Source organism: Meriones unguiculatus, chromosome 14 (assembly GCF_030254825.1).
Source record: "Meriones unguiculatus strain TT.TT164.6M chromosome 14, Bangor_MerUng_6.1, whole genome shotgun sequence".
Lineage (NCBI taxonomy): Eukaryota > Metazoa > Chordata > Mammalia > Rodentia > Muridae > Meriones > Meriones unguiculatus.
This window is the reverse complement of record NC_083361.1, coordinates 30,754,288-31,042,645: the sequence shown is the minus strand read 5'-3', so window position 1 is coordinate 31,042,645 and position 288,358 is coordinate 30,754,288. Positions and strand designations below refer to the sequence as shown.

Below are 288,358 nucleotides of genomic sequence, written 5' to 3'. Positions count from 1 at the left end.
ATCCATTTCTCACAGGGAGGAAGAGCTTTAAGCATGGTTTTCTAGTCTTCACGGGGACTCTGGGTCCTCTAAAAATATCCCCAAATCTGTTCTTGATGCTTGCAACTGAAGACCCTTGATGACTGAAATGCACACAATCTTATCAACAATTTTAAAGTGTCAACAAGGCACACATAGTAGCAGCACTGATGAATAGAGGAAAACCGTGTAGATGAGCGTTTTCATTTATATGGATCTCATTCATTTATACATTTATTTAAATATGCATACATTTATTTATTAGATGGTTAAATACTTAAATATGATAGCATAAATAAGCATACTGCAAATGACATAACTTGAAAGCATCTTGTAGGTGATAAGAGGCACAACAGTATAAGGACAGATTTGAGCTCTGGACTCAGGCTGCCTGCTTCAAATCCCATTTACTCACCTTGTAACCATGGACATATTACTCGAGCCCCTAGCCCATAAAAATGTAGACCAGAGGACTGTTGCTGATTGAATGGAATAATGTATGAAGAACTTAGAATAATGTCTAACATATAGAAAGTCCTCATTATATTTTAGATAACAGTACCATGAAAAAAGAAGACAAGAATATCTTAATGTCATGTGGGTTCCCTTGTAAGGGGAACAAGGTCTATCTCTAAAATGGATTCTATTGCCAGGATTTAATCACTTCCCCTTGGCGAGGCTGCCTCTCCAGTCCAGAGGGAAAAAAGATGCACTCAGTCCTGATGTGACTTGATATGTTGGGGTGGGTTGGAGGAGGGGGGTTCTGCTTTTCTGAGGAATAGAGAGAGGGAGGGTGGGACTGGGAGGAGAGGAGCGAGGGGGTTATAATCAGGATTTAAAGTTAATTAATTAATTTTTAAAAGAACATTTTAATTAAGAATGCTTTAATTAAGTTAGTGTGTCTGACAACCCACTGAGAAGTGTGCATGAACCACCATTCCAAGCCTGGTAATGTGGACTCAGTTTTCACCTCTAACCACAATACTCAAGCTAATTTGCTTTTATTTACTATTATCTATTACTGCTGCTTTTATTTGTTTTAACATAGCTATTCAATCCTATAAGCATGCTGACTCTGATCTTAAAAGGGCTTACATTGTAATCATAAGAAAATACATTTTCAAGTATACATGGTTAATTACTTCCCATTGATCTGAATTGTTTATCTGAACTAGGTTTTGGGCTTGCATTGGTTGGCTCAGAGTATATGGCTTAATGACTGCTCAGGGAACAGCAGCATATGCTCATAGTCAGTTTTAGAGGGGATACTGAGTTTAGGATTTAGGCCTTGAATTCATGTTGCCTGTATTTAGAACTGAGAATGAAGAACAGAATTGAAGACAAAGGCCCAGGAGGCTGTAGGTGAGATGTTATCTCTACCAAATCTCTTCAGAAGTCAGGCTATTGTAGCTTCATGTCACACCATGCCCCCAGATCTGAGTAACAAAAGATGTCATTAATTCTTTACCCCTTGCCAGATAGTCCTCCATGGATACCAAAAATTGTGGATATTCGTGACCCTTATAATAAACCATGTAGTATTTATATACAATCTATACACTACCTTCTGTTTGCCTTAAATCAGCTCTATACTACTTACTATACATAATATAATGTAAATATCATATAAAGTATTGTTTACAGAATAATAAGAAAAAAGTCTATACTTGAGCAGTACAAATACAAGCGTTAATTAAATTCAGTAAGATTAGAGATTTAGCTCAATGATAGACTGCTTTCCCAACAGCATGCACAAGGCCTTGGGTTCAATATCCAAGCTACCAAAAATTCAATTTATAATTGACTGAGTTTATGCATGCAAAATCAAAAATATAGGGAACAAACGCTATACACATACAAAACACACACACATACATATATACACACACACAAGCTTTGAGAAAAGACTACTCCCTACTTTGGGGCCTTAACTACAAACCTCTTTTAAATTCAACAAATATTACAATATTAAATTTCTAAACTCTCTGCTAAGTTTTTATGGATGACTTGTGAATATCATTTAATTCTGTAGCTTACCCCACCCTGAGAGGAACAGATAGATTTCATTCATAAATCAGTGTCAGGCTTGAGATAAGTTCACTCACATTCTGAGCAAATGTGAGAAATCTGGAAGATTCTAAAAGTGGTGGAGACCCGGTTTCTAGCAAATAGATTCTGATTCTCTGCAGAAGGAATAAGGCCTGCTATTTAAGTTGGCTGGGCTACCACATGGAGCCGGCCTGAGGCATCCCTGGATTTGCCCTCTTGAGACCTGCCTAGACATGCCTGGAGGCCGATGACACCACATCCGGTGGTGAGACATGAGCCAATGAGGGAGAGCCACAGCAACAGCCTGCAGTCCGGAAACCAACAGAGCGCTGTTGGACGGTCTAAAGGAACATCCTCTTCCAGAAAGAAAAGGGTCTGTCTGCTTTTGCCACTTGCCTGAATCGCGTACGCAGTCTGTGTGTTGACTCTGCGCCAGCTCGCCTACGCCCCCAAGGGTCCTGAGTGTTGTCACAGCAACACTTTGCCATAGTGAAATATGATTGAGACAAGAAAGTATTTTTTATTTTGTGTATGAATATTTTGTGTTCATGTACGTATATATGTGCAGTTCTGCATACAGTGTCAATAGAGGACAGAAGAGGACGCTAGATTTCCCTGGAATGGAGTTACATATAGTTATGAGCCACCATTTGGGTACTGGGAATTGAACCAGGAACTCTGCAAAAGCAGTAAGTGCTCTTAACTGCTAAACCATCTCATTTATATATACATTTTAACCTCACCTTTAAAAAATTCTTTGTAGAATTAGCTCCTGACTAAAATGATATCAGAATCACCTACTATCCTATTTTGCAGTAAAAGATTCACATCTGAAAACAAAATGCAACAGCCCTTTAGCTACTCCAGGGCAGACACAGTTGTTAGTGAGAGACCCTAACAACTCTCAGTCCTGTGCAAGAATCATCAGATCTGTATGGGTTCATGATGGTGGCAGAATAAAGCACGGTACTTCCAGTGGTCACCACTAGGAGGAGTTAACATTCCCCAGATCCCGAACTCTGGAGAGCATTCTTTCTCCATGAGGAGTCAGTCTTATCTGTGAACTGTGTATACACCTCCCTTAAATACAACTGCTTCCTACACACTAAAATTAAAATTTGCAGTGACCGTTTAAACTTGCTTTTCCTTTCTTTAGACCATCCCAGTGCCTTCTGAGACTCAATACAACCGCTAAAATTACTGAGATTTTTCTATTAAAAGTCTTTACTTTAAATGTGTTCTTTGACAATTTTACGTGTTTACAATACATTCTGATCACTATCCTTAATCTTCCCCAGCTTTCCTATCTCCCTATGAAGCCCTCTTTCCTACATTGATGCCTTGTGTTTTGTGACCCACTGAGTTTAACCAGAGCCACATGTATAATATAGTTTTTAGTATGCTCTCATCCCGTAATTATTATTCCCTAATTTGATTCAATAGAAATGCATAGCAAGAAAATAAAGCATTGTTTTTCTCTTACATTATCTCTTATGATAAACATGAAAGCCAAGACTGTCTTTTCTTTATAGCTGTCTAGTGTGCACATCTTAATCACATAACATTTTCAGAGTCTTAGCTATCTCCCCACAAGGTATTCCCAGGACCTCACTGCAGCTGCAACTTCAAGGGTACCTCCTCTGGATGTCCTAGCAGGGATTTTAGAAGGCTTGATCTCAGCATCACATTGAAGGTTCTGGACTGGGGAGTCATCTTGAGAGCAGGTACCAAAGCGTGGCAACCTGAGTCATCATTAGCTACTAGAATGATTCAGGGATTTTTCATTCCCAAAGGTGATTTATTCAAATGAAAAATACATCACAGAAATTGTCCCTTGAGACCTAGGAAGTGCCAGAATAACAGGAGGTAACAATTATAAACACTCACAGCTTCCTGAGTGTGGGCAAAAGACCTCAAGCAGTGGAAGCAGCCAAACATGAAGAGGTCTGCTTGTCAGGCTGGGAGTACATTCAGTGGATATTTCCAGAGCTTTGGGAATCCTAATTGTCTGCTAGGTCCTTGGTAAGTTGTACTTACTGTGACAGTTGATGTAGAAAAAACACAGAGCGGCCAAGGCAGGAGTGTTGTTGCTGGTGGGAGGACAAGGGCTTTGTTCTGGCCAGAAATGGAGTGGGAAAGATTGGTGGACCCCTAAGTTATGTTATTTGTTTGATTATTTGTTTGTTTGTTATTTGGTTAGTGTATTGTTTTTTAAGGAGACCATGGCCAGGACCTGATAAACTAAACTCAAGAAGCCACCCAGATCACATTCCAAAATTTCATGCAAGCAAACATTTTCTCAAAATAAAAAATTTAGCTTTCATCGGATTCCCAGAGTATTGCACTTGCCTGTCCCTCTCCTAAGGCTAAGAGTATCTCCTGGGTTAGTCAACACAGCTGTATTAATTGGCCATATATAATGAATAATGATAAGGAGTAAAACAACATGACAAATTTCCAGATGTTGATTATCTTGATAAACACAACAGTTATGTCTGGAGAAACTTTTAGGAGGTGTTGAGCCATCCCAGCATTCCTAAAATATTATCATAGAAGTCAAAATTTACAAAAACAAAACAAAACAACAACAACAAAAAACTTCCTGAAATAAATATGTACTGGAAAGCACAGATAGGAGCCAGTATTGTTTAGGCAGACAGGGCTAGAATCAGCCCGACTGGCTTTAAATAATGACTCTACCACTTCATGAATTTAGAAAACTACTGAGAATTACTACATCTGTTTTCTTGTTTTGAAACTGGAAAAATAACAAGTTTGTATTAAATAAAATGATACAAGCAACATCTGGGGCAATGAGATGGCTAAGCAAGTAAAGGCGCTGAGTTTAGTCCAATCTACAGCAGCAACCTCATAGAAAAACCAGCCCCAGCAAGTTGTCCTCCCATCTCCACACATGTGCCATTGTATGCACATTCTGATGCGTGCACAAGCACACACACACACATACACACAGACACATAACTTAAAATCTCTAAAAAGAAATATGACTTTATAGATCAAAAGTTTTTAAATAACCAGTAGTTATTAACAAGTTTGATTATTAATTAAATCTCATTAACATTTTCTTTTTTAAACTACAAGTTTTCTCTTACATAAAAAATTAAAGTTCAAATATATTTACATATATGTTACATATTTACACATATGTGCATATGTGTTTACATGTTTGGTTTTTTGTTGGTTTTTTTTTTTGGCTTTTTGAGACAGGGTTTCACTGTGTAGCCTTAGCTCCTGGACTCACTTTGTAGACCAGGTTGGCCTCAAACTCACAGCAATCCACCTGCCTCTGCCTCCTGGAGTGCTGGGATTGCATACAGGCTTGTGCCACCATGCCCAGGTTAAAGTTCAAATATTTACCATTAGAGATTGGTTATTTTTTTTATTTCTGAAATTTATCATTAGATCCATCTATAATCTAAACACTGGTAAATTAAAAGCTGATACTATCAGTAATTCTCAACCTCAACTATTAATTCAAGTGAAGTTTGCAGGAATGGAAAAACAATATTTTAATGCGATTAAATGATTAATAAGTAGTTAGCTAATGGAGCATTTAAACCTTCAAGTTGGCATGCATTAACTGCATCTTTGAAATTTTACAGGCAAGCAGGATGTCACATCCAGAATAGTCAATAGTAAAACAAAAATAAAATAAATAAAAAATAAATTTTAAGGAAAAAAAACTTCTGATAAAGCAAGAGCCATTAAAGGAAGCTGTGGTCTGTGTACTGACTCTTGGGCTTTTGAGTGTCCTAAACCCCTCTATGTCTGTTTAGAGGACTCGTTGTCCTAGTTCAGATCCCAGTAGGATCAACTCCAGAAATGAATCCAATCAGACATTTTGTTACTGTGCAGAATTCTCAACAAGCGTTTTACCAGCACCAGTAACATCCTTGATGTGTGATACCTGAAGATCCCAAGGTTAATCTGATTTTAAGTTCAGCTATAACTGAGAGCACCATGACCACACCCAGACAGATCACAGCCACCTAGTAAGCCAGAGATGTCAGGAATTCCTGAGTCTAAAGGCTCGCTATTCCTTGATAGGAGCTCACCTGAAGACCTTGGGGCAATGTTCATCTCTGCTGACTCTTCCCTTCAGGTTTTTAAAGGCTGAATCAGCCCTCAAATGCTTGTTTTCACCCATTTCTCTCTCCCTGCACAATTTCAACCATTCACAGCTCAGCCCATCACCCAAACCTCAGCAACTCCCATACCAGCATTAACAGCTGTGACTACGGAGCCATCCTCCACACCTCACACTGCATCCAGCATTCCTTCCTCTGAATTCACTGCTAGTGCAGACTTTCTGTTTCTACAACTACTTACAGCAACATGATTAGGCAATACACTAGGATATCTGCTTCCTTTCATCTCTCAATTGCAGTTTCTACTCTTGAATTAAATGGTGTTAATGTTGGTGAATTTGTGTAACACCTGTGTGTATGTGTGGTGTCGTGATGTGTGTGTGTGTGTGTGTGTGTGTGTTAGTGCGTTTGTACAAGTGTATGTGCTTCAATGTATTAGATCTCCTTAGGAAGCAGACATGGTGAAAATTAAACTGTCAATCAGTCAATTGACAAGTGATAAGACTCTTATTTTGGACTCTCTCTCTTACCTTCTTTTCTCATTTCTTTCATTTCTCCCATTTTAAACCCTTATGCCTCTTACGTGGAAAGTGTCCTACCTGTGTCCTTGCTGCTGGTGCTCTCCCTTCCTCTTCAGCCCGTTCAGGCAATGCCAGATTGAATCTCTGAAAGCAGAATGATGGTCAAGTAATTTCCACAGTTCAAGTGTTCAATATTCACTGCTGACTGTGTCCGTATTCACTACTCACTGAGCCACTGACTCTTCATGGCTTTCATGGCTCCACACAATATGACACACTCCTAAACATAGTTTGCCCCTCACTACCTCATCAGTATGCACTTATTCATTCCAAAAAGGATGTCCATTGTCTCCTAAACACACACAGGGTATTCTGAACAAGTTCTCACTTTTCTTCTACTTTATACATTTGCTTTTCATCTGTCCTTCTTTCTTTAGGGCTTTTTGTATTTTCCTGTCAATTAATTTTAAAAGCTTCCTACAACCTACAGGTTATACACCAAACTCTTTAAGATGGGATATTTGATGGCTGGAATGATGCCTCAAGGGTTAAGAGCATGTACTACTCTTGCAGATGGCCAGAGTTCAGTGTCAACACCCATTCAAGTAGTTCACAACCGTCTGTAACTCCAGTTCCAGGAGGATCCAAAACCTCTGGCTGCTGTGGACATCTAAACTCATGTGCACATACTAACACAGGGATAAATTAAAATAAATGATAAGATATTTTTAAATTGGATTATTGGACCTTCCTTTACCTAGCTTACACATGCAATTTTATCCATATTTCTTATCACCTATTCCAGACAGTGTTAGGATCCATACAGGAACATATGGAACACTGCCTTATACTTGCTTTTTGGGTTATTTTAGAGCACTTCTTTCTGCACCATAGCCCATGGGACAAGGAACTCATGCTATCTATTCCTTGTAGAGCACCTTTCAGGCAACAAAAGCCTTTCAGGAGTCCCAGCATGCTTCCAGGTCCTACAAGAGCCTCATTCCCAGACCACTCTAGGTGGTGTGAACTATGCTACTGGCATTGTCACCGTAGGCCTTACAGAGAGCTGGATATTGTTTACAGGGGTGTGGAAGTAGCCTGTACTTGCCTACTGTGCAGCTATGTATGGGGGCTGAAACAAGATCTCCTGAGGCTTCTGCATCTTAACCCAGTACAGTGAGCATCCCAAGAATTCTGTTTTCTAGGACATTATAAAGATATAGTTGCTAAAGAGAATGAATAAAACACATTTTATAATTAGTTTGTATTGTTTTTAACTTTCAGATGCTTTGTTATATGTAGCTTTGTGGGCCTGCATTTGCTATGCTTACCCTAGCCTTGTAAAAATCAAAGGCCTGCTCTTAATCACGTCTTTGAAATTGTTTAGTGTGTGGTTCTTCTTACCTCAGTAGTTTTATCTGTAATCCCCCTGTCTATAGTACTAGGGATTCTCCTCTATAATTCAGAACCGCTCCTGAATATAATGAAAATGGCTGCAATTGTCACTATATCTTAACATCACTGTTAAATACAAGTAGAAGCCAAAACAGGTAGAGACAGGAAAAGAAGAAAAGACCCTCCACAGAAAGCAAGGAAAAAGGTCACATCATTTTCATAATACATGAATGTGCATTTGAAAAATCCATAAGAAAAATCCATCAACTAAAATTGATTTGTAAATTAAAGAGAGTAGCTATAAAATTAAATTCACAAAATTCAATTGCTTTTCTATATGTAAACAATAGTTAAGCCACAGAATAAAAAAATAATATTTCATTTACAATTGTGACAAAAAGATAAGACACCTAAGAATAGAATTTTTTTTAAATGTATTTGGAAGCCAGACATGGTGGCACAGGCCTATAATTCCAGCACGCAGGGAGGTAGAAGCAGGCAGATCACTATGATTTTGAAGCCAGCCTGGTCTACAAAGCTAGTCCAGGACAGCTAAGGTTCCACATAGAAACCTTGTCTCAAAAAAAAAAAAAAAAAAAAGTGTATTTGGAAAATTATTATTATCAAAGTCTTTGATAGGTGCAATAAATAGCCTACTTAGAGAAAAGATCTTCTCATAAATATCTCTGTTCTCCCCAAATCAACATCTCAGTCAGAGGCATCTAAGTGCAAGCAAAAATTTTTAATTGATAAAAATCATGCTAAAAGCCAGGTGTGATGGTGCATTCCTGTAATCCCAGCATTCACAGAGGCAAAGGTAGATGAGGTTCTGTGAGATTGAGGCCAGCCTGGTCTACAAAGTGAGTCCAGAACAGCCAAGGCTCCACAGAGAAACCTTGTCTTAAAGAAAAAAAAAAAAAAAAAGGTGGGGGGACAAAAAAAATCATTCTAAAATTCATTTATGTGAGAGCAAGCCAGAAACTATGCTACTAGACACTAAAATGAACTCTACTATGTTTTATATTTGGTCCTAGCTCTAGAAGATACTACAAAAGGACATTGGAAGCTGATGCAAGCACTGAAAGGTTTTATTTTAGTATGTTTAGTATGTTTTAGTATGCCATAGGCTTGATCTTCAAACCAACAGTCAGCGGTAAAGTGGCTTAACCAACCAGTCATATTAGAACCTTTAACCAGCCATTTGGAGAAATAAAGAGAAAACTAATTACCTCATTCCTCATATAAAGTTTTTTTTGTTTGTTTGTCTGTTTTGTTTTGTTTTTTGAGACGAGGTTTCTCTGTGTAGCCTTGGCTATCCTGGACTTGCTTTGTAGGCCAGGCTGGCCTCGAACTCACAGACATCTGCCTGCCTCTCCTCTGCCTCCCTGAGTGATTTCATACCAAAATTTAATTCTAAGCATGGCAAAGACTGTAGTGTAAAAATGAAATCTGATAAATACCTGGAATAAGCAGGAGACAATTTTTGTAATACTAAATTGGAAAGTGTTTGTAAATCATGTCACAGATATCAGAATTCAAAAAGAAACATATTTGGCACACACTATTTAAAACCTACTGTTTGTCACAAGAAATAATGTAGCAACTTTAAAGTACATGCAGAACACTGGAAACTAAGCTTAATATGTGTAACAAAGAGTTGAATTAATTTGTCAGTAACCTCAAAAAATAGAAAGAAATATACACATTTTCACCCAAGTCCATTATCAGTTGCCATGATTTACCCATACACATGCATATGGATATTTCTCACTTTATTTAAAATAGAAAAATGAAATAACTTGTAAATTACAAACTTTAAATCACTTCACCCCAGCACCGCACATGCTACATGGTCCTGAGTGGAGCCAGAAGTGTATATTTACTGAATTGAGTGGAAATATTTCCATTAAGAGGGAATTAACTAAATCACAAAATCGCTTTGAAAAGAAGTGACACATCATAAATGCTAAGTTTGTAAAGGAGCATAAAACCATGGTCTCATATATGCAGAAAGATTTGTATGTTCGTTCATATCCACACATAAACTTCATTAAGCAGTTATGTTAACAGAAGAGCAGAAAACAGGCAATCTTTTCTTTTTTTTTTTTAATTTATAGCTATGAAGTTTCACCAATAGCTATGAAGAGATCACCAATGTTGTAATGTTCTACTGTGTTAATATTCAGCCAGGTGTTGGGAATAATTCAATGTCCCCTTAAGACTGTTGACCCTCCCTCCATACACAACACTCTTCTGGAAGTCAGAGAATAAGACATTATTCTCTTTACAGCATTGTGGAGCATTTTCTTGATTAATGATTAATGTGGAAACCCTAATAAAGAAAAGTATTATCCACACTGAAGTGCAGCTAATTATTTACATACCTGTTTCTCCTACCATCTTGTGATCACTCTCAGAAAACATATTCTTATTCATCTTCATATCAACTTCATTTTGCATAGTGTCTGGCATAACAAAGATGGGCAGTAGACATTTGGCCCATGGTGGCAATCAACAAACGAGTCATTTCCTGTTTCCACCTTCCACATTCATTCTCTCTAACCTGTGTTTTACGTACTCTAATCATCCATAGATCATAATAATGCTTTGTGAGTCCTTGCAGTAGACCCACAAGAGATAAAGCAATGTGATACCACTCTTCATCCCAGAATCAGATACGCTCTCTGGCCCTAAGTAAAGTCCAGAATTAAACTGAAAACATCACTGCTATAAACTTGAAGATAGAGCTTAGAAAACTCATGCTATGTTTCCTAAAAGAAATCAGCTCCAGTTACTTGGGTCTGTATGAAATGCTTAATTTTTGTCAGTTGACACTAGGATGGAAACACAAAGAGCTTGTGTTTTTAAGTATCTGGTCATTTTAAAGCCTATTTCTTCTCTTCACACCAGGTAAAAGAACAAAATGGCAAGAGGCAATCTCAGCACAGTGACAGAATTTGTCCTCATGGGATTCACAGATCGCCCTGAGCTTCAGCTCCCCCTCTTTGTGGTATTCCTGGTGATTTATCTCATTACCCTGGTGGGAAACCTTGGTATGATTCTGCTCATCAAGGTGGACTCACGGCTTCATACACCCATGTATTATCTCCTTGGTCACCTGGCTTTCATTGATCTCTGTTACTCATCTTCCATTGGACCAAAAATGCTGCAGAATTTATTGGTGAAGAAAAAAACCATCTCCTTCTCAGGCTGTTTTGCTCAGCTGTACTTCTCCAGTGCTTTTGCCACTACTGAATGCTTCCTCTTGGCCACCATGGCCTATGACCGTTACATGGCTATCTGCAATCCCCTCATCTACACAGCCATTATGACACAACGGGTCTGCAAGGAGCTGGTGGTAGGAGTCTACACCTATGGCTTCCTGAACTCTGTGATACAGACAGTACTGACTCTCCAGCTATCTTTCTGCAACTCCAATGTGATCCAACACTTCTACTGTGCTGACCCCCCTCTCCTTGCACTGTCCTGCTCTGACACCCACAACAAAGAGAGGCAGCTCCTGGTCTTCTCGGCAGTAAACCTCACCGGATCCCTCATGACCATCCTCATCTCCTACATCTGCATCCTCATCTCCATTATCAAAATTCAGTCTTCCCAGGGCAGGTGTAAAGCGTTCTCCACCTGTGCCTCCCACCTCACCGTGGTGACCATCTTCTACGGAACATTATTTTTCATGTACCTGCGGCAACCCAAAACAGGAAATTCATGGAGGCATGGCAAAGTGATCTCTGTGTTCTATAGTCTTGTAATCCCCATGCTTAACCCTCTCATTTACAGCCTGAGAAACACAGAGGTAAAGGATACCCTGAAAAAACTGCTGGAGGGCAAAACTTCATAGTGAGCAGAGTACTAGGATGAAGCACTGTGGACAGCAGTATGCACCAAGCCGAAAGAATTGGAGCAGGCCAACTCCTACCCAGTCAGGAAGTAGCTAACCGAATAGAGGATGTTCATGGCCCAAAATAATGAACCTCCTGGTGGGCATAAATAGTATTTAATCTGAGCAATTGTCATAAACTAATTAGAATTTATTTGCCAGCTAGAATAGTTGTGTCAAAATTACATATATCCTTCATGTGCTAAAGATGAAGTGGCTGACTACCACTTCATAACAAATTGAGCTCTACAGTCATAAAAGTCTTCAAAGCCCATATTTTAAGTAGAACTATGCAATAACGATGATCCATATACCCCCCCGCGCACACACACACAAGCATCTTTTATTAAACATTTCCCAGCTTAATGCTGTCTATATTTAAGCAAGTAATTTATTAGTCTTAAAATGCGCTCTTTCATAACACACTGCTATGGGTGGTGGTTAAATTTCAAGAACATCTCGGAAAAATCTCATATAATCCAAATGTAGTTGCAGTCCTCTGTGCTTTAAACAAGCAATAAAAATATAGTGGAGCACAAAGGAGAGGTAAAAATAGGTTCCAGCTAAATGTGCTATGTATTCAAGAAAAAGAAAAGTTTAATTACAGGAGATAAGGATGGGGGTTGGGAATATTTTAAGATTAAAAGTAGTCGGGGGCTACAGCTGAAACACAAAGTAAATAAACTGTAATTAATATAAAAATAAATAAAAATATATCAAAAAGATTAAAAGTAATCATTATTTAACAATTGATGTTTATTTTTCTTTCTCTGGAAAGCACATCTACAGTGTTCTGTTTGCTTTTTTCACTCTTTCTTCTCTACTTTCTGGATTTCTTTCTTTCTCTGGGAATCAGTGGATATGGGAGAAAAGAAAAGCAGAGTTTCCTGAGGAAACTGGAGTTGGGTGTGCGTGTTTCTGAGAAATAAAATCATCGTGTTGGTCTAGAGAATATCTTAGTTTTATAACATTTTCTGTATTTTTTGTTTCCACAAATCTGAAATTCCAATTTCTTAGCGATAAGCTACGTAAAATATTGGTATTTCTAGGGATAGAAAAAAAATATTTTTTTCTTTTCTTAGAGAATAATATGATTGGTCTAAGTCTAAACTCCAATACTTTTTCAAAATAATTATTAAGACTCATGAATCTGCCATGAACTTGTAAATGGTCTCTGTGCTGTTTTCAAAGATTGTTGTGATTATGTAACTTTCAAAGGGCTAAAAATAACTTACCAATTAACTACAGGCAATCTTTTAAATTAATCAAGAAATAAGAGGTCCTAGTTGTGCCCAAATTAACTCCTCAGACAATGTCTATGTGATCTCTGCTTCACTGTTGCTTGTGACTGAGTAATTTAGGAAAATAAAATTAATTATTTTAAATGGCTTTTTTAATTCAGAAGCCCGATGAAATGAGTTACATTGTATCCCTAAGTGTTGGCAGCAGCTATAAAGAAAACCACTGGCATGATAAAAGAACACAGGGAGGAAGGCACACAAACCAAAAAGACAGGAGAGGCTACACAGTGGCTGACAAGGAGAGGTAAGCAAGGCTCACCTGCCGGTTCTGAAATGTGGCAGAGCCTGGGTGAAGGGCCAGGTGCTCCTGAAAAACAGGTAGGTGGGCAATCTTCACGTTTCACCTTCATACCTACCCCAACTCCTGCACCTGAGCGCTTCTGCATTTATTCCTAATTCTAAAGGAAGGTCCAGTGGTCAGGAATTGAGATGGAAAAGGAGGTTGTTGGGGTTTGGTCAGGAAGACCGTTTTGCAATTTCCTTCCAATAAGACTAATTTCCATAAGGCATTAAATATATAAGGCTAACAGCACAACCTCAGCGCAGGAAGGAAAGCACTTGGAAAGCTGACAATGGGATGATGTCAGAAGCTGCAGCTAGTAATGGACCACGACACACAAGGAGCCTTCATAGAAGACAGATGAGATGGTAGAGATAAAAGTGAGCAGGTACCAATGCTGGGTGGAAACCTGTATTTTGAATCGAGCTACATTTCTTTATTTTCCCCTCAAACTATCTTCAATTCAGCTTCACTTACAAAAAGGAAGTATTTATCACATTTTAATACATGCCTCCCAGCAAATTAATTGTACTAAGCTTTTCAAAGTAATATTCTGTGTAAACAAATTCTCTGAAAACTAAAAATAGGTATTGAAACTTCTCCAGATTTCACTAGGCTCTAAGTAAATAGAAATCTGAAAATAGAAATGTGAACCTAATTTCCTGGATTTTTTAAGAGTGTAATACTTCCTTGAAGGTGAAAATAAAAATGTTCTCGTATTTATATGAAACATACGTTCATATTTTCTCTCATGTTAATTCTAAAATGGCTTCTGTTTGTCACCTTTTACCACATCTTTCCAGCATTTTTACTAGAATTTCCAGCATTTTTATCGATATCTTTCCCTGACTTGTCTAATCTGTTACCAATGGTTACATCTGTTCATATAAATAAGAATTTATGGTCCTTTACACATAAATCACTGAACTTATCAGTAAGGATAGATTTTTTTTCTTATTTCTCAACATTTCTTTCTCCATTGATTTGCCATACATGAAAATATATCAAATTGATTTTTTTTTTTTTTTAGGTAAAGCATGGAAAAGAAATACAAGAATGCTGACAACCCCTCTTTTCCACTTCCCTTCACATTAATCGATCTGTGCATATGCTAACATGCTTATATGTTCACAGTCTCTGCCTCCTATTATCATCTGGGCCCTGGATGTATATCTCTGGAAGAGCAACAAATGGCTACCTCAATGCAGACAAGTGACTCTGACTACAATTAAGCAGTGCAGCCACCAGATATGAGCTATGGAGCTCAGAACTCCAGGAGTGCAGGCTCCTGGGAAGTTGACAGGCTTATCTTACTCTTCCATCCAGGATGCTATATAAATGTTAATATTTTATGAGTAATCAGAATTTCCAACTCATGCAAGATAAGGCAAGCTGGAGAAAGGAATATATAATATATGTATATAATATATTATATAATAGAGAGAGAGAGAGAAAGAGAGAGGGAGGGGAGAAAGGGCATGTGAGTGAGAGAGAGAATGTTTTATGCCTTTCAATCAGCTCACTGTCCTATCAGTTTTCAAAAGGTTTAATCTATAGTCTGAAAAAATAAAATTGTTTGTTCCTGCAAGCTCCCATTCCATGGTTGAGTGTGTTGTCCACTGGCCCCTAGATACCTATCAGCCTACAGTTTCCACTCCTCACTGCAGGTGATGTACTAGGTGTTTGCCTCAGCAGGATTCAAGTGGTTTGCAGACCTTATGCAAACCTAAACTCTCAAGTGTCTAAGCTCTGGACAGGAACTGGGAGAGCCTGCTCCATCTCTTACCCCATAGAAGCCTTTTGTTCTGCTCTTTTTGTACTATCTTTTCTCTTGCCCCTGTCATTCTGTTTTATTTGAAAGTTGTTACAATTAATAATACTCTATTTCTCATTTGCCCCGACAAAACCAGCAACTAGCTTTCTATAGAAACCTTTCAGACTCAGGGTCTCAACAAGTGTCAATTATAATAGTGTATCAGTTGGAAAACTGGTTAACAGTAAAGGAGGAGTCATTTTATGAAGAAAGGTTGGATTCACTTTTCAAAATGTGAGATTATCTTTCCTTCTCACATTTACCACAATCACAAATGTGTCCAGAAGTGGCCATAAGCAAAAGCTAGCAACTCCATGTACTTTAATCTAGGAGTATAGTTCCCTGCCCTGTTTGAATTAATTGTCAAAAACACTATCTGGTAAGTTTTTTTTTTTTTTTTTTGTTTCCTGTGCAAATTTCCCTGTAAAAACCATTAAGTTTATCAAAAAGAAGTCTGTGTCTGTATGAGCTGACCTCTAACTGACTCTGGATAGTGCTACAAATCTACATTTGAGAAGCATGTGTAAGGGTAAAAATAATAGACACCTGAAGGTCAAGCAAAACAAATTACTGTGGGCCTGAAAATAATGCATGGCTGAAGAGATTAATATTTTTCTTAGCAAAAGTGCCTTTTAAAAAGCAGGCCTGCAGAAATAGTGATGAGATAATGCAGGATGCAGACAGGAGCCTGGGGTCTGAACCATGATCTCCGCCAAGCTGCTTGACCTCTCTGAGACTTAATGTGTTTATCTAAAAAAACAAGGCAAGTAATACCTCACAGAGTTGCAATAAGAACCACATGCTGACATGTCAAGCATTGTAACAGAACAAAATTGCATTTTAGGTAAGCAGACTGCCAGAATCTTGGTCCGCCCTCAGATTCTCTGCTTTGAAGCTACTATTCAGATAAATCTCCGTCTGAAAAAAAAAGTTTTATATCTATCTCCTTGACAAAACATGGAAGTTGCATATCTTTCAATAATGGACTTTCCTTATCACTGTGTGTCTAGAGAAAGAAGTGCAGCCCATTACTACCCCACAGGAACTCCAATCCCAATGTCTGTTTTCTTTAAGTCAGTTATTTCCAACACAGAGCATGTGCCCTGGAAACAGCATTGTTTTCTTGACTCAATCAATCAAGAACAAATTTTCACTGACCATTCTTTGACCCTAACCACTAAGACCTACTTGTCCCCAGAAGACAAAATTCTGAAGTTCCAGAGTGGGCCACTAGGAGCTCCTCTGTACACATGACGGCTACAGTTGTAGAGGCCAGAGTTCACCTCCCAGGTCTGTGACTGCTCTTAGCTGCTTCACCCCAGCCTATGAGAGAACAGTGAGAGGTGAGCTATACGGTTTCTTGAAGGGTAACAACAGAGGGAACCTCTCACCTTCTGCCTTGAACTCTTCTGAGACTGGCAATAAGCTTAGAAGCATTGACACAAGGCAATGATGACTCTTCCTCCACCATCTCTTTTCCTTTCCAGTGCTGTCCTTCATTCCTCAGTAAGTATGGTAGAGTGGGAGCACCACCCCTCTCTGATGCTAGGAGGAGGGTAACAGGAGCCTGATGTGGGAATCAAAAGCTGGGAAAGCAAATAAGTAAGAGGAAAGAGAGAGGGGAGGATCTGGGGGTAGGGAGAGGAGCAGGGAGGGTCTGATATGCCCAACTAACTCTCCAGGAAAGCACTGGCCACTGCTTCACTCTGTGAGGAAGAATACACTCTTTCACATGTTGCTGGGCCATACAGAAAGATGCAGCACTCCCTCTTAAATATAGGAGATGCCTAAGGAAAAAATAACTAAATTGCTACATAGTGTCTCCTCTCCTCTTTCTCTTTCCTCATAGGCTACATCAATGTTCTACTGAAATCATAGCTCAAATTTGTATTTATTGATTAATTCATTCTCTCACCTTATCTCTATCTGTGTGTGTGTGTGTGTGTGTGTGTGTGTGTGTGTGTGTATCTGGATAACCACTCACTATGCATGTGAAGGACACTGAGCAATGTGGGAGTCAGTTCTCTCCCTCCATTATATATATATATATGATCATATATATGATGGTGTTGTATATATATATATATATATATATACATATATATTTATAAAGTGTAGACTCTAAGAACTGAACTCAGATAATCAAGCTTGAAGACAATTGCTTTTACTACCTGAACCACCTAGCTCCCCCTTTTAAAGAATCAAAAAAAAATTGTTTTAAAGTGAAAGTTTAAAGTGATCAAAATTGATTATTCTTTACTTTGTAGTCTGTTTTTTCTTTTCCATTTTCATAAAGTGCTATATCCCAAGCTACTTCTCTTTATAACCCTAGCATTTCAATTATTCACCCATGCACAATGTATTCTTGTATTAATACTTTCCCCCTCCATTCAATGACGGTGTAGTTGCGTTGTACCCAGTCCTCCCTAGCATCTCTGCTTTTAACCTCCCCCCATCAAAAATATTTGGTAGATTTATATCTTCACTCGTATACTATATTATCATATCAGCATTTCAGGTCAATTAAACATGGATTTAACAATTAACTAAACAACAAATAATAATTTAAATGTACATGTCATACACTTCACATCTACATAAATCCAAGAGTGATCATATACTAATGTAATAACTGAAACCTTACAGTAACTGGAAAGAATACAAGTAAATATTTGCTGGTCTATTTTAAGGAAAGCATTAAAGCCAGAAATTGAAAAGCAAAAGTATGACAGATTTGAACAATTCAAAATTTTAAATTTCTATTATAAACAGAAACACATTCACTGGGAAAATACCATGTACTCAACACACTTAATATTCACAAGGCCTATTAATAAAAGTATAGAAACAAGATATAAACATACAAATGTTCAATATAAGAAATATGAGTGGCCTAAAAGAGCAAAACACATTCAATATTCTTAGTAATCAAGACTGCAAATTCATTCAACAGTGAGATTATTTTTTATATTTTAGACTGACAAAGATATTGAAATTTATTCCTGACCAGGGTGATGGTAACACAAAAACAGAGGCGGCATCTGTGGATATACTTTGGGAGTATACATTGGCATAAAATGCCTAAAATTTAATCTGACAATAATTACTCAAACCTTACAGTTATACATCATTTTGATTCAGTAATTTTTTGCAAGGGTTTATTTCATGAGAATATTCCACACATTCACAAATATCTATGTATTTAATAATTTATTGCAACAGTTTTCACAACAATTTAAAAAGGCAGCAGTAATAAATGTGTGCCAATGAAGGACTAGAAGGACTAGTTCCAATAAAACATTTTATGATATAGCACTGTATAATAGCATAGATAAAATGATGCTATAGACATCTTATTTTTCTGAAAATACTCAGAATGTATGTGCCAAGGATTTTTAAGTCCTTACTCAAGATGTTACCATACATAATGGACTCCTTCTTATCTTCACAGTGCCAGGCCTGGAGGCAGGAATCAAGTACAAAGGATACAATCTTACCTAGATGTATAAAGAGTGAGTACTGTGGAAAGAGAAGGGGAAAAGACAAGAAAAGACATGATGGTGTTGCTATTTCCTGGAAACACAAAGGACGGAAGGCTTAACAGAAGGATCCTAGATCTCCAAACACCCTATGTACCATCTTGAAAACAGCCATCATTCAGTAATTTTTGGTAGAAGGTGAAGTTCCATAAGATATGTAAGGTGAGTTGTTTTTACGCTTTACCCAAAATGTATTTGGCAGATTCCAAGAAGGAACTAAGAGAAGCAATTTGAAGCAATAAAGAGAAGTCCAGATTCAAGGTGGGTTTAGATTCACTATAGGTTTCTGGGCAAGTCCCTCACCCTTCCTCTTCAGAATAGTCCTCTTACTCTCTGCACAGGGACTTGACTATCACTCTCCCACAGATGCCTTCCCTAACTTCCGGCCTCAAGAGAAGAGATAAGTGGAGACCTAATGTTTTCACAGCCCTGATTGCCGGATCCAGCTAGTGACTAGGCACCCACAGACCTCTGCTCTTGTCTCAGCTGGCCACAGTTATGTTTTACTTTTTGTTTGTGTTTTAGTCTTGCCTGCGGAACAGAATACAGGAAGGAATATGCACAGATTATCCCCAGAGATAAATGCAAACAGTCTGGGCTTCTCTAAAGAGACTTGGGCTCTGCACTTCGTATGCCCTGGGCTCTCCAGACCCTTCTAGTGCTGTGCTCAGAACTTATGCTCAGATATGTCTCCATCATTACGATAGTAAACACCATTATTACTAACTATAAAACGTGTGAGCAAATTGGAACTAAAGTGACATATCCCAAACCATGAACTGTGCCATGGTGGAGAGGTCAGATTGAAAACTAAGCAGAGGGATGGCTTGCCTCGCTGCCTTTCCTAATAGCGGTTGTAGACACTATAAAATGTTCAGCTTCACTTAAACTGCTCCCCTTCCTGCACTATATGGTACATACAGGCTTATATTATCATGCCACACATCTCAGCTATATTAGAATTCTTATGTTTCAATTAAATATTAAAAAAACAAAAAACAAAGAATGGGAAGTGCCAGGGTGGCTGTTACCAGAGGCTTGACATAGTACAAGTTCTCAGGTTCAAGTCGTATTATGGGAGTTATGTGCAGTGTGGTGGGTTTCTGTGCCCACAGGGATGGAACTGACTTCCTAATGTTTTAACCACAAGAAAGTACAGCTGGCCTGGATGTTAGCTGCTCTCAGAGCCTGTCCCACTCAGCCTGTCTGTCACACTCAGCCTGTCTGTCTTTTATCCAACATGTTCTCAGCCAGCCCTGAAAATGTAAGAGGGAACTAAATAAAATACCTCCTTAGATTTCTGCAGCCTTCCTAGGATTTTCTCCAAAGAACGCACGTCAATGCTCTTTCTAATAAATGGGAACTGGCCTCCCGTGGGCCACTCTGTAGAATAATTCACTTTAGAGTGGACTTCTGAGCCCTACAGTTCTTTTCTTTCCATCTTGATATTCTTAAGCCAGAGGATCGAGTTACTGTCATGGTTTAAAAGGCACTAGAGTGGACCGATTTTTCTGACAATTTAAATCCCACCTGAAGCTCTCAGTTTTGCAGTGAAAACTACATTTTGAGACATGATATGTGAGGGACTGATAACTGCTTAAATTATAAAATAAGAATAAAAAGGAGGGGATGGGCCTTTCAGACCTACAATCGTTTGAGTGTTTAGCAAAGGAGCTGTAAACAGCATAAAAGCACTGGCACATCATGATGATTCAGAAGGAACATTTTCATCAGGATCCTTCAGAGCATACTTTTAAGTTCTAAATTATTATACCTTTAAAGGCTTGGCACCATTCAAGCACATTACAGGAAAATAATCATTTAAAGGGTCAAGTTGAACTAAACTGCCAGACATATGACATATGCTGATGAAGTTGAGTCTCATTCTTTAAAATTTTTTCATAAGTCGAATGCAATGCCTGCGAATTAGTTTTAACATAACTTTTTAAAAGAAATTAGATATTCGAGCTAGAAGCCACTTACTTGCACATCCTTGCTGGCTTGAAAGTCTGTTGCCAGGTTTACCGCATGCTATAAATGAGGGGAGTTTGTTGAGTCTGAGTTTTAAATAACTTGAGAAAATGGGTTCCTGCGACCTTCCCCCAGGGTTTACTACTAATCCTGTTATTGAGAAAATTGCAAGGATATTATTAGGAAAGCTACAGAAAATACACCCCTACAACACAAGAGCATGTGCTGTTCAGCCTTCCCTTCCCGTGCGAACTCTCCATGGTCCACACAGCATTTTTACTCTAGCAGACAGTTTTGTTTGCTCATCATTCTTAGTCCTAAATACAGTGTCCTCCTGAAAAGACAAGTGAAACAACACAAAACAAGCTGTTAAAGCCAAGAGAAAAGGAAGATATGATGTCCCCCACAGGCCTCCTCCCCTGTCCCCACAGCTTGTGCGGATAGCAGCTGTTTATGTGCTGAGTTCCTTGAGGACAGCAGGCCCTCTGTCCTCTGGATGCTCCACTTTGTGGTTCCAGGTGTTGAGTTATTCCTCTGGTCACACTTTATACCCCTGGTATACTGGAGATGCCATGCTTCAGAATACAAGCATCATTCAGAACAGAAACATGTCAGCAGAAGTAAGAAGGTCAGCAATGGTAGCAGTCAGTAGCAACTGGGATTCTCCATGAGAAGGGGGGGAGGCCCTATGGACCCAACCCAAACATGCATGATGCACCCCCCACTCCCACATGTATTGACATGAAGAAGGGATACAACAACATGCAAGAACGAATTCCATTCAGCACTGTTGATTCCAGCCTCACTGACTGAGTGGGTAGGAGTTTCAAGGTTACTTGAGCTTAAACTTCTAGTATTTCATATTGTAATTGACTAAAATATGTCTGCCCTTAACCATTTGTCAGTTGTGAGCTTTATCAGGGCAATTTGGAATACCTGAATCAGCAGTTCTGAAGCCAAGACTAAAACTGTCTCTGTGTGGAAGACTGAAGAGCAGATTGTTGGACAGTGATGACCTCACAGGCTGGCTGGCTGCTTAAGCTGGTATGTTTACTCCACACAGTAATCTGGGGCTCTTTCTGTAGCCCCAGATTTGATGATAAATAAATACGGTTGAATTAGATTTGTCGCTTCAAGAATCTTAAAGGTGAATAAACAAAGCTTATGTTCTATGAGAGGTGATTAATGTGTTTACTTGTAGGTCCAACTTCCCCCTTGTTCTTCATGTTTTCCACCATTTTCCTCTAGCATTTCTTCAGTTTCCTTGGGTGTAACGAAAACTCTATGCTTATGAGTTCTTGCACATCTTTTTATTTTAGTCTTTTGGTTTTTTGTTTTTGTTTTTTGAGACACAGAGTTTCTCTGTGTAGCCATGGCTGTCCTGGAACTACCAGGCTGGCCTCGGACTCACAGAGATCCACCTGACTCTGCTTTCCAAGTGATGCAATTAAAGGCATGCACCACCACTGTCTGGTTGTGTTCTTAAAGTGACATTATTATAATGTTATTATTTTTTCTATTTTATGTTTTATTTATTACTCATTTATTCACTTTACATCCCAATCATAGACGCTTCCCTCTTCTCCTCCTTTCTGTCCCTCCCTCCTTCTTTCCCTTTTCCCCTTCTCCTGTTCCTCAGAAAAGGAGAGCCCCCTCCACCAACCCACCCAGCACATTGCTGCACATTAAGTGGAGGTGGACACCCTCCACCCTGAACATGTCTAGTCTCCTAGAATGTTATTCTTTAACAGTTTAGGGAGAAAACCAGTCACAGCTAAAAAATTACCTTCCCTCAGAAATGTAAAAGCGTTATTCTATGACGTTTCAGAGACCACTATCCCATTGTTTTGGTTTGTTTGTTTCTTTGATTTTAGTATTTTTAGTGATGTGTATCTGCATGTAGGTCTGTGCCCATGAATGTAGTGTCTGCAGAGGCCAGAAGAGGATGTTGGATCATCTGGGGCTGTGATTACAACTGGGTGACTGATGAGTTATGAACAGACATGAGGTCTTCTGCAGGAACAGTATGGTGCTCTTAACCACTGACCCATCCCTAGCATTGTTTGCTTTTGAGACAGAGGCTCACTTGTAGCCAAGGATGGGCCCAATCTTGTGGCTGTTCTGTTCTCTTTCAGCCTCTCAAATGCTGGGATCACAGGCATGAAGCATTATACTGGGTGATGTGTGCTCTTTAAGAGATGATTTTTTTTTCCTGTCCATAAACTCAAGATTGTTTTTCTATCCTTTGTGTGCTGAAATTTTCTGATTTTATTGTAAGACAATATATCCAATCTACCAAAACAATTTTTTGTTTTCTGGGGTTTTTTTTTTAATCTTTTAAGAGATTTACCTACAATGCCCCCACCATCAGTTTATTTCTAACATTTGTTTGAATTGGGCCCCTTAGGAAATAGCTTATGATTACATTTTGCTTTTGGTGAAATTATAGAATTTTTAGCTTTAAATATGTAAATCATTCACATATGTTTTGATAACTAGAACATTTGGTCAACATCATATTTTTCTGGCAGTATGGTTTTTGTTGTTGTTGGTGTTTTATTTTGTTTTTTAAGATTTATTTATTTATTATTAGTACAGTATTCTTCCTGCCTGTGTGCCTGCAGGCCAGAAGAAGGCAACATATCTCATTATAGAAGGTTGTAAACCACCATGTGGTTTCTGGGAGTTGAACTCAAGGCCTATGGAAGAGCAGCCAGTGTTCTTAGCTTCTGAGCCATCTTGCCAGCCCCCTGCCTTTTTGGTTTTTGTTTTGTTTTGTTGTTTTGAGACAGGGTTTCTCTGTGTAGCCTTGGCTGTCCTGGACTTGCCTTATAGACCAGAGTGCCCTTGAAATCACAGCAATATTGCTGCCTCTGCCTCCCTAAGTGCTAGGATTGCAGGTGTGCACCACCGCTCCCAGCTTGGCAGTAGGTTTTTATTTCCATAATTTCACACTTTTTCTTTTTCTTTTTCAATTACTTTGCACTAGTGATCAAATTTAAAACACTCACAATAAATAATAAATATGAGGTGGCAAGGTAGCTTAGCTACCTGGTGATGCAAGCCAGATGAACTAGGTTTTATATATAAAGGTGGAAAGAGAGAACCAACTCCATAAAATTTTCCTCTGATCTCCATGTGTCATAGCATGCATGTCCCTGCACATATTCACCATCCTCTCTCTGTGTGTCTCTCTCTGACACACTTAGACATCTCTAAGGTTCAGAGCATGTCTTAGTTACTGTTCTATTGTTGTGACAAAACATCATAATGAAGGCAACATTTAAAAGAAAGCATTTAATTTGGGTCTTGCTCACAGAGTCAGAGGGTTAGTCCATGATCATCCTCATGGAAAATATTATATCAAGCAGGCAGGTATGGTACTGGAGAGTACCAGAGAGCTCTGATCTGATCCATAAATTGCTGGTAGAGACAGACAGACAGACAGACAGACAGAGACAGAGAGACAGACAAAGTTGGCATGGGCTTTTGAAACCTCAACGCCTGCCCCCAGGGAAGCCCTTCCTCCAGCAAGGACACACCTACTCTAACAAGAATATTCCTCCTAATTCTTTCCAAACAGTTCCACTAACTAAGGACCAAACATTCAAATATATAAAGCTATGTGACCTGTTTCCATTCAAATCCCTAAAGAACATACTGTGGGAGAAGTGTAAAGCAGATAAGAGCGAGAGGACAGAGATGTGTAGTGTGGACTGCTATCCTCGAGGCATAACAAGGCTAGTACACTCTTGAACTCTCAGCATCTCTGATTATATGCACAAACCTCTACAAGACTATCAACGTCTTGTCATGGAATAGAGGGAATGCAAATGATGTCCCACAGCTTCCTGAGGATTTATAAGCAGTCAATGTTTAATGGGGTAGGGAGAGACATTTTCTTTAGTGGTGTAGCTACCAGCAAGGTGCCTACACTCCTGTAAACAGACAGGTACCCACATTCCCAAAAACTCATTGGTCATGGTAAAATAGGACTACTTGGGAAGAGGAAGGGAATCAACAGGGATGGGAGAAAAACCAAAAAGGGTAATGGGGATGAATATAATCAAATGAATTGTGTGTGTGTGTGTGTGTGTGTGTGTGTTTCTCATTTCAGTCTTATCTTCTCTAAACATAAAGCTGTTTAGAGAAAAGGACTGATGCATGTAAACTCTCATCCAGCACTTTGTTAAATCAGAGGACCTCTTGACCAATCAGAAAGACATGCATGAAGTTTCCACATTAGCTGAATGGAAACATCAGGTTGTCACTACGTATTGCTAATCTGGAGACCATGAATTCAATGAAACTTGTTGCAAGAGATAAAGGTTGAGGATTTGTCTTTGGAGGATGTAGTGATTCATGCTTGTAATCCCACGTTCAAGAGGCTGAGGCATGAGGAATCTGAGTTCCCAGCCACTCTGGCCAACGTCAATGTTTTGTTTCTTTGTTAGTATTTCTTTAGTTTCTTTTGTACTTGCAAGAAGTAAAGGTTGTGGGAAAACAGGTGTATATGGTTTTCAAGTTCCATGCACTAGAATTTAATCATGCATATTTATTGCCTACATGATCATAGTATATTTAAACACTAGTATCTGTGGGACATCTAGCTAACTCAATCAATAGAACATAAGACTCTTAAATGCCAGTGTTCAAATCCAGTTTTTCCAACTCTAACTAACCTACATGGTTAATTTGTTATTATCAAATCCTGTTCTTGGTCAAAAGAAGTATACTTTGGATAATTGTTACATTTATTTGTTTACTGGGGGACCATGCCACTAGAAGCATATGGGTCAGAGAATAACCTGAAGGAGTAGATTCTCTCCACAAAGTGAGCTACAGGGTTTGAACTTGAATCATGAGTCTTGCAGCAAGAATCTTTTCCAGCTGAGCTATCTCACTGGCCTTGATTTGCATAATTTTAATGAAAGCGTGTTCGAGAACACATCTCTTCTCTTACCACATGAATCCTGGCTCCTGAAATTTTTCCCAGAATATTCTCTAAGTTTCTTGAGACCCCTTGACTTTTATCTCTTATGATAATGTATGAGGTCAGAATCTGTCTCCATGTGTGCTTCTTCTCATGATTTATGCCTGGAATGCATGGAACAGTCTACTCTGCACAATCATATTTTTTTCAGTTTATAGATTTTTGTTCTTTTTGTTGTTGTTGTTGACATTGATGGTTTTCATGGGTTTTGGTGCTACAGATTGACCTACTGAGCTCTGTACCAGCACTCGGGAATGTCCTCAATCTCTGAGACTGGCTTCAGATTCACAGAAGACAACTGCTTCCTCAGAGATGGTCATCATCAGTGTGTGGGGTTCAGAACTCTGTGTTCATCTTTCCTTATCTCTGTCTCTCATCGCTTTTACTTCCTTGTTACATCCTGTCTATGGAAGATTATCACCCATTTCCATAACCAGCACTGCTTATCCTTCACTTTCCTGAATACAAAATATTTAGTTTTTATTATTTTACTTTTTTTCCTGCTTCAATCACATTATTTCAGCTACCATGTACTTACTGAACTTTTTCTATTTGTCTTTTATAGTTTATTTAGCAGACTGTTTTTCAGTTTTTAGATTAAATGTAACCTTTTCCTGGTAAAAATTTTTATTTTCTTTTGAAAAAATATTTAGTGTTCATTTAATTGCATCTTCAGTGGTGAGCACAGATCACAGCCAAAAAAAAAAAAAAAAAAAGACTGTATCTATTCTTGCAACTATACTCAGTTGGTCATGCTAAACATTACTGTCCAATCCAAATTTCTTTTTAAAATCCCTGTGCAAGTCTTAATGCAACTTAATATGCCAGGGCTGCTTGATATCCATGGGAGGCCTCCTCTTTTCTGAAGAGAAATGGAAGAGGAGTAGACTGGAGCAGGGGAGAGGGGTGTTGTTGAGAAGAGAGGCAGTAGAGGAAACTATAGTTGGGGTGTAAAATAAGTTAATTAATTAATTAAAATAAAATTCAACAAAATAAAATTTACAAAAAACAGTTTTTAAAAAAAAAAAAAAACTTGAATGCAGGTAAGCAAGCTGAGGCCAGTAAAACTACAATAATAATGGCAGCCAGTATGTATTCAAGAAGTTCTAGGGAGAAGCATATGAAGATAGAGGAAAGAGCTATGTTAGCTCAAAGAATATGCTTAAGAAATACACAGATAGAACGCCCGCACCTCTTCCTCCACACCTACTACTGTTTTTCAAAGTGCGGTGTGACTGCACATGGAATAGAGTAATTCCACTGTGAATACAAATGTAAAAAAAAAAAAAAAAGCAACTTATATCTGAACTTTTTCCCCCTTGCTAGCCCCTACTGAGGTGAAGTCAGCCATATAATAGAGATAGAAAACAAAAACACCTCTATGTCAAAAATATCAGCAGGAAAATGAGAGACCAAAGGATAAAGTAGCAGCGATCGTTAAGACGTAGAGTAGGCTAGGGATAGCTAATAATGCCCTGAGGGGAAGGACGGCCTCGCTGGGTTCTTTCCCCACCCACTAGTTGCTAGGAAACTGGACCCTCCCCCTAGGGAGGGACACCTGGTCATTAATGGCCTGGGAACCTTCCTATAGCCAATCGATTCAAAATGTAGCACCTTGACCAATAGATGCTTACCAGGCAGGAATCGCCCCTGCCTTGGGCATGCTGGGATGGACCAGAATCTATAAATCACCCCATTAATCTGGGCCCAGCGCACTCAGCTCCCACCGCTTTGGCGGTGGGGGCTGTGTAGGCCCAAGCTGCAGCTTGTAATTTACAATAAAAAGACCCTCATGTGTTTTGCAATGGAGTCGATTCCTGAGATCTTTTAGGGGCTCACGAACTGGGTATAACAGAAAACATTATGATTGTTAATGCTAATGCTATCATATGCATTTCTTTTAAAACCTACTTAATAATACCTTAGGTCTTCAACTAGGAAATTTAGAAAACACAGTTAAACATGAGATGTTATCATGAGGTGTGGTGTTATGTACATGTAAGTTTAGCACTTGGGAAGCTGGAGCAGGAGGACTTCCATGAGTTCAAAGCTTAGTTGAGCTATTTAGGGACTAACAGGCCAGTAGAGACACCCAGGAAGACACAGTCTCAAAAGATAAAAACACACATAGGAAGTCAAAGTCACAAGACATACTATCTGGAAAATAGGACAATGGCAGAACATATAAATAATTATAAAGCCTTTGGTGTTATTTTATTTTTAAAAATTAATAAATAGGAAGTTTACCAAAAATATCTAATGGAGGAAAACTTAACATCTAAAAGCACAATATTAGACATAGGAAAAAGACACAGTAGGCACTGAACTTGCACTGAAGTATCCAGACCACATCATCTGTGAACAGCAGCAGTCCTAAAAAGAAATTTTAGTTGTGTGTTTTGAAAATGTAATGCTTGAGGCCAGCTACCATAATCTTGATGTCCAATCTCCATCATGAACATAGAGACAAAGGTCCCCAGTGTGCTTTGTGCCATTTGAATTCAGTATTTATGGAACAGCCCGATCCAAATAAGATCAGATATGCTCAATGATGTTCATCTATCTGATTGTATTAGGAAATACAATGAATTTAGGATTAAAATGCTAAAAAGTATTCTCAACATGTAAAAAGCAAGGAGGGCTGTCACAGCTGTCAATCAACTGAATCCAGGTAGGGCCAGTTACTACCTGGCGTGAGAAGCAGTAACTTTTGCAGGGTTGTGGTAGTTATAACAAGACATTGCAAGATTATTACCTCAAATACGAAAATTAAACAAATAGAACACAGAATCCTAAAATGTCACATTTAAGAAATAACAAACATTGATAGTTCATGCACTTTCCTCAAATTTTGCTATCAAATTATTTTATTATTTGTTACTTAATCATTTCATAAGTACATTACAAAAACTAAAATAGCCTAATGCATTAAAAAATTATTGAAATACAGAACTCTGAGAAGATAGATAATAGAATACTTCCTCCTAAGTTGCCAAATAGAGGTGAGCTGGACATGGCAAATGTAAATCTTGCCTGATTGTTTTGTGATTGCTTTTATAGTATATAGTTTATTGATGTAAGAGAATGAGCCTTTTGTTTGGACTGAAAGGGAGAGATGTAGGAGGAATCTCTTGTGTCAGTACGGAGACATTACTTACCTGTCAATAAAAGCTGATGGCCTGCTAGCTGAGGATGGAAATAATAGGTGGGAGTTCCAGCATGGAGAGAGAGGAATTCTGGAGTATAGTTAGCGGCAGGAGATTAGCCCCAGACTCTGAGAAAGATGGATTCATGAAACTGTAAGAGAGCTAACCAACCATGCGGCACATGTAAGATAGATAAATGGGTAGTTAAGTTATGAGCTAGTCAGGGAACCAGCCAAAGCTTATGGCCTAGGTATTTACTCATAAAAAAAATGTTAAAACTCTTATCCCTATTATTTGCTCTATAGAAAAAAGTTCTCAATGTTTTTATACTTCCAAAACTCTTCTACACTTTATATATATATATATATATATATGTGTGTGTGTGTGTGTGTGTATGACATATATACATATATTATAATATTATATTACATATTATGTATGTGATACAATTTGGCATTTCTTAACTATATAACAACTAATGTAATCTATGAATGTTTACATTTATATAGTCATATTCACACATACATGTATGTATACATATTTCGTCTGACTTTTTCTAAGCATACTTATTTATTAACTGAGAATTTCATGTACAAAATTTATATATATGAAATTTCATTTACATCATTTCCCCTCTCTTCCCTCCCTCTAGATCCTCCTGTGCCACCCTTGACATTTCTCAACTTATGGTCTCCTATTCTCTAATTATTATTGCCACAGACATATACATATAGGTTTATAAATACAACTGCTAACTTTATTTGGCATTGCTTTTAAGTGTTTAGGGTTGATCTCTTGGGATTAGATAACCTGTCAAGCAGGGAATTCATCCCTGGAGAAGAATTATTCTCCCTCTGTTGGCAACCATTAATTGCTTGTAGCTCTTCAGCATGGAGTGAAGCCTTATGGTAATTTCCCCATCCACGTGGGCATGTTGATTGAAGCTGTCATTTTTCAGGTCTTATTTAGACAGCCACATTGGGTACAGATCCCATCACATACAGAAGACACTATCTCACAGAAGAAATGCTCTGACTCTCAGAATCATTCTGATCCCTCTTCCAAGATGTTCCCTGAGCCTCAGGTAGAGAACTTCACTTTTTCACTTAAATTTGAGTCTAAATTGCTGATGAAACCCGTTTAGTGATAATGTTACCTAGCCAAAAGATCCTTGCAAGTCTACCCATTGCTGAAACTCTTCCCCTAGAGGAGTGACTGCAGAGTCCCAGAGCACATTCTTTGGTTAAAGAAAAGATGAAGGATGCCTTCACCATTCAAGTAAGACATTGTATTCAGACATTTCCCTGGAAGATGGGGTGAAATATAGAAACTGTTTTCTCATTCTTCTCACTTGCTTGTTTCTATAATGCTAAGGATAATACCAAGAGCCTTGTGCATTCTAGACAAGCAACCTACCATTACAGCTGCTTTCCTGGTTTTCTCGAGCTTCTAAAAGAGTGACTATTCCTGTTCCTCATGCCCAAAAGAATAATGAAGAGGGAAGCATAATTCCAACTCTAGGAAACATAGGACAGAGCATGAAGGACCACACTATTTAAACCTTCCCAGATGGGCAACATTTTCATTGTAAATGCTGCAGTAGCAAACAGAAAACAGATGCTACTGGAATAAAAGCACCATTTTATTGTCAAATGTGTAAAACTAAGTCAAAGAGTATATATAGTTTCAGTTTACATATTGTTTCTTTTCTTCTTTCTTCTTCTCCTTCCCCCACCACAGTGTGTGTGTGTGTGTGTGTGTGTGTGTGTGTGTGTGTGTGTGTGTGTGTATACCTATTGAATCCGGAGCTCGAAACATACTAGATAAATATTCACCCTTTGAGCCATCTTCAGTCCTGTATTGTATACTTTAACATTACACTCAATCATGCACTTGTTTCGAGTTCTGAAAACAACAGAGGAGAAAAGTGTAAGCAGCACCCTATAACATTTCTACTGCCCACCTCAGGACCTCTAATATCAATTCTCTTCCTGATTTATCTAAGTTCTCAGCTATGAACGATAGAAAAGCAGTGAATTTGCTTTATAATCCATTCTCTGCCACACCAAAGACAAAATCTGTTCTCAATCTATCTCTTTGAAATAGACCCAGGGTATGTGATATCACAGTGAAATGGCAAGAAGGTGCTCAATAGGATAGATAAAATAGGAGCACATGAAGGTTTACCACGCTGTTCCTTCTTATATAATGGACAAAAAAAATAGATTTTATAAAATTTTAGAGACTGGAAAGTAATTAGAACAGTCTTTTGTAGTAAATATAATTATTTCAAATCTACCAATAACTATATGGAAAATTAGAAAACAAAAAATAAAATATAAAAATAAAACCTATTTCCTTTTTTAATTTAATTTTATTTTATTAATTACACTTTATTCACTTTGTATCCCCCCATGAGCCCGGTCCCACCCTCCCTCCCCTTTCTTCATGCATGCCCCTCCCCAAGTCCACTGATAGGGGAGGTCTTCCTCTCCTTCCTTCTGATCTTAGTCTATCAGATCACATCAGGAGTGGCTGCATTGTCATCTTCTGTGGCCTGGTAAGGCTGCTCCCCAATCGGGGGAGGTGATTAAAGAGCAGGCAATTCAGATTATGTCAGAGGCAGTCCCTCCCATTACTATGGAACCCACTTGGACACTAAACTGCCATGGGCTACATGTGTGCAGGGGTTCTAGGTTATCTCCATGCCTGGTACTTGGTTGGAGTATGAGTCTCTGGGAAGACCCCTGTGTTCAAATTTTCTGGTTCTGTTGCTCTCCTTGTGGGGTTCCTGTCCTCTCCAGCTCTTACTATTTCCCACTTCATGTTTACATAAGATTCCATGCACTCTGCCCAACAGTTGGCCATAAGTCTCAGCATCTGCAGGGCAGAGCCTTTCAGAGGCCCTCTGGGGCAGGTTCCTTGGTTGTTTCCTGTTTTCTTCTTCTTCTGATGTCCATCCTCTTTGCCTTTTGGGATGGGGATTGAGCACTTTAGTCAGGATCCTCTCTCTTGATTAGTTTCTTTAGATGTACATATTTTTTAAAAAAAACTATTTCCAACTTAAAAGTTCATAATCATCTAAAAGCCAAAGTAAAATGCAGACATTTTCAAGCAATCAGTACTTGGAGACTTCAACTCTTCAAACTTTCTTTTTCAGGAAGCCAATTGAAAGTGCCCAATAAAATGGGACAGTAAAGCACTAACGATAAAGGCAGAAGATTCTGGAAACACAGGATCTCATGGGAGAGAATAACCCCAAAATGAATACAAAGGAGAGTCTAAAATTTCAGTTGTCTGTCAGACAAATGATGATGGACAGACAAGAAAGCACCTGGTGGGATTTCTCCAAAATATTGAAACTCAAAGAGTAGCTGCAATGAATAATGTCTTGTAAGAAGTTTTAGTCAACTAGAACAGAAACTGAAAACTAAACTAGTAATGTATTTCCTATGATTAACTGTATATACACATATGCATATAGATGTATTCGTATGTATGTTCACATACGTGTATGCATATATACAAAGTTGCTCTGTTGACTTAAATAAAAATCCAAGGCACAATTTGCCATATATTTCAGTTCTAATTACATACATGCCTGTAACGGTTAAATATAAATCTGACCTGTAATAAAGAGTAACAATGTAAGCGTGTGGGGAAAATGAGTGTATGAATTTAGTGTAAGGGAGAAGAGGGGTAAATACTTTCTGCAAAAGAGTGTGATGGAAGTGTCAAGAAACACCAGAGCAATAACAAGAAACCCAGAATTGCTAAAAACAATCCTCTACAATAAAAGATCTTCTGGAAGTATCTCCATCCCTGAACTCAAGCTGTACTATAGAGCAACAGTAATAAAAAAAAAAAAAAAAAACTGCATGGTACTGGCATAGAAACAGAATGGTGGATCAATGGAATTGGATAGAAGACCCAAACACCTGATTTTTGATAAAGATGCCAAAACCATACAATGGGAAAAAAGACAGCATCTTCAACAAATGGTGCTGGTCTAACTGGATGTCTACATGTAGAAAAATGCAAATAGATCCATACTTATCACTCTGTACAAAACTAAAGTCCAAGTGGATCAAAGACCTCAACATAAAACCAGACACACTAAACTGCTTAGAAGAAAAAGTAGGGAAGAGCCTTGAACTCATTGGCACAGGAGACAACTTCCTGAACAGAACACCAACAGCACAGGCTCTAAGAGAAACAATCAACAAATGGGACCTCATGAAACTGAAAAGCTTCTGTAAAGCAAAGGACACTGTCACCAAAACAAAATGACTGGGAAAGAATCTTCACCAACCCTATATCTGACAGAGAGCTAATATCCAATATATACAAAGAACTAAAGAAGCTGAAAAGCAGCAAACCAAGTAATCCAATTAAAAAATGGGGAACAGAGCTAAACAGAGAATTCTCAATAGAGGAACATCAAATGGCAGAGAAACACTTAAAGAAATGTTCAACGTCCTTAGTCATCAGGGAAATGTAAATCAAAATGACCCTGAGATTTCACCTTACACCCATCAGAATGGCTAAGATGAAAACCTCAAGTGACAACACATGCTGGAGAGGATGTGGAGAAAGGGGAACCCTCTTCCACTGCTGCTGGGAATGTAAACTTGTACAGTCACTTTGGAAATCAATCTGGCGCTATCTCAGACAATTAGGAATAGCGCTTCCTCAAGACCCACCTATACCACTTCTAAGCATATATCCAAAAGACACTCAAGTATATCATGTTTGTAGCTGCTTTACTTGTAATAGTCAGAAGCTGAAAACAGCCCAGATGCCCCCGCAGTTGAGAAATGTGAGAAATTGTGGTACATCTACACAATGGAATGTTACTCAGTGATAAAAAAAAAAAAAAAAGAAAAAGAAAATCATGAAATTTGCAGGTAAATGGTGGGAACTGGAAAAGATCATCCTGAGTGAGGTATCTCAGAAGCAGAAAATACACAGGGTACATACTCACTCATAAGTGGATATTAGACATACAATATAGGATAAACATACAAAAATCTGTACACCTAAAGAAGCTGAGCAAGGAGGATGACTTGTCACTATGCTGTACAGTTTGCCTTGTCAGAAATTATCAGCTGCAAAACTGAGTTTCCAGCAGTACAACTGATTCCATTCCTACTGAAACTGGAGCTTTGTTACTTCCAAATTTTTAATTTAGTTTATTTACAATTCTGTTCACATGTCCTTCATGTAAACTGTAACATTTTTAAAGATTTGTTTCTATTTTAATTGTGTGTAACTCTGTGTGTATGCCTCTGTGTGTGCATGTATGTGAATGTGCACTAGTTCAGGAACAGAACTCAGGTCCTCTACAAGAACAGCAAGAGTTCTTAAGTGTTGAGCCAATACTAGACTTCAATGGTTAAAAAGTATTTCAACAGGATGAGGGTGTGTTTTTCTCTTCCAAATATCATTTCTTTTTAATATATCTAGGCACTTATTTACTAGTCTGATGGTTCAAATATATTAAAGTGGCTGAATAACTGTATAGCACATACTTTAAAACCCAAATGTGTATCAGTTAATCAACAAATAAGCAAAATGCAGTGTGTCCATATAGTGGGTTATTCAGATGTAAAACAATATGAAATACTGCCACATCATGGGGAACCTTTGGAAATACTATACTAAATGTAAAAAAAAAAATCACACTTATATAATAGCCAGCTGTGATGAGACCTTCTTCCAATCTGAATACTAGGTAAGACAGGAAGATCACAAGTTTGAAGACAGCATGGACTAAACAGCAAGATCTTATCTCAAAATAAATAAGCAAACAAAAATGTATTGTTTGATTCCATTTATATAAAATATCCAGAGCATAAAAGCCATAGAAAATGCAGGCCATTGTGGTTTATGCCTTTAATGTCAGCACTCAGGAGGCAGAGGCAAGCAGATCTCTATGAGTTTAAGGCCACCCTGGTGCAAAGTAAGCCCAGGACAGCCAGGCCTATTACACAGAGAAACCTTGCCTCAAACAAAACTAAACTAAACTAAAACTAAAAACAAAAAGAAAGAAAAAGCTAATCTATAGAAAAAGAAAGCGGGCTTGTGATTACCTGGTGTTGGGGAAAGGAACAAATAAAGGGTTGAAATTTTTTTTGTAGAGTAATAAAAATTTTCTAGAATTTGATCAGGGTGATGGCTGGTAAATTATGGATATACTAAAAACCACTAATTTTCAAACTTTAAAATGATAATGTTGTGGCATATAAATTATATTCCAATTGAGACAAATCCTAATGAAATAGTCTTTAATATTTATTCTAAAACACATATGTAGTAGGCAATTGGGTATTTAAATCTCAACTAATAATATCTTATATGATTTACAAATAAATATATAACTAACAAGCACTATCCAAATGTATGGGTTTTTTTTCCTAAATACAGAAAACTAGGTAGATACAACAAAATAGACTCAATCTACAAACCAACGCATATTTTGGAAACTGATATGAATAAAGAACACACTTGACACTACTGAAGATAACAAATGTTATTTAGAAGTAGCACAAGACTAGTGATTGCTCACCCGGGGAAAATAGCTCTCTAATCTGAATGAGTCTATAGAGAAACTCGAAAGCACGTTCTAGAAGACAAAGATCCCTTTTGAAATGATGCCAAGATTAAAGTTCACACGGGATGACGACGGCATAAATGGTTCAAATACGTATGAGACATCAAAATGAGATGTTGAAAAAGAAACACTAAAAATCTATAAATCAAGTACTTTAAGTCTTTGTAACTCTGGTTTAATTTTTCAATAAAGTACCCACAAACCACAAAACAGGCCTCCAACTGTGCATGTGTTTGTATATAGAATTTATGTATATGTAATGCTGACATGAAAATGTACTTTTGTGTGTACTAAATACATAAGCATAAAGACGTAAAAATAAAATACATATGTGATAAGTAATTTCACTTTATTCATAACCAACACAATGCAAACAAAGTCATAGTGAAGCATTATTTTCACTCTTCAAGTTATCCAATATTTATATTTAAGAGTGGAAACCCGCAGGAGCTGAAATGGAGGGAAGGACAATGTCAGACACTGAGAGATAAAACGTTTCTAAAGGGCTATCTAGAAACCATTATCAAAGTTAAAATATAATTTCTTTTTACCCAAATAATGAACTATTCTGAGGAAATGAATTATACAACTGAAAGGATATTCATTTCATTATTCTATTAAGCAATGGACAAAAACTAAAAACCACTAATTCTTCATCAAAAGAAAGATACATAAATAAATGAGGGGCCATCATATACTAGAATATTTTCTGTTTCCTTAAAAAGATGTCCATGGTTTTTAATGAAGTATAAAGAAATAATTTTGAGCATCACACATGCAAACAAAAGTGTATGAATACTATAAACAAAATAGACATTGTTCTACTTGTCTAAATTGAGGGAACTCTGTGTATTTTCAATGTATTTATTACTATTCTTCACATCATAGCTTTTAAAAATAATTTATACATATTTCTCTGTTAACTTTACAAGATACAGTTTTAAGCAAAAAATACAATGGAATAATTTCCATTATTAGATTCAGAATACATTGTGATAACAATGTAGCAGTTAAAATAACATTTCAATGATACTACATAAGTGAAAATATAAGCATATGTTTTATATATAAACATATTGCTGTATTATTTGGGGTTCTATAAAGGAACAGAACTAATAGAATGAATGTGTGGGTGGATGGGTGGGTGTGCGAATAAGCAAGTACGTATGTTTGTATACATGTGTGTAAAAAAAGGATTTACAGGCTGTGATCTAGCTGGTCCAACAATGAATGTCTACCAATGGACAGTTCAATAATTCAGTAATTGTCCAGACCATGAGGTTGGCTATCTCAGTTGGTCCATATGCCAAAATCCCAAAAAAGTTGGCTTTAATATCAGTGAGGGATTGAATTTGTCAGAGAGAGTGAGGGCAAGCAAGTAAAGAGCAAAAGCTTTCTTCTTTCATGCCCTTTATAAAGGCTGTCACCAAAGGTATGCTCCAGACTAATGGTGGATATTCCTACCTCTGAAGAGCTGGATAAATGATAGGTCTTCCTCCTTCAAATGATTTAATTAAGAATATTCCCTCAAAGGTGTACACAGCTTTTTGGGTTTTAGCAGTCAAGCTGACAACCAAGAAGAGCCATCAAAAGTTCACTTGTCGACTTGACATACAATCTTATCTTCTTATGCCATGCTTAATTTCCAAATGAAAACAGCATCCAGGTCATTATTACTCCTAACATGTTATAACGATCCCATGTACTACCACAAACACATTATAAACTTTAGTGTTTATAATGTTCCTTGAGGGACATTCTTCCTTAGTGTCTCAAAATTTAAATATGATAACCAATGATATTCTTCTAACTGGTTACATTACATGGTAAAGAAATTGAAAAAAGAAAACACAGATATCTGCACAAACACAAACATTCTTAACAAAATGTGTGACAGAAATATCCACATCAATTATAATCCTCCTTTCTGCAACTTGTCACATGGCCTTAACTGGTATTTATAATGACCTTCTTCCACCACCCAGTCTGTTTTAACTCTGCCCTCAGCAAGCACCTCAGCAGGTCTTGGTTCTTTTCATGGAGGACTCACTCGTCTGGGTTAGGGTGTTGGAGTTTCCCATTTACTTTAATCACAGGACAGGATAGCACCAAGAGATGTCCTAAAAGATCTCCCACACTCCAGACACAACCTCTCTTACTACCATTGTTGAAAAGCAGTCCAATTTTCCCTTCATAATCTGGATCAATCACACTTCTAGCACTTTTTTTTCCTTAGCTTATTGGCTTGAGGGCATCAGAAGACCAAGAGGATACCTGAGCTTCCATGTCAATGAAATGTTTGCTGTGTGTACATATAGAAATATATGGAGAGTTCGATGAATAGTGCAGTAAATGTTTCTTTTAGAAAAGCCATAAAATACCAGATCATCTGTGAAAACTTAAATCATTAAGGGCAAGAAAAAAATTTGATCATGACTTCAAGGGCAGAATCAAGAAAATAAAATATTACAGATTTAATAGCACAATTTAAAACATTCAGTATGCTACGGAATGAAAAGTGTAAATGCCCTCAAAACAGAGTCATCACAAAAAACTGTGCTTATATCTCCATTGGCCAGTGTCATTCATACCAACAATCCCCACAGGCCAGCTTTCCCTGGTTGATTCTTCTGTTATGATTTAAAAACTCACTTTACACCTGGCTAGACCTTTGGCATGTACTCCTTATTCTCCTGAACTCAAACAAAGCTTTCTTTGCTCTTCTTTGCCATCTTCTGATTAATTCTATTCTGTGTCTCAATGGTCTATGGGGAAAATGCACACTCATACACTCATGTGTTTGTGTGTATATATACACAGTGTCACCTAGGCGCCTAAGCCTCTGCCTGATGGTTTATTCATCACACTTGTGATACCTACAAGAGATTAGAGGTAGGCAAGAACCTAAATAAGCTAAGTGTTCTCTGACTTCCTTCCTGCCCTTGCACTGTGGTTCTGGCAGGAGCTGGCTTCTCTAACACTGTTGATGCTATCAGGCAATCCCCTGCTGTTACCCCTTGGCTTTGTTAGCACTCATTTCTCTTTTCCAATTTCAGATCATATGGATTAGCATCCACTTTTGGTTAATGTTGGTTCTAGGTAACTGTGCCTTGGTGGAAAAGACTCAGATATTATCTCTCAAATTTCTGCAACTGTGCCTTTTTCTTTTTTATTTATTCTTCTCTCATACAATATATCCTGACCATAGTCTCCTTTTTCTTCACTTCTCCAAATCCCCCTACCTCTTCTCCCTGCTAAATCCACTCCTCCTCCATTTCCTTTCAGAAAAGAGCAAGCCTCCCATGGATATCAACCAAACATGGCATAACAAGATGCACTAAGACTAAGCACAAACCCTCATATCAAGGCTGGACAAGAAAACCCAGTATAAAGAAAAGGGTCCCAAGAACAGGTGAAAGAGTCAGAGACACACCCTACTTGCAATGTTAATAGTCCCACAAAAAGCTCAAACTAAATAACCACAGCATATATGCAGAGGACCTAGGTCAGATCCATGTGGGCTCTGTGATCACACTTCTGTCTTTGTGAGCCCATGTGAGCCCTGCTTACTTGGCTCTGTGGGCAGTGTTCTACTGTTGATCTCAACCTCTCTGGCTGCTACAGTCCTTGCAAGTGTGCCTTCTCTTTCTTTCTGAGAGGCAACATGTCTATCTCCCCATTTACATCTCCTTTAGAAGTGGTCACTGTGCGATAGCCATATCTGGATAACGGACAGGAAAGTCTAGGACACAGAGGACTTGTTTTTGTAATCCAGGTCTCAACTGAACATTCCTAAATCCTCACAAAAAGGCACTGTAACTTTAGCCATCATTAGACTTAAGAGGCTATAAATATGGAAAATAAACAAAGTTCTGTTTTGATGCCATGAAAATCAACTTTTAAAACTTTAAAATGACTATTAGAAATAATATTTTCATGAACTTCCAGGTTCCATGATAGCAGTAAATCATGCATTATTTTACTCCTCTCCCCACCCCTTCTGAAAGTCCCATGGCCTATTGTGGGACTTTACCAGCACTTGAATGTCTCTATATAATATTTGTTTGTTTGTTTGTTATGAATGACTCAAACTATCTAGGTATCAGCAACAACCAGACCTCTCCAGGGTGGAAGCAGACAAAGATGGCATCCTGAAATCATCCAAGAAAAGCAGATAGAATGAAGGTCAACAGTCAGCAGAAGCTGAGATACTGCCTGACCAGAAGATCACGTGCATTGTTTGGTAGACACTGTGATAAAGCAGAAAGCAGATGAGTGCATGAACGCCTGTGTGTGTGTTCATGCGCTCAGCTTGAGGTGCCACACTTACATAAATTAATCACACATTAGACTACAGAGGAAATCACAGTGAGTTTCAAATGACGGCAATCAGTGCTTGCTGAGATCCCAGAGGTTAGCATGGCATCTACAGCACAAGGTTGGCATCAAACTCCATGAAGCTTCCTGTGTTTCTGTGAGATGTTACCAGCTACAAAAGGAAACCCCACTAAGCTGAACATTTAACCTAATGTCCAAAAAGAAGTCAATTAGGGACCTGTCGCTGCCTGCAACGACACTTGAATACCATCTGAGTGAGGGCTGGGGAAAAAAGATCAGGGCGACACAACGGAGGACACCAAGTCAAGAATCTGATCAAGGTGCTGTTTCATAATTGGAAAAGCAGCACTCATAAAGCAGAAATTTACAAGCAGTTTCTCAGAGTAGCAGCTTCACTTGGCAAAGCATCTGAAAATTCACTCAAGGTTACACAGAATTTGCTATCTGGTTCCCATGGTTGTACGGAGTTTATTATCTAGTTCTCAGGGACAGAGATCCCCACTGCAGGGATTGCCAAGGTCAGTCTCTGAGAAACTGAGCTTTAGATTAGACCCAAGGCCGGAAGGCAAAACTCCACTGCTCAGACTCAGCACTACGCACTCCATCTTGGCTGCCACAGGGACCGAACCAAGGAACCATTCCAGAGAGAGAGAGAGAAAGCAAAGGGAAAACACCTCACTTTTTTAAGTGGCAGAACCAAAACACCCAAGTTTAAGTGTTGTGTTATTCCAAGTGTCCTGCAACACAAATGCCAACGAATTGCTCTAAAGAAACAACACACAAGGAAAAGCAATGAAAAGGCTGCAGAATATGCTAAACTTTTGTCTAAGATTATAAAAAAAGTCAAAGAAAAATACCAGAAAAAAAAATTGCCTACTAATATATTGGCTGTCCTCAAGAAAAATTTTTACTTCTAAGTGTGGGTCCAGTTAAAACTTTCTTTTAAAGTAAAAAATAAATAATAATAATCAGACCATGGGAAAAAAAGGATTCTTTCTAGACACCTTTTGTCCAAACTTTCAAGTAAAGAGGTGAGTAAACACACCCTTACACAAAAAGAAATAGCTAAACATGAAGAAGAGACCCCCAGCAAGTGGAGCAGGGCCTGTCTCTGATATAGACTCTGTTGCCTGCTCTTGGATCACTTCCCCCTAGCTGGCTGCCTTGCCTGGCCTCAGTGGATGAGGATGTGCTCAGTCCTGATGTGACTTGTTGTGCTCGGGGAGATTGATAAAGGGGGAGTCTTATTCCCTGAGAAGGAGAGAGAGGAAAGGGGGAAGAGGGTGAGATGGTGAGACCAGGAAGAGTGGAGGGAGAGGGCTGCATTTAGGATGTAAAGTGAAGAAATAAAACTTAATAATTTTTCAAAAGATAAGAATTTTTTTTAAATGAAAGAAATCACAGGGTAGTTTTTCACCCAAGTAAACAACTGTAAATTAAAATTACAAAAAGTAGAATGATTCTTATCACTTGCAAATCAATATTTCTAAAAAAAATAAAAAAACTAGAAAATCAACATTTCTCTCATAAATATCTTGACTTTTTAATATAACCTTTCATGGCATAATTAGAAATAAGTCAGTGTCATATTTTTGAAAAGATAAACTGAAAATTTGTAGCCTTGTTATTTATTTTTAAATGAGAATTATTTACATAATTAAACATCTAATCATAACATATAGAAAGTTATAAATTAAATTAAATTAAATAAATTACAGCAATTGGGCCTTTTTAAAAAGATTTTTGTAACCAAGTAGGCATTGGACAGTTATGTGTGATTGTGATCACTTTGACACGGGTGTAGAGAATCAAACCCCAGTCATCTGCAGGAGCAGTACTTGCTCCTGACCACTCAGCCACCTCTCCAGGCTCCCCACAGAACCTTGCCTGTGGTTCCCTTAATGATGTACTAAAATGCATGTGGTTGCAATACCTCTCTGGTGCCACACACTTACCACGTCCTTTGCCTGGGATTCCTTTCTTTTCATCATAGAACCATGTGCTATTAGCCAGGATTCTGCTACCTACTCAGAACTTTCTCTTCACACTACAAGTGTTAGTATAAATATCACTTTCTTAGATATTATTTTCTTGACCTGTTAAGTCTAGGTCAAGATAGTTTGGATAGATTGAGTGGATGAGTAGATGAGAGAGAGAGACAGGCATACAGATAGATGGTAGGGAGGTACATAAGTATGTAGATAGATCCATTGATTTGTGGTATACTTTCAAACACTTCTGCTGTCTTGAATGCTTGCTTACATGTTTTTTTCTCTTTATATGCTTCTGCACTTTACCTAAAAACCCATATAGGTAAGATTAATGTTGATTCTGTCACCCTTCTGTTAGGGTCTAACATAAAATGACATCTTCATTTACATTAGTTGACTGAAGAAGAAAATGAGACCTGGTGGGCATCAACTGTAGGGGGTGGGGACTTGGAATTAAAATGAAAATGACCCCAATCCATTTCTGTCACCACACATTATAGGTTTCCCGTAACACTAAGCAAGCACTGAGTGGGGGCACAAGGTACTCAGCCAAGTGCTTCCTCACGGCAGGTACTCAGATGCCCAGTTATTTTATTTCTGTGCTTTCACATTTTCCTCCTTTTCTTACAGAGTTTTCGCACAGAAGCGCTTCCTGCATCTGCCTGTGCTCTTCTGGATATAAGCTGTTTGCCATGAAGCCGTTGCCGTGGGAAGTGCACAGAGGTTGTGACATCAACAGCCTGTCTGACATAGCCACCACTTTGCTAGGGCTAGGTCCAGCCTGCTGCAGCCTGGGGTCTACAGACTGCCATCTTGGGCAGAGTCCTGTGGTCTGTGTGGTGTGCAGATGTGGTGGAGACTTCTGGCGTAGCAACTCTTCCTCTCTAAGTCCTCAGCATTTTTATTCTCAGGGAAAACAAATATATATGCTGTACTTACTTGTAGATTTGTTTTGTTTTGTTTTACTTTAGATTCACATGTCTATACTGGTCAAGGCTTAGAACAAAATCTATGTTTTTATTGAGTTGAGACTGATCAAGGTGTTCGACATTCCCAACTGGCTGAGACTAAGTCTGACCCACTTCTCCAGGCTTGGCATGACTTTGTAAATATTACTGTTGTCAAAGAGGCTTGGTGAAGAACATCTGGATTTAACATGGACCTTAATTACATCTCTCACTCTTATTCTAGACATGCATTGTCCAGGGAGAAACTTAAATGTGTGTCTTTGTTAAAAAGTTAGACATAATTTTGAGCTAATTGTTCCCCCATCATAAATTAAGATGGTGTCTAAACCTTTAAGAATAAACTCCGAGTCCTGACATTATTTGCTCCTGGTAAGTGTCCCCCAGAAGACTTGAACACTATTGTTAATTCCAGTAAGTGTTTTCATGATCTTGGCTGTGGAGTTAATGTTTAACAAGTTCCAAAGGAACCAATTTCCTGCTCAAGGAAACTTCCTTACCAACTTCACTAATTATTCCCAGACACTCATTTGCCCTAAGGACTTGCTAGAGCTAAGGAAGGTTGTTAATAGGCCACAGGTGTTAGCTAAATTTAGTTGCCAAGGATACAGATATGCCTGCTCAACACCAGGAGACCAGGGACTTCACACACACCTAATGTGCCTGTTTCCTCCCTCCTCCTGCCCCTTTTTCTGCAAACACAGCCAGAGACACAGGCAAATCAACACATATATCTCTCCTGTAAAATTCAATGAGAGATTTTCTACAGTTGAATTCTCCAAACCACCATTCTCAAGCATTCTAACCTCAAGACTCTGTTACATTCTTATCATTTCTAAGGAACCCAAAGGAGCTTTTTTATGCAAATTATAGTAATTAGTAATTGCTACATTAGGAATTTAAAACATTACTTTTGTAAGCCATTTATTTAATTTGTATGAAAATAATGGTAACATGATTATTTGTTAAGAAGGATAACCATTAGAGTGAAAATGTGTTATATTTTTTTAATTCTTAGAAGAGTGTGATTGCCTTATATTCTGTGGATTTATTTCATATCTGGTTTAGTGCATAACTAAATTCTTATCTCCACTTCTGAATTCATTCTCTTATGATATAAGGTATTATGTCACATGTTTCTGGAAAATTCTCTGTATGTTCCTGAAAGAATGTAATACATAAAGCAAATAATATTTTAATATTCTAAAAGTAATGTTGATATTATAGAACCTCAAAAGAGACTTGGGGTCTCCAGTGGGGTCCCCAAACTAGCATTAAAACAGCTACTCAAAGCACACAGTAATGAAAGCTAAGCATTAAACAACAAACAGCTTAATCTGAATGAAACAAGAAACAGTGCCATAGACTAAAAGAAGGCTTGCAGATATTAAGATGAGTGTCTATGCTCTGAACTTCAAACTCAAGTGCATTAGGGCATCCTAACAAAGAGCTCCAGTCTTCTGTTGAAACATCTTGCAATAACATCAGGCATGCTCTGCCCTAGTACCAGTTAAAAATTAGAAAGGTAGAAGCCAAACATGGTAGTACACACCTTTAATCCCAGCACTTGAGAGAAAGAAGCAGGCATATGTCTGTGAGTTCAAGGCCAGCCAAGGCTACAAAGTAAAAACCTGTCTCAAAAATGTTATCAATAATGATAGAAACTCAGAAATGGTACTGAGGACTTAGAACTAGATCCACTATAGTTTTATTTTGAAACAGTGTAAATTGACAAATATTAAGGCCCACAGAATTTATTGGCAAAGAATTTGATACTAGAGAAAAGCAAACAGGTCTTTCACTTGCTTGGTTAGAGTCACACCAAGGTACTTTATGTTATTAGTGACTATTGTGAAGGGTGTTGTCTCCCTAATTTCTTTCTCGGCCCTTTTGTCTTTGGTATACAGGAGGGCTTCTGATTTTTTTTTTTTTTTTTAGTTAATTTTGTATCCAGCCCCTTTGCTGAAGGTGTTTATCAGCTGAAGGAGTTCTCTGGTTGAACTTTTGGGGTCACTCATGTATACTATCATATCATCTGCAAATAGTGATACTTTGACTTCTTCCTTTTCAAGTTGCATCCCCTTGATCTCCTTTACTTGCCTTATTGCTCTAGCTAGGACTTCAAGTACTATTTTGAAGAGATATGGAAAGAGTGAAAGAAGGGGGAACAAGTAAGACCTGGAGAGGACAGGATCTCCACAAGGACCAAATATATCTGGGCACAAGGGTCTTTTCTGAGACTGATTCTCCAACCAAGGACCATTCATGGATATAACCTAGAACCCCTGCTCAGATATAGTCCATGACAGCTCAGTATCCAAGTGGGTTCCCTAGTAAGGGGAACAAGGACTGTCTCTGACATGAACTCAATGGCTGGGTCTTTAACTGCCCCCCCCCAAGGGAGGAGCAGTCTTGCCAAGCCACAGAGGAGGACACTGCAGCCAGTCCTGATGAGACCTTATAAGCTAGAATCAGATGGAAAGGGAGGAGGACCTCCCCTATCAGTGGACTTAGAAAGGAGCAGGAAGGAGATGAGGGAGGGAGGGTGGGATTGGGAGGAAATGAGGGAGGGGGCTACAGCTAGGATGCAAAGTGAATAAAATGTAATTAATGTAAAAATTAAAATTTAATTTCAAAAGCAAGAAAAAGAAAGAAAAAAGCAAGCCAAATCTGACAACAGTAATATCAGATACAGAATAAATCTCACTTAGGGTAATCATCTGTTTTCCCTTTCTTTTATTAGAAAAACTATGCTTATTGGTTTTCCAGAAGGAACCTCTATGCTACATTCAAATTGCACAAATCAGCAGAAACTCATGATTCCTGGAGAGGTACATAAGGATATGAGGTGCTCACAGAAATAAACTATGCCTCTGTCAGATGGTGTAAGATTAATAGACTTCATCCATGTAAGGAGCTTTTCTGTGTATATAAGCTTCAAAAAATATAAACTAATATAAACTATTGTTAATGTAAATGTTCTGCTTTGTTTCTCCCCCTCTGTCATATAGTTCGGTGACTTCTTGTGCCTTAAATAAATTTCTTTGCTTAGATAATCATATTGTTCATGATCTGGTCTTATTTCTTGCCATTCGGGTATTAGATATAGATATCATATAGTTCTCAAGATGTGCTCAAACTTTCAAACACTAATTTTGCCTAGATGTAAAATTAATCTTTTTCTATAACTAACTCTGGTCTTTCAAACTATGACTACAATGACCTCCACCAGGGATGCTTTCTGGAAACTTGTCTTAAAGTTTTACAAGTGTTGACAACAATTAGATATCCAGTACAACTTTATTATTTTTTTCAACTATTCAATTTTAAGACCTAGAAATGAGTGTGCCTAACCTTCCTGTTTGGTATCTGTTATAGCAATAGGCACATGTGAGTACCAAATAAGTTGTCTTGAATTCAAAGGGGATCACACACATAAACTGTTATTCTGGGACATCTATGAGATGAGCTAGAAACTTAAGACAGTGGGATCTGTGAAGGTGACCTTAATTAAAAATCCTAGCAGTGAGGGAGATGGAACCTGAAACAGCCATCTCCTATAACCAAAAATAAGACTTCCAATAAATGGACTGAGAAACCAACCCAACCGCAACACCTTCAACCCACAATTTCTACCGCCAACAAAATGTGCAGGACAGATAATGATCCTGGTCCTGACACATAGTTCTCCAATCCTTCCTCTTAAACCTCAAAAGAACCCTGCGTGCGTGCCATGCACAATAGCATTATTTGGACACTATCAAGACCTGTCAGTAACTTAAGACGTATCCTAGTCCCGTAGCTATAGCAACATGAGTGCCTAGATGGCCACATTAAAACATCTCCTTAGATGGCCTTGTATAAACATGGTGTCCCAAAGCTCTCTTCTCAAAGTAAAATATTTTTTAAAAGAATTAAAACCTTTACATTCCTGATCCTGTGATTAATAAAGTTTGTTCATTTCTTTTTTTTTAATTTTTTATTTAACTTTTATTAATTACACTTTATTCCTTTTGTATCCCCCCATAAGCCCCTCCCTCCTCCCTTCCCGGTTCCACCCTCCCCCCCCCTTTCTGCATGCATGCCTCTCCCCAAGTCCACTGATAGGGGAGGTCCTCCTCTCCTTCTTTCTGATCTTTTTTTGTTGTTGTTGTTGTTCTCAATGCAGTTTATTCAGGAACCTTGAACAATCTTCTGACCCCTGGGGAAAGCCAGCCCACAGCTTAAATAGCCTCTGGGTAGCCAACCCCAGCGTGCCTCGTGGGCAATGCAGATAGGTCCACATGCATGGAAGCAAGCCAGATCCTCAGCCTTAGCCAAATGTGGAGTTGTTTGTGACAGAGAGCACTTACCATCGGGAAGGTGGAAGGCAGAAACCAGCTCCATCTTTAAGGCGCGGCATTACGCAGCTCTCTACAGTTCCCCCTTTTTGTTTTAGACGCATCAGGCAAGAGTAGAGGTCTGATCTCTGATATTAGAAATAAATTGGGACTTTGTACCGATGTTCATTTAGGTGTCATCCACCCAAATAGCATCAGACCCGTCCAATACCTTTTTCTCAGAGGCGGGACCTGGGGCATCACCCCGCATGCAATCAGACATGCTCTTCTCTGGGTCAAAAGCGGCTGACCCTGAGTGCACTGCTTAGCCTCGCATCCTGAGCATAACATTTTAGCTTTTTATGGTAGCCAGCCATGCTTGGGGAGACTGTCCTGCTTCAATGGCTGTAAAGGCCTGAATGATCATGGCTGCATTATGCTGTTGTAAGACTCTAATCTTGCATATACACCACAGGCAAACCAAGGAGACCAACACCAAAAGTCCTGCTAATGCTCCCATGCCCGCCCATTCCTTCAGATGATTCATGGCTGCAGCAATCCATGATGATAATCCTGTGGCTAGTCCTGCGTCTACTCTGGTAGAATTTACCGTGACAATGGCCACTCTTAGCTGCTCCATCATAGTATCAAATTCTTCAGTCCAATTACCTAAAATATAGCTAGACAATTGTTTAGACAGATTTCTGGTGGACTAAGATCAGAAAGGAGAGGAGAACCTCCCCTATCAGTGGACTTGGGGAGTGGCATACATGCAGAAAGGAGAGGAAGGGTGGGATCAGGAGGGGAGGAGGGAAGGGCTTATGGGGGGGATGCAGAATGAATAAAGTGTAATTGATGAAAAATTTAAAAAAAAGAAAAAAAAAGAAAAGATAATTTAAGAACCTTAAATGACTTTCAAAAGTGGAGGAAAACATGGAGTTAGTCAATTTACATGGAGCATGTCTCACCCCTGGGGGCAATGGTCTCCTGAACCTACTCAGACCTTGGACACCACCACTGCTAGTTCTAGAACTGATGCAGGATGTTCCAATGAGGGGGTTAAGGCTTCTCATAATATTTCCTATAAGTCCACACCTGTCTGTTTATAACCCCCATTTTTATTCATTGTTAACCAGATAGAGCCAAGTAATTGTGGTAATGAAATTTGCTTTTTTGCCCAATGCCGGAATGCTAGTGAATTTAGGTATGCCCTGGTTACTCACATGCCTCGCTGGGTGCCTGTGCCCATTGATGCCCCTCACGCTATGACTCTCTTCAGACAGAAAAGGGATCTTGGAATTACAGCCGCCATTGTTATTGCCATCTCATTGGCGGCTGTTGGAGCTATCATGGCGGCATTAGCCATGAGTCATACTATGCAGACTGCTCAGACCCTAAATAATCTTTTAGCCAATGTAGCTCATGCTTTAGATGTACAAAAAGGAATTAATGCTCAACTAAAAGGAGACTTGATGGTGTTCAATCAGAGGATTGACCTCGTGCAGGAGCAAATTGATACCCTATGGCAAATCGCTCAACTTGGCTGTCAATGGAAGTATGCTGGACTTTGTGTCACTAGCATACAATATGAGAATTTTTCCCGTGCTGCAAATCTGTCTAAACAAGTTTGCCCATTTCTAAGATTCATTCAAAAAACTTTTCCTTACTGTTGAAATTTCATAGGTGCATTTTCCCTGTAACATCTAGGGAACATGATAAATCAAGAGACATCCTGAGCATCTGGCTCTTATAATCTTTCCACCCACTCTTCCATAATTTTTTCTGAGCCTTAGAAAGAGGAGTTGCATTGCATACAAATCAATTGGGACTGGACACCTCACAGACAATTATGTTCTGCATTTTGACCAATTGTGTATCTCTGTAATAGTCTTCATCTGTTGGTTGCTTGAACAGGCCAGATTAAATGACAACACCATTTGACATGCCAAGATGGTCATGGAAAATTCTACGTGGTCCTACCACTAGAGAAAGAGCTACAGGTGGCCAATGATTGTTGAAAGAAAGATAATTGGTTGTCTCCAAGGACAAATACCACATAGACTGCCCCAACCCAAGTGGTCATCCTAGACACGTGCACATATAAACAAAGCTAAATGGCCTCAATAGATGACATATTCATACATGCATATATAGTTATACTATGTACACTTATATAGTGTATGTATATATGCATTATATGCATATGTATATACACATACAAACAATTAAATAAAAGATTATAAATTTGAGAGGTTTCACATAGGAGGAGTTAAAGGTGGAGAGAGAGGGGTAGAAAAATACATGATATGGTTGTAGTACCCATGTATGAAATTATCAAAAATAAAATAGAACTATCAAAATATATTTAAACTTTCCTATTGTCCCAGTGGACTTGGTTTGTTCTTAATAATCCTAATTATCTTCCTTTTCTACAACTTTTATTACATCTTTTCTGGATAAATTACACATTTCAAGTCCCTTTTCTCTCCTTTTTGATCTTGATTCTCACTGTAAATTTGTCTTAAAGTAACTATCAATAACCATGTTACATCTTGAAAGTTGGGATGTATTTAACTTCCTCTGCCAGATTAATTAGTCCCACACCTCTAAAACCAGTATCCCACAAAGTCTTGGGGCATAGGTAAAATGTAGGCAGGTTATTGAGTGGAATGTAACCTAAATAAGTTGCTTTTCACATCTGAAACCTTGCCACCATCCACATTTTTATTGCTATTAAGATGTTTTGAGCTCCCACAAAAATTTCTCAATGTATTAGCTACTTTCATCACTACTGTTGTGGAAAATTTAATGGTATCAGGCTAATAATGTTTATTATTTGCCCTACAATCATTACAGCAGTATTGTCTAATGCACTATCATAATCAACAAAAGACACAAATATCTTTTAGATTTTAGATTGCCTTATTTCACCTTGGCCTAGGCAAATAATTCCACCTAGGCAACTTTTTATCCCACAGTCTCCATCCCATTTCATCTGCTTTGATCATTCCTATCTGGCCTACCTCCTGTCCAAAATTCCATAAATAGTTGAATATTCTTCATCTGGATCTCTCCTTTCCATGACATTCTCAGAGTCCTTCCTCCCAGCCCATGTGGTTCCCTTTCCATCATAACCCATTGTGGCTTCCTTCTCAAGGTCCCCTCTGTCCTCCAAGCCTTAGCCCCACCCACCTCACCTTTGCTTGCCCAGGTGTTGGCTTTTTATTGGTCAAACAGGAGCAATTTCTTAGACAAGGTTAACACAAGGATAGGCGCACATGAGAATGTGCTCATCCAGGCAGAGGCCAGATTTTGGGGCCTAGCAATTAGCATTAAAATACATAGCACCAGACCAATCCCCAACAACCACTTTGCCAAACTCAAGGGAATAGAGATACATTTAGCTAATAATTTTACAGTAGAGAAGACATAGTGGTTAAAGCAGCTTGGTTTTTGGCAGTGGGAACTTTCTGCCATGGATTCTAATATAGTGCCATCAGAAAATGCAGAGTTCAACAGTGATAGGTTATAACCCTTAGAGCTCATACCTAGTGGCCTCAAACAGCCAGGAAGCTCACATGTCCCAAAGCTACCATAGCCTCAACAACAGTGTCACCAGCTAGAGACCAGGTATTGAAACACAAGAGCCCATATAGTGTATTCCACATTCAAATCATATCGTTCAGGCCATAGTGCCCATAGGCTCATGGCCATCTTAAACTGCCAAATTCATTTAGTCTGCCTCCAATAATCCCATAACCTAAGTATATCCAATATTGTTCAAAAGCTCAAAGACTCTTGCAAGATTCTAGGCAAACTCTTAATTGTGAACTCCAGTAAAATAAATATTTTAAACTTACATGGTCCTAGTATACAGTGATTCAGAGTAAACATTGACTTTCCAAAAGGAAGCATTGGGGAATGGTAAGGAAACATAAGAAGAAAGCAAGAATATTATCCAAAAGGGTAAACATCAAACCCTTCAGATCTGTGTCCCGAAGCTTGGAGCTCATGGTGGCACCATCTGGGTTCTTATGGCTTGAGTGGCCCCACCCCTGTAACCCTGTCACCTACAGTAGCATTATTTCTCTACTAAGTAAGCTCCAAATGCTATCTACAGCTGTCCTATGCAGATGTCCCACATTAGTGATGTCCCCAACATCCTGGGGTCATGGGCTGCACATTACCTGGCTTCCTCAAGTTTTTCTTTTATTCTGGAATTTTGGCACAATTCTCAATAGCTTTTGCACTCTTTGTTCATGTATAACAGCACTACATAAATTGTGACCATATAGATCACTATATAAATCACATATAATCGTTTCAATGTATAAATATTATATATAATAATTTATAAACAATTATATAATAGGTAAATAAAATAATACATAAATAGATGTTATATATTTATGGATATATGTTAATGTAATAAACATTGTGCTATATGTTAACATAATGCATTTTATATATTTATGTTTAAATGTACATGCATGTAATACATAGCATTTTATATTTATATTATATATATATATATGTGTATATATCAATCACTATATAAATCATGACAAATTTTGCTGGACCTCTTTTACCACATCTGCAGTAGCCTGATGGCGCATATGTGTAGACACCCTATAGGCTTTACTTTATTAGGCACTTTCTTTTTAATTTTTAAATTTTATTTATTTAAAATTTTTGAGACAGTTTTCTCTGTGTAGCTCTGGCTGTCCTAGACCTGATTTGTAGACCAGGCTAGCCTCAAACTCACAGAAATCTGCCTGCCTCTGCCTGGGATTAAAGGTGCATACCACCATGCCCAGCCTGGCACTCTCTTTTTAAAGGAAACACTTCCAAATGGGTCTTCAGTTTCATACCCTGGGATCTTTCTATGGGTGGGATTTTTGTCCTCCTACAAACAACTTCCCTATTGTTTAGTGTCTAGTGAGGTGAGTGGCTTCTCTTTAATGGCTCTAATCTCTTTAACCACAGGGGTCATTCTATTCGCATCTGTTTTATCTCCAGTGCTAAAGGATTCAAAGTTCTTTCCTCACCAAACTGCACATTTTTTTAGATCTTTCTGCTCCTTTTTTGCTCACAATTCTTACTATAAATCTGGCCAAGGATATATCACACCCTAAATGCTATGCTGATTGTAGTTCATTATTTTTTTTAGGCCAGCCAGCCTCAGATTTCCAGAACATAAGCAGAACACATATATTTGACATTCTTTGATGGAATATATATGCCCCCGAGCCACTCCCCAAAGCACCCTCTGAACCGTCATGAGCCTGACCTCAGCTGAGTGTACTTCTGTTGGCATTCCAGCTTTCTGGGTGCCCACAGAACAGCCCATTACTCTCTGCTCACAGTGTGCCAGGGCTTTTGTAGATCATACCTCTAAGTACTCCCACATTCTTCACACAAACCATCTGCAATGGCTTGCTTAGCAACATGGTCAGGTTTACTCTGGTGCAACAACCCCACTTGTCAATACCAGCTTTCTGTTTCCATTATTCCTGTCATCACTGTAACAAAATGCCTGGCAGAAACAGTTGAAAGGAAGAGTCTATCTGTGCCACTGTCTCTTTGCAGAGAAGGCATGGAGACTGGAGCAGTTTGGTCTGTGCTAGTGAACACCTGCTGGAGTGGCTTTTCATACGGTACCAACAAGGTAATTAGAATCCCGTGCTAGCAAGGCCGAGCTATAACCTCGATGCTCACCTCTAGTGGCTTACATCAGCTAGCTAGGTCCTACGCCATCACAAAGTAACACCGTCTGAGGACCCCGTGCTTGCATGGGAGGTATTCCATATTCCACCAAAAACTTGCTTGAGAGACATTTCATATTCATGCTATAACACCCACTAAGATATACTTCCATCCTTCTAGCATTTCTGTGGCACTGCTAGCATTCTAGCTCACCCTTTTAGATTTTTCCAAATTCCTTGCAGTTCCAAAGACTTGTGTACATGATCAGGAAATCACACCAAAACCACATTTCTCAGTACCAAACTTCCTGTGTTTGTTAGATATTGTGTTGCTGTGACAAAAGACAATAGAACAGCTTGAGGGGAAACAACTCAAAGGAAAAGAATTTCTTTTATCTCACAGTTTTGGATATTTTAATCCATGATAAGGAGGGTATGAACTCCTTATCATGGCCACACACGCGCACGCACGCACACACACACACACACACACACGATCCATTTTCTTCCGATAGGTACCACTTCCCAGGGTTCCCACAATCTCAAAAATTAGCTCCATCATCTGGGTACGGTGCACTCAGCACATTGTGGTACTATTATGGGCATGGGATGTCTGTAGTCAGCAAGTGTGCTGCCGCTGCTGGTGCTGCTGTTTGTGATGGTAACGGAGGTGGTGGTGATGGTTGTGATGATAATGGTAGTGGTGATAATAGGTATGGTGACAGTTATGATGCTGACGGCATTAATGATGGTAATGGTGGTAGTGATGGTGATAATGATGAAAGGCAAAACACTAGGAAATAAAAATTACTCAGTCATTCTGATCTTAAGCCTAACACCTACTAAGAACATAAAATTTGCCTCTGAATTTTTCACCTGCCAAATTTTTATGCCTGGAACTGCTGTGGTGCCGGAGCCAGCCAGCAGAGTCGAACGGTTGTTGAGTTGGGAGTGAGGTTTAATATTAATAAAATAAACACACAGCACAAAGGTCAGGCACAGCAAAAGGCAGGCTGCCACAGCGCAAGCAGCAAGTCTCAAGTCTCTGCCTCCTCCTTTGCCTCCAGCCCTCTGACCTCTTTATTTGTGAGGAGGTGACCTCTTTATTTGTGACCTCTTTATTTATTTTAGCCAGTAAAACATCTCAGAACAATGGGTTAATTTGCACAAGGAGCCTGAGGAAGAGGTGTGACCCTCACAAGCTATCCCACCTGCTGTCACAAACAAAAGGAGATGGACTTGCAAGTTCTTCTCTGCCATTAGTAAAGGCCTGCTAAAAGCCATCTCTCCGCTGAGATTTAAATATCAAAGCAGGCCGTTGGAGTCACGGCTCCCAACACTGTGGTTGATCATCAAAAATAAATGTTGAAGAAACACACACATGGTATATACTCACTTACATAGACCTATAAGATATGATAAACATAATGAAATCTATACACCTAAAGAAGATAAACAAGAAAGAAGACCCGGGGTAAGATGATCAATCCTCACTTAGAAAGACAAATGAGATGGGCATTGGACGTAGGAGAAAACAAGTAACAGGACAGGAGCCTACCACAGACAGCCTCTGAAAGACTCTACTTAGCAGTGTATCAAAGCAGATACTAAGACTCATAACCAAGCCTTCGGCAGAGTGCAGGGAAGCATATGAAAGAAGAGGGAGTTAGTATGACTCGGAGAGAATAGGAGCTCCACAAGGACCAAATACATCTGGGCACACACAGGGGCCTTATATGAGACTGTTTATGTTAGGACCAAAGTAGGAGTGTTAGGAAGCGTGCGCCTGTGCGCCTGTGGAGGTTACACTCGGGTCCACAAATCACACCACGAGATCGGTTCCACGTGGGAGGTTTATTAGGGGAAGGGGAGAGAGAGAGAGAGAGAGAGAGAGAGAAAGAGAGAGAGAGAGAGAGAGAGAGAGGAAGAGTAAGGAAGAGAGAAAAGGAGAGAAAAGAAGAGTAAGTAAGCAGAAGAGGAAGAAGAGAGGGGGGGGAGGGCTCCAGTTCTCTTATAGGGTGATCAAGGGCATGCGCAGGTAATTCCAGGTGGTCAGTGTGTCTTCACAAATGCCTGATAACCGGTCTAACTGGGGCTGCCTGTAGAAGTGCCTGCTTACTGATCCCAGCAGTTTATCCAACCAAGGACCATGTATGGCTATAACCTAGAACCTCTGCTCGGATGTAGCCCATGGTGAGAGACCAAAAGATAAGCAGCGATTGTTAACACTATGTAGAGTAGGCGCGGTATAGCAGTAAGTTCCCTGAGGGGAGAGCTACCTCGCTGCATTCTTTCCCGCCTTCCCGGTTCCGGGTACGTGACTCACAATCTGCCTTCCGCCTTCCCAGTTCAATCTGCCTTCCCGCCTTCCCTGTTCTGGGTACGTGACTTAACTACGGCTTTGTTCAAACCACCCAATCAGACCCCTGTAACTATGCTTCTCGCTTCTGTAACTGCGCTTCCTGCTCCCGAGCCCTATAAAAACCCGTCACCCCAACCGAGAGGCGCGCAAGTCTTCCGAGAGACTTTGTCGCCCCGGGTACCCGTGTACTCAATAAAGCCTCTTGCTGGTTGCATCCGAATAACTGGACTCGTTGATCTTTGGGTACGGGGTCTCCCTGACGGAAGACAACCTTCGGGGGTCTTTCAATGGTAGCTCAGTAACTAGTAAGGGGAACAGGGACTATTTCTGACATGAACTCAATGGCAGGCTCTTTGACATCCCCACCTCCCAAGGGAGGATCAGCGCTGCTGGGCCACAGAGGAGGACTTTGCAACCACTCCTACAGATACCTGATAAAATAGGGTCAGATGAAAGGGGAGAAGGTCCTTCCCTATCAGTGGACTTGGAAAGGGGCAGGGAGATGAGGGAGGGAGAGTGGGATTGGGATGGAATTAGGGAGCTGAATACAGCTGGGATACAGAGTTAATAAAATTTAACTAATAATAAAATTAAAAAAAATTCAAAAAAAATAAAGTAAAATAAAAATAAATGTTGAGAGCCATGACCAAGTTTAATTCTCTGAGTTTTCAACACAAAGATTATATCAGTTACATCCTTGTGACACTAGGTGGCAGTGTGAATTCAATCAGGTTTTGTTTGTTATACCAGGCTGACCTCGAAGGTAGAGTCTAGCCACTCCCTTCTGAGAGTTTTCCTGGCTTCACTTCCTTTGTGCTTGATATTGTGTGCTCTGTCTCCTAAAATGAGCAGATTAATCTCTAGAAACTGCGTAGCTTCACAGGACTCCATTTCTCCATTATTTATTTACAGTTTTTCATTCATATTCTCCTTTCACCCAGAAAACACATCGACAGAAGACCTGTGTTAAGTTGATTCTCTCTTTCTCCAGTTTTGGATTTTTTCCCCCAAGGATTTCAAATACACTGCTGTCTCTCCAGTTTAAAAAGAAGTCCTTCCACTAAATGCAGCTTATACAGTAATTATTATATATAATATATTTAATTAACATGTATTAATTGGCTATCATTGTGAGATACAGTCTGATATTTCTTATCATGTATAAAATTTTAAATGACTATTAACAGGACCATAATCATTTCTGTTACCTTAGATATTTATTATTTTGGGTTGGGCACATTCAAAATCTTATCCTCTACTTATTTTTTAGTATACACCAAGTTGTCAGCCATGACTATTCTACTATGCTATTAAAGTACACTTCCATAGCGCTCACGAGTTGGTAGCAGCCAGCAGATGTGTAATAGGACTTAGGCCCACTCAACTGGATAGAAATTATACCCGGTACTGGAAACCTAGCCAGCGCCCTGGGACTAGTGAGGGCATGGACCTTAGAAAAGAATTTACTCCTTTTTTATTTTAAATTAATGAAGTTTATTTCTAAATCAAATTTAGATTAAAACAAAACTGAGAGGAACTTATAGAGAACTCAAAATCATATTTAACCTCCATACATTCATGACTTATCCCATCACTGTGATATGTAGCTTCCATTGAGACGATATCAGTGTTACTCCAAGCCCATAATCTTTGTTGGTATACTATGTCTTATGGATTTTGATAAATATACAAGAATGTATTATGTCTTTATAATGATACAGTGACCCAGTATACTACTATCCAAATCCTCTGTGTCTACCTATTCACCCTACTCCACAACACTCCCAACACTGATTGCTTTACTGTCTCCATAGCTTTGTCATCTTCACAACTGCAACAGAGATGGCACAAGATACCATTTGTTTGTTTGTTTGTTTGCTTGCTTTGTATTTTTATACTGGTCTTCTCCACTTACTGACATGCATTTACTTCCTCCATCCATGTTTTCATGATTTGACCATTCTTTTTTTTTTTTTATAAGCACCAAATATTTCATTGGATTCATGGCAGTCAATTTATCCGTTCACCTGTTGAAGGACATCTTGGTGACTTCTAAGCTTTGACACTCATGTATAAAGTTGTATAAACATGTCTGAGTAGGATTTGCAGTACCGATATGTTTTTCTTTTTTGTTGTTTTTTTGTGTTTTTTCTTCTTTATCTTTTTATTTTTGTTAATTACAATTTATTCACTTTGTAGCCCCCCTGTACATCCTTCCCTCCTCCCCTCCCAATCCCACCTCCCTTTTCCCCACCCATGTCCCTCTCCCAGTCCACTGAAAAGGTAGGTCCTCCTTTCCTTCCCTCTGATCCTAGTCTATCAGGTCTCATCAGGAGTGTCTTCTACTGTGGCCTGGTAAGCCTGCTACCCCCCTCGGGGGAGGTGATCAAAGAGCAGACTGTTATACCCAGTTCGAGAGCCCCCAAAAGATCTCCAGGAATCGACTCCGTTGCAAAACACATGAGGGTCTTTTTTATTGTAAATTACAAGCTACAGCTCGGGCCTACACAGCCCCACCGCCAAAGCAGTGGGAGCTGAGCGCCCCGCGCCCAGGTAAGTGGGGTGATTTATAGATTCTGATCCATCCCAGCATGCCAAAGGCAGGGGCAATTCCTGCCTGGCAAGCATCTATTGGTCAAGGTGCTACATTTTGAATCGATTGGCTATAGGAAGGTTCCCAGACTATTAATGACCAGGTGTCCCTCCCTAGGGGGAGGGTCCAGTTTCCTAGCAACTGTATCTCTAGTGGGTGGGGAAAGAATATGGTGAGGTAGCTCTCCCCTCAGGGAACTTACTAACTGCTATACCGCGCCTACTCTACATAGTTCTAACAATCACTGCTTATCTTTTGGTCTTTCAAGACCAGTCAGTTCCCGTCAGAGACAGTCCCTGTCCCCATTACTATGGAGGCCACTTGAATACTGAGCTGCCATAGGCTACCTCCATGCAGGAGTTCCAGGCCATCTCCATGAATGGCCCTTGGCTGGAGTATGAGTTTCAGAAAAGACCCTTGTGCCCAGACTTCTTGGATATGTCGCTGTCCTTGTGGAGCTCCTATCCTCTCCAGGTCTTACTATCTCCCAATTCTTTCAAAAGATTCCCTGTACTCTGCCCAAAGTTTGGCTATGAGTCTCAACACCTGCCTTGATACCCTGCAGGGTAGAGCCTTTCAATGGCCCTCTGTGGTAGTCTCCTGTCCTGTTCTCTGTTTTCTCCCTCCTCTGATGTCTATCCTCTTTGCCTTTCTGAATGGGGATTGAGCATCTTAGCCAGAGTCCTCCTTTCTGATTAGCTTCCTTAGGTGTACAGATTTTAGTATGTTTATCCTATATTATAGGTCTAGTATCCACTTATGAGTGAGTATATACCCTGTGTGTCTTTCTGCTTCTGGGATACCTCACTCAAGATGATCTTTTGCAGTTCCCGCCATTTACCTGCAAATTTCATGATTTCCTTGTCTTTATTGCTGAGTAATATTCCATTGTGTAGATGTACCACAATTTCTGTATCCATTCCTCAACTGAGGGGCATCTGGGCTGTTTCCAACTTCTGGCTATTACAAATAAAGCTGTTACAAACATGTACTCCACCATATAAACAAACTGGTAGAGAAAAAAAACACATGATCATTTCTTTAGATGCTGAAAAAAAATTGACAAAATCCAATATCCATTCATGTTAAAAGTCTTAGAGAGATCATGGATACAAGGCACATACCTAAACATACTAAAGATAATCTACAGCAAGCCTTCTTAGTCAACATCAAACTCAATAGAGAGAAACTTAAATCAATCTCACTGAAATCAGGGACAAGGCAAGGTATCCCACTCTCTCCATATCTTTCAACATAGTACTTGAAGTCCTAGCTAGAGCAATAACACAACTAAAGGAGATCAAGGGGATACAAATCAGAAAGGAAAAAGTCAATGTATCTCTATTTTCAGATGATCTGATAGTATACATGAGTGACCTCAAAAATTCAACCAGAGAACTCCTTCAGCTGATAAACACCTTCAGCAAAGTGGCTGGATACAAAATTAACTCAAAAAAAAAAAAAAAGTCAGTAGCCTTCCTGTATACGAAAGACAAAAGGACTGAGAAAGAAATTAGGGAAACAACACCCTTCACAATAGCCACTAATAACATAAAGTACCTTGGTGTAACTCTAACCAAGCAAGTAAAAGACCTGTTTGAAAAAAAAAAAAAAAAAAAACTTCAAGTCTCTGAAGAAAAAAATTGAAGAAGATATCAGAAAATGGAAAGATCCTCCATGCTCATCAATCGGTAGAATTAACATAGTGAAAATGGGCATCCTGCCAAAAGCAGTCTACAGATTCAATGCAGTTTCCATCAAAATACCAACACAATTCTTTACAGAACTTGAAAGAACAATTCTCAATTTCATATGAAAAAAAAAAAAAACAGAATTGCTAAAACAATCCTGTACAACAACAGATTGTCTGGAGGTATCTCCATCCCTGATTTCAAACTGTACTACATAGCAATAGTAATAAAAACTGCATGGTACTGGCATAGAAACACAATGGTGGATCAATGGAATTGAATAGAAGACCCGAAATAAACCCACACACCTACGGATACTTGATTTTTGACAAAGAAGCCAAAACCATACAATGGAAAAAGGACAGCATCTTCAACAAATGGTGCTGGTCTAACTGGATGTCTACATGTAGAAAATGCAAATAGAGTCATATTTATCACCCTGCACAAAACTTTGATCCAAGTAGATCAAAGACCTCAACATAAAACCAGACACACTAAATCTGTTAGAAGAAAAAGTGGGAAAGAACCTTGACCTCATTGGCACAGGAGACAACTTGCTGAACAGAACACCAACAGCACAGGCTCTAACAGCAACAATCAATAAATGGGACCTCATGAAGCTGAAAAGCTTCTACAGATAATTTACTTCTAACACTTTACTAGATTATGCAGATAATTCCTTACTACACTCACAATCTTATCCCTAACCCACAGAAAAGTACAGTCACCAGCCCTCCCCCTAAAAGTCTCTCTTTAAGCAAATGGAGACTATCATAGAAATGAGTGCTAGTTGGAGCCTCCTAAATTTGTGGGGTTTTCTTAAATCCTACCTTTTCACTCAGGAAACAACAAATATTATCAATATATCTCTTGTTTTTCTTGACATTCTGGGTGTTAATGAGTCTCAACAGGTCTTTTTAAAGATTTTTTTTAAAGATTTATTTATTATGTATAGTGTTCTGCCTGCATGTGTGCCTATACACCAGAAGAGGGCACTAGATGGCACCATGTAATTGCCAGAAATTGAACACAGGATCTCTGGAAAAGCAGCCAGTGCTCTTAATGTCTGAGCCATCTCTCCGGCCCATTAATTGCTCTTTACAATCATTTTAAAAAGTAATTCTGCAATGGTTATTCAAATTGATGACTACTGGGCTGGTTTGGTAGTACAGAGACCTCCTACTTAACAGGAGTATGACTGTACATTGAGTATCAAAAATGGACAGATAAGCAAACACAGATATACATACCTTATCAAACTAGATTGAATGATAAGAGATTAGAGAGAGAGAGAGAGAGAGAAATACATAGAAAGACACCATTCATCCCATCAGGTGCCCAGAAAACAAAGCATCAAACATATGAAATATGTGAAATTAGATTTATTGAAGCATCAACTTAATGACAATACTGTAATAATAAGCTGGATAGCCACAATTCACAAATATATGAAAACTGTTACATCATTCTATAAAACATATATATTCCTAAGAACAAATGACTGAAATGCTGAAAGAAGGACCCCTTTTTCCATGATTTACTAAGCTAAGGTGGTTTCTTCAGGTGGTTTCCAAATACCACATGGCTTCTCGGCAAGTCAGAGGGTGTGCAAAGCCATTTTCCTTTCCCATAACTTCACCACAGCCCTTTTCATCTCCTTGTTTCTCAGGCTGTAGATAAGTGGATTCAGTAGAGGGGTAAGCAGAAAGCAAGCCAATGACACCAGTTTCTTGGTGTCTGGTGAGAATCTAGATTTAGGCTGCAAATAGGTCATGCACGCTGTGCCATAGAAGAGGATAACAGATGTGAGATGAGAGGCACATGTGGAAAAGGACTTCTGCCTCCCTGTAGTGGATGGCATCCTCAGGATGGCAAAGAGAATTCGAGTGTAAGACAAGAGAATCAACAGGAAGGGAACCATGACGATCAAAATGGTGCCTGTGAATGCATAGACTTCAAAGAGGAACGTGTCTGCGCATGCGAGCTCCAGCACTGCTGGGGTTTCACATGATATATGATTAATTTTACTAAGGACCACAGAAAGGGAAGCTAAACACCCACGTGGTCTGGACAGTAGCCACCATGATCCCCGAGATCCATGAGAACATCTCTAGTTTCATGAAGACCCTTTTGTTCATGATCACCGGGTAGGATAGAGGGTGGCAGATTGCAGCAAATCGGTCATAAGCCCCCAGGAGAAAACACTCAGTTCCACCAAAGAGAAGAATGAAATACATCTGTGCAAAACATCCCACAAAAGAAATGGTTGCTTTCTCAGCGGTCAGGACCACCAGCATTTCAGGCATAATGGCGGCGCTGAAACTTGCTTCTACCACAGACAAGTTCTGCAGGAACAGGTACATGGGGATGTTCAGGCTTCCGTCCAGAAAGATGACAGTAACAATTGTGGCATTTCCTGTCAGAGTCAAAAGATAAATAAGCAAGAAAGCCCCAAACATGTGTACTTGGAATTCAGGAAGGTGAGAAAAGCCCAATAGGATGAACTCAGCCACTGAGCTGTCACTCTGCCCCTTCTTTGCAGGAGTGGAGTGCTATATTTTCTTCTTTGCAGGAGTGGAGTGCTATATTTTCTTCTTTGCAGGAGTGGAGTGCTATATTTTCTTCTTTGCAGGAGTGGAGTGCTATATTTTCTTCTTTGCAGGAGTGGAGTGCTATATTTTCTTCCTTGCAGGAGTGGAGTGCTATATTTTCTTCTTTGCAGGAGTGGAGTGCTATATTTTCTTCTTTGCAGGAGTGGAGTGCTATATTTTCTTCCTTGCAGGAGTGGAGTGCTATATTTTCTTCTTTGCAGGAGTGGAGTGCTATATTTTCTTCTTTGCAGGAGTGGAGTGCTATATTTTCTTCCTTGCAGGAGTGGAGTGCTATATTTTCTCAGGGACATAGTGTACAAATGAAGGCCCAGTCAAATATCTCCAGCCTGCATTGACCCCGGCACAGAGCATGAAAGGAGTCGAACATTGCAATTGCCAACTCGGAGATGGTTACCCACTTGCATTAATGAGTCTTTGAAAAATAAATGGAGGAATGGAAAAGTCTTGCTAAGAAATCTGTTCTGAAACATAAAGTACTGTCCATTTTCTATTGCAAGTTGTATGCTCTGTGGTTTGAAATTTAAACATAGCTTTAAAGTTAATAGAAATATATTCTAAAGTCTATTTTAACTATATCATCTTATAGGCATCACTTAGTTTATGAAATATTAGGTAAACACAAAATTGATAATCATGAAAAATAAAGTACATAAGTATGTACTTTATAAATTAATATATATATTAATTAGTAATATATACCTAGCTCAAAATTTTTCATGATAATGTAATAATTCAGTTTGGAAGCTTTATATACATTTTTATTACTTAATGGCCTCTTTTTCACTGATATATGTTGCATCCATATGTATATGAATATACATATTATTTCAAAATACAACTTTCTCAGTCTGAATAATGTTACTTGTATGTATGTTAGATACATTTTAAATTATTCATTGCATTCTAGACTAGCAGAATTGGATGTAGCTGTTAAAAGTAACATCACTGTTTATGAACACACAGAGGAAGATGTGTTTTAAATGTGGTTACAGTGGGTGATACTTACAGTTTGTGTGAAGCTTACTGACTTCTACCTAGAACTAGCCACTTCTATTAGAATTTACCCAGGTGTGACATTTTAAGGTGTGAATATCAATGCCCATCCTTGTGACCATGATGGCTTTTTAAAAAGCCCACTTGAGGATCATCACGGAGCTGCGATTTGAGAGTTTCCATTCTTTTCTGTCCGTCTCTCTCTTCACTTTCCCCAGTCCCCTTTTATTCTGAAAGTTCATGAAACTATTAATTACTCAACAAATTCTGATCAGCAACCAACTATTTTCTAGGTTCTGTATGGTCCCAAACATGTTTGAGTCCAGAGAGCAATAGAAACTTAACATGCTACATGAGAGTGGCATGACTCATTAACAGATGCTCCCCCAACATACTTCAAAACTCTTAACTTTCTCACCCTTTCTTTTCTTATTATTACCAAATGTATTTCCATATACAAAAATGTAACCCATCATAAGGACATAACTATGAAAAACAAAGATTTTGTTTGCTGTTTGGGGATATGCACAGTGCCTACAAACGTCCTTAGTCCATAAGACATATTAAGACAGTATTCCTAACACAATAGAAAGGCTCTGGCTAACAACAACCTGCAGTTCATTCCAAAACACGTACAGAAGTTTAAAACATCCCAACACAAAGAAATGAACACCTCAAATAATAGAAATGTTAATTGTTTTGATCTGACCATTGCATACTGTATAAATAAATTGAGATGTATATTATAAATATACATAAATATATATCATAAATATATATTATATTCACTCAGAAATTGCTATGGGTGAATATATAAAGAATATATGTGGACATATTATATATTTTTACACCTAAAAAATGAAAAGAATACTACCCTGAGTGATAAAGAACAACAGAACAATTGTTCTCTCAATAACTTAAAGACCCAAATGTTTTAGATAACTCAGACAAATGCTACAATGGGCATTTCATCCATTAGACCTCAGCCTCCAGATAAAAACAGAAAGCACTGGACTCAGTAAATCAAGTGTTCTAATAAAAAATTTAGGCTATTATTAATGTAGCAAAGTATTGATTCCTGAAATAATGTTTGTTCTTTTTTTCTAAAACAAACAAATGAAATTTTCAAACACAAACTTAAAGAGTCAAAAGATTTGGTTGTGCCCAATAATCACCGAGCCTAGGGTGTCCCTTGCAGGTCTCCAACAGTCAGTGAGGGGAACTTTAAAAGAAAAAACCTAGTGACAAGAATAATGCAAGCAGAGGCTGCACTTTCTTACATAGTGGCTCAGTCTCAGTAATTTCCATGTCCCAAAGCCACCTGTTCATAAATATGACTTAGGGCACTGATTTTGGAAAATTACAGTCGTGTGCCTTAGTTATTCTCTCTGTAAAGAACTTGAAGTTGCTGTGTGTAGATAGTGTTCTACTTTGTGATAACTAAACAGCCTTGAAGTTGGACACTCGGGTGAGAGCGCAAGGGAAGAAACGTGGAGCTTCACTGTTCCCTATGTCGATTGGGGCTAGACCTCTCTTACACAAGAGACTCCCCCACAACATCTCCCTATAGAAAGTAAAACAGAGGAAGAATAAACATTGCAAAGACGGAAGCAGGGAGGTATGGAATGAGTATGGAATGCACAGGATTTAATTAAACACTATACTGTCTGGGCAATGTTATATTTTTTTAATTCTTAGAAGAGTGTGATTGCCTTATATTCTGTGGATTTATTTCATATCTGGTTTAGTGCATAGCTAAATTCTTATCTCCACTTCTGAATTCATTCTCTTATGATATAAGGTATTATGTCACATGTTTCTGGGAAATTCTCTGTACGTTCCTGAAAGAATGCAATACATAAAGCAAATAATATTTTAATATTCTAAAAGTAATGTTGATATTATAGAACCTCAAAAGAGACTTGGGGTCTCCAGCGGGGTCCCCAAACTAACATTAAGACAGCTATGCAAAGCACCTCTGCCATCAAAACAGCAGCTTAGGAGAGGGCGGAGCCAAGATGCTGACTAGCACACACAGTTTCTGAGCAGTGGGATACCTGATCTTCTGAGTTGGAGAATGGAAGGACCCCCAACCCAGGAAAACCACGGCGAGGCTTTCTGAACAACAGGGAACATCACAGGAGGTGAAAACTTTGGTCTCCGGTCACCCGGAGACTTGCTTGGGGAAGGAGAGAAATGATCCTTTGTTCTTGCAGCACTCCCTTCCCCCAGACCTCCTTCCTCCTCGGCACAGCGGCAGAGCGGACTCATCTTTCTCAGCGCAGACCTAACTGCCTGGGGTATACAGCCGCTGAGACGAAGCCCCAAGCACTTTAGCGGCAGACAGAAGCCAGCAGTACGTGCCCCGGAGTCCCAGATTCGCGCAGCGGCTGCACCATCCTCCCAGGGCGCGAATCTGCTAGACACCATACTAGCTCCGCAGGATCGCCATCACTGACGGTACGGCCCGCCCAATACCACAGTGACAGAGAATACGCTATATACTCACCAAAACCAGGCAGAAACGTTATACAACCTGGACACACCAGGCGCTGGGCCTCCCAAGCTTGGAGAGCACAACGAAGAGATCCCAGGACTTCCCAGAAAGCATTGGGACTAGCAACCCAGTCTCCAGTTACAGCGGGACGTGGCGGCGGAGCAGCACTGAACTGGCGGGGCACCACAGCCCTCCAGTTTAAGACTAACCAGGGCCAAACCAGAGAACAGAGAGCCTGGTTACCCCATCCCTGCTGAAGTGACCACCCTGAAATCTCCAGCTGCAGCAAGACCTCAGAACCTGGCAGTGACAGCAGCACAGAACTGGCGGAACACATCAAAGAAGCAGGGCCAAACCAGAGAGCAGAGAGCCCCGGATACCACGATCTCTGCCAAGAGACCTGCCTGTAAGTGAGTGCACCCTTGAGAATCTGCAGTTCCCCAGATCCTAGGTCCTTCTAAATCAGAAGCCAGGCATTGAACCCCCCTCCCACCCACATACACACTTTGGGAAACAGAGGGGCACTAGGGACATTGAAGTTCCTGCCCTGTGGGCCTGATTGAGGAGTTAAGACAGTTAATGCCAGAAATTGCGCTGCGATCATCATTAGCGCCTGCGACATATACAGTGCAGAGCCCCTCCCACACACTCAAGGGTTCAACATTAGCCATCACTCTGTCCCTCAAGAAACTCATCCACGCACACTTACACACACAGACACACACACACACACACACACACACACACGCACACACACACACTTGCATTTGCCCCGTTTGCGCCTGCATACTTTCCTCCCACAGGTACAGCTAGTCCTCAGCACACGCTGAGAGTGCTCAGCTTCCTGAAGAACTCTCCAGATACCAGAGAGAGACAGCACCCGTCTGATCTGCAGAATCCAAAAACAAACAGGGAAGGTTTCAGATAAGCCAATGGCCAGAGGTAGGCGAAAGAACACTTCCAACATAAATAAGGACATCAGGACTTCACCAGCAAACCCCAAAATCGATGGATACTCCAATTCAGCAGAAGCACAGGAAAATGATTTTAAAGCCATGCTTGCCCAATTATTTGAGGCTCATAAGGAGGAAATGAACAAGTCTTTCAAAGAGATGGCCAGTCAATTGGAGGCAAAGAAAGAAGAAATAGACAATATCCTTAAAGAAACACAGGCAAACATAGCCAAACAAATAGATACACAAGTAGAGGAAAAATTAGTGGCATATAAGAAGGAAATGAAAAAAGAAATAGAGGCCATCGTAGAGAGTCAGGAATCCAAATTCAAACACATGAAAGAAATGGTGGAAGGCATGAAAACAGAATTAGAATCAATAAAGAAAACACAAAATGAGAAAACCCTTGAGCTGGAGAACTTGGAGAAAAGATCAGGAACCACAAAAGTAAGCATCACCAACAGAATACAAGAGATGGAAGAGAGAATCTCTGGAGCTGAAGACACACTTGCAGAAATGGATACTTCTCTCAAAGAAAAAGTAAAATCAGAAAAGTTCCAATCACAAAATATCCAAGAAATCAAGGATGCTATGAAAAGACAAAATCTAAGAATAATAGGAATTCACGAAAAAGAAGACTCCAGACTCCAAGGACCAGAAAATATTTTCAAGAAAATCATAGAAGAAAATTTTCCCAACTTAAAGAAAGAGATGTCCATAAATATACAAGAGGCCTACAGAACTCCAAATAGACTAGACCAGAAAAGAAACACATCCACATCACGTCACATCATAGTCAAAACACTAAATCTACAGAACAAAGAAAAGATATTAAAAGCAGCAAGGGAAAAAGGCCAAGTAACATATGAAGGTAGACCTAGCAGAATCATACTGGACTTCTCATCAGAAACTATGAAAGCCAGAAGGGCCTGGACAAGTATCATGGAGACTCTAAGAGATCACAAATGTCAACCCAGACTACTATACCCTGCAAAGCTTTCAATCAACATAGATGGAGAAAACAAAATATTCCATGCCAAACTAAATTTACACAATATCTACACAGCAAACCATCCCTACAGAAGATACTAGAAGGAAAACTCCAATCCAATGAAAACAAATTCACCCAAGAAAACAGGGCATACAGATAATGTCCCAACAAAAATGAAAAGAAAACAAGCAATGAAACAGGGTTAGATCATCGACTCCATTACAAAAGGAACTAACATGCATTGGTCACTATTATCTATCAATATCAATGGACTCAACTCACCAATAAAAAGACACAGACTAACAGAATGGTTAAGGAAACAGGATCCAACATTCTGTTGCATCCAAGAAACACACCTATGCAACAAAGACAAACACTACCTCAGAGTAAAGGGCTGGAAAACTGTTTTTCAAGCAAATGGTTCCAGAAAACAAGCTGGAGTAGCCATCCTAATATCTAATAAAATAGACTTTCAACCCAAGTTAATCAAAAAAGATAAGGAGGGCCACTATATTCTCATCAAAGGAAAAATCCATCAAGAGGACATCACAATCTTGAATATCTATGCCCCAAATACAAGAGCACCAACATTCGTAAATGAAACATTATTAAAGCTTAAATCATACATTGATCCTAATACCTTAATAGTGGGAGACTTCAACACTCCACTCTCACCAAGGGACAGATCAACTAGACAGACACCAAATAGGGAAATAAAAGCACTCACAGAATCCCTATATCAAATGGACCTAATAGACGTCTACAGATCTTTTCACCCAAACTCAAAAGAGTACACCTTCTTTTCAGCACCGCATGGAACGTTTTCCAAAATAGACCATATAGTGGGTCACAAAGCAAGCCTCAACAGATAGAAAAGGATTGAAATAATCCCTTGTATACTATCTGACCACCATGGACTAAAGCTAGACATCAACAACAACAGAAACAACAAAAAATCGACACGCACATGGAAACTGAACAACTTACTACTCAATGACAGCTGGGTTAAGGAAGAAATAAGAAAGAAATTAAAGACTTCCTAGAATTCAATGAAAAGGAAGGCACAACATACCCAAATTTATGGGACACATTGAAAGCAGTGCTCAGAGGAAAACTTATAGCACTAAGTGCCTGCAAGAAGAAATTCGTAACATCACATACAAACAACTTAATGGCCCAACTGAAAACCCTAGAAAAAAAAGAAGCAGATACACCCAAGAGGAGCAGACGGCTGGAAATAATCAAACTAAGGGCTGAAATCAATCAACTAGAAACAAATAAAACTATCCAAAGAATCAATGAAACAAAAAGCTGGTTCTTTGAGAAAATCAACAAGATAGACAAACCCTTAGCCAAACTAACTAAAAAGCAGAGAGAAACTATCCAGATCAGCAAAATCAGAAATGAAAAGGGGGACATAACCACAGACATTGAGGAAATCCAAACAATTATTAGGTCATACTACAAAAGCCTATATGCCACAAAATTTGAGAATCTAAATGAAATGGATAATTTTCTTGAAAGATTCCATCTACCAAAACTAAGTCAAGATCAGGTAGAAAGACTGAATAGCCCTATATCTCCCAAGGAAATCGAAGCAGTCATTAACAGTCTCCCCTCCAAAAAAAGCCCTGGACCAGATGGCTTCAGTGCAGAATTCTACAAGACCTTCAAAGAAGTGCTAACTCCAATTCTCCTCAAGCTATTCCACAAAATAGAAACAGAAGGAACACTACCAAACTCATTCTATGAAGCCACAGTCACCTTAATACCTAAACCACACAAAGACCCAACAAAAAAAGAGAACTTCAGGCCTATCTCTCTTATGAACATTGACGTAAAAATACTCAATAAAATACTTGCAAACCGAATCCAAGAACATATCAAAGATATCATCCACCATGACCAAGTAGGCTTCATCCCAGGCATGCAAGGGTGGTTCAACATACGGAAATCCATCAATGTAATCCACTACATAAACAAACTGAAGGAGAAAAACCACATGATCATCTCCTTAAATGCCGAAAAAGCATTTGACAAAGTCCAACACCCATTCATGTTTAAAGTCTTGGAGAGATCAGGGATACAAGGCATATACCTAAACATAGTAAAGGCAATATATAGCAAGCCTATAGCTAACATCAAACTCAATGGAGAGAAACTTAAATCAATCCCACTGAAATCAGGGACAAGACAAGGCTGTCCGTTGTCCCCATATCTCTTCAACATAGTACTTGAAGTCCTAGCCAGAGCAATAAGACAACTAAAGGAGATTAAGGGGATACAAATCGGAAAGGAAGAGGTCAAAGTGTCACTATTTGCAGATGATATGATAGTATACATGAGAAACCCCAAAAATTCAACCAGAGAACTCCTTCAGCTGATAAACACCTTCACCAAAGTGGCAGGATACAAAATCAACTCAAAAAAATCAGAAGCCCTCCTATATACCAAAGACAAAAAGGCTGAGAAAGAAATTAGGGAAACAACACCCTTCACAATAGCCACTAATAACATACAGTACCTTGGTGTGACTCTAGCCAAGCAAGTGAAAGACCTGTTTGAGAAAAACTTCAAGTCTCTGAAGAAAGAAATCGAAGAAGATATCAGAAGATGGAAAGATCTCCCGTGCTCATGGATTGGTAGGATTAACATTGTGAAAATGGCCATACTGCCAAAAGCAATCTACAGATTCAATGCAATTCCCATCAAAATACCAACTCAATTCTTTACAGACCTCGAAAAAAAGATTCTCAGCTTCATATGGAGAAACAAAAAACCCAGACTCTCCAAAACAATCCTGTACAACAACAGATCATCTGGAGGTATCTCCATCCCTGATCTCAAGCTGTACTACAGGGCAACAGTAATAAAAACTGCATGGTATTGGCATAGAAACAGAAAGGAGGCTCAATGGAACTGCATAGAAGACCCAGAAATAAATCCACACACCTATGAATACTTGATATTTGACAAAGAAGCCAAATCCATTCAATGGAAAAAAGACAGCATCTTCAACAAATGGTGCTGGACCAACTGCATGTCTACATGCAGAAAAATGAAAATAGATCCATATTTATCACCCTTCACAAAACTAAAGTCAAAGTGGATCAAGGACCTCAACATAAAACCAGATACCCTAAATCAATTGGAAAAAAAAATGGGTAACAGCCTAGAACTCATTGGCACAGGAGACAACTTCCTGAACAGAACACCAACAGCACAGGCTCTAAGAGCAACAATCAATAAATGGGACCTCATGAAACTGAAAAGTTTCTGTAAAGCAAAGGATACCGTCATCAAAACAAAATGACTGCCTACAGATTGGGAAAGAATCTTCACTAACCCTTTATCTGACAGAGGACTAATATCCAGTATATACAAAGAACTAAAGAAGCTGAAAAGCAGCAATCCAAGTAATCCAATTAAAAAATGGGGAACAGAGCTAAACAGAGAATTCTCGACAGAGGAATATCGAATGGCAGAAAAACACTTAAAGAAATGCTCATCCTCATTAGCCATCAGGGAAATGCAAATCAAAACGACCCTGAGATATCACCTTACACCCATCAGAATGGCCAAGATGAAAAACTCAAGCGATAACACATGCTGGAGAGGTTGTGGAGAAAGGGGAACCCTCCTCCACTGCTGGTGGGAATGTAAACTGATACAACCACTCTGGAAAGCTATCTGGCGCTTTCTAAGACAAATAGGAATAGTGCTTCCTCCAGACCCAGCTATACCACTGCTAGGTATATACCCAAAGTTTGTTCAAGTACACAAAAAGGACACTTGCTCAACCATGTTTATAGCAGCTCTATTTGTAATAGCCAGAACCTGGAAACAACCCAGATGTCCATCAACGGTGGAATGGGTACAGAAATTGTGGTATTTTTATACAATGGAATACTACTCAGCAATCAAAAAGGAGGAAATCATGAAATTTGCAGGCAAATGGTGGGATCTAGAAAAGATCATTCTGAGTGAAATATCCCAGAAGGAGAAAGACAAACATGGGATATACTCACTTATATAGACCTATAAGATATGATAAACATAATGAAATCTATACACTTAAAAAAGATAATCAATTGAGCGGACATGGGGTAAGATGATCAATCCTCGTTTAGAAAGACAGATGGGATGTGCATTGAACGTATGACAAGAGTCTACTGAGCGCATCTGAAAGACTCTAACTAGCAGTGTTTTCAAAGCAAAGACTCATGACCAAACCTTTGGCAGAGTACAGGGAATCATAAGAAAGAAGGGGAGTTAGTCTGATGAGGAAAGGATAGGAGCTCCACAAGGACCAAATATATCTGGGCACAGGGTCTTTTCTGAGACTGACATTCAACCAAGGACCATGTATGGATATAACCTAGAACCTCCGCTCAGATGTAGCCTGTGGTAGCTCAGTAACCAATTGGTTTCCCAAAGTGAGGGGAACAAGGACTATTTCTAACAGGAACTCAATGACTGGCTCTTTGGTCTCCCCACCCCCGAAGGGAGGAGCAGTCTTGTTAGGCCACAGAGGAGGGCTTTGCAGCCAGTCCTGAAGATACCTGATAAAACAGGATCAGATGAATGGGGAGAAGGTCCCCCCCATCAGTGGACTTGGAAAGGGGCACGGTTGAGATGAGGGAGGGAGGGAGGGACTGGGAGGGAATGAGGGATCGGGACACGGCTGGGATACAGAGTTAATAAAATGTAACTGATAAAAAAAAAATTAAAAAAAAAAACAAAACAGCAGCTTAACTGAACGGCTGTAACACTGTGGTATCACCACAGGCTATTGGACCACCTGAGTTTCCACTGCCATCTGGTACCAGCAATTTCATTTTAAAAGAGCTAACACCCAATGGAAAATTCATTTCCACCTCTCCCAGTAAGACAGAGAGTCCCACCCTAAGACAAATGGCCCCACCCTAAGTGTTCTTAGCTGTCCCTGAGAAAAACAGAACCTTTGATCCCAGGAGTTCCCCTGTTCCCCTGTTCCAGAAGCAAACAGTGCCTGGACCTTCAGGGGAAAAGTGCATGTCTGTATCCAGCCAGGCAGCCTAAAGCCTGGAAATGCAATCACACCACTGGACAGCCCAGGCTACTGCCGGATGCAGAACAACAAGGCAGTGCAGTAGTTAGGACAGTTAGGACAGTTTTATTTTTAGTCCATAGAATGCTCTGTCTAAGCAGTTATCAGTGACATCATTTCTCAAGGGGGAAGAGCAGACATTTGCTTTCTCAGGAAAGAGGAAGTAGCTCTGGCTAGCAGGCCTACAGAAGCAGGACTCAGAAGTTAAAGTATTTAAAGAATTTTATTTAAATATTTAAACCAATTATTTAACAATATTAGAAGCAAAACTCTGACCTATATTATTTCTATATAATTCCATATTTCCTGAGTGTAACTTACTAGTACTCTATCTTGTTTGTGATAACTTAACATTTCCTAAGTAAGCTTGTTAATAAATACCATTCTGTTTTTATTTTTACAATTGTTAAAAACTTAATATTAATTGTTCAAAAATTAATATTTCTCCACATCAATATCTGACAAAGGGATTGAGAAAATACTCTAAAAGCTGGTACCTATAACATAAACACTTAAGGAGTTTAGACATAGTAGACACCCTGCCTGAGTGACAAAAGGCACTCCCAGGGGCTAGATTGCTAGGTGAAAAGTCTAGTGACAGCAGGGGCTACCACTCTATGAAAATTTGTCCAGGGAAACCATTAAGGCCTTCTCACAAAACATATGTACAGGCCAGGCCTGCTAGCCCTCACAGGGCTCCTCCTGTGAGTCCATTTCTATACCTTTTGTCCCAAGCGTTTGCATTCCTCGCTGACTCTGTATCTGCTTCCTGGAGATTCTGCTACTAAAAACAGTTGGTGGAAGCAGGTAGGAAATAGGGATTTGAGGCTGGGTATTCACAATCCTGCTGTTTATAAGGTGTTCATCCCAGTGGAATATAAATTCAGCTCCTGGAATGACAGAATAGCTAGAGTTAAAAACTTTCAGGAATGGTAATCTTGAATTGTGTTCCACTGAGGAAAATTATTGGTGTGAATCCATGAAGAAGCACTACTTTGCTTCTGCCCAAGAAAAAATGATTTTAAAAAACCCTTTTAACCAAATAAATCATCTCTCTAGAAATAAAAATCACTCTGTGTGTCCTAAAGCTCCCTCCAGGGACGTGGCTTATCAAGGTTCTAGGACACCCTGTAGTAGCCTGCAAAGAACAACAGCAATTCTGAAACAGTATGGTTTATTTGTTGTTTGATAGCTTCGCTTTGTGATGTATTGAACCCAGTACTTTGAGCATCCCAACAAGTTCTCTGTGCTTAACCACTATGCTCTGCCCTTGGGTTTGGGCTTACAGTTGCAGAGGGATAAGAGACTGTCATAATGAGGAAGCCTGGCAGCAAGCAGCTGGCATATTGGCAGGAGCAAAAAGCTGAGCACACATCCTCAACCACAGAACAAAGCAAAGATGGTGAACTGTAAATGGTGGACAGAGGCTTTTTACCCTCAAAGCCTGCTCCCAATGACATACCTCTTCAGCAATGTCTCATCTCCTAAACGTGCCTCAAACAGTAGCATTAAATAGGGAAAGTATTCAAATACCAAAAACTATGGGGCAATTCTCATTTAAATCACCACACTCTACTCCTTGGGACCCATAGGCCTTATGTCTATATCGTAATGCAAAAAAATATATTTAGTCCAAATTCGTAAGTCCCCATTGTCTTTAATAATCTCAGCATTGTTTGACTAAGACTCAAGGCAATATAGAAGAGTAAAGCAAGGCAAAAATAAATAAATAAATAAACAAATACGTAAAGGGTTACTTGTAGCCCTTGTGAAATCAAAAAGCAAATCACATAGTTGCAACATGCAATGGCACAGACTATACTTGTCCATTCATAGGAGAGGAGGGGTGCCTAGTAAGAAATACTGAACTAAAGCAAGAACTGACCCCAGCAGGAAAACAGCAACTTTAGAGCTCCATGTCCTCATCCACTCCAGCTCTACTGCCTGAGGCAGATATCTCTCTCTTGAGCTGGAACCACTCCCTGAAGTCTGGCTCTGCCATCTCCAGCATCTAGAAGTCCCCATTGCTGCAGCTCAGGTTTCACATTCACAACTTCACACAGTGGCTTCTCAGGGCCTTCAGGTGGGATTCCTGACCCATGCTGCCTGGCCTCAGTAGCTCTCTGAAACTGTGGAAGAAATATCCCTAACCACCTTTCACCTGCTTCACCCCTGAAGCAAACATCACATGATGACTCTATCAGGTTCCTCTAAGCTTAGATAGACCTTAGTCCGTCAACCACATTAGCAGTAGCTTTTGTTTGGTTTTGCTTCCTGGAAGCAGAAAACACCTTGAGCTTGCTTTCACAAGTTAGAAGCTTAGTTGGATGCCATCTTTCCCAGACATCGCCCTCCCCTTTATTTCAGTGCACAGAAGGCCTCATCTTAATGATGCTAATTTTAACAATTGCAGCCTCTCTTTCAATGCATGCCTTGGCTGTAATGTTAAGCCTTCTAGTGTGATTTTTCTCTCCAAACTGAACATTTTGTATTTATTTCTGCCCCCACTTGTTCTTTTTCACCATGAACCTGCTTCAGCATTATCAATAACAGTCATAACAGAGATTCATTGTTACACTGTCTTGAAATTTCCTTCACAAAAAAAACCCAAAAACAAAAAACAAATAAACAAACAAAAAACCTCAATTACTTGTAGTGTAGTCTCTCAGGCAAGTTCTCATACCTCACTTGGGCAGCAAGTAGAGCTGGGCCTGGTGGCATGGGGTGCCAAAGAGCCAGCCAGATGACTTGAGAAAGAAAAAGCCAGCCTTGGCCCTCACAGAAGATCTGGTTCTGGTGGCACAGACAGGAGATTGCAGGAGGGCTGACCAACTCAACTTCCACCCAGGCCTAGATCCAGGGCTCTGAGTTTGCCTACCCCAACATCTGCCTCATCTTGCAAAAGTCCTGGAAGATAGCCTGTGCAAAACATCAGACAAAACCAATACCTAGTTCCTGATTTCAAAGTGACCACCAGACCCAAGACCCACCAACCAGGCCCTAAACCTACCTAGTAAAGCAATACCCCAGTACCTTACCACTTCCTCTCCTTTCCCCTATAAAAAAGCCCCTACCTCAGTCGCTAGAGACTTCCCTGTCATCCTCCTTTGAGATAAGTAAATCTGGAAGCAATCAATTCCAATTAAACTACTTTTATTCTTTTAATTTGGCTCAATATGATTTATTGCATTGGTGGGGAAGTTTTCAATAGCAAAAAGAATTCAAGTATAAGACAAGAGCATCAACAGGAAGGGAACCATGAGAAACAAAGTGGTGCCTATGAAGGCATAAACTTCAAGCAGGAACGTGTCTGTGTATGCGAGCTCCAGCACTGCTAGGGTTTCCATGATATATGATTAAATTTACTAGAACCAGAGAAAGGGAAGCTAAACACCCATGTGTTCTGCACAGTAGCCACCATGATCCCCAAAATCCGTGAGAACATTATTAGTTTCATGAAGACCCTTTCATTCATAATCACAAGGTAGGATAGAGGATGGCAGGTTGCAGAAAATCAGTCATAAGCCATTGCCCCAAAGAGAAGGCCCTTTAAGCTCTGCTTACATTAGACTCCAACCGCTTATCTAACCTGATGCTTCCAAAGTCTTCTACATTCCTTCAAAATGCAATATGGTCAAGGTTTTCATAGCAAAGCCCATTTCCTGGTACCAACTTCTACATTAGTTACCTCTCTGAGACTATGACAAAACACAATGACACAGAAAATTATAGAAGAAAGACTTTATTGGGCTTACAGATTCAAAAGGCTAACAGTCCATTATAGCAGGTAAGTATGGCAGTAAGCCAAGGCAAGACTGTAAGAGTGCAAGCTGAGAGTTCACTTCTTCTGCCACAGGCACAAAGCAGAGAACACTCTTGTTTTACTGAGAGACACGATTCCCTTGAACTATGAGAATAAGCTGGTCTTGAACTAGCTTCCCACCATGACTTTCCCTGTTCTGGGATTACAAGTGTGCACCACCTCACATTGATGGTTAAAATATGTAACCACAGCAGGCCTCATCACATCAGTCATCATGCCAGGAATTGCAAGTACATGAACATTTGGAACTACATGAAATACTGTCTTAATGGCAACATTCTACAATGAATTGTATATATCAATGACAGAGAAATAAATCAATGAACTATTGTATCGTGTGGTATAGCAGCAGGCACAACTTTAAAACAATAGACTACAAGATTAAAAGAGAAGGATAACCTGAAGTGTTTTAAAAGCAAAGAAGGTAAAAATAAATTTTAGAAGTTTAAATTTTAAAAAATAAAGAATAGTTTTAGAAATAAAGAATTTAAGATGTTATATTAAATTTGCAGACTAGATTCTCTTAAAAAATGTACTAAAAAGGTAAAATGAAAAGTAATTTAAGCTTTAAAAATAAAGAATTGTGCCTGAGACCCATGTCACAAGAAGGAGCCCACCCCTGACACTGCCTGGATGGTCAGGACCCAAAGGGAGGTTAGCTCAAAGACCTAGGATAGAAACAAACAGGACTGGCAAAAATTTTTAAAAAAAAGAGATACTTAATGATATTTTGTTATGCTTATAGATTGGCGCCTAGCCCAGTTGTCATCAGAGAGGCTTCATGTAGCAACTGTTGGAAACAGACACAGAGATCCACAACAAACATTAGGCAGAGCTTGGAATATCCTGCAGAAGAGGGGGAGGAAGGATGGTGGCTGCAGAGGGGCCAAGGACACCACAAGAAAATCCACCTGGGCTCACAGGGGCTCACAGAGACTGAACCGACAATCAGGGAGCCTTCAAGGGACTGACCTAGGACATATAGGACATATGTACATACATATGTATAGGACATATATCCTAACCTCTGAACATATGTAACAGTTATGTAGCTTGGTCTTCTTGTGGGAGTCCTAACAGTGGGAGCAGGTACTGTTTTTAACTTTGCCAGCTTTTGAGACCTTTTTCCTCCTACTGGGTTGCCTTATCCAACCTTAATACAAGGGGAGGTGCCCAGTCTTACTGCAGCTTGCTATGCCATGTTTGGTTGCTATCCATGGGAGGCCTGCCCTTTTTTGAATAGAGAAGGAGTGGATGGGTGTGGGCAGAGAAGAGGTGAAGGAAGGGACTGGGGGTGAGGGGAGGGAAAAGAAACTGGTCAGGATGTAATAACAATAACAATAAGCAATTGTTTCTTAAAGAAAGAATTCATACACAGTTCAGTTGAGCTATCTGAATATCACATGTCTCCTCAACAAATCAGGTAAAGCGACTTTTCTTTCCCATAATTTCACTGCAGCCCTTTTCATCTCCTTGTTTCTGAGGCTGTAGATAAGTGGATTCAGTAGAGGGGTAAGCAAAGAGTAAGCCAAGGACATCAGTTTCTTTGTGTCTGGTGAGTACTTTGATTTGGGCTGCAAATAGGTCATACTAGCTGTGCCGTAGAAGAGGGTGACAGATGTGAGATGAGAGGCACAAGTGGAAAAGGCCTTCTGCCTTCCTGTAGTGGATGTCATCTTCAAGATGGTGAACAGAATACGGATGTAAGACAAGAGAATCAACAGGAAGGGGGTCAAAATAATCAGAATGGTGCCCGTTAAGGCATAGATTTCAAAGAAAAAAATGTCTGTACATGCGAGCTCCAGCACTGCTGGGGTCTCACAGGAGATGTGGTTAATTTCATTGGGGCCACAGTAGGGAAAACTAAACACCCATGTGGTCTGCAGAGTAGTCATCATGGTTCCCGAGAGCCATGAACACGCCACTAATTTCATGAAGACCCTTTTGTTCATGATCACCGGGTAGGATAGAGGGTGGCAGATTGCAGCAAATCGGTCATAAGCCATTGCCCCCAGGAGAAAACACTCAGTTCCACCAAAGAGAAGAATGAAATACATCTGTGCAAAACATCCCACAAAAGAAATGGTTGCTTTCTCAGCGGTCAGGACTACCAGCATTTCAGGCATAATGGCTGTGCTGAAACCGGTTTCCACCACAGACAAGTTCTGCAGGAACAGGTACATCGGGATGTGCAGGCTCTGGTCCAGGAGGATGACAGACATAATGATGGCATTTCCTGTCAGAGTCACCAGATAAATAACTAGGAAAGCCCCAAACATCTGCCCTTGGAGTTCAGGATAGTTAGAAAAGCCCAGGAGGATGAACTCAGCCACAGAGCTGTCATTCTGCCCCCTCGTTCCTGAAGCAGAGCCCTGAGTCATTCTGAGGAACGGAGTGTGTAAGAATAAAATCACAGTCTAGGCTCCAGCTTCCATTGACCTGAAGAATTCTTACAGAGCACTGTAAGAGAAGACCATGCTCACAAAATTATCCATTTCAACTTTGGAGAACAGCTAAACACTTGAATTAATGGATCTTTTATACATAAAGGGGGAGAATAAAGATTCTGACTTTGAAATTTAATCTGCAAAGCATAAAATGTCATAGAATTATTTTCTAGGTTGTACACTATATACTTTGAATTAAATCACAGCCCTAAAGTAAATACAAATACTTTATAATTCTATTTTGGCTTCATACTATTGTTAGAGATATACTTTTTACTTAATTGTATTAAATATAAAATTTTAAAACATGGAAAATAGCATGTAGAAAAGATAAGTTAATCATTAAGTTACAACAGTACATTTGTTTGAGATATTCATTATATTTAAAATGATGAGGGTAGTTTTGACAGGTAGTGGTTAACATTTCATAGAAACATATAGAGTGTTGTATATTAAGTTTATCTATATTAGGTACACCAACATGTTTGAAACTTTCCAGTTTCAGCTTAGAATGTAAATGGTCAATTCTCTTGGGACTTACTTAAGTGGGTTGTTTTGTTTTGTTTTGTTTTGTTTTTTACTAAATGCTGGGGTCCTTCCTCATGACCATGATAACAAAAGGAAAAGTTTATCCAAGGGTCATTATTAAATTTTCATCTAAAAGTTTCCACTCTCTACTCTTCTTTATCTCTTTATCTTCTTTATCTCTTTACCTCTCTCTAGCCTCTTCTATATCAGGAAGTTCATGAAATCATTAATTATTTACTCAGAAAGCCCTGATAAAGTAGCTACCATTTTCCAGGCACTGTACAGTCACAGCTTATATGTTAGCACGTAAAACTCAGTAAGAGTTAAGGACACTGCCTAAAACAGGCATAAGTCTCTACAAATGTGCTACATAAAAGGTATTCCCCCACATACCTCAGAACTCTTACCTCTGCCTCTGTGTTTCCTCTCATTACCAACTGACATAGTGTTTTTGTACATAAATGGCCTGCCCCATACAAGAACACAACTATGGAGAACAAAGATTTTGTTCATTTCCTGCGTATATGCACAATCACTACAGCAGTCCCAGGATCATAAGGAATATTAAGACAGTATTTCTAGAATAAAAGAACTTAGGAAACTATAGGTTCTATATTTAATAAAAAGGATGTCTAAAAGAAAAGAGAAGCCAGTACATAAAAAAGAACTGAGCAGTCATAAGTTATGGCTTGGAAATTAAATGAGGGAACCTTTGTGTGTAGACGACATGGAGAGACAACAAGCAAAACCATGGGTTGTCATGGTGGAAACGCTACAAGGGTAGGAGAAGAAAAGCAGAAGGGTGAAGACCGATTTGCTCAACTCAGGTCCTGGGATGATGCCACAGGGTTAGAACGGAGCCTTTGGGTCTGTGTGGTGTTCTGAAACACAGAGGAAGTTTACCAAAGGAAATTAAGAAGCCAGAATCACAGAAAGATACAGCCATTTGAAGACATATAACATGACCTTCGCTGCAGATCTGAAGAACATTAGTAAAGAGTAGAAGACAAGCTCATTTACTCCTGAGTTGGACCACGGTCATAGATTCAAACCAGTTGCCTGCATCAAAATCAATACTTATACATATTTTGACTGTCAAAAGAAAAAAAAAAAAAAACTCCCTAAAGCTGGGGCTGTTGGTGGTGCGATAGCTCAGTTGTTAATGTGCTTGCTATGCAAGCATGAGGACCTATGATTCAATCACTAGAATCCACAAAGAAAGCCAAAGGTATACAAAAGAAATGGTGTACACTTCTAAAGCCCAATTCTTGGTGGGTGGAGACGGAAAGTGTCCAGCCAGATTATAATCAGCAATCCCTAAGCCTCAGTGGAAGGCCTTCTCTCAAAACACAAGCTCCTAAAGAACACACAGCATTGGACTCTGACCTCCACATGCATGAAAGTATACCCGTGTTCACGGACACACACACATACACAGACACACACACACACACACACACACACACACCACACCTCCTACAACAAGTAATATAGTCTCAGAGAAAATCCAAAATTCATTTATACTCAGTTCTAAATGCATGAAAATGATTGATGATAAATCTAACAAAAATAATGTCTTATTTTTAAAACCTTCATGGGACCAACTAACAATGCAAAATAGAATTAAACCATCATTAATAGCACGGTAGGATGGGAATAGCAGACATTCACTGTGCATTTCAATACAGCTAGTAAAGATTTGGAATGCCCCCAGTGTAAAGGAAAGATAAATGTCCGAGATGACAGAAATGCCAACCGCCCTGATGTGATCATCACACACTGTATAAAAGTACTGGCATGCAACTCTGTTCTTCATGAGTGCATGAAATTACTATAAGAAAATGAAAAACAAACATATTGAGAAGCTAAAAGCAAAAGAACTACCATGAGGGTTCAGATGAACTGACCACGAATGCTTTCTCAATTATTACAGACACCTTCACATAGTCTAACAGGTAGGACTAAGCAAGCTCTCTTTCCTTTAAGCTTCACCTTGTGCATGGAGAAAGGTGTTGGACTCACTGACCTAGTACACCAGTCAGAATTTTCTAGGATTTGATGGTTGGCACATGTGAAGTATTTATTCCTGAAGTCATCTGTTCTTCTCTCAAAAAAAGGAAACAAGAAGAAATCAGCAGGCATCAAAACAAAATGTCTCTTGATCCAGATGTCTCAGCCATGCCTAGTGACGCCTGAGTGCTGAGGTATCTCCCTTTCACAGCATCTCCAGTGACAAGAACTGTGAAGGAAGCCCTCTAACAGGCACACAACACCAGCAGAGGCTGTGCTCTATCATCTCATGACTGTTCCTAAAACTTTCACACTACAATATCAAGGCATGTGTTTTAAAGAATCCCCCCTTGAAGAACCTGGACTAAATCTTCTCATATTTGATATGATGGCCCAAGAGACTTTCACGTGGCCTCTCAGGTGATAAAGCTCAAGAGAACATGCTTGGTAATTACTCTTCAAATGTCCCCGGGGAATAAACACCTCTTACATGAGAGACTTGACCTCATCATGACATCTCCCACTAGGAACTGATAATCAGAGGCTAAATGAATACTGCATAACATGGAAGGAGAGAGGAGGAAGTGAAAGTGTGGCCTAGAGGGAGAGGATTTGCTTGGACAGAATTCTCAGTCCATGCAATGGTGGGAAGAAAAGCAGGTAGATATAAGATGCTGGGTAGGGAGGCTGTCTGTCCCCACAACCAGAACTTACACCCATTCTAGAAGACAATGAAATAACTGAAATGCTTTAGGAAAAAAAATACTATTACAATTGAGCTCAGACATAAACTCTTGACTGACTTAACTGGCTTTGAGCTGAACTTCTATGCTTTTGTCACTTTCTCTATAAAAGAAAAATACTGTTATTAATCTCATAGGGCATATATAAACCAGGGACTCAGGATTTGGTCTATGCTGGCTAGATCTGTCAAAGACTGTTTAATCCCTTCCCCCACCCCAACCCCCGAGAACTCAGAATTACATAAGCCTGCAAATGGGGCCTTGTCAGACTTGAAGGGTTGCTCACCTAAGTTCTCATTTTCCCACCTCTGATTTTGGGGAGGAGTTTCCTTTCGAAGAACATTTTCCCTTTCTGCAACAATGAGACTGTGGGTGACAAGCAGATATGAGTTTGCTCTGATCTGATTTGGAGGTTAAAGTTTTTATTCTCAGAATACATTCCGAGAGCACAGACACACACTTCTAAGCCAGTCCCTGTAGTAGCATAACATGGCCAGGCATGACTCAGGGACAGGAAGTACTGCCAAGCATAGACTTCCATTGTTCCTACTCCAATAGACCTGTTGAGATCAAGCTAATCTACTCTAAGTTGCTTCAGATTGTGTAAGGCAATGGATTCTCAGACTGTACTTGGCCTATACAGACATGTATTCCTGGGTTCGGGATAAGATTTTCTTCGACAAGCAGCATTCTACTCCATTTTGAGGATGGGGCTTGACTGTTCACCTTGTTCATGTGTAAATGGAACCAGCCACATAGCACAGTCTGATAAATGATATTCCTGGGAGCAGAAAAGATGCAAATCTATAAATTTATCCAGGTGAATTGATGTTGTAGAGTCGCATGAATATATTAAAATATATAAGGAAATCAGTCCCAGTAGATACCAGACAAACAAGATCAAGAAATGGTCATAATTCCCTCACCTGTACCCCACAATGGACAGGTAGAACTGTGGTAGAGGTGCCCCACTATCCTGTCATCAGACCATCCAGTTTGTGCTTCAAGGGCCCACTGACAGAGAACGCCATACTTTCCCAAGCATTTGTTCAGTTCAGTCGGTGACGCTGTAGGAGTCTGTTTAACCACTGTATGCTGGCCATCCTGTTTGTGCCCCTGGACCCGCCACCCACCCACCCACATCTGGTCTTCTTCGTCCCTTTTCCCCTGTGTAGCTTAGCTCAAGTCCATAGCTTCACTCTTAAACCTGTGACACTTAGACTCTCTGCTGCTTTTTTATCTATAGTTCTGTCTTGGTCTTTATCTTATCAATACAGGCTCTACCTACATTTCTATCCATCTACTTCTGAAACCTCTTGAATTCTGCTATGACCTCTTAACCCCTTTGAAGCCATTCTATAAACTACAGATATACAAAGATACAATTATATTCACTGTGTGGTATTCAATATGCGAATTAATATGTTCCAAAAGCATGAGAATTATATGAAACCATTATTCCATTTAAACTGCACCAAGTCAAAACTCAAAAAGGAAAACTAAAGTTGTAGAAGAAAAAACAAAAAAACTAAGAATAAGACATGAATACTTAACCTAATTTTGTAGGAAAAAAAAAACAATTAAAACAATTAGCACATACAAATGCCCGTGTTTTTAGAGCACAGGAAATGTCAGAGGGAAAATTCATGAATGAGGTCAGTAGGACTACTCCTAGGAACAGACGTGGAAATGATACTGGGAAGACTCTTGAGAAGTAATTTGTATTTAATGCATTTCCTGCTGAAATTTATTTTGTGATAAAATCAAGGTTTGTGAGCCAGAAAATGAAATTCAGATGTTTTTGATGGAAAGGGCAAGTGGAATTACATCTGTAATTTCAGCATTCTAGAGGCAGGAGGATTTCAAAGTCCCAGGTCAGCCAGGACTACACAATGAAACCCTAACTGAAAAATACACAGAGAAAGACAAAGCAGGGGGCGGAGGGGAGACGCCTCCCGAAAAGTGCACAAAAAACAAATGAATGAGAAACTGGAATCTAAACTTCATATTTTAAAAATCAGGGCATAATTTACTATATGAGAGATTCAGTGAGATCATGGAATTGGGGGAGGGAATTCAGAAAAGATGCATCAAGGCCAACTTAGACAAAGACAAGAACTTTGGTCCCTAAGGTGGGTTCTCAGTGTGTTATCCCTTTGTCATCAGCTTCATAAACCCAGACGGCCTGTGGAGAAGAACATTACTAGACCCTGCCACAGACACTCACACCTCAACGGTGTGGCACAAATACAGAAGTCTTACTGTTAGTATAGGAGATTCTCAGAAGGGTTAAAATAAGCTCTTCTTGTATGTTGATTATTGAAATTAAATGCACTTGAAAGACAGCAGGTACAAGGTCATTCTGATCTTCCTGTTGATCCTCAAAAGCAGGAGATGGAATCCTCATGGGAAAGATGCAGTATCCTTATTCTCAAGGATGAAGCATTAACATGATGAGGATTCAACACAGAGTTTGTTAAAAATCACTCATCATCCATTAAGCCTCTCACATAATCACAATTCACCATTGCTGGTCCAAACCAGTATGACTGGCTGTGCTTCCTATTTCTTCATTTCTTACCCCTAAAAACTAACTTGTGTCAATCTAACTCTCTGGTCTGGCAAGTCTCTGTGAGTATGACAGCAGAGCCTTCTACTCCTACATCTCACACACACATAACATTGCAATGCTATGCTTTAGAGGACAAAAGCCATGGCCCTATTGTTTCAACAAAGGAGAACTTTATGGGAAGATGATAATGAAGGTTTCCTTGGACCTGTTTTGACAGAAGAGAGAAAGTAGGTGTGAATGACCATAGATCACTCAACTCTGCTGTAGTTTCAGGGAAGCCTGGGTGAGACCTTGTGTTCTGTGAGCTCCAGTGTTCTGACAGCAGGAGAGCAAAGGAGGGAAAAAAAAAAACTCATCTGCAGTCTGAAGATGTAATCTGTATAATGGGGCAGCAAGTTTCAAGCTTCAAAGTGTGTATAGGTTGCCTGAGCTCTTAATGAAATGCAGATTGGACTCATGACATCTGCCTGGTACAATACTGAGTGTCCAATTTGTAGGAAACATTTCTGCATATCCTGAGTCATTCCTGCTAACAGGAAAATGTGGGTTCTTTTCTCCAAGCAAACACCACAGATAAATAAGTGTTTAAGAGAGAACACACCCTTCTCCAACATAGGTGTTGTCCCATAGAGATTGCATATTGCAGTAGTTTGAACACCAGATGATGAAAAGAATGAGAAAAGCAAACAATGTATAAATATCATTCATGAAGGCAACAGGGAGCAAATATAAACCGTCACCGAAAAATAGAGCTAAGAATGTGTTTTCATGTGTGTCTGTACGAAAGTGTGTGCATGTCATAACATACATGTGTGCATGTGTGTGCATGCACATGTGTGTATGTTTGTGTGTACATGGTACCACTCTGTGCATATGAAAGGTAAGAGACCACTTGCTAGAATAAGTTCTTTCCTCCCATCGTGTGAGTCCCGGGGATGAAGCTCAAGTTATCAGGCTTGGCGGCCAGTACCTTTTATACACTGAGCTATCTTACTGGCTCAACATCTAAGAATTTTTAAAAACCTATGCAGCAACTATTTATGAAATAAAATCACAAAATAAATCTCAGAGAGAATATTACAGAATAATAAAAGTGTATAAAACAATAACTACTGTGGTTCAAAACAGATTAATTTTAAAAACCAAAATACAGTGTCCAAAATACGAAGAGATGTGGGAAGATGGAACTAGAGAACAGAACAGTCAGACAAAGTGGAATGAAAATCAAAAGAACTTAAAATAATTCAAGTGAAAAATACACTCAACCAAAAGTGATAGAAGGGGAGGAGGAAGGGACAGGAGCAGCTACTGGTCATATTTGAGTCCAAACAGGGCTACAGAAAAGAAAAAGAAGAGAAAATACAGACTTCAAGGGGATAGAAAGCTATTGTTTTTCTAGTTCTAAGTCTGTCATGGGTTTTTTCATTTTTGGTGGTGGGTAATTCATAAAGATATAGTTTGATAGTGTAAAATGCCATGTGTGGCCCCACAGCTTCAAAATGGTTGCCCTGGCCTTACAGAACTTCATTAACAGGAAATATGTTGGTCTTGTGAATTTCACCAAGTGATAGTTTTATTTGCAAGTTCTTTATCATAAAGTTTAATTAAAAATTACAGATTTTTGGAACTAGAAAAGGGATCTAGCACATACCTAGAAAAGAGAAAAATATCAAAGGGTTGACTCATAATGAGGTCTGAGTAGTGTCTCTTATAGCATAGGGAGGATGGAAGAGAAAGGTGGAGATCATGAACTAGAAGGGTCCCTCACAGTGACACGTCTCCTTATTAAGCCTACTGTGGTGGCTCTACTGTGACCTTTTTCTTCTTTTTTTCAAGAGCAGTATCTTGTTACATTTCCCGTCATACCATCTCCAAACCCTGAGCTCAAAGAACCCCTACTGCGCATCTTGAGGAGGCTGCGGAGCACTATGCCAACCCACTAATACTGTCATTGCATCTGGTCCTCACTTGTCTCTAAGGAAGTAACATTTCCACCATCGTCATCACCCTACCCTTTTATACGGAGCAACCGCATTCTCGCTAAGGACAAGTAAATTTCAAAGAATGAAAGGACACCAGAGCCAGCGTTGAAATTAGGGCTTTCTTTTTTTGTATTTTGTTTTGTCTCTTTTTTTCATATTTTATTTGTTTGTTGTATTTGTGTTTTGGAATTTGGGCATTTGGTTTTGAGAAAGGGTTTTGGTTGTTATGTACCCTAAGCTGGCCTAAAACTTATGGTTCTTCTATTTTGGCCTTCCAAGAGCTAGGATTATTAAGTTCCACAATGGCCAGCTGGTTTTATTTCATTCATTTGTTTAGTTTATATTTTACTTATTTTTTTCAAATTGGATATTCCAATTTAGTCTTTCTTTCTTTTTTTTCTTTTTTTTTTTTTTTTTTTAGTTTTGTTTTGTGATGTTGTTGTTATTTTGGTTTGGCTTGGGGGAGTGGTGTTTGGTTTGGTTTGGTTTCTGGTTTTGTCTTATTTTGTTTTTTGAGACATGGGTTTTCTGTGCAGCTCTGGCTGTCCTGGAACTCAGTCTATTGATCAGGCTGACCTCAAACTTAGAGATTCAACTGCCTCTGTCTTTGGTGTGCTGGTATTAAAGGCATGTACCACCACCTATTAGTCCCTTTCTTAAAAATCGTTCTTCTATATTAGAAGTCATCACCTTGGACATGAACAATTTTGAGAGAAGGTAGGAAGAAATAGATAACACACTAGAAAAGAGGGAAAGGGACATGAGGTCTTACTTGATGGTCTTGATTATTCCCAGCATAAAAAAAAAACCCATGAAAAATAGTAAATGCTTTAAGAGTTGTCCCTGCTTCCTGTATGATGTTCTAGGAGAAACCCCACAGGATCACCACAACCCAACCCAGAATACAGCAAACAGAACCAGCATGGGAAAATCCAGCCAAGGAAGGTTAATCACTACAAGGCTTCCAACCTTTCTGGCTCCTTCACAATAGGTTCTGTGTCTGAGTGTGCCTTTGTGATCAAAGTAGGTCATGGGAAAGGTGGTTGTTAAGAGTGAAGCCATTCATGTCGGTATGAGATGATATCGGGCAGATACTGCAGAGCAGACAGCCAGGAGCCTGAATGTGACTGTGGTGCTCAAGCAGTCTCTTGAAGATGAAATCTAGATCCTAGGATATCAGTGCTGTACTTGCTGTCCCTGCTACTGTCCTCTCCAGCCAGATCTTCCTGGGGACAAGCCTCTTCAGAACCAAGCAGTGTGCTGCTCTGAGTCTCCAATTTCTCCTTGAAGCTTGGAACCACAAATCCACTTTTCCTTGGCATCAGCTGCTATCTCATCTCATTCACCTCTGTAGATACACGCCATTCACAGCATGTGCATCTTCCCATCTGCAGGGTTCTGCCTCACCAACCTGGAAGTTGAGAGTGTCAGAATAAAGGTGCAAGCTTGTCTGGTTGATCTTTCTGACATACAGAGACATATACTTGGTGCTGAATTTCTCAATCATGGCCCATAAGGCCTGACCTGTTGACCTGTCCCACAGGTCTGTCACCGGAGATCCTGAATGGGGGAGTGGGAATGAAAAAGGGAACAATGGCACAAGAAATGAAGACCAAGACAGTTTCTCCAATCAAGGTCTCCATTTATTCGAATTTTTCATACAACTATATAGGCAGGGCAGAAGGAATGTAATTGCCTTTGGCAGGGTTACTAAGTGACTAGAAATCACAGGATGGCCCCCCAAGATGTGTTAATAATGGTAATTTGGAAAGTTCCTCAGAAGTGTTACTTAGGAAGCCCTGAGGGAGAGGAGGGTTTAGGTATTTCAGGAAGATGATCTTATCGAAAGCCCCAGGTCAGCCAGGAATGTACTATTGTATCCGAGCAGTAGGCCATCAAGCCAGATGCCAAAATTCAGGGGGCAGCAAGGTGCCAGAAGGCCCCCCGACAACCTGTCAGCTTCTGAGTCAAGCCAATGCCCTAGTGTGAATGTTTTGCAACCCGTCTGTCTACAGTGGGTATCATCAGGGGTCTCCTCCATTTCGCCAAGGACACAACACACAATCTCCCTTCCTGACCCTCAGGGATGGAAGAGAGCTGGGACCAGAAAAGGCTCTGATGGGAGTAGTGTTTTATCTGGCAGTTCTCTGGAATGCAGAAGAGGTTGCTATTTTGAGTGGTCATCAGGTCTTCTGGTATGGCGGGTGTTCATATTGTGGTGTACAGGAAGCTCATCAGGCTGCAGGAAACCAGGCAGTATGCAATGGAACACACAAAACCAACACTGACACCACATGCTTTTAAACAGCTAGGACATCCAAACAGAACTCTTGCACAATGAAGACAATCTCCCATTCTGTCCCATTTATGATTGTATGCAAACCCTGCTTACCAGCAAAGAGCCTGTGGCCTTCACAGGTACTGCATGTACTTCACATGCCTGCATGTGCACAAACAATAAATAAATACAATTTAAAATTTTAAATATATAAGAGCAATATGACTCATTCCATCAGCCGCTGTTTGAGAAATCTAGCACACGAAAATAAAATCATCAAGCATATGAACATAAGGAACTAGACAGCAGCATCTTAATGGCAATGCTCTAGCAATGATCTGTGTGTCAATAACAGAGAGCGGATCGATAAACTGTGTATCATGTGTTACAGAAGCATATACCTCTTAAAAAACAATTGACTACAGTATTAAAAGAGAAGATTAATGTAATATGTTTTCAAACATGGAGATATCAAGAAAGAAAACATACTCTTAGGGAAAAAAATGTACTGTTTTCATCACCTTTGTTAAAAAATCGTGAGGTTGGTTACCGATATTCTCTGCAAGAAGTTTATTAGGAGGGTATGGAGGAAGGGAGAAGCAGGACATGGGGAGAGAGAGAGAGAAAAGGGAACGGGAAAGGGGGGGTGCCCCAACAGAGAGAGGGAGAGAGAGAGAAAGAGAAAGAGAGAGAGAGAGTGTGTGTGTGTGTGTAAGAGTGTAGGAGAGAGAAAGAGAGAGTGTGTAAGAGGGAAAATAAGAGAGAGACCACGTGTCGGGGTCATCCCTTTAAGGGGCAAGGTAACCACGCCTTCCAGGTATGGCCACCTGGCCAGCGACACATGATGACATCATAGGTTGCTGGTAACACAGGAGCAGGTTGTGTTCCAAAATACTAACAACCTTCAAAATCCATGTAGAGTTCAAAAGCATTATATAAAAACACCAAGTTCCTCAACAAATCAAGATGTGTGTAAAGCCACTTTTCTTTGCCATACTTTCACCACAGCTCTTTTCATCTCCTTATTTCTCAGGCTGTAGATAAGTGGATTCAGCAGAGGGGTAAGCAGTGTGTATGCCAATGACATCAGTTTCTTGGCATCTGGAGAGTACCTGGATTTGGGCTGTAGATAAGTTATACTGGCCGTGCCATAGAAGAGAATGACAGATGTGAGATGAGAGGCACATGTGGAAAAGGCCTTCTGCCTCCCTGTAGTGGATGGCATCCTCAGGATGGCAAAGAGAATTCGAGTGTAAGACAAGAGAATCAACAGGAAGGGAACCATGACGATCAAAATGGTGCCTGTGAATGCATAGACTTCAAAGAGGAACGTGTCTGCGCATGCGAGCTCCAGCACTGGTGGCGTCTCACAGAAGAGATGGTTAATTTCTTTGTGGCCACAGTAGGGAAAACTAAACACCCATGTGGTCTGCAGAGTAGCCACCATGATCCCCGAGATCCATGAGAACATCGCTAGTTTCACGAAGACCCTTTTGTTCATAATCACCGGGTAGGATAGAGGGTGGCAGATTGCAGCAAATCGGTCATAAGCCATTGCCCCCAGGAGAAAACACTCAGTTCCACCAAAGAGAAGAATGAAATACATCTGTGCAAAACAGCACCCAAAGGAAACAGTCGCTTTCTCGGTGGTCAAGACCACCAGCGTTTTAGGTGTGATGACCGTGCTGAAACAGAGGTCCACTAAAGATAAATTCTGCAGAAACAGGTACATAGGGATGTGCAGACCCTGGTCCAGGAGGATGATGGTGATAATGAGGGCATTTCCTGTCAGAGTCACCAGATAAACAACTAAGAAAGCCCCGATCATCTGCCCCTGGAGTTCAGGATAGTTAGAAAATCCCAAAAGGATGAACTCGGCTGTAAGGCTGTGATTTGGCCTCCTCATTGCTGTAGCGGAGCCCTGTGTTGGTCTTAGAAACAGTACAGAAAGGATCAAGTCACAGAGCAGGAGATGAGTTCAAATCTGAACTTCTTGGCAGAAGTGATAAAGACATGCTCATTTGAGAAAGGTTCTGACTAGTAGTTTTGAAGAATGGTTAGTAAGCTACAATCATGAATCTTTTTTTTTTTTTCAATGCAGTTTATTCAGGAACATTGAACAATCCTCGGACCCCGGGGAAAGCCAGCCCACAGCTTAAATAGCCTCTGGGTAGCCAACCCAGGCGTGCCACGGGGGCAATGCAGATAGGTCCACATACATGGAAGCAAGCCAGATCCTCGGCCTTAGCCAAATGTGGAGTTGTTCGTGACAGAGAGCACTCACCATCGGGAAGGTGGAAGGCAGAAACCAGCTCCATCTTTAAGGCATAGCATTCCGCAGCTCTCTACAGTTCCCCCTTTTTGTTTTAGACGCATCAAGCAAGAGTAGAGGTCTGATCTCTGATATTAGAAATAAATTGGGACTTTGTACAGATGTTCATTTAGGTGTCATCCACCCAAAGAGCATCGGACCCGTCCGATACCTTTTTCTCAGAGGCGGGACCTGGGGCATCAACCCGCATGCAATCAGACATGCTCTTCTCTGGGTCCAAAGCGGCTGACCCTGAGTGCAGTGCTTAGCCTCGCATCCTGAGCGTATTATTTTAGCTTTTTATGGTATCCAACCATGCTTTAAAACACAAATGGACAAGTTAAAAACTCTTGCTCAGAAACCTCTTAACAAATACAAAATAAGGCTGGTGAAATGACTCAGCTGGTAAAAGCACTTGCCACACAGCCTGATTTCAGTTCCATCCCTGAAACCCATATTTATTGACACAGTAGGGCACACCTGTAATCCCAGTGTTCCTATGAGAAGATTCGAGTGAGAGGCAAAGCCAAGTGAAATACCTCTGAGTTTGTGGGCCAACCAGCCTATAGTGCATGGTACAATAGAAACAAAATAGACCCTCCGTAATATGGTAGAAAGAGAGAAGCATTTCCTAAAAGTTCCCTGACCTTCACACACTCTCCATGGCATATGTCCACACACATATGCACTGAATAATAATAACAATAACAATAATAATAATAATAATTTAAAGCTAAAAAGTAAATAAAATAATATTCTTTAGCAGCATTTTTCTATGTAGCAAAAAAATTAACCAAACCCATTCTTAGAACATATACAAGCATTGTGTTATTTAGACTCCACTATCTATTACTCTGGTGCATGCATCTCTGTGTTGTTTTTAATTGTATTCTTGTATATGAATTTTAAATAAAAAACTTTAAATTAGACAAATAGTAAAAAAATAAAGATAAATTTAAACTATGATAATTTAAAATGCAAATATATTGGTAAATATTTACTATAAATGCCAAAGTACAAAACACACCTCTGTTACTTGGTTAAACATGAAAAATAAAACTATATATACCTGAACAAATATAACATATCTGAAAAAAAAGTTAATTTGTAGATAAACATAAGTCAAATGGCTTACAGGATATTAGTTTGGGTTCTGGTCCAGATGGACCTAATGTGTTGAAATTCACCTCAATGAGAAATTTTAGAAACCAATATTTTACCACTGATTCTTGTGATCAGAAAATGACTTAGCAAATACCATGAAGGAACATTCTGATTCCATGACTCGCTAGCTCCCTTCAAAAGAAAATACAGCTATACTTTGGAGTTTGTGTCACCCACTCACTAGCTGAGCGCCCACCTCAGAGGAATGTCTTCCAGATAAACCTGAGATGTAAAGTCCACACAGAAGACATACCAAGCCACACTGTGCATTCCTCCCTGGTTCATCATTTTGTCAGACTACTCAGTACCAATGGAAATAATCCACATTTATTTGGGGTTTTATGCTTCACACCTAGTTCTCTCCTCTAGAATATAAACTGCAGGATGACAAGAATTTTGTTCTAGACTTTGCACTGTTTTCAGAACTGTTTTCATGTAAGTAATAAAAACTAGTGATGAATTCATATTTAATAAATCCATGGAGGAATAAATATTTAAATAAGAAAAACCCAGACTCTACCCATAATGACTACTATGTCTAAAGGGAAAATAATCAAAATAAGAGAACGAAAGAATTGTTCTATCAATATCTACAAAGAATTGTGCTGGTATTTTGACAGGAATTGAATTGAATCTGTAAATTGCTTTTGGTAAGATGGCCATTTTTACTATGCAGGATTTATAATGGTGGGAGGTAAACACCAAACCACCTGCAAAACCTTCTGCCTATGAGGTGTGAGAGATAAAGACAGAGCAGAGACTGTGGAAATGCAAACAAATGACTGGCCCAGCCTGGGATCCACCCCATGGGAGAGAGCCAACTACTGACACCATTAACGATACTCTTTGTTTACAGACAAGAACCAAGCATAACTGTCCTCTGAGAGGCCCCACCCAGCAGCTGATGAAATTAGATGCTGAGACTCTCAGCCAAGTATTAGGTGGAGCTCGGAGTCTTGTGGAAGTATGGGCGGAAGGATAGAAGGACCCAGAGGGGACAAGAGTACCACAAGGCCCACAGAGTCAACTTACCCAGGCCCATGGAGGCTTACAGAGATGAAAGCACCAAACAAAGAGCATGCGTGGATTGGCCCTAGGCTCCCTACACATCTATAACCAATGGGCAGCTTGATCTTCACGTGGTCCCCTAGTAAGTTGAGCGGGGGCTTACTGTGGCGTGTACACTGCTGCCTGCTTTTCAATCACTTCTCCCTAACAGGGCTGCCTTGCCTGGCCTCAGCGGATGAGAACGAGCTCAGTCCTGATGGGACTTGATGTGCTGAGGTTGGTGGAGGGCGGGTCCCCTTTTCTGAGGGGAGAAGAGATAGAGGGAAGAGGGTAGGTGGGTGGGACTGGGAGAAGAGGCATGTAATAAATGTTTTGCAAACATAACTGGTAAGAGTGCACTCTAGTGACTCCCTCCTGAGTAGTAGAATAGGGGATGGTAGGCTTTAGTTGGTGGTAGGGAAACAGAATTGTAGTATGGGACATGACATAGGAAAGCCAGAGGACAGAATTGCACAACAAACTAAAGACACATTGTTGGGATCAGCAAGCAGGCACTTCTACGGGCAGCCCCTGGGGGCTGACAGACTGGGTATCAGGCATTTGGAAAGACACCCAGACCACCTGCTGACCACCTGGAACCACCCGCGCATGCTCTGGATCACCCTATAAAGAGAACAGGAGCCCCCCCCCCCTTCTCTGCCTCATCTCCCTGCGACCCCTTACCCCCTGCCCCTAATAAACCTCCCACGTGGAACGATCTCGTGGTGTGATCTGTGAACCCGAGTGTAACCTCTACAGCCGCCCATTTCCTAACACACATGATAGCTCGGGTTCAGATCATTAGGGCATTAACAAAGAGTAAAAAATCTAGTTGGCTTACTAAGTATGACTGTGGCTGGTATACTAAAGCAAATACCCGGGCTAGAGAGACAGCTCTGTAGGTAACCTGTTTGCTGTTCAAGCATGAAGACCTGGATTTGGGCCCCTCAGCAACCACTTGAAATAGCCGGGTCTACATAGTGGCTCACATCTGTAATCCCAGCACCAGTGCAGTGGGAAGACAGGCGCATCCCAGGACTCACTGCTCAGTCAGCACAGCTGAAATTGCAGGCTCAGGGTGCCATGGGACTCTGTTTTTAAAAAGAAGGTAGATATCTTGACATGGTGGTGCATGCCTTTAATCCCAGCACTCAGGAAGCAGAAGCAGATGAGTTACCATGAATTCAGTGTCAGCCTGGTCTGCATAGTGAGCTCTAGGCCAAACAGGGCTAGTGAAGAACCAGAGAGGAAGCCACCCAGTGTTAATGTCTGGACACACACACACACAAACCACAATGCCAAATTTCTACAGTAACTATAGTAATATACTATTGATATCAAAACTTTTATAAAATAATCTCTGAGGAAAAATTTTAAAAAAAAAACTTTGAAAGACAAGGATATATGCAATTTCTAAACACAAAACACATCAAATTGTATTATAAGATAACACAGAGAAGGTCTTATTTAAATAGACAAATGTAAGCAGGCTGATAAAGAAAAATTGTGAGATAAATTTAAGTTAATATCTACATGAATGTTTTCAAAGAACCCGAATGCCCCATCTCTTCAGTTTAATATGAAATGACCAACGCTTAAGTGGCTAACTCACCAGCATGTTTCACTGGCTTTAGCATTAACTTTCCTTTATCATGTTGGGCAGGTAGCTGTCTCCTCAGGGTTTCACTTGTCTGCAGAATTGATCCCTCCGCCCCACACATCTATGAACTGAAGACTTGTTAAAGCTCCAGCTGTTATCTAGACCCTGCGTGAAGAAGAAAGGCAGACAAACAGGTCTTCTTACTGGGGTAGAGTGATCACTTGACAAGTACCTCCAAAGGCCAGCACACCTGAAAGGGGATAAAGTCGAAGCTGCTGACAGAACCCCAAGCATAGCTCCTAACCTATGAACTGACGTTCAGCCTACTGGGTCAGATGCTGAACCTCTTATTTAAAACCCATTCCCATTCATACAACTTGGTGACTGTGTGCATTGATTTTATAATGTTGTGTGCTCTGGGAGACGCCTTCTCTCTGGAGGCCTTACACAGACGCTCTGGAGACCTTAGACAGACTTTCCTCTGTGGTTATCAGGAAACACCATGGTACAAACAAGGCACACACCTCCACGCTTCCACAGGGGAATAATAAGCATGCCTTCACACAAGAGATTCAATTCACTGTGTCCCCAGTTAAGAGAATAAAAGTTAGAGTATCATTCTCTTCAGGGCCCCCAAGGATCAGTTTTTATGGCTCTGCTGCTCTCCTTGTGGAGTTCCTGTCCCCACCCCACCCCTGCAAGTCTTTCTGTTTCCCCCTTCTTTCATAAGATTCCCTACACTGTGCCCAAAGTTTGGCTGAGTCTCAGCCTCTGCTTTGATACCTTGATCAGCAGAGTCTTTCAGAGGCCCTCTGTGTTCCTGTCCTGTTCCCTGACTTCTCCTGCTTCTGATGTCTATCGGGTTTGTCCTTCTTAATGAGGATTGAGCATATTCCTAAATTCTTCCTTGTTATTTACCTTCTTTGGGAATGGAAAGGACCTAAAACCCCGGCTCAGATGTAGCCCATAGACTCAGTCTCCAAGAAGGGTCCCTAGTTAAGGGATCAGGGACTTTTTCTGGCAAGAACTCAGTAGCAGGCTTTCTGATCACCGCCCCCTGCTGGGGATGCAGCCTTGCCAGGCCACAGAGAAAGACAAAGTAACCAGACCTGATGAGACCTGATAGGCTAGGGTCAAATAGAAGGGAAGGAAGACCTCCTCTATCAGTGGACTAGAAGAAGGGAATAGGGGGAGAAGAGGGAGGGAAGGTGGAATTGAGAGGAGATGAGGGAGGGGGCCACAGCTGGAACACAAATTGAATAAAATGTAATAAATGATTTTTAAAAATTTATTTTTTTCACTTCTAAATAAGCTTTTATTTTTTCTAACTTTTATTAATTACACTTTATTCACTTTGTATCCCTCCATAAGCTCCTCCCTCCTCCCCTCCTAATCTCACCTTCCCTCCCCCTTCTTCACGCATGCCCCTCCCCAAGTCCCCTGATAGGGGAGGTTCCCCTCTCCTTCCTTCCGATCTTAGTCTATCAGATCTCATCAGGAGTGGCTGCCTTGTCCTCTTCTGTGGCCTGGTAAGGCTGCTCCCCCCTCAGGGGGAGGTGATCAAAGAGCCAACCACTGAGTTCATGTCAGAGACAGTCCCTCTTCCCATTACTATGTAACCCACTTGGATATTGAACTGCCATGAGCTACATCTGTGCCCGGGTCCTAGGTTATCTCCATGCATAGACCTTGGTTGGAGTATTAATCTCAGGAAAGTCCCCTGTGCTCAGATTTTCTGGTTCTGTTGCTCTCCTTGTGGAGTTCCTGTCCTCTCCAGATCTTACTGTTTCCCACTTCTTTCATAAGATTCCCTGCACTCTGCCCAACAGTTGGCCATAAGTCTCAGCATCTGCTTTGATAGTCTGTAGGGCAGAGCCTTTCAGAGGCCCTCTGTGGCAGGTTCCTAACTTGTTTCCTGTTTTCTTCTTCTTCTGATGTCCATCCTCTTTGCCTTTCCGGAGGGGATTGAGCGTTTTAGTCAGAAAAAAAATTTTAAAAGAAATTAAAAATAGGGAGATGACGAACTGAATTGGCCTGACTTTAAGAAATGGAAAGGGAAGATTGAATTAATGCTATAAATAGGACCTGAGAAGGGGAGGAGGGATGCAGGCTTGAGCGAGAGCAAACTGATCCAAGGAAGGATCTTATCAGAGGTGGACATCCTGTCCGCCATTACAGAATGTGTAAAGTGACTTTGTTGCAAACCTGGTTATCATCAAATTTTCTAAAAATACTTTGGGAACATCAAAATTTGGGTTGCTCACCCAGCCTCATTCTCAGTACAAATATCTCCATCAACTGCTGCCCACTGCAGAACAAGAAGCTTTGCTGGCCAATCTGGGAGCAGTCCAAGCCTTTAAATATTAACATTTTTAAGACAAATGGGCAGCATGACCATTTAACAAAAGAACAATGGAAGGTTCTGCCTTGGGGCCTATCACCTTTGCAGCCATGGGCTTTAACCAGCATCACTGCTAGGGGAGAGAAAAATCATTCTTTATTGAGAATATGGCAACTGGTAGGTCTACATGATCCAATGGACTGTCCCACACCCATGCATATATGGTATCAGTAGCTGAACTTAGTGAGTAATCAAAAGAATTTTTTAAGTCCTATTAATTTTAAGTGAAATAAAGTTATTCTTATTTATTCTCATAGACCTTATGTAAAAATCGGGATATTTAGGAGTTAGTCCAAACTGACTTAACCAAACAATGGGGCCAATGTCTCAGGCCCAGCAGATATAGGGATGACATCATAACAATATTTACCCTTCCTATTATGAATATGGAATCACTCTCCATTTATTTAGACTTTTCACTTCAGCATTTTGCAGATTTTCTCTCAGAAATCTCATATATATTTCACTAGATGTATGCTTAGGTAATTCCATTCTTAGTGCTCAGGTGAGTGGGAGGTCTCTTGTTTTGGTTTTTGAGACAAGGGTTCACTGTGTCAGCCATAATGACCTTGTACTTCGGGGCACTGATGATCCTCCCATGTCAGCCTCCCACACAGTGGCACTACAGGTATGCAGTATCCTGCCTGGCTTGTTGTTGTGTTTTTAATTTCAAATTCCAAGTGCAAATTAAGAAAGCAATGAACTCTTGCATATTAAGCTTATATCCCTTGACTTATTAGTCATTTATTACATGATATCATATATAATTAACATATATAAGTCACTCAGTCACTTTAGAAAAACATTTCAAAATAAATTCTTTGGAATTTTCTACATAGGCAAGTATATCATCTGTGAAGAAGGATAGTTTCACTTCTTCCCTCTCATATGGAATAAGTTTTTTCTTGTCTTATTGCATCACTAGGGTGTCCTTCCAATACTGAATAGAATATTAGAGAGGACATTCTTACCTTGTTTCTGGTCTTACGGCATTTCATGTCTCAGAACTATGAATACCTCAAGCCACAAGGCTTTGTCTTAGTTACTGTTCTATTCCTGTGAAAAGACCCTATGACCAAAGCAACTTATAAAAGGAAGTATTTAATTGGGGGGGGAGGGTTGCTTACAGTTTAAGAGGGTTAGTCCATGAACATTACAGCAGGAAGCAAGGCTTCAAACAGGCAGGCATGGTACTGGAGCAGTTGCTGAGAACTTATTCCTGATAGGGAGGCAGAGAGAGAAAAACTGGGGCAGGTGTGGACTTTGGAAATCTCAAAGTCCACCCCCAGTGACACACTTTCTTCAAAGGCAATACCTCCTAATCCTTCCCAAACTGTTCCACCAAGTAGGAACCAAGCACCAAATATACAAACCTATGGGGGGGGGGGGTGATTCTCATGGAAATGACCACAGGTTTTCTAGATGTTCTTATCAAACTGAGGGCATTTTTCACTCTTCCTAATCTCTTGAGAGTTATTTTTTTCTTTTTCTCATGGTGCTTTGGATCAAATCCAGGACTTCACTCAGGCTATGCAAGTGCCGTACCTCTGAGCTACAGCCTCTGTTGCTGCAAGTTTTTATTGTGAATGAATGGAGGGTTTGTATAGTATTTTCTCTGCATTTGTTAATATGACCACATAATTTTTCTTCTCGGTCTGTGGATGTAACAAGTTGTATTCATTGATCTCTGCATATTGAGCCAGCCTTGAAAGAAACCATACCTTAAAAAAATCCCACTCCGTCATAATTTTATACATTGTTGTTCTCAATTTGCTTCAAAGAAATATTTTATTGAGGTTTTTTTTAATATTTGTCCATGAACGGTATTGTAAACAACATCTTTAAATAGACTTTAATTTTAATAATTAATTAATAACAAATTATATAAAAATGGTCAATTAAGCTGTATAGAATTCTAGACAATACAATTAAACTGTCAGGAATTCTAGGCTAGCCTGGGTAATTCAATGAAATATTGTCTCAACACACACATACACACACATACACACACATACACATATGAACATTAGTAAATAAATAAATGTAACTTAAACAGATATGTGGAACCAGGTTTATTTAATCCCCATTGAGTGTCCCTAATATTTTTAGTAAATCTCATTGGTCCAATGCAGGTAAAATACATGCCCAGGATTTATTTGTGTCTGTCAAAGCCTTGATATGTAACTATAAATTTATAACTTCCCTCCTCCAGTTTCCATCATCCTTATATAAAATTTCAATTGTAGGCCAAGGGTGTCAACACACACTTGTAATTTCAGCTACTTGGGAAGATTACAAGTCCCAGGCCAGTCTAGACTACCTAGTAAGACTCTGTCTAGATAGATAGATAGATAGATAGATAGATAGATAGATAAGCTTTGTGATATAAACTCAATGTAATACCCCTGTTGGCCATGATTTTCCTTTTTTCAGTTTTTCCACCTACAGTTAACAAAGCCCGGAAAAACTCATACATTTTAAATCGCACACTGTTCTAAGTACTGTGATGAAATCTCATGCGATCGCTGTGTGACCTGCCAGAGACGGTAGGCATCCACTGTCCAGCACAAGCATACTGCACACCTTACCTAACTGCCAGATCCTTAGCTGCCAACTCCATCACCAGCTCATCTGTCCAGCATTCACTGTTGCATGGTGCTATGCTCAAGTAGCACTTACTCAGTGGCCTGACACCACATCACAATGCCTGTGCCATGCATGCCCTGCATCTTGTCTAATAGGCATCATATTATTTCAGACCATCATAGGAAGAAGAATGAACACATTGCAGTAATACATTTTATAAAGAAATAATATTCACATAGATCTTATCCCAACATTTCAATTGCTTTTTATTAATAGTAGTTATAGCAGCTAGTGTCTTGCTACATGTAACTTACAATTTAAACTTGGATGTGGCCACTAGCTTGGTTGGTGGGGTACTTGCCTACCATGGAAAAAGCCCTGGGTTCGATCCTTATCACCATGTAACCTGGGCATGGTGACACAGGCTTGTAATCTCAGCACCTGAGAGGGAAGATGGAAGCAAGAGGATCAGGGTTCAAGGTCAGCCTGGGCTATGTAAAACTGTCTCAAAAAAAGTAAGATTAAATAAGTTAAATGAACTGTCTCATAGGTATATATGTATACACAGTAAAAACACATAACATACTGGGTCCAGGGCTATGTGTGATTTCAGGCACCTGCTGTGAAAGTACCCCCACAGACAAAGGGAGACCATTACACCTTTATCTCAGACTGAACTCAAAGCAGTCTCTAAACATTCCAATATTCATTAAAGCTTTGATGTCAGCATGTACCTTTGTCTATTTGTTTGTTGCGGTTTTATTATTACTATTCACAAAATTCCCAGATGGACTTTTTAAAATGATTATCAGTTTGTGAATGAAAATTTATGAATTGCAATTTATTTAACACATGATTAGTCACTGCTCAACAAACTATCCAACACATACGTGCAAATAGTTATCTTTTGTTTATTTATCCTAAACAATGTTTAAAGTTCCATTTAGGAAGACTAACTTTCAGCCTATCAGTAAGACCTTAGATCAGAAAGAGACTGTATGTTCAAAATTAACTACTGTTTTAAATGCCTAATATTCATGTTAAAGAAAACCAGAAACTGATAGAAGTTCATATCATATCTAAGTCCATCTGAGAGTTAAAATAAAACCGAATAAACTGAGTGGCTTGTGAACAAGAGAAATTTATTTTCCATAATCCTAGATGTGGAAGTCTGAGATTAAGGTGCCAATGAATTCAGTATCTGCAGAAAGCCCTATTTTGTTCAGCCAGAATGACCTACAATAGCCATACTTTCAGTTTTGGGTAAGTGAGTTTTTTAGGTAATGGTAAGCCAAAGTGGAGGAGAGAGACAGAGACAGAGAGGCAGAGAGAGAGATTAGATAAAATGTTTACAACATCTAGCAGAAAACAACTTGAAGAAGTTGGGGCAGTCTCCAGCTAACTGGACTTTCCAGTTGAGTGCCCATGGCTGAACTTCTTGCTCTCTTTCTCACTGTGGGGATCTTATATTGTAAACAATAATATCTGTTAGAAATATTTTCCCTTCCAGCTATTATTAGACATAGTGGTTTTACACTTGGGTTGTTTTGACCAGCATTTTACAGTGTTAGGAAGACCAGCCTATCTCTAAACAAGTGGCTTTGGAGCACACTTTACAGCAAACATACTTGGGTCTATAAAGCAGTAGGCACAGCCCCACTTTCAGAGTCAGCTTCTCCATGAGCTCAAAAGAGTACAGGACAGCTTACCAATATAATGTACACTATAGGCCCACTTACTGCTTCATGGAAAGTCATCCCTTTGAAGAAGAGGCAGGTGGCTTGCCAGGCTTTCTTAGCTAAGTCCACTGTCATGAGTGTGCTATGCCCAAAAAGACTGACATTTGGCATTTTATTATCTTTCCACAGTGCAGGAATTTATTGAACAACAAATGTATATGTTACATAAGTTTAGTTGGCTACATTTTACCATGTCATCCAACTTTCCCTTGACAGCTGCCTGTCAATAAACACAGGATCTTTTTTCTCCCAATCTTTATCTCTGTAGAGGGAAGTTCCCAGAAAGCTATGACAAAAGTTGATGGACTGAGTAGAACTCACTGATTACTAGACTTACATGAAGGAGTTCGAATGTTGCTGGTCCAGTGTCTAATTAAAAATCATCTGGGGCCATCCTGGCCCCTTAGATAACCATTATCCTCTTCTACATGTGACTTAATGCTCTTGGTACCATCTCAGAAAAACTTTTGAGAAACATCAATTTAGCAGACCACTAGTTTCCACTAGCTCAAAAACTGGGAGTATCCTCAGAATGCATCTGAGGCCTGTAGCACAGATCCCTCCATCCTGCTAGAACTGGCCTAGCTGATGTTTCCACTGCTGTATTTGGAAAGTGTCTTGATTTATAATGTTCTTTATTCTGTTACCATGGAACTGTTACCATGTTGCAATGGGATTTGAGGAAATCTGAACCTATGTTCCTGGACCATAGTCTCTCATATTCGGCTTCAGAATAAACCATATGGTTTTCTCCTTGTTGTAATGAAATCTGTGTTTTTTCATCAACATACAAATATTAACTCTAAGATCACATACTTACTGCGTGTATGTGGTGTGTGTGTATGTGTGGGTTACAGAATAGCTACCAAAGAGTAAAAGAGGCCACAGGAGAGTTCAATAATTTTAAAGAAGCTTTGGTAGATGCAGAAAAAAATGATAAAAGTGCAAAGATAGTCACTGCAGTGGATAGATAGATATTGGAAACTCAGATGGAGAATGCTAGAGACAAGGCGGAGACAAGCCACAGGGCCACCGGGTTGATCCAAGCCTTAGTGTCGAGAACTGCAGAAGTGAGCTACAGGACTCTGGAAGTCTAAAAGCAAGGTCAGAGACCAAAGGATCGTGGAAGCAAGGTGTAAGACCACACCCAGAGGGGTGAACAGACGGGTAGGCGTGCACTGGAATTGATAGTATCTATGGGGAGGACTGAGCTGAGCTGGGATTCTTGCTTCTCAGGAGCAAGAGGCTTGAACCAGATTGAGGGGTCTCCCCTTTCCTTTCTTACCCCTACATCTCTCTGCCTTTCTGTCCTGTCTCAATGCTTATTTTGCTCTTAAGAACGACATGTTTGTTAGCCTGTGCCTCGCACAGTGCCTTAGAGTCATGCTACCTCTGCACTCATAGAAGTGAAGCCAAATACTCCTCCATACAATGAGGTCACCTGGGGCAAGGCAAGGCCCAAAGATTTCATTTTACTGTATTTACTGCAGACATAGCCTGATCTCAACAGGCACTGACCTCAGCTTCCTAACCTTCTTCTCATGTGGGAGATTAAGACTGATTCACGCATTGTGGATAGGAGGCCACCAAACTACACAACAAATGGTAATGACTGATTATGAGTAGTGGTGGAAAGGCCACACAACCACACAACAGAAGATGGATTTATTCATAAACCACAACAATACCAGGAAAGGTACCAAACAGAAGCAAATTCATTATGGATCCCTGGCAGCAGTTCACAGCCATGAAACTGATGGCTTCTGTGGACAGAAAATCACTGAAAGGAAATATCTGTGGTAGTGAAGATTCTAGCTCAACCAACCTAACCAGATTCTTCCTCAAGGCAGACCTTGGTGATGAGCTATCACCTGAAGGGCCACAGAGGGCAAAGAACCTGATCAGACATCCAGGGCAATTGGCTTCATAGGGCATGAGTTTCTGTGAGGCAACTTAACAGGATTCTTGCTGAAACTGGACTGTGCAGGTCTGGCAAGAAGTTGAAAGTAGAACCTAGAGGAGCTGGAATAAAGTTGATTAAGAAGAGAGTCTTTTTAACCAGGTATGGTGATACAGGCCAGTAGTCCCAGCAATGGGAATTGGAGACTGGAGAATCAAAAGTTCAAAGTCTACAGGCTGAGTGACTACAGAGTGAGTTATGTAGAGGCCAACCTGCACTATATTAAACCCTGTATCAAAAAAAAATAAAAGTTTTTGTTGCTTATCAAATCTAATTTTTCCACTGTCTATTATTTTTCAGGAAGTATTACCCATAGTTATAAACTGCTAGTGTAGTATAGAAAAAGAGATGATTTTTTTTTTTTGCCAATCCAGTAGGTTTTTCAGTTAGAGTGAACCCTGTAATAAAATGTAGGTGAATGAAAAAGACAAATAGCTTATTAATATGTAGAGTTAATGTGTATATACAAGAGGCTCCTAAGGAACAAGGTAGCTCTGAAGTCCAGTTTATAGAGTGCTTTCAGCAATGAAGCAAAGTTTTAAAGAAATGATAGGACAGAACAAGAGAGGTGGCTTAGTGCTTAAGAGGACTCCCTGCTCTTACAGAGGACTTGAGTTCAATTCCCAGCACCCACTCGCACTGTAACTCTAGCTCCAGGGGATCCAGTGCCCTTTACTTTCCTATGCAGGCACCAGGCATATGCACATGCACATAAACACATTTAAGTAAATATTTACACACATAAAATTTTAAAGATAGTCTTTATTTTAAAAAAAAAAAGAAGAAATGGCAAAACTCAAACCATTTTGAGTTTCTATGAGTGACAAATAAAAGGCAAAGAAACATCCAATAATTAGTTAGTTTAGAGATGGGCCAGGTCATCTGTGCCTGTAACCCCAGCTACTCTGGATACTGAGGCAAGAAGATCGTGAATTTGAGGCCTCTTGGGGCTACAGAATGAGTTCAAGGATAATCTGGGAAGCAGTGAAATGCTCTCTCCCAAAAAGGTAGCTAGGGAAGTGAAAGAGGGATAGGAACATAACATACTGGCCTAGCGCATGTGAGGCTCAGGTTCAGTCCCAAGTACAGAGTGGCTAACTATTTATGGAAGCCTGTTAGTGTAGATCCCCTAAGACCATCTCTAGGCTCATGGGAGTTCTCGTTTCCAGTAGTTAATTTTTCTGGTAGAAGGGGCTAACTTGGCAGAAAAGGGTGGAAGACACCATCATCTATCTTTGTAAATCTATGTCCTTTTATTCTGTGTTGAATTTTCAAGGTTCTGTGTTCATTGTGGTAAAGTCTGGACGAATGGTCCCTGTCTTGCTTACATAGCTTAACCCTACAGCTTAAAGCTGAAAAAAAAATCTTCAAATATTTCTGGGAGCCATCTCTGAAATAAGCTTTTTACAGGATAGAAAGTATTCTCCTCCATAAAAAAACTTTAACAAAGAGGTCATCAGAATTATTTAACTCTACTTAATTTTCTGGTGTATGTTAGCACCAGTAGCAACAGAGGGAGGAAATATTCATGATGGCATTAGTAGAAAGAACAGCATAATTATAATTCCCACATCTTGGAGATGCAGGTACAGGGTCAGAAGTTCAAGGTTAACCTCAACTACAGAGTAAGTTTGAGGCCAGCCTGGACTACCTGAGACCCTGTTTCAAAATAAAAATAATAGAGCCAGGAATGTTTAAAACTAGAAATCAAATCGAGTTTCTTTTTATTGTCTTCTGGCTTTTTTGTAAAAGTATTGGGTCATTTAATCTTTTGATCAAGCCAGTTTGAATTAAATGTGGCTTCTTGGTGAAATCTTTGAACATGTCTAAAGTCATAATTGTGTGTTAGGTTCATATTGCTTAAACAGGCCTCCCTTGCATCGTGAACATTCAGGGATATGGCTGCACACCTGTTTCATTATTCCCAAGTCATCCATGACATTCAAGAGTTAGTATTCTGGGAGCACCACTTTTTGGGAGACAACATGGCCTAGCTCACGCAGACTGTTTCTTATCCATGTTCTATGTATACACACAATCTGTGGGTTCAACTTACCATGGACTTGATTGTCAAATGCCAAGCCAACACACTCATGATTTGGAAACTATGTAACAGTTAGGGCTACTGTGTCCTAAGTTCACCATTCAAGGCTGAGTTCCTTGGACCCAGACATCTGGGCATGTACGGCAGATGACTGGAATTGCTGCCTGTGGGATCAACTCATGGGGAAAAATAAGAAAAGCAAGAGTCTTGGTTGTAGGTTTTCTGTGGGGCCCTAAGGGACCCAAACTCAGTGGCACTGGGGGCAGAATGGCCACTAGGCAGGACTACGGGTCTTGCTGGCAGCCTATTCAGGCCTGTGATATGAGGGCCGAGAACTTTCTGAGGAACCTAAGAAATAGATGAGTCAAGTTCCTCAACTATGAAATGAGTTCAATCAGCTCATTATACCTAAGCAAGAATCCTTTTCTTTGTTTTCCTTCTTCTCTATAGAGAGACCAACAACAGGAAAGGGTGATGTACCCATTCTTGGAACTGCAACATCTTTGCATTTTAAAAAAAGTCACTTAATGGCATAGCTGGGACTAACAGTGATCATACTGGTACAGAATTAAGTCAAGTCAATGCAAAGTAGAAATTCCAAGACCAGTGTTTAGGGCCATGATCACCCATGACCCACTTCTAATAAAAGAGTAGTATGGAAGCCTCTAGAAAGAATAGGAAGCTACTCTTTATTTAAGCAACACGTGAACACAAATACAGAGTCAAGAGGACTTTCCATTATTCCCCAGCATATTTCCTACACATGTTGGCAGATGTGTTCCATATATACCCACATTTTACAGAATGCATATGATTCTCACTCTATTAAACAATTCATTTTATTTGAAAAGAGTCTAATGTCAAGATTAAAGTCTTAGTCAATGGCATTAGCACAGAAGGGGATACTCAATGACTTCACACTACAGGAGGTGCTGAAAAGCTCAGGTGAGGGATGCTAATTTAGAAACTTCAGATATCCCTGGCAAGCGCTGGTTGCTTCCAATGAGCCATTCATTGCACATGTTATGCCAAGTCTCCTGGTCCTTGATTATGTAATTCTTTCCTCTATTTGTCTCTGTGTCCTTCACTCCCTCTGCCACTCATTCATCTGCTCTCTCAACTCTCCATCTGTTTTAACTCTCTGTCCTTCCCCATCCTCCTGTCTCTCCACACAACCATCCTCTTTATCCTTCATCTCTATATGCCCCTTTCCTCTGCTTGTCAGCCTACTGTTTCTGACCTTCCGGGCTGGCTCCTCTGTCCCCCTGCTTTTCCCGTTAGAAGCTTTCTTTTGTTTCCTTGTGCGATTATCAATTTCCAAGACAGGGCTTTGCACCTGGCCCTTACCAAAGCTGCTGCTCACTGAAAACCCCTTACCAGGGTTCTTTTCAACTGAATGTTGTATGTTGAAGATGACATCTTTCATCTGGATACTTTGTGTGAGCTTCTTTATTTTAGAATCATAGAGAGAGAATTCCAAATCCCATGACCTGTTGTACTTTACGGCTTCTATTTGTTCTTTAAAATGCTTCAGATCCTGTCTTACTGAGGGAGCAATTTTAAAGCAGAACTTCAGCCCCAAGCTCAAGGTGCTGTCTGTTTTCAACATGTCAAATAAGAACTGCAAACTGAGAGTTACTTCTTCGAATTTGTCCAGTTCCACCAGCTTAGCTACTTCTCTGCATGTTGCCTCCCCCAGCTGACCCTGGTCCTCCTTCACCAGGAAGGACATGGCATAGAAAAATTCCTGAAAGCTGATATGGCGAAAGCTGTAGAGTTTCTTGATGCCACGCCCCTCACGGTAGTCGAAGCTGTTCAGGAAAGCAGTGAGGCTGGGGCCATCTAGGCTGTGCTTTCTGAGGACATCTTCTTCAAAGAGCAGCCTCTGTTGTTGGATCCCCTCGGCGGCCAAGGAGCACAGACTTCTCAGGACCTTGTGCCGGGTGAGCTCAGAGCTCTCCGCATTGCCATCAGTGGGTAGGAAGGTGGACACATAAGCCGTAAAAATGTCTGTACTGTTGCTAGGTGTCTCTGAGACTTCTTGGCCTCTTGTCATCCTCCTCTCCAGCCAGGAGCAGACCACCCAGCAAATGCCCGGAACTTGGCATGCTTTATAGAGAACAGCGTTGTTTTGCACAAACTCAAAGGCATTCCTTGCTTGCTCCTTGTCCGAAAAATAAAAGCTGAAGTAGTTCTTCCTCTCCTCCTCAGAGAAGCCTAACACATGGAAATGTCGCCGTTCACCCAGTATAGGCTCCAGACTCTGCAAAGCAGGAGGCCTAGTGGTGATGAGAAGAAAGCACGACACCTCCCTTCTGCTAATCAGAATGCGTAGTACGCACTCCGCACGACTGGACTTCTGTAACTCGTCATAGCCATCCAGGATGAACAGGAGTCGCTTCTGCTCCCTCAGAATCTCTGCGACCGGGGCCTGATCATCTCCGCAACACCAGCAGATGAGGTTGGGCAGGTCGCACTCGGGCAGCAGGGCCATTTCTCTACAGCTCACGTAGAAGACATAATCAAACCGGCCTAGGCTCGGGGTCCCTTGGGCCCAGTCCTGCACCAGTTTTTTGACCAGGGTTGTCTTTCCAGTGCCCGCTGAGCCTCGAATCACCACTGTGGGCAGGGTTGAGTTGGACTCCGCCTCTGGAGTGAATAAAGCCTCTACCTGGACAGGTTTCAACTGTTCCAGGTCAGAACAGGACTGTGATCCCGCACTCCCTGAGCCAGACGTGGCTACCAGGAGCAGCTCGTGGTAGCTGCTGTTAATATCCCAGTCTTGCCTCTCTTTCAAGCAGCGCACATGCTCCCGGTAGATTTCTCTGTAATCTGAGTAACACAAATGGGGTTCCGAGTGTTGAATGGGAACAACAATAACAGGCAAAATAAACCCTTCAAACCCTAAGTTTGCTCTTTAGTCTCATCAGCTGCTCCTCTCTAACTTGTATTGCTTTGAAGATTATATTTGTGGCTTCATGAAGTGAAACTGTGGTGCGAGCACACGTGGGGTGGGGGCATGTTTTGTGAGTATATTTGTATCTACACATGCTCGTAAGAATATGCTGACAGAGGGTGTACATTGTGTGGAAGAAGGGGAATGCATATCTCAACATGTGTGTGTGACAATGTGTACATTCTTGAGAAGTCCTGTGAAATCGCATGGGGCCAGGTGAGGACAAAGAGAAGAGAGAAGTTAAGCTGAAAACTTAAGTAACTGGAGTCTGCTCCTGGTAAAGACGGTGGGCCAGAGCTAAAGACAACCCACCAGCTGAGTAAAGCCATGACTTTAGGACCTCACTTTCTCCCTTTCCCTCCCCTCCCCTCCTCTCCCTTTCCTCCCCTCTCCTCTCCTCCTCTCTTCTCCTTTCTCTTTCTCCTCCTCTCCCCACCTCCATTTGTGTGTATCTGTGAATGTGTGTATGTGGCAGATAAAGTTCCTCAGGTGCGGGCTGGGGTTTCTCGTGGAGTCAGGGGCTCAAGGAGACTAGGCTGGCTAGCCAGTAAGTTTACTAGACCCTCCTGTCTCTGCCTTCCCAACACTGGGATTATAAGTGGTTCACACCTTTAACCTCAGTGCTGGGGAGGCAGAGGCAGGTGAATCTCTGTGAGTTGGAGGCCAGCCTGGTCTACCCAGTGCCAGGAGCCACTTCCAGAACAGCCAGGGTTGTTATACAGAGAAACTCTGTCTCAGAGAAACAAAAAATAAAAAAACAAAATAGAAAAAACAAAACAAACAAATGAAAAACACCACGCACCATCACATGCTCAGCTAAAAAAAAAAAAAATCATGGACTCCGCTATTTGAACTAAGGTTCTTACACTTGTGTTCCAAGCACTGACATCATCCTAGCTTGTCTGCTTCCATTTCTACAGCTTGGGAGGTCTCAGGAATGAAAGGAAACTGGAAACAATTACAAGTGCCCACAGCGCCCCTCAACCTGCATCCCAAAAGAAGGAGCAGGCGGCTATTTCGCTCCATTGCTGTCTAGGTTCACACTGTCCCACCGACCCCTCTGTAAAGAGCAGCCTCACTGCCTTTTACGGGGGGTGGGGGGGTGACCCATATAGCCTGATGCTGTTCTCCTAGTGAGAGGAAATCACTCCACCAACACTGTGCCGCATCAGCATGCCCCTTCTACGTGCCCTCCCCTTCTCCAGTATCTCCACGTGGCAACTACAGGCAGGAAGAGGGGCGCTTTAGTCTTAAGATGATCCTGTCATCAGCCCAGGATCTGAAAACAGCATTCTTCAGAGTTCTTATCTGAAGACTAAGATTCTGGGAGCTCTGGGGGTCCCAAAGGACTGGGCAGCTTAAGGAAAGGCATAAATTACAGACTATAAGAGTCTGTGGGGTACCTGGGGTATCTTTGGTGCTACCCTCACTTCTATCCCTTGGGCTGCACTCACCATTCAGACAAACCTGGCTGAGGTAGTCTACGAGCTCCCTCAAGTTCATGGCCTGCAAGCTCCTGCTCAGCACTCTCACAGCTTCCTGTGCTCCATACATTGAAATCAGTTTTGAGGCCAGCTCCACCTGACTCAGACCCTCCAGTTCCCCTCGGGCCAGAGGGGTCACATCCCGTAAGTGGAACTTCAGCATCTTGAAGCTTTTCTCCTCAAGGTCGTTCAAGGCCCAGAGCAATGCCTCCTGGGGGCTGTTGGCCCGTGCCAAGGCCATGGAGGTCAGAGTTCAGCCTAGCCCCCTGAAAGTGAGAAGTAGTGAGACAGTGATGAGTGGGGGCCTGGAGACAACCCAACCACCCTACCTTCTGGGTGCCTGGCAGTCTATGGAGCAGAGGTCCCAGGTGGGGTTGGGGTGGGGATGGGTTCAGGAGACCACATAAGTGTGCAAACCTTCAAGAAATGCAAGTGAATGGGACAGCAGGAGAAACTGACTAATCATCCCTGCCCCATCAGCATGTGTGATAATGTGGGTAACTGTGTAGTAAGTGATCCCCACTTCCTTCCTTTCTTCTTGTATACATTTGTATGGGTGTGTGTGTGTGTGTGTGTGACAGAATCTCATATAGTCCAGGCCAACCTCAAAGGTTTTTCTATTCTGATCCTCCTGCCTCTACGTCCTTAGTACTGTGGTTACTGTCATGTACCACCACACCTGGCTTTATAGGGTGCAGGAAATTGAACCTAGGGATTCATGTGTGTTAGCTAACCACTCACCCAACTAAGCAATATCCCGAAATACCCATAGGCACTCTTAAATTACACTCAATGTCTCCTTAAACTATCACTGAGGGGGGAAAATGTTTTTAACATTTCAAAAGTGAGCTTTCCCATTATGAATGTTTCCAGATCTTGCACATATCTGCTGAGACCACAAGGACAGGAGGATAAGAAATCTCCACCCTTAGTCCACGCCTCACACACCAGCATCATGAGCTCAGCCACTCATGGGATACAAAGTTGGCCTCTAATTTAGGTAAGGAGACGAGTTCAAATAAGATGCTACTCTTAATTTGCACTAAGGGACTTCTTCAACTCAGCATTTACTAAAGGGAAGGAGCATGACAGTGATCAAGAGAAAGCCTTCAGCACCCAGGAACCACATACAAAACATATCTAAAGTCGCATGGAATCCATGTGGAAGTGTGCCTGCAGGTGCTCAAAGTAATCTTTAGGAATGGACTTGGTGAGACTCACATGTCAGCATTTTGACTGAATATCAATGAAAGGATGAAAACCCTCAGAACCACGTTGGCATGCAGGGACTCTTGCTGGAGGTCTTAGGCCAATTGAAGAAGTGGGATGGCAGAAGCAGGGCTGTTATCCCCAAGGCGTCAAGGATAAAAAAAAAACAAACAGGGGATCCCCTGCAAAGCTCTGATTCCGGGGAAGCTAATTCCAGGAGGACACGAACACAACAGCAGAGCCCTAGGCTAGTCAAGCTCGGCTTGAGGAGCTGGAGGTGGGAAGATGACTCAGCTCCCTGGTGCAAGAAGACAAAAAGCCACCTGTTCAGGAGAGATGAGACAGGCCCATCCAAAGGCCAAGCCTGGGTCCTCTTATCCGAAATTCCCCAGTCTGTTACCATCTGGTGGGATTAGAATTAAAAGCAAAGGTGTGAATTCTCAGACCCACTCTATCTACAGGCCCAGTTGGGGCAGGGGCAGGATGAAGGACCTCAGTGAGCAGGGAAGCAGAATTCAGATCTGTCCGTTGGCATGAGCAATTTTTCACCAGAGTACAACTTGACCTCATTTTTCAAGAATTAAACTTGAGAAACAAGGGAGGGACCAAAGGCATGCGCTATTATGTTGCCAAAAGAAAAACAGCACAGAAGATGTCCCACATCCCTCCCTGAAATGACTTGCCCTCCTTACAACTTGACGCTAGACCAGACTGGGGCAGTTTGACAAGAGATAGAGTAAGTGGAGCACTGTCACTGTATCCTCTGCCACTGTATCATTGCTTCAAATTGGTGAAGCCACTGCGGGATGTGCTCTGGCAACATGGAAAAGGAAGAAAACAGGAATTCTGTGAAATGAAAGTTTTAATGCATTCCTCAGTGTGCCTAAAGAGCAGCTGGTCAGTTGGCCTAGAGAGCAGAGGATTCCCTAAATCTCTCTACAACCAAAGAATGAATACAGAAGTTGTGGTATAATTACACAAAGGAATACTACTCAGCTGTTAAAAACAAGGAAATCATGAAATTTGCAGGCAAACGGTGGGAACTAGAAAAGATCATCTTGAGTGAGGTATCCCAGAAGCAGAAAGACATGCATGGTATATGCTCACTTATAAGTGGATACTAGCCATACTATAGGACAAACATACTAAAATCTACAGACCTAAAGAAGCTAAACAACAAGGAGGACCCTAGGAAAGTTTCTTAATTCTCATTCAGAAGAGCAAACAGGATAGACAGCAGAATCAATAGAAGAGGGGGAATAGGACAGGAGCCTCTCACAGATGTCCTCTAAAAGACTTCATGGAGCAGTGGATTGAAGCAGATGCAGAGCCTCACAACCAAACTTAGGACAGCTTAAAGGGAGTCTTATGGTAGAAGGGGGGGATAGAAAGACCCAGAGGGGACAGGAGCCCCACAAGGAGTCCAACAAAGACAAAAAATGTTGGGCCCAGACAGAATTTCAAAAACTCATTGCATCAACCAAGGACCATGCATAGAGAGGACATAGCCCCCCTGCTCAGATGTAGCCCATAGACAGCTCAGTCTCCATGTGGGTTCCCTAGTAACGGAAGGAGACAGTCTCTGCCATGAACTTTGTTACCTGATCCTTGATCACTTCTCCCTGGTGATGCAGCCTTGCCAGGCCACAGAGGCAGAGAATCCAGGCAGTCCTGATAGGACCTGATAAGCTAGGGTCAGACAGTAGGGGAGGAGGACTTCCCCTACCAGTAGACTAGGGAGGAGGGATAAGGGAGGAAACAGGAGGGAGGGTGGGACCAGAAGGAAATAAGGGAAAGGGAGGGTGCTACAACTGGGATACAAAGTGAATAAATTGTAATAATAATAATAATAATAATAATAATAATAATTTTTAAATCTCCCTACATTTGAAGCAGTTTCTCCAAATGATTGCCTTCAAGATGAAAAGAACAGTGGGTTGGAAGTTTAACTGAGGCCTTTGTCTTTCTGAAAAAGCTATGGAGAGACAACCAAAGGTGCAAAAAACAATAAGTTAGCAGAAAAATAGAAATGAAACTCAAGTAAATATTTTATGAGAAACAAAAGACTAAGACATAAAACAGAGTAAAGTGCAGCACTCAGGTGAACAATATTTGCATAAAAATAATAGAGTAACCATAGAATAACTAAACTCTATAATATAACCACAATAAAAAAAAATGGAAGTAGAGATACTAGATAGATGACTTCATGCTTAAGATCTCTCTCTGGCTGTTCTTCCAGAAGAGTTGGGTTCAGACATGGCAGCTTACAAGCATCTATAACTCTAACCTGAGGGGATCCAATATCCTTTTCTGGCCTCTAAGGGCACCAAGCAGGCACATGATGCAGAGATACACATACATGCAAAACACCTGTACACATAGAGTAAATTTTTTTAAAAATTAGAAAGAATGGTAATGAAATAATTAAGATTATCAACAGGTGACACCTAAAAGTGGTCAAAAAGCAGCTGTGGGCATGTGCTATTTAGAAGTACAGAGATGAAAGGCGACAGAGAGATGGTTCCATGTGTAAGAGCACTGTCTGTGTAAGCGTGTACACCTGAACAGCAAGCATGAGGACTTGAATTCATATTCTAGCACCTAGGTAAAACCAGAGGGTGGGTGCATGAGAATGGCTGGGGCTTGTTGCCCCTAGCCCAGCTCCAAGCTCAATGAAAGATCCTGTCTCAGAGGAACACAGTGGAGACTTGAACATGACGTCTGACATCCTCTGGCCTGTGCATACACAAAGTACATACACTCACACGTGTATACACACACAAAACACAGTAGTGTGTGTGTGTGTGTGTGTGTACACAAAGGCATAAGAGTTAAAAATCTAAAGTAGTTGTCAAGAGGATGAGGATGACAAGGAAGATGAAAACTTAAGACACAGACTGTAATGAGGGGAATTTCTGATGTACACATCCATTGTTGTGATAAAAAATAGGTCACAGAGAAGAGGAGGCAACGTGTGTAGACAGGTTCTTCAGAAAACTTGGCAATGAAGAAACTCTGCAGTGATGGGGAAGCACAGACCAAAAGGAAAGGTCTTTGCTTTCACTTGGAAAGGCAGGTAGTTTTCAATGCCAACGAAAAGCAACCAAAGGAGGGATCTGGATAGAAATCCCAGGAGGGGGTGGGCATTGAAAACAGGGACTGGATTAGGATCCTAAGCAAAGGCAGAAGCCTAGCTTTTCAGTGAGAAGGGCTGTTAGAAAGTGAGGTAACCGTGTAGGTTTTACGGTCAGAAGATGAGTGTGGGCATGTCTGATAGATGCTATACTCTATATGATGTATGGCTAACAGCATTTCCAAAGAGCCTGAAGGATGTAGTGATAGAAGGGGGAAGAATCCAGGAGATAAACACTGGAAGCCCTCTCACCTGTGCACCTTTCTCCCTTCCCCAAGTCCCAGTGATGATGCTCTGAGTACTCCCGGAGTCCAGGGGAAATGGCAGGAATGTGAACTGACTTGCTTAAAGCCTTAGCCAAGCTCAAGCTAGAAACAGAAACCAGAGCACCAGAGATCAAGACCAAGAAGCCAAGATGAAAAAATAAAAAAGAATAAGATATGAATGACTGTCAGGATAGGACGACAAAGAGTGGAGGCCACTTACTGCACCAACGCCAGATCTCAAGGTCTAAGTCACCGTGCCAGAGATTCTGAGTAACACCTAAGTATTTATAGAAACAGGAACTGAGTTTAATTGGAGGGGCGGAGGCAAGAGAGAAATGATGTTAACCCTGTCCTGGCTAAAGATAAAGATGATGACTAGAGAAACTGAATCCCCAAAAGAAAGAAGATAAAAATGGGGGAAGTGGGGATCAAGGGTAGAAACAGAGATAGAAAAAGTGAGGGGAGAGATATATGGAGACATGAAACATATAGACTGAGTAGAACAAAAAACAGAAAAGAGGCAAGAGCAGGATGCTGGCTAGAATCTATATGGTTTCCTTTTAATCCTTGAGATGGGTTAGGTAAGCAACCTGTAGGCCCCCTTCATATTGCTCCCTGGTAGAGATGATCCTGTTTTCTTTTTCAAGCATGACTTCTCATGCACTACTCCCCAGGGTAACTAGAAGGCGACATGTGATAGTTAATTTTGTGCACCCCAAACTTTGGTCCACATATCACTGTGAGTTTCTGTGAGACTGTACTCGGGATGAGACTATCACTTGAATCAGTAGCTGACAAAAAGCCAAATGTGCTCCCTAATGCGGGTGCCCCTTACCCCATCAGATGAGGCCTAAACAAAAGAAAACCCCTGGCCCTCTCATGAATAAGAAGGGTCTCCTCTTAGGTTTATACAGGCCATCTTTGCCTCACGTGTGTGTGTGTGTGTGTGTGTGTGTGTGTGTGTGTGTGTGTATACATATGTAAAAATAAAATTCTCAGAGTAAGTAGTATAGGACAGGGGGAGGACTAAAGAGAGGGTAGAGGTAGGAGTAAATACCACCCAAGTATGAAGAATCTACACCACAAAAAACCTTCTTAAAGGAGATGGGGGGATGGTTCATTTTGTAAGAGCAATTGCTGTGCTGAACTTGAAGACCTGAGTTAAAATCCCAGCACCCATAGGAAAAGCCACGTGTGTTAACATGAGCCTTAATCCCAGCATTGCAGATGACAAAACAGAACGGTTCCTGGGGCTTGCTGACTACCAGCTCCCAGTTTAGTGAGAAACCCTGTCTCAAGGGAATAAGGCACAAAGTGATGGAGCAAGACAGAGCAGGACACTCAGTGTCCTCCTCTGGCCTTCATATGCACACTGATGAGTACACACACACAATCTGAAGAAGAGGAGGAGGAGGAAAAAGAAGAAAACTAGCTGGTGGTGACACATACCTTTAATCCCAGCACTGAGGAGGCAGAGGTAGGCAGATCTCTGAGTTCGAGGACAGCCTGGTCTACAGAGAAAGGTTCAGGACAGCCAAGGCTACACAGAGAAACTCTATCTTAAAAAAAAGGAAGGAAGGAAGGAAGGAAGGAAGGAAGGAAGGAAGGAAGGAAGGAAGGAAGGAAGGAAGGAAGGAAGGAAGGAAGAACTTCTTACATTACTTAATCTGAGAAGGATCATGGATTTTCTCTGGCCTTCTGATTCAAACAGAAATGTTGGTTCATGGGGTTTGAGCCTGCTGGCTTTCAGAATTGAGCTAATAACTCCAGTACTGCTGAGGCTCCAGCCTCCTGGCTGAAGATAACAAAATGTGTCATTTTAAAATGTCTCATTTTTTTATAATCACAAATGCTTTTTTAAGATTTAAAAAAAAATGTTTAATTGTGTATGTATGTGTGAGAGAGTACGTACATATGCATGCAACTGCCTGTGAAGGCCAGAAGAGGGCATGGGCTCCCTGGAACTAGAGCTGCAGGTGGTGGTGTGCTACCGAGTGCCCCTTTCTCTTTGCTGGAACCCAACTCAGAACCTCTGTAATAGCAGTACTCTCTCTTGACTGTTGAGCCATCTCTCCACCATCTCAATTTTTTTTTTATAACATAGGAGTTGTTGGTTTGTTTGGTTTAGTTTTGGTTTCTCAAGACAGGGTTTCTCTGTGTAGCCTTGGCTGTCCTGGACTCACTTTGTACACCAGGCTGGCCTTGAGCTCTGCCTGCCTCTGCCTCCCAGAGTGCTGGAATGGCGTGCGCCACCATGTCCAGCTATAACATAGGAATCTTCATAATCAGTCCCTGACCCTACTTAGAGATCGATGTTTTCTTTGGATCTTGACATCTAGTCACCAAATAATCTCCTTCACCTTTAGTCCTCTGCACTAACTGTTCACTCCACCAGAAGGGCTTTCCCTTCAAAGCCTCAAATAATAGCTGGCTGCCCAAAATCTTCAAGTTTCCATCCCAATTTGATATCCTCATTGTGACCTACCCTGACCCTTCACAACTCCTGATGCCCTCATAACCTCCACTTATCATCTTTCTCACAGCACAATTAAACAATAATAATTACTGTGAATCATAACACTTTCTAACATAATGTAGGATTTACCTAGTACTTTTCTTTCCCCAGGAGAATGCAAACCTGTGCCTGGTTCATATTAAGCATTTAAATTGTTGAATGAATATGCCTCCTTAGTGATACCTTTGAAGCCATCACAAATACAGCACTGTTGGCCAGGCACAGTGATTCATGTCTAGAATCCTAGCATTCAAGAAGCAGAGGCAGGGAGGTTGATGTGAGTTTAAGGCCAATATGACCTATCAAGCTCCAATGAGCAAAGACTGCAAAGTAGACATGACTCCAAATTAATTAATTAATTAGACAATGAAGCCCCTTTAAGTTACTTTGACAGTTTTTCCATTTTATTTATTTTTTTATTAATTCAATTTATATCTCGGTCATAGGCCACTCTCTCCTTTCCTCCCAGTCCCACCTTCCCTTCCACATCCCCCTTCCATATTCTGCAGAATAGGGGAGCCCCCCACCCACCAAGACACCCCAGATCATCTATTCACACAAGGACTGAGTTTGTCTTCCTCCCCTGTGGCCTGGCAGGACAATCACATCATGGGGAAGTTATCTAAAAACAGGCAACATAGTCCATGTCAGAGATATCCCCCACTCCCCTAAATAGAGAGCCCACATGAAACCTAAGATGCCCATTGGCTATTTATAAGCAGAGGACCTAGGTCCAGACCATGCATTATCTTGGTTGGTGCTTCAGACTCCATAGGTCCCTCTGGGTCCTGGTTGATTGTCTCTGATGGTCTTCTTGTGGACCTTTTGACACCTCTAGGTCCATTTATCCTTCCCCCCCTCTTTTCAAGTAGACTCCCTATGCTTTGCCCAATGTTTGGCTGTGAGTCTCGGTATCTGTTTCAAGCTGTTTCTGGGTGGAGCCTCTAAGCGAACACCTCTGGTAGGGTCCTATCTACAAGCATATCAGAGTATTGTTAATGATAAGAGTTGGCTTTCTTCCATGGGATGGGTCTTAGGGTTGGGCCCAGCTTTTGTTGGACATTCCCTCAATTGCTGCTCTATCTGTTCTATTTTCTCCCTGCAGGTCTTGAAGGCAGAGTAAGTTTTGAATGGAGTTTTTTGTAGGTGATTTGGTGATTCCCTCTGTCCACTAGGAGTTTTGTCTAGATAAAAGGTATCCTCTTCAGTCTCCATGGTCCCTGCTACTAGAAGTCTTAGCTAGAGTCCCCCTCATATCCTCCCAGAGACCTATTCTGATTCTGGTCTGCAGCTTTCCTTAACGGCTGAGTAGTCCATTGTGTAAATGGACCACAGTTTCTTTATCCATTCTTTGGTTAAGGGACATCTAGGGTGTTTCCAGTTTCTGGCTGCTATGACCATGGTTGAGCAAATGTCCTTGTTGTACGGTGGAGCATCTTTTGGGTGTATGCCCAGGAGTGGTATAGCTGGGTCTTGAGGTATGGCTATTCCCGGTTTTCTAAAAAAAGCAGCAAATTGGTTTCCAAAGTGGTTGTACAAGTTTGCACTCCCACCAGCAATGGTGGGATGTTCCCCTTTCTCCACATCATCTACAGTATGTGTTGAAACTTGAGTTTTTGGTCTTAGCTATTCTGACAGGTGTAGGATGGAATCTCAGAGTCATTTTGATTTGCATTTCCCTGATGACTAAGGACCCTGAGCATTTTTTTAAGTGCTTCTCCACCATTTGAGATTCCTCTGCTGAGAATTCACTGTTTATCTTTGTATCCCATTTATTTGGTTTGTTGGCATTTAATTTCTTGAGTTCTTTATATACTTTGGATATTAGCCTTTTGTCAGATATAGGGTTAGTTAAGATCTTTTACCAATCTGCAGATTACCATTTTTTTCTATTGATAGTGTCCTTTGCCTTACAGAATTTTTTCAGTTTCAAGAGGTCCCATTTCTTAATTGTTGATCTTAGTGCCTGAACTGCTGATGTTCTGTTTAGGAAGTTGTCTCCTGTGTCAATTTTGAGTTCAAGTCTCTCACGCACTTTCTCCTCTAGCAGATTTAGTATCTGGTTTTATGTTGAGGTCTTTGATCCTCTTGGATTTGAGTTTTGTGCATGGTGATAAATATGAATCTATTTGAATTTTTCTGCAAGTAGACATCCAGCACAATTTGTTGAAGATGCTGTCTCTTTTTCCATTGTATGGTTTTGGCTCCTTTGTCAAGAATCAGGTGTGCATAGATGTGCGTAGGTGTATGGGTTTAATAACCAATTCAAGGCTAAAACAAGAATTGCAACTTTTACACTACTCTGTGCCGCTACCTGGTGGCAACTGTGTAGATTGCTACTTGTCCCCACCCCAGGAGGTACCAAAGTTTCTAGGAACTACTTTTGCCTACTGCTGACTGAATGTGCATCGGACAGAAATTAAACTGCACACTCGTCATTGAAACAACCACCGGTAAATTTCAGTGTCCAATAGTCATCAAGAGCTAATTCACGTGGTACTAATTTAGCCAATCAAAATTCCTAATACTGCCCCACTCACGCCTTTCCGTTCTCCGCTCCCTCTTTCTCGGCAAGATGGCGTCCCCTGCCGTACCGGCGAGTGTCTCCCCGGCCACTGCAACCGCACCCTCGGCGCCAGCCGTCACGGCAGCCCCAGCTCCAGCCCCGGCAGCGCCCACGCCCGCCCCGGCGCCGGCTGCGACTCCCGCTGCGGCCCCGGGGCCCGTCCCGTCTGACCCTGCGGTAACTACGCCTGCCGCTCCGGGCCAGACTCCGGCCTCCGCGCCAGCCCCTGCGCAGACGCCGGCGCCGGCGCAGCCCGGGCCCGCCCTCCCGGGGCCTTTCCCCGGCGGCCGCGTGGTCAAGCTGCACCCGGTCATTTTGGCCTCCATCGTGGATAGCTACGAGCGACGCAACGAGGGAGCTGCCCGAGTTATCGGAACTCTGCTGGGTGAGTGCTGGGGGATGTTTTCTTCCGTTCATCTCCCTCCTGTTGCGCCGGTTCCTCCTCTTCCATCGCCGTTTAACTATTTTTCTGCTTTTGCCCCTTCTTGCTGTGGTTTGCCTTCCCAAGTGACTTGAATCCTGCCGAATCGCTGTTAGGTTGAGTGACAGAAATGTGCAAGGAGTATTATGAGCTATTGAGTAGTTATTTTATATTCTCATCAGTTAAGTACGGAGAGTCCATGCTGCCAAAAATGAACTCGAATGGCAAGCAAGACGTTCAAAACCTCTGACCCTTAGGTACCCACATTTTCCCTCTTATCCACTGACTAGCTACCACCTCCCTAACACCCACAAATAAGTGCCCACCACCCATGTAAGGAAAAAGGAGATGTCAGAAGCTTCCACCAGTTCAACAAATACACCAGGTTTATCCAAAACGTATTCGGGATATATATCTTGCTTTCCTGAACTTTTCAGACAGACATATGCCTCATACTAGTTCCTAGTGGAGTAAAACCAGCTTATGCTCAGGTCCACATTCCTGCCCCAACTTCACTTTCATTTTCCGTTTGGACACAAGCACCCTTAACCTTCAAAGTGAAGAGTAATCTTATCTTGGCCCATGTTACAGATTTGGGGAAGTAGATAGTTTATATTAAAGTTGTTTGTAAAACTGAAAAGCACTAAAGACTGTTGAATACATTTCGTTCTCTGGATACTGCTGGTCCAATCAGACTGGTTCACACTCTGCCTTAGTGACAGCTTTTTAAAATTAGCAGTTCACTCTAGTTTTACCCATCATTTCTTTTATTACTGGTGGTCTTGTAGTGATCCTTACACCATGGAAGACAATTCAGGTATTGCAGAGAGGACAGGGTATGTAGTCAGACTCCAGCTATTATTAGCAAATTACCAAAGATCTAGTTCCTTCAGAGTCTTCTTTAGCAGTTTTTATGAGAATGAAATTATTACAGAAAGTAGCTAATATCTGGTGTACCTTGGGTACAGCAACTGTTGCTCGCTATCTGCTACATAGGAGGCCGAGCCACCCCACCATCCATTTCTTTGTCTTTGACAGTGTAGCACCTTACAAGATTAGAGTGGATACATTGTCTTTTATCAAAGCACACTTGATTTTCTTTGCCACAGTATCTTTTATACTCTCCATTTTCTTTCAGTTCCACAACTTCTGTTTTTAACCTCTCAGGTGTTTTTAACCTCTCAGGTGTTGGCCTACTGTAACTGCTCACTTCTGTAACAAAAGATTTTTGCATCGGTGACAAATAACTTTGAGTATGCTATCTAATTTCCAGTCTCTGGAGCTACTTAACTAAAGGAATAAATGTCTACACAAGGTTTTTGGTTCACTCATTTGTAATAGGAAGGCCAGTCGTAGTGTATAGATTCTCAATCGGACTGAATTCTGTCCAGTGCTCCCACTGTTACAAAACGGTTGTTCATAGAAAAGAAAAAAATGAGCAGTATGTGCTTGGTAGGAACTTGAACTTTTCTTGGGTTTTAATTTATGAAAGATGTTGTTTGGTTAAATAAAATTATCAGTGACTTTCATGTACCATAAAATCGTTAGGTACATAAAACACTGCTGTAATCTTAAGCTCTAGATGGAAACATAGTCCCAGTAAATAACTACTATAGATGTGATAACTGTTCCGCTAGCAGGATGTCCCTTGGAAGCATAGAGATGCAACTCTGTAAAAGGTTATGGAGGATTCACAGAAAAGATGTGAAAGGTCATGGTAAGGTGTAACATGTTTCCAATGTGAAATAAGCCCTTAAATGGACAATATCCACGTGATTCCAAAAGGAGCAAGACCTGAATTTAAAATTTTATATATTAAATAGTTTTCAATGACTATGCTCATAGGTTATAGCTCTTTGTAAGTACTCTAAACTTAGTGTCTTTTGTCCTCAAATAAAACCCTTAGCTATTCAAATTATAGAATACAATTTTTAGAATTATGTTTTAAATATCATAATTTTGAAAATTCTGAGAATGCCTGGGAATACTAAAATTTTATCTATGAATCTCAAAAAATAACATGCTAGGAATTTGAAAACAGGAACTTATTTGCTTTTACTTTATGAAATAGTTCTAAAATGTATCACTGTTGAAAAATAAACTGGTTTTATTATTTAAAAATGAAACAGGTAAAATTTTATAAAGAAAGCTCTTGCCAAGTCCACTGTCTGAGGAGGTCAGCATCCCAGCCATATGGGAGGGTGCAGGAGGTGAGGCCCTCAGAGGTTCTAGGCACCTGCCTCTTTGACAGGTGCTGCCGGGAGCTGAGCAGACTACACCAGTCACATCTCAGCAGGAGGCTCTTGAGCAGTACTCATTCCAGAGCTGAGACCAGGAAAACGTAGAGAAGGTGGCTGTTTTGTGGAAAGCATTAGATTTGTGCTCGGCCCAGACAACAGATCGAGGACAGTCTAGTAAAGTGAAGCACTTGAGAAGTAGAGGCAGGGAAGGGGTGGGGAGAGAGTGAAAGATAGGAACTAGAGACAGAAAGGACATGGCATGATCACAAGTGCAGAATTAGAGGGTAACTGAGGTGCATAGGAGAATAAAGGAAAAACAGAATTTGACTAGGTCTTGATACATATTGCTTGTGAGATACCATTGAGTGTGATTGAACTTGTCAGGTAGAAAATTGAGTAAGCCAGGCTGCCAAGGCCGTTCACAAGCCTGACCTTGGTTTAATTCCCAGAATCCACATGGTGGAAGGAGAATCAACTTCTGCAAAATTTCCTCTGCCCTCCATAGGCAAATAGCTGCACCCACCCACAATTAGTGCAAAAGACAGAGAAAATTTAACAATAAATGTGAAGAGGAGAATATAAAAGAGATGTGGATAAGTACGTCCCAGTCACCAGAAGATAAATAACTGAAATCACCTACCACAGGAATTGGCAGCTGTGTTTAAAAAAGAAAGAAAGAAAAGTCTGTCACAGCTACTCAAACTCTGCCTTTATAGCCAAAAAAAAAAAAAAAAGCCATAAATAATGCATAAGAGATTGGGCACATAAACATTTATTAACTCATGTTTCTGGGTCAGGACTTGACCTAGAAAAGTAGCAAAAACTAGGAACAGTAAGAATGCTGAAAACCTGAGGTGTCAGAGGAGGAGCCAACAGATAGGAAGAGATGGGAGAAAACTAGGATACTGGTATCATGGAGGCCCTATGAGGGAAGGCTCTGAATGGAGGAAGTAGTCTGTCAAATGTTGATGAGTAGCCGGGTGAAAGTATACCAGGGGTTTAAGAACATAGTTGGGAAAATGAAACCATAGCACTGGCAGACAAACCAAACCGCTAGCTGGCACATGTTCCAATAGGTTGGGGTAGAGAGCTTGGGGGAGCATACCAGTACATCACAAGAAAGTAAAGTCAGGACCCATGGCCCAGTGAGAACCAGGAACTAATGTAAGAGAGGGTAAGAGGCTGGTCTAAAGGAAGGTCCAGGTAGCACTGTGAAAACTGATACTAGACTACTCCATTGATGATCCGAATAGACATTAACATCCTCAGCAAGCTGTGCTGGTGAACTTTCGGGCACAACCTCTAGAGCAGTGGTTCTCAACTTTGGGTAACAACTCTGTTGGGGCCAAATGACCCTTTTACGGAGAGTGGCCTAACAGCTTTGGAAAATACAGATATTTACATCATGATTCATAACAGTAGCAAAATTGTACTAACGAAAATAATTTTATAGTCGGGGCTTCACCACAACAAGAGGAACTGTATTAAAGGGTTGGTTGCAGCATTAGTGAGGTTGAGAAACAGTGCCCCAGAAAGTGAGAGTGAGTATTATGGGGAAGGACTGGTAGTGGGAAGTAGCAGGAAAAGGAGACCTTGTGAAGGAAGGTCTTTGAAGTAAGAGTTGGGGGTCGCTCCACAGTTTTAAGTTCTCTGTTGATGCTGAACTTGGTCCTAATGTGTTGGCTTCCATATGTGGTGACTCTGAAATCAGGAGCTGGAGAAACAGCTCCGTTAATAAAGCACTTCCCTGCCATGTTCGAAGCCCTCAGTTCAGTCCCCAGAGCCATGTTAGCCAGGTGTGGTGCACGCCTATAAGCCTAGCACTTAGCCAGTGGAGACATGATGCTTGGGAGTTCTTGGTCATCTTTGGTTACAGAGGACCCTGCCTTATGAAGAACAGAGGAAGTAGTCAGAGGCTGTGGGTGGTGGGATCCCAGGATTATGTTAACACCTGGTTGTTCTCTTTATCAGGAACTGTTGACAAGCACTCTGTGGAAGTCACCAACTGCTTTTCAGTGCCACACAATGAGTCAGAAGATGAAGTAAGTTGAGTGTGGTTTTAAACAGTCCCTGTGTGGTTCATAGCCATTCATCTGTTGGCTTCCCTCGAGGCCTCACTGTGCTGGGTCTGTAACCAGAGCTGCAGCAGAGCTGCCTTCCCTGTCCACATCAGGACTCCATCTGGTGGGCTGGTCTTTCTTCCGGTTCAGTGATAGTATACACTTTTAGCTTCTTAACTTTGGCTCCTGCCTTCCCTCTTAGGTGGCTGTTGACATGGAATTTGCTAAGAATATGTATGAATTGCACAAAAAAGTCTCCCCAAATGAGCTCATCCTAGGCTGGTAAGTTGCGGAGGTTGGGAGTGGATAGAAAGTCTACAATGAGGGCCAGGCTCATTTGTCTTTTCTCTCCCCTTTCAGAGACAGAACAGTCAAATCATGTGACCATGAGAGCCTATAAATTCAGTATTTGATAAAAATGTCCTATAAAAGTCAAGAATTTCAGTTACTGCTAGCATAGGGGTATCAGAGCCTCAGATACTCATGCCATCATTATCGAATATTATATTATCATTTGTGCATCTATTATTGCTCTGTTTTTCAGGTATGCAACAGGCCATGACATCACAGAACATTCGGTGCTGATCCATGAGTACTACAGCCGAGAAGCCCCAAACCCCATTCACCTCACTGTGGACACAGGTCTCCAGAATGGGCGCATGAGCATCAAGGCCTATGTCAGGTGAGTCCTGAGCAATAGGAGCATTTACGATGACCTTTTATGCCTTGGTGACGTCCCCACTCAGGCCTAAATCTGCAGCTCATTTTCTCTTCAGGAAACTTCATTCCTCTTGACTGCTATCATTAGAGAAGTTTCTGAAGCAAAGTCTGACCCCTTAATTTACACTCACTGGTCCTACTTACACCAGAGTACTTGTTTGTAACCATTCCAAATAGTAGTGCCCTTAGTATATGAACATATCACATATATATATATGAATGTGTGTGTGTGTGTGATCTTTCTGTAACAGTCCTCATGTGGTATGCTAGCATGGTCCTTCTGTGACCACATTCATTGTTTTTCTGGATTAGTTTTTCATTGTCTCCTTTTGCTTTCTATTACTGTAAAAAAACACTGACCAAAAACAACTTGGGAAGGAAAGGGCTTATTTTACCCCACATTGAGGGAAGTCAGGGTGGGAACCTGAAGTAGACCATGGAGTAATGCTTCCTGTTCCCCTGGCATGCTCAGACTTCTTATTCCTTCTTAGGACCACCTGCCCAAGGGTGGCACCACTCACATCAAGCATTTGTCAAGAAAATGCCCCACAGACTTGCCTGCAGGCCAGTCTAGTGGAGGATTCGAAGGCATGGGGGGTCTTCCCAGATGACTCTAGCTTATGTCAGATTGACAGAAAATCCTAACTAGCACATCCATTATTCCTAGGACTTAGCACAATATTCATAAACTAGAGAGTGCTGGCCTTGTTTGGAACACATCTTTTATGCTGGGATTAAGTATGCTTTTGGACAGTAACATTGCAGTATTGACACATGGAACTTGGAGAAGGAATAGCTGAGGAAGGCGCTTATTACTACAGCTGAGCCCTCGCCCTCACCTCCTTCTTAGTCTCTACAAGTGCAGCCTCAAAATCCAGATGAAAATGGAGAATTGGAATGGTAAACACAACAATTTTAGTAAAGTTGCTTCCAGCACCCAATCAGTGGTTTGGGGCATGGAACATCTGGGGTGCTATCATCATCACATCCTGGAAGAAAAGGAAAGTTTGCTTTCAAGATATTTCTGGGGCAGTCCTGGCCTTCTCACGTTGAAGGTATTAACTTTTGTGACTGCTTTCCCAGCCTACTCTACATGAGGAAACTGCTCCCAAGAACATCTGTTTACCTTTTCTCTTCTTCCCACCAGCACTTTAATGGGTGTCCCTGGGAGGACCATGGGAGTGATGTTCACACCTCTCACTGTGAAGTATACCTATTATGACACTGAACGCATTGGAGGTGAGTTCCTTCCCCCACTCTACACACTTGGAGACCCTAGGCTTATTTAAGGGAGGGAGCTTTTTGTCTGTGACAAAGATAGAGGCCACATAACCATTCATACGAGACGAGGTCAGAACCAGTAGTCTGCAAGCCAGGTGGAGGAGCTGAGCTCTCCAGAGGAAGAAAAATCCATGAGGATAGAGCAGGGATTTGGGGGAGTTGGCTGTGACCACAGGGCGTGGAGGGAGTTAGGTGGTTAGAGACCTTTTTCCTCTTGTCGTTACTAAGTTTTCTGTTGTCTCTTACTGCCTGCCCCACACTCCCACAGTTGACCTCATCATGAAGACATGTTTCAGCCCTAACCGGGTGATTGGACTCTCAAGTGATTTACAGCAAGTGGGAGGGGCCTCAGCTCGCATCCAGGATGCTCTAAGCACTGTATTGCAGTATGCTGAGGATGTGCTGGTGAGAGGTGGAGAGAAAATGCATGGGGGGGAGGGAGGGCAGCATCCCTGCATGGACTGCTAGTGTCATAACAGTACCTGGCAGTGCCTCATTGAGTCTTTGTTTTGTGTGCAGTCTGGAAAAGTGTCTGCTGACAACACTGTAGGCCGCTTCTTGATGAGCCTGGTTAACCAAGTACCCAAGATAGTTCCTGATGACTTCGAGACCATGCTCAACAGCAACATCAATGTGAGTGCTGTGGCTCTACCCCGGGAGCTGGGTAGAAGTGCAGCTATGTAGTCCAGGCTGGAGGCAGTACAGTGTGTTCTCTCCTAATTGCTTGTCTGAAGTACTGCTGGTGTTGCCATGACTTGTTAGAAGACTTGCTAAGATTGAAGGTGACAGAGACATTTTCTGATTTTCCCCATCCTTGTTCACAGGACACACCATCCATACTCCACAGCTTTCCACTACAGTCCCCTAGCAGAGAGGATAGTGTTCATGCACATTCCCTGGCTTCCACCTTCATCCCCTACCCTGACTGTCCACACTTGCATTTATCCAGGACACTCCACAGCCAGTGTCCATAGTAGAGCTGGCCAGCACCAGCCTTTCTGTCAGCATTCCCCTCAGCCCCTTACTGTTTATCCTTTGTCTTCCAGGACCTGCTGATGGTGACTTACTTGGCCAATCTCACCCAGTCACAGATTGCCCTCAACGAGAAACTTGTAAACCTGTGAATGAGCACCAAGAGGCACTTGTGCTGGTCTTGTTTTTCACCACAGGACTGAGACAGAAGTGGAGGCAAAGGGTGTCTTTGTGGTCTTGAGTCACAATGACTCAGTCAGCTGCTTGTGACTCCAAATAAACATAGCCTGCCTTTTGTAAGTGAGCCTTATTTGATGTGAGTTTATTGTTGGCTGGGAGAAAGAAGTGTGTTCTTGAGCTCATAAGAAGCCAGGAAGTGGGCACTCTGGAGAGAAGCTGGCTATGTGTTGGCATGACTCACCAGCAGTGGTTACAGCCACAGCCCAGGCTGTTTTAGCTTCACCCAGCCCTACACTTGAGAGACTTGCTGGCACAATGATTCTGCATTGATACTTTTTTCTGCTTTTAACACTTAGGATCATAACAAACAGTATCTCCAAGGTTGTTTTAGTTTCTTTGTTGTAGTTGTTTTGTTTTTGTTTTTGTTTTTTTTTCCCTCCATAGCATCTTACTAGATGGCAGTTCAGGAAAGTTGCCTTGTGTACAGTGTGAAAGGACCTGGAGATATGCTAATGAGCTGGAACAGAGGGACGAGGATGGGGACACACCTCAGTCCTGGGACCCATGAGTCCACGGGCAGAAAACTTCCATGGTGAGGAATATCTGCCTAACCAGGTTACTGGATCTGGAAAAATGTCCTCATACAGACATATATGTATGATATGCATGTGCCCACACCAAAAAGCCAAAGAATGATGAACTAAAATCACAGTAGCAGTCAGACACCTTAGCACAGGGAGGCAGGCGAGTAGAAGCAAATGTAGGTTACTAGTGTGAAGGTGGGTGGCAGGTTAATGGGTCTAAATAGAGTCAAGTATGAATTGATGTTAGTGTGATGTTTATTTAATAAACAATTGTGTTTAAATGAGAGAAAGAAATACACTGAAAATAATGTGAAGGGTTGTTTTTTAATGTTCTCTAGTTGATATGGAAGAAAACTAAAATGCTAACAAGAAGTATGGGGTTGTAACTTTGCCTAGGATGGATGGATGGATCTCTTGGAGGATGGGGACTTGACCCCCAGCATCCCATAAAAATTGGGTGTGATGGCACACCTGTAATCCCAACCGGGGAGGAAGGGAGCTGGAGAATCAGAAGCTGAAGCTTACATCAGCTATGTGTGAGTGTGACACCTGCGTGAATGGCCTTCGATCCTGTTCAAAAACCAGGCAACAAATAGAACGCCACTGAGAAGCATGGGGGGCAGTTACTTAAGGACGGTGTATTCTCAGATAAAGGTGTATATTTTCCCAAAAGTAAACTACGTATTTGTCACAATTCCAGTAAAATGAAAATGTACTTTGATCTGGGCAAGCTGTTTCTAAATGTTTATATGAAAAATTAAGAATGTCTTCCAGAACAGTTTCTGCAGAAAATACTACTCCTGTCTCAGAACTGTGTGACCACAGCAGGAAGTGTTGACTCAAAACCACAAATCAGACCTTCCAGTGAAGTGTTCTTAATCTATAAGGAAGTCCTTCCTAACCTAAGCACTGAGAATCCATGAGCTGTTCTTTTTAGAGCTTGATGTCCTATAGCCCCTTAAACATTTTGACTGGTGATGCACACCTTTAGTCTCAGCACTCAGGGAAGCAGAGGAAGGCAGATCACTATGAGTTCAAGGTTAGCCTGGTCTAGAAAATCAGTACAGGACAACCTCCAACTCATAGATTCCCCTGCCTCTCTCTGCCTTAGGAAAGTGCTGTTTGCTGCCACACCTGGCGATAAGTTCATATGTCTACACATACACAAGAAGAATAAAAGCAAAATACAAATATCCATAATCTCACTAATAGAAACATTTTATCACGTTTTCCATTCTGTGAATGGCTAGCAATGATGGCCAGAGAAAGGACACATGACAGACATGCATCTCTGGCAGATGGATAGCCAGTGTAGCGTTTTTTGAATTTATCAAAATCACAAATATTCTTCACTCTGGAATTCATGTGTTTGTGTGTGCGTGTACTCACATACATCCTGTAGACTGACTTATTTGATTTTGACAACATAGTAGATAGTTGCATCTGACTATTATCAAAGACTTTTCATCAACCCAAATACTACTACAAGGAGCTGTAACTTTATGACATGCTCATAAACTGCAATACTGTGCAGGTAAGAATGAGACAGTATTAATAAGAAGGATGAAGTGCGTTTTGTGATTGTCACAGTGTGCATGAAAATAAATGAGAATGCCTAGAATATCAGTAGTATATTTAGTTGTTCTCTGCAGCTCTCTTGTATTGGACCCACACACAGTAACACAAGCTCTGGGTCCCAGGAGGGAGAGCGGTTACAGTGGTGTCTAGGCTATGAATTATACCTGCTTGTCCCTTGATGATTAGTATGATTTATCTTTGTCCATATGTCTCAAAAAAAATAAAAGATATTTCAGTCTGTTTGGCATCTGCTAGCTCTGTGTTGATGTTCTGTTCTCTGTTGGTGGTTGTCTTCTCTGTGGCAGTCTCCATCCCCTAAGACAGGCTACCAGTTGCATTGTTTTAATGGGCTTTTTCAGCCGTGACCACTAGAGGGCATGTTTGCATAATTCAGAAGCCTCAGGCTACCCATATTCAGAGCCTGAGCAGTTATTTTCAGGCGCGCGGGGGGGGGGGGGGGGGGCAAAACAAAACTGAGTAGCCAGGGCTTCAGGACATGCTTTCTTTAGCCACCTGGGAGCTGCAGAATGATGAGTCCGAAGACTGTTCTCCTATCCTCACCTCCAAACTACTCCAAGTAGACACATAAGCTACTTCAAAACTAGACTACAATGCATATTAAAACCTAGGCCCTTCTGTATAGAAATCCTGAGGCTGATATGCACAGGAGCAGTTCTAGCCTAGGCCTGACTACTCCAGTTAGAAATGTCTGGGCAAGGAGAAGTACAGAGCTAGTAAGTGGCTCTGGGGACTTTCTCCATGTCACTAGAGTTTGGAGCAATAAATATGAGGCCTTTGCTACGTTTGGGGTAAGGTAGGGCTGTGTCTAGAGATCTTGGCAAAATTGCTTTATAAAGAATATAGGATAGTAAGGTTAGAATGACTACAAGCCATCAGTTTGCATATAAAGAGTCATCTAGGTGGGGAACATACTTACTTGGGGTCCACTGAAAGCATGTGCAACGGACATGAACAAAGTTGTGTATGTGTGAGGCTATTTGTGGGGTTGCCACACACAACAACTTGCACATAGATACTTCCTGTGGACACTGACCTGAGAAACAAAGATCGGTACCACCTGGTACCACTCCTGTTAGTCCACTCCCATTCCTTTTTCCCCAGACTAATATATTCTAGTCTTGCTGCATGCAGGCCTCTCCTCAGCCAGTCAAGTCATTGTCCATTGCCCAGTGGAACATGTAGGATTCTTAGCTCTGAATACATCCCTATTTATGAAGTTAATGGCCGATTGAGTGGGGATGTCCGTCTCCGCTCAGCTAAGTACTACTACAGAGCCGGTAACCACTCAGAGTGCAGTGTAGCTGCTGTTTGGTTTGGGTTCATACCATGACATCAAGACAACTCAGTGTCACGCTCCCCTGGGCCCACTGGCTCAACTGTGAGCTCTGTTTCCAAGTGTAAATCTCTCTCTACTACAGAAGGTAAGGCCTGGCCTCCAGATCTAAGGGTCAGCACAGGTTTCCAGAGCCTCCATGCTGTTCTTACCTGATACAGATTCCTTGGGGCACTATTAGACTGTTAACTTAGAGTTGGGGCAGCTGGCACCTTAGTTGTAACTTGTGGAAGATCATTTGTCTTGCTTAAGTCTACATTTAAAAGTCAAATAGAGGGCTGGGGATATAGCTCAGTGGTAGAGCATGTACTTAACATGCACAAAGTCCTGGGTTCAGTTTCCAGTCCCCCTAAAAAATTAGATATTAAATAGGTTGAAGGTTCTCTGGGGTCATATTTATATATGCCAAATTTAACATCTGACCTCAGGTTATACTTTCCCCTAACATACTCATAGATTCACTAGTCTGCCTCCTATTTAAGGAAGTCTAATCCACTGCTTCTGGGGTCATGGGCATGTCAGGAGTCTCACCATCAAGACATGGTTTGGAGAAGGGGTTCCTGTTTAGGACTCGGTCCTCAAATGTCTGTGAGCTCCACAGGGAACAGACAGTAGCAGTGTCTGCCTGATAAATGTAGCACATTGCTAAGTGCCTGGCCCATGGAAGACCCTGGTGCTGGCAACTCTGATAGTCAGCTGGAAAGCTACAATGGTTGTAGACGTGACTAAATTGAACAGGGGTGGCAGCCTCAAAAGCAACCGGGACCAGGTAAGTGGGTAGTGAGAGAAGCTGCCTGAGTCTGTAGGAGAGTGGTGTGCCTCCTGATCCCAGTGCAAGGAACAGCCACTTGTCTTCAGCCCAGATTCCTCCCGTTCCCTTAGTATTCAAGGGAGGATGGGGTAATGGATCATGTCATGGCTCCCGGTTGTGTGTATGTGTTTGTGTTCATTCATTTGTAAGTGTGCGTGCAAGTGGAGGCCAGAGAACAACCCTGAGTGTGCTTCCTCGTGACCCATCCACCTTGCTTCTTGAGCCACCATCTCTCAGTGGCCTAGAACTGACCAAGTGGGCTAGCCCTGGGGGTCCACCTGTCTCTTCCTCCTCCCCTGACCTGGAATATGAGTGCTACAGGCATGGCCTTTTTATTTTTTATGTGGGATCTATCCCCAAAAAACTTAGGGACAAATGGCCATCTGTGGTGCTTATTAACATACCAAAGCACACACTGGCTTCTGGGCTCACTCAGGACCTGTGGCTCCTCTCAGCTGTCCTCACTGGGCCCTCTTCCCTTAACCTCTGTAGCTCAGGGCATCCCTTCCTTCCCCCAGCTTCTTGTTCCTATGTAATCCTGCCCTTTGACTATGCACTCTTTTGCTCTCCCCTTTGCCCTCTTTGCTCTTTTGGTCCCCTCTTGGCTTCTGGTCCCCTCTCTTGACCCTCTCTCCTCTTTCATTCTCACTTTCCTCTCTCTCCTCAGGTGGCCATGCTCAGCCTGGACTCTTCAGATGTCTCTGGCTGCACTTTCCCTCATATCAAAAGTAAAACCCTCCTCAACCGTGCCTGGAAGTGGTCATGTCCTCATTTTATTCAGGATTGAACTCAACTCTGTTTACACTGCAAGCCCTTCACTGACAGCATTGTCTCCCCAGCCCTAGCCAGATTTCTTAAGTGTTGTCAATTTATTCAATGTAAAAACATTGTTGGGGGAAAGCACATATGCAGGCTGAACGCAACAAGTGCGCTGTCACTCCTGAAAGGCAAAGGGTTAAGTCGACAAGCATTAGCAGAGCCTTGCCTTCCAGCACCCCGCCTGCAGAGAATGGATGCGGCCCCTCCGCGACCCTGACCTGAATAGGAAGGTAGCCTTCCCTTCCCACAACGGCTGCACTGAAAAGCCCTTCTTAGGCCTCTGTGACCTCTGCAAGAAGATTATACCTGTAAACCCCAGCAGCCAGCAGCCCAAGGTGGGGGAAGGGAAAGAGTAGCCTGGAAGACAGGCAGACCCTGAGTTACCTCTCTATTCCACCTGCTCTAGCTTGGTGGTCCCTCCACTTAGCCTTCCCTGGGTATCAGTCAGGTGTACCTTGGAAAGAGGTTCAAAGCCATGTGTCCTGACCCAGAGCTGAAAGCTGCAGGGGAGCCTGTGTGCCTTGGAGTTGTCTAGTAAGGCATACAGCAGGAGGAACCGCCAATTTTGTAGCACAGTTGCAAAATCTCAGATCTTCTTGTTGAGAAGGAAGGTCTGTGTTAAATCCCCTTGAACCTGTCCCATTGAGCTAAAACAGCTAGATGTTTTCCAGAGGATTTGTGGTGGTTATGAAGAAAAAGCACAAAGAACATAAACAGGAGGAAATGGCCTAGAAACGGGATTGTTTACAAAGCATGGTTCTCTGGCTCTAGATTGTGGGCCCGGGCCCAGGGAATACAGTGAAGGAAACGGCGGATGGAGTGGATTTCTATGCCTGTGACGATAGAGAGAGACACTGTGATTGAAGAGTAACTTAGCTCCAACAGTTCCGTGCTGGGAAAACAGGGACCAGAAGAACTCAAGAATCAAGGAAATCAGAGGGGGCTGGGCATCCCCCTTCCAAGAGGAGGATGGAAGACGACTACTGCGCTGGGAACGTAGGGGTTATCTCTGCAGAACAGACCCGAATAAGGAGTACACATCCCGGATTCCCCACACAGGCAGAAACCGCAACCCTTTAGCTGTCTCTGTCCCAGCAAGGTTTGAAAGCAGCGGTGCTCTACTGACGCCGGAAAAGATGGAGCGGTTGCCATGGCAACGTGGAGCACACATCGGAAATAAATAAATAAGCAGTGGAGTTGCCGCAGCCGCGCCCCCGCGGGACAGGCGCGCAGGGGAGGGGACCCCTCGGGTCCGGGTCCCCGCAGCCCGCGCGCCCTCGTCATTGGCAGAGACAGAGGGGGGGTCACCCCCGGGGGGTGAATGGTACAGTCCTCCGCCCGCGCCCCAGCCGGCCCGCCGCGGGTGAGCGAGCACCGAGCCCCGCGCAGTCGCCGCCGCCGCCCAGGACAGCGATGGAGGGAGTAAGCAGCCACCGCACCCTGTCCTACAGCCGCTGGAGCTACGACAGGTAGGGCGCGGACGGGGACGATGAGCTCCTCCGGGTGCCCGCGTGGGCGCCGCTGACGCGCGCACTCGAGGTTGATGCGGGCGTGAGCGCCCAGTGCTACCGGCATGGATTCCCGCATCCGCAGGCATCCGGGACTCGGGGTACTCATGGCCTTGGATACCCAGAGTCGGAGCTCAGGAGCGGGCATGCTCACGCCTGCGGGCTAGAGCGGTGGGAGGAGGGTGTGCGGGCACCGAGGTGCTCGGGCTGTCGCACCGCTGTGAGCGTGGGAGCTGGAACCCGGCAAAGGCCGTGCCCTCCCCGCACTGACACGGTGCTCCCGGCCGACCCTCAGCGGGCGACCCGGTTTGTCCCGGCGGACGGACAGACTCGCACCTAGAAGTAGGTTCCTGCTCCTCCTGGCTGGCGGGATCGCAGCCCAGAGCTGGGATTCCGGACGCGGAAGCCGCTTGGGCTCCAGCGGGGGTGTCGGGCTCCGCGCACACCCCGCGGTGATGGCAAGCCGCTGCCAGCGTGGGCGGCTTGGAGCCGCGCTCCCCACGCACTGGTCCTGAAGAAAGGAATCATCCTTCCTGGCGAAATGAGAAAAATAAGGGCAGCAAAATGAGTTAGTATTAAAGCAGAGCAGATTTATTCAGAGACTATATCCGTTCTAGCAATTTTTTCCCTTTTAAATGACCCCACCCGGACCCCCCATTTAAAAATGAAATCATGCAGATAATAGTTTTGTTGTTGTTGTTGTTTTCGCTTTTTAAGTTTTCAACCTTGTGTGAATCTCCAAAATCCTGGAGTGAATTTTCTCATCCCTAGCTTTCAGCCTTGAAAGCTGGAAGAAACTTCATTAGCGGATCTCCCCGCCCCCTTGCTCTTCCCTCTGCCTGCTTTGCTTATCTCTGAGAAACCCTCCCTGCATCTCTGACAATGCTTGTTTTTCCAAGATTCAGAGGAACAGGTGCCCCTCCTTCCCAAGGCTAATGCCCTGAGGGCCCTCCTCACTTTTCCAGGGTCCCCTGTCGCTGTGATCCTGTTTGTTACCTCCTAGCTGGCGGACCTGCAGATCTGCCCAACTCCCTTTCTTTTCATTCAAGGCCTCCCCTGGGGCAAGGACCCTTTGAAACAGCAGATTCCCGGTCCTCCGTGCAGCCCTAGCTGCCTGCCAACCCCCACCTTTCAGTTCCAGTGAAATTGCCTTCTGACCAGCAGTGTTCTGTCTAGAGAAAATTAGAGCCCTGGGGATAAGGAGATAAAGGACATAGATCCATCCCTCAAATGACTCTACTGTCTACAGTCACAAAGAGACAGGTAGTAGCATATGCCAAATGCCTAATAAAATATAGAAGAGTTTAAAGTTATGCTAATTTTTAGTAGTACCTGGGAAAGGAGGAGTTGTGCCCCTATACAAACAAATTGGAGACTCTGGAGTTAGACAACCGAGATTAAATTGTGACTCCAGCTAGCTAACCTCAAAGACCTTCCCCTTTCCTGGGCCTCAGTTTCTTCATAGATAAAATAGAGGTGTGTAGGCAACATTAAGGGGATAGATATCAAGGGCAGAGTGAACCACTGGGACACAGTGGTCACAGGCCACTGCTCTTGGATTGGTGGTGATTGTCTTTGGGAGCTCAGGTTTTCCAGAACTGTTGTTCTCCTTTTTAGTAGATTTCTGGGAGCCTGTCTCCAAGAGTCATTTCTTGTCACCCAGACGTCTTCAGTATCTGGGAATTTTGTAAATAAAACAGAATCCCTGGCCCATGCCCAAATTGACTAAATACGGATATTAGGAGGCTGGACTGTTTGTGCAAAAGTTCCCAGGCGTGAAACCTTTGGTTGGGCTGTTCTCTGGAGCACTGGTCTATAGCAACCACCTCTGTTTAGCTTTCAAAACAGAAATATTAAATGCAAAAAAATCACACAGCCTTAAGAAGCTATTAAATATATTAAACAAAATATGTGTGAAGCACACAGATATTAAAAATTAAACTGTGGGCTAAGGCTGTGACTCAGTTGTTAGAGCATTTACCAAGGGTGCAGGAGGTCCTAGGTTCGATCCCTGGCACTGCATAAACCAAGCATGGTAGCACACCTAAAACCCTGGCACTCGGGAGGTGGAGGTAGGGTGATCAAGAGTTCATGATCATGCAGAACAAGTTTTAGGCTACATACGACCCTTAGAAAAGGGGACTTGGGAACTGTGCGATTCAGTTGCCTTACCCTGACCTCCAGGAGTAAGCTGTACTTCAGTGGACAGTTCTTATGCTTTGACTCAGGCTCAGCTTCTACAGGCTAGGCTTGCTGATACCTGGGCTGAGAACAGCGCTCTCTCGCTCTCTCTGTGTGTGTGTGTGTGTGTGTGTCCACATGTTTTCTTGGGTTTGTTCACATCATGACAAAAGGGTTCTCAGGTGGGACAATTATATCATTGGTTGATCTCTTTTACTTCTCTGTGGTTAGTGTCACTTCTATTGGCCATAACAGCTCTTGAAACCTTCATCAAGACTGTCTCACTCATTTGTTTATGATGTCACAATAACTAGAGACTGAGCCCAGAGCCCAGTATGTGTCAGGCAAATTCTGTGCCACTGAATTGTGAATATCTATAGGTCTCTTTTTTATTTCTTTCATTAATGATAATTTTCAATTTTAATTTCTTTATGTCCCAATCCCAGCCCCATCCTTCTTCTCCTCCCAGTTCTACCCTCATGCCCCCTCTCCTATCCCCTCTTCCTTTTTTCTCAGAGAAGGGGAGGCCCCCAAGAAGTACCTACCCACCCAGGCACTTCAAGTCACAGCAAGACCAAGTGCATCCTCTCTCCCCAGGATCTGACAATGCAGCCCAGTGATGGGGAAGGGTTCCAATGGCAGGCAACAGTCAGAGACAGCCCCTGCTCCCATTGTTAGGGGACCCACAGATTGACTACACTGCACATTTGCTACATATGCAGAGGGGGTCTGGGTCCAGTCCCTGCATGCTCTTTAGTTCAGTCAACATGAGCCCCAGGGGCTCAGGTTAGTTGACTCTGTAGGCCTTCTTGTGGTGTCCTTGACCCCTCTAGCTCCCTCTATCCTTTCTCCTACTCTTCCACAGAACTCCCCAAGCTCTGACTAGGCCTCCTTTTAAGTTTACTCTGCGTCAGGATCTCACAAGGGTGCCTTTGAACTCACAGCCTCCTGAGCAGCTATGATTGCCTTCCCGTGTTACCTGACCAGAATGGGACCCTTTTACCCTGATCCCTAGCCCCAGACTCTAAGCTTCTTAGAAAAACTGACCACACGGGCATGATCTCCTATCACTTTCTGATTTCACACCATTTCAGTCCCTTCCAGTCACTCCATTTGGGGACTTTGTTAGTGGTGGCTTCCTTTTTATTTTTGCTATTATAAACAATTCTGTAATAAGCATCATGCTTGTGTGGAACTTTTCCTCGTGTCTCATGTCTGATTATTAGAATTGCAGACACCTTGAAGTACCGTTGCTGGTTTTAGACTGACTGTCACCAGGTTGTCTACAGAGAAATGAATTGTTTTCTGTGCCCATGGATCAGTTTGAGCACCTTCTTGGACAGACTGCGGGTCAAAGTGACCTAACTACATAGAACTTTGGTTTTGTGAAGTCAACATGATCTGGCTTAAAAGCCCAGCTTCACCACTGTGACAGGTTGTGTAACACCCATTTACCAAAAAAGAAAAAAAAGATAATAGTATCAATCTCTTAAAGCATTCCTTTCATTAAATAAATTTTTAGCACTAATACTGGACAGTGTACGAGAGACTGGAGATAAAACAGTGAACAAAACAGAACCCAGGTCTCACAGTCCTCGCTGACTAGTGGGAGTGAGATGGACATAGACAAATACCAAGCAACTTATGTAAATTGTGTAAATGCAGAAAAGAAAAGCAAGAACAGAGGCTGATTGTGGTAGCAGGTCCACCACACTTGCTGGGGGGGGGGACTTCCTGGCAAGTAGGAAAGAGCCAGGGAATGAACCTTGTGGCAAACAGGGAAGTGTCCACTAGGGGGCGCAGCACTGAACGATCCTAAGGTCAGAATGTGGGAGCCTTGCAGAGCAAGCGGGAGTGTCCTTACTCATCTTTGTAATAGTTCTAACCTCTTCCTCCCCAAGTTCTGTATCTCATGCAACATCCTCAGAGAACCACTGATTTTATTTGTTTGTATGTCTTAGAATTTTGTATAAATAGCATCACTCCGTATATGCTGTCACCCTGCCTTCTCTCACACAGGGCTATTCGGCATTCTTCCTTGTTGCCTGAGTCAGTAGACCATATATATCTCTTTACTGCTGAGAAAATTTTTTTGTAATATGGACATACTGTAGCTTGTCTAGTCACCCACTGGCAGACATCTAGGTTGCTGTTAGTTTGGGGCTATTACAAAAATAGCTTTTGTGACTATCAAGTTCAAGTCCGTGTATGAGTATGCGTTTGTTTGTTTGTTTGTTTGTTTGTAAACCTATAGTAGAGGAATGTCTGGATCATATGGTCATTATACATTTAAATTTTCAAGAAATTTTCCCAAAGTGAGTGAAGCAATGGACTCTCTCATGGGAGTCCCATCTCCCCCTACATCCTTGGGACAAGCTGGTACATCCAAACTTTTTGTTTGTTTGTCTGTCTTGTTTTGTTTTATGGTGAAACAAATGTGTATATTTGGAATTAGCCAGATGGACTCAGTTGAGATGATTCCATCTTGTTGGCAACATCCAGAGCATCATAATCAGGAACCAACCGAACATACGTCTTCTCTCCGTCAGGCCACATCAGTGTCATAGAGTTTCTTCACAGCCTGTTTGATCTAGTGTTTGACATCCACAGTGAACACATGTGTGTTGTTGTCCTCTACCTCATGGCTGACTGGTGGACAGGGTGAATTTGATGATAGCATAGTGGTCAAGCTTATTTCTCCTGGCTGCACTCTTTCGAGGGTATCTGGCCTGCCTCCAGAGCCCCAGGGTCTTGGGCTGTCAGAAGGTGTGACTCTCTCTCTCTCTCTCTCTCTCTCTCTCTCTCTCTCTCTCTCTCTCTCTGTATGGCTGTGGCCACCTTTCAACACTGCCCTCTTAGCTTACAAGGCCTTTGCTTTGGCTTTGGGAGGGACAAGAGCTTCCTTCTTCGCTTTCAGCACCATCTTGGTGAAAAGCCAAACTTTTTAACTTGAAGCATTCCAATAGGTACGTAGTGGTAGGTTGTTGTGATTTTATTTTGCATTTCTCTGGTGACTAATGTTGTTAAGCAAATTTTTGTGTGCTTATCTGCCATCTATATGTCTTTGGAAGGAAGTATATGTGAGTGTTTTTCATATTTTCAAACCTGGTGTTGGTTACCTTATTGTTGGAATTTATGAGTCCTTTTAATATTTTTGCTGTGTGGTGTGTGGTGTGTGTGTGTGTGTGTGTGTGTGGTGGGTGTATGTGTGTATGTGTAGATCTCACATGTGGAGGTCAAGGACATCCCAAAATCAAACTGAGGTTGTCTGGCTTGGCAGTAGATACTCTTACCCACTGAGCCATCTTGCTGTCTGAGAGAGAGAGAGAGAGACAGACAGACAGACAGACAGACAGACTGACTTCCACCTCCTGATTCTCCTGCCTCCACCTTCAGTGAACACGTGCCACCATGCTGCTGGATTGCTGTTTTTTGTCAGCTGTTGAGCTGGTAGTGTGTCCCTCGGTCCTCTTGTTTCCTTTCCATCTTCTTATGTGTTTTCTAACGTAGAAGTTTTTGCTTGTGATGAAACCCAGTTTATCCTTTTTTTTTCTTTTGTGGGTTGTTTCATAAATTTTAAGGACTCATTGCCTAACTAAAAGTGAAAAAAAGCAAGACCCATCCCCCAGACCTAGGCTGTACCATCCTATTTTTTGGGAGACAGAGGCAGGCAGATCTCTGAGTTTGAAGCCAGCCAGGTCTACAAAGCAAGTACAGGACAGCCAAGGCTACACAAGAGAAACCCTTTCTCGATAAACCAAAATAATAATAATAATAATAATAATAATAATAAATCATACATACTTGTAAAAATAATCAAGGGGGCTAGACAGATGGCTCAGTGGTAAAAAGTACTTCCTGCTCTTTCAAAGGACCTGAGTTCAGTTCCTAGCACCCACGTCAGGCAGCTCACAACTACCTGTAACTCCAGTTTCAGAGGATCCAACTTCCTCTTCTGGGCTCCACTGGTGCTTACATGCATGTGCAAAACACACACATACACAAACACATACACACCTAAAATGAACTAAACTTTTAAACACCAAAGTAACAAAGGCAAAGCAATTTAGAAATGTATCAAGTGGGTAGATGATCCTCCGCAGCCTCAGTTTCTCCATCTGTAAACTTGGAGTTACCACTTTACCAACATGGATGGGCCAATGTGGTACTCTAGTGAGATACTGTTTGTCCACCTTGTCAGATGGGCTGTGGCTTTGCAGAGCCTGTTTGTCCTCTGTAGGATTCCGCTCAACGAAGCTCATGACTTAACTGACCTGAAGCTTACAGAGGACAAGAGAACAGGGCTGGTCTCCTTGCTTTGGATGTTAGTGTGGCTTTCTCTGGTCCCTTGGTTTTCAAGGGACCAGATTCTGATTCTGATTCTGTTCTCTATGTTTCTGTCAAGTCGAGGAAGCCACTGGATTTGTTTTCTTGTGGTGCTTTATTTCTTTTGTTGTTGTTGGTTGGTTGGTGTTCTGTTTTGTTTTGAGACAGGCTGTCATGTGTTCCAGTTGAACTGACTGTGGAAGCCTAGAATGACCATGAACTTCTGATCTGTCAGCCTCCACCTCTCCAGTTCTTAGTTCACAGGGGACCATACTTGGTTTATGCAGTGCTGGAGATCAAACCTAGGGCTTGTGCATACTGGACTTGTTTTCTACCAGCTGAGCTACATGCCCAGAGGAAGTAGTTAAATTCTTCTTGTGAAGGTTTCCCCTCTACACTAAGTCTCACTTTATCAGAAGAACTGAACACTAACAAGATGTGTGCTCCTGTTTTCAAAACTTGGGTTATTTGGGCCTGGAGAGGTGACTCAGTCGTTAAGAGCACTGACTGCTCTTCAGAAGACCCCAGTTCAATTCCCACACATAGCTCACAACCACTTGCACCTCAAATTCCAGGGAATCTGACATCTTTTTATGGACTCTACTGTAACCTGCACTCATGTATACATACCCCCCCAAACACATACACACATACACAAATAGTTGGAAATAAATTGGGTACGTGAGCCTGGCTCCCCACTAGCAAACTCCCCACTATATATTTGGCCAGGGGTAGGTGTGGAGAGGGAAGAGAAGCCGGGTTTCAGTGATGTTTTAACAATGATTCTGGCTTCTGCTTTCTAATGTTTCAGAAAACATTCCTTCACAGTATTCTCAGCTCTTGCCCAGAAGAGGTGACCTTGGGAGAACTATTAACCTGCTGTGAGCTTCCACTGCCTCACTTCTACAGCAGAGATCACAGAAATCCTGACTGCCTCCAACAGTGGCAGATAAATTACCATGGCTGAGGCTTAATAACTAAGTGCAGAGTGCTAGGTCAGTGCCTGGCATGGACTGCAGTTTGATTCTTAGCTGTTGTGATTGTTACCTGGCACATGGCAGGACCCCATTCATCGACATCAGGACTTATTCTTCCAGTTGCTTCTGAAAGGCAGGCAGTTCCCTGATACAGGCATGGCTATGATAACTTGAGAAAGCCCCGCCCCCCAGGTGCCCAGGAGCTGTTGGAAGGATAAGCAGGGCTGGAAGGAGTTGAGATGATGGCTGAGGACATGGAGAAGGAGGCAGTCTAGGACTTAAAGCTGCATGGCCAATAAAGAGCAGGACATCACCAGTTGGGACCAGTTGTGGGAGCAGGGCACAGTTGTAGGGTCTTGTGCAGAAAGGAACAAAAATCACATGGGGACTCAGGATCTCGGGACCTTTTAGTGCCTGAGGCATGAATAACAAGGTTCAACTCCTTGAAGGAAGGAAGGAAGGAAGGGAAAAATCCACAAGTACGTCATACACAAAAACAGAGCCCCACCCCTAAGACTTAGACCTTTGAGAGATCACTACAGAAAGATCCATAGAGTGAGCCCCACTAAGCAACTCCACTCATCACTGCCGGTGGGTCAGAATCCACAGAAGAGGAGGAAGAGACTGAAGCTGCAGCCCAGGGCAGCCACGCCAAGCCTTGAACTCACTGTCTATACTTGGGTTTATGAAGTGGGAGGGTGTGTTTAAAGATCGGAGCAGAGGCCGCAGTCTAGGATTTACTATGGGCCTCCCAGTTAGAGTCCCTTACACTTAGAGCCCCCACTTAGGGCTCCATACTTAGAGCCCATTCTGGCTGTGGGCAAGTTACTAGCTCCATGAATCTATTTCCCTTGAAGTTGAAGGAGCTGGGTCAGTTAGGCAAGCACCATGACTCTTGTTAGAGGTAGGGCCCAGAGGGCACTCACTGGATTTGTGGGTTTGCGTGTGCCTGAACAAAGATTTGGACAGAGGCACAGATAGTAACAGACAAAAGAGTTTATTGAGGGAGAACGGCACTTCTGAGGGTAGAAGTAAGCTAGAGCTTGAGAGGGGAGAATAGCATATTGGCCCCTGTCTTATAACCTTTTTTAGTGGTTTTTTCCAAATAGGGTTTCTTTGTGTAGCCCTGGCAATTCTGGAACTCTCTCTGCAGACCAGGCTGGCCTTGAACACACAGAGACCAGCCTGCCTCTGCCTCCCAAGTGCTGGGATTAAAGGCATGAGCTACCACCTCCTGGCTTTTCTTGTAAGCTTTGTGTGGAGCACATATTCCACACACTCACGCACATAGGTATTTTGTTGCAGGTGCCCCTTGGTGGGAAGGAGTCCAGTCTTTTTCATTGGTCTCTTTCCCATCCTATCCTATCCTATCCTATCCTTTTTTCTTTTCTTTTCTTTTCTTTTCTTTTCTTTTCTTTTCTTTTCTTTTCTTTTCTTTCTTTCTTTCTTTCTTTTTTTGTAATTTTCATAGTTTATTGCTTTTCCAAAATTTCAGGTTCAGTGATTTTGATTCTCTCAGGAGTTAGGGGAGTTAGAGCCTTACATGGAAGGCCCAGAGGTGTGAACAAAAAATTCAAATGGCTCTAACAGCACGCTAACGTAAGACAACAGCAGTAAGCGGTTGATTTATATGACTGGTGACATCAGGATGCTGGGAGAGTGTTGACAGGTGACAACTATTGTAAGGGTCAAGACCAAGCTGCCTCATTAGAGAGCAGTTTGGCACCAAGATCCCCATTTCAGAACATCTCCCTCTGTCCTACTGTGGTGTCTCAGTGTGTTTGGTGATTGGTAGAGCTGGGGTGGAGAGATGAAGTCAGGGAAGGCAGGATTGAAACCCCGCTATGGCACTGCTGTCTCAGGAGTTACTGGGTGGGGCAGGCCTCCCGTGGCATGTGACAGGAGACTGATATGTTCCAGAGATTTCTCTTCTAAAGGATATTTAGTAAGACAGGGCTGAGTCATCTGGATTGGGTAGGGCAAATGGAGTGCACAGGGAGCCAGTGGGGACCAGTGAGTTGGGGGAGAGATCTATTTTCTCTCTATCCTTAGTGTTAAGGATTCTCTTGAAGCCATAGCACCCAAGTCAGGGCTCAGAAACATGTTCCCAGTCAGCCTTCCTCTGCATTGTCAGACAGGTATTCTGGTGTCTGAAATGGTGAACAAATAAAATTCTAGGGGAGAGAAGGAGGGAGGGATAGAGGGAAGGAGAGACAGAGAATAAGTTGGGTTTTGGGTGATAGTCAGTAGGCCTTGGTGACCAGCCGTCAGGGCTATTGCCATAAGAGGCAGTTGTCAAGGGGTGAATTCTGCTAGAGAACTGTGCCAGCAGATCAGAACCAATACAAGAGTGATGGACACAGGGCTCAGGTCAAGTGATGAAGTCACAGTACCTAGGGACATTTTTGTAGTTAGGGAAATCAGGGTAATGGTGGCCCAGGATTAGCAAAGACTGGATCCCAACCTGACTTTGCCTCCAGCACTCCTCTGACACTGCAGGTCAGTGTTGACACCATGTCAGGAAGACCAGGGCTTGCCAGTTGGTGGGGTTGTGTCCCTTTCTCACAGGCTGACATCCTGAGTTGTATCCTCGAATCCATCACCAGTTGTCACAGAACAGAGCTGTGTTGGGATGCACTGGAAGAAATTCTGCGAGTGTGTACATCTGTGCATGCACTGAGTGGACACCAGTTAGCACATCGGAGGTGTGTGCACATGATGCAGATGGCTAAGTTGTGCATCCTTGGGAACAGGTGTGTGCACATGCCAACAGGGTGACCACATGTGCAAAGGTTTTGTATCTGAGTAGAATATGTGTATAGGAAAATAGAAGGTGGTGGTGGGAATTGGCCAGCCCTTTCTTTTGCCTCTGCATTGGGTGGGAACAAGGTACAGGACTGGGGAGTAGGCAGTATTGATGCAGTTCCCTTTCACTGAGGCCAAGACTGGATATGATGAGGGCCTCTTGAACAGCTGGTTTTGCCTGGGAGTTTCTGCCAACCAGTAATGTCTAAAATACAGTGGCCTAGTAAGTAAGTGCCTGCACAGCCAGCAGAATCCACCAGAGGGGTCTGATTTGATCAGAGAGCTAGGGAACAGTCCCAATGTGACCTTGGGCATTGATCTGCAGGCCAGAGGACCCTTCCCTGCCTGGAGTCCATCACCAAAAGATGAGACCTGGGATCCCACATCTGCTCAGAGGGGCTCTGGGGCAATCCAGGGCCCACATCAATGTTGGATGAGCCCGTGCTGTGTCTGCAGAGCCTCGATACCATCTTCCCCAGTCTCACTTTTAGTGTAACTTGAGAACAAGTATACCAGCCCCATCCAGGGACTTGTGATCTTATTGCCAGGTGTCACATACAAGGGGACAGGGGCTGGGGTGGGAAGGCTGGACAGGCCCTTGCTAGATGTGTGTATCCCTAGTTGGGGTGGGGATCCGGTAGGGCCCAGCCTTGCGGGACTAGTAGGACCAACCTGGCCTCTTCTTGGCCCCTGGTTCTTGGTGCTGGGTTACACCTCCTCCTCCCTCCTTGGGCCACCTCACCTTCCCCTGGTGTCATCTGTCTGTTGATTTGTCCCTGGGGCAGTTCAGTCCCATTCACCCCTATCCCCACCCCTTGCTCTGGGGGTTTCCTGCTGGAGAAGGGGCTGGAGGGGCAGCAGCTAGACCAAGAGAGACCCCCCTAGAGGAAGAAAGGGGAATAGCAGCAGCAGCCGCAGCAGCAGCACCCTCACTGCAGGTGAGTGTCCCCCACCTGAGTGCTGTGGGCAAGGGTTAAGAGCACAGTTCCCAACATAGGAACTGTTCCTACTCTTAATCCTGACCTTATACTGTGTACCATGCCCTAAGAGATATCAGTTAGTGTGATGGGAGTCTGTGGGTATCCTATATTTGCTGACTGTGTAGGAAGAGGTCGGGTCCTCTGGATGTACTGAACCAGTGCATTATGGCCAGTGGACAAGTACCTGCTTCTGCAAATGGATAATGGGACACTGCTAAACCTATTTGTTTAAATACTGTCCAGGCACTTTCACTCTGCAGTCACGGAGCTAATCCGGCTCTCACGTCTAAAATATTTATTCCTTGGCCCTTTAAGGAAAAACCTTGCAACCTGTGAGCTATTCCCCAAGGCTGTCCTGCTTTACCCCATGGCGGCCAGTCTTCCTGGGCTTCCCACAGCTGCCTCCGTCCTCCCTATGCCTCCCCCACTCCCACCTACCCACCAGCTATATCCTCTGTTGAGTGTTCACCACCCCTGGGAACTTTACTTCAGGGACCACTCAGTTCTGTTGATGACTTCTCTCTGGCAAGAAGTGGAGGTGAACAGCAGTGAGCACTCCAGAACCCAGCAGGGTAGCTGAGGGCTGAGGCGGGACCCTCTGTCAGTCCAAGCTTGTAACAGAAACCGTTCCTAGGCCACCTGGTCAGACAATTTGATGATGCTTCAAAGTGTAGCTTCTCTGAACCCCCACGTACATGTCAGTACTTCTAGGCCCAGCTGAGCATGAGCTCTGCTTATTTCCTGTGGGCCAGACCAGGAGCAGTTGAAGTCTTGTTGAAGGAGTAGGAAACACTGCAGAGTGGAGAAACCTTTAGAAGGCTGCAGTGTGTTCTGAAAGGGAACCTGGGGCCCAGCTCCTGCCTACCTGCTGCTCTGCTGTTTCCATACCCTGGGCCCCAGGTTTTACCCAGGCCTTTTGTGAGTAACACAAAGCCCATTTCCTTGGCTTTCTTTTCTCCTTTGAGTTCAGGGGTGGGCACAGAAATACCACTTGGCCTGAAGCTGCCTTCCTGCTGTGACACCACTAGGTGGCACACGAGGTGCCAGAACCTTCCTCCTGCCACCATTCACAGGTCCAGTGACAGTCTGAAAGGCCATGCTCCCACTCTCAGAATCCCACTGGCCTGACCAGCTCAGTCTCTCCTGAGACTTCTAGCAAACACCGCTAGACTTGTGGCTCAGAGTGTTTCCTTGGGTGAAGACCAGCATGGCTGCCTGATTATCCATCTTTCCTTAGCAACTCCCAAAAGGCATATGCCTCCTCTGGGCCTCTCAACCGACCTGGGCCAGGCACCATATAGGCAGTGGAGGTGTTTGATGTGTCCAATGTATAAACCACCATTCACTTCATCTTAGTGGTCTAGCATGTCTTTCTTAGTATCCAGAGCCCTGTGAGAATCAGAGCAAAAAACACAGGAGTAGTTTTCCCCTGCTGGCTTGGTTCTGGTTGGTGCCAGCATTCTAGAGACAGCATAGGGTAGGCCAGAGAGGGCTGCTTATTTCCAGGTACAGTTTTTTGGCTCTTCTGGAGGCAGGAGCAAACAGGGACCAGAGGAATAAGCTGGGATGGCCCTAGGGTCTGCCATGCTCCTACTTCTCTCCTCTTGCCATAGCCCAAGCCAGTACAAGAGGTTCCTTATCTAGGTGTCCGGTGGTCCTAGGCATCGCCTTGGTGTGTGTGGGGTGGGGGACATACCTGCTTTTGACATGGAGGAATAATGTCAGCAGAGATCCTAGAGCAAGCAGTAGGGAAAAGGACACTGGGAGTGAGGCCTGAGGTAGGTGTCTGCTCAGCGACTAGGGATAACGGTGAATCCCTTAGGAGCAGCATTTCCTAGGAAGACAGGTGGATATTCCTGCCTGCTCTTTTCTATCACATTGGTGGAGTCCAGGCCAGCTTGTTCTCTGGAGTGTGGCCCCAGGAAAGAGCCCTTAGTTATATGCAGGTGGCATTTCTGTCTGGAACAGGGCTCCAGGAGAAGACTGGCATCTCTCACCTGGCTAATTACTGGTTTGGATTCGATTTTCATTGAAAACAGTCATCCCAGCCTGAGCTGGTGTCAGATCTGAAGGCTGATTATTATGAACATTTATCAACAGCCTCTCAGCTCCAAGCAATTACCGCTAACCTGCCATTCCTGGGAAGTCATGCAAGACTGCAGCCTCTTCCCTGCCCGCCCCTCTACTCCCTCCCGTTTCCCCTCCCCTCCTCTTAGCAGCCAACCTCAGGGAGGGCAGGAAGCAGGAGCTACCTTCTGAGTCACTGTCACCCAGTGTGTAGGGGGCCATGTGCATGCCAGGCACCTGTGCTTCCCAGAAGCCCTCCTTATAGCACAGTCACGTGAGCCTGCATGCAGTACACTCAGAACTTTGATGAATCTGTGCACTTGGCGGGCAGCAGCTCATCAGCTAATGCTTTGAAACATGATATGTTTTCAACAGAGTCACAGTCCCCAAGGAGGCTCAGACTGGGCCATGAAGGAGCGCTCCTTCACAGCCCAGACAAAGATGAAGTAAGAGAGCCATTTATCTTTAGTGCATAATTAAAGGGATTTCTAGGAAGCCCATTAATCAAGCCAGGCAAGCGAGTTAGCTCAGCCGTCTGTATTCGCAGTGCTCAGAGGGCTGATGCAGGAGGATTGCCACAAGTTCATGGCCAACCTGCTACATAGAGTGAGTTTCAGATTAGGCCAGACTAGGCAATGAGACCCTGTCTCAAAAACACCTTCATAAGTCAAAATCAATATTTTCATACAACCTCTGAAAAATATTCAAGAACCAGTGAGGTGGCTCAGCAGGTAAAATTGCTGGGGAGCCTGAAATCCTGAGCTGAAAGAACAGTACTCATCCTGTTGGGCAGGGGGGAAGACCTGATTCCCCCAAGTTCTCTTCTGGTTTCCACATGCACACTAAGGCTCAAGTATGCCCACATATTAATGAATTGCTTCAAAGAATCAAAAAAAACAAATGCACAAACATCTCCAAGCAAGAAAAGCCCTGGATTTGGCCTTGCTTACCTCACTCCATTATTTATAGATGGTGGTTTAAAAGTTTAATCTTTAGTCATGGACATGTTTGCATTTTTTAAGTGGTATATTTCTTGTGCATTGAGGTTTTTTGTTTGTTTGTTTGTTTCTGTCCTTAAATTCTGCATGCCTCTTTCAGCCCAGCCAGCCCTGGCCTTGAAACCCCAACTTTCCTCTGGGAACTTACCCCTGCTCCCTTCAGTACTCATGTCTACTATCTTGGGAACAGTGGCTCAACTTCTCTTCTGAGAGAGGGCCCTGGGTAGCAAGGACCCAGGGAAACCCTCCTGTCCCACCTTATAACTGGCCTTGTGCATCCACCCTCCATCCATCTATTTGGACCCTGCTTCAGTCTTGAGACACCTCAAAGAAGGCCATAGGTTGCCATAGTAACTGGAAGACAGACCATGTTGGTCATTTGCCCCTCCTGTAAGCATGTCCAGCCAGAGCAGTGCAGGCAAGCGTACAGGATCCCTGGCATGGGGATCTGAAGGGAGACAAAAGGGTTGCTGCATGTACACAGAAGTGGAGAAAATTACACTTGCCTAAATTCCTCCCAGGGAGAGGACAGCATGTGGCTGAAAGAAGACAATGAGGATCTCATTGTGACAGGGAGGTGAACCACGAAACACATACATGTGGACGCATGCTAACCAGCCTTCTGCAGAGGGTAGGTCTTGTCTGTTGAAGGGCTCCCATTGTGCTAGAGTCTCTGTCAGGTAGGAACCCCTGCCACCAGAGAATATCCTCTCTCCCTGCCATACCTAGGCCGCACTCAGCTCATCTAAGAACTGAAAGAACAACATCAGTGTGTCACCAAAATGCTTGTTATGGGGAGGCCTAGGTCATTTGGCCATTCAATGTCAGGACACCTGTCATGGTGAGGGGAGGTGAGCAAGTCTCAGGTGTCAGGCAGAGAAAGCTCTTTGTCTTGCCTGCTAATTCCATGATCTCCCTTTTGAGCATCTGCTGTACTACAGAGCTGGTTCATCACCCCTCTTGGCATTAGAAGGTCATCTTGTCCCTCACATGTATGAACAGAGCATCATGTTCTGCCTGCCCATTCTGCCACATACCAAACAAGTTTCTGAGCTTTGGGTTCTCTGTGAGATAGTACTGGTGCCCACTGTAGAGGGTTGTACTCCCCCCTGAAGAAGGGAATGTGGACTACTATGACAACTCAGACTCCAGTTCTGTGGGGCTCTGGAAGACAGAACCAGAATAAAAGGGAGGTCTTTCTGGGCTTGAAGAAGACTTTGATGAGTACAGACCTATGTACTGAAGTATGCAAGTATGAGGTTTTAGGACACTGTCCATCTCTTCAGGGTCAGGGGAACTGCCCTTTCCTGGGCGGTGTGATCCTGGATATGTGCAGCTTATTCAGCCCCATGCTTCCTTTTGACAGCCCTTTCCTAATCCTTGCCAGGGTGGCATGGGCAGAAGCCTCAGTAGCTGAACCTACCAAGAAGCCTCAAGGTGAGAAGGACGAACTCCCCTCAAAGAAGCTGGCTTCAGTTGATAAGTTCACCCTCTTTGTGTGGTCCACTTCTCCTGGCTTAACCCTGTGGACTGGGCAGGAAGGGACCAGGGAGGACTTGGGAAGGTGCATCAGCTCTGAGAGCTTCCTAGATCTAACCAGAAGTTTCTCCTCTGCTGAGACAGGGCAGGAAACATCTGGGATGGAGGAAAGTTATAAGAGATGAAATCTCCCCTTCCCAGTACAAGCAAGCACACCAGAATGCTTACTTGGTGGTAAAGGAAGGTGGGTAGGGAAAAGACAAAGACACAAGGCAGTCTGACTTGTGTCATTCACATTCCCCACTGCCCATGTACAGAGCAGTATCCAGAGGCTGGCTTTGGCCTTTCCTCCTGTTGAGCCTCACTTCTGTCTGTGATATCTGGGGTGGATGAGAAATCATCTCAGTTGACAGTCATTGATGCTTTGTGTCCTGGATGAGCGCTAATAGAATGGGCTCACTGTTTGCACTCCTCCCCTGGCCATTTAGTTTTCCCAAGACTTCATCCGTCTGCTTTGAGATGAGAGACCTGGGTCTCCAGAGTCCCTTTGGGGTCAGCAACATCTGGCTTTATATCTGGAATCACTTTTTCACAGGAAAAAGGAAAAAGACAGGAAAAGGACAGGAAGCAGCATCCCCAGCATGAGGCTGGAGAGTTGATAGGAGCATCTGAGGAGCTGAGCAGTGCCGAGTCTGTCCTGAGGCAGTAGGTGTGTCTGAGGGTTTCAGCAGGACAAGGAGGGTCATCCGACAGCTTCCACTGATGCCACTGGAAGATAGAGTTGAGAGAAGCAGGTTGGTAGCAGACATTATCCTGATGCTGAACAACCAAAGAGGAGACCCTAATGCAGACTTGGTTTGGGGAAGCAGTGGGTGGAGTTCAGAGAAGCTCAGTGGTGAACATCAGAATGTTCCATGGTAGACAAAGGTGGGTAGGGCATATCCAGAAGCTAAGATGGTGCCATGATGACCTGCCTGGGGTCATTCACATAGGTATTTGTTATCGACTAAGCGGTGAGACACACAGGAAATCAACAAGGGCACCCTACGGTGGGAAGTGCTATACAGAATGAAGGGCGCTGGGTCTGGAGAGCAGGCAGAGAAAAGGAGAGAGAATATGCACCTGCAGGCCCCTGGGCTCTCAGTGCAGGGAGATGGTGGAAGTGAGGACATGTGGTCTACCAGGTGTGCTTCTGGTGGAGTGAGGAGACAAGAGGCAGAGGACTCGGACAAGTGAGCCTAGTTCTCACTGGCTTCGGAAAGGCATGCTGTGTGTACTCCCACCCCAGAGTCTGCCCTCCGGGACAGAGCTGGCCACAGAGAGAGCAGCAGTCCTGTGCCATCTTCCAGTGTATTCGGTGCAGCCTGGTTTGCCGTAGTAACCTAGACACTCAGCTTCTCTGTTCCCATGGAAATCAGCAGTTGACAATTCCTATGTGGCATAACCACTGAGACCTTGAAAATTTAGTCTGATATTGAAGGGCTTAGAAGGGATACCAGATCAGAAGGGTTTCTGTGTCCCAATTAACCAGTGTTGGGGGTGTTGCCATGGTGATGAAGGAAGACAATTGTCAACAGACTCCAGGGCTTTGTGTGTAGTCTAACCCCAGGACCCATCTCCCAAATTCACTCCCTTTTTCTGTCCATCATGGGACTAGGACACCTTTCCTTTCTGGTTTTACACTTCTTCACCCAGACAAGAATTTTGTTCCCAGGAGGCACTCCCTGGCCCATGGGATCTCGGCACTCAAAGCAGAACAGGAAACCTGGGCCCCTGAAACGGGGCCACCGAAGAGATAGGTAAGCGCTTGAACATTCTGCATTTGGCCCATGGGCCTGCATCAGCTCCACTCACCACTCACTGGCCTCATCTTTACTGTTCTGAGTTCCTTTCTTCTCTCTGCATGCCTCTCCCTCAACACTTAGGGTCCCCCAGACTCTTGCCACAAAGCCCCCTGGACTGTAAACATGTGATCGAGGAGGTCCACACCCCAGGGTGTGCCCAGCAGCTGGGGATCCTCCACTACTGAAGTGAGCACCGCTCCCCATGCCTCAGACCTTCTTGTCACTCCATATTCTGCCTTCTGCCTCTTCTGGTGTGCTCCTCTATCCAAAATCTGCCTCTTCTCCAACATCTCAGACAGCTTCATTGCCACGGCCAGTCACTGCTGCCGTGACTGGTCTGTCTGCCTTCTGTGCTAGAGCCACAGAGTAAACCACTCCGCAGAAACTCCTGATCTATCACTTAATCTACTTCCTGAGGCTGCTGAGATCACAACACTAAAGGAGGCCTTGAGTGACCACAGTGTGGCCAGCCAATAAGTGGGGAAAATGTGATGAGCCAGCAAGGATGTGGAAGTCACCTGTTGTTTTCCTCCTCAGGAGAACATCCCGGAGGAAGTACTGGAAGGAAGGAAGGGAAATCGCCGGGTGAGCTGACTGGGGAGGAGGGAGCTCTGGCCCTGAAGGCTGTCCACAGGAGAGCTGTGTGGGGAGGTGGGGAAGTGCGGGTGGCTCTGAGGTCATGCTGTGGTGTGTTCAAAAGGTGGGGTGTAGGGAAGGGTGTGGTCACTGGGTAAAGTCTATATTTCTGTGACTATTGTGAGCTTGATTTGTTCCCGTTAGCTCTTTTGTGGTCCTTTTGTCCCCTATCCATCCAGGTAGCACTGATGAAGACCCAGAGGCCCAGATCTGTTTACCAGCCTTCCCTGGGGCTCTCAGCTAGACCTCCCCAGAGATGAGCTATCATCACCATGTAGCCAGTCTGTGGCCTAGAGCCAGCACTGACTGGATCATGATGCTAAAGCTTCCAGCCTTTATTGTCCATGTATTCAGTCTCCTGCCCCAGACTGACCTCCCTACACCTACCTTTTGCAAACAGGAAATGATCTTGTCCAGGACTCCTGATCAGTACATCATTTGCAGCTCACTGGTATTGGGATCCCTAGGATTCATTTCTTAGCCAGAGGAGCAGTCAGCAGTAACTACCTGCAAAGGAGGAGGCTAAGCTCCATCTTTACAAATGAAGAAAAAGGATAGTATCCCCTCCGTAGGTGAGGATTGCCTTCCGGGTGTGCCAAGCATCTGGGGAATCTACCTGTTCTTCCAAGGAAAAAGGCTAGATAAATAGGGGCATCCGGGGCTCTCTTTTGCACCGCCATGGATGTTGATCATAGAATGCTGATGGGCTGTGTGGTGATAATATCCCAAAGAGACAATCTGCATAGAACCAGGGGTCTCAGGTATGTCTCTGTGGCAGAGGCCTCTCATCCTCACAGCCTCAGAGGAGGTTAACTGTGTAGCCTAGAGAAAGTCTCACAATGAGAACAGTATCCTTTGAGCCTGCCCTGCAGGCTTTTGGGAAGGAGAGGAGAACAAAGGTGTGGTAATCCACCCCAAAGGGATGGCTCTGCCATGACGACTGATGCAAGATTCAGCTCATTTGTCTTCTGCAGCTCCTGTGTTTTGAGTGAATGGAGCTAATGCACATCATTAGGTCTACCAGTGTCTTTGGGATCCTACATCCAACTCCTTATTTAACAGGAAAAAATGGGGCTTTGGGGCCAGGTCACACTGCAAGTTCATGGGAGAGTCAGAGCTGGAACCCAGGCTCTCTGCTCAGGGCTCTTTCTATACACGGGAGATGAGGAAACAAGAGTTCCTATGTGGGTGGCATGGGGCCTTCTGGGAGTTACGCTGGCCTAGTGGCCACAATCCTGCCTTAGCTAAAGACCCTGAACAAGATATAGACATCTACAGCTGATAGCTGGACTATTGTGGGTTCTTGGACATAATATTGTTCTAGGCTAGCTGGGTTCTGGAATTTTCTACGTCTCTCTTTTTTATTCAGGTCTGCTAGTACCACTCTGGCTCCTTTCAGTATCCTTTAAGGTCAGGCTAAAGTTCATTATTCAAGATGGTGCCCACCAATGATGGCCAGTTCTGCATGACAGACAGTTCTCCATAGACAGACAGGGAGATAAGGAGTTAGGCAGCCTCCAAGGCAGGGACTGCAATATAGAAGCACATGTTTATAGGTTAGAAACAGTCAGCAAGGGTGGCCAACCTTTAGGCCTCTCTGGCAACACTAGACAAGGAAGAATTGTCTTGGGCCACACATTAAACCCACGGGTGTTTAACCCACGGAGCACGCATTGCAAGAACATGTCTGTGTGTGTCTTACATGACATTCTGACAGCACTAGCTATCCTGGGCCTCAGGAAGTCTGTAGACCACAGTCAGGAATGTCTAGAGCCAGTTGGGGATGTAGGAACAGAATAGAAGCCACAGACATTTGGCTTTTGGCCTACAGGGTTTCGTTTTAGGCCTCGCCACTGTACCAGAAGTTTCTGAGGCCATGAGCATCGTGCATATATATCATGACCTTTGAGGTTTTGTTTTTTGTTTTTTGTTTTTTTAATCTTCAACTCCTTGAATATCATGTCCATTTCATCCACTCTTACTGGCATCTCATTATCATTTGATAGCAACACTAATTTTAAAAGAACAGGATGGACAAATGGAATGTTAATAATAATAGGGTAAAAAGAACTCTGTGATATTAATAACAACAATAGATGGAAAGGATCTAAACACCTCCACTTAATGGCCAGATTTCCTAGATTGGCTAAAAATAGCACAATTATATGATGCCTAAAAGAAAATCATTTCAGATATATCACTGAAGTTAAAAGTAAGGGCATGGAAAATATACCACCTTTCAACTTTTTTTTAATTATTTTGAGACGCTGGAAAGCTGACTCAGTGGCTGAGAACATTTACTGCTCTTGCAGAGGACCCTGGCTTTGTTCTTGGCACATGATGACTTACAGCCGTCTGAACCTCCAGTTCCAGAGGACCCAGTGCCCTCTTCTGTTCTCTGGGGACATGCATGTGGTACATATACATACATGCAGACAAACACTCTTATGCATAAAATAAATCTTTAATTTTTATTTTATCTATTATTTGAGTTTCATATGTATATGTGCAGTGTATTTTGATCATATCCACCCTCACTTTTAACTTCTCTCAGACCCTGCTGTGTCTCCTTCTATACCTTCTTCTTTTATATCTCTGAAACCTTAATTTTGTTGTATCCCCAGGCATGCTTCCTTCCTCACTGAAGCTGTGTCAGTTCTTAGAGACCTTCCTCAGTACCCAGTTAAAAGACCCAGTACCTCAATTTCATAAGGTCCCATCTCTCCTTTCATCTGTCTATTTAAATCAAAGTCAGGACCTTCTGCTCTATTTCCTCCTCACCTGCGGAGCCCTCGTTCAGCTCCAACCTGGCTTCTGCTCCCACTCCTCCATCCACACCACCTTTGCTGGCAACTCCTACTTCCTGTTTACCTCCTGGCAGCCCTGGACATAACCAAGCACATTCCACCTCTCAGGACCACCCTTGTGCCGTCTGTGACGCTGCACTCTCCTTGCTTGCTGCCCTACCTTTCTGATTATTACTACTTCATCTTTGATATGAAAATTTCTGTCTTGGTTTCTTTTCCCCCTTCCCCGTGTTTCTGGTGACTGTGTTAGTGAAAATAAGTTCTGCTACGATTTTAGGCAGAGAACTACACCATACCCAAGAAGCTTTCCCTTAGTTTGCATTTTCAGGCAGATCATTCTGGCTCTCTGTGTATTGAAGTTCCCGTCTTAGGACTATAAACATTTGTGGTTGTTGTGCGCACTGAGGAAGTTTGCCTTGCATCAATATAGACATCAGTTGATTCCAGAATGTGCTTTGAAGTCTACTTAGTCTGTTATTTATATAAGCACTTCATCATAGTCTTCATCAGTATTTGACTGGCATCTTTTTCTATGTTTTTTACTTTTAACCTCAACAATTTTATACCTGTGCTTTTCTTTTAGGTAACAGATAACTGTGCCATCTTTATCCAGCCTAATAAATTTGGCTGTTAATTGGGGTATTTAGACCTTTTACATTATTGGGTTATTTATATCATTGAATTCCAACCTACCCTTTTGCTGTTAGCTCTCCATTTGTCTGCCCGGTCTTTTTACTTTTTCTTAATTTATGATTGATGTGTATGTGTGCATGTGTGTGTATGTGTAGAGGTTACATGTTCATGCCATGTGCATATATGGAGTCTAAAGGACAATTTTGTGGAGTTGGTTCATTCCATCTTTATGTGGGTTCTAAAATTCAAACTTAAGTTTGTTTGGTAAGTGCCTTTTTTTTTTTAATTATTCCTCAGCATTTTACTTTTTGAAGCTGACAAATTGAATTGTTACATTTTAGGTTGTTTGTTGAATGTGTTTAAGAATAAAACTGGTTTTATATATTGATCTTGTGTCCTGAAATTTCCCTGCATTTGTTTATTAATTCTAGGGTATTATCTTGGACACAGTTTTTTTAAAACAGTATTATGTCTTTTACAAATAGAAGACAGCTTTCCTTCATTCTCTGTAGTCTGGGAACCTTCTCCTTCACCTTTCCCCTAACCTCTTTGGTAGAACCTCCAGTGGGTAGTTATTTGTCTATTCCCTGGGGTAGATTCGTTTTGTTTTTACCTTTAGTGTCTTCTTAGAGGTTAGTTTTTTATAGGAACAATGCCCCTCTATTCCCACTCTGTTCAATGTCCTTTTTTCATGAAAAGGTGTTAAATTTGGTAGAGTGCTTTTGTTTTGCATATACTGAAGTATATATTGGCCTTATTCCTCATTGTATTTATGTGGTATTTTTTGTTAATTGTTTTTTGCAAGATAAGTCAGTTTTGCACACCTGGAATAACTTCCAGTTAGTCAAGATGTGTAATCTTGATGTTGCTAGATTCAATTTGCCAGTTATTTTTTAATGAGAAAAAAATCGCATATATCTATTTCCTATGTCCAGTGTTAGTTATATACATATGCATATATTCACATTATATATTCACATATTTAAATTACCATCCTACTATCATTGTTCTGTCCCTGGAGTACTTATGTTAAGACTAGGGCTGGAGAGATGGTTCAGCAGTTAAGAGCACTGTCTGTTCTTCCAGAGGTCCTGAGTTCAATTCCTAGCAACCACATGGTGGCTCCTCTGTAATGGGATCTGATTCCCTCTTCTGGTGTGCATGAAAAAAGAGCGCTCATAGAGAGAGAGAGACTTCTAGAGCTGCTTTAGTGTCTTTGTTTTTGTTTGACCATCATTTTTGAAAGATACTTTGGCTTACTGTTAATTTTTAGTGTTTGTAGTGAGAAGTTTCTTTGCTCAGTCTCTTTGCCCTGCTCTTCTGGATGCTTTTAAGATTTTCTCTTTGTTACTAGTTTTCAACAATTTGATTGTAAGGGGATCTTGGTATAAGTTTTTTTGCATGTTTCTTTGGTTGAGGTCTTTGGAGATTGTCGGATCTGTAGATTGGGAAAAAATGAAGCTATTATTTCTTCAGTATTTTCTGTCTCCTCTTTTCCTGCACTTCTCTCCAAACTTTAATGACACTTGTGTAGATTGCACGAGTGTAGATTAATACTTCCTCAGTTCACTGATACTGTGTGTTTTTCCATATTTTCTTCTGTTTTATTTTCACATACATTTATCTTTGAGATAGGTGACCATGTAGCTCAGCTCTGGGATTGAAGGTGTGGGCAGTATGACTAACCCTACTTTGGACTGTGTCCATCTGTGGCTTCAAATTCAGTAATTTTTTTTTGTAGTGTCTAAGACTACCACTGCATTTTAGGTACTGAGTATGGCTGTCATTCCTCCTGTCATATTTGCAGTTTCTTTCTTTACATGGAGTAAATGTGCAGAACCACTTTTCTCATCTTTCCTAGATTTGTCATCTGTCTCACCTGTGTGCTTCTGCTTGCATTTACCCTCAACAGTCTAATGCCAGATGTGTAGGGTTTTGTTTTGTTTTTGCTTGTTTGTTGGTTAGCTTTTGTCTGTTTTTCTATACCAGCAACTTTCTGGATGTCAACCAGATGTTTTCCAATTCAGTTCTGTTGTTAGCTGGAGTCACTGTGTTCCCCACAGGTTAAAAATTCAGTCCCACAATACAACCCCTATTTCAGAGGCTAACAAGTCTCCAGTTGCTTCCTGTTATAGCCAACCAGCTATAACTTGGGAGGTCCCATGATCCTCTGGCAGTTTTCCAGAATGGATGATGGAACCCAGAAAGCTGCTTAATTGACTATTGCTGGTTTTTTATAAAGTTCAAAATTTGGGAACAGACAAATAGAAGCAATGCACAGGACAAGATGTGGAGGTAGCCTCCCGCCTTCTCTAGTTCACCTCCCTCTCAGAGGTTCTCCAGTGTGGAGGCTCTCCAAACACTATTGTTGGGGTTTTGTGGAGGTCCTGTTACATAGCCGATCAATTAGTCCTTTGGAAATTGATGGCTGAATTGATAGCTCCCCTCCATTCCCCTGATCTGTGTGTGGGACTGAAAGCTCTAACTCTCTAGTTACATGGTTGGTCCCTTTGGCAACTAACCTATATCCTGAAGTGATCTGGGAGCCTAGTGAGTTGCGCTGGCGTAGCCTTGGTTGGTTGCTATGTGCTTCTTATGAATACTAAAAAAAGACACTCCTTTCGATGGGGCAGCTCCAAGGATTTTTAAAGTTCTGTGGCAGAAACTGGAGGGAAAGTAAAAATATGCATTTCTTCCCATACTGTACAAGTGATTGATTTTTTTTTCTGGTTGTGGATCCTGTTTTCTTTTATATATTTTTTCATATCTAGTACAATCTGTGAATTTTTTGTTGGGGCAATGGACTTCATTCTATTTCTTCAGGTAGTGTTGTGACACAGTGTAATCCTTTGGGCATAGACAAACCTGAGGTTTCCCTCTGTGTACTGTGCAGGCAGAACCATGGAAGCCTGTGGGGACTGATTTGCCCACTGTTAAAGCAGTGCTCCTCTGAGGGATAGATCTGTCCTGGGAAGCAGGAGGTCTTTCCCTACATCCAGCTCTCTGGGCTCCTGAGATCTCTTAGCTCTGTGCTGATGCATTCATTCCCTAGCCTGGAGTAGTGCTCTCACATGTGCACAGATCAGCACTCAGACAGGCCTGGCAGAAGCTGTCTAACTGAAGCACACCATGTCGTTGTCTGCTGTCTTCTGTCTGCTAGGTAGCTCCCTTCTTTCTTGTATTCTCATTACCAAATTCTAGTTGTCTTGGTCTTGTTGAACTCTGGCCTCCATCTACTCCTTTGAGAGAGACTGCCAGGCTCTGTCCAAATGTTCTTCCCCGAAGCTGTGGCCTGGAAACTTCAGCCATCAGGTTGGGTCACATGTGCCTACCTTGGTGCTTTCTTTCCTCCAGGATCTCTGTCCTCTCCTGATTTTGTTTTGTCTCTAAGGTCTGGAAGCTGTTGTTAAATTATTTCACCTGGGCTTTTCTTGCCTTCACTCCTTCTTCTGTCCCCAGCCACAGACCGCTGTGGACGCTCTCCATCTTCAGTCTAAGTTAGTAGACAACAGCCTGGGCTGCCCTTTTGCCTCCAATCCTGTTTTATTCCATCCCATCATTTCCTGTTTGATACTTTTGGTCATGTCTCTGACACCTCAGTGCCGTGGGGTTCAGCACTATGGAGACAAGAGGCTCTTTACTAACTTGCTCCTGGCACAGCTCACCCTCTCCCATCTATCCTCTCTGCATGACCACTGGCACCGCAGGTCTCCCCAGCTCATGCCCACGTTTCCATGCTCGTGGCTCCTTCTACATGAAATCTGCCTGCATTTACCTGTGAACTGTTCTTTGTCTATCAGGACTTGCTATTACCTCCTCCAGAAAAACTACTTGGATGTTCTCGATCTCAGTGCTAAGCTCCGTTGCAATTCTTAGTGTGTTTATTCTAACTGTGGTTATACCGGGGTCTACTACTAAGTTGTGACCTCTCTGAGACCAGAGTAATGCTTCACCCTGTACCTTTAGTAGAGGGCCGTGCACTGAATGGCCTTATAGCAGAAGTGTCTTTTGGAAAGAAGGAGAACCAAGGCCAGTTGCTCTTAGGGGCCTGGATGTCTCTTGGCTGTCAGCTCACAGCTCAGCCTACTTACTGTCCATAACCTTGGGCAACAGGTGGTAGATCCCAGGGATCCCTGCTAAGTCACAGAACAGAGCACGGAGCAGGACCCGAGTCCAAGCCTGCTGGTTTCTGTGTTTGCTCCTGAGTTCCTTGCAGCCTGCTATCTCCATGCTCTTCTGCACCGACCTTAGGATGCCGTCCCCATTTCACAACCCCACCCAAGGAGAACCCAGGCAGGTTTCCCCATCCCTCGTCCTGTAGGGAAAGCTGGAGCTTTCAGGCCCTGTGTTACCTGGTGCTAGTGTTTTCAACCTCAGGGAGTGTCATATTGGAACCATCCTAGACCAACTAAATCAGTGACTGAGGGAGGGGGGAGAGGACAAAAACCCTGAGCACCCCTACTGTTTTCAATACTCAGGCAAAGCTGGGGACCACTGGCCCAAGTCTGGGAAGAAGACAATAAATACATATTAGGAAAAGACATGGTGACTTATTGCTGCCCAGGCCAACTTTACAACACCTTTTAGAACCATGGTGGCCTCATGTAGCGTGTTTGTATGTGTGTTTATGTACATAGTATATGTGCATACATATATATATAAAATAGTATTTCAAAAACAAGTGTTCATTATAGTAAATATAGATTACTTAAAACAATATAAGGCAAAATAAAACAACTTATGGAGTTCAGTAGTTAAGACTACATACTGCTCTTACAGAAGACCTAGGTTTGGTTCCCAGCATCCACTTCAGATGGGTCCCAGCTGCCTGTAACTCTAGCTACAGAGGTGTCCTACACCCTCGAGCTCTGTGTTCTCCTGTACTCATGTGCACTCTCCCACACACATACACATAATTAAACATAAAATAAATAAAATTTAAAACTTCCTGTACTCCCAACACTCAGAGGTAAAGCCTGTTGATGGGTGATTAATTTCCAATTTAAACTTTTCATTGCAATATTTATGTTGAACATCAACATGCACAAATTACAAGCTTCACAGCTTCTAATGAGTGTTTGCCACTGTGCACAATCAGGTCAGTAGCACCTACACTGACAAGAAGAGCACTGACACCCTAGGAGCCCCCCTGACGAGATCCTTTCTGGAAACTATATCCACTAGTTAACCTCACTTCTAGCACGGCATTAATTTCACACTGTTTGACATTCATGCATATGGGATTATTTACTATCTTCACTTTGAAACTGGCTTATTTTGCTCAATAGTGAGATTCGTCTGTTAGGCGTATAGTTCCACTGCAGTTCACTTATTGTCCCTGTATGGTAGTCAGGCAGGTTACTGTGGCACATTCTGCTAGTGGGTCTTTGTGACATCTGGAGGTTATTAGCAGTGCCACTGTGGACATTTTTGTATGTATCTCTTGGTTCTCACATATGTTTGGCTATAGGATTCAAACTAGCAGTAAGATTGCAGAACCTCTCTTAAGTTCAACTCTCGTGACTCACAGTTCCTCAGAATGTTCCTGCCAGTGTACCTCACTGTAGGGTATAGGTCAAAGTCTGGATGGCTGTGAGTCCCTGCCAGTGCTTTGTCTTTTCATTTTAGTTGTTTTAGTAAGTGAGCAAAGCATGGAGTCATGGGTGGTCTTTACATCCTCTGGTGAATGAGGAAGTTGAGTATTATTTCACGGATGCATTTCTTAACAACTATGTTACTTATGTGGCCATTTTAGAAGTCCTTAGCTCACTACAAAAACAAGAAAATGAGGAAGTCCAATAGCTGTTACCATGAAGCCAAGACATTCTGGCTTTAAGAAAATGATTCTATTTTTCCCTTTGGTTAAGTCTGACCTCCTAAGAAACAGGTTGTCTGGAACTGGGAGAGCTCAGAAAGGAAGGGTGTTTTGCTGTTGCTCTTCTTTCATGCTTCCCACTTGTTCCAGCAACAGTGCTTATGTCTTCTTTGGAATGCAATTTTATGAGATACTAGGCAGATATTACTCCATAAGAGTCCGTGGTGACAAATAAAAAGCTTAAGTTCAGAGAGAGAGAGAGGATGGAAGTCTGCCCTGGCAGATTCTTATCTCAGAGCTAGTGTTGGTGTGGTCCTACAGGGAAGTCTCAGGAAAACCCTGCGAGTAATAAGTACTGCAGAATGGATCCTAAAATAATGTTATTTGTTCTGTGTTATTCTTTGTTACAATGAAACTTAATTTTTAATGGGTTTAAATTAATATTAACTGCTACTTGAAAAATATCTTGAACATTATCTATAAGAATGTGCAGTCTGAGTTTATTTGTAAGTTGAAATTTTCTGTTTGTGTGTGCATACATTCTAGTGAAAAGGTTTTGCCATATAAAGGTTTCATGTAATATATTTTCAGAAGTATTATTGAACAAATGTTATTTTTAATGGCTGTGTGATGGTCTTGTGGATTTATTGAAATCTAAGAATCCTCTTATTTTGGTTGTTTCCAAAATTCCTAAATGTGTGTTGAACATAGCGCATAAATGGCCATGCTCTTATGGTTGTTTTCGTAGAATGACTTCCGAGAAAGAAAATTAATGGTTTACAAAGAATGAATGTCTCTAAAAGTCATTGGTAATACATATTTTTATAATGGCTTCCAGATAAGACAGCAGAGCTACCAAATTTGCATGCACTCATTTGGAGTGTCTGTGGCCTAAGAAAGAGGATTTGAAGTTTTTTAATTTAGTTAAAGTCTATGATTTTTAACTTATAAAACACTGCCTCTGGATTTAGAAATGGGATTCAGTGAGCTATCCAGCTCCTTAAAGATGATGGAAAGAATGCCCTCGGACACTTTTACCTTCCTGTTTGTTTCCTTTTTAAATGAATCTTTAACCCCCCTGTTATTTGTGTCAGTATGTAGTAGAAAATAAGGATAGACTTTTGTTCTTCCGAGTGGTGGCAAATCGATCTCTAAACCATTTGCTTAATACCTGACATTCCTTGGCTGTGTTTGAAAGACCATCTATGTCATGACTTTGTGCATGGCCTGTCTTTCTACCACAGTGATGCAGCTGGTCATTCTCACGTCAGTGTTCCTGTTTGGGATACAGACTTGCGTTATGTTTGAAGATGGTGAAAAACACATGGTGCGGTTTGGTGGCCGGCTTGGCAACTGCCTTCATGTTGTCCTTTCACAGAATTTCTTTGATTGTCTTGGAATATTAGTTTATTCTTTCAGATGAACTTTGCAATAAATTCATCCAATTGGAAGAAAACCCTTACGGCAGCTGTGATTAGAACATGATGTTCTAATGAGGGGGTGGGGGAAGAAAAGAGGCATTTGCTGTCAGCTAGGCTGTTTGTGCAAGTGAGGTGGGGAGTTGGAGACATTTTTTTGTTGTTTTCACACAGGACTAAGAGATTTCTTGTGAAGTTTTACAGATATTCTTTACTTAGAGATTATTTGAATATAGTGTTTATTGTTTTATTTTAACTGGATGTTTCTGCTATGTGGGAAAAACAATAATTTATGAACAGCTATCCTACGATTGTCAACTTCACTGAATTGTTTGTCAGTTCTAATGGTTTTCAGAGACTTACTAGATATGTAAATAATAGTTTATCTTATTCTTTTTTTTGTTTTTGTTTTTTCTTTTTGTTGTTGTTTTTTCGAGATAGGTTTTCTGTGTATAGCTTTGGCTGTCCTGTACTAGCCTTGTAGACCAAGCTGGCCTCAAACTCACAGAGATCTACCTGCCTCTGCCTCCCAGAGTTCTGGGATTACAAACATGTTCCACCGTGCCTGGCTCTTATTTCTAATAATTACATGAAAATACCTCACAAATAGTTGTTGCATTGGCCAGAACTAACAGGACAATGTTTAGTTGCAACTAAGACACTTTGTCTTGTTTAGTAAATATAATGCTGTTCCTAGTTCTCTCTCTCTCTCTCCTCCCTCTCCCATTTCTTCTCTCTCTCTCTTTCTCAAAGGCCTTGCAATGTAGCCTAGGCTGGCCTAACTATGTAGCATATTGTGAAAAAAACAGATCTTACACTGCAAGACACACATATACTATAATAATCACTATGGTGACAGCCATAGCCATCATAAAGACTTAGATATTTGTGGAAAGTTCATTTCATTGAGATGCCAGCCTCAAAGCCGAGCAGATGTTCAGGTATGTTTGGTCTCTTCTGTGTCACTTCTGTGCTTGTGAAATTCTTTCCAGAGCCTTCAAGTTGAGTGTGTGTGTGTGTGTGTGTGTGTGTGTGTGTGTGTTTCTGCATGTGAAGCAGGGAATATCTATGGCAGTAACTCCATCTGTAATCCACAAACCGGGATGCGTATATTGATCTATAGCCATGCGCTTTCTTGTCATAAGTATGTGTCTCAGTGTACACATCTGGCATCCTCTGTGTAAACATTCATGTGTGCCCTTCAGCAGCTGGGCCAGCTATATACACACATAATGTCTAGAGTTATCTCTGCTTTGTGTGTACATTGCATACATGTTCCCAGTGTCCATACATTTGTGCACATGCATGGGCGTGTGTTTCTGTGAACACTCACACCATGTACATTCTGGCTGAGAGAATGGAAGAATTATCAGCAGAGCCTTGGTGCTCATGTAACTTACTTTCTGTCATTACTAACAAGCTGTCAGAAGCCCAGAGGGTGAAGCAGAAGCCCTTTAGGCAGGGTGGAGAAGGAAGGAGAATCTCCTTGCTAATTGTGGTGCCATTTTAGAAATCCTCTGAAGAGGGGTGACCCTGACCTAGAATCTTTGTATCTGAGCTACAGGTGCAAGGAGTAGCCTCATCCTCACTGGGCCTTCATTGAGGCAAAAGACTTGGGCTGTGCTCTGTGCCCTAAGGTGAGTCATGACCACTCCAAGCCTGGAACCCTGGCATAGATGCTGAACTTATGTCTAATGAAAAGCCCCTAGGCTAGACTCAGGGAAGCTGAGTTGCCATGGCAACCTGAAAGAAGTATCTTTTGAAGCAGCAGGATGTAGAGTACATAGATAACAGGCTGAGCTAAGGTGGGGCCAGTTGCCTCTTTCTGTCTCTGTCACTGTCTGTCTTTCTCCCGTGTGGTGTGTGTGTGTGTGTGTGTGTGTGTGTGTGTGTGTGTGTGTGTTTGTATATAGGGGGTCAAAGAATGGAATAAAAGAAAGAGAAAGGACTTTGAAAAGGGAAGTCTATGTCTCAGTATTTGGAGGGGGTGTTCCTGTGTTCATCATGACCTAGTTGGAGGCTGCCGTTAGAGTGGTCGGAGACCAGCTCAGTAGATATGCTGGCATCTCTCCATCATGGTTCAGAACCCAGCCAGCATCTACTGCAAACCGTCTCCTTCTTTGTTAGATCATAGGTTGCCCAGGAGGGACACCCCAACCCAGGCCAGATACTAAGCTATGGGAACAAACTTCCCACTACAGAACTCACTTCCATGGATGCACCATGACTGGGGCAGGATGATAGTACAGGATGATAGTCCTAGGCCCCTAGTAGGGCCTGACCTTAAATAGAGCAGAGGTTTGGGATGGCAAAGAACAGGGTATGCCTTGCTTTGGCGAGCTGAAGAATAAGGACGCCCACTGGGTTCATGAGAGCACCACTGACCTCCTCCTCCCCAGCAGCCTCCTCCCTATAGGATGTCAGGTCTCCACTGGACAAGAGGGCTAATCAAAGCATTCATGGTAGCCTCTGAAAGGCACCTGTACCCCACCAAGGCTCTCTTGTGGGAAAAGCTTCAAGGTGCTCATGGCTTCTTTCTTCAAGGAAAGGGTGCTGGAGAAGAGGAGGGCTGAAATTGAGCCACCTGTGGCATCTGAGTTTGCATCTGAAGCAAAAAGAGGTGTTTGGTTATCCAGAAGTCCTTGTTCCATCCTTTTCCAAGTCCTCTGTAGTCACCCTGTGTCTTGGGCCAAGGCCTGATCTCCATGGAAATATATCCCACCTTGCCTACCACCTGTTGCAAGGACTCCCCCCTCACTGTTCCTAGTCTCAGAGGGCGGGCAGATGGAAATCCCATCCTGGAATATGGGGGCAAAATAAGAAGACCTGAAGTGTGAGTTTAGAGTAAGGGTAGTCTACAAGGATGACTGGGATGTATGCATATGTGGAGAAACTTTGGTAGTGAGCAGGTGTGGTGTGTGTGTGTGCACATGTATATGTGTGTGTGTGCACATGTGTGTGTGTGTGCACATGTGTATATGTGTGTGTGTGTGTGTGTGTGTGTGTGTGTGCTGGGAGAGGGAAGCATTGTGGGACCACATGCAGAATTACCTGGGAAGGTGAAATTAGTATTTGGTGGGGTATATGTGTACGTTAAGCATGTGAGTTCCAGGTACTCGGCATATGTGTTTGTGGGATGTAATTTTGTGTGTTAGGAAGATTTGGAATGATGAAGGTGATATGTGAGAGACCACTGTCCTCGGGTCAGTTTTCTGTTAGGTGTGTGAAGCATGGCATGTTGATGTGTAGGATGTAGTAGTTTGGGAGCATCAGAGTGTACATGTACCAAAAATACATGCATGGTATGCCCCAGTAATGTGGAGAGAGAGAGTCTGCCTGTCTGTCTACATGTATGTAGTATATGAGGGGGATATTTAAGTGACGCCTCCAGAAGGAGGCATGCATGCATGCGCCTCACAGGTGCATGGATCTCCTCTCAAGGTTGAGGTGCCTAAGCCTTATCTGGGTAACACAGAAGGGTCTGTTTGGCTGGTTTTTTAAAACACACATTAATTGTGCATACTAACAGAGTTCCATGTGATATTCCTATGCATGCATATGGTGCATGCCGTAGCAGCTCAGACCCTGGTGCTGGAGGGTGAGCAGAGAGGATTGCCCTGTGAGTGAGTGAAGAGTCACATTCAGCTCTCCGGGGTCACCGTACTAAGTCAGTTTATATTGACTCATAAGACTCATTTGCACAGTAGAGGAAAATGCTCTTGTTTGTTTTCTTTTGTGACAGGGTCTCACTGCATAGCCCAGGCTGGCCTGGAACTCGCATGTAGACACATCCCTGCCTCTGCCTCTCAAGTGCTGGGATTTATTAAAGCTGTGTGACATCACACCTAACCTAATTTTTTGTTTTTATTTTATTTTTTAAAAATGTATGCAATAAGGGAAAATGTAAGGTCATCAAACCTAGATGTTGCTGAGACTTTGAAATTGTATAAACTTTAAAATGAAATTATAATTAAAAATCAAGCAAGTGACACACACTCATCTTCCTCGTGGTTTTAGCTTTTCCTTCATTGTACTCTCACTGACATGTCCACAGTGTGTGCATGATGGCAATGCTGCTAGGATGCATCGCTCAGTACCTCTTCCTAATGTTGTCTCAGCATGTTGCAAGTCAGCCCAGGAGAGAGAGGCTTCAGAGTAAGGAATCAGCAGTTTCTGCACAGTGAGTGGACTTGCCCCTTTATTGCAGGGCTACACTTGAGAAGGCGATGGGGACAGATATCACCGTGCAGATTAAATTCGAAAATGCTGTCACGTTTGTAGCTGTCATGTTGTGAACCACACAAATCACTGGAGAAATGCTTCTCCAATACTGGGGACTGTCAGCCAGTTCAGCAGAGAAATCACTCAAGTCACTGGGGAAATGAGTGTTCTCTGTCGGTTCACTTTTCTCTTGCTTACTAAATGAAGCGAAAATACCAAACAACATTTGAGTTGGAGCTAAACCCATTTGTCATCGCAGCCACAGATCAGCATGGGTAAAAATTAGGCAGAGTCAACAAACACATTGATTTCTGGGGCAATTAATTGTTTGGCTATATAGGATACTATTAAAGAGTATTGCATCCCCCCGCTTACATCCCTTTGTTTGTTTGGTGTGTGTCTGTGTGTGTGTGTGTGTGTGTGTGTGTGTGTGTAGTAATGGGCATTCTGGGAATTGAACACATATCAGGTTGGTGCAAGCACCCTTATCCACTGAGCCATCTTGCTGACCTGAGTACTGAGTATTTAATTTGTATTTATAAACTGCCCACTGTCCAGCATTTAGGTCAGTAAAATTTATAATAACATGCATGTATGCATGTAAGCACATCCTGGTCTGGAGAGCTGGATGTGGAGTGTCACTATTTGAAGCTGTCCTGTTGCATTTGTAAGCCTGGCATTGCCCTCATCTTCAATATTATCTCCATTATGGTAGAAGGGATAAAGTGAAGGGGGTTGAAGGACAGGGACTAGTGGAAGCGGCAATGGGAACAGCTTTTCACAGTCCCACAAGCTATGGCTTATCACTAGATCAGCTGTGACCAGCTCCCGGTCGTGAGTGGAAGTGCTCACCTGGGGACCCCAGTTATTTAGTCCTGATAATTTAGTCCCTTCTCTGTGCCAGGCACCAGGTGGGGAGTTACATGCAGGAGAAGACAGACTCATTGCCTGCAGAGAGCTGACAGCCCAGCTGGAGATACCAAGTCACAGCCTGTTTCTGCCTTCAGAATATGCAGACAGAAGAAGGCCCAGCTAGTGTGGTGGGGGTGGCGGGACAGGAATCTCTGGCCTGATGGAGCCAGAGTGTACATTTTACATTGAAAGCAAAATAGCTCTGGGATCTAAATTGAAAGATTTATCAATCCTCTTCCCAGGGTGCAGGCAGGGCCATGTCCAGAAACATGAATTATAGGCTAGGGGATGAAGAAACAGGGGACTCTCCAGGCACTCTTGGGGAAACACTGCCTGGAGAGAGATGAGAACGTATGTGCAAGGTAGGGAGAGGGGGAAAGCAGAGATCTGCTTTGGGCATTTGGAATGCTGGAGCACAGCCGAGCTGGGAGAGTCTGGAGGAGAGAGAACAGCAGAGGCGGGAGATGGGATGGATCCAGCCTCACCAGCCACTGTGGGATCCATGGCTGATGGAGGAGCCTAGCCAACAAGTGATATGTTTAGACTGGGTTTTGAAAGCTGATATGCCTGGAGCGGGTAGAACTCGAGGCAAGGGAGGCTGGAAGGGGGCTGAGGCATGTGAGCAAGCAGCTCTCACATGGAAGGGAAGAGACTGGAGGAGGACTCTCAGAGAAAGCATGGAGCTAGTGGGGGAGAGGGTTGGAATGGCATCTAGATTTCTGGAGTGATGGGGGATTGGATGACAGAGAGCAGGAGGAAGAGTGGGCCTGGGTCACCTCAGTTTAGTTTGGGGCCTTGAGATTTCAGTGTTTCTGGAGGGACTAGGAGGCATTTGGAGTTAAGGGAGCTATTGGGAAGTAGACTAGAGCCTCTGTGGGAAGGCGCAAGAGCCGTGGAGTCCCAAAACCACCAGGGAGTCACAGAATGAGAAAGCCTCAGAAGAAGCTTCAGGAGCTAACTCCCCTAAGCTTCAGGGGAGTTCAGAGCATGGGGAAGGCTGCCGGCTGCCTTAGAGCCAGACCTGGTGGCTACAACAGACCTGGCTCTGCTACCAACTTGCTGTGTGACCTTCGGCCAATCACTGCCTACTCTGAGCCTCAGCTTCTTCATCTGAAACTAAGGTTGGATTGGACCAATGATTTTAAAAATGACATTTTGAGCCCCCAGGGTCCTCATGAGGCATCCCTAAGGAAGTGTTCTGTGGGAGGGAGAAGACGTGGAACACCCACTGCTGCCCCAGCCCTGGCTTGATGCAGAACTGTTCAACTGAGTTTTCTTTTGTCCTGCCTGCGAAACAGTAAACCCAAACTGAAAACCACAGAGCCAGGAAGCAGAAATCCTGTGACTCCTTGTTAGCATATTGATGGAAAGGGGAAAGGAGTGAAAGAAAAGGAAAGTCAGCTAGCCTTGCTTGGCTTCAGACACCGTGTGAACCACTAAGGCCCACTTCCAGCATGGCACAGTCACAACAATATTCCCAGCTATGCAGCTCTGTACTCTCTCTGGGGTATAGGCATTTGTCTCCTCAATGGGCTGGTAGGTCACAAGAGTATATGTCAGCGGAGTGCCCATCCTCTGCACAGTGAGACCCCATTCCTGTGCTCAGAGCAAACTGGAACATGATGTTGGAAGCAGCCCACCTGACTTCCTGTGCTTTAACACTTCCACCCCCTTGTCTCTACAAACACAGAACAGAGGTTCCTGGAACAGGAAACCAGAATGTAGTTCTCAGGCCCGGCCTATGTGTGGGAGGATTCCACAGAAGGTGTCCTGGTTCCCCTTAAGCCCCATGAGGCTTTCCTGAAGCCTTGCTAGGTACCAGGTGGGCCCTAATCAGTGTGTGAGGATTATGTTGTGGGGAAGAAGAATGATGGAGGAGCCCCCCATGATGGATCAAACAAGCCAATCCCTGCCCTCACATGTGGCCTCAGAATTTGGAATAGCTTAGAGACCTCCACCCTTCCCCTGAGGTCCTGTGAGGGATGAGATAGGTGAGGTTGGTTTGAGGGAGAGGGATCGTGTTACTTGCCCTGTTTCCTTTCAGGCCCAGGTCATGTCCTATTGCCTGGAAGACAATTCCATCTTAGTGCTGCTTTCTAGAGGGTCCAGATGCCTGGGGCCTGACCAATACAGGCTTCACAATCTCAGGCTCCAACACAGTACTTTGGGTGTGCTCCAGTTTTCTTGCTCCCTCAGGAATAGCTTAGAGTGAACTCTCAGAACCAAATAGCCTCCTTCCTATCCCTTCATCGGCACCTCAGACAGGGCTCAGAAAGTCACTCTAGGAACCCTAGGAAGACCCTGTCTCCACAGTCCCTTCCCATCCTCTTCTGTTCTTTGCATCCCAGGACCACACGGAGTCTGTCACTGGTTCTCACTTGGCAGGGAGGTTGGATGGGGACAGGGTGACGACTCATGGTGTTTCCTGACAACAGGCCGGGGGACGCAAGCACCAATGTGAAGCTGAAGAGAGTCCTGGAGACAGGGGTCGGTGAGACCGAGTCTTCCCAGGCCACACCAGTGGGCGGGTTGTGGCCCTGGGCCTGGGGAGGGTCGCTGTTTGAGAGGAGGACGCAGCTTTATAAATTGACTCCGTAAGTATGGCTGGGGTGAGTGGGGTCACAAGCCCCCCACTCTTCATGTGGGACAAGGGCATGGACTAGGAGACCTGCAGTGGGGCACTCCAAGGCCTGGGCTCTGGAAGAGGTGGAAACTGGCTCTTTTTTGCTGGTCCTGTGGAGGTGCTCTCTGGAGCATGTTTCAGATCCCTAGCTGAGACATCCCTTGAATAGTGCTTGTGTTAGCTGTGTGGTTGGGGTGTCTCTGTTAAGATGGCCAGCTACAAGTTGGCTTTCTCCAAAAGCTAAGAGTCCTCAGAAGTTGACAGCCCAGCAGAATAGGGTCATGCCCTTGTTCAGCAAACAGGCTCCCTAGCAATGGTTTGCACCATGGGGAAAACACTGGGAGGGTTTTTTAAATGCACATTTCCAGCCTCACTACCTGAGAATCTAAGGTGGAGCCCAGAAATCTGCTTTTCAAAGCTTCCCTGGACCACTTGAGGAGGCTACCTACCCTGGGTTTTGGAAGATGTTCTGGTCAGTTAGACTCTTGCATAGAGGCAAGACCGAGAGGCTCTTGATTAACCTCTTCCTGAGGCCCAGGAGAGAAAGAGCTGGTGGTTGAAGGAGGAAGACTGAGCAGAGTCTGGACACTGCGGACAAGGGGTTGCTGCAGCAGCCACAGGGGCTAGGGTCTCAGAGGTGGTGACACTCATGGCTTTCCAAAGACCCTGAGGTCCCTACAGATTTCCACACTGCCCTTGCATTGGGGTGACCCGGGAACTTCTTGCAGAAACATGAAGACAGAGAGAATTTGGGGAGGACCACTGGAGTTGAGTCTACTGAGGATCATTGGGAAATCTTGGTGGGATTCCTTTTCAGCATTTCAAGTATTTTAAGCATTTTTTTTTGAAAAAAAGTTCCTAGTTAATTTAAAATGACCTTTACAAAAGATAAAATAAATGACCTTTAAAACCCTTATAATTGACATGCAGGCTACTGCCTGACTGAATTATCCTGAAGGCAGCACAGACTTGCTGTACATTTCCCCTGGTGGAAGCTAGAGTCAGAGGCAGGCTGGGTTGGTTTATGTACCATATCACAGCCCAGGGTTGAGCATTCATTCCACCTGAGACTGCACATGTCCACACCTCCTGGCTGGAGAGCATCTGAAGTGTTCATCTGACCCAGTTTGCTTTGTCAATCCCCGAGGGCTGAGCCTTTGGGTTCCTTCCAACCTCTTGCTATTATAAATATCACAGCTATGAATATCTTTGTACAAATTACTTTCTTAGTGTTTTACTGGGAAGCATTCTCCCAAGTGGCATTGTTAGGTCAAAGGGCATAAAAATTTTATAGTTCTTGTCACATGTTACTAGATAGTTACTCAGATATATTGAAGCCATTTACCATGGCACCAATTATACATGACTGTCCCTATGGCACTCCAGTATATCAAATTTTACATTTTGGGGTATTAGTAGCTCTTTTATTTATGGGTTTCCTCTATTTTGCCGTATTGGTTAAGGGTGGTGCTTTTAAAGGTTTTCTTTGTGTGCTGATGTAAGAAAACATAAAGTTGGACATTATTGGGACTCTGAGAGGCAGATGGGTATTGTTTGCCTTGTAACAATTATGACAGTGACCTGATGGGAATCTGTTCTGGGTGAAAGAGCTGGCTCAGGACAAGCTGGCCATGGTGGTGTATCCCTGTAGTCTCAGCTACTTAAGATGCTAAGGCTGGAAAATCAAACTTCCTTGGACAATATATAGAGAGAACCCAGTTCAAAAAACAAAGTGTGCTGTCCTTGGCTAGACTTACTCAGGCTTCAGTCTTCTCATGATAGGCTAACATGCACTCCAAGACTACAGTTTCAAATATGTGGGTGCCAAGTGATGAATGTGGTTTCTCAACAGCATCGCTTATTCTTGGTAAAAGATTGATATGAAGGGAAGGGTGGAGAGCCATGTTCCTCTGCCTGTTTCAAGCTTGGTGGGCTGGGCCTGACAGGTTCTACAATGAGTTCTACTATAGAATCAGTCTCACATCTGTGGCCTTCTGGATGTAGGTTGTGTTTATAGCTGTGTCTGTGGACACTTGGAGTATACTTGTCTGTCCTTCCCAATGACCATCCTGTGTCGGTACCAAGCATTAGCCAGTGTTTATCAAACCAGGCCACTGAGAAAGCAGACTGGGTAAGGTGTAGCACTGGTTGGGGTTGAACACTGATGTCTTGTTTGAGGTCTAAGTATGAGAATTGTAGGCAAGAGGATTAGGAAATGCTGATCTAATTAAGAGCCCAAGATTACCCTCAGGTAATGAAGGGGATGGCTCATCAGGGACACCTCAGCTCAAAACAATCAGACTGAGGGGCATAGTACCCAGGGATGGACGGGTGGTATAATGTTGCAGGCAGTGGGGCCTCCTAGAATCTCAAGACAGACAGGCTGGATGAGGAAGGAGGGAAGTCGGGGCAGACATGGCTTATGGAGCAGGAGAAACTAGCAAAGCATGATGGATGAGCAGCTTAAATCCTGGCTCCATAGGACTCAGCAGGCTTGAGAATAAATAGATAAGGATCCTCAAGGCTATTTGAGATAGAGTGGAGCAGTACAATGATATATGCAACTGAGGGATTTTGCAGACTCAGAGCCAGTGGCCTCTCCAAGCTGAACCAGGTAGTCTGAGAACAAGGGAGGACAAAGGTCAGCATGTATTGACAGTGGGGCCCTCAGAGAAGCAGTGGAGCTGGGCCACCAGATCAGCATTCCCGCCCACCAACTAGACAGTGGCAGTGTCTGTCTTCAGAGGTCAGGCCAGGAACATGGACATCAGGCCAAGGGAAAGTATACTTATTGCTTTAGTGACAGGTGTCTTCAGTTCACAGATGTCTGGCCTTGGGCAAAAGAAAATACTTCTTTTTTCTTTCTCTTTTTCTCTCTCTCCCGGCCTGTTGCTCATAAAGCCTAGGTTTGGGTAGGGATGGGCTAAACAGGTATGGGCAGAAGAATTGTGGTAGATGCTCCAAAATGGCAATGGTTGAGAAATTGTTTGGTGCAGAAGTGTAGGTTATAGATTCTGATCCTGACACTGTGCTTCGTGTAACCACTGGCTAATGCTTTTGGGCCCTGGCTTCCTTATTTGGAAAATAGGGGCATCCATAACTGAGAAGAATAAATGAGATGAATGCATGAAAATATTCTCTGTAGATCTTTTGAATTTTTTTGAAGCAGGGTCTTGATATACAGGCCATCATGGCTTCAAATTTGGTGTTCTCCTGCCTCAGCTTTTTGAATGCTGGTCTTAGAGGCAGGCACCACCATGTCTGTTTTCCTTGGTCAGTTAATACCAGTTTTCTTCCTTTTTCCTAAAGGAAGCTTGGGCATGGCTGAAAGCCCAGGTCAGCCTCCATCTTGGGCTGAAAACAAACAAGCCTGGGAGCATGGAGTAGGGAAGTGGAGGTAACGTGCGGGAAGAGTAGGACCAGAGGCAAGCCTAGGACAGACAAGCTTCTGGGTTCATCTAGCCTGGGGTATTGATCAGGGGTATGGCTCAGGGGTATGGCTAGACAGAGACACAGCATAGGAAGCAGCAAATGCCTGGGAAAATGCAGTCTCGGTTTCTTTCTCCAAAAAGTAGAACTGTATGTGGGCTAAGCAATAAGGAGGGAACGCACTCCAACCTATGCCGTAGGAGGTTCCTGTGGCTGTAGAGACCTCCGTTGCCCTACAAACCATGGACTCTGATTTGGAGTCTGACAGACGTGGACGTCTGATCTAATGCCTCTCATTTCTTAAATTCTGTGACCCTTTGATATGCCCTAAGAAATAATTCCAGTCATCTACAGATGAGAAACGATTTAAGGTGACAGAGCGAGTCAGTACCGGACTCGACACGGTTAGGAGACCAGGCAGCCTGGCTGCAGCAGCTGTCTCCAAAACACGTGCTTGTCCTGCCCCGAGGGCCGTCCTGCCCCCAGGGCTGCCCTGCCCCAGGCCATCCTGCCTGGAATCCTGGGCACCTCCAGTGTAACCTCCCTCACAGCCCACACCTTACAGGTGTCTCTGCTTTCTCTCAGAACTGCTCCGTGGCTTCCTGTGAAGCCCCTTCAGATCATAGCACTTCTTTTCCCTTTTTGTTTTTTATTATGTCACTCTAATAACCTTTTTTTTTTTTGTTACGGTAGTTTAATTTATTCTTTGACAGTTCCATGCATGCATATAATAAAATCTGATCACACTCATACCTTCTCTCTTATTCTCCTCTCACCCCTAGCAGCCTCCCCTCCATCAAGTACCCATCCCACTTTCATGTCTTTTTTTGTTTTTGTTACTTTGTGACCCACCCTAACCAGGGCCACCTGCAAGAGCATGGGTGTTGTGCTATCCACTAGAGCATACATATATCACTGAGGTCAGTGACTTTTCCGCCTACAGCAGCTCTCAGTTGCATTAGCTCTCCTGGTGGGGGCAGGGGAGCATGGGGGCCCATGAATCCCTCTCCCATCTACTTCTGTATATTTACTAGTTCAATTTTGTGTGGGTTCTGTGCATAGCTGTTGTAAGTTCATTAGTGTCATGGCTGTCCCATACTGATAAGATAGCATTTCGCAGACCTCCTTTTTTTCCTTCAGCAACTCCTGCTCCCTCTTTCTACAGTGTTCCTTGAGTCTTGGAGAGGGTAGATACGGGGACCTGTTTAATGCTGAGCACTCAACAGTCATTTGTTTTCAAGACCTTGACCCAACCTTGAACCTCCGGCTTAACTACCATTTGCTGCAAAGAGAAACTTCCTTGATCAAGGCTGAGAATGACTACTCTCTATGGGTATAAACAGAAATATTTAAGAGGCAGTTTGATATGTTCAATTAACAGCAAAAAAGTAGCCTAGTTTAACCTCAGCGATGGGCCTTTGACCAGGGCCGCTGTATTGGGCATGAGCTCCCACCTAGAGAATTAGCCTCAGGTTCAATCAGAAAGGATCTATTACCTCCTGTAATGGTTATGCCACTATTTTACCAATAAGCACTTCATATCTCACATGTTGGTGTTGTGGCATACAAGGTCAATGGCTAGGGAAGACTGATATTGACTTTTCCCCTCATCCACATCTGTAGCAATCTCTGGCACTTAAGACTAGCCAGTAGGGAGGCTAGTTAGCTCAGTTATAACCTTGCTTTTCTGCATTCTATAACAAAAGTGTATGGTGTCTTTAGCAACAAAGTTCTGTTCATTTCTTTTCCTTCCTTCTTTCTGTAAATTTGAGACATGCTCTTGCTATGCAGGCCAAGATAACTGCAGACTCCTCAGCCGGGATTTTATGCACATACCACCAAGCCTAGCTTCAGATCATATCATTTCCCAAGCACTAGCAAACTGCCATTTCTCATTATTAAGAGCACCAATGGTTGAGGAGATGGCTAAGTAGGGAAAGCACTGCCCTACAAATATGAGGACCTGAGTTCAAATCTCCAGAACCCATATAAAGCCAGGGCCATTGGCAGAGGTACTAGTTTAGGCACATTTTAAGTAAAGTGAGAGGCAGAGATAAAACTCCCAGTAGCTCATGGGCTAGCTACCTTGGTGCACACAGCAACAAACAAACAAACAAAAAAAAAACAAAACAAACAAAGAAAAAAGAGGGAGACACTGTCTCAGACAAGTTGAGAGCAAATACAGATACCCAATGTTATTTCTGTCATGTCATGTGTCATCCACACTCACACATGTGTACCCACACTCACATATATACACATCATACACACACACACACACACACACACACACGATTAACTTCCATGGCCCTAAATACTTCTCCAAGTCCTCTTCTTTATATTCATCCCTGCTCAAAAAGGCTAGCCCCACCACCCATCACTGTGTTCTCCCCTTCATGGGGTTTCTGTGCCATACCTACATTCACTTGAATCCCCACCCTATAGATCCCTGCCTGGTACCCCAATTCCTCTCATATACCTCCATGTTGTGCTAGGCTGAGACTATGTTTGTTGTATCTGCATCTATCAGTGTCCTTCACTGACCTTAGTCTTCACAGCCCCAGTCTGTGCCGTGTCCCATTCATCTCTAAATCCCCAGGACAACAGGTATGAGTACACAGTGAGCCTCACCAAACAGATCTGGCCGATGAGGTCCCTTGATGATTGAGGGGAAGAAAATACAAGTGTCTTCCTGTGCTACTTTCTAGAGCTGCTGTAGAAACTGTGCATCCAAGATAGCTGAGCTAGAAGGACCACTGAGGTCATCTGCATTAATCCTTTATCTTTGAGATGTTGGACTGAGGCCTAGAAAGGGGGGAAGACTTAGCCCAAGATTGCTCAGCAGGGAGAAGTTGTGGCTGGAATTCAGACCCCTGTCTTTTAGCCCAGGTTTCTTTCTGCTCTAACCATTTTATCTTGTTCTCTCTCTCTGCATAAACATTTACCACAATGGCAATTTACTTGAACTGAAAAATCAGCCCTTGGCCTTATAGTTCTTAATCTCTCTTTGTTCCCCTGCAGATAACAACCATAAATTAAACTTTTGACATTTTCACTAGTATTCTTAGTATGTGTGCTGATTACTGATTACATTCTTATGAAGTAGTGAATATTAAAAGCACAGCTTTCTCGGTTTGTTGTTGTTGTTTTATTGTTTATTTATTTATTTATTTATTACTTTGTTTCTATGTGTATGGGTGTTTTGCCTGCATGTATGTCTGTGTACCACGTATACTGGTGCCCATAGAGGCCAGAAGAGGGCATCAGATCCCTTAGGATTACAGTTTCAGACTATTTGAGTTGCCATATGGGTACAAGGAATTAAACTTAGGTCTTCTGGAAGAGCAGCCAGCTCTGTTAACCACTGTGCCATTGCCCCAGCCTCCAGGTTTCTTATTTCATCCTTTGAAGATCCGTGTGAAACTTAGGTCCACGACCAAAGTGTCTTAGTCATTACAGCTCTGTGCTTTGACATCTGGTGGGACTGCTGTACCTCTCCTTAATCACTATCAGAATTTTTGTTCTTTGCCTTTGTCCTTTAGTTTTGGCTCACTTTTTTTTTTTTTATCTTCCAGATATTATTTTGGGTTATCTAGAGGAATTAACATCAAGGGTACTGTAAGGCAGGTCAATTAAATCTGGCTGTCAACATGACAAAGAGGTCCAGAGATGGGTGAAATGGGGTATGTGTGAGACAGTGAGTTAGTTAATTTTCTTATTGCCTGACAAAAGCAGCTTAAGGAAGGATTTAATTTGGGACACAATTTCAGGAGGCACTCAGAGCACCATGGCAGGCATGGCACGGCAGCGGGAGGCAGCTGGTCATGTTGCCTCTGTGGTCAGGAAGCAGAGAGAGGTGACAGTGGGTGTCCAGTCAGGGCCAGCCCATGGAATGCTGCTGTCCCCATTCCTCCCCAGTTAAATCTCTCTAGAAAGGCACCCAGTGCCGACCTTGGCATCCATATGCATTGACACCGACATGTGCATAGATGAACATGTCTACAACTCTCTCTCTCTCTCTCTCTCTCTCTCTCTCTCTCTCATGCACACGCACACATACAATACCAAAGCGGAGCTTAAGAAATCCCTGCATATTATTGAGCTTCAGAATCCCCTTGGAACTGTTATTTGAGTAAAACAGTCTCATTAGGAAAAATTATTGTCTTTAAAACCATCTTCTTAGGAATCTGAGTTTCTCATATAAATCTCAATTACATCTTAAGGGTTTCTGCCTATGGACCACAATGAGCCTCATTTATATTATTTTAAGATGTGTCCTTCGTAGTCCTGCCACTATGAATGAGATATTTTTCATTTTCATTTTGTACCATTTCTCTATATCAATATTAAAATAGGATTGACTGGGTTTTTGTTGTTGTTGTTGTTGTTGTTTAATCAGACATCTTTGATGAACTCCAATTCTTGTATTTTTCTTGTTGATTTCTTCAGGTCTTCCTGGGACCCCAATTTATATTTGCTGTCTTGTAAATAGTCTGCCTTTCTAATACAGTAGGCTAATGAGTGCTCATCATTGCTGTCCTTTAGAGAAAGGCGGGTAGTCTGGCCCTGTAACCTATGCAGTGGGCCATTTCCACAACCTGGAGCAAGGGCCTGGGACCTGGGAGGGCAGGGATAGCAGGGGACTCCAGTCACATCGGAGAACAGTGGATCCAGGCAGACCAAGAACCTAGCACGCGTGAAGACTAGTGGGGAGCAGAAACCATCAGCTGTGCAGGCACTTAAAAAATGGCCGTGGAGCATGGAAGTCAGCAAAGGAGTTTAAACAGCAGGTGCACAAGGATGGATTTGCATTCTGCAAAGATCACTCTCTGCCATGTGAGAACAGACTGCAGGGGGGCCAGAGGGAAAGGGGGTGCAGCTCCTTATATAACAACTCACACAGCCTAGTGGCTTTTGTATATTAACTGTTCTGCTCCTAGGACACACCAAGGCAGGGAGTGCTTTTAAACCAGCACAGATTAGCACGGGCAAAGTTAATGGTGGCACTGGGCATGGTGAGTGGGATTAAACATATCAGGACCTGGTGACAGACTGGCTGTTAAAGGAAGATGGCAGAGGCTCCCCATCTTCTATGTGAGCAGGTTTTCTACATATCCATTGACCATGGGAATAGTCCTGCTGTGTTAGCTACAGCTCTTGTCCCCTCTGTTCTCCATGGGAATAGAGGGAATTGAGGCCAGTTCCTAGGGTGCTTCCTGTCCTCCCTCCCTCCCTCCCTCCTGTTTTCTGGGCATAGTGTGGAGTGTGAGCTTCCTCCTCTGCCTCCTGGAGTAGCTGGAGGCTGAAGGGAGAAACATTTGTCCTAAACTGTCAGATGGGAACACATACAGCCCTGGAGGCTTAGAGATTTAACCCTCTCCTCACAGAGCCATACACTGAGGCCAAGGAATCTGGGAAGACACTTTCCTATGGGCTCAGAAGAGGCCAGGAACTCGGACTTAGAACTTATGTTTCCTGATGCATGAAACACTGGTTGCATTTTCAGAGCATGTGAGGATATCAGAAAATGATATTAGCAAATGTCTAGTTACCTGCAAGGGGCCAAACAAAGATCCTAAAGTCCACTAGAGTAAAGAAGATGGAGTGAGGCATTGATTTGGCAAGATAAATGAGTGGCAATAGTTTGCAGAAAGCAGAGAGGCTTAAACACAAGTATTGGAGCTAGGACAGAGCCCTGGGGAATAATCAGGGTAGTGGAGCAAAGTATGACCCAAGCTAGAGGAATTTCTTACCTCTGAGGGCTCTGCCCACAGGGAACAGTTTGGAATCTCTGTAGTTCATTCTGAGGGTGTTCCAGCTCACCTCTCTCCAAGGGAGATCCCCAGAATGTCTGACACTTGTGAGGATTGGATAGGGCCAGCTAGCCTGAGGTGTCCAGCTCAGTGTGTAGCTGAGTGTATGGCTCTTCACCCTGTGTTTCCACAACCCTGTTAGGCTCAGGGCAGTAGGACCAGAAAGAGGAAGGCTCTGCATTGAGAAGGTAGTGATTGTATAATACACACAGACATAGAGAAATGGTAGACTGTGACAAAGACCAGGAATAAGAAGAGATCTGAGACTGGTAGACAAGCCTGAGGAGGGTGCTTCCCCATCCGGCCCTTCCACCCTGGGTGTGATCTCACTTGAGAAAGTCTGGAAACCAGTTACACACTGCCTCATCCCAGTGCCAGAACTCAGACACACTGGAGGGACAGGAATCTGTCCCACTCCTCCTTGTGCCAGGCAGAGCATTAGCTGGGATCACCTCTGGCCATCCCTGTCTCTTCTGTGGGCAGCAGCCCTATGCCCCAGACCTTAGCTGACGTGAGTAGATCCCTGCATTCTGACTGCCCAAAGCTTATCTGCTCTTCCCTGTGTGAGAGCACCTCTGGTTACTGTGAGCAGTCAGTGAGGTCGAGGTCATACTGCTGGTGCTTTGCTGTCCTTCAGTGAGGGCTCAGCGAGTGGGAACTCTGATGACTATATGATGTTGCCTCACTCTGGAGCTTGGGATTCAATATCCACAGTTTTCCCTCTCCCTTTGCTTCAGCCTCACATACTGTACAGTAAGCAAGGATACACTATCTTCACTTAAAACAAGGTGACCCCAAGGGAGTGGTCCCTGGCACCCGTGAAATGCCAATACCAAAAGGACAGGAATCCAACCCTTCTCACTAAATCTTGCCTGTGTTTGATACCAGCGTTTCTTCTGTGGAACAAAAAGATTCCATCCTTACTGCAGAGTTGAGCACACAATCATCTTTCATGTCCCAATGGTCACAGTGTAAAAAGCCAAAATGTCTGAGAAAGCTAGTTCTAGATAGAGTCTTTGGAATCATCCTGATTTTCATGGGGCAGAGAGGAGGCTCCTCAAGGTCATAGTACACGAATGACATAGTCACAACAGAGCCAAGGACTGTGTTCTCTCTCCTGTGCCCTCAGTATCTAAGAGCCTTCCATTCCCATTCCATAGATGGAAAACAGAGTCATCGAGGAAACACAGCTAACTCTACTCCCATGGTGCCACACTGTCAGACTCAGCATCTTCAATGACCTAATAGCTTTCTAGTCTGCTATTTATGAGACAGCAATAGCCATAAAGAAGTGCTATGGACTCCCCACCCTCTCAAAAGAAAGCATATCAGAATATTTGGGGTAATAAAATTAGCAAATAGTTGACATTATAATTCAGGGACTGATTCTTCTAGTTTGTAAATTCAGGAGAGGACTGTTTAAAAATGCATTTCAACCTTTAAATAACCTTGGTTTTCTTAGATAAGGGGAAAAAACAGGTCAAGAATCCATACTCATGGGCTTTGCCACAAAAAGGTTATGGAATAAAACGTCCTTTGCTGGAGGATACAAAGGAACCAGCTTTCTGTTTGACAAAGGAGAGGGCTCCTCCAGATAAATCCTGCCTTATGGACAAATGAGGGCTCCCTCCCTCCCTTCCTGATCAGCTTAATTCCCTGTTGCTTATCTGCAAATCCAATAACCACAGTAAAACAAGAGCTCCTGGAGTCTGAGCACAGGGGTCTGGGCTTCTTATCTTCTATTTTAAACTCCAGCCTCAGTTCTTGGGAGAGCTGGGCCAGTCTGCTTGTTGGAGAGGGTGGGGAGTGGGGGGAAAGCAAGCAGAAAAACTTTGAGTTAGGAACACAAGCTACCCCAGGTCAGAGACATGGTGCTTCTGCTCTGCAACTAATTGCCCAGGAGATACTCAGGCAATGCCTCAAGATGGAGCAGGGTTGTGTTAGGTGAAGGGCAGGAACAATGATTTAGCATCCTTCCTGCACCTCTGTGCTTCCAGTAAAATAACCACAGGCTGCACAAGTGAGAGACCCTGAGCTCCACCCACTGCACCCACATCAAAAGTGGGGTATAGTAGCCTGTACTTGTAATCCCAGTGCCGGGGAGGCAGTGATAGGAGGATTCCTCAGGGCATGCTGACCAGCCAGTCTAGCCTAAAAACAGAGAACCCCAGGTCTCATCAAGGCTGCCTCAAAAAATAAAATACATGACTCCCAAGAACAACTGGAGGTTAGCCTCTGGACTCCATGTGCATAAGCATGCACACACGCATGCAGGCACAATAAACACATAACCAGACTAAGAATTGTGAACACTTCTTACCCTGCCTGTATGATTGGATAGCCACCTGCGATGTCTTCCTGTCTTATATCAGGATATTGTGATATCCTTGTGCTGTATCGTAACACTCAAGGTGACTTGGGGTATATCAGCCCACATGGTTCTACAATTGTTTTATTTACCAAATGCATTGTGCACAGACAGTGTTTGTCTATCTCCCTAATCCTGGGTTTGAGATGTTGTCTTCCATGCAAGGATCACTAGGTCTCGAGTGCCAAAAGCTATTGTTAAGAGGCACTGGCAGCATCTAGAAGGAGGAACCAGTAGTGGAGTATATGGTACCCAGGGCGGCATAGCCAATAGCACAAGACCAAGCCTTCCTCACTCTAAGCAATTTTATTTTTAATGAGACTGTTCATTCATTGCCATTATCCCATCACATTAATCTGTTCCTCTGTCTTTAAATTTTTCCCATAAAGGATGCTTTGTGATCCATTCAGTGAACTCAGAATTCCTTGTTTAACTGAGTCCCAATCAATAGACATTTATCCCACCTCTGCTGATTTCTTCTGTTCTAAATAAAATGTTAATGAATATATTTGTGTGTCAATACACATATTTTCTTTGGCTAGAATTCTGGAACAAGAATGAGTCAAGAGCTCATCCTCTTGCTTGGTTTTCTCTAGAGGAGGATAGTTAAGCAAGCCTTTTGGCTCTGGAAGTCTCTGCTGCCTAAATTTAAACGTGAACTCTATTATTTATTGTGTGAATGGCCTTGAGCAAATTCTGTGCTCTTTTATTTCTTCATCTGTAAAACAGTGGTCACAGTCGTGGTTATCTCAAGTGATGTGGTGATGAGAGGAGCTACGTGTAACTATGTTGAATGACCATGACTCATGAGATATCACAAAACAAATTTATCTTTGTCTCCTATGAACTCTTTACATTTATTCTCTGCAGCCTTTTTCTCCCTGGAATTAGATACACTTTAACCCTAAGACTAAACCTTTGGGCTTTTATGGCCATTTTCAGGCAACCCAAAGTTGTTTTTTCTGTCATCTGTCCTATTAGGCTAAAAATAACTATCTCTCTGTATGTGATGTGATGCTGGGAATCAAACTCAGGACCTTATCCATGGTAGGGAAGGTTTCCACCATAGAACTGTATCTCTCACCTCCAAAAGATTCGTGGACCATCAGTTACTTTAACAACTCCCTCCCGGTACAGGTACAGTCTAATACAGAACAGCATCCTGCGGGCAGAGGGTGACCTCTCAAATAACTATCTGACCCCTCTCCTGGTTTTTGATAGAAGGAGGGAGATGGGGCACAGGGGATCAGAATTCTCCCAAGACTATACTCTGAGGAGCTGCTGTGTGTTTTTGTTTGTTTTTCTGGCCTTCCCTCTCTTTGGAGTGCCACTGTGGGATCTTAGAGACCATGCTGTCACTGATGTTCCCTCCAGCAGATTCCTTGATATAGCTTTACTCCCTCCCCTTAGCTTCTTCTCAAGTTTCCTCTCAGGCCCCAGAAAACTCATGTTTGCTCCCTTCCTGGTGTCGTCACCTCCCATAATGGAGGCCTCTTGGCCTGCACCTAAGCCATCACACTTGACTATCCTGAAGTAAGGATCAATAAGAACCACTCCTGTTTCTTTGCCTTGCAAACCGGGGGCACAAGGCTACACTGAGTCCCCAGCAACCTCTCTGCCATCAGGAAAGAGGCAAGTCACCACTGGTTCTGTGTATTTGTTAGAAATGGATCCATTGTTTGTCCATTGTGCCCCAAGACTGTTCTGGCCACACATTAAACTCTACTATGGGTCTTTGCCAAGCCTTTGAGATGAAGGCAATAGCTTCCTCCACATCTTTCAATTATCAGGAATCACTAAGCCCTAAGTCTTTCTCTAAAAACTTCCCCAGACCTTTTTCGGAGCCTCTCTTGTATGTGCCAGGATATGTATTGGCTCATGGTACAGATCAGATCCAGGCTTTTCTAAGTACTGCTTAGTGTATTATTACCCTCCACTTGTGAATGTGCCATCTTTTTTTTTTTTTTTTTTTTTTTTTTTTGAGACATGGTTTTTCTGTGTAGCCCTGACTGTCCAGGAACTCCCTCTGTAGACCAGGCTGTCCTCAAACTCATAGGTTCACCTGCATCTGCCTCTCAAATGCTGGGATTAAAGGCACAGGCCATCCTCACCCAGTGAATGTGTGATTTACTAATTCAGATCGTTGACCAGAACATGGAGCAGAAGAATTCTATTTTATCATCTATCACCCAGATTTTGTTTTTATGAACTACACAGAGGACTGGCTGGCATAGCCACATACACTTAGTAAATGGCAGTCCTGAATGATGCAAACCCAGTGGCCCTCTGTTTATCATTCATTGATTTCATAACTGTTATATTTGCTCTTTTTTTTAATGCCTTTAGAGCTTAGAGCCATGAACACTATTCTCGTGTGTATGTGATTATCTGCTTATTGTGCTCAGCAGTGATTTGGAAAATAGCCTGTTTTTCTACTAGCTGTTACCCTCCGTGTTTTCAAAGGCAGCCACGTACCTGTTGACCTTCACTTTCATCATCCACAATGGAGCTGACAGTCTTCGTAGCTCCAAGTAGGACTTACATGTGGTACTGTATGGCAACTGACATGCTACCATGTACACCACAGCTTTGGAAAGTGCCGGACTGTTTGAGCATGCTGGGGTGCTTATTTGGGCATCCCATCTCATAAACGAGTTCTTCCCATTCTAAGCTCATCAAAGATGCTTAATGCTGTATTCAGAATTGCATACTTACTGATATACATTCTGTCCTCACCCTGCTAATTTTATCCTCTTACTCTCTTTTCCTACTAGCAGTTTTCTATACTATTTGTTATCCTTGTCTCCTTTTGGTTATCTTGCCAATCATAGCTATCTAAAGGTTACTTCTGGGCAGTTTATTCTCAGCTTAAAGCCCGTTCGTTAGTGACTCGCCATTGGCTATAGGATAAAACCCAACAGCACAAATGATCTAGCTTTGCTCAACTTTCTAGCCTCTCTGCGGCCACCAGGGACCATTCAGCACACTGGTTAACACCCCGAGCTTCAAGTGCACTGGCCATGCACCCCTCTGTGTCTGTGACTTTGCTCATGGCACCTTGTTAGGAGTGAGTATAGTATTTGGTAGTCATAGTCTCTTGGTAACTATTCACTTCCCCCTTTCCTTTCTTACCTATCTATTAAAAACATCTTTCTCATCCTCTGAGGCCCAAATCAACCATTATCCTTTTCTATTCATAGGAGCTCTTTCTGTGTTCTTCCTCCTTCCAACATCGTTAGCTGTTTCTCCTCTGGTCCCCTCACCCAGCACTTGGTTACTGATACTGTCATCATTTCTTCCTATTTCTACTGCCAGAGGGAAAATTCCCTGAGAGAAGTCTTGCCCCTTATCCCTGCCAAAGCCTCCAAACTTTGCGTCAGCCTTAAACCCAGTAAGATCCAGTTGATTGATCTGAATTGCTTTTGTCAGACTTCAGGGCCACAAAGCCAAGCCACAAGGCAGGGACCAGTCTGCATTTGTGTTCGTTTATTATTCATATCCCTCTGCTTCCAAAATTGAAAGAGGCAGCTTCATTCAACAAACTGCTGCCCTAAGCATGGAAGATGTAAGACCCTACACGGCAGTGACAAAGTGCCAGAATGCAAGCCTTCTTCTAGGCTGAACTGACCTTGTTGAGGAGAGCTGGCCCTGGGGACCTCAAGCTTAGATGGCGTGCCTCTCACGCACTGCCTCCACGTTGTTAGGAAATACCTAAAGTACAGAAAGGACTTAAAATTTCTAGCAAATATCCTATTCTTACTGTATTTAGACCAGTGGCAAGGAAGGCATCATGGGATTGCTGTGTAGAAGTGTTTCAGTAGAAATGATCTCGTTCCTGGGGCTAAATTTGAAAAGCTTATGCCCTTCTTCAAAGTCACTTATATAGCACAATTGTAACAATGTATAATGTTTAGCCATGGCCTTTATAAAATTCTGTATATGGCTTTCTAGAGCAGCTTTTTGATAGAGACACTGGGGTTAACATAAAAGGAGAACCAGTAATGCCATTCAAGTGGGAAAACCCACCATGAGGTATGAGCTGAGTGTGAACAAACCCTGTAGCTCATCCTCATCCTCTGCTCCCACCTCTTAAAAAAACACATCTCACCAACATTCTTGTGCAGACCTGCTCTGTCTATAGAGGAGCTCCTCCTCCCTCTCTTCTTCCCTCCTCTCTCTCTCATGTACTGACATAGAGTCTCCAATAGCCTCTCATATCTCACGTGTACATACTTACTCATGCAGTGGCATACATTTCCCCTTTCTCTTAAATATCACTCGCCCGCCCACTCACTCACACACATGCATGCACACACCCTCACACATGCAATAGCATACAGCTTCTTGGTCCTCCCACATCTCATGTACAAACATATTTTTAGGCACACAGATTCATGCGTGCACTGGCACAGTCTTCTGAATTCCATGTGCACACCCAGCCCTACAGAAAAAGAAGACATAGAAACTGTCTTATTTCTGCATCTCACTCCACCTCCAGCTTTTTCTCCCTTAGGACAAAGCCTGGAGTGTCTGCTTAAGAGATTCAATTACTCCAGGCCCCTGAGACCTTCCAACTTAATTCTTATTGCATTAAAAGGTGTCAGATAATTTGGGAAGAAAAGGGGAAAACGCAGCCTCAAAGTCTTGACAGGAAAGTCTTCCAGACGCTTGTCACCCTGAAGAGGAAGATGGCAAACAGAGGCGGCATGGACAATGGGGAGTTCAGAGGTCAAAGCCTCTCACACACGTTTTAGGCAGGGTTCTAGCTCAAAGGACAGGGGCCTCTGACGGATTAGCTTGTGCTGAGAGCTGTCAGGGAAGGAGGGACCTACTAGCCCCTCACTGCTGCCCTTCCTGGGAGGCGGATGTGTGGAGATCAGGAGATGCATCCCTGAAGGCAAGGCGGCAGCCTCTCAGGCGATTCTTCCCTTTTTCTAGAGGTCTGTGATGACAGTAATAGCCCTTAAGAGGTTGATAGATAATCAAGGTTAACTGTTTAGGAAGTGAAGGTTCTGCCCTAGACAGAGAGGCGTTCGGTAGTACACTTGTGTGCACTGCATATACTTTGGGAGCTGGAGAATGTGGGCTGAGAGCAGGCATGTGAATGTTGGCTTCACCAAAGACTGCCTATGTGACCTTGGTCATGAAGCCGTCTTCTCTGTGCTTCAGTTCCTTTGCTGAAAAACAAAATAAACATCAATACACTTCCGAGGGCAGTGGTAAGGATTAATGGAGCTATACAGATCCCCCCTTAACAAAGCCCCAATTCCCGATAGCTCACCAGGCAGTGCATTCATCATTACTCTTGTGTTTGCAGTTTATGGGACAGACAGGGCAGACAGAGAAGCTAAAAGAAGTTCCAGGTGTGGATCCCGGCTTGGCCCCAGAGTAGCAAGATGGGACCCACTCTAAGTATGCGGGTCACTCTCACAGTCTTCCCAGTCCTGCCAGAACATCTTCCCCTGGACACTCTTCTGGCTAGCTGGTGATGCTGAGCGCAAGGTACACTTGAGGACACCCAGGTGATGTATAGGGTCTGGGCTAATCAGTAGTCCCTTCCCTGACCCCTGCCACAGGCTTCAGGCTGGCCGCTCAGCCTGCTGCATCACTAGGCACCTGGCCTCTCGCTGCTTCTAACTAGCCCTGCTATGGATCTTCCACCCTTCTGTCCCCTGCCCTTTATTAAACGTGGTCCTGGTTGTAGCCAGGACCTCATCAACATTCAAGGCTAAGAGGATCTTTCTTGATTTTGCTGCCCTCTAAAATGGCTTTAAAGGACGAGAGATCCTGGTTCAATTCCAGCTCCACCACTTCTTTGCTCCTTGCCCTTGGGTTCCTTAGGATTTCTCAGACTTCATTGTCTGGGAAATGGGGATACAATATTTGCTTCTCAAAGCTATTGTGCTCACTCATGCTCCAACTTTCTAAGGACCTTGAGTGCAACAGTGCTTCCCTTGGTTGTGGAAGCATACATGGGAAGTGTCAGGTCCAAACGAAGGACCCAGGCAGAGGAAACATTTTTACTTAACTAAATATCAGAAGATTCTGGAGACAGGAGCGTGAAATGGGAGGTTGAGAAGGAAGCAAGGCCTCAGTTCTCAGGCCAGAGGCTCTCCTGACACCTCTAACTTGACTCCCCTTGTCTCTGTCCCGGGTAAATCTGATATAGCCAAGGGTTGAGGGATAGCCGAGGTCCTAGAGGGAGAAACTGGCGCTAGGTGACAGCGTCCTTCCTGGCTGAGGGTGGGCCCACACAGTCAGCCTTCACGGGGCCGGGGTGGGCTCTGCGACGGGGCGGGGCCAGGGGCGGGGCGGGGCGGTGGCTCCACGCGTTGCTCAGCCCGGGGCTGCAGACCCAGCGCCTGCGGTGCGGACTGCCTCTCCCGCCTCCGGCGCGCTCCTGCCCGCGCGCTCCCGCGGACCCGCGCACGCCCGCTGCTGCTCCCTCCGCGCCGCGCAGGCAAACCGCTCTGGGAGCCCGCGGCCGGGGCCCTGGCGTGTAGAGAGGGCCTCGGCGGGCCCCAGCGGCCGGGCGCGGGAGGATGCGGCCCGGGGCGGCCCGAGAGCTGAGCAGGGTCCCCGCGCCAGCCCCTCGAGGTCCCGGCCTCCGGAGCCGCAGCCGCCGCCCCGCCCCCGGGAGACATGACTTCCAAGCCGCATTCCGACTGGATTCCCTACAGGTACGCGGGCCGGCTTTCCCGGATCCGGGGCGCGTGCGGACCCCGACTTCAACCTTGAGGGAGGGGGAAGGGCGGGAGCGTGCTGTCAGGCCACCTACCGCTCCCCGAGTCCAGATGCAGCGTCGGTCAGGCCATCTGGCCTGGAGGCAGGGCACGGATGCCCTCCATACCCTTTCCAACACCGGAGCACGGGTTGGAGATGCCGGGCTTTTCCATCCCAACTTTGAGGGCCTCAGAGCCACCTGCCCTACTCCACCCTCCTCACCATCCCAGGATTCTGAAGGGATCTCGGGCCTTCTTGAGTCGGGTGGCACATGGAGAAAGGAACTGCTGTGAGCCGCCTCCTAGGCCCAGCACCCAAGACGTGCGTCTGGATATCTTGTGCGCACACACCTTTGCATCTTCACTCTTGCACACACAGAGCATCTGCGCGCTGGGCCAAATATGCCCCCGCTGTTCAGTTCGTATCCCTAAAGCATGGATTCGTTGGGACGGTTAGAATCCAGACTACATGGCAGCTTATGTATACGTGTACCCGTGTATCTCCGTAGACCTTAATTCTTGGGCTGCACGTGTGCATACATACAAATCTCTGCATATTCACAGATTTTTGAATAGGAATACACTGTATTAGCCACTCATAAGTCCTATTCAGTACCTTTCAGAGATTCAGTAGTAACCTGCTTGTTAATGGAAGTTGCTCACAATACAGAGAAATTGCTCTCACGCCCTCACCTGCACTCAGGAGCACTGACCCACCTCCTGTCCCTGGTTACTTGGTTGGTCTGACCTAAGACAGACCCGGGTTTTCTTGTGTGGGAGGTGGGGGAGGGGTGGTCTCCAGCCTCACACAGGTGCAGGCCTTTCTCCATCCACTGTACTCAGTTCTATTACCAGGGAAAAGAGCTCATTGCCATAGCAGCGCCACATCCGTGGCCACTCATTGGCTCTCTAGTTGCCATGGGCTACCAGGCTGTCTCTAAGCCTCCCAAAGAGGCATATGTGTAAAAAGGGTGCTGGACTGCTAAGACCCACTCTATTGCTGACCCGGGTGCACATTCAGTGGGTTGCAGAATCAGACATCTAGGACCCACAGAAAGTGATTCTGCCAGAGCCCTTCCAGGGAGTCTGTCCAGATAGAACCCCAAATAGAAACCAGCTGGAACAGCCTGAAGCTTGTTAAAAGCAGGCCGTTCTACCAACAGGCACCTACGAATTCTAGGCCTGCAAATTCAGGGTTTTTCTTGAGAATGATTCCTGCCTCAGCTCAGCTTTTGTGGGAGCTTCTTGAGTTATTTTCTATCTTCCCACCAACACATACACAGACACATGTGCACAGAGATCAGACACAGGGTCTCCTGCAGACATGTGAGTGCAGACCTCAATCTCACATGGATAAAGGAGGAAACTCTGAGTGGGAGCCCAGGCCTGGTTTGTGCTAACTCAAAAGACTAATCTGTCCTTGCCATATATCCAGGCTAGGGGTGCAGGTAGTGTTGGGACCATCTTGGTATTTTCTTGGCTCTCGGGTGCAGCCCCAGAGAGAATCGCTGACCGTTCGTCTGCCAGCAGACCGCTGAACAGACAACAGTGCTGTGGAAATTCCTTCAAGGGGGTCCGGTTGTAGGGTGGTGGCTACCCACAGGCTACACTGTGACTCTGGCAATAATGGCATGCTTAGGTTTTGACAAATGGAAGGCTAGGCTGGTTATAGTTCAAGTCTGATTCTCCCAGGGACCCAAGGACTAAGGCATCTTGCAAAGCTTATAGAGAAAAAAGAAAAAAATCTACCCCAAGCTAAGGAGGGTTCAGCCTGCTCCTGGTAAAAGAGACCTCCAGGAAGTAGGATCATCTCTGAGAAATCTGTTGTAGATACTTAGGGTATTGGTATCCTGAAATGGGTGATTGGCATTCATCCCAGCCCAAGCCTAACCACCCTCCCCCCATTATCCCTCCCACACTCAGCCAGGAGCACAGAATCCTGCCACCCTGGAAGCCTAGCCCTGAAAGCAGCTTGGCACCCTGAAAGCAGGCGGCCCACCCTGCTTCCTTTTTCCATTCCTGCCTTCTTGTTCTGTACAGTAGGGAGGATAGGCATTTAGCGGGGGATGGGCTGTTATCAGAAGGCTCCTCCTCTTCCCTGTTCAGTCTCTCTACGCATGTATATAGAGCCTGGAAAAAGCACTGGACTTGAGGATGGGACTTCCCAGCAGGGGATGCCTGTATTGAGGAAATTCAAGTAGCCCTTTGCCTTACTAGGCTACTGATTGCAGCCAAAGACACAGGTCTGTCTGGTTGCAGAAAACTGGGACAGAAGACAGGGTCTATTTCTCAGTAGCTGGGCAGGGCCGGCGTGTGTACGCGCGCTTTGAGATGGTTGCATCCTGCATTCCCTGGGCTCAGCTTATTTTCTTCAAAGCATCGATAGTTGCTGCTAATCTTCTTAGGGGCAATTTTGGCTCATTTTCTAATGATCATGGATTAAGCTCACATTCCGACTTAAAAGGGAGTCATTTCATTTATAAAGATCAACAGCTAGAGTCATTTTTGCCTTTTGTTTCCCATTGCTAGTAGTTTCCAATTCTGCCCATTTCTCTTTACCTGTATTTGTTTATAACTTTTTATTTTTTTCCAAGACAGGGTTTCTCTGTGTACCCTCAGCTGTCCTGGACTCACTCTGTAGACCAGGCTGACCTTGAACTCACAGAGATCCACCTGCTCCTGCCTCCCAGAGTGCTGGGATCACAGGCATGTGACACCGCGCCAGGCTTCTGTATTTGTGAAGAGTATCAGATGCCTGTAATGTATGACTCAACTTTTAATAAGTAGTAGATGGGTAGTGCTCCCGGAAGGATCGTGGCCTCAGGCGTGTTTTAGGACTGTGTCGCTGGTGTCTGCTCTTGTCTTCTGTGCTTTTTTTTTTTAAGTTGTTTATTATTTATATGTATATATGTGTGTTTGTTTGTATGCCTATTTGAGTTTATGTGTACCAAATACATTCAGGAGCCCATGGAAGCCAGTAGAGGGCATGATGTCCCTTGGAACTGGAGGTACAGGCAGTTGTAAATTGCTATGTGGGTGCTGGGAACTGAACTCAGGGCTTCTGCAAGAGCTGTAAGCACTTTTGCTGCTGAGCCATTCCTTTAAACCCATCTTTGGTATTCTTGTCTGCAGTGTTCAAGGTTTCCTTCACCAAATCATGAACTCTTTGAGAGCAGGGGTGACCTCATGTGATGTCTGGCTGAGACTCCAGCACTACCCAACATCAATAAAATGTTACCTCTCATAATCAAAATGATGTCCATCTTCAACTTTTAGGGCTTCCTGGACTTCCTGGTTCCATTCCTAAGTTTTCAGCACACCTGAAGTGCTCTCCCATCACGGTGAGACCTCCAGAACCCTGTAAGGTACAGGACCAGCCATAGGAACCTTAGGCTGAAAGGGCCCACACAGGCCTTCTCACAGTTTCTGTGTTTTACTGTGTAGCATTCCTGCCAAACATCTTCCATCAGCCAGTTGTGACTGGAAAGCTCTTCCTTGGGTTGAGTCCAAGCTGGACTTTGGTTTCCCAGTCCTTTTGGCTCCTGTTAGACACCCACCCACACCTTCGGTTCTATGGTGCGCTTAGCCTCAGTGTTTTAGTTTTTTGCATCTCATCACCTTTGTGGTCACAAAGGGTCATTTGCACAGCCAATCATGAGAGCCCTGTATTACTTGATTAAAACAACAAAGTTGATTCTGGAGCCTGTTCCCCAGTAATTCCGAATTGCCAAATAGCACCAGCAGCTTTAATTCACCTAGTGTGTTTGGGGACCTCTGGCTGGAAAGAAGATGGCACGCCTTCAGAGGCGAGAGCTCCTCGTCATGAAGGAACTGCCCCCATTCCAGCTGTGCTATGCAGCTGCTAGGCAATGGCAGCCGTGGGCATGGGTTTCCACATTCTGGTGTCTGGTTCCTAGGTTCAGAGCAACTCCCACTGTGACGGAGGGAAGGAATGAGGTAGATAGAAAGGGTTTGCAGGCTGTACAGTGGGGTTGGATGGGACATCTAGATGACTAAGGCTGTCTCTATGTGCCTGTGGTAGTATGCTAGACTAGCTAGAGTTTTTACAAAGTAGAATGTTGGAAGAGAAGGATAGAAACAGGTTTCCTAAGAATACTGGCCATACTGGGCTTTTTCAGCTCACAGTAGAAGTCTCTAGACAGCTGTCTGATCCCTCCTGGGTTGTAAATGGCTATAGCCTGGCTCTGTGGGTGTTGAAGTTGCCGCCTTTTTGGCCTTGGTTAGAGCAGCCAAAATAGGGGATACTGCAGAATGGAGCCAATGACTCAAACATTCCTTGGCCTTCTAGGTCTGGCTCCTAGTAGGAGGTGACCATAATGAAGGAGCCGCTGGGTCAGCTGGAAGACCTATCCATCAGTGCCCTGTCTCAGTCTGAGCCTCCTGGCGGGGCTGCAGCTGGCAGCCTGGGCTTGGCAGTGATTCCATAATTGGAACCACAGTCATTAAAAAGTCATTAATGTCTCCTTGCATGGTTATCATTTAGTGTAGTCTAGAATGGTGCCCATGTGAGGGGCAGGCCTGGGAGGTTTTGTGAGAAAGACAAGCACCCCAGGAATGGTGCCCCAGTGGAGCCAAAGCTCCTGGCTAGCTGGGTGGGGGCGGGGAGGGAGCTTTGGTTCTGCTCCCCCTTGAGACAGCCTTCATTGTTGTCACTGTTCCTGAGCACAAGCTGCTGTGCTGGGGATTCTTTTGTGATTCACCAGGGCGCTTGTCTGTTCCCAGATGCATTGTCCTTATTAGAATACCCTCTTCCAGTACAAGCTTGTCACTGCCCCCGTGATCTTCTCACTCTCCCTGCAGCTTCCTAGAAACCCAGCTTTCTCTGTGTGTTATGTGGATGGCTGGCTTGTTAGAGGACCTCCTACATGCATCTTGCTGGGCCTAGAGGTGTCATTTCTCACAGCTACTCCCCTACTATGCACCATTCATTAGTGAGGTGGTGGGTGGTTCTCTGGGCACTTCTGCTATATCGGTGACTTCTAGAATCTCTCGGGCACCGTTCCCTTGTGTTCATCCTTCTCTGAGAGCCACAGTTAAGTTCCTTCTACTGTTAATCCCACAGATGTGAGGAGAAAGAATACCAACCAAAACTGTGGCCAAAGTAAAGCAAGCTTTATTCTTGTACACAGGCTGTCTCTCCCTAAGGCAGGGTTCAGGAGGTCAGCATTGGAAGGTTTAGTTTTTATAGCTCAGGAGTACGGGGTTTCCAAATGCTTATTTGGCAGGCAAATAAGCAGTAATCACAGAAGCAGAACATAAGTATAACAAGGTAGTCATAACAACCTTCTGAAACAAAGGCATGGTTGCCTTTTCCTGGAACAGGCATTTCAGAACCGTTGGCAGTTAAGGCTACAGGTAGCCCAATCCTTGAGAAACAGATTTCATCATAAACAAGAATGAGCCTACTTTGTCTTTATTATAAAATGGCTTACAAGCCCAAGATGGTGACAGGCTGGTTTATCACTACCTGTACCTTATGATGCTTTCGCCCATGTTCTAGAAGCAGTGAGGGAGCGTGTGCTTCTGTGGACCTTGGTGGCCAGTGCAATTGGATATCACTTGCAGGGAATATTCTTCCCTGTGTTACTGATGTAAATGGTAGAATGGTGGGAGGTCGTGGCTTCTCAGGCCTTTTGAGGCGCTTGGTGTCTTGATTTCCTGGCACCTGTGTTCTCTCTAGAGACCCAAGAGACATCTCTAGAGGTGCCACACAGGGTTAGTGTGCCTTTCATGGCAAGGTGTTTATCAGTTCAGCCAGACCAAAGTTTTAGGCAGCCTGCTCAGGCCTTGGATCCTGGTAATGTGTCCAGGGGCCCCAGATGCAGCCATGCTCTTAGGCAGGCATGCTGTCTTGGGAGGGCTGAGACTTAGAGGCTCTGCATTGTGCTGTGTTTTCTCCTGTCTTCCGGCAGCCAAAGGCTTGATAAAAGAGGCCATTTTTGCACACAGCCCTACATCACAGTTGGAACTCCTCACAGGGCAATCCAGGGGAACGAGGAGAAGCCCTTCCCCGCTGTCCTGTAGTTGGGACAGCTCTCAGTTAAAACAGTGCAGAGTAGTCCTCGGTGTTCAGGGAGGTGAGTGGTGATGGGTGGCTGGCTGTACAAGTAGTTTAAGGGACTTACGGGTTCAGCTGTGAGAAGTTAAGCATGGCTTCACCTCATCTTTGAAGTGACTTCGAGCTTGTCTTTTGCTGTCCACACACATAGCATATTCAGCTTTGCACAAGCCTATTTCTTTCTTTTAAAAGATTGATTTTCATTTATTATTTATACCGTATTCTGCCTGCATGTGTGCCTGCAGGCCAGAAGCGGGCACCAGATCACATCATAGATGGTTACGAGCCACCATGTGGTTGCTGGGAATTGAACTCAGCACCATTGGGAGAACAGCCACTGCTCTTAACCTCTGAGCCACCTCTCTAGCCTGAAAGCCTATTTCTTAACACAGGTGTCTGCACACACCTGTACACATACATGGGGCCAGTCATACTCTTCCTTACAGCCCCCCTCAAGCCCGATGCACTCAGGCCTGCTCAAGCATGTCCCCACCCACAGGTCTGGTTCATAGGCTCCAGCATAACTCTGAGAGGCAGCCTGGGACTTCTCAGCCTCAGGTTCCACCTCCACCCCTGGCAACGTCCTTAGTTGGCCTTTCATAGAATTTGAGCTTGAGGTTTCTTGATCTAGCAAGAAAGCTAAGTGATTTAAATTACCAGTTCCCTGTTCATTTTTTGCCTTTGTAGGAGGAGCCTCTCATGAGGAGAGGCTGCCTGACTTAGGACTGGTGGGACTCAATGATCTAATGCCCTTGGTATATATATACTGTGTCAGTGGCCAGGGAAGGGCTAATAACCATTTGCTGGGCTGTGTATTGTGTCTACACTGCAGTTTTTCTTACCTAGCCCTGGCTTTGTCCTGGTTGGTATTTTAGCCTCTCTCAAATGAGGATGCTGTACCATCTTTAGGGGAGCAGGAGCTATGTCAAGACATCCCCTGTTCCTGCTTAGGAACCAGGAATTTGGGATAGGGAGGTAGTCTGTCCCAGGGGACCCAGCTTTTTCCAAAGAGGGAAAAAAGAAAGGAAGAATCAGATGAGATGATGGTAGGGAACTGGCCAAAGCATGTCCTGGCATGAAGGCCAGCCTTCTTGGGATTGGCTAGTGGTGACTGATGCCCCTGCCTAGGTGCCTCTGGTTGTCTGTCAGGCCTGGCCCTGCTCAGGGATCTGAAGGAGTTTCATCCTGTTCTTACCAGGGCCAGGCTAGCTCAGAAATCCTCAAGGTAATGGAGGAGAATAAGCTACCAACATGGCAGAAATATGGCTTGGCCCTTTGTTTTCTGCTTGTTGTTATTGTTGTTGTTTTGGTTTTTTGTTTGTTTTAAGACAGGGCCTCATGTAGTCCAGGCTGACCTTGAACTCAAGTAGTCCTGTCTCAATCTCCTTAGCACTGGGTTTACAGGAGTGATCCACCACACCAAAGTCTTGAAGGCTTTATTTAATTTGTTCTAGGGATCAGACCCAAGGCCTTATGCACACTGGGCAAGTGCTCTCTACCACTGAATGATGCTCCTCCCTTCTTATCTTGAATTAGGTCCCAGATGGCAGCCTCCATTGTCTCCCTCCACCTCTGGGCACTATGATAGGAGTTTAAAAGATGGGGCTGGGTTCTGGACCACATCCTGGTGCCTCACTGGGCAGCTCTGAATCCCTCTCTCTCCCTCTGCAGTGTCCTAGATGATGAGGGCAGCAACCTGAGGCAGCAGAAGCTTGACCGGCAGGTAAGTGAGGCTGGGTCTGATGGGAAGGAGGGAACTCAGCTGGGGTGTTGAGGAGCAGTGAACCCCTCTTCCTTGGGTGAGCCTGTCTGAAGGGATAGAGAAGTGAACTCTCTCCTTTACCAGTTCTGTGTTGTTGACGCTACTCCAGTCCTCACCTCTTCTGCCAGGCTGGTAGCTAGTCACAGGAAGACAACAACATGAAGGAGGCCTGACCCAGAGAGGGCTAGAGACCCCAGTGCAGCTTCTGGAACCTAGCCTGGTGATCAGGATGCTCCTTTTGGCCCCACTGTGCGATCCCCTTCCTCCTGGAGGAAGTAGTGGTCCAGTCCACCTCTGTGTCTGCCTTGTGCCTCCATAGCGGGCCCTGTTGGAGCAGAAACAGAAGAAGAAGCGCCAGGAGCCCCTGATGGTACAGGCCAATGCAGATGGGCGGCCCAGAAGCCGGAGAGCCCGGCAGTCAGAGGAGCAAGCCCCCCTGGTGGAGTCCTACCTCAGCAGCAGTGGCAGCACCAGCTACCAAGGTACACCCTGCCTCTGCCCCAGGGACAGTGAGCCTAGGGGATCCCCTGCTCTGGGGTACCATGCTGTGGGGGCTCAGGTGTGGTAAGGGGTAGTGAGGGTTCAGGAGTGGTAGCGGGTGGTGAGGGGACAGGAGTAGTAGGGGGTAGTGAGGGGGCTGGAGGATTCATTCTGCAAGGTTTGCTGAATGCTGTGCTCAGCTCAGGTGGACAGCTGAGTGAGGCAGGCAGAGAGACATTCTTAGCCTGGGTGTCCTGTTTGTGTTCAGACTGTCACCTCCTGAGCCAAGTGGCTGGTTATATTGATGTATCGGGGAGTTCCAAGGTCCAGGTTTCTGACCTGAAGCATGTCCCCGAGATCCTGTGCCCACCAGCATTCTCTCCTGTGAGGAATTCCTCTCCCATCTTCCTGCCTAGGAGCTTCTGGCTTGTCTGTCTCCCTCTCTAAGCTCTTGCATACTCAGTATGTCTGGCTTCTGACCTTAGCTCGCTATTCCTGGCTGAGGACTCCTCCCACGCTGCCACCCTTACACTTAGTTTTCAGCAGAGTCCAGTCTGTGGGAATTCTCTCAAAGGCTCATTCTGCCCAGGTGCGAGTCCTTTGCATCTGGGTGCCCAGGACTTTCTCCTTCCTACCTAGGTTCAGGCCACAGGGGTTTGTGAGAGAGAAGGCTGGAAATAGGAGATAGATGGATGCAGTCTTTACTGCCCTCTGCTGGGCTGGTGCCAGCCATGCAGTTGGCTACTCCCTGCACAGTAGTAGTTGGGAGCAAGGCATGGGTACCTACCTGGTTTTTGTGGGTATGGTAGGAACTTAGCACTGCTTTCTTCCTTGTGTGGCTCATTTCTGACCTAGAGCCTCCAGCCACATTCAACTGTTTCAAGTGTCTTCAGCTCAGGGAAGTCTTTCTTCCTCTAAACACTGGCCCAGTCCCCACTCTCTTTCCCATGTTCCATTAGCTCAGCCCTTATTAGCTCACCCAAATACCATCCTGATGCTTTAAAGGGAAGAAGTTAGGGGTCCTTCACCTGTTACCTAAGTCTCGACTTGGCACACTGTCTAACGAAGGCCTCCTCCATACACACGCACACACCCTCTGAGGAAACCGCTTCGTTCCTGATAGTGAAGGCTGTCTCAGGGCATTTGCCAGTGCCAAATATGGCGTTAAGTACCTGACTTGCTATGTTGTGATTTCATCCAGGGAAGATAGCCACTATCTTTGGTCCTGTGAAGCCTGGCTTGCCTTTCATCATGGCAAGACTTGCTCATGGATGTGGCAAGTTGGTTATCCTCTCTTGCACTTACAAACAATGAGGAATCTTCCATTGGAAAATGGAGGAAACCACAGTGTATTCCAGGGCCCAGCCTCAGGTGACTACTGTTCCCTGCTGATATCAGAGTAGGTGAGGCCTGTGGGGGCCTTCCCCACGGGGTATACTGGATGCCTGTGTGGAGCCTGCAGCTTCTCTGGGACGCACGGTCTTTGTCCAGCTGGAAGTGATGGACAAACCTGAGAGCTACTGCACACCTGCTGTTTGACCTGAGCTCATGCTGCTGAGCCTCCCCACTAAGTCCCTAGCCTTAGCTACCTGCCCTGCCCTCTGCTGGCTCTTGGTGTTAATGCAGGGGCTCACTCCCAGAGGCAGTAAGGGAGTGGCATCAGAGCTGACCATTCATGTTACACGTCCGTGAATCTCGTAAACACGAGACGAAGGGCTGTGGACCGGTAGCTGTGGGTGCTGAGTGAGCAGACAGGTGCGCTCTCTGTCCCCACGGGGCTGCTGGCCGAGGGAGAGAATGTCGGCAGGTACATGGTACTTTGTTGGAAGGCGCCAGGCTGTGTGAGGGAGGTAGTGGCAGGGTGCTGGCTCTCAACTAGGTGTGTGTGGGGGGCTTTTCTGGAGCTTCCAGGAAACCAGAAGTAGGAATTAATCAGATGGGAAGGACAATGCAGGCAAGGGTCCCATTACATAAAAGGAGTATGACTTATGCAAGGCCCTGAGCCAGCCTAGTACAGCTGGATGCATGCTGGGTGGCAGAATGTGTTGAGGTTGAGGAAGGAGATGGAGGAGCCTACCAGGTGGGAGGCTGTTGGTTGCCACCTGACGAGCATTCAGAAACTGTTTTGAGTAGATTAGGGTCCTACTATGAGGAAAGCACAGAGGACAGCAGCTGTGCTTTTCCTGATACTTCCCTGCTGCTGTACCTAGCTCTTTGTTGGACAGAGCCCCTCCTGCCTTACACAGCTCCCATGGGTTGGGCACCCAAGGCCTCTGCAGACTTTCTGGAGTGCCTTTCTTGGCTGTGGTCTCTCTCAGAAGATACAGTCTCTGTGTCCTTCCCATTCTCCATGGGAGTCTCATGACACCCTCCACCTACAATACTTGCCCAGGCTCATAACAGTTGGCTGACCTAGAACTTTGGTTCCTAGCTGTCAGCATCATTGTAGTAGGCTGAGGGTCTGCCCTTGACCTTTGCCTGATTGAGATGAATGGGTTGATGATGCAAGGGCTGGGGTGGGGACTGTGGTCAAGTGGGAGATCTGATCTCACCCAACACCCATTTTTCCGTTTTGGGTTCTCTCCTGAGCAGTTCAAGAGGCCGACTCACTTGCCAGTGTGCAGCTGGGAGCCACCCGCCCACCAGCACCAGCCTCAGCCAAGAAAACCAAGGCAGCAGCTGCATCAGAGGGCCAGGGCGGGGCCCCTAGGAAGGAGAAGAAGGGAAAGCATAAAGGTTAGCCTAACTTCTCCGCCCTCCTGGCCTGGCCTCACTGTGGGGGCGAAGGTTACGCTCCTGACTTCACGGTGGCATAGCATGAGCCGTCTCATTGAATGTGACCTTGGGGTGCCCACCAGTAGGTGTGGTCTTGCACATGAGTACCCTGGCTAGTTTATGGGTGTGTAAGGCCTTGTTAAACTGCCAGGAGCTGAAGTAGAGCTTAGCTCTGGCTCAGGACCACCCCCTTCCTCTCCGCCTACTCCTGCAGAGCTCCCTCCATCCAGTCCCCTGAGCCAGGATGCTCCCTTTGGCAGAAGCTCTCTGCTCCTGCAGCAGTTGCTGTCAGCTCTGCCCTACCATATAGAGTTTCTCCAATTTCCTTCCCTGTCCCCAGGACTCCCAGACTCCCAGACCAGTGTGTTCTCTCTGTTCCGGAGTCTAACAGATCTTTAGGGAATCTGTGACAGTGATGGTGGCCACTTCTTCAAGTCCTGTTTCCTGGCTACTATTTCATCAGTCCTTGCTCATGGCCATTGGTTTCTAGGCTGCTGTATCACAGTAGGGTGTCAAGGATCGTTAGGCTTTTGGAGCTGGCTATAGCACTGAACAAAGCTCAGCCAGGCAGAGAGGCTTCCACCTATAGGTCAGCTCTTGTTTCTGTTACTAAAGCCGAGGCTCCTTGGGCAGGAAATGTAAAGAAACCAGGCTCTGCAAGAGTGTGACAGCACACAAGGGATAGAAGACCATGTGCTTGGGAAGGTGGTTAAGTGTCAACCAGTGTCATTGAGGGAGGACCCTGGTTGTTTGTTTTTTTAAAATAATTTTTATTTTTTTATATTAATCACAGGTTATTTACTTTGTATCCCAGCCATAGACCCCTCCTTCATTCCCTCCCAGTCCCACCCTCCCTCCCTCTCTCATCTCCTCCCTGCCCCTTTCCAAGTCCACTGATAGGGGAGGTCCTCCTTCCCTTCCATCTGACCCTAGCTTATCAGGTATCTTCAGGACTGTCTGCAATGTCCTCCTCTGTGGCCTAGGGAGGCTGCTCCTCCCTCGGGGGCGGGGGGAGTGTGTCAAAGAGCCAGCCATTGTGTTCATGTCAGAAAGTCCCTGTTTCCCCTTACTAGGGAACCCACTTGGATACTGAGCTACAATGAGCTACATCGGAGCAGGGGTTCTAGATTATATCCATACATGGTCCTTGGTTGGAGAAACAGTCTTATAAAAGACTTCTGTGAGGGCCCTGTTTTTAATGATGCATGTGAATGTACATTTTAATGATGTATGTGTGTGCCTGTGGGAAGAGAGAATACCAGCATGTGTAACTTGTGGCTGGCTGTGTCCAGGAGGGACCACTGCCTTCAACTATGGTTTGGATTGATCTTGTTTTCTGTCTTGTTCTTTCCACTGTGCAGTTGATTTTGTAGATGGTTACTGTCTGTCTTAAGGATGTGGAGTACTTCAAACCAACCCTTGGCAGTTATCTGGGGGGGAAGAATGGAAGAAACAAAACCCACATCCCTTTACAATTTTCCAGTTACTAAGAGGCTGATAGCAGACGTTAGTTTTTTTAAAAACAGGTTTGCAAATAAGGTTTTACAAAGGGTCCCGTCACCCATCCCTCCCACTTCATAGCCACCTGAGAATCCAGGCTTTCCTCTCCCTCTGGATGTAACTCAGGAGTATCTGGCCTGCAGGCACCAGCGGGCCAGCAACTCTGGCAGAAGACAAGTCTGAGGCCCAAGGCCCAGTGCAGATCCTGACTGTGGGACAGTCAGACCACGCCAAGGATGCGGGGGAGACAGCAGCCGGTGGGGGCACACGGCCCAGCGGGCAGGACCTCCGTGCCACGATGCAGAGGAAGGGTGAGCCCCATGGGGGCCCAGCTGGGACCAGAGCTCAGTCCCAGGTTCTCTTTCCCAGGAACACAACCTCCTTATGTTTGGTCCAGTCCTTCCCTGGACTTGGGGAAGGAGGAGAATTCTTGGAATCAGATGAAAAGTTTGGAGCCAGGACCCCTGATGAGGCCAAGTTAAGAGTAAGAAGTATGAGCTGGGGTAGCCTCCCTGTAGCCAGACCTGCCTGTAGCTCCTATGAGCCCAGATTTACTACAGATTTCTTTGCCTTTTGCCCTTTGAAAGAAGCTGTTCATTTGTCTGCTGAGCTGATGCGAAGCAGGGCATAGCCTCCCTGGAAACCTGCTTCCCAATTCCTCCATATGAGCCCTAAGCTCAGGGAATCCTGGGAACAGCCTTGCAGATCTGCACTATTATGAGAAAACTACTAAAAGACTACTTCATGAGGAAAGAACTTTTCAGGACACGCGGGGTGGCATTATAGATCAGGGAAGGCAGCTAAGACAGGCTCAGGGCAAGCTGGGGAAAGCACTCAGTCCCACTCACAGACTGAGTGGTCAGAGTCTGTGGCCTGTGTCATCTATGGCCTTCAGTCAGAACTAGAAATGAGAAGCGGAGGCTTCTTGTGCAGGTTCAGCTCAACTCAGGCTTTGATACATAAGAGACAGGGATGATGTAACTGCTAGTGAAGAAGAGGTACAATGTGGGGACTGAGCTAAAATTGGGTGGTGGGAATGCATCCCAAGGAAAATCGTGACAAGCCCCAGTTTATGTGTGTACCAAAGAGAACATGTGTCCTTGTATGTGTCTGAATGCATGGGAGTACTTACAGCAGTGTGAGGGTTTGTGCACATGGCTGTATTAATGCCTGGGTGTTGGTGAGTCAGTGTCTAAACGTGCATCTACATGTGACCACCTATATTTTCACTATAAACATGTTTGCTTGCTCATCCCTCCCTGTTCTCTGCTCACTACAGGCATCTCTAGCAGCATGAGCTTTGATGAGGAAGAGGATGAGGATGAAAACAGCTCTAGCTCCTCCCAGCTAAACAGCAACACCCGCCCTAGTTCTGCCACTAGCAGGAAGTCCATCAGGGTGAGTGAGGGAGGAGCCTTCATCCCCTGTAGGAGGCTGACATCAGTCGTTAGGTCTGTCTATGGGTTGTGTTCTAAAACACTGACCAGAAACATTTTGGAGAGGAAAGGGTTTATTTGGCTTACACTGTCAGGTCACAATCCGTCATTGAGAGAACTCAAGCAGAACCTATGAAAGAACAGCGCACACTTGCTCACTTCCAGGGACATGCTCAGATAGCTTTCTTAATCAGCCAGAGCCCACCCTCTTAAGGATGGTGCCACCCACAGTGGGCTGGGCCTTCTTACATCAAGACCATCCATCATAAACATGGCCACAGGTCAGTTTGATCTAGGCAAGCACTCCCCTTCATTCTTCTTAACTCTGCTGTCAAGCCATTAAACTAGGATATGAGCTACTTTGTGTATTTGACATCATGAGGTGCCGGCTTTCCTTGGGTTAGGTGTCTATATGAAGCTTCTCTGGCTGGGCTCTTCTGCTTCTCCACTGTGCCTCTGGCCTGTTCAGCAAGATCAAAGGGCTAGGATGTGGGGAGAGCTGGACTTGGGCAGGATGGCCTCCCGAGACCCTGTCCTTACCCCTGACCCCGTCTCCAGGGACTACTGAGGAAAGGGAAAATCTAGAACATAGCTCCTGACCCTGGAGCAGGATGGCCACATCCATATCCCAGGGATCCTGCCCTACCTCACCTTCTCCTCCCTGAATCAGGAGGCAGACCACCAGTCTGAAGTATAGAGTCTTTTTTATTTAGGTTTCTACTCTCCCTCTCCATAGGAGGCAGCCTCAGCCCCCAGCCCAGCAGCCCCAGAGCCACCGGTAGATATTGAGGTCCAGGATCTAGAGGAGTTTGCACTGAGGCCAGCCCCCCAAGGGATCACCATCAAATGCCGTATCACTCGGGACAAGAAGGGGATGGACCGGGGCATGTATCCTACCTACTTTCTGCACCTAGACCGTGAGGATGGCAAGAAGGTGAGGTTCCTCTGGGCATGTATTTTCAGTGTGAAGGCCTAGAGGCTACAATATGAGGGAAGCTCAGCTCTGACACTGACCTTTCAGTTCTTCAGGGAAATAAATGTTTTGTGTGGACTTGTCAGTGCTTGTGTGTGTGCACATATAGATGTGTTGTAGGGAGATGAAGCAAGATGTGTGAGAAGCCACTATAATTGTGGATTTTATCTGGAATGTGATATTGCTTTGCTCTTTAAGGTGTTCCTCCTAGCGGGCAGGAAGAGAAAGAAGAGTAAAACTTCCAATTACCTCATCTCTGTGGACCCAACAGACTTGTCTCGGGGAGGCGACAGCTATATTGGGAAATTGCGGTAACAGTGCTCTCTCAGAAAGGCAAGGGAGGGAGGGGCCCAGAAAGACTTCTGATGTCTCTGAAGGAGATTCTTTCCATCAAGTCCAACCACAGGCCAGTCTGAGCAGCCTTCAGTCAGAAAAGACTAAGCTGCTATAGGGTGTTGTATATACAGGCCCAGCATGAGTGACAGGTTAAATCAGGACGTTGCCAGTGATAGAGGCCACCATGGGAGAGTTGCTTTGGCTCCCTGATCAGAGCCAAGGGAAAGGGCTGCAAAGAAGGAGGTGAGGCGGAGAGGCCCTGAGTGAGGGGTCACTGAGCAAGAGTAAGATGTGAGTAGCAAAAGCTGGCCGTAGCCCTGGAAAAGACAGAAATGGTCATTCTCCGAAACGTGAAGAATCCTCTCTGGCCCCCTAGATGCCACTCTGCTAACTTTCCAAAAAAAAGCGGTGCCACTGTCCCTTCCAAGAAACCCATGAGCCCTGACTCACTCCCTGGATTTTCTTCACTGAAATGAGATGCCCTTTCAGTTGATGGCTTGTGGAGTACCACCACTGTGTCCCCAGGTCTGCCCTGGTCCATCCACAGTACTCTGTGGGCTTCTTATAAGAGAATGGGCGGTCCCACACCATGGGGAGAGGCATACAAGCCTGTTGGTTGTGTCTTTCCTTCAGGTCCAACCTGATGGGCACGAAGTTCACCGTTTATGACAATGGAGTCAACCCTCAGAAAGCATCATCTTCTACACTGGAGAGTGGAACACTGCGCCAGGAGCTTGCAGCTGTGTGCTATGTGAGTCCTCAGTTCTAGGCAGACATGAGCCAGGCCACAGTGCCTGACCAGGGGCTACCCCATTTACCTTGAGAAGTAGTCAAGTCTATGTTTAAAAGTCTTCTGCAGACTGACCCTGAGGTGTGGGACAGGGGCCTAGACCTTACCTGTCTTCAGGGCTCAGGCCACAGCAGGCTAACTGCCTGGGGAGCTGTGGGAACTACCCTGGCCCTGAAGCCTGACTCAAAAGGCTCCTGGACAGGAGGAAGTATAGCGTTGGGTTCCTTTTTGTACTATACCCACAGCTTGCTGCGACAGCTGCAGTGCCAGGCACTGCATGGATCTAGAGCCTTTCAGAATGGTTTCAGAACTGAGATTCTGTTCCCTCTTTGATCTGGAAACTGAAGCTTGGAGTTAGGGCACATGCTAACATTACACCAACGAGAACAAGGTTGGAATATAAATACATGAGCATGCTTTGTTATGAACGTGGTTTCTTCATTTTTAAAAGTGAAGGACCAGTGAATTTGGCCAGGGGTATTTCTCAGGGACTGTTAGGACTCCTCAGCTATTTCAAATGATCCCATAGTGCCACCTGCTGGCAAGTTTTAGAGAAGCAGCCTGAGCCTATCTATATTCCAGGTACTGTTGGGACTATGTCACTTAGGACAGTAAATAGAAATAGTTAAACCCTTATGGCATTTACATTTTTAGTAAAAGACAAGCCACAAAATGGATGTGAGTGAACTCCATATGTTATTTCTTTCTCTATCTCGGTTTTTTGAGACAGGGTTTTCCTGTGTAGCCTTGGCTGTCCTGGACTTGCTTTGTAGACCAGGCTGGCCTCTGACAGAAATATGCCTGCCTCTGTCTTCTGGAGTGCTGTGATTACAGGTGTGCACCACCACACCTGGCTGAAATAAGTTCTTGATCAATGCTCAGAATTAAAAATCAAGTAGAGATATGGGTCTGTGAAATGTCAAGATGTATGTGGACCTGTAGGAGTGCTGGCAGAGTGGGTCTTGTCAAGGTGACTCTTGAGAAAGATCACAAGTGAAAACCGACTGTGTACATGTCTGTGGAGGGCAGACTGATTGCAGAAGAGAGTTAAGGTAACAAGAAGACTAAGGAAGAGGGACCAAATCATAGAAGGCCCTGAAGGTAGAATAAGAGTTGCCCAGCACATCCTTTAACAGCACTGACAGACAGTGAGGGTGCTATGATGAGGACAGATGGTGTGAGGAGAGCCCAGGGCAGAAACAAGGAGTTGCAGAAGTGGCTGTTTGGTGACCTTAGATTCTGGTGTAACTGAATGTATAGCTGACAGGAATCGTGGATAGGTTAGGAATGAGCGGTGACTCCAGTTCACTTGAGTGAGTGTAGGTGCTGACCTGCCATTGGCTGGAGCAAGCTGGGCTGTGAATGGGAGCACTTTGGGCTGTCATCTAGAGGTGACTATTAGACTGGCACATTTGATGTTGCAGACATTTTATGGCTCTTCGTCTTTACCAGCTTGGCCCAGTCTCTCCATAGGCAAACACTTCTAGGTAGCCAGCACTGAATTCTCTCGTTTTCCCAGGAGACAAATGTCCTAGGCTTCAAGGGACCTCGGAAGATGAGTGTGATTGTCCCAGGCATGAATATGGTTCATGAGAGAGTCTGTATCCGTCCCCGAAATGTAAGTCTCTACCTAACGCTTCCCTGGACCTCTGGAAAAGATTCCTCTTGGGGTGGTAATGATGCCAAGGCCTGGGTCTGCCTCAAGTGAGGCTTCCTGTCTCCCACCCCCACCAGGAACACGAGACTTTGCTAGCACGCTGGCAGAACAAGAACACAGAGAGCATCATTGAGCTGCAGAACAAGACACCAGTCTGGAATGATGACACACAGTCCTATGTACTTAACTTCCATGGGCGCGTCACACAGGCTTCTGTGAAGAACTTCCAGATCATCCATGGCAATGACCGTGAGTTGCTGCCCCTGTTTTTGATACTGTAAATATGGTACCCAACCCCCATCCCCAGTCTGGTCCACACCAGCCAGAGTGACAGGATGTGGGAATATGGCTTGTATCATAACTTTCTCCCCATAGTGATTAGAGCCCTGGCCCTAGATCCTGTGTGCCCAGCTGTGTCTGGGGCTTGGGAACATCCTTTAAATGGATATCTTTTCTTCCCTGTACCCTGCTGTCTGTATGCCTCTCCCCCCTTTACCCTCTTGCTCCTTAATCCTGTGTCTTCTCCCGGGCCCTTGTTTTTCCATCCTTTGTAATCTTTTTGGCACCTTTGCTTTTCCTTCCCTCTTTGGCCTGTATCTTACCTGTTCTTCCTGTCTCCACCATTCATGCTTGTGCATGGTCACAGCGGACTACATCGTCATGCAGTTTGGCCGGGTAGCAGAAGATGTGTTCACCATGGATTACAACTACCCGCTGTGTGCACTGCAGGCCTTTGCCATTGCTCTGTCCAGCTTTGACAGCAAGCTGGCCTGCGAGTAAAGGCCCCCTCTGCCTTTAGGGTGGCCCAGTCCGGAGTGGAGCTTGCCTGCCTGCCAAGACAGCCCTGCCTACCCTCTGTTCATAGGCCCTCAGTGGCCTCTCTGGCCTTACCAACCAGAAGCTGGCTGTTCTGCCTCTGCTGCTGAAGCAGGGGAATAGCAAATGGGTACAAGGGAAAAGAGTATTTCTGTGCCCCAGGGTCAACACACATACCCAGTCTTGGGTCAATACCCTGCCGCAGTCATGTTTGCCATACTGGGCAGCCTCTTCAGCTGGAGGTACAGAGGGAGAGGAAGCACAAGCAGGGCTGCTGTGGCCCAGCCATCCACTCAGCCTATAAGTCAGAGGATAATGGGTGTCCCAGGAGATAGGGGTATAGTGTTTGTATAGGGTACTTGAGCTTTATGTAGCAAAAGTCCCGGTCAGCAGAAAGTACTCCCACTTCAAAAGGGCCCATTAGGCCTAAGGGAAGTTGGGAGATGGTAGGGATAGGCGAGTGGCAGGACCTTACTAGGATTGCAGGGACCTGGCTGTGTGAATTAACTGGTAGCTTGGAGTGCTAGCTCATTCATGGCTTCAGATTTGCCCAGTGATTGCAGAAGCAAGAACCCAACTCTCAAGGCCAAATTCTCTGAATGGATGGGGGTTAGAGAGCTCGTCTAGTAGGCTCCCTACATAGGGGTCTTTCATGCTGAACAGCCCCAGCACAACACCTATGACACATACATGGGATCTAGGTCACCATTTAAGTGATGGCATGCTTCAAGAAGAATGTCCTCTCTGGGAAGACCCAGCTCCCATTGTTGCCAGCATCCCATGATCAGTGAGGGCTGCATGCCATTCTTAGAGGAATGGAGTAGGGTGGGGAGAGCAGAGGATATGTTAGGGGCACAAGAGAGCCCAGAGGTGATAGATGATACTCTGTGAGGTTCACCAAAAGCACTGCTGATCCCTGAGAACTTGTCTCTTAGTTACCTAACTGGTTAGTGGCAGAGTCCAGAACCTTAAGTTCCTTTGTTCCTGCTGTTGCCAGAAACTAGACTCTCTGGCCTTCCGGGGTCAATTCTGCATGCCCTTTCCCATCACAATTCCAGAGACCCAAGACCCTCAGAGTTAATGTATAAGGCTGAAAACCTTTCCGTAGGGAATCAGGCAGTTCCCTGTTGAAAGTTGTCTGAGTTTTTGTACAGCATTCTGATTTGATGTGGCCTGTGCCTGGCCCCTCTATGAGGGCTTCGAGCTGTGTGCAGACCTCAGAAGGACCATTGCACACTCTGTATAGATGTTACAGGCAGCCCGAGGGTTACGAGGCTGGGCCTGGACATCCCCTCCACTGCCACTTTTCCTTGGATAGCACCACTCATCTGGTGGGCTTGGGAACTCCAAGCGCTTGCCCATGTGTCATTTACGAGAAGCTTCTTGCCTAGATGGATAAGAAACCAGTGGAAAGCAAAGAGCATTTAGCCATTGCCTCTTGCTTTAAAATAGATATGCTTAGAAAAGCTAAGTAGAAATTTTTAAAGTCATGCTTCGAGTATGTGAGTGAGGCTGTACGGGTAGGAAAGCTGGATTGATGTAAATGGAGTTAGTACTTCAAAAAGACCTAGAATATGTTCCTATGTTGGACACTTGAAGCAAGGCACACCTGCTGTAGCAGGATCTGACAAACCTGAGCCATACATGCCATGAGAGGACCCTCCAGTGAGTTAGCCTTTGTTTACAGTCTAGTTTCTAGAAGGCAGTAGGACTACCATGCTGGGACTAGCCTATCTCCTGATGAACGATTACAGTGCCATCTCCTTCCCATAGTTCTGTGTTTCTCCTCCCCCCCCCCCCCCACTTTATAAGAAATCTGCTGACATTAGAGGTGATAGAAACCAGGTCTTCTTTCTGGTCAAGCTCCTCCTCTGGGTTTACAGTTTTAAGGTTAAACAGGCTGATTCTGTAATCTAGTGAGTGGAGGGGGTCCTGGTGGTGAGAGTGTAACTGGAAGCACAATGGAGAATTCTTGGCCTCTGCTCTCTACTTTAGCACACAAAAAGGGGTACTGGCTCTTTGAATATAATTTGGTAGCACCAGGAAGTAGGCTGAACCTTGTAGCCCACTGTGGAGAAAAGCAGCCTCAGCACAAACCCCTCTATTGGGCACCGAGTGTCAAGACCACCCTCACAAGGTCGGATTTTAAGACTCAACTCCTGGTGACATTGCCTTTTGCCTGGGTTCAGCCTCTGCCAGAGTAAGATTTCTTACACTTCATACTTCTTCTCCTAGTTGGTCCTTGGCTGGGCAGCAAATGGATGGGATGTAGTCTGTATGAGTGCAGGACAGCTGGAACTTTAGGCAGCTCCTCTGTATGCTACTGGCTCTAACCCTACAACCTCCACCCTCTGCTCCAAACAGTTCTTCGCAGAGTGGTGCTGTTAGCTTCCCCATCTCTTCTCCAAGTCTAGCTTTTTCTGTCCTTCTGGCTCCAAGGTGCTCTGTGTCCATCTGTGTGTGCGTGTGTCTCTGTAGGAAAGGCAATCTGCAAACAATCAGCAGAAGCTGACGATCACATCAGGAAAAGAATACGGAGGCAGTTGTGACCACTGTGAATTATGTCCCTTCATTCCAAGCTCTTTCTCCCATGGTTCTGAGCAGAGGACTCCCAAGGAAGTGTAGTGTCAGTCTCATTGGAGGAGGAGCTGAGATATGCATCCTTTCAAAAGAGCATGGTGTAGTGATGGTGCCTTAACAATCTTGACACTAAGGGGAAGCAAGCAAGGAAGGTGCATGCCTATGGAAGACAGATGTTGGAAGCCAAGAAGTGTGCTGACAGGCTGGAAGAGAACTTTTGGTAAACCTACTTTCTTCAGTGATAAGGCAACAATGTTAAAAAATGCTTTTGTTGTTGTTTTCTCCTTTTCTGGAAATGGCAGGGTATTTGCCTCAAAACTTTATGGAGAAGTAGTTCTAAGTTTAACAAGCAATAGGGATGACTGCTCAGATGGGGTCTGTAGGAAGAAGCTGTCCACAGCTCTGCTCTGCAAGCACAACGCCTGTCTGAGAAGGACAGCCTGGTTTCCTCTTCTCGGCAGCCCTGGCCTACCCTTCTCTGTACTCCTTGCCCCAGCTACAATGTCCTCACAGGATTTCAGGATGTCAGGTGCCATCAGAGCATGCTTTCTTGTGGTGCCTAGCACTGTGACTGGGGCCCAACTGCCCTGCAGAGTTGGGACCTTACACTGCCCTAGGCCCTGGCTTATAGACCTGCTCTAGTCTCCAGAGCAGGCTATGGGATAGATTTTTATTTCAGTTTAAGGACACCTGCCCTTCTTCACTTCCAGTTTGCAATTTTCTGTCATTTCAAGATCTTAAGAAGTATTGTGATGGGTCTGAGTTTTCAGCGCAGAGGCGAGTTGGTCTAGGAGAACACAACTGCACTGAGCAGCTAGAGCATTTGAGCAAACTACATATTCTCTGTCTGTTTCCTTAGCTGCAAGATGCAGGCCTACCAAAGCTTGCTAGAGGAGTTAGGGTTAGTGAAGGTTAATCCTTGCTCTCATCACTACCTTTCCTAGGTCATCACTGTGCCTTCTTTCTTTCCTAAGAAAGACACTGCACCCCTCTGTTCTCCTGCCCCTCCTCCCTCACTGAGATCCAGGTAGAGCTGGAGATGAGGCTGAAATGTAGGTCTATAGAACACCTCAGAGGAGCGTAGAAGGAGACACAGCTCCAGCCTCCTGGACCCCGCACTGGTGACCCGCTTGGTGAGGATAGGCAGCATTTCTCTTGCTGGGAGCACACTTAGCCAGTTTTCATGCCTAGAACATGTATGTCGATTTGCACATGACTGTCTTTTCCTATTTTGGAGTGGTCAGACATTTTATTTTTGTTCAAAATTATCTGGAGTTTTAGACAAACTTGCAAAACTGTGCTTTTATTAAGTGACTTTTTGAATAAACTTTTTGGTATTCTGAAGCAAATGTATTTATTTATTGGTATGTGCAATGACAAACTTGGTATTTTCCCATAATGACATTATGTATGTTATAGAATTTAGTGTTTGTCTAAGTACAGACATGTATCAACAAATTAAACTTGAACTGTTTCACTGCTATGTCCTTGTTTTTCATAGAGGGAGAAAACCTTTCTCTCCTAAAAATGTTCTTCATTCCATTCATTCCTAGGTGCTTCAAAGGCTCAGGTGGGTAATAGCAACAGAAAAGGTCCAGAACATGTTTAGAACCATCGACACAAAGCAACACTGTCTTCTCCTGTGGTGCCACATCCATAGTGTGGGAAAAAAAATGAGGTTAGAAGATACATCCAGGTCATCTGGGTCAACTGGAAGAACTGGCTGATAATTGTTAAGTATGTGGCCCTTGTGGACAGAACTGGGCTGTAGGGCTCAGAGTGGGAAAGGCCTGGCTTGGAGCTGGGACTATTTAAACAGGACTTTTACATTATGGGGATCTTTTTCAGTCTGTGGTGGATTTGAAACCAAGATGATGAAAGCCTGTAGTTGCTGCTTAAAGCAGGCATCAAAGTTAATTCTCTGCTTGAAGGGAGCCATCACAAAGTCACACAGACTGGGCCCACAGATTCGACCAGGCCTATAAGGGGGACGTGATTCCTAGTCCACTCACAAGAAAAATGATACCATATGAAGTGAAAAAATAGTCCGTTTTCTTGATATTAGAAAGTGTTGTAGACATGCTAATAGTTAAGGAAGTTCGTGTTCTTCCTGATCACTACCCAACAGGTGGCACACAAAATATTCTTTGTGGATGCAAACTGTCTAAATAACGGGGGAATTTAAGAGTAGATCTACTATCAGTGTTCATTTATTTACTTAGGTAAGTGTCTTTGATGTAAAGCATTTCCTACCTGAACCATGGCCTGGCTCCTCAGCATTTGTGAGGAAGACCATATACAGGCTGCTCTACAAGGGGAAGAGATTTTGTTTGTGTACACATCAGATTGAAGAAAAATCCCAAATTGTGTAGAATATACATCCAGGAAAATGCTGTTTTACACCTGCTGCCACTGAGAGTTAATCTTGATTGCCAACTTTATGGGACTTAGAATCACCATGGAAACACACCTGTCTATGAATGTGTTTACAAGAAGGTTTAGTTAAGGAGGGAAGACGCATCCTTACTATGGAGAGTGTCATCCCCACTGGCTAGGATCCCAGATTGAATAAAAGGGAAAACAAGTGAAATGCTCACAGTCGCCTCTCTGCTCCCTTGAAGGACTGTGCTCAAGCCATATCCTCTTTTTGCACTGTTACCTTTGTTAGGTATTTCTGTCACAGCAATGAGAAAATTTAATATTAATTGTGCCATGAGTATTAAGTTCTTTTTTTTTCAGAGTGTCTTAGTGCAGACCATAAGTTATTTTACCACCTATGTCTCAATATAAAGAACATGGTTCCCACAGGCCATAATTTTTAGAGGCTAACTCCACCTCCACTCCTCAGCACACCTGCCAGGCCTAGTCCCTGAGACAATGCAGCACCGTCTGTGTCTCTACTATAACCAGGTTAAGGCTCTTCTGGCTGATCACCCACCTGATTTACCAAGCATGGTCCTAGGTGATGTACAGTGGCTTCTTAGGCCAGTTCCTGCTATGTTCCCCAGAGATCACTGCAGACCTGGCAAGGCCTTGATGCAGTCTGCAGCCCATAATATTGAAAAATGAAGATCACAACAATGAAAACCAGTCCCTTGATATTGGTCACCCTGGGTTGGATGGATAGACATGTAAAAACCATCATATCCGAAGGATACAATTCTGGAAAATAAAAAAAATCTATATTCTAAATTACTGAAAGGTATATTAAAATTTCTGGCATATCCAAGCAAATATATTCTTATATGTAAGCCAACATCTAGAGTGGCAAGAACCATGAGGGACTGGTCCTTCTGGCAAGAACTGTTTCCATAGCTTACTCCAATAATAAGAGTTGGCTTTGTAACACTTCTCACCTGAATATCCATCCTCACACCACACTGTACTTGCTAACTTGTACTCTTTCTGCCAACATGTTCCTTTTCTTCTTTGCCTGTGTTCTCAGCACACCACAAAGTCTCTTCTGAAATTTATTGATACTTTGGCAAAAACATTCCTGTTCTTCCATGCTCCTGTAATTTTGGATTCATACTGTAATAGAATGGCTGTCACATGATATGTTACTATGCATGAGCTAGTCATGCTGCCAACACCTTCCTTCCAACCCTGTGAGACTTGTGTTTTTACTACCCTCACTTTATAGGTGTCAAACCAGCCTCAGACTAACTGAGGACCAATTCAAGATTCTACAGCCACAATAGGCAGGGACACCTGCCTGAAGAACTCACAATCTCGAGCCTTTCTGTGGTCCACAATGCATCTGTCAGACTCCCACATTAAACTGAAATTCTTCAGGGTACAAATTCACTCTTAGTACTCAACATGGGGCACTTGTCCAATGAATGAATGAAAACAAAACAAGTTCTTATCTAATAATGGAATCATATCCTATGAACAAAAATTAGAACGAATGACCTGGGGCTATTTTAAATCAACTTCTCATAAATGAGAAGAATCACATAGAAAACAATTTGCCAAAACAAGAGAACCTACATTGCTTTTTGCAGTTATTGTTAGTTATGTCGAGACCATCTTCAGTACATGCTCAACTGCATTCTTCACAATTTCAATCAAATGTTCCACACAGGGACCGATACAGTGCAGTGTTTTTAGACTCAATCTTCAAAGGACTTCTCTAGTTCAGCTAACACGCAAAGCTTTGCAGTAGCTGGCAGTATCTTAGTGTGGTCTCATACCTTCTGATGGCAGCCAGTATGCTCCTGAGTGGTCCAAACTATCTTCCAGCATCATATTCAAGCCAAGTACAATAGAACTTTAAAGACTGTATCCAGCTTCACAGACTTCCTTAATTTTTGAGTCTCCCATTTTATGACTGTGAATGTCCTTGCAGATACGTCACCTTCCAAATTTCAGGTCTTCCTTGTAACTGAACTGACTCACCCTTGTTAGGATTCACAGGTTCCATCTTGTCTCACTAGACATGGTGGTTTCCTGGCCACCTGAGTTCCTTATGGAAGGACCACCATACTTATGCAATCCTGTAGCTTCAACATCCTCAAACTCCAGCTCTGTAGGATACAAACTAATGCCTGTGCCTCAAATTTCCCCTAGCTACAGAACACCAGAGATATAAAGGTGCTTCTGGATTTGGCAGTTCTGTTCAACAGAGTAAAGACAAAGGAATCTAGGGATCAAGGAAATATATAAACAAAATGGTCTCCAAATAGGCCTGTGTGTTCATGCCCTGCCATGCTGGAGGAGCCAGGGTATCTTAGAAGACTGGGGAGAGACTACAGCTCACTCAGCTGTCTTGCTGTGCTCTGGGCCCCTCATCCTTACAATCGAGCATGCTCTTCTCAGGGGACCACTCACAAGTTCAAGGCCCAAAGAATAAGGCATTTGGGAGTCTTAAAATCTTCATTCTTAAAAAAAACCTTGCATCCTCAATATCTGCTAAGCCAGTGCTCATTCTCAGGTCAATCATCTGTTGCTCCTATGAGGGTCAGATGTTTGTGTAGGTGGTTCTACCCGCAAGCACATAACTAAATATGTTTACTGACTGAGTTCATGTTTCTGATACGGAAAGGCATGACAAGAAAGGTGATCTGTCCTGCGTTCACACTAATGGCTACTTTACGAGGTGACAGGTGTGCAAGCACCAGGAAGGACAGACAATATCCACGGTAGTGGCTCAAGAACTATGACACTGACCTCAGAGAGGGAAGTAGAGGGCACAGGGCCGTGGATGAAATCTAGGAAAGGTATCTTGGGAACAGAGTAATGGATACTTCCCCAAACAGGCTGCTTTCACTCCAAACCCTGGGGGTTGCGCTTCCTCAACATGCTACCAAGGTGTGTGTTAGCAGTGCTGATCCCCAACCCTTCATTTGTAAAGTCTTGGGGCCAGTCTTCTTTGGTGGCTTCCTCTTGCTCACTGTAGCCATCTGCACTGAAACCAGCATTCTCTGCCAGGACAGCAGGGTCCTCTTCTTCATGAAAGCAGCAGGAGCACGATTCTGGTTTAGGACCACACAGGGTAACAGAATTATCTTTTTGGGCTCCACGGTCAGAGGGCAAATGCTCCCAGCTCAGGTGATCTGATCCTTCCTCTTCTATCACTCCCATTTGTTCAGCTATTTCTTCAGCAGAGGGCTCTTCTGGATCAGGGTAATCCACTAGGATTGTTTCCTTCCTACGCTTGATACCATCCGAGAGATCGTATATTGGATAAGTCTCTTCAGGGTAACCTAGAGAGGAAAATAGTACAAAGTCTTACAAAGAACATCTTTGAAAATAAATAGTGCCAGGATCAGAGAGGATTTCCTGACAACAGCATCCTATCCTAGCAAATCCATTCAATACATCTCTAAGATGGTTCTAACAGTCCTCAAGTTTCACTTGAACAAATTCCTACCAGTCTGGCTGACTGTCCCAGTGCTCTGTGAAATACAAACCAAGACAGAGGAAAATCCTTTTTAAGTAAAGTGCTTGGAGTAGAGGTAAGTAGGTAAGTCTCACCCCTCGTATTTCTGAAACTGATAAAGATTAAGCAGACAGCATGAGCCTTCAGCATAAAAAAAAAAAAAAAAAAGTGCCAATACCAGATGGAAAGGCTAGTGTTTACAATTTCTGTTTGAAACCATTTCCAAATCTTCTGCCACGGCTGGGGCTGGGGCTGGGAAAAGAAATGCTAAGCCCTTTGAAAAATAAACCATGTTGCTTTCTACTTATTAAAGCAACCAAAATAGTCTGTAACTGTCGGTAGCAGGGGCAGGTTAGCAAGACATGATCATGACCCCACAGGACAAGAGTTGTATTTTCAGAGACAGAATCCTCATTATTGGCATCTTCATTTTAACAAAATGGAACAAAAGGAAAAAACAACAACTAGGTAAGGAAAATTAATAACACTAGCACCATATCTCAGCTATGATGATGAGAAAGAGGCTATGCTGCCAAATAAGGAATGAAGTGAAATAAATCTGTGTCAGCCAAGCCAAGCCCGAGCAGCAGATGGGCTATGCTGGAGCTCATATGGCAGTGCTGGCAAATGCGGTGCTCACTACACAATGTGGAAAGCTGGAGAACCCAAAATTCATTTGCACATGGATGATAACTGCATATTCACCTCCTAAAGACACCACTTTTTGCCCACCAACCATGAAAAATAGTAATCTTTTGGTACAATGTGAGATATCTAGAGACATTTTTACAACATTTTTTATTATAAAAGTCACTCAAACTTGGCAAAATTTTTGAAAGAGAGTAGTATAGCCTTTATTTTGTTATGTTTTTCCTACTAGTTTTAATTACAAACAAGTTTTAAAAGAAAACACAATTCACCCAGAATTTGTTTACCTCAGGCTATCATATATAGATAGTATTTTCCTTTTTAATAAAGAAGGATCATATTGAATATATACTGCTGTCCTATACTTTTGCATTTAATATGTATGGAGAATAGGCCAAGAAGAACAGTCCCTAGAGACTTTGTATCTTCACCAAATTATTCTGCAGAAGAGTCATATAACATTTCAGTTCTCCCAGAGATGTAAAAACTCCTGCTTACTAATCCCTCAGCAGCACAGACATAAATATCATAATCTGGCCCATGCAGCCTTCACTCCTAGGATTAACTGTGGACAGAGTGCTAGCTAAAACAAGGGTGCAACCATCACTGTGATTTGAGTGTTTGTCCCTCCCCAAAACCCTTGTTGAAGCTCAATTCTCCAAGTTATACATTAATGGTATTTTGAAGGGAGTTTTTTTAGGAGGGGATTAAATCGGATCTGAAGGTAGGTTCCATATGATGGCATTCATGGATCTGTAAGAAGAACTGAAGACATCAAGCTTGCTCTGTCAGGCCATGTGATGCCCTCTGCCATACAATGGCCCAGCAAGAAGTCTCTGACCAGATGCCAAGTGATGCTGACAGCATGCTCCTAGGTCCCCAGATCATCAACTAAATACACCTCCATCCTTTATAAGTGACCTCATCTGGTATTCAGTTATAGCAATAGAAAATGGATTGCAATAGTTACCCAAGGCCTTCACAACCTCAGGGCAGGGGCTTGCTACTTAGATCTCAACCACTAATTTTTCAAGAGAAGTCCATTTGCTTGCTTTAGTCCACATAATGAGCAAAGCTTACCTTTGCATTTCGATGACTACCTACTTTGGTGTAGGAGGGAAGGCAATTAGACTCAAGCACTAGGCACAATCCAGCAGCCCCAGGATTCAGTAATCCTGGCCTTCACAGACCCAGGCATCAGGCCTATTCTAGCACAAAGTCCCAGGGCAGCCCCTTGACCCTAGTTATCATGCCTATACCTAGCAATATCTACACTGGCCCCCACAGAAATAGGGTCCAGGTCTACCCAGCAACAAGTGAGCTTTAGGTTCCAAACCAGCCCTGAACCAGTTAGCAAACCCAGCCACAGCTTCTAGGTCTGACCAGAGTCCAGATACCTCCAGAGTCAGAAACCAGGCTGATAAATGCAGACATAGGCTCCAGATTTACCCACTGCTGGTATAATCCTGACTGTCCACAGTCTCATGAATTCAGTACCTATGTTCATTTCAGTAGATGTGAATATTAAAGAAACATACGGCATCAAGCTTCTAGATTACCTCTATGCACGCCACAGTCCCAGGACCTAAAGGTAGGCCCACAGGCTTTCTGAGGCAGAATAGGCCATAGACTGCCACCAAACCTTTTAGACTCAAGGTTCCAGGCCCATTCCAACTCCAGTTCATCCCCTGGGGGGATCCAGAATTTAAGCAAGCTGCCTAAAGATACAAATAAAACAACAACAAAATCTAACCAGAAAGGAAGACTGAAAGGGACTGAAAAGAACAAAGAATCTACAAAAGAACCAAAAACAATTATCAAAATAACAGTGAGGGGCTAATGAGATGGCTCAGTGGGTAAAAGCACTTACCTTACCAAGCCTAATAAGCTGGGTTCCACCCCCAGGACCAACATAGTGGAAAGAACGAACAACTTCAACAGGCTGTTCCCCTACCTCCACATGTACACTGTGGTACACACCCACTTGCATAGGAACACACACATACAAACACACAAATAAATGCAATAAACATCTTAAATGACACTAGTAAGTCCTCACCTATAAACTGTTACATTGAATATAAATGGGTTAAATTTTCTAATCACCAGAATGGCTAAATAAATTTTAAAAATAAGAAGGCCCAACTCTGCTACTTATGAGACATTCATTTCAACACTAAGGACACAATGAAAGAGAAGACATCCCATATAAATGGAAAACTAAAAAAACAAGTATAAGGAAAATTAATGTTAAACTCAAAACTCTCACTAATGACAACACCTGAATGCTGAAGCAGCTCATGTCAAATGACTTTACTTACTACTTTAAAACTTCTTTAAAAAATATAAGCACACAACAAAGATTCACTGCTTCTATGAAAAACACAGCAGTTCAAAACATGAGAATCAAGTTAAGCAAATTATATAGCAGCCACTAATACAATAGTCAACACAGGAAATAGGATTTAGCATGTCACCTTATCCCCTTATCCCTAGTGACATACAATAGGATATGGAGCAAATGGAAAACAGAACTACTGTAAACAGAAAGGCATGATCACAAGATGAAAAAAAAAATCTTTTTGGCTTTTCAAGACAGGGTTTCTCTGTGTAGCCTTGGCTGTCCTGGACTAGCTTTGTAGACCAGGCTGGCTTCGAACCCATAGAGATCTACCTGCCTTTGCTTCCCAAGTGCTGAGATTACAGGCATGTGAGACCATGCCTGGCACATGACAAAAAATTTATACCCAGGAATAAAAGTCACAAGATCAAGATAGACATGGCTGAAAAACAAATCCAAGTATTAAAAGTTCACACTGAAAAATTCTCCTGTAACAAAATACAAATGACAAAGAAATGAAAATTCTGAGAAATTGTGGAGGTTGATCAGTGTACCCAATTTTGAATTACTAGACTGTGAAAGCAAAGTAAAATATATCAAACATTAATAAAAAAAAAAAAAAAAAAAAAGAAAGAAAGAAAACATTTATTCACCGAGGGAAGGCTTACTGGCTGCTGAGCAAAAATAGTATAAAAACACATTCATATATACATAGGCAGAACCAATGACTGTGACCAAATTCGGATTTTTAAATGTAAGATGAAAATAAATTCCCAGACAGAAAGTAAGCAGCTAACTAAAACAAGGCTAACTATTGAGAAAAGGGATCAGACCAGAACAATATTTCTTGTTTTCAATCAAGTGAAAAGAACAGAATGGAGAGTTTTCAGACTTCTTTTATATGTATTAGTGTTTTGCCTGCACATATGTCTTTGTGTCATCTGTGCACCTGGTGCCCAAGGAGGCTAGAAGACTGTGGGGCAGGTAAGCACGTGACCTGGGAAAACCAGAGGAGCCAGCCCAGAGCAAGGGTTAGGTCTAGATGTGTCCAAACCTGGAAAATCAGCAAAAGTGTAAGAACAGCTCCCTCCTTGTTCTGGGCCTGCATGCTCCAGTGCCTAGTGGACCTCTTGCACTCTTGAGGTAGTCAGGTAGCCTGGTAGCCAGGTTTCAGGTTAAACTTCCTATTTCCTTATAAGGACATGTGCAGCTAACACCTGGAATTCCTCTTCAGGCAAATGAAACATTCCCAGCACCTCAGCCCCAGCCAGTGATGTACACTCACCCTGAAAACCTCTACCCACTCCCCAAGGTTTATATAGCCCTTATGCCCCCACCCCACCCCAATAAAAGAGAGCTCTTTTAGTGAAAACTGTCTCAGAGAAGGCTTCTTCTCTGGCACGAACCACTGGATAGATTCTGCTTACCCACCCATCTACCCAGTTAAGCTTCATTTTCCCAGTCCATCCTGGTGTGCAACAGTGACTGTATGTCCCCGAGGGCAGAAGCAGAACCAAAGCTGGCAGAAGAGGGCATCAGATCCCTTGGAACTGGAGTTACAGATGGTTGTGAGTAACCATGTGTGTACTGAAGATTGAATGAAGTTCTCTGGAAGAGGAATCAGTGCTCTTACTCACCGAGTCCCCAGCCCTGGATTTTCACATTTTTAAGGAAAGGCAAGGTCATGAATTTTCTAGCAAGATGAAAATTACATACAGAATCCCAGTATTCTATACGTAAGGCACTTTACATGGAGTAAAAATACTTGAAGTGCATGTATCATCTCCACATCAATCACTATAATGAAATACCTAAGATAATTAGCTCATAAAGAGAAAGGTTTATTGTGGTTGAAGGTTCTGGAGAGTCTAGCCAAAGACTGGGCATCCCTTTGCTTTAGGCCTCTGGTAGAAGCAGCCCCTTACAACAGAAGCAAGCGGCAGCACCAAACTACTTACATAGGCCAGAAAGTAAAGAGGAAGTGATTGGGGTGCCACACATCTTCCCCTTTGAAGGCACCCACAAATAGAGCTAAGGCTCTTCCCTGAAGCCCCACTAGGTCTACATCACAACAGTGTTAGCTTAGGTACCAATCCTTTAACATGTAAACATCAAAAACATAGCAGGACATTGTCTTGACAAATAAAAAAGTTCATCAAAAGTTAAATTCAGCAGCTGTGAAGCTGGATATAGGAAAGTGGTAGCAGGCTTGGTGCTCAAGCCTGTGAACCAAGCTACCTAGGATGCAAGGCACAAGGGTCACAACTTCAAGGCCGGACTTCAAGGCAAAGTAGTGAAACCCTGTTGCAAAACAAACCTTTTAAATGTGCTGCAGATGGAGCTCAGTAATGAAGCACTTGCCTAACATGCAAGTTATGTTCAAAGAACGTAAGTCCAATTTCTATTAGAAAAGGAAAAGTAATTAAATCATATACAGACATGTAAGCCTAAAATCAGAGGCAAGAGGACTATGAGTTTGAGGCCAGCCTGGACTATATGGTGAAAGCTTGTCTCAGAAAAAGGAGGAAGGGAAAAGGATAAGAGAGGAAAAGAAAAAGGGAAAAGGTGAATTGTTAATATAAAATAATCAATCATTGGTAATATAGTGAGAAATATAATACCATGGTTAAATAATACTTACAGCAGAAAAAGCACATGTCTTTAATGTAGTTTAGTACATCTAAACTTCCATGTGGTCTCAACACAATCTACAAGGCAGGTAGAAAATGATGGGGAAAGGAGTAATATTTGGGAATAAGGCTGTATAATAAAGATTTATAAGCTGGAAGAAAAAAGAAATTTCTTTCATTGATTAGTGAGGTTGAAATACTTTCTCACAGGTTTAACAGCTGGCAGTATTTTTTTTTCTTTTTTCTTTTGTGAACTGCTTATTTGTGAGGATTTCAGTGACTTCTGCATTAGTCACAGAACTTTTTATATATTAAACCCATCAACTTGTTTTCATCCATATTTGCTATAGATATTTTTCAGCCCAGTGTTAGCTTTTAAAATTTTATATTATCTTAACTACAGAAGGTAAAAGCTTTATGTATGGAAAGCTATCCTCCTAACCTTTCTGTTATAACTTCTTGTGAGATAAGTACAGACTGACATGTAGTTACAAGAAGCACAGAAATCTCAGGTCATTCCAGTTTCTTCCAGGGGTAGCATGAAGAAAAATATAGCATAATATCATAACCAGGATATCCACATTAGCAGGACAGGTGCTAGGGAAATGCCAAAACCATTCAATGGAAAAAAGACAGCATCTTCAACAAATGGTGCTAGTCTAACTGGATGTCTACATGTAGAAAAATGCAAATAGATCCATACTTATCACCCTGCACAAAACTAAAGTCCAAGTGGATCAAAGACCTCAATATAAAACCAGACACACTAAGCCACTTAGAAGAAAAAGTGGGGAAGAGCCTTGACCTCACTGGCACAGGAGACAACTTCCTGAACAGAACACCAACAGCACAGGCTCTAAGAGCAACTATCAATAAATGGGACCTCATGAAACTGAAAAAGCTTCTGTAAAGCAAAGGACACTGTCATCAGAACAAAACGACTGCCTCAAGATTGGGAAAGGATCTTCACCAACCCTATATCTGACAGAGGACTAATTTCCAGTATATATAAAGAATTCAAGAAGTTAAACAGCAACAAATCAAGTAATCCAATTAAAAAATGGAGTACAGAGCTAAACAGAGAATTCTCAATAGAGGAATACTGAATGGCAGAGAAACCACTTAAAGAAATGTTCAATGTCCTTAGTCATAAGGGAAATGCAAATCAAAACGACCCTAAGATTTCACCTTACACCCATCAGAATGGCTAAGATCAAAAACTCAAGTGCACTGCTCTTTTTTAAACTCCATTTTATTGGAGTTCCTTAAAGCTTCTCCCTTCCACCCACCTTCCACCAACTCTAGGTAGGAGAGAGAAGGTTAGTGGGAAGAGGAGGTGTAGAACCCTTTACTTTTCCCAGCTATTTAGAATCAATGGGTTCTTTTAGGGCTGTATCAATCTCCATCAACAGCAAACTCAGCCAGCAGTCTCCTCTGAGCTGCTGTGCCCGGTTTCTCCACCTCTCCATCTGTCTGCACCATCGTCTCTGGTCTCTCCAAACTGCCACTTGCTACGCTCCACCATCGCATGCCACGCTTTCTCTTTCTGGGCTCTCATATTTATACCTCAGAGCCCTACACAATACCCCTCTCCATGCCACATGTGGCAGGCTGGCATGACCACGCCCTGCATGAGAGAATTATCAGCTGTGGACAATCTAACACCGAATCTAAAATCCCACACTTGAGATTAAAACAAAAACATTTACATAACATAACTGAGCTTTTAAAAGAAACCAAAACTACAACTAATCTGTTATCTATCTCCACAACCTGGTCACTTAAAGAATATTATACATACAGAATCATATCTTTTTTTAATAAGCTTCTACCCTTTGCTCAGCAAAATCCATTTGTTCTTATTGCTTAGTGGTATACTATGGAATACATATACTACAATTTAACCATTCATCTGCTGAAGTACAGACTCTAGTTTACAGCTATTAAATAAAACTGGTATGAATAGTCATGTACAAGTTCTACATTTATTGGGGATAAATATCAAGGCTGCAACTACTATATTGCACAGTATTTGCATGCTGGGTTTTTAAACAAACTACTATGTTTTTTTCCCAAAACATCCTATTGTGAATTAATACAAAATGTCCCTTACATGCTATATTTGGTTCCCAGCTGGTACTTCTAATTTGGGAGGCTATGGAGAAGGTGAAGCCTAGTTGGAGGAACAGAGATTGCTGGGGATGGGTCCCTGTGTGTATATTACCCCTTCTCTGCTTTCTGGTCCTTCCCTGTTATGAAGTGGGGTATTCCACTCCATCTTTCCTGACATCGGCAAGGCAGGTAATTTGGTCACAGAGACAGAAGAGTAAGAAATACATATGTATTTTATTTTATATTTCACTAGTGATATATACATTATAGTTTCTTTGCACCCCAATCTGGTGCTCTTAGTCAGTCATTCTGAAAAGTATGAAGAAGCACTTTTTTTTTAAAGACACTATTTGACTATGCAACCCTGTTTCCTGAAATTTGCTATATAGATCAGGCTGGCCCTGAACTCACGGATATCCACCTGCCTCTGCCTTTGCCCAGGTTAATGGTGTGTACTACTACACCTAGCTGTCTTATTCTAATTTTAATTTGCATTTTCTTTGAGAAAAATTACGTTGAACATGAATATTCACAGTTTGTATATCCTCTTTGGTGAAATGTCTGTTTATATCTTCTGCACATCTTTAAACCCTACAATACAAGTGGTGCACAATAAGTCCCGAGAAGGGAAAGGGGGCCACTGAGCAATTTGAGTTAAAAACATAGACATGAAAGGTCAGAGACAGATGGAAAGTTAGAATTTGCTGAGATCTACAGAACTTCTTAGGTAAGTACTCCAGAGACATACAGAGGGAACCTCATGTTTGTAGCTGAGTACTGACATGGGAAGAAACAAGATGCCACGTAAGAACATCCTAAGCTTACACACAGGTAGGAACAATTTGTGTTCTACTATCTAGAAGACTTGTGAGACACGGGATTCAGATGAGGTGTGGTAAGGCTAAATCATCCCTCAAGTATGCTCTAGAGACAATCTAACAATGACAACAAAACACAGGTCTTTGAAAAGATGAGAGTAACTGGCCTCTGTCCAGTTGATCAGGAAAAGTGAGAGGAAGAAAAAGTTATTAGTATTAGAACAGAAAAGTACACACACTCCCCTTGTGTCACAGACATTAAGTAGGGAATATTATGAACAGATTCTTCAACAAAGATACACAGTTTGCAAATAGCACATGAAAAATGTTTGGCATCATAGTCACTAGGGAAATGCAAATTTGAATTATGATTACAATACCACTGTAAACTCATTAGAATGGTTAGCATTTACAAAGATAGTACATTAGCAAGAACATAGAAAAACTGACTCTCAAAAGCCGCTAGTAGAAATGTACAGCCACTTTAAAGTGTCTAAAACACTTAAACATGTATTCACTATAAATCCTGAAATTCCACCCCAAGCATATACTGAAAGAGAAGCACAGTATATCTAAAAAAGCCTTTCATGCAAACTTCATAACAGCTTGGATCCATTACAGTTCAAAACTAGGAAGAGCCCATGTTAGTCAACTAGTGAGTAGATGAACAATTTATGATATATTTGTGCAATACTGCCCAGCAATTTCAGAAAGAACTTTGCTACACTCAATACCGCACATGAATCTCAAAAGCATTAAACAGCAGACACCCACCACAGTGCATCTGCAATACAATCCATTAACACAAGAAAAGCCAAAAGCAGCTCTGTGGCTGCCAGAGGTGGAATGGCAGGGCTTTCTAGGGTGATGAAGTTGTCCTATCTGAGGCTATAGTGTAATTACCAGTGCACATTTGCCAAACTTTTCCAACAAACACTTAAAATAGGTTAACTTTACACAGCTGTCATGTCTCAGTACAAAACTGATTTTTAAGAAAACTGGCAAAAATCTCCCTTCTGGGTGACAGGCAATGAAGAAGCAAGGGGCATTTTACCTTCCCAGTCCTCCATGTAAGGTGCTTCCTCGGCTTCCTTTTCTGGAGTAGATGTGTCAATCAACTTGCCTTCTTTCATGACTCTGGTGATTTCACGGAGCTGATGCAGTAATCGTTTCTCTTGGTCGGAAGTCACAGTCTGTGCCCTGCTGAGAACATCAGACAATACCAGGCAATGGGGAGAAACTTCACCAGGGTCTCTTTGGCTCCTCAAAGAGGAGGTCTAACAGCAGATGATTATTCAAGAACTGATTCTGGAATGTCATGGCTGGAACTAGAGATCTTAGCTTAATGTGATTTTATAAAAGGGAGATCTCATCTCCAGAATACTTCAAGCGAATGCTTGAGGTTCCAAGATGAATTAACATGGAAACAGGATTGCAGTGGTCTCAGCTTCCCACCTCACTGCCTGATTTCCCCATCTCCTGAAATTTCTCCCAAACTCTTCTACTTATTTTCTTTACTATGAGACACTTTCTGAAGCAAGATTGTCAAAGAAAATACTCTAGGCCATTAGTCTCAACTGGAGAAAAATACTAGACTGGAACCACATGGCTTATTCCTCTTGTACAGAAGTAAGGATATAGTCTGAAATTTCAGAGGTAGATAATTCACCACACGGAAGCATGTGTATGAGAAAAACACAAAAGGAGTTTAAACACAGTGATTGGTAGTTTGCGCCTTTTTTCCTCCTCCTCTTCTTCCCTGCTCCCTCTCCTCTCCTTTCTTTCGGAACTCCTAAGCAAACACTACCAATGAGCCTGCAGTCCACCACAATACTTCATTTCTACAGTTTAAAAACCTCATCTGACTACCCACACAGCTGTGGATCTGGGCAAATATGTGCAAGAGCAGCACGAGGCTTGAGGATAACCACACAGCTGAGAGGAAAACACTAAACACTACATCACACAGGCAGTGTCCTGGACAGAAATCAGAAACCATCCAGTGGAGGATTTAAGAGAACTCCCCATTCTCTCCTTAAAGCCCAAAGCATTCAAGTCAGCAGAGGCTCAGGCAGAAAGCCATTCACCAGGAATGGAGACTCCCTCAGCTCTGCTCAGTGTAGGTCTGCACTGTGTCCTGCTCTGTTCAGCCTAACAAACTTCACCTAACAGGAGAAAGAGGTTTCTTCTTCAAACATTGCAACTGAGGAAAAGGAGGGCATGCCATTTCTGCCATCCTTGCTGGGAGGAAAAGAAAACTAGCTCAGTTATCTGACTTCCTCTAAGAAAACGATTCACATAGTAAGAAAATTTAGGAGCAGAATAGGACAACCTGCCTGTTTCCAAAAAGCTCTGGCCAGTGATTTTTACATTTCACTAACTGTACATGGAGTATTCTGACGACAGAAAATTGGGCCTCTACTTCCTAATTCAGGAAAAGATGGAAGCGCTTAACTACAACAGGACAGCCAGGCTTGGAGAAGCATGAACAGAAAAATGTCAAACTGAACCATTCTTGTAACTTTGAAAAAGTGTGTCTGTGCTGCCCAGTGAACACTGAGGGCAGGATCACTTCTTCAGAGACAATGGACATTTTCATGGGCTTCATACTGTCTCGGCCTTAACACTCCCAGAGGGCAGTCATACACATGCATGACAGCATGGCCACAGCCTCGTCATTCATAATGCCTATGTGTCCATTTTGCTAGTTCTCATTTCCTCGCCATCTGTTTTCTTCTACCTCTCTGAAATATAGTCTCTACTTTATCATTTACAAAAGCATACAAAATCATCAATGACTGTTTTATTCCTGAGTCCAGGGGTCTTTATCTTCCAGATTTTGTTCTTTTAGATTTTTCTTACTGTAGAACATCCTTCTGGAACTTCCGGCATTAGCCACAGACACATCTGCATTCCTCCCACTTCTCTAACCATTTCTTTCAGTTCTGACCATGGCCCACTTTCTCCACTTACTAGAGCCTGGCCATCATGAAGGCTCCACTTTTGGACTCTATTCTTGCAGTCATGTTCCAGGGAGGCTGCCACAGTATCACAGATTAAGCCATTACCCTAAACAGAAGATGTCCTAACTCTATCTTTAATTTTTACTTTTTTACCTAGATGTCCATGTTGCCCTATTATTTCCTCAACATTTCCACTTGCAACTTTGTCATCACACTAAATTTCAAATTAACATTAAATTCAATCCCTCAAAGCCAAGGCCCACATGGCCAAGGATCATGAGGAACTACTTGAACAAGCAGAGCTAGATAATAAATAGTTTGTGTATGTCAGATTTCAAAATGCTAGAAAAATATAAGGTCACAGGTGGAAAATAATGTCACCTGACTTTTAACCACAGAAATCATCAAGTGCAAATCCAAGAGCTAACTACAGAGAGAATAAAACAGAAGGGAATATTAAGGCTAACAGTGGAACATGATGGCCTCAAAGATTTGGTGATCTCATCCTTGCCTGTGACCTTGATCTTACCCAGAATTTAATCTGCTCCTGAGGCCCACATTTCTGTTATATATTATAAGTGGATGTTCTGATAGCATCTCAACCATATTCAAAGTGCAGCCCATGTTCGCTATCTCAAAATCCTTACCTTCTTTCTCTTCTGTGTTTTATCTTGGAAGAAAATCTTGCTAATTCTAAAGGCAGAAATTAGAACATTGCACCTTGGTTCCTTAACCTGTGTCTTCGAGTTTGATATTGTTTAATAGCAAACATAACATGGAGGTCACTGAACATGTATGGACCTACATGTTCATATGAAAAAATTCTACTAGTCACATCAGGAATCATTTCCATGTTTCTATTCAGACACAGACAGGAAGCTATGATTTGAAGATGCCTACTTTTCTTATATGTAACAAGGATGGGAAAACTAGATGTCAGTGATCAAAAAAAGAGGCAGACAGCACAAGTAGTTGAAAGAGTCCAAATAGAAGAGGCCAAGGACCTTTACTTGATCAGAGATTCCACAGCTTCCCATGAAGGTGTGGAGAGACCATTCAATATCCTGCAAAAGAGTTTATAGCTCACCGTCAAGTTCTCCCCCCTCGCCTGTTAGAAGGCGCAGTTGAGACTGGCTCTGTCTTGGCACACAGCATCACGTTCTGCTTTTCCCCTCCTGGCTGTTTTAGGTCCCTGATTTCTTAGTTGTTTCCATTTCCATAAACGTCCTCCACCTACCTTTTCAGATATTCAGTCAGTGTGGCAGAACAGAAGTGTCCCTTCCTGAAGGGTTAATTTGGCCCTTGACACCAACTTTGCACACCTAATCCTATACTAGAACTGAGTCAATACAAAATGCAAATGCCTACTATGGTGACAGTTGCTCTTTTTGAGATTTTATTTTTTGAGTTTATGTGTATGAGTGTTTGACTGAATGTATGTCTATGCACCACATGTGTACAGTGTCCACAGAGGCAAGAAGAGAGCAATGGATCCCCTCCCCTGGAAGTGGAGCTATAGGCAATTGTGAGCTGCCACGAGGATGCTAGGGACTGAACCCAGGTCCTCTGAGGAGCAGCAAGTGCTCTTATGCACTGAGTCATTTCTCTAGGCCCTTGCTTATTTTCTTACTTTATCTCCGAAATTAAAATATTCAATTACTAGGTTTTACTTAAAATTTTATATTAGACAATTAGAGATAGATCATTCTTAAAACTGGTTATTTGATCCTACAAGATTTACAAATTTCACAAACTCTCACAATAACTTGTACCACATTTATGCTTGAAAACAAGGGTTCTCAATGATATGAAGATGGATGTTTATTGAGAAAGAGTGCATATATTGCACTGAAGCTGACATTTACATAAGATGAAAATATTTAGCCTATACATCAAAAGCAAATGTGTAGATACTCTAAACATAAAATCGAGTCCTATTTAATGAAAACTTACCTCTCACCATTAGGTCCCACTCTGTTGATTAATTTTTCCATGGCTTCCTCTGTCTCTTTTAATTTTTCTTGCAGTTGAACAAGCTCAAAATTGGCTGAAAAAAAACAAGAACCAACCTAAGAACCTAAGAACCTAAGCCCTTCTAAGAAATGGCTAGCTGAAATGATCTTTGATAATCCAGGCTTGTTCAGAGACTCAAGAGAAAAGACAGGAGTTTCTCTAACTAATGCAGTCAGTACAGACAATGTTTAGAGGGCTGGACACCAGGCTCAGCAGGATACAAGTTCATTTTGAGAGTGGTAAATAAATCATTCCTTCTTCTACAGAGTAATCCAACAGAGCCAAGTGAAGAAAACATCCAGTACCCTGTAAAGTCACCCCAGAGTTAAATGCAGAAGGTAGACTAAGTTTGTGATCCACACAGCGCTTCTGGGTGCTGCACTAAGCCTACACAGTACTAGACAAAAGGATCAGGACTCTTAGGTGAGCCCTGTTTCCCTGTACTTAAGTTCTGGAAGTATCTAGGACTTAAGAGTGTCAGTGTTATGTTTTTGTAACAGAAAGTCCTAAACTACGTTTGAGACCTCCATGCCCAAAGTTTTCTAACCCTAGTTGTTTAGGATAAAGAATAGACCATGCTGAGTTTAACTGTCCCCTAGATGCAATTTTCTTGGATAGGGTCAGTAGAAAGTGTACACACACACACAGAGAGAGAGAGAGAGAAAGAGAGAGAGAGAGAGAGAGAGAGACAGAAACACTAAGATATTACAAACACAACAGAAAAAAACAAATACTTAAAACATGAGGAAAATGAAATGCTGCTTAGTATATAAATGACCTAGATTTCTATTTCATATCTTTCTGTGTAGGCCTGGATGTCTTGGAACTCCATAGAGCAGGCTGGCCTTGAACACAGAGATTCGACTACCTCTGCCTCCTAAGTGCTGGGATTGAAAGTGTATGGCACCACTGCCTGGGTCTAAAAGGTCTTTTAACGCAGTTAGTACCTGTGAAGTGGGTATCACTACACTGTGTGGTACTGAGGTTGTTGTTATTTTTGCATGATTTATAATTAAAGAATAAAACTGACACTTCTATTGCCATTGCTTTATAAAAAGAATTCTTAGAAGTCCATTCTACCATTTGATTTATTTCTGTTTTGATTTACCTGTTAAGACAGTTCTTAACAGTCTTTGTTTTCTACTTTATTATTAGAGTATATTTTTGTTTGGTTTGTTTATTTTTGTGGTGTGATTGTATGTGTGTGTGTGTGTGTGTGTGTGTGTGTGTGTGTGAAGACAACTTTCAGGAGTTGCTTCTTGACTTCCACTCTGTTGAGGCAGGGGACTTGTTGTTTCTGCTGCACTTCATATTCTATGCTAGCTGGTCTGTAAGCTTCTAGATGATTCTCCTGTCTCTGCCTCCCATCTCATCAAAACAACATGGGAATTACAGAAGCACACTACAACATCTTCCTTTTTACATGAGTTCCTGGGATCAGACTCAGAGAACACTGTCACCCACTGAGTCCTCTCATCAGTTCAAGGCTCCCTACCATCCAGAGTTGGTTCGTTTTAATTACTGATGTGTGTACCATTACTATCTCATGAAAACACATAGCATCTTTCCTCAGAGATCCCTTGACAATTTAGAATTTCCAGAAACGATGTGGAATATGACTGAGGCTTTAATGCAACAAAGAACCCAAAAGTAATTCTAAAAGGAGATACAGACTAGGCAGATGCTTCTGTGGCTCATCCTCACTTCATTCTATGGATGCCTTTCTTTTAAAAAAAATTTTGATATGAAAAATTTTTTTAATTAAAAAAAAATTAAAAGCAAACAAGAAAACCTTTGATGGGTGAGGTGGTAGAGAACTTTAATCTCAGCACTCAGGAGGCAGAGGAAGAGGCAGGCAGACCTCTGCGAGTTTGCATTACACAGTAGGACCTGACAAGATTTTTTTTTTCACAGCTGCGGGCCATGAATACCATCCAGACTGCTACAAGCTCAAGAGTTCATAAGTGTTACTCAAGCCATCCAGACATGATTCCCATAATGCTTTTGACGGTCCCTTCTTCCTAGATAGTGCCTTCTCACAAGTTATTTTTCCCTCTGTGTGAAGTTTATGTGCGTGTGCCCAGGCAAGTTAGTGTGCAGGTGTATACAAGAAGATGACACATAGTGTCTTCTTCTATCATTTTCTCCCTTATTCCCTTGAAACAGGGCCTCACAATAAACAAGAAGCTTACCGTGTTGGCTAGGCTGACTAGTCAGGGAATCTAAGGGTCTGCCAATGTCTGCTCCCCAGTGTGGAGTTACGGACATGTACAGCCATCCCTGGCTTTATCCATGAATGCTAAAGATTCTAACTCAAGTCTCATGCTTGCTTAGCAAGTGCATTACCCCACAGATTATTTTTCTTGGCATCATTCTAATCTATAAATTCTTAGAGAAAGGACTGTGCTATATACATTTATTTCCCCTGACAGCACAGACTATTCTGTTTGGGCACCATTTCACAGCACATTTCAAGATTCCAAAGTAATGCATTTCCTCCTTGGTTTTCCTCCAAGAAATAAACACACTTGCTACAAATATTTTGAAGTCTGTGAGTGAAAAGTAACTAAGCCAAATGATGACCGTTACTTTGCTACTATGTACCCAAGTATACTACATGCTTTTTGCAGTATTAGCCCTTTAAGACCCACTATCCACACACAACTATTAAGAAATGCTTTTGGGACATACCGCAGACTCTCCCCCTGGTTGTACTCCATTTCAACTCAGTACCACTGAATACAAGGGAAGGCACACTTACTAATCTTCCTGTGGCTGTTTCCGGGTGGGGCAGCGGAGCAGTTCCGATCCTCTGCAGTTTTCCCCTTTGAGAGCTGAGGATGAAGGAGGTACAGCACATCAACAGCAGCTCAGAACCTCAAAGTCACGGAACACCTCATGTTAAATGAAAAAAAAAAAAAGCTGGGAGACAAAAATTAAGTCAGAAATCAAACCAAGTATCAACATCGGAAAAATGTCTTTTTAGAAGCCACAGAAAGAGTCAAGAAGGTAAAAATGATGGAAGCAAAAATCAAAGCTCCTCAGAGTAGCTTTATGGTCTATCGGCTTGCAAAGATGCCTAGTCTTTTGTTGTTTTTCTTTGAATTATGGTGCTAATTGGATTATGAACTAGAAGATCCAAGTTCAAACCTTGGCCTTACATTTTAGTTGTAAATCTATGCTAAGATTTCTCACTGTAAAAACTGAGAGGATACTGATCCTAACTAGTTCACGAAGAGATGAGAAGGCTTTTGAAGAGATGATGTATTTGAAAGGGCTGTGTGACCTTTACTGGGATTTATCAAAGACAATGATTTTTATTACAATGACATTAGATTTTCATTGACATATGTTTAAGACAATTCCACTTACCTTAAACAGAATGTACAGTATGTACAAAAAAATCCCAAAGCCATAGATTGGAATGATCTGTCCCATCAATCCTCTTCCACTACCCCCTCCTCCAGCACCTCCACCTGCTCCTTTGGCCTTTGCAAAGGCCTCTGCAAGGTGAGACCTCTGGAAACGAGCCCCTGGCATCTGACCATCTGAGGGCGCTGAGTGGTGATGCATCATTGGTGGAAATCGGCCCAATTTTCCTGAGAAAATTAATTAATCAGCTTTATCTCTTCTATTTTAATTACATGGATAATGCACAAACATTTGCACTGAAGTTCAAATAAAGAATCAACTCAAACATGTTTAAGAAAAAAAAAACAGGGACTTGATTAGAAAGATGGATATATCATATGGATACAAAGCATGTTGCAGTACTCTTTACTTGTTTACTAAACCCATTTTCTTCTTTCCTCTGGGTCCACAGCTAAACTATGTTTCTCAGCCTCCTGTAGAGTTAAATGTAGCCATGTGACAGAGCTTCAGCCAAAGGAACTTGGCCTATAAAACTTTGCACAGCCTCAACTTCATGATCTTTTTTTCCTTCTGTAGGATGAACACTAACGCTGCAAACGGTAGAACCTTGGTTCCTAAGTAACTGTGGCACAGGCCTCTGAGAGACCAAAAGATTAAAAATCAACTATTAATATTTAAGGCCTGAACTAGCTGGGTGGAGAAGTCCAGTAATGCCCTGAGGGGAAGGACCGCCTTACTGCATTCTTTCCCCACCCACTAGAGATACAGTTGCTAGGAAACTGGCCCATCTCCCCTAGGGAGGGACACCAGGTCATTAAAGATCTGGGGACCTTCCTATAGCCAATCAATTCAAAATGTAGCATTCTGACCAATAGATGCTTGCCAGGCAGGAATTGCCCCTGCCTTGGGCATGCTGGGAGGGACCAGAATCTTTAAATCACCCAACTAACCTGAGCATAGGGCTCTCAGCTCCCACCACTTCGGTGGTGGGGGGTGTGGGCCCAAGCTGCAGCTTGTAATGATTTATAATAAAAAGAACCTCATGTATTTACAGTGGAGTCTAATTATTCCTGGTCTTTTGGGGTTCGTGAACTGGGCAGAACAGCCTCCACTGCTGCTACCCTGCTAAATCAGAGACATCTGGTCCTATTTGTGTAAGTGAGAAACAAGCTTCTATTGTGTGAAGGCCATTACATACTTTGGAGTCTATCTGTTACAGTGGTTACCCACCCCTATCTAATACAAAAGGAAATGTAATGTAGCCTCAGGAGAGAACACAACCAGAAACTGGAAAGCTATTAGGATTCAGGCCGGCTACTTTCACATTCTGGCTCAAACTCTCTCCTCTCTATGGGACCATAGCCTTTTCCCTTTGTTTCTTTGCTCACATCTTCAATCTCTTTCTTCAGATAACTCCTCTAATTTCTTTGTGCCCATAGCAGAAGACAGTCATTCCAAACATCTCAATTTGCAACTCCTTTGAGAAACTAGCTAAGACCAGCCCTGATTCCAAATTCCTTGGAGGAGGACTGAGTACACAGCTGGGGAAGGAGGCAAGCATTCCCTTTGAATCAGTTACAGCTGAGCTGACAGTATTCGTACAATAGAAACAGAGTCAAAAGCTCAACCTGGCAAGAACTTAGAGGAGATAAAAGTGTTCTTGAAAAAACAGTTGGAATAACAACATTATTCTCTCTCTCTCTCTCTCTCTCTCTCTCTCCTCTCTCTCTGATTTACTTGTGTAATCTTCCTGAATATATGCTTATATGCCAGAAGAAGGCATCATATCCCATTATAGACGGATGTGGTTGCTGGAAATTGAATTCAGGACCTCTGAAAGAGCAGCCAGTGTTCTTAACTACTGAGCCATCTCTCCAATGGGGATAAGACACAAAAATACAGAGTACCAGAGAACAGAAAGACCTTAAGAAATTGGCTGGATTTGACTTCAACAAAATTAAGGATTTCCATCTAGTACAGAAGACCATGAACAGAACTAAGAAGAATGAAATCAAGAAAAAAAAAATTCTAACGTTTAAAACTGATAAAAGACTACACACCTATAATATAAAAGAGCCTGCCACTTAATGACATCACATGAAATTCACTGCAAAAGAGACTAAAGACATAGAAAGGAACTTACAGAAAGGGAAGCTTAAGTGGCTGCCGACACATAAAACGATGAAAGTCAAAATATGACAGTGACTGGTGAGTGGTGAGTTATCAGTGTAACAGGGTGTGCATGACCAAAGTGTATCGTAAGATAGGACTTTCTACCCAGCAGGATGGTGGAAAATAGCAAAAGTTGAACAAGATATGAGAAGGCAAGAATTGTGTACTGAAATAATAGTGCAAACATCCAGCAGCCCTGCTTGCCTGTTCTTTGTAATGCTATATAATAGGCTGGATGATCCAGTGGTCTCTCTCTTGCGGTAATTCTGAGAGAAGTTCTCTAATACCATTATCTACATAAGGGGGTGAATCACACACTACAGATCTATGATAGAAAACGCTCACTGTGATGATTTAGCAAGGAACTTCAAGCAACTGACCTCTATAACTAGAAATGAAAAACTGAAATGAAACTGATACAAACACAGAATTTTATGTTTTTAGAAACTATATTGTAAGAGTGTCTACAGGCAGATGTGGTAGCAGATATCTATAATCTCTCATGTTCCTCTTTTCACAGAAGCAGTCTCTGATCTTCTGTGCCTGGCAGAACCGCCTCTGTTCGGGATGCCGTGAGACCACAGGAACCAGGGACACTGCCTAGGTGTTCTTCAGATAACTCCTCTAATTTCTTTGTGCCCGTAGAAGACAGTCATTCCAAACATCTCAATTTGCAACTCCTTTGAGAAACTAGCTAAGACCAGCCCTGATTCCTAGCTCTCTTATTTAGAAAGAAAAACAGGTTTGCCTTGCTCACAGGACTCATGTTAGTTGCCTGTATCTTAAGATAAATAAATGGATAAAAAATACAGAGCTTATGTAGGGTCTGAGAATATGGAAGTTTAGATCATAAAAATCTAGAGTGTTAGGTCTGGAAAAATGTTCCAGGGTTGATAAATGCAAAGAAAGATTGGAGAGTCTAAGTAGGTATTTTAAGGTATATAATTATGAGTTATAAAGAGATAAAAAATAATTTAAAGCGTATTAAAAATGGGAGATATTTTAGATTTCCCCTCTTTGCTACTGTTGTGCTTATGTTATAAGATTTCAGAAGTTCAGAGTTTTGGCATTGATCAACAGAGTTCTGATAAGTTAATGGAGCACTGACTGTTTATTATTCAGTCACCAGCTTGAGATTTTAATTTCCTTTGGTTGTCTTCTGGAGATAAAGGTGCTTCTCGTCATGTTAAAAACATCTGTTTAATGTGTATATCTGACCAAAAGCCATAGCCTTTACTATAGTATTCTTAATATCTGCCATTTCTGGGGTAGACTTTGACACAGGAATATCTTAAACCTATTCCTTCTAGCTACTTTATAAAGAAAAGTCCAAGCATCCAGGGATTAGCACTAAAGCCAGTAATGTATTTCTGCCTAACTTTCCAGTGTGAACATGAAAATGAGGGCTAAAAGTAGATGCTGAGCGTATAAAAAAATGGCCAAGCTCCATTCCTGGCTGATTACCAACAGCTATGCCCACAGAAGAAGTGTTACTGTGGACACACTTAAGTTGTTTATAAAGGTTATAAAACAAACAGCTAACTGATAGTCATTCAGTGAGATGCAGTTTCACCTGTTACTCTCAGAATGTTATATTAGATTTGCTGAATATATATTTCCTTTTGTGTACCAAAAAAATTCATATGAGTTTCTGCATGTGACCTGGATCTGGCATAGCTCCAAGGATCGCAGATGAGATTTTCCCTAGTCTTTCCCATTTAATAGACAAATTTTAACTTCTGTCTCCAGTCTGAATTTGTCTCAGCAGATTTTCACCTGTTTGATTCTGTTTCGGGATCAGCTAGGGCTGCAAGCTGAAATCTGGACTTCCCGGAAACTGACATGGTTGCTCCATGCCTCTTCGGGTGGATCAACTAACCAAATGCTTGGGACTGCCCCATTGCCCAGCCTTTGACTGGCATTTCAGCCTCCCTAGCCCCTGATGCCTACGGTCCAATGGTCAGCACTGAAAAAGCTCCAGAAAATGGATCTTTGCCCAAATCCTACCTAGTAGGATGAAATGCTAAGTCAAAAGGGGCTGGCTCCCTGGCATTAGCTATTATCTTGGGCATCTGCTTAGCTGAAATGAAAACTAATATTGCAGCAACTGGGGTAAAAGCCTAGAGAGACCCTAGAGAGAAAGGATAATAGTTCTCTTTGGCTTACTACCCCTATATCCACCCAGAAGGGACCCCTACTCATTTTGATTTTTATCTTTGGACCTTGTATTTTCAATTGCTTAATGGCTTTCATAAAGAAATGCTTGAGAGCAATATAGCGAATGGTACTCAGATCCCATTGTAAAAAGGTCAATCTATAGAATACAAGGGGTCATATCTGGAAGACCCAAGATTGGGTCTTCAAATGATCGTGGGAAAGGGGGAAATGAGAGACCAAAAAAATTAAAAATTAGCAGCTATTATTAATTAAGGCCTGAACTAGCCGGGTGGAGAAGTCCAGTAATGCCCGGAGGGGAAGGACCGCCTTATTGCATTCTTTCCCCACCCACTAGAGATACAGTTGCTAGGAAACTGGCCCATCTCCCCTAGGGAGGGACACCAGGTCATTATGGTCTGGGGACCTTCCTATAGCCAATCAATTTAAAAGGTAGCATTTTGACCAGTAGAGATTTGCCAGTCAGGAATTGCCCCTGCCTTGGGCATGCTGGGAGGGACCAGAATCTTTAAATCACCCAACTAACCTGAGCATAGGGCTCTCAGCTCCCACCACTTCGGTGGTGGGGGGTGGGGCCCAAGCTGCAGCTTGTAATTTGTAATAAAAAGAACCTTATGTATTTACAGTGGAGTCTGTTTATTCCTGGTCTTTTGGGTTTGTGAACTGGGCAGAACACCCTGCACTTGGAGAATGAGGCAGGAGGACTGTGAGGAAGGCTGGCCTAGGCAGCATAGCAAGATCCTGTCTCAAAAGTGGGAAAGGGAACAGAGGGTGTGTAATAGCTCATAGGTAAACAGCTAATCTCTCATACCTAAGGCTCTAGATTAAATCTCCAGCCCTCAAACAAGCTAACAGAGGCAAGATAGACAAAGAAAGGGCAAAGAAAGGAGACAGGAAGAAGGCAAAGGATGCCTCACCACCTCCCAACCTACTTTGCCTTTCTTGCTGGTTGAGAGCCAGGAATTTTGACTGGACTAAAAAAACTACTGTAAAAATGGCCTGCACAGTACACAAAAAGGACATTTGCTCAACCATGTTTGTAGCAGCCTTATTTGTATTAGCCAGACGCTGGAAACAGCCCAGATGCCCCTCAGCTGAAGAATGGATGCAGAAATTGTGGTACATCTACACAATGGAATACTACTCAGCAATGAAAAATAAGGAAATCATGAAATTTGCAGGTAAATGGTGGGACCTGGAAAGGATCATCCTGAGTGAGCTGTTCCAGAAGCAGAAAGAAACACACGGTATATACTCACTCATGTAGACATGTAATATAGGATAAACCTACTAAAATCTGTACATCTAAAGAAATTAATCTAGAGAGAGGACCCTGACTAAAATGCTCAATCCCCATCCCAAAAGGCAAAGAGGAAGGGCATCAGAAGAAGAAGAAGAAAACAGGAAACAAGCTGGAAACCCACCACAGAGGGCCTCTGAAAGGCTCTGCCCTGCAGACTATCAAAGCAGATGCTGAGACTTATGGCCAACTGTTGGGCAATGTGCATGGAATCTTATGTAAGAAGTGGGAAATAGTAAGATCTGGAGAGGACAGGAACTCCACAAGGAGAGCAACAGAACCAGAAATTTTGAACACACGGGTCTTCCCAGAGACCAAGTACCATTCATGGAGATAACGTAGAACTCCTGCACAGATGTAGCCCATGGCAGTTTAGTGTCCAAGTGGGTTCCACAGTAATGGAAAGAGGGACTGCCTCTGACATAATCTGATTGGCCTGCTCTTTGATCACCTCCCCCTGAGGGGGAGCAGCTTTACCAGGCCACAGAAGATGACAATGCAGTCACTTCTGATGAGATCTGATAGACTAAGATCAGAAGGAAGGAGACTTGGGGAGGGGCATGCGTGAAGAAGGGGGTGGGAGAGTGAGATCAGGAGGGGAGGAGGGAGGAGCTTATGGGGGCATACAAAGTGAATAAAGTGTAATTAATAAAAATAAAAAAAATTGGCCTGCACAGAAACACTATTTAGTCTTCTGAAAGATTACGCAAATGAGAGTGTTAAACCAGCTAGTGAGCCAGGTATCAGTATGGTCATATATCTCTGTAATTCCAGGACTGGGGAGGTGGAGGTAGACGAATCAGGAATTCAAAGCCTTGGGTAAATAACCAGCTTAGGCTACAGGAGATACTGTCTCAAAAAATAAACAAACAAAAAACAAAATAAAATGGGGAACAGAAGGGAGGTGAGAGAGACAGAGAGACAGAACTAATGACCATGCTTAAGTCCCAAATTTTAAGTTTAACTTCATCACTGCTCCTTTCTCATCCCTGAACTGCATTTTTCTTGGACAATCTTACAAAGAGGTTTGTGGACCATATCTATTTAATATACATACACATATATATTTAATATACATATATTAAAAACACATGCCTTGACCTAACCCTTAGTGTACAGTAATAATTACCTTGATCTTTTTTGACCTTGTCTTTATCTTAAAAGCACTCTGTTCTTATCTGTAAATATATACCACTTACCTAATAAGACAACTTTGGATAAAAACTTTTAAGACAAAAAGTCAGGGCTAGAGATGTAGTTCATTTGACAAAATAGCTACCTAGCATGCACGAGGCTCCAAGGTAGATCCCCACCGAAGAACACAAAATATTTTACTTAGTCTTTCAAACTTAGATTTCAATGACATCATTTGAACAATAACACCACACACAGACACACAGAGCTAAGGCACTTAAATATGGCTCTCTTAAGGAGCCCACCTGAGCTTATAGTATATTTTTTCTTAGTAGACTCAATTTTGCTTTATAAAAACCCCTGAATTTGGGGCTGGAGAGATGGCTCAGAGGGTAAGAGCACTGGCTGTTCTTCCAGAGGTCCTGAGTTCCATTCCCAGCAACGGTGGCTCATAACCATCTATAATGTGATCTGGTGCCCTCTTCTTGCCTGCTGGCCTACACACAGGTAGAATGATGTATAAATAGAAAATAAATAATACAAAAAAAATTGTTTTTTAAAGGTATCGGACGGGTCTGATGCTCTTTGGGTGGATGACACCTAAATGAACATCAGTACAAAGTCCCAATTTATTTCTAATATCAGAGATCAGACCTCTACTCTGCCTGATGCGTCCAAAACAAAAAGGGGGAACTGTAGAGAGCTGCGTAATGCCACGCCTGAAAGATGGAGCTGGTTTCCGCCTTCCACCTTCCCGATGGTGAGTGCTCTCTGTCACAAACAACTCCACATTTGGCTAAGGCTGAGGATCTGGCTTGCTTCCATGTATGTGGACCTATCTGCATTGCCCACGTGGCATGCTGAGGTTGGCTACCCAGAGGCTATTTAAGCTGTGGGCTGGCTTTACCCAGGGTCAGATGATTGTTCAAGGTTCCTGAATAAACTGCATTGAAAAAAAAATTGTTTTTTTTTAAAAAAAAAACAACCCTGAATTCTTTCCTATGGCACAACTGAAGTTCCTGGTTACATTCAATGTGAAAGTATCTATCTTCAAGGAGCTTCTCAGGCTAAACACCCAACAACAGCAATGCTGCAATGCATTTTTTGCTATGAATGATAATATCATGTAAGTTAAACACACATAATTACTTTGCATTACTTTTAAGGAAACACAAAAGTATAAAGGCTTAAAATAAAGATATTAAAGAAGGTACATATGACCTGAGAAAGGCAAGGACATGTGGCTTGAGGCTCAGGAGGTAAAGTGCTTTGCAAGGTTGAGGACTAGTTTGATCCCCAAACCCTATATTTAAAAGCATGGCGATGTGCATTTGTAATCTTAGTGATGGGGAACTGCAGACAGGAGGATCCCTGGAACTTGATGGCTGGCCAGCTTAAGCCTACCTGGCATGTTCTAGGCTAGTCAAGGACATTGTCCCAGACAGAACAATGGGCAATGGCCTCCAAATACATACCCACACACATGTGCACACACACTCAAACACATACACAGCCTAAAAAGAAAAGAACTTCTGTATTTGTAAAATAGATCATGAAGTGCTATGAACTGAGAGCTATCTTTAAGTGGACTCTGTCCTTGGGTAGACGAAAGGGGGCAAGGAGGTGATATCATTAAAGGGGGCAAGGAGGTGAGATCATTAGCTACTGTCATGGAAGCTGCCTTCTGCCTTGTATCCTTTCTTACCCATGCTCCCTTCCAATTATCTTCCTTTCCCTCTCAATACTGACTCTGGATGTCATGGAAACTATGGGAGAAACTCTTCATTTCCAGAGTGGGCTAACCCAATAATGGTACCTCATAACATAATTCCAACATCTGAGAGGCCAAGGTGGAAAGATAGCTATGAGTTTGAAGGCAACTTGAATACCACAGTGAGTTCCAGGCCAACCAGGGCTATAAAAGTGAGATGGTCTCAAAATATGAGGAAAAAAAATGAAATTATTAAAAATAAGCCCGGGTCAGTGTAGTGGTTTGAGTAAGAATGTCCCCCATAGGCTGATATAGTTGAATACTTCGTCACCAGGGAGGGAAACTCTTATAGGATTAGAAGGATTAGGAGGTATGACCTTATTGAAGGAATTATGTCTGTGGGGGTGTACTTTGAGGTTCAAAAGCCCAGTCTTTCTTCTTCTACTGTCTACAGATACAGATATAGAATTTTGAGCACCACATCTGCCAGCATGCCACTATACTTCCCACCATAGTGATAATGAACTAAGCTTCTGAAACTGTAAACAAGCATCAATTAAATACCTTCTTTTATAAGAGTTGCCATAGTCATGGTGTCTCTTCACAGCATTGGAACATTGACTAAGACAATCAGAAAAGGAAGCGCAATTTGGGCAGAGAAACTACCAAGCCACCAGTTCTTATTCTGGGTGCTGGTGACATCTCTTTTAAATTGTCAAGAATCATATTAAGTGATGAGTGTTGGCTTTAAGGGTATTATGAACTTTTACCCCCAGACAAGAGTTTCTCTTCATAGTCCTGACCGTTCTGGAACTCAGTCTGTAAACCAGGCTGGCTTTGCACTCCAAGATTCACTTGCCTCTGCCTCCAGCGTGCTGGGATTAAAGGTGTGTACCACCACTGCCCAGCGATGCATTTTTTTTTAATGCCTAACCACTGACATTAACTCTCAAAACCCATGATAACTGATACCACACATTTTTCCTCTGGCCTTTCCTACATGCTATGGCATGGGAGCTCCACCTTCAACCCCACACAGACATACAACTCTCTCACTTGCTCTCTCTGCTCGTCTTTCGGTCTCTGTAAGTCTCTGTCTGTCTGCCTCTCTCTCTCTCTCTCTCTCTCTCTCTCTCTCTCACACACACACACACACACACACACACACGTGCATGCACACACGTATACACACCCAACTAAATTTAAAATGATACCAAACACAAAAATGATCGTAAGCACTTCCATTTGCTTGTTACCTCAATATTTTTATGAATTTTGTCTGCTTCTTAAAGGTTTGAAAATGTTTTGTTTCACTAGGTCCTAGCACTTTTAATAAATTATGGTTCTTAGTTAATTTTAGGTTTTTATATTTTAAGAAAAATATATAAGTTTTATAAATGTGTTCTTTCTTAGAATATTATATACATTTCATCAAAACATATAAAGTATCTCAAAGGTATATGTAATTTTTCTCTACATTTTAAAAATTATTTCATTACTAATTCTGGGTAATACATTGTCTCTATCTTTCTCAAGAGTTTTCTATCAAAGAACCAGATCTTGCATATATTTCCTAAATCTTTAATTTTTAACTTTCAGTATTTTTGTCTTTCTTAGACTTTGTGTACATAATTTCTACCAATGAGTGTCTTATATACTTGTTTTCATTCTTTTTAGTATAACATTAACATTCAAGGATTTAAATTGCTGTGTTTCTAGATCTTTGGCCACTTATCAAAATAAAATTTTGTTTCTTAGATGCTTTAAATCTGGATATATTATTTTATTGCTTTATAGTCATTATAAAATTTCAAGCAATATAGCATATGTAACTAAATTCTCTTCTCAACTATATCTCTAACCAATTCTACAATATTACCTAGTAATAGCCTATTCTTTCAAATGTTTTTAAGCACATCAATACACATCACAGTTTCTGAAGGCTGAAAATGACCTTTTTAATGCTCACATCCTTGCCTGCATGTGTAAGTATTTCTCTATAAGAGATTCTAAGGGTGGTGAGGGGAAGGGTTCCACTGGGCAAACCCAGCACTGGTATGGTCTGTCCTGTCCCTCCACATGCCATTTCCCAGGCCCCAGCTCTACCTGAAATCCCAGAGACCAGAAGCCATCAGGGACTACCAGATAGGAGACTAGCATAACTATCCTCTGAGAGGGTCCACCAGCAGCTGATCGAAACAGATGCAGGGAGACACAGCTGAACATTAAGCGGCGAAGCTGGGGGAGTCTTGTGGAAGAATTGGAGGGAGAACAGAGGGACTGGAGGGAACAAGAACTTCACAAGACCAACAAAGTCAACTAACCAAGGACTATGGGTGTCCACACAGACTGAAACACCAACCAAAGAACATGCATGGACTGGACCTAGGACCACTACATATATGTAGCTGATGGGAAGCTTGGTCTTCATGAGGGTCCCCTAGCAAGTGAAACAGAGGCTGTCTCTGACATGGACTCTGTTGCCTGCGTTTGGATCACTTTCCCCTAGCTGGGCTGCCTTGTCAGGCCTTAGTGGAAGAGAATGTGCTTAGTCCTGATGCAACTTGATGGGCTGGGGTGGGTTGGAGAGCGTCCCCTTTTCTGACAAGGGAAGGGGGGAAAGGGGTAAGAAGGTAGGAGGATGGGACTGGGAGGAGAAGGTGGAAAGGGCTACAATAGGGATGTAAAGTGAATAAATATTCTTTAATAAAAAAGAGAGAGAGGGAGCCAAGATGGCGACTAGCACACACAGTTTCTGAGCTGTGGAAGTCTGAGTTGGTGAGTGGAAGGACCTCTAACCCAGGAAAAGAACGGTGAGGCTTTCTAAACAACAGGGAACATTGTAGGAGGTGAAAACTTTGGTCTCTACCGGGGACTTGTTTGGGGAAGGTGAGAAAAGATTCTTTGATCTCCTGGCACTCCCCTCCCCCAGACCTCCTTCCTCCTCCACACAGCGGACTCATCTTTCTCGGCGCAGACCTAACTGCCTTGAGTCTGCAGCCGCTGAGGCATAGCTCCAAGCCCTTTAGCGGCAAATGCCAGCAGTACCTGTCTCGGAGTCCCAGATTCGCGCGGGGGCTGCACCATCCTCCCAGGAGTCTGCTAGACACCATACTAGCTCGGCAGGGTCGCGATCACTGATGGTACGGCCCACCCAATCCCACAGTGACAGAGAATATATACTCACCAAAACCAGGCAGAAACGCCATACTAGCTAGGCACACCAGGCGCTGGCCCTCCCAAGCTTGGAGAGCACAGTGAAGAGACCCCAGGACTTCCCAGAAAGCATCTGGACTAGCAACCCAGTCTCCAGTTACAGCGGGACTTTCTAACCTGGAGGCGGAGCAGCACTGAGCTGGCAGGGCACAACAGCCCTCCAGTTTAAGACTAACCAGGGCCAAACCAGAGAACAGGAGTCTGGTTACCCCGATCCCTACTGACGTGATCACCTTGAAATCTCCAGCTGCAGCAAGACCTCATAACCTGGCAGTGACAGCAGCACGGAGCTGGCAGGGCACATCAAAGAATCAGGGCCAAACCAGAGAGCAGAGAGCCCGGATACCCCAATCTCTGCCAAGTGACCTGACTGTAAGTGAGTGCACCCTTGAGAATCTGCAGATCCCCAGATCCTGGGTCCATCTAAAACAGAAGCCAGGCATCAAACCCCCTCCCACCCATATACCCACTTTGGGAAAGAGAGGGGCACTTGGGACATTGAAGTTCCTGCTCTGTGGGTCTAATTGAGGAGTTAAGGCAGTTAATGCCAGAAATTGCCCTGCGATCATCACTAGCGCCTGCGACATATACAGTGCAGAGCCCCTCCCACACACTCAAGGATTCAACATTAGCCATCACTCTGTCCTTTGAGACACACGTCCACGCACACTTCCACACACACACACACACACACACATACAAACATACACACACACATACACACACACACACACGCGCGCGCACACACACACTTGCATTTTCCCCGTCTGCGCCTGCGTACTTTTCTCCCACAGGTACAGCTAATCCTCAGCACATGCTAAGGACACAGGACCTCTCTCAACTTCCTGAAGAACTCTCCAGATGCCAGAGAGAGACAGTACCAGTCTGATCTGCAGAATCCAAAAACAAACAGGGAAGGTTGCAGATAAGCCAATGGCCAGGGGTAGATGAAAGAACACTTCCAACATAAATCAGGACATCATGACTTCACCAGGAAACCCCCAAATTGATGGATACTCCAATTCATCAGAAGCACAGGAGAATGACTTTAAAGCCATGCTTACCCAATTATTTGAGGCTCATAAGGAGGAAATGAACAAATCTTTCAAAGAGTTGGCCAGTCAATTGGAGGTAAAGAAAGAAGAAATAGACAAAATCCGTAAAGAAACACAGGCAAACATAGCCAAACAAATAGAGGCACAAGTAGAGATAAAATTAGTGGCATATAAAAAGGAACAAAGAAATAGAGACCATCGTAGAGAGACAGGAATCCAAATTCAAACATATGAAAGAAATGGTGCAAGGCATGAAAACAGAATTAGAATCAATAAAGAAAACACAAAATGAGAAAACCCTTGAGCTGGAGAACTTGGAGAAAAGATCAGGAACCACAAAAGTAAGCATCACCAACAGAATACAAGAGATGGAAGAGAGAATCTCTGGAGCTGAAGACACACTTGCAGAAATTGATACTTCTCTCAAAGAAAAAGTAAAATCAGAAAAGTTCCAATCACAAAATATCCAAGAAATCAAGGACGCTATGAAAAGACGAAATCTAAGAATAATAGGAATTGATGAAAAAGAAGACTCCAGGCTCCAAGGTCCAGAAAATATTTTCAAGAAAAATCATAGAAGAAATTTTTCCCAACTTAAAGAAAGAGATGTCCATAAATATACAAGAGGCCTACAGAACTCCAAATAGACTAGACCAGAAAAGAAACACATCACGTCACATCACAGTCAAAACACTAAATCTACAGAACAAAGAAAAGATATTAAAAGCAGCAAGGGAAAAAGGCCAAGTAACATATGAAGGTAGACCTATCAGAATCACACCGGACTTCTCATCTGAAACTATGAAAGCCAGAAGGGCCTGGACAAGTATCATGGAGACTCTAAGAGATCACAAATGTCAACCCAGACTACTATACCCTGCAAAGCTTTCAATCAGCATAGATGGAGAAAACAAAATATTCCATGACAAAACTAAATTTACACAATATCTACACAGCAAACCAACCCTACAGAAGATACTAGAAGGAAAACTCCAATCCAACGAAAACAACTTCACCCAAGAAAACAGGGCATACAGATAATATCCCAATAAAAATGAAAAAACAAAACAAAACAAAACAAGCAAAGAAACAGGGTAAGATCACCGACTCCATTACAAAAGAAACTAACATACTAACATGCATTGGTCACTACTATCTATCAATATCAATGGACTCAACTCACCAATAAAAAGACACAGGCTAACAGAATGGTTGCGGAAACAGGATCCAACATTCTGTTGCATCCAAGAAATACACCTAAGCAACAAAGACAAACACTACCTCAGAGTAAAGGGCTGGAAAAATGTTTTTCAAGCAAATGGTTCCAGAAAACAAGCTAATATCTAATAAAATAGACTTTCATCCAAAGTTAATCAAAAAAGATAAGAAGGGCCACTATATTCTCATCAAAAGAAAAATCCATCAAGAGGACATCACAATCTTGAATATCTATGCCCCAAATACAAGAGCACCTACATTCGTAAATGAAATATTATTAAAGCTTAAATCATACATTGATCCTAATACCTTTAATAGTGGGAGACTTCAACACCCCACTCTCATCAAGGGACAGATCAACTAGACAGACACCAAATAGGGAAATAAAAGCACTCACAGAATCCCTAAATCAAATGGACCTAATAGACGTCTACAGATCTTTTCACCAAAACTCAAAAGAGGACACCTTCTTTTCAGCACCACATGGAACCTTCTCCAAAATAGACCATATAGTGGGTCACAAAGCAAGCCTCAACAGATACAAAAGTATTGAAATAATCCCTTGTATACTATCTGACCACCAAGGACAAAAGCTGGACATCAACAACAACAGAAACAACAAAAAGCCAACACGCACATGGAAACTGAACAACTTACTACTCAATGACAGCTGGGTTAAGGAAGAAATAAAGAAAGAAATTAAAGACTTCCTAGAATTCAATGAAAAAGAAGGCACAACATACCCAAATTTATGGGACACATTGAAAGCAGTGCTCAGAGGAAAACTTATAGCACTAAGTGCCTGCAAGAAGAAATTCGTAACATCACATACAAACAACTTAATGGCCCAACTGAAAACCCTAGAAAAAAAAGAAGCAGATACACCCAAGAGGAGCAGACGGCTGGAAATAATCAAACTAAGGGCTGAAATCAATCAACTAGAAACAAATAAAACTATCCAAAGAATCAATGAAACAAAAAGCTGGTTCTCTGAGAAATTCAACAAGATAGACAAACCCTTAGCCAAACTAACTAAAAAGCAGAGAGAAACTATACAAATCAGCAAAATCAGAAATGAAAATGGGGACATAACTACAGACACTGAGGAAATCCAAATAATTATTAGGTCATACTACAAAAGCCTATATGCCACAAAATTTGAAAATCTAAATGAAATGGATAATTTTCTTGACAGATTCCATCTACCAAAATTAAGTCAAGATCAGGTACAAAGACTGAATAGCCCTATATCTCCCAAGGAAATTGAAGCAGTCATTAACAGTCTCCCCTCTAAAAAAGGCTTCAGCGCAGAATTCTACAGGACCTTCAAAGAAGTGCTAACACCAATTCTCCTCAAACTATTCCACAAAATAGAAACAGAAGGAACACTACCAAACTCATTCTATGAAGCCACAGTCACCTTGATACCTAAACTACACAAAGATCCAACAAAAAAAGAGAACTTCAGACCTATCTCTCTTATGAACATTGATGCAAAAATACTCAATAAAATACTTGCAAACGGAATCCAAGAACACATCAAAGATATCATCCACCATGACCAAGTAGGCTTCATCCCAGGCATGCGAGGATGGTTCAACATACGGAAATCCATCAATGTAATCCACCACATAAACAAACTGAAGGAGAAAAAACACATGATCATTTCCTTAGATGCCGAAAAAGCATTTGACAAAGTCCAACATCCATTCATGTTTAAAGTTTTGGAGAGATCAGGGATACAAGGCACATACCTAAAGATAGTAAAGGCAATATACAGCAAGCTTATAGCCAACATCAAATTCAATGGAGAGAAACTTAAATCAATCCCACTGAAATCAGGGACAAGACAAGGCTGCCCACTGTCTCCATATCTCTTCAACATAGTACTTGAAGTCCTAGCCAGAGCAATAAGACAACTAAAGGAGATCAAGGGGATACAAATCGGAAAGGAAGAGGTCAAACTGTCACTATTTACAGATGATATGATAGTATACATGAGCGACCCCAAAAATTCAACCAGAGAACTCCTTCAGCTGATAAACACCTTCAGCAAAGTGGCAGGATACAAAATCAACTCAAAAAAATCAGAAGCCCTCCTGTATACCAAAGACAAAAAGGCTGAGAAAGAAATTAGGGAAACAACACCCTTCACAATAGCCACTAATAACATAAAGTACCTTGGTGTGACTCTAACCAAGCAAGTGAAAGACCTGTTTGAGAAAAACTTCAAGTCTCTGAAGAAAGAAATCGAAGAAGATATCAGAAGATGGAAAGATCTCCCCTGCTCATGGATTGGTAGGATTAACATTGTGAAAATGGACATCCTGCCAAAAGCACTCTACAGATTCAATGCAATTCCCATCAAAATACCAACTCAATTCTTTACAGACCTTGAAAAAAAGATTCTCAACTTCATATGGAGAAACAAAAAACCCAGAATCTCCAAAACGATCCTGTACAACAACAGATCATCTGGAGGCATCTCCATCCCTGATCTCAAGCTGTACTACAGGGCAGCAGTAATAAAAACTGCATGGTGTTGGCATAGAAACAGAAAGGAGGATCAATGGAACCGAATAGAAGACCCAGAAATAAACCCACACACCTATGAATACTCGATATTTGACAAAGAAGCCAAATCCATTCAATGGAAAAAAGACAGCATCTTCAACAAATGGTGCTAGACTAACTGGATGTCTACATGCAGAAAAATGAAAATAGATCCATATTTATCACCCTGCACAAAACTAAAGTCAAAGTGGATCAAGGACCTCAACATAAAATCAGATACTCTAAATCAGTTGGAAAAAAAAGTGGGGAACAGCCTAGAACTCATTGGCACAGGAGACAACTTCCTGAACAGAACACCAACAGCAGAGGCTCTAAGAGCAACAATCAATAAATGGGATCTCATGAAACTGAAAAGCTTCTGTAAAGCAAAAGACACCGTCACCAAAACAAAATGACTGCCTACAGATTGGGAAAGAATCTTCACCAACCCTTTATCTGACAGAGGGCTAATATCCAGTATATATAAAGAACTAAAGAAGCAGAACTAATAGGACTTGGAAAGGGGCAGGGAGGAGACCAGGGAGGGAGTTTGGGGTTGGGGAGGGAATGAGGGAGCGGGATACAGCTGGGACACAGAGTTAACAAAATGTAACTAAAAAGAAAAAGAAAAATTAAAAAAAGAAAAAAAAAGAAAAAAATGTTTATTAAAAAGAGAGAGAGAGAGAGAGAGAGAGAGAGAGAGAGAGAGAGAGATCCCAGGGAGTTGTTAGGGGGCATGCACATGTTTAAATTTAACAAGCATCCTCAAATTGCACTCCACAAAAGACTCATGGGGTCACATACAGTAGTATGTATCCATACACATTTTCCTACATCCTGGCTGATCTTGATGAACAAAACAATACTTTGATCTCTGTGGTGTTTAAGCAGACCAGCCTTCATTTCTAGTAGACTTTTTTTCCTGTTGCTATTAGGGGTTTTTAATCCTTTTATCATTGTTTCAATATTTCCTTGTGCTAATTCAATACAAAATAGGATTTGTAAACATTTTACTTTTCAAAATTTATGAGAGTTTCTCTTAAATTTGTATAACTATGCCATGGCAAAGGACCTTAAAAAGTATTTCCTTCTGTAGAATAAAAATGGTAATATAGAGCTGGGTGTGGTGGTATACACTTGTAATCTTAGCTCTTGGGAGGCAGAGGCAGGCAGATCTCTATGAGCTCGAGGCCAGCGTGGTCTACAAAGTGAGTCTAGGACAGCGAAGGCTATACAGAGAAACCCTGTCTTGAAAAACCAAAAAGAAAAAAAGGAAGAAAAAGAAAAATGGTAATATTTTATTATATATAATATTTTATTATATATTAGTTATCTATATGGTATAGTTATTTATTTAAAGCTAAGAAAATTATTATTATTTTAATTTTCTATATTGTCTATAATGATTTTCATTTGGTTCAAATTCTCTATTCCAAAAATTATACAATAAAAATACATAGCCAGTATATAAAAAAGTAGTCTTTCTCTTGATACAATCTGATATATCATGTGGCTACTGTTCAATGACCTAGATTTAATGTATGTAGCAACATGCTTTTAAACTCTTTGATTATCCTAACAGGCCTTTAAAAATGACATAAAAATTAAAATGAGATAATGAGATAAAAGACATTGCTTTACATTATTTTAAACTGCAGACTGATGATGCTATTAATATCTCTTGGCCATGAAAATTTTTAGACACATACTTTGTTGACGATTCTGCCTAAGTAGAAAGGAAAAGAGACATCAAGAAAATTGAAATGAAGTTCCCTCATGGAACAATGCTGACAAAGGCACCGTGCCCACAACAAAGACAGACAACAAGCAGGGTTATCCCCAAGTTTTTCAGTACTACACAGATTCCAACTTTAAACACTACCAGGATGCAAATATTTTAAAAGGAAGAGAACACCATCAGATGGAGTCAATGTTGAAGGAAATGAAAGGCTGAGAACAAGGAAACACTGTCCGGTGAGTTTGGCAGCATAAAGAAATTAACAGGAATTAAGGAAAGGGTGGTATAGACAGGAATAGTTTGCAAACTACTGTGCGGTACCCCGGATCTTGGATCAGGGAACCGACTGAATGAGAAAGGTACTTGAGGGAATTAATCTAGCAGTTGAGTACAGGGCCTAATAAAAGAGAAAGTAGGATCTGGAAGAAATAGCAGAAAGCTATTACAATAAGCTAGCTGTGAGGTTCAAGTGCCTGACTGAGGTAATGGCTAGAACTATAAAAAAGAAATGATAGGTTCAAAACTATCACCATGTAATTAGCAGAAGCATTTAATATCAAACATAGCAGAGATTTGGTAGAAATTTTGTTTACTGGGAGAAGACAGTGAAGAACTGACAGGTTTGTGGTTAGGATAAAATTGCATCCAAGGCAATGGTGAAATGCAACGAATGATATCTGGCTGCAGTAAGACTGAGCAGTAGCTCTGTTTGACCTAAATGGCAAAGCTGGATGAACTATTCTTAATACTGAATGTTAAGAATTCAATATTAACTTTGCCATTTGACCTAAATGGCAAAGCTGGATGAACTATTCTTAACCAAAAAGCCTGGAGGAGCATGCATCCTCACACATAAGGGGGAAGGGGTGTGGAGCAAAAAGGGAAATGAGTGATCATAGATAAACAAAAGCAAAGCAATATCATAAAAGTCAGAGGACAGAAAGAGCCACTAGAAGAATAAACTGATTGAAAGCTGGGTGTGGATATACCCATAATCTCAGCACTCACGAAGGCAGGGGGATCAAGAAGAGCACCTGGCTATCCTGCTCCTGTGGGATGTGCAGTGAGACTATCTCAAAGCAAGCAAGCAACAACAAAACCCCACCTGGTTAAAGACTAATGTCAGATCTGTTCTTCAGATAGAGTATATTTCTGAGAAACAGATGGAACATCATATGATATTTTAACTGCTGGCCATTTGGGACAGTAACAGAAACCAGAGTATAGCAGTATCCTTATACTCTCACTTTCTGTAAGTTTAGTTGCCCACAGACAGCCATCAACTAAATATTAAATGGAAAATTCCAAAAACAACCAGTTCATAGTTATGAAATACACACCATTCTGAGTGGTATAATATAGTTATGCCATCTTACCCCATCCTGCCTAGCACATAAATCATCCCTCTATCCATAGTATCCATGAGGAATAGCTACTTGCTTGCTAATCAGTATTTCCTCACTTATCAGGGTGGCTATGCTTAAGTGACCCTTATTTTACAAAGTAATAGCTGAAGAGTACCAGTTCTATAGCAGCATACTGTTACAATTGTTCTACTTTATTATTAGTTATTGGTATTTCTTTCCATATCTAACGTATAAATTAAATTTCCTCGTATCTATGTATGTGCAGGAAAAATACGCATACATACATAAACATATCTGGAAGGAGTGGGAGAGGGAGGAGGATCTAGCTGTTCAACAAATGTGTAAAGACAGCCACACCATACTCCATGATCATGTGTAAAAGTATACAAAATGATCTATATCTCACACTATAATAAAAATTAATATGAAATAGATGAAGACTTAAGTATAACAGGTAAATATATATATATATTTACCTGTTATATATATATACCTATATATATGACTATATATATATATATATATATGACTAGAGAAAACATAGATATGTCTTCGTGACCCTGGATTAGGATGTAAAACAAAATGCCACACAGAAAGTGAATGTGACATAATTAAAATTTAAAACTTTTGTCCTGTAAAAGATACCATCAAGGAAATGAATTCAACCTAGTGAATGTGAGAAAGATTTACAAAGGAAGCCTCACCTCTCAGAGTTTGGTGAACCAAGTTTCTTACAACAGAATAACTCAAATGTTTTAACAGTCAGCAACAGCAAAATATGCAGAAACTACTACTTAGAAGTGGGCTTTTTTTTTGTCTTCGTTTTTTTTCCTGTTATTTTTTTATATATACCTAATGAGGGCTGGTATCCAAATTATTATTGGATTCAATATTAAGAGACAACGCAATTCAAAATAGGCAGAAGGTGTGAATGGAGACATCTCTTCAGAAACGCACACACATCTTAAGCACCGAGTCACCTCCGGAATCCCCCAGAAAGTCTTTACACGGAGTTGAGGACTGACTGATGCGAGTAAGAACAGAGTAAGGATTTCAAAGCCAACACTGAATGAATCCAGATGAGGCAAGAAGTGAACACACATCCATTAGAACTGACCCAAAAGGTTATTGATAAAACCTATAAAAGAAAAGGGTTACTTTTGACATCAACATAGATGAAAAACTAGATAATGCCGCTTTGAAAAGTGGAAAAATGATTTGGAGAGAAATGGAATATGCAGGCTAGACGGTAAAAACAACTTTTATAACCTAGCAGGAATTCTTCACTCTAACAGTTCCTATGTTCACTGTTGAACACTTTCAGCATGCTGGGCTATGTGTGAGACACAGGCTAAGCGTTTGCAGATAAGAGGCTACTGTGGCAAATGTCCCTGCTGCCTCTACCAAATCAGCGGCTTTTCTCAGTCCTCACATTTACAGTTTCTCTGCAATGCAGGAAAGTGGCTGTCAATTATCACCTTAGTGAGTCAATAAATACTAACCTGAACAAATCTCTGTCAAATTGGCCTACCTTGACCTGTATGGGCTATTACTCTTCCAAGCTGCCTAGGCAATACTTAGCCCTTCTCAGTCTGCTTAAAGTTCTTTAGTTCCTCCAAGATTCTGTCTCAACCTGTCTCCCTTTTGCAAATGTGTTCATTCTCAAGGAATTTATTATAATTTCCAAAATGTATAGCCATAATGCCAACTTTTCCCCTAAGCTCTTTGTCTTCTCCCAACACCAATTGTTTATGCCCTTTGTGCGTTTATCACCTCAAACCTGAAAATGAAAATCATTTTCACTTTCCAAAATTGCCTTTGTAGATTCCTTCTCTCAAACTCTGGCTTTGACCTACAACCTCTAAGACAAAAGGATGTCCATGAGCCAGTAGGCTAGGATCAGAACAGTGAAGATGAAGGGATTCTTCTCCTTATACAGATAACTGCCCTCTGCAAGGAAGCCTCACCTCTCAGAGTTTGGTGAACCAAGTTTCTCACAACAGAATAACTCAAATGTTTTAAAAGTCAGCAACAGCTACTTTTAGAAGTACTACTTAGAAGTGGTTTTTTTTTTTTTTTGTCTTCTTTTTTTCTGTTATTTTTTTTATTAATTACACTTCTTAGTAAGAAGTGTTTTTAAGAGAAATTTTTGAATTATGCAATACTGAGGACTATGAAAGTCTGGATGACATATCACACTTTCATGCCAAGCACCTCCAAGTTAGGTGTTCATTACAGTCATTCCACTTAACAAGGAAGTACACTCTGAAACTGCAGTGCTAGCACGTCTGCTGTGTGAACACCAAAGAATGCTTACACAAATCAAGATGACAAAGCCATCACTAAGCAATGTATTCTTTTGGGGACATACTTTATGCAGCCTCCATGGGCCCGACTTCTTGCATTCCCCTTCCATCTAACTCGTTTGCTGTCTCCTACACTTTAATGTTTCTGCTAGTCAGCCAGGTCTATCTGTGTCTCTCCTTCTCTGTCTTTCTGCCTATCTCTGTCTCTCTCTCTCTCATCTTTTAATAACATACCCACAAACAAATTCAGCTAACAAATTATTATATGTCCAATTTTCTTGGCACAGAGCCTGTCTCATGCATCAGTGTACAGTACCAACACCTAATAGATGACTTCATTAGTGTGTGCTTTTACATTTTACTAAAGTAATCATATGTAACACTGGAACTGGAGAGATGACTCAATAGTTAAGAGCATTTGCTGCTCTTACAGAAGACCCAGGTTTGATTCCCAGCACCCACATAGTGGAACACAAATCTGTAAGTCCAATTCTAGGGAATCCAGCATCCTCTTCTGCCTTCCATGAGCGCTGCACACACTCATATACATAAAAATAACTCATACATACAATATCGCCTTGGATGTTTTGAAACTTTGTATTATGAATAAAGGGTTGGTGATAGTTGTACAACATGTACTTAATGACACTGAACTGTTACCCAAATTTGTTTAAAGTTTAAGTTTTGTTGTACACATAGTCTACCACATTTTTTTCAACCATAAGAATTATATCTTTCATTTTAATATTTTATGATTTTTGCTCTAAATTCATTTCTTCTTCCTTAAATATTTTACATGTTTCAAAGTGCAAACATTACTCTCAGAGTATAACAGCAAATACTCCATTTTAGCTCGGTACTAACTGGCTGTCACTGAGATAGCACCTTCTCCTATTCTGCGTTCTTCTTGCTTTGGTTCCAGTCTTCAGATCACATGAACTGTTTTGACACTTGGTACTTAGCCAGAGCGCTTGCTACTGGAGATGGAACCGTTTGGCATTGAGACCTCTGGCCCTTCCCCATATAAACTACCAACGCTTTTAGGAGGAGGCATAGTTAGCACATTCACTGAGGGGTAGAAATCAAAGCATGAAGCAGAACCTGAAGGCTTGATCACTGAAGATCACTACTGTTTTGAATCCTAAATGTCTCCCAAAGGCCAATGTGTTAGAACCTTGGTGTCCAGGGTTGTGCTGTTGGGAACTGATGGACCTTTAAGAGGTGGGGACCTGGTGGCAGAGCTTTGAGTCACTGGAGGTGTGCTCTTAAGGGTGACTGTGGGAACCCAGCACCCTCTTCACTCTCAGGCTTTCTGGATCCTAATGCAAGAGGTTTTGCCCTTCATATTTTCCTGACAGGATGCACTACCTCATCATAGGCCCAAAACAGCAGGCCAAACCAATCCAGAACCTCTAAACCTAACAGCCAAAATTAAACCTTTCTCTTTATAAGTTGACTGTCTCAGATACTTTGTATCAAAATTTAAAAAAAAAAATTCTGACATCATGACACACATGCTACTGAACTCCCCACCTCTTTATTTTGCCTTTTTATCTAGAAGTGATCAATATCTTAGCCCAGAAATGCAGTCACGCTGATATGTATAGCTCGGTTTGCCCATACTACTGACCAGCATCTTAAATAAATCTTAAGTTTATTTACCTATTCTCCAGATAAAGAACATTTAAATTATTTCCAATCTTTTAGTACTACCAAGTTTTATGTTATGAATAGGGTTTGTGGAAATTTTTACATTTGCTTTAATGAGGTTTGGGTCTGGCTCAGCAGTAACAGCACTTATCAAACAAGTGTGAGAACCTGAATTTGGATCCTTAGAACCCACCTAAAGCTGGCTTCAACAGCCTGTGATTGTATTACCAGCAGTTCCTTGATGAGATTGGGAAGTGGAGACAAAATCTCCAGGAGCTAGCAGACCAGCTAGCCTGGCGTACCCAGCTACAAACAGAGACCATGTCTCAAACAAGGTGCAGAGGAAAGACTGACACCTCAGTTCTGTGGCCCTCCTCACATGTATTGTGGCACACGCACGTGTGTGTGTGTCTGAGTGTAGGGGAGGTGGGTGTATATGCGTGTGCGAGTGTGAGAGTGCGAGTGTATGTGTGAGTACAGGAGAGTAGGTGTGCATGCACATATGCTACACTACACGTATACATCATATGGAAGTAAAAGAAAGGACAAGGACCAGCAATAGGTCAGTGGGCAAAGGTCCTTGTTGCCAGGCCTAATGACTTGAGTTCAAACCTCAGGATCCACACAGCGAAAGGGGAAAATTGGCTCCTGTACTGTGGCACACACCTTCTTACCCACCCCATTAAATATATAAACGTAATAAAAAAATTTTAAAGTAGGTGAAAAGATCTGAAAAAATATATATAAATACTAAAGACATTAAAATTTATACTTTTTTCAATACAGAAAGTAGCTGTACAACAAACCTCTAAAAGTACTTAAATATTCAACAAAATATAACTTGACTCAATCTAGTTTATTGAAAGCTTCCCCCATAAAAAATGTTTATGTTTATTTGATCATTAAGTTTTCCTTTAGCATATCATTTAGATTTGACTAAAAACCTAATGGCTTTCCAGAGTGAGTTTTACTTTTGCTTGTTAATAGCCACTCTACTGGTCATGAAACACACTCTAAGACTATTAACAAAAGAGCTTTCTGAAGAAGAGCGTTAACCATCTGTAGCATTTCATTCTTGAGCAAATAAATCAATAAGGAACTGGATGTGTTTATATTTCTCATTAGAGCAGTTCATGAAAGGCCTTAATGGGGCAAATAAATCAATAAAGAACTGGATGTGTTTGTGTCTTTGCTAACCACAATTCAAGAGTGGTCTTAATGGCCAGGTCCTTAAGATGCAGAAGCTTCTGCCTACACACTGCACCTGAAGCGGCAATACTTAACTCAACATGACTTAATGTGGAGCTGGGACAGCTCTGACCGACTCTTCCTTGCCAGGCTCCTGCAAGGTTCCCATCTCTTATATTCTTTGAGCACTCCTTCAGTACAGATATCTGAGGTTTCATAAGGAGAACAAACATAGTAAGACATCTGTCCTTAGGCACTTATATACCAATATGCAAGGCATCAATTAAAGTAACAAAGTATTATGTGACATATAATTTATACGTATGCATTTCTCTAGCTCAAAGAAACCAAAACTCAATGAGCTCTGCACCACTCAAGTACATAATGGCAAAAGAAACTGAGCTACTGTTCTAGGGAATGAGTTTCCTGGAAGTGGCCAGTATGGAGCTGCCCTTTTAAAGGCATGGCAGGCATATTCAGCTATGTGACTGTGGGAGCAGCAAAGGCTCCCAGCTAGGGCAGGTGGTGGACAAGACTCTGCTGATGCCAGTTCTAGCATCTTGGAGGATTTAACCACCTTGATGCCATTCAAAGTCTGATTTAACTAACGCTGGAGAGTGTTAGCTTGATGCAGTGTGCTGAAGTTTATGTCTCACAAAAGGTATCTGAGGTAAGTAGAGGGATCATTACATTACTGCAACCAAGAAAAAATGTGTATCCTTAGTGGGTGTAGCAACAGGAGGAGGAGCTATGTGGTACAAGCTCAGAAAGACAAGGTGGACAAAACCTAGATGCTTGTTACAGGAAGCAAATAACCTGGAGGTTGTTTTAATACACTACAGCAACATCATCAGAGACTGCCAAAAACTTGCAGCAAACTCGGTCCATAATTTTTAAGAAGGAAAATGGAGGAAGATGTTTGCTTCAGGAATAGGCTGTCTATACCTGCTACTACCTGCAGTTCTAGAAAAGGGGAGCATAGGACATCTCAAGTGCCTTGGGACTGATAACCACAGAGTGACTGATAACCCTTACAAGAGTTGGATTCTCAGGATCTTAAACTGCAGCTTCCCCAATGCCTTGGCCCCAGGCTATTACTGGTTCTCCTAAACATATTCTTGATTTAGAGAGGGTTCTCCACATATCAGGGAGTCAGAGGAACCTCAAGTCAGGTCCTAGTCCTCAAAAGTTAAAAAAGAACAGAAAAAGACAGAGAGAGAGAGAGAGAGAGAAAGAGGGAGGGAGGGAGGGAGGGAGGGAGGGAGGGAAGGAAGGAGTGGGAGAGGTAGAGGGAGAGAGGGTCTTTAGAGTTGCCTCTTCATTTCAGCCAAAGAATGCAAGGTTGGTTTATTATTTAAAAACCAATTAATGTATATACCATATCAATGGAATTAAAAGCAAACCACACAATTATCTTGACAGTAAAAAGGGCATTTGGTAAAAATCAGTATTCAATCCATGACCAAAAACATTCAACAAACTAAAAACAGAAGAAAATTTTCTTAGTCTGATAAAAGATAATGAGTCACCTCTTACCCACACTATATTTAAGGGTACAAGAAATTTCTTCTTACGATCAGAAACAATACAGAATAATGGCACTTATCATGTCTAGTCTATACTGGTACCAGACTCCAGTTAGTCCAGTTAAGCAAGAAAAGAAACAAAAGGATGTAGATCAGAACAAAAAATAAAAGTATCTCATTTGAAGACAAAATGATTATGTTCAAAAAGCTAACACACAAGTCAGCAAGTGGCAGAATACAGGCTTAATACATAAGCATCATGTATTTATGGTCTAGCAAGGAACAATCTCAAAATAAAAATAATAATTCAATTCACAATATAGCAAAAAAAGAATATAGGGGTATATTTAACAAAATAAGGCTTAAATGCTAAAAGCTAAAAGTTCTTCAAAAGAAAAAGATTTAGATAAATAAAAACCTGTGCTCACAGACTGAAAGCTTAACATTGGTAAGACAACACTCTCAAAACTGATTCAACACAATCCAGCAAAGTCTCGTCTAACTTTTGGCTCTTTCTTTTTATTGTTTTCTATCAGGAACCAATGAAATGGTCAATAATTAACACTGAAATGCTGGTCACAAGACAAAGAAATCCTAAACCATCTTACAAAAGAAAAAACTTAAGGGACTGAAACTTCCTGGTTTCCAAAAAGCAATGTATAGGCTACTGGAACAGAATGGAGAATATAAGTATGAACTCATGTTTCTAGCTGGCTGAGTTTTCACAAGGGTGTCGAAAACAACTGAATGAGAAAGAGCAGTCTCTTCAGTAAGTGGTGCTAGAAAGCTATATGCAGTTGAACTCTTTCCTCCTATCATATGCCAAAAAAGAAAAAAAAAACTTCAAAGGCCCAAAACTATAAATGCAGGATCATAAACAATAGATCTTGCAAAGTAGGAATAACTCTTCATAAGACAATGATTTGTCTTAGACATATCTGACACTAAAAGCAACAAAAGAAAAAAGCTAAAATTCGTGAAAATTTAAAACTTCTTTTGAAAAAAGTAAACACAACACAAAGAATAGAAGAAAATGTACTAGCAAGTGTAGCATATGGCAACATGCACAACTTAACCAATTGACAACCTCCCCATTCATGAAAGAGAAAAGACTTGAGTAGATGCTTCTCTACAGAAGATACGGAAAAAGCAAACACACACATTCATTAATGCCATCAGTTAGCAGAGAGATAGAAAAAATCTAGCCCAGTGTCCATACCACCTGCGAAGTCCCGTGAGACCAAAGAAAGGTAGACAGACCCAGGACTGCATGCAGTGTCATTTATTTGGGACTTACTGACAGACATGTGGTTGTCAAGACAGCAAAAAGACTGGTGACTCTCCATTGTCCTTGTCAGAAGAAGGGGGCTTTTGTAACCACCAGGACATAATGTTTCTCCAAATCCAGGAACACACCATGTCTGACTCAAGCTAATGCCAAAGATGGCATGCACACTCTCAGCAGCACCAGGCTCTGTTCATACAGTTCCACACACCAGTCTAAGCTTTTGTCTACTAACTGCCAGGAAGTTCACTAGCATTACTCAAGGGCAATCATGGTCATTATAACCCAAGATGGCCACAGTAATTTCAACCTTGACCCTACAGTTGGTAAGATATAGAGAAATCAGAACCTTACTAGACTGCTTGTAGGCCTGTAAAGTGGAAAGGTCACTTGATTAACTATCTGGTGATTTCTCAAAAAGTAAAATGTAACAATAGGACCAGGAAATCACACTCTTAGTTCCAATCACAAACTCATGCCAACACAGAAATCTTTAAACAAATGGTAGCATTATTCCTAAGAGCGGAAAGGTAAAACAACCTAAATATCCATCAACTAACAAAGAGATCAGTAAAAATGTGATCTATCAACACAATGGACTATTATTCAGCCATTAAGAGGAATGAATACTCGCTAGAAAATAAATTAATCTTGAGATATACTAGTTTAAAGAAGCCAGGCAAGAGGGTATAGATGATCCTACAGATGCAGAAAAAGATGACTGGAATCATCTAACAATGGAGAAATGAGGGTGGTAACAACTAAAAGGTACAGATTGCCTTTGGAAGGTAATGACATGTTATAAGACGTATTGGGCTAATGGCTACACAACAATGGATATGCAAAAAAAAAAAAATTTACTTGTGTGCTTAAATAGACAAATTGCATGGTAGATGCATTAGATTCAGAGGGCGGAAGAAGAAACTTCTCTATAAAACGTCTGTTAGGTTATAATAACAGACTGTTGCATTTGCACATCTCCACTGTTCCAGGTGCAGGCCAGAATGAATAACAACACTTTGGTACTTACCTAGTAACACATCTGTTTTCTCTACTAAACCAGGCAAGGATTTGACTCCTGTTCTGTGGAATTCGGTGAGTGTCTGAACACTGTGTGTATGACATGTGAAGGATGTACCATAACTGTTAGTTAAAACTACCTTTAAAGTGGTCCTGAGGGAAGCTTTACTCTAACTGGGGTCAGCAGGCAAAGTCTAAGAAGGGTACATCTGAGCAGAAAACTGAATGATGAAAGGTAGCAAGAGATGAGCATTTCAGGAATGAAGAAAACGGAACAGGCAGCGCCCACAGCTGGGAACACTGGCCACCAGTCCCTGGGTTCTCAAGGGAGAGTCACGTCTACCATGCACTCTCTGCCCCTTACAACACCGTGAAGTAGGAATGTCTTCCACTTACACCAACAGCACTTCTTCAAGATACTTCAGCCAGATAAAGAGGTTTTTAACCTCTTCACTGCTCACGGTCATGACAGTTTTACTCTTTTTCAAGACAAAAACCACAGATAGGAAAAAAAAAAAAATGAGCAAAACTTTTTGCATTTTGTAATGATAGAAAGGGGGAAATGGCAACTTTACAAGCACAGCTCATCAAACACATTCTGTGGGCAGAATAATGTGCTCAACCTGCCTTCAGCCCCTGGAGCATGGCGCTTTGCATTTATAGTATTTTTAATCTCTAACGCTCCTGGAGGATGGAGACAGCCAATATGCACAAATTCAAAGAGGATTACAGTTCAAAGGGAGCTGTCCAGCAACCAACAGGCTGAAATCAGAAGGTTCACATGGCTCAAGGATGTTACAGGGATTATTCACAAGACAAAGTTAACAGCAGAACTTTGTGAACAATAGCAAACTGTTCCAGTCCCTTCTCCCAGCATTCATGTCCATGCATTTACAGATTCTGTAAAACTGCCAGAATGTAGTAGTCAAAGGGGCTGATTTTGAAACAACACACTCATGCCAAAAAAAACACAAAAATTAACAGGCATGAGGAGTACAGGAACTTGTTTAACTCTACTTCAGGAACAAAACAAAAAAAAAAATTTTTTTTTTTTAATTATTAAACAAAATCTAGATGTTTTTGTTGTTTTGAGATGGGGTCTTACTATGTAGCCCTGGCTGGTCTGGAATTCATCAAGCAGACCAGGCTGGCCTTGAACTTAGTGATTATCCTGCCTTTGGAAGGTTAGCATTATAGGCGTGCACCACAAATCCCAGCTCAAACTGTACTATAAGAGGCAACAAGAGGCTGAAACAGTGAGCGCCCAAAACCAAGATGAAACTCCACTACCAACTAAGGTTCCTACAGACACAGAGCAGAAAGGCTAAACCTACTTACTCTAAGTTCGGGCACAAGTAACAAGATGACAAGCAAGCCACTGAGGGGAAGGGTGTGGGTCTGGAAGGCCAAGACTGCCTGCGACCCAGCCGGCTCTCACCTTCGGGGCTCGGCGGCGAGTCTGGCCTCTTCCCGCGGGACAAGAAGGCCTTGGGCAGCAGCAGCGACACAGCCAAAACGAGGCCCGAGGCCAGCGCCACTCTCTGCACGGTGGAGTACGCCATGGCTGCTTACCGCACCGCCCAGGTCGGAACCGGAACCGGAACCGCAGCGTGCTTGCGGGCTCACACCGACCCGCGGGCTACGCGGACGGCGGCGCGCGAGGGACAAGGCGAGCGTGCCCGCCGCTCCGACAAAGCGCCCCCAGAGTAGTGTGGTGTGCGCCAACCGCAAGCTTCTACCTTCCAGCTCACCCTGGGTCCGGCTGTCGCCCAGGCCTGGGCATCCTAGTACCTACACCTGACTGTTTTGCACTTCTCCCCATCCCTGCTCACCACCCACCCCCAAAGCCTCTCCTCGTTTGTGGGAGGAACTCACTCCCATTCATACATTTCACTTCCACACTCCATCTGCAACCAAGGGCGATAAAACCAAAATTTAGCACTCTTAAGCGCTCGCCATAGCTTAAAGCCTTCCAAAACCTACCATGACCTTCAGAACGACATCAAACTTCTTTCTCTGACCTCAAGGTCCTGCATGATCTAGTCTTAGCAATGCCCTTTAGAAACTTGATGACTCATTATTTGCTACCAATTTTCTGGTTTCAAGTGGACTTTTGTTCATCCTGTTTCTTCTACCTGGAAAATTTCTGGTGTCATCCTCACCTGTCAAAAACCAGGCAAAAACAAACAAACAAACAAAAACAGCTTAGAACAACCACTCTTAAGAAACTTTTTCAGCCAAACTCATCAACTGTTACAAAACCTTGGCTATATGCCACCCGTCTCTATTCCTTCAACAAATGCTCTTTTAGCTTTAAACTACACATCAAAATCTGAATTTAGCATTACACGTGTGGTCAATCAAATGGGTTCCTCTGAGAAACTGGTAAACAAAATTTTGAACTCTACAGTCAGCTCAACTGGAGAAAGAGAAGGGGGGGGAGGAAAGGCTCTGCTGAGATGAAATTTAAGCTCTTTAATTAATAGGCATACAGGTGAAGGGGTTAGAAGGGGAGTTCAGGAAAAGCAAGCAAAGAAAGCTAAGTCAGGAAAGTCCACAGCATCCTGCCTTGTTCAGAGAACTGGCAGTAATTTATTTTAGCTGAACCTGCAGTTGCTGACCAGACATAAAGCAGTGAGACTGTAGATCTCAAAAGTGGATTCTGAAAAGTGTAGGGAGAACTTCCAGTTAAACATGGAGAGTGTAACATGTGTATTTTATTTTTTTTGCTTTTTCCTAGACACCTCCAGAAATGAAAAAGCGTATAAACCTACAAGACTAAAGAGATGATAGAAAACAGGATAGAGAAGAGAAGGGTAAAACCTGTGTAAGGTACATAGCAACATCGTCCAATAAAAATATAATCTATGTAAGAGGGGTTTTTCTAACAGTCACATTAAAAGGGTTAAAACAAACGTGAAATTGATTTAAATAATCTGTATTTAAGTTGATACATCCAACTACCAATTGGATTGTGAACGTGTACAACATAAAAAAAAAAAAAGCTAATTGGTTACAAAAGGAAAGACTGTATGAAGCAAACTAATTTGTTCCCAAGAACCTATAAATTCTAGTAATTAGAAACACTGGCTATCTTCAAAGGTCGGGGCATGGCATACAACTGAATAAAGGACTGATTAAGAGTCTAGTTAAGAAATAGTTAAGTTAAGAAATACAAGGTGGGCATGGTAGTGCACACTTTTAAGCTCAGCACTTGGGAAGCAGAGGCAGGTGGATGCCTGTGAGTTCAAGGCCAGCCTGGTATACACTCAGAACTACATAGTGAGACCCTATCTCAAAAAAAAAAAAAAAAAAAGTAAATATCCTTCAAATACCTTTCCTACAGGTGTTTATCCTTGTGGGAACCCTTCAGACAACCCTTCCCAATTTGTGTCATCCATGCCAGTAAAAACTATTAAGTTCTTACAGTGTTCTCAGGGTCGCACATATTGTATAACTCTAGGCCACCTGCCGAGGGATGGCAACTGCCCCAAAGTGGGATGGGCCTTTTTATATCAACTACCAATCAAGAAAATGCTTCCACAAACTCACCTACAGAAAAAACTGATGGAGTCAATTCTGTAATTAAGTGACTCAACTTGATGTCAAGTTGCCAAAAACTAACTAGAAAACATAACTCAAATGATTGTCCTAGTAACTATATGAAAAAAGAAATTTTATATGCCATTTGGGAGATGAGAAAACAAGGCACAAAAAGCTTAAGAAACTTGCCAACAACTACCTGGTACAAATTAGAATCTGTGATTTGAACATAGGATACTTATCCTAGAACTACCTAGAATACTTATCCTAGAACTACCAGTTTTACTCTCTGCAGAGATTAGACCACAGAAGCTGAGTTTATGGGTAACAGGAGCAAGTTAGGAAGCAATTACTGAGGGAAGAAGGCCACCAAGAGATACAGGGGAATCTGGAATAATCTCCCAAATTTTAGTGTGTGCAACTGATAGGCATTGATTCTATGTAACAAAAAAAAAAAAAAAAATTCAGAACAGAAACAGAATAAAGTTGTTAAGAAGATCATGAATTCAAGTTTTGAGTTTGAAATTCCATGAGATACCTGCATAGAAATATCTAGAACATATGCTCAGCTTAGAAGATATGTGTAAGCTGAAGTCAATTGGTAATATAATCAATCAACAGTAAATTAAACCAAGCAGAAGATGACATTAGCAAGTGTTTGTGGAAAGTAAAAGGTTAACATGGAAATCTAGTTAACAATCCTATGTCAAAGTTTCCATTTGTGGACAGAAATGGGCAGATGAAGATAATGACCAGGTTGTTAAAAATCTTAAGTTAAAACCTTAGAAGATTTGAAGGTAATATGTGCAGAGATATAGCAAACAAGTAGTTTATAAAGATTTAAGGATCTCTCTCTCTCTCTCTCTCTCTCTCTCTCTCTCTCTCTCTGTGTGTGTGTGTGTGTGTGTGTGTGTGTGTGTACAGGTGTGCATGCTTGTGTGAGGGTATAACCAAATGCATGTGGAGACCAAGAGAACAACCTCAGGAAACTTCAAGTGTCACAGGAACACTGTCCACTTTATATTTTGAGGCAGGGTCTCTCACTGGCCTTGGAGGTCAGGAAGGATAGTCTAGGAAGGATAGATATCAGGCCCTAGAGTTCCATCTATTTCCACCTCCCAGCATTGGGCCAAAAAGTATGTGTCACTATCTCTGTTTGCTTGTTTTTATTTTGTTTTGTTTTTAACAATTTCTGGTAATTGAACCTTGTTCTTCATACTTGTCAGAAAAAGCACTTTACTGACTGAGTCATCTTTCCAACCCATGGAACCATGTTTTTCTCATTGTTAATGTGGTGATAATGGTTTGCTTGCTTGATTGCTTGCTTGCTTGCTTATTAAAAAAAAAAAAAAAAGGAAAAACACACACACACAAAAAAAAACCCCAGCTAGTTGAAAGTATTGAGGAAGATTGAATTGTACATTCCTAGGCCTTGAGCCATAGTAAGACAAGCAGATCTTCTTTAGGAAAAGCATGCAAGGGAAACAGCCCAGGGGAAATAGCCCAGTATCCATCAGAACAAGAAAGTTAGGGTAAGTACAGAAAAGTTAGGGTAGGTATAGAAGGTGGTGGAGGGTAAGAGGTGGAATATGTCAGAGTAGTCTGAGGACAGAGTACCATGTGAAGGTGAGTGAACCGGTGGCTTAAATTTTAGTCAGCAGCCTCAGTGGATGGACAGAGATCACATTAGGCCAGGGAAGTCGCCTAGTGAAAATGAAAACACAAAGGTATAGTCCAGAGTCTCTAGCTGGGTCCACATTCGGTACTGCTGCCAGAGGAAGTGTAGTCCGGGAAGTGACAGGAACCTGCTCAGGGGTTGGAGGTGATTGGCTGTTCCAGTGAAGCCCTGGCTGGCTGTGTTCTTTATGGATTACGGCATCCTGGATCCAGAAGTATACTGTAATAAAAATCCTCCGGAAAAATGCAGGTTTTATTTTAAACCAAACTTTTAAAATATAGTATAGAATTAAGATCACAAGTCTGATAGGTATGAGCTATATTCTGAACAGAAGACAGGGAAATAGAGCTGGCAAGTCAAGTCCATTTTGTGTATGATTTGCTTGGAAAGAAGTGAATAAAAGTACACTGTTGATTTGGAGTGTCTGGGGTTAAGAAGGCCTTCATTCCTTCTTTATTTTTCAAGGACAGAGTCTTACATAGCCCAAGCTAGCCTAGAATTTGCCATGTAGCTGAACTTCCAGTCCTCCTGCCTCCACATCCTAAGTACTGGATTATAGGTATGTGCCACCATATCTGGTTAGGGCTGTTATTTTTTTAAGTAAAGAAAAAATGTATTTGTGTGCTTAGTGGAAAATGTCAGAAAAAGATGATGATGGAAAAATCCAGAAGCAAGAGGAACCAATATCAGAGCAAAGCCCAGACCTAGAGCAGACATGAGAACCACTCAAGGATTCAGCCATGGAGTAAGTGTAGAGGAAAAGAAAGGGAGAGAGTTCAGGCACACATTAAAGGAATGGTGTAGGGATAGCAAATCCAGGAAGTGTGCTTCCCAGGGCAGCAATCCTCCTGACAAAGGGATGTGTCCAGGCCATTAATTAAGAAAAGGGTTCTGGAAAGGACTTTTGAGTGTAGAAAAGCATCCCATTTGGCAAAGGGGCATAAAGATAACCAGGAAACACAGATAACTTGGATTACATGTTCTTTCCATGTAAACAAACAGCCTCTTTCTGCCAGTACATTCTGGGTTGGCCTTGGCATCCCTTGAGACTTGCAGCCTTCAAGAGACCCATTCTAGAAGAGCAAAGGTAGGCAGGAGAGAGGATAGGAAACTAAAAGACCCTCAGTTATTAGACCAAAGAGACAATTAAGGTCCTCAGTGGGGGATGGGCACTTCCTGTTGATGACCCTAGCAATTAGCAGTTGCACTATGTTTGTTCATGACCTCAGTCCTGAAGTTAAAATATCTTTTATATACGGATGCTTGCAGAGTTTTTACAGGAAGAAAGGAGATGATGGGAAATATAATTCCAGGGTGTTTACTTATAAGTAACTGTGAAGTGGTTGGATTAAAGTGACAGCTGTTTCTTTGTTTCCTAAACATGAGGCCTCCCTGGAAGGCAAGTGCACACAGGACTGAAGTTCTAGAAAATTAAGAGAACAGAGAACTCTCATAAGAAGTTTGGAGAGGAGGGATTTCAACTGAAATGTGAAAATATGACATGGGAGAAATCAGCAAGAAGAAAGCAAGGAAAGAACTAAGAGAGAAGAAAACAGAGACCCTTTGGACAGGTTTCCTGTCCATGGGGCTCCCAGGTCCCACCTGCCTCACACCAAGGTGCAGTAAGAGTTCCAGGCCCTTTTCTGTTTCCATCGGTTGCCTCCCTTTTAATGACCTGTACAAGCCATCCTTCTGCCTAAAATATACCATGATCTCTGTTCATTGTAATTCAGAATGCTTTTTTACCCGGTTTCTTTCACCTATCCCCTCTCATTGCCAATCTTACAATAAATACAGTTTCCACACCCATATGAACAACTTCTGGAAGGTTCTCATGGACGCTGGCTCATGCTGACTTTTGGTGGACTCCTCCAGGTACTATTCTTTTGGGGGTTGTTAGTTCTCACCTAGATGGGAGCCACAGAATCACGGTGTTGCATCTTCTCCCATGGCAAGGCTGAGCAAGAACAGGCTTTCACAGAAGGTATCATAAAGCTCTAGACTACTGACTTCACAGACATGCATTGATTTTTCCCCCTCTTTGAAATGGGGCCTAGAACCCTATGTATAAACCAAGATGGTCTTGAACTCACAAAGATCTGGTTGCTTTTGCTTCCCAAGTGAGTTCAAGACCATCTTGGTTTGTGCATAGATATCCAGGTAGCCAGAAAATAAAGGAGAAGGGAGAAGCTTGTAGATACAAAGCCCCAGAAAAGGAACTCCAAAAGAATGTATGTATGTATGTATGTATGTATGTATGTATGCATGCATGTATGTATGTATGTGGGACACATAGAAGACAGTGTACTGGACCCACACTTTGAAAGAAAAGTAAAAAGGAGAGCATCAAGCAGCTGACAATTGTGGGTATCTAAAGCCATTGCATACTTTTTTTTCCCCTTGATGTTATCTATGCTGAGAACTTGTGTTCTCGATGCAGGGCCCAACAAAGTCCATCTCCTGGATTCTTTTATCACCAAGATGCAGATACCCAACTGCTTCCCATTCAGATATTGGTCTGAAAGATATTATCACCAGTAGCATAGGTGGGACATCTCATACAGACGGGCAACTTCCTGACAGGCAGAGTAGGTCCGGGGTCAGTGAGCAGAGCTTCTCAGGAGACCAGTTCTGTAGTGAGGCACCCGGAGGCCATCCAAGCTCTAGAGAACCACTGAGTTTCTCATCTGTATAATGGAAACTGCGGGGTTCTCTCCTACTGAGCTTGAGGGAACCAGCGCATGCGTGACAGAAACAGCCATGGTAGCTGGCCCCTAAGAGGCAAGCCTGAAGGAAGAAAGTTAGTTAGAACCAGAGGAAACAACTTCGGGAGAAAGCTTCTAAGAGGCCCAGATTCCTTCCCCAGTGGGGCCGGGTAGGCAAAGATGAAGAATATGAAGATGGGGTCTTCCTTGCGGCTAGTGAGCAACAATGACCTCTCTGCTTCCGAAGAGAAGTCACAGCCAGATGCCTTCTTTCTGCCCTGAATAAGGAGAAATAGTCTTTGGCACCAATTAATTAAGCAAACTAATAGAAATTCCCCGCTTAAGTCACACTTTGCATATCCATAATCTCCAAACTACATTTTCTGTATACTTTACCCCTGGGTAAAAATGGGCGAGCATTTAAATGCTTCCTCGCATAATCTCTCTAAAGCACACCCTTGCCTATAAATATTCATGCCACTGCCAAAACATTTGCAAGCTTTCCCCAAAGGTGAAATGTGTAGAATGTACTTTGTCTTCTGGGTATAAATATTACCCAATACATTTTGGTTAATATGAATACACTAATTATTCCTGTAACCCTTTTAAAAAGGGTCATCTTCCTGATGTGAATTTTTAAAAAATGTAATTACAGTAATTGGATACTTAATCTAATTAAAATTTGCTTTATCTTTAATGGAAAATTTTCTAAGGAGACAGAACGACAATTGGCTTTTGATAATGACTGTTTTCTTTCTGCAAGGGGATCAAGTTGCTGAAAGCTGGAGAAGCCGGTGCCCTGGCCGCTGGGCAGAGCAAAGTCAGCCCTTCTCATAACTCAGTATAAGGGGTGAATGTGGCTTTAGGTACATGAAAGCGTGAGGGAAAGGAGTAAGAGGAACTGGTTTGTCAATTCCAACAGATGAGCCGCCCTCCTTCCTTTGAAGCGGCCTCCTGCTCCTCTGGACCTGTGATTGGTCCTTGGTGGTCATATGACCTTAGCCCTAGCCATGCCAAGGGCGGTTGTTCACTTGCTGGGCTCTCTGGGCAGGAACTGGAGAAACAGTGCCATGCTCTTTGGGAACTACAATGTTGGAAGGAGTTGTAGTCGCGGTAAGCATGGTCTATCTACACAAAGTTTCTGATTATGAGGTAGAGGATTCTTGGGTCTTTCAATGTAAGGCCATTTCCTGGCCCGGGAAGCTAGGTAGGTCATCGCCCTTAGACCAACTCCCAATAAGGAAGAAAGCTAGTTTTCTTACTTCGTGGGAGAAAAATTCTGAGGGTTGTTCCACACTTTTTTTTTTTTTCTGAGGCATCCTGGTTAAGACCGAGGTCTAGTCTGCCTCCGTTGTAGCCGCCTCCCTGACACACCCACCCTCCCTGACACGCCCACCTACAGCCCTCTCTATTGGCCCACTTCCCTACTCCCTGGTTACCTGTTTTGTCAAAACAGTTTTGAGATCACCCTCCAAATAAAGCAGTGCACCTAAATTCTTGCCTCGGAGCGGGCTTTGAGGGAACCCACACAAAGATAGACGAAATGAAATTTCCAGACAACCTTTTTCTCCACCAGGTGGAGCAGGTCTGCCTGAAGAGGGGAGCATGAAGGCAGCTTGCGCAGCGCAGCGGAAAGCAGGCGGTGAGCCTGGGCACTCAAGTACTTCAGCTCCCAACACTCTTCTTAGGACTGCGTATCCTCTTTCCATAGGCTGCCCTATCCCTCCTCCGCTCAAGCCGTTCATTCTTCCCACTTTGGGGCCATTCCTAAGCTTCCCTGAGGTTCATTTTCATGAACTAGCAACTGAAAGTTTTGTTCTAAGAGTAAGTTTTCATGCAAAGCAATTTAAATAGAGCGTGCCTCCATTAAATGCTACTGTTACTCTTACCTGGATATTGTCTTCATTTAATGCCTGACTTGTTTCCAGAAGGGTCTATGGATCAAGCACCTAAATAAAGCCTAGAAAAGAACCACAAAAAGTCAGTTCTGTCCTACCTCCTCCTTTTCTTTTTTTTTCACAACATGGGCTGTTTGATAGCTAGCAACCCTCCCAATTGGAGATAATTATAAAAATAACTGTGGCTGTACTATCATGCTACTAACAATAGGCAATAAGAAGTCATTCTGGTTTACTTAAGGAGTTTTAATGCATTTAGGTCACAAGGATCCAAGAGACAAACCACCCACCATGAGTGATCCTGGAAGATTCTGCCTGGCTCTAGGGATTTATTAGGGATAGCCTCTTAGGTACCTTTGTATTCACCCCATTAAAAACATTTTAAATTATTCTTTAAGCCTTCATTGATATAAAGACCAAAAAGTTAATATCTATGTAGCAGCACAAATTTTGACCTAAATTTTTTTTTCCTTCTGATTTAAAAGAAGTGAATGCATTTTAGGGCCCAGTGTGCCTAGTGGTTTGAGATGCCCAGCCTGGTTGAATGCATACACAATGCTTGATCATAGCTTCTACTCCAGGGAGTTCAGTGTGTACTGAGGAGTGTGGCTCCCATTTTATGTTTTCCACAACACACTATAGAAGTGTGTGTGTGTGTGTGTGTGTGTGTGTGTGTGTGTTGAATATCTTCCTCTCTTACTATCTACCTTATTTTGTGAGGCAGGGTCTTTCTCTGTACCTCATGCTGATTTGACTTAGGCAGCAAGCCCCAGAGATCCTCCTGTCTTCACCTCCTCAGCGCTTGGATTAGAGGCACAAACAATTCTGGGGTCAAACACAGGTCCTCATGCTTACACAGCAAAGCACTTTGCTGGCTGATTTATTTCCCCAGCCCCAACAGTTTTTAACTGTGTCAAGCATCATAGGAGTTAAAAGTTGGCATTTTCAGAAAAGCTGCCAGCAGATGTTTCCATATCCTCAGACTGCAGAAGGCTTCTTTAGGTGGCAAGGAAGCACTCCCAAGAATTTTCTGGTTCTGCCCATGTAAGGCTCAGGCTCATCCTAAAGCTGAGTTGGAGCAAGGGTTGAGACAGTTAGGACCAAGGGGCTTTTGCAAATAAATGAGTGCTTTCCTTCAGCAAGAGGCTGTGATGTAAATTCTGTGAGTACCCTGGTGGCCCAGAGGCAGGAATTTGACAGCTTGGGGAGTAAGGAGGAAGGGCAGCTTTAAAGACTTGAGATTTGTGGAGGGTGAGTTGGGCTGAGCTCCCATGCAGGGAGATTGCCAGTGAACTAGGTTTCAGCAGGCTGATCTCCAGGCTCGCTTTCTGCATGTTTTCCTTGAGCTTACAGAAAAGCCCATGATAGTGACAATGATCCTAGGAATGAGTAGGGGATAGGATCTAACCCCTACCCCTGTATTTAGAAGGTATGATGGGTAATCATTGCCAGATTAACAGTATTTAGTCTCACCTATGAAACATACCTCTGATCATAATATATGAGAGGGAATTTCCAAAGAGGTTTAACGGAGAACGGAAAAGACACCCTGAATGTGGGTGGCACCACTCCATGGGTTGGGGTCCTGAACTGAATGAAAAGGAGGAAGTGAGCTGAGTACCAGCATTCACCTCTTCTGCTTCTTGACTGGAAACAATGTGACCAGCCACCTCAAGTTCCTGCCTCCTGCCTCCCCTGCCATGATGGACTGTATATCTTTTAAAACCATAAGCAAAAAGAAATGATGTCTTCTTAAAGTTGCTTTTTCAGGTATTTTTTCACAGCAAACATACAGAAGGCTACAGCAGTAACAGTGGTGTTGAATAACAGGCTTATCCTAATCTTCACTTCCAAGGTGACCAAATATTGTAAATCAAGGGCTGAAGCATAGCAGATGTAAGCAGAGGAGGAGTGTCCACCCAGGTCAACCATTTCCTTGAGATGTTGTCCATTTTTCCTCCAGGGTGCTGGCAGATTATGGTCCTCCAACGGAAAGAGAAAGATTGGATCCCACTGATGCAGTTATATATGTGCTATTTGTAGACACCCTCCCTTCTCTGAGCTTCCAGTCTCTGCTTCTACCTCCAGCCTCTGCCAACTCAAAACGTGCCAGGAAAGCACTCATCCTGAGTGTAGATTGTGCCCACTTCCTGAAATGCTCTGTCCCTCAACACCTGCATAGCTCAATATCTCTCCTTTTCCAAGGCTTCGTTGTTAGAGCATTTTTCTTTGTGAGTCACTCACTGACTAACCAAGAACACAGTCAGGGCTGGGAAATGAGTCAGTCAGTAAGACACTTCCCTTGCAAACATGAGAATCTGAGTTTGGATCCTCAGACGAAGATAAAAATCTTGGTACAGGAGTGTGTCTCTGTAATTCTGATGGAGAGGAGGGAGGCAGAGACAAGTGGATTTCTGGTCAGCTAGCTTCGCCAACTTGGCAAAGTTCCAGGCCCTTAAAAGACCCTGTCTCAAACAAAAAGTGGAAGGTGCCTAAGGAGTGACAGCAATGGTTCTCTGGCCCCCATACCCAAGTATATGTACACGTGCACCCCCCCACAGACACGGTACTCATCCTCCTACCCTGTCTTGTCTTCCTCCATTGCCCTTTCCACCTTCCAATACATATCAGTTTTATGGGTTGCCTGACCCTCCTCTCCAGAGTGTAAGCTTCATGAGAACAAGAGGTCCTATCTCTTTTGATTACTTGTGTTTCCCCAGCAGCTAGAATAGTTCCTGGCATATGGCTCCAATAAATATTTGTCAGATGCATGAGTGAAGATGACAATATCTAGACTCTATAGATAAAGAGCTTTGAAAAAAATACCATCTTTCTGGAAATAAGTTTATATGTACATTACACAGCAACTGAGAACCACAGTTGGGTAAATGAAGTGAGAACAGGTTTGCAATGAGTGATGGATTACCCATGTTCCCATATTGGACTTGAAGAGTATTTATCAAGCTATATGTAGCTGTCTGTTTTTAAATGGTGTTTCATAGAAACATGGAAACTACAGGCCTTCCTTCAATGTCTATCTTTAATTTTATTTTCAAATATATTTTCAAATAGTTTAAGAATAAAACACATATCCAGATATAGGATGTATTAAATTTGAATGTTTTAGCAACTTTGAATGTCTAGTACTATCAGGTTAACTCACTTTTTAAAAACGGAGCTTGTGAATAAAGGTTCTTTTGCCATTTTTATGAATGTATTTGTGTTTCTTGGAATGTGTTTATAAAGGGTTGTTGTAAGGTGGCACTCCTTGTTTGTTGTTTTTATTTGTGCTAAGGAATACAAGCAGTTAGCTAAGCAGAGTGGTGCTCTCTTGTAAAAATGAAAACAAACAAAAACCAACCAGTTTTCTATTTCCTTTCTTCCTCTTCCTCTTCTTTCTTCTTCTTTTCTGTTTTGAGACAGGTTTGCACTCTGTATTTCTGGATAGCCTAGAACTTACTGCATAGACCAGGCTGTCTGGCTATGGTGCTGTTCTTGTAATCCCAGTGCTGTGGAAACAAAGACAGGCAGATCCCTAGGGTTTGCTGGCTAGCCAACCTTGCCTACTTGGCATTTCATTTGCACTTGAGTATAGGTGTTTGGGTATGGTATGTGCCTAATCTGGGGTCCAGAAGGGAGCACCTCACAAAACATGTGTCCCTTTAGATGGGTGTGACCTCGTTGAGTTCAAAAGTAACAAATATTGTTCCTGCCCAGTTTCGAACCGTGGACCTCGTCTACTTGGTAGCTCCAGCACAGTGATGGCCTCTGTCTCTAAACAAACAAAACCTGAGGGATGGAACATAAGGTAGCCAAGATTCTTCTCTGGCCACTGAACATTTGACACATAAGCCTGTGCAACTGTATTCGATGTGCATCCACACATACACGAGTGTGTGTGTGTGTGTGTGTGTGTGCACTTGCAGACTCATGCACACACACCAAATAAAATAATGTTTTGTGCCTTTGCTCGCCTTGAACATGTAGGTATCTGTTTCGCTTTGTTCATTCTCACAGCTGCAGGGCAAATCTGCTCAGCACAGTTTTTAGAATCAGGATCTGCTCAGAACTCTAGGCCTTCTAAGCTCACTTAGGTACAAATCTATAAATATAAGATGTGTCCTCCCGTTGGGCCTCACCAGGACGTGTTGCATTCATTCTTGACTTGCTTTGGTTTACACATCACAGCCCACAGGGTTACCTCTCAGTTCCACAGATCCTTTGCCTGTGAACTTCTGTGGTCTTCGCATCTGCCACCCATCTCTCCAAACCACTTAGATTTAGCTCAGATAATCAGAAGTAGCTGCTGCTACAGTCTAACCCTCAATGGTCAGCTCAGGACAAGGATAAGAGGGCCACCTCATCCTGAGGTTACCCTGCAGATTCCACTCTCCCTCATTTCTCCTTCTTTTGGAGTGTGTGTATGTGTGTTTTCATGTTCATTTATGTGCAGGTGTCTACATACATCTATGTGCACATGAAGGCCAGAGGACAACTTTGGGTATTGTCCTTAAGGCGCTAGCCATCTTTTTTAATTGTGGCAGATTCTCTCATTGGCCTGGAGCTTTTCAAGTAGGCCTTTATCTGCCAATCCAGTGCTGGGATGACAAGCCAGTGTCACCACAGCAGGCTGGTTTACAAAAAAAAAAAAAAACAAAAAAACAGATCCCACTCAAGACATGCGTGCATGGCAAGCACTTTACCAACTGAGCTATTTCCTCCCCATTTTTGTGCCTTTCTGAAGAACTGAACGTCAAATGCCTATACTAGGCATGGGGGTGGTGTGTCTAGGTGGTCTCAGTCCTCAGCTTAGCACAATGAAGAGTTTGTGCACCCTACTGGGAGGTCTGATGGAAGATGGAGACAAGATGCTACCATCACCACCACCACCATTTCTACAACTTCAGAACAATCTGGATTCTTGGGCTTTTTTCCTTAAGAGAGAGTGTGGGAATACATATGATTTGTAATGTAAACAATATACAGTGACAGGATGTGAATGAATAAAAGATGAATAAATAAAAGCATGGAAATAAATAAGCCTCCCTTCTTGGCCCTATTCTAAGCAGTGAGGCAGATGGTGGAGGCATCCCTTTAGGACATGAGGACACAGTGGCTCCTGCCTTAGTGTTCCTCCACTTAGAAGCGTGAACAGCTTCCCACATAACAGTCCCCACTCCTAGATTCCACTATCTTCAACAGACCCTATTTTAGGTGCTGACCTCTTCATGCTGGAGCAGTCTGGTATCCAAGGGAAAAAAGGGAGACATACTGCCAGACAGTGTATCTGCTGTCATCCTGGAAACTCAGTTTCCCCATGTACTACAAGTGAAGGGATTAGACTAGGTGCTTTCAAGTCTTTTCATAGAGCTTCCATAGTCTTTTTTATCAGGAGTCAGTATAATGCATTATCTTTCTGACCCTCAGTTTTCTCATGCATGAAATGTGCAGTTCCAATGGGAAGTCTCAGACTGCTTTCCTAGCCCGCAACCCCACTTTGTGTTGGTATGTTGTGTTCCTGTATGTTGTGGGTATATGGGTGTTCTGTTGATGTGATATATATATATATATATATATATATATATGTATATGTATATATATATGCATATATATCTGTATGTTCATGTGTGGGCATGTGTGTGCATGAAAATGCATGAGCATTCATGTTTGTATCTGTGGAAGGCAGAAATCAATGTCAGTATCTTCCTCAGTCTCCCCCTTATTTTATTTTTATTTTTTTAGTCTCTCTCTGAACCTATAGCTCTCTGATTCACCTAGATTGGATGGCCAGTGAGCTCCAGGGGTCCTCTTGGATCCTTTCCCCCTCTAGTGTTGGAATTACAGTCATCTGCCACTTGACTTCTTTTTACATGAGTGTTGGGGATTGAACTCAGGTCCATGTGCTCGTGCAGGAAGCACTTTGCTGCCTAAGCCATCTACAGGTGGCTTTGGCTTCCTTAATTTGTTCCCTAGGTTTACAAGCAGAAACACAGGACCTCAACTCCACTCCTTGCTGCAGGTCAACTCTGGACCTGCCCGTCATAGTCCTGTGGGCCTGCAGCCCTTGAGTACACTGGAGGTAGTACGTGTAGATAGCTCCATTCCAGACCTTCAACAGGTTGGGCTCTGTAACCTCCCCCCTCCCATTTTCCATACATGACAGAGGGCACCACCACTACCCTGAAGGCACAAATACCCAAAGCCTCCCCGCTGTAGCCCTCAGCAATCCTGTGGCGAGCTCCTGCCTCTGTTCCTTTACCTCTATGGTGAGACTGAGTCTGTCCTTAGGAATAGCTCTCTAAAGTGGGGAGTCAGGGAGCCAAACCCAAGAGATCTAGGGATTGGTTTCTCCTAGGAGGTGTGGGAAAGTACTTGGGTAGCCAGAAGAGGCTGGCAGACAAGGTGAGATATAAATTCTGCCTTGGGTCCAATCTCAGTGTAGCTTTGGGATCACTTTTCCTGGGCCCCAGCAGATGGCAGTGTGTGTATGGTGATGGTTCAGGATCTCTGGATGAGAATTTTGCAGGCTATAGAACAGGAAGGAATCACTGTTCATCAAAGAGCCAGCAGGCACATAGGGGTCATTTGTCCTCCTATGGAGTAATCCACTGTGTGTGTGCTCTGCTGAGGAAAGGCTTATCCAATAGCACTGTGGCCAACATGGGAGCACCTTCCCTCACTCCAGGTGGTCCACTTCACCCCGATCTTCCCTGTGCTCCGATTCATGAGGGCAGGGATGGGGGTCAGACTTGGTGCCACATCCTTGTGGCACCCATGTACCAGGGAAGCCCGCTGCTACCTGGCCAGCTCTGCTGCTGTGGCCACACTCTCAAGTTAAAGTTGCTTTGAGATAGCTCTCCTCAGTACATTCAACTGTGTGCTGTGATTCTACAGTAAAGTCAAAACTGACTGCGCCTGTTAGTTTAAATTGTCAACTTGCCACACTCTAGGGTCATCTGAAAAGAGGCTCAGTGATGGATTTCCTAGATCAAGTTGTCATGTTGGGGAATGACTTGGTTACATTATGATTGTGGGAAGACCCAGCCTGAAAGTGGATTCTGAGTTCGGGTCCTTGACCACATAAGAGTAGTGGTGGTGAGCTGAGTAGGAAGCATGTACTCACTCATTTCTCTCCATTCTTGACTGGATGTGACTGCCTGGCTCAGGAGCCTTGCCGTGGCTTCCTCACAGTGATAGACTGTAACCTGAAATTGTAAGCTGCATAACCCTTTCTCCCTCAAAGTTGCTTTTGTCGGGGGGTTTTTTGTTTGTTTGTTTTTTAATCACAACAACAAAATGAAACCAGACACTGTGTTTAATGACAACTTTAGAATTTTGGTTTCTTAAAAAAACAAACAAACAAACAAAACAGAAATATCATAAGAATGTTTTTGTTTAGCTGGAGAGATGGCTCAGTGGTTAAGAGCACTGACTGCTCTTCCAGAGGTCCTGAGTTCAATTCCCAGCAACCATGTTGTGGCTCACAACCTGATCTGATGCATGTAAGTATATATGCAAAGAGAGCACTGTGTACATAAAATAAATAAATAAATAAATAAATCTTAAAAAAAAAATGGGGGCTGGAGAGGTGGCTCAGAGGTTAAGAGCACTGGCTGCTCTTCCAGAGGTCCTGAGTTCAAATCCCATAACCACATGGTGGCTCACAACCATCTATAATGAGATCTGGTGCCCTCTTCTGGCATGCAGGTGTACAAGCAGACAGAACACTGTACACATAATAAATAAATAAATCTTAAAAAAAAAAAAACTCAATAATGAGTTTCCTTAAAAAAAAAAAAAAAAAAAAAAGAATGTTTTTGTTTTAATCCCAGGTGTGAGGATACGGGACTGCTTCTCGGCAGCTGAATATGATTTGCCTCATGCTCTAGCAGAGGCGTGAGTTTGCCAGCTGCAGAAAGTTTCTGTGACTGTGTGACGTTTGGAATTCTGGGGACTTTTCAGGGGGTATATAAATGCTAGGTTCCCGAGAGGGCTGTTGGTTATGTGTTTGTTGCTGTTGGTGGTGGTTTGGTAAGTGTTCTTGGGCAAAGAAGAAACAAAAAGAATAAATTATGTATCTTGCTGGTGAAGATCAAAGTTGCCCCAAGGAATTCAACGACCAGAATGCCCAGGTTTAGGCTGAATTGATGGCTCTATTTAGCCCAGAAGGAAAGAGCCAGTGGGATCCCAGGTTTTCAGCTAGCCTGTACTGTTCTAGCAATTGCCACCAAGTGCCGCTCCTTTGCAATTTTCAGATGCCCATTATAGCCTCATAGAGATAGCTGGGGCTATGGAGTCAGACAGCTTCTCATCATTGTCACCATACTCACTGCCCTGCGCGTGGCATGGATGATTTCGTCTATGAGCCCCAGTTTCTTCTTCTACAGGATGAGAGTCTTAGAGGTGTACACCACAAAAGCTGTGAGGCATTGGATGAGCCCCAGCAGAGGGAAGCTGTTCTGTTCTTGGTGAAGTTTGATTCACAAAGACCAGCAAAGAAAAGGTGGGTAGATTCCAAGGTCAGCCTGTCTCAGGATTCTCATTCCAGAACAGGCAGAGGCCAGCACCACTAGAGTTGAAAAGAGATGGGTGATCGTGGTAGCTATCTCTTGGTCACCCTCTACAGACCTCCGACAACTGGCATTTTAGGGTGTCTGAATTCTCACACTGCCATTGGCCCTGAGATGGACTCTGGGTTGGGCTGGTCTAGAGGAAATGTTGAAGATTATATTACTTACGGGAATTGTGATTGAAGTAAGGATTGACAAATAATGAGTGATCAAAAACAGTGTGTGAATGCACAGGAAGTTTTAGTGGCTGTACTTGTCTTGTAGGTCTCCCCGCTGGTTTGGAATCTTTTGAAATAGGAAGGATACAGGAGACAAGGGATCCAGTTCTTACACATCCTTCTCCTTGATTCTGTCCAGCATCTGTGATCTGGACGTGTACTCTCATTTGTGAACCTTATTTTCTCATTTAGAAATGTGACAGGGTAGACTTTATAGGGCTCTCTGGGTCTGAGACCTAGGTCCTAACAGGAGAACTGAGAATGTGCAGCACCCTTCTGGGTATAGAGGCCTTTATAGGTGGTGATGGCTGCTCCTGGGGTGAATTGACAACAGGTGTTAAAAGAATATTTCCCAGTGGGCAGGCTTCAGGATGACAGTGAGGTTTGAATGTTGGTGTGTAGCTGCTTCCTGATGGCCCTCGCAGTATTTGCTCCTAGGTCTGTCCTTCCAAGACTTGGGAAGGAACTAGGGACATAAGAAGCTTCGTATATGGTCAGTTCTGGGGTTCATTTGCCTTTAGATCTATAAGAGGATATGGTTCTGTGTTACCTGGGGAGCCTTACTATACAAGGAGCAGTATTATTTGGATCAACACAGTGTGGGCGGTGACTAAGCAGGGAATCTGAATATTCAGAAGCCCAAGGACAGGACCCTAGCTGTCCCAGTAGCTTGAGTGAAAGCTGGTTTCTGATTCTGGTGACTGAAGAACCTCAGTAGCAGGTACTCAGAGTCCTTGTTGTCCTGTCCATGACCCAGTGGATTCATAAACCCTGTGTCTGCTATTCCTCTCCTAGTTACTATCACGTGTTGCTTCTAGTTTCAGCTTGTCATAACCCAACATGGCCCTTCGGGACTCAAACCTAGACCTTTTCTATAAGACCTTTGTAGATGCATATTTTAACCATCTAGTCCAGCTATAAAGTTCATTTTACTCACATCTTATCACTTCCAAGAGAAATATGATAATTCACTATCTCCAGTCAGGTACCAGGTTCGCACCTGATTTGCTGTGCTGGGGGACAACATGGTACACTTATGCCTGAAGAAGATGATATTAGGCTCCTTGATGACACATAAGATGGTTGCTACAATTTGAGCAACTTGTACTTGTTCAAGGGAATGTAAAGGGTTGTGTCCTCCTTGTGATGCCTCAGCAAGTCATGCTCTTTTGTGGAGACTCTTACCAGCCCAGGGGGAGAAAAGGACAGCATTGCAGAAGAGACATGGTCCTGTTATGTGTCAACTACCGCTCATATCTTTTTATTACTTAGGATAACGCACTTTTATGTCTTCCTCATTCCAGCCAGCATCTGCTAGCTTTTGCTGAACAACAAACCAAGCCTCTCCTAAAGTTGTTCCTTCTAATGATAACTCTTACTTCTCACGAATCTATCGGATGGCTGGATGGCTCTGAAATTTTGAGTCTTGTCTAGTAGACTCAAATAAGGGAAGAATGATCCAGGATAGCATCAACCAGTGCCTCAGAGCTCTAGAAGTGAGCTGAATTTAAGTTAGGGACCATTAGGTCCCCCATTTAATTAGCACCTAACCTGTACTTACATGCATGGCCTCTTGCAAACCCCAAGGTCAAAACTTGTATAACATTTTTTCTGCCATATTCTTTTGGACAAGTTCCAAACCATTCTAGATTCAAATGTTAGGGATCCTGACAAGGTGTTCCAAGCCACATTGCAAAAGAAAGGGCAAAGATTAACTTGCAACCCCATCTGTAATCTGTCACATACGACCAAGTTGTTCCTGATGCTTCATTGCAGGCAGGGAAGAAGTGGCTGAGGGGACATAAGCAGGAATGCAGGGTGCAACTTCTAGGCTTTGCACTTGGATCTAATATTCTGGGGTGAGGGCTTAGCTGGAGAGGAGTTGGGGAAAGACACTATGGAGATAATTTTCACTAAATGTCCCTATCTTTGCCCTCATGACACAAATCTCCATAGTTAGAACCCCTGCCCTGAAACCTGTGTTCCCTAGATGATCCTCTTAACCAACATCAGGACAGATGCAGAAGGCTCAGGTAGCCACGGAAAAGGACCACTCCAAGCTCTGAACTCCTAGCCCCTCAGGCTCCTCCCATGTCTACATGACTCTGGTTTGCTTCCTATTGCTGTAATAAAGACCATGAGCAGAATCAACTTGGGAAGGGAAGAGTTTATTTCTTTTTATACCTTACATTCCATCATGAAGAACATCAGGGTGGTGACTCAAAGCAGGAACCTGGAGGCATAAACTGAAGTAAAAGTCACGGAGGAACAACGTTTACTGGCTTGTTCCCCCTCTTACTCAGTTTCCTTTTTTATACAATTCGTGACCACATGCCCAGGCGTGGCACCACCCAAGGTAGACTAGGCCATTCAACATCAATCATCAGTCAAGACAATGCTACACAGGCTTTCCTACAGGCCATCCAATGGAAACAAGCCCTCCGCTGAGATTCCATCTTTCCAGATGATGATAGCTTGTGTCAGTTTGACAAAATCTAACCAGTGCAATCATCACACTACCAGGTAGCCCTTGCCCATAAAGAGAACTTTGGGTGTGACCCCATCCAAGCTATGCTAGCTATAAATCCTTACTTCCTATTATTTCCTGAGATGGCCAGAGCTTTATGTTCTGAGGGTACCCACACTTATGTCCTCCTGATTCCATTGTTTTTGCCCTAATTATACCTGGCAGCTTCTCAAGTTCCCTTTTTCTGGAAGTCTTTCAACCTTCTCCTGGCATTAGTTTCTCTCTTCCCTCCACTAATCTGCTACATTTATTACTGTTTGGCCAAAGCATGAAACGCCATTGACCTCCATTTTCCATTTAACTATTAGCAAACTTCCAGCAACCATTTCTTTTTCCACCCTGTCCCTGCATATAGGGAACTGAGTGCTAAGGATAATTGCCCAGGCACAAGAAACCAGGATCCTACAAACTTTGGTGCCATGTCTGTCAGGTCCTTGACACTATCTATGCCTCCCATCTCTGACCCCTGCTTTTCACAGAGACTATTCCAGAATGCCTCCCCTTTCCTCTCGTCTCCTGCAGCATCACCTGCCACTTTACTCATTATTAAAAAGGAACCCTAAGAAATAGAAGCCTTTCTGTAGGAAATCGTTTCATGCTCTTCTCAGTAGCACATGGCAGCCTCTCCCTGGCTGTGGCTCTGACACCAAATAGTCCTCAAACTGCGGCTTTTTCTTTCTCTCCTGGGTGAGCCACTTCAAAGTTATACCCACACCAACTCTCTGTCTAAGTTCAGCCTAGAGGAAAATGTAGCTGTTACCTGGGGTACACAGAAGTCTGGGTGCCATATCAGGGGCTCTGATCAAGGCAAGACAAGGGCAAGTTAAATCATATTTCATTTTAGAAAAAAATCAAAGTCACAGGACAAGCTCTCAAAGTCTGAAAGAATAGTGGAAGGGTCAGAGTTGGGGCTGTGAGACAAGAGCTGGCTCACAGGCGGTGGCATCAAGGAGTGAGGAGAGGGCACGAAGAAGGAAGAGTGAATCTAGGTGATTTCTGCAAGTAGCCTTGAAATATGCAGATAAGCTTGCTTGGCCTTTGAATGACTTGTGCCAAAACAATGAGCTATAGATTGTCTTAAATGTGTGAATGATGGAGGCCACAATCCTCCTTTATAGTGGAGAACAGATTTTCCAGAGCAAATAAAGTTGTTCTAGAGAAGAAAGGAGAAAAAGACAGAGAGAGAGATGACAGAGACAGACAGACAGACAGAGCACAGAGGTCAGAGGAAGATAGTGGATGTTCCACTCTCTCAGTTTCTGCCTTATTCCCTTGAGGAAGGATCTCTCACTAAACCTGGATCTAGGCTGGCAGACAGTAGGACTCTGAAATCCTACTTATGCCCCCCACCCAGTACCAGGGCTATAGTCAACATACAATTACACCTAGCTTTTTATTAGGTGATGGGGATTCAAACTCAGGCCCTTGTGCCTGCACAACAAGGGCTTTTTCCCACTGAGCCTTCTTCCCAGCCACACTGGGAATGGTGGGTAATCATTAAAAAAACAACAACAAAAACATTTTTATGTATATGGGTATTTTGTCTGCATTTATGTCTGTATATCGCACATATACCCACAGAGGCCAGAAAAGGGTGTCAGATCCCCTGAGCTGGAACCACAGAAAAGTTGTGATCTACCATCTGGGTGCTGGGAACTGCAAGAGCACCACTAAGCCATTTCTTCAGCCCTTTGATAGGTAATCTTAATATGATTGGATCTGAAGTGGTTAGATCATATAAGAGACACACCTGTATGTGTGAGTCTGTTCGAGCATTTCCTGGAAGGATTAGCTGAATGGAAAAGAATGTCCTTCAAATCGGGCAGAATCTGCTGGTAGTGGCACAGACATTTCTTTTTCCTCAGAAAGACAGAAATGCTTACTTGTCTTCTCTTTCTTTAAGAAAAGGATTTATGTTTAATATTTTTGTTATGTTAAGTATATATCTGCATATGGGTATGCACATCCTGGAGCTGGAGTTAAAAACAATTCTGAGCCACTTGATGTGCGTACTGGGAACTGAACTCAGGTTCAGGAAGATCCACAAGTGCCCACAGCTACTGAGCCATCTCTCTAGCCCACCTTCACTTCTTGCTGGTGTGAATATTCTGTTGCTGTTGCTACTATCATCATCCTTTCCTGCCATCAGAACTCAGTCTCTGCAGCTTTCCTGTGAGGACAGAAGACTGTGGCTTTCCAAAAATCACCCAGGCCTGAAGCACCATACTGGGACTTCCAAAGCATCCAGATACCAGCTTCTCAGCTGCTCTAGAATGCAGGCATTCAGTGTTGAACTACTCAGCCCTCTTGTGAAAGCCAATCTAATTAATCCCTTTCTCATGTATGGTTCTATCAGTTCTGCTCCTCCTAGGAACTGGGCAAAGACCCAAGGAAAGTTCAGCTCTTTATCCCCTTGGGACTAGCTGCTCCTCCTTTTGTACACATCCATCCACCCTGCAAGCTTTAAAGAGACCCTGAGACCTAGAGTCTCAAAATTGACCGACTGCTTCCTCTCTGCTTCTCTCACAGTGGTCTGCTATTATAATTGCCATGTGCAGGGACTTAGCTGCCCAAGGGAGGAAGCTGCCCAATGTCAGCCTTTCTGAGCAAGATTTTCTTTTGAAACACTGCTCGATCCAAGACTGAGAGCAACGCTTATGCTACCTACATCACTTTCTTGATGTTGGACTTTTTTTGGCGGGGCAGCTGTGAGTATTGTGCATCTACCTGTCATTTTATAGATTTAAATTTCTTAGTTACATTTAGCCAAAGATTGAAAATTACTGTCTATCTTCTTGATTTATACCAGAACTATTGTATTAGTAACTTTCTTGTTGATCTGATCAAAAACAACAACAACAAACCTAAGGGAAAAGGAGTTAAGTAAGCTGCAGGTTTAAAGGGCTACGTCTGGTGGCAGGGAAGCCATGGCAGCAGGGGTGTGGTCATATTGCATTCAACTCGCTTTCTCCATTTTTATTTACTCAAAGCCCCTGCCCATGAGATGGTGCCACCTGCATTCCGGGTGGGTGTAGTCACCCCTCACTTTCAACTCTTGGGGAACACCTTCATATTCAAGACTAGATCTGTGTCTCTTAGGTGACTCTAAACCCAGTCAGGCTGACAGTGATGGTAACAGGAACCCTCCAGGGGTGTTTCTCTCACCTTTCCCTCCTTCCAATTCTGGCTACAGACAATGTCTCTACTCTGAGCACTGGAAGGCAGTGTAAAGGTGAAGAGAAGACACTGTGGTTTTTAGGTGCCCGAGGGGACAGATTTGACCTGAGTGCAGAGAGTGGAGCTAAGGAAGCACACACACACACAAACCCGAGCACATGCGCTAACAAACACAACTATACCATTAAACAAACAAGGTGAACACACAGACACAAACACACAAGCAAACACTAATACACACACAAATGCACACTCAAGCAGAGCACCCAAACATACACTCATACCTGAGCAAATACATAAAGCATACATAGGCATGCACATACACATATGAATGCACACACAAGTGTGTACACATACACATAGAAACACAAAATGTACATACGCATAAACAGAAGCAACATGCACAAGTACACACACATGCACATGTGTGTACACAAACAGATGCACACAGAAGTGTACTCATGAATACTTCCAGGCAAATATGCATGTATGTATACACACACATACACATGCGCAACACACATGCACATTCATGAACATGGCTGCTCACTGGAAAATATATGTAGACACATACCTTTATGTATATAAATACATGCTTACACTGCTTAAGTCACATATATGCACAAATGCATGTACATAAGCATACATATACATGTATTACAAACATATGTATACATACTCTAAGGTACATACATGTACAAACACATACAATCCACATGAAAACATACACTCACACATTCTTTCACAAATACACAATACACACAAGTGAACACGTGACAAAAACACACATGATCACACAAACACATGCATACCTAACTTCAAATACATGTAAGTTGATGCATGAATATACACAAATACACATATAAGTACACATGCATGCATGCACTTACAAGTGTAACCATATGTGTATATGAACACACCTACAAGCACATTTGGGCACACTAATTCATGCAAACACACACTTGCTCAAGCACAAGCATCCACACATACACACGTGTGCATGCACCCACTCTCCTTCACATGAATGCACACATGAGCACACAGAAATACACTCAAACACACAATGTTCATGTCTCCACATACACGTTAACTTTCGCATGCACACACATGAACACATGCATGCATGCAAACATGTACATGACACATTTGTATGTAAACACACATTTACATACATACCCCCATACACTCATGCACACATCCCCACACTCACCCACAAGTTACAGAAGAAGGCAGAAGCATGAACACATGTCTCTAAGCTGAAGAGTATGTGGTCCTCAGTCCTCTAGGGACAGGGAAGGAATTGGAAGTAGGATTAGAAGCTGTTTCCTAGGAAGTTGGAATTCAGAAGGTGGAGTCCAGGGCCCAGGTAAAGCCTTCCTTGCTGTGTGTTTATTAAGTACACTTGGGCAGCTCTGTCATGGAGAACAAAAGGCTCTGCCCTTCCCGAAGCCAGCCCAATGGACCCTGGGTCCAGAACTCCTCCATGGCAGAACTGGCATCTGCTCCAGTGTCCAGAGGTGAAGACCCAGCTAGCTCTTGGATGGCTTGTGGGGAGCACAAGAAGATAAAGGTAGGCTTCACAGAGCTTCATGGCTCTCTAAATGGCCCTAGAGCTCTCCTAGCTGTGTTCTCCAATCAGGACTTAATTCCTAGTGTTAAACGGAATGAGGCGAGGCTGTACTTCTGCAGTCCCCTGGGCCTTCTGACTTGGCAAGCAAAAGCATACGGATGCCTGTTCTAGCTGTGTGCTCTTCCCAGTCCCCTCTCAC

General features: G+C 42.8%; 7 protein-coding genes and 1 pseudogene across 11 annotated transcripts; 3 read left to right on the top strand and 5 right to left on the bottom strand.

Annotated features, from left to right (window-relative positions):
* The first annotated feature begins 11,015 nt into the window (after nt 1–11,015).
* On the top strand, nt 11,016–11,951 carry LOC110539341 (olfactory receptor 5M5-like). The gene has a single exon (XM_021626187.2). It carries the CDS (start codon nt 11,016–11,018, stop codon nt 11,949–11,951), a length of 936 nt encoding a protein of 311 aa, XP_021481862.1.
* A 49,256-nt stretch (nt 11,952–61,207) lies between these two features.
* LOC110544468 (olfactory receptor 10A3-like) lies at nt 61,208–63,337 on the bottom strand (annotated as a pseudogene).
* A 14,619-nt stretch (nt 63,338–77,956) lies between these two features.
* On the bottom strand, nt 77,957–78,949 carry LOC110564488 (olfactory receptor 10A3-like). Its single transcript, XM_021661954.2, has one exon. It carries the CDS (start codon nt 78,947–78,949, stop codon nt 77,957–77,959), a length of 993 nt encoding a protein of 330 aa, XP_021517629.2.
* An 11,140-nt stretch (nt 78,950–90,089) lies between these two features.
* Nucleotides 90,090–91,064, bottom strand: LOC110564494 (olfactory receptor 10A3). The gene has a single exon (XM_021661961.2). The coding sequence runs from the start codon at nt 91,032–91,034 to the stop codon at nt 90,090–90,092; it is 945 nt and encodes a 314-aa protein (XP_021517636.1). The 5' UTR covers nt 91,035–91,064.
* A 15,566-nt stretch (nt 91,065–106,630) lies between these two features.
* On the bottom strand, nt 106,631–115,290 carry Nlrp10 (NLR family pyrin domain containing 10). Its single transcript, XM_021661960.2, has 3 exons — nt 115,252–115,290; nt 110,391–110,686; nt 106,631–108,812 (listed from the first exon to the last, which is right to left on the bottom strand). Exons 2-3 carry the CDS (start codon nt 110,659–110,661, stop codon nt 107,065–107,067), a joined length of 2,019 nt encoding a protein of 672 aa, XP_021517635.2. The 5' UTR covers nt 110,662–110,686; nt 115,252–115,290; the 3' UTR covers nt 106,631–107,064.
* Nucleotides 115,291–120,096: 4,806 nt separating this feature from the next.
* Eif3f (eukaryotic translation initiation factor 3 subunit F) lies at nt 120,097–128,110 on the top strand. Its single transcript, XM_021661958.2, has 8 exons — nt 120,097–120,497; nt 124,745–124,815; nt 125,036–125,115; nt 125,378–125,515; nt 126,701–126,792; nt 127,103–127,239; nt 127,354–127,467; nt 127,881–128,110. The coding sequence occupies exons 1-8, from the start codon at nt 120,122–120,124 to the stop codon at nt 127,956–127,958; spliced, it is 1,086 nt and encodes a 361-aa protein (XP_021517633.1). The 5' UTR covers nt 120,097–120,121; the 3' UTR covers nt 127,959–128,110.
* A 6,304-nt stretch (nt 128,111–134,414) lies between these two features.
* Tub (TUB bipartite transcription factor) lies at nt 134,415–212,355 on the top strand. Of its 3 annotated transcripts, none has more exons than XM_060367081.1 (12): nt 134,415–134,601; nt 197,445–197,496; nt 197,855–198,017; nt 200,608–200,751; nt 202,434–202,601; nt 203,570–203,688; nt 204,463–204,660; nt 204,898–205,010; nt 205,669–205,786; nt 207,345–207,443; nt 207,560–207,731; nt 208,129–212,355. In XM_060367081.1, the coding sequence occupies exons 1-12, from the start codon at nt 134,546–134,548 to the stop codon at nt 208,260–208,262; spliced, it is 1,536 nt and encodes a 511-aa protein (XP_060223064.1). In that variant the 5' UTR covers nt 134,415–134,545; the 3' UTR covers nt 208,263–212,355. The 3 variants fall into 3 exon arrangements, with proteins under 3 accessions (XP_060223064.1, XP_060223066.1, XP_021517631.1); XM_021661956.2 differs by lacking the exon at nt 134,415–134,601 and adding an exon at nt 189,326–189,652; XM_060367083.1 differs by lacking the exon at nt 202,434–202,601 and having other exon boundaries at nt 134,416–134,601.
* Nucleotides 212,356–212,901: 546 nt separating this feature from the next.
* Nucleotides 212,902–263,889, bottom strand: Ric3 (RIC3 acetylcholine receptor chaperone). Of its 3 annotated transcripts, none has more exons than XM_060367084.1 (6): nt 263,712–263,889; nt 233,660–233,886; nt 233,049–233,121; nt 230,228–230,321; nt 226,366–226,514; nt 212,902–216,586 (listed from the first exon to the last, which is right to left on the bottom strand). In XM_060367084.1, exons 1-6 carry the CDS (start codon nt 263,833–263,835, stop codon nt 216,147–216,149), a joined length of 1,107 nt encoding a protein of 368 aa, XP_060223067.1. In that variant the 5' UTR covers nt 263,836–263,889; the 3' UTR covers nt 212,902–216,146. The 3 variants fall into 3 exon arrangements, with proteins under 3 accessions (XP_060223067.1, XP_060223068.1, XP_060223069.1); XM_060367085.1 differs by having other exon boundaries at nt 226,366–226,511; nt 263,712–263,888; XM_060367086.1 differs by lacking the exon at nt 263,712–263,889 and adding an exon at nt 245,339–245,520.
* Between the last annotated feature and the right edge of the window lie 24,469 nt (nt 263,890–288,358).

What these genes read in the sequence shown, in the direction of transcription:
- LOC110539341 (XM_021626187.2), top strand. Translation starts at nt 11,016, where the DNA reads ATGGCAAGAGGCAATCTCAGCACAGTGACAGAATTTGTCCTCATGGGA.
- LOC110564488 (XM_021661954.2), bottom strand. Translation starts at nt 78,949, where the DNA reads ATGACTCAGGGCTCTGCTTCAGGAACGAGGGGGCAGAATGACAGCTCT.
- LOC110564494 (XM_021661961.2), bottom strand. Translation starts at nt 91,034, where the DNA reads ATGAGGAGGCCAAATCACAGCCTTACAGCCGAGTTCATCCTTTTGGGA.
- Nlrp10 (XM_021661960.2), bottom strand. Translation starts at nt 110,661, where the DNA reads ATGGCCTTGGCACGGGCCAACAGCCCCCAGGAGGCATTGCTCTGGGCC. An exon ending in CAGCCAGGTTTGTCTGAATG is followed by an intron (nt 108,813 to 110,390) that starts GTGAGTGCAGCC and finishes TGTGTTACTCAG; the next exon opens with ATTACAGAGAAATCTACCGG.
- Eif3f (XM_021661958.2), top strand. Translation starts at nt 120,122, where the DNA reads ATGGCGTCCCCTGCCGTACCGGCGAGTGTCTCCCCGGCCACTGCAACC. An exon ending in AGTTATCGGAACTCTGCTGG is followed by an intron (nt 120,498 to 124,744) that starts GTGAGTGCTGGG and finishes TCTCTTTATCAG; the next exon opens with GAACTGTTGACAAGCACTCT. An exon ending in AATGAGCTCATCCTAGGCTG is followed by an intron (nt 125,116 to 125,377) that starts GTAAGTTGCGGA and finishes TCTGTTTTTCAG; the next exon opens with GTATGCAACAGGCCATGACA.
- Tub (XM_060367081.1), top strand. Translation starts at nt 134,546, where the DNA reads ATGGAGGGAGTAAGCAGCCACCGCACCCTGTCCTACAGCCGCTGGAGC. An exon ending in TGCCACGATGCAGAGGAAGG is followed by an intron (nt 202,602 to 203,569) that starts GTGAGCCCCATG and finishes TGCTCACTACAG; the next exon opens with GCATCTCTAGCAGCATGAGC. An exon ending in AGCTATATTGGGAAATTGCG is followed by an intron (nt 205,011 to 205,668) that starts GTAACAGTGCTC and finishes TCTTTCCTTCAG; the next exon opens with GTCCAACCTGATGGGCACGA.
- Ric3 (XM_060367084.1), bottom strand. Translation starts at nt 263,835, where the DNA reads ATGGCGTACTCCACCGTGCAGAGAGTGGCGCTGGCCTCGGGCCTCGTT. An exon ending in CTCGCCGCCGAGCCCCGAAG is followed by an intron (nt 233,887 to 263,711) that starts GTGAGAGCCGGC and finishes TAATTTTCTCAG; the next exon opens with GAAAATTGGGCCGATTTCCA. An exon ending in AAACAGCCACAGGAAGATTA is followed by an intron (nt 230,322 to 233,048) that starts GTAAGTGTGCCT and finishes GTTTTTTTTCAG; the next exon opens with CCAATTTTGAGCTTGTTCAA.